This window comes from Muntiacus reevesi, chromosome 3 (assembly GCF_963930625.1).
Source record: "Muntiacus reevesi chromosome 3, mMunRee1.1, whole genome shotgun sequence".
In the NCBI taxonomy this organism is placed as follows: Eukaryota; Metazoa; Chordata; class Mammalia; order Artiodactyla; family Cervidae; genus Muntiacus; species Muntiacus reevesi.
In genome coordinates, this window is record NC_089251.1 from 100,382,222 (window position 1) to 100,670,579 (window position 288,358).

A 288,358-nucleotide genomic window follows, 5' to 3' on the forward strand; every position below is an offset into this window, starting at 1 on the left:
GAAACCCACTCCAGTACTCTTGCTGGAGAATCCCATGGACAGAGGAGCCTGGCAGGCTGCAGTGCATGGGTTCCAAAGAGTCGGATATGACTGAACAACTTTCACTTTCAGAGAGAGCAGAATCCAGGTGCCCTGTGTGCTTTTCCCCATGGGGCCCTGTCCACACACTGCTGAAGGGAGCTTGAAATGTTTCTGTGCTGCCACGTAGACGCCTAGGGAGCCTGAGTCCTCTGCAGGGAGGCACAACTGTGTTTGGCTTTGCCTGGGACACAAGATTCCTTCCTCTTGTATCTTTTTTGTTTTTGGCTGCACCATGCGGCTTGTGGGATCTTAGTTCCCCAACTGGGGATTGAACCCACACCCTCGGCAGTGAAAGCGCAGAGTCCGAACCACTGGACTGTCAGGGAATTCCCACCTCATTGTACTTTTACTCTTCAGAGGGAGCATGTCACTTTAGATAGTGGCACAGCAAATGACATAAGCAAGACTAGGAAGTGAATCAAGAACAGAAAAATAGTTCAGGGCAACTATGGTTTACTGAGTGCCCTTCCTGTCAGGCACTGTGCCTTTAGCCTAGGACCCGGGACAGCTTGTGAAAACCCCCTGGCAGGTAGCTTACTGGACAGATGTGGCAATGAGCCGCTGGGGAGGGACCATACCAAGGTAGGGAGATGGAAGCTAGAAAGCCAGGCCTTATTTGCATTTGGTTTGCTGAGCACACTGAACCAGAGCTGGGCCAAAGCATGCTGGGAAACTCCCAAGATGCCAGAGAGTACAACAGGTTTTCCAAGAGTGGGAGGCGCCATTGCCCCCATTTTGCAGGCTCTGGTGGCTCAGACTGTAAAGAATTTGCCTGCAGTGCGAGAGAACTGGGTTCAATCCCTGGGTCAGAAAGACCCCCTGGAGAAGGGAATGACTACCCACTCCAATATTCTTGCCTAGAGAATCCCATGGACAGAGGAGCCTGGTGGGCCACAGCCCATGGGGTTGCAGAGAGTCAAACATGACTTAGCGACTGAGTCCAGCACAGCTAAAACTGGGGCAGCACAGAAAACCACCTGGTCTCTATAAATTGAGTTGTCATGGTTCTTTCCTTTCACATAGGAGGTATCCCTAAAGCTTTCTCCCCTACTTTCTTTAAAACCTATTGCATGCAACTGACAGAATTAGGAATCAAGGCAAACTTGTCTTCTCTTCTGCCAGTGAGGGTTCTGCTTTTAAGAGAAAATAAAATACTAAACCAAAGAAATAGCTCTCTAACAGTGGACATTGCAACCATCAACTGACAGTTCCCAGGAGGGAATTATTTTCCCAGGGGAAAGATGTCCCCAACTTTTTGAGCATCTTAGGCTGCCCATGGTGACTCTGCAGAGAGGCTCCCTACTGGCCACCTGTCTGCCCCCAGCATCCTCTAGGCTGGGTGCTGATTAGAAATATCCCTTAGAGGTGACCAGTCGAGGAGGTAACCTCGGTTTTGCCTTTGGTACCATTGACAGCCCCGGCTAGTGATCCACTCATCAGACTCTTCAGTTTTCACCTCTGGAGCCACATCACGTGGTCACTGGATACCTAGATGGTCCTACTGAGAGGCCAGGGTTCCACTAAGGCCAGGTGGTACAGTGGTTAGCTTGGGCAATAGACAGGCTCTATCTTCGTGTGTGTGTGTGTGTGTGTGTGTGTTCAGTCATGTCCGACTCTTTGCGACCCCATGGACTGGTAGCCTGGCAGGCTCCTCTGTCCATGGGATTTCCCAGGCAAGAGTACTAGAGTGGGCTGCCATTTCCTTCTCCAGAGGATCTTCCCAACCCAGGGGTCTTCTGCACTGGCAGGCAGATTCTTTACCACTGTGTCACCTGGGAAGCAAGTACCAAACGCTGTGTCTGCCTTTGTCTCACCTTATCAGTTAGAAGAACGTACCCTTGCCTTTTCTGGTGGTCATCTACCCTCATCTTAGCATCACCCATGGTGTTCTAAGTGCTTCACATGCTATTCATTGCTCCCAGCAACCCAACAAAGCAGATTCTACCACCATCCCTACCTCACAGGTAGGGAGACGGGGGCGCAGAGGACAGGAGGCGGGGGTGGGATTTCAACCCAAGAGGTGCACCTGCAGAAGCCAAGACCCTTGCTCTTCACACAGCCCCCCACAAGGCAGCTCAGGAATGCATGTTTCTTGCCTGTTTGTTCACACGGCTGCCTCTCTCCTCCAGCGCATCTCAGTTGAGGCTGCCTGAGCCCATTGGCTCCTAGTAGGAGGCACAGCCAGCTCCCTGGTCCCTCCTGGGAGGCTTCTGGAACCTGACTTTGATGGCAGAAGAAAAGAAAACAAATCAAGGAAAGGAGGTGACAGCTACTCCAGCGCATCTCAGTTGAGGCTGCCTGAGCCCATTGGCTCCTAGTAGGAGGCACAGCCAGCTCCCTGGTCCCTCCTAGGAGGCTTCTGGAACCTGACTTTGATGGCAGAAGAAAAGAAAACAAATCAAGGAAAGGAGGTGACAGCTACTTCTGGAACAATAAGACTTGCCCTGTCCTGGGATCCCTGAGTGGGGTCGTTACCAGGCGTCCCCAAAGACCTGTCTTCTTACTGCTCCACTTTCCCTCCCGCTCCTTCCCTGAAAGCCAGGAGGCGATGCCTGGGGTTTTCAAAGGCCCACTTGCTTTACTGTAACTTCAGCAACCTACTGGGAAGGGGTGATGATGGGCCACACAAAGATGGCTTGTAAAAAAGGTCCACTTGGTTATACCAACACCTCTCACCCTGTGGGTGGATAAGAGTATGGGATTAATTGGAACACACTAAGATCTCATGATGAAATAAAGCAGCCCTTTTGTGTAGGACACATTCCTTCAGCAGATGTAGCTTCCAAATTAGAGCCCCTCTTCTCATTAAAAAAAAAAAAAAATGCCTGGGCCTTCCCTGGTGGTCCAGTGGCCAATGTGAGGGACAGAGGTTCGATCCTTGGTCTGAGAAGGCTCCACATGCCACGGGGCAACTAAGCCCGTGCACCACAGCTGCGGAGCTCATGCTTGGGAGCCCGCTCACGAGAGAAAGCCCATGCACAGCAATGAAGAGCCAGTGTTTGCCAACAAAGAGTGCAGCCAAAAAAAAAACGCCTGGATGATTTTCACCAAGTATCTCAGGAAAGACACCTTATTGTCCTGAGGATTTCAGCAAAAGCTCTCTAGAGGTTTCCAGACAGAGGAAATCCCCAAAAATTCTATCCCCAATTCTACATGTCAGGGGGCACCAGCATGGAATGAAAAAAACAGGGCACGAGTGAGCTGTACAGTGACGAAAGAGGGCTGACTGTGGCCCAGTCTCCCTTGTGTCTGATGCCTGGCGAGCAGATGGATAGACCAGCACGGGGATGAGAGGGATGGAGTTGGGGGTAACCAACTTCCATGGACTTGGAGGAGCAGATGGGCTGAGAGGGGAACAGGCTACTTTGCTGAAAGGAAGGCTGGCTTGTCTGTGGATGGAAGGTATGAGGACACTCGGTGAAGATTGTCTACAAGTAAGTCACTTGTGAACCTGCCTGCATGTGTGCTAAGTTGCTTCAGCTGTGTCCAACTCTTTTTGACCCTATGGACTGTCATCCACCAGGCTCCTCTGTCTTGGGATTCTCCAGGCAAGGATACTGGAGTGGGATCCCATTCCCTCTTCCAGGGGATCTTCCCAATCCAGGGATCAAACCTTAGTCCCTTACATCTCCAGCATTGGCAAGCGGGTTCTTCACCCCTAGCACCACCTGGGAAGCCTGTGAACCCACTTACTTTACTATTAATTTGTTTGTTTATTGGTTCAGAGTGGGAGACCAGCATCTTGGTTTCTCACGTTTTTGAACAGAAAAAAAAAAACAAAACAAAACACAACAACTCTTTTCAAGGCAATGAAGATATTGTAACTGTTTTCAACTTGGCAAACCGAAGTACGTTCTTTTAAGTAAACTGTTTATTGAAGTGAAACACACATAGAGAAAAGTGGATGAATGATAAGCATAAGAACTTGACAAATGTTCACTGTCCAAACCTATGAAGTTGCAGCCCAGATCTAGAAACAGGACATTTGCTGCACCTCAAAAGTACCCCACCTTTTGCCTCCTTCCCGTCACACCCTCCAAATAACTATCATCTAGATGCCAATCCTCATTGACTAACTCTATCTTTTTTGAACCTGGAATATGTAGAACCACTCATGGTACCCTCTTGTTTGTCTTCTTTCATCGAGCATGATTTCAGTTCTGTGTTATTGTGTGTTGCATTCAATTGTTCAATTTCATCTCGAAGGACACCACAATATAATTATCCACTCCACTGTTGGTGGACATTTGAGGTGTTTTCAGCCTTTTGCTATTGTGACTGAATAGTTATGAGCAGTTTTGTATATGTCTTGAGTGCACACAAGTATGTGCTTCAGTTGGGTGTATACAGAGGGTGGAATTGCTGAGCCATAGCATATACAATGCTTAGCACTCAGTGAGATCAAACAATTTTCCAGTGATGGTAAATGCCACTTTACACCACTACGAGCCAGTGGATGGCCGGTGTATTTGCCTTACATCCTCTCCAGCACTTTGTATTGTTTAGTTTGTTTATTTTCAGCCACTTTGGTCAATGTGCAGATGCGTCTCCTTGGGATTTCACGTTGCACCCTGCTGCTCATATTTCTTGGCAAACTGTGTAACTTCTTTGGTGACTTGCCTGTTCAAATCTTTGGCTCATTTGGATGTATGGAAATTTTTAATTATTCTGGATACAAGCCTCTTAGCAGTTTTCGGATTTGCAAATATCTTTTCCCACTGCAGCTTGCCTTTTCATTCTTAATGGTGGCTTGAATTTTTTCCAGAGTTTATCATTATCCCAAGCTGGGAGAAGAGAAGAGAGGAACGATTTTATGCTATTCTATCTGGAGCAGAAGTCCTTTCAATAACTTTTGAATGAAAGAATTCATTGAATGAATCACTGATGAGTCCATCTTCAATACAATTCATTGACCTAAATATAGCCAGACTATAAAAAGGAACCAAATCCCAGACTCTTAGAATTGGTAGGATCTTAGGTTCTAGCCCACCCTCCTTCACAAAGGAGATTTTTCCATAGAGCACCCACCCATACATAAGGACCTCCACCACATCATGGGATGGTGGGATTTATTCAACTAGTGGCCTCTTTGTTTCACCCTGGGCAAAGATATTCAAGGGAAACTTCATGTACCCATTGCATAGAGCTAAGGAGAAAGAAGCAAAGTAGCCTGTTTTAACCTGTTTTAATTTCTGTACCTAGTATATTTCAGGACAATACATGAACAACCACCGAAGGTGAATGTGGATTATGGATGACAAGGGCACATGTGGAGAAGGAGAAAGAAAAGCAAATGAGCAAAAACGTACATTTTCACCCCTTCTCAACTCAAAAACAAAGGCAGAAACCTGCTGTCCAAAGCAGGAAGTATCAGGAAATACCAGCTGAGAAACTGCCCACTTGGCACCCGTGAGCCCCAGCTGGCCCTCTGACCCCACTCCTATTTTAAGTCCATGACGTATGACCAAGCTTTCCTTTTCTGCACCTGAAAGGATGACTTCAGTCCCAACTGAGTACTTATTAGAAGTCATGGAGTTATTTTTAAACCGGGGCACGTAGTCGGCCTTGGTCTGATCACTGGATCCTTGAAGGAAATGGAGGTATTACTCTCTGAGTAACATCCTACCCTACAGTGTCCTACGAGAGAGGACCTTATTTCTCAGACAGTTGGTTAGTTTGGGGCCAGTTGCCCCTGCCAAGGATAACTCTTGCCCCCCCCCCACGGCCTGTCACCCACTGCACCTGAGGCCCCCCACTGAATTAAACTCACCTTGCCAGGGGAAGTGAGCCCCCAACGCCACGCTGTTCTCTTCCTCACTGGCTTAGTTTCTCTGTGAACCATGAGGGCTCAGCCAGATACCGGGGTGGTTGCTGCTGTTGTTGTTTAGTCAATAAGTTGTGTCTGACTCTTCTGCAACCCCGTGAATGTAGCCCACAAGGCTCCTCTGCCCCTTGGATTTCCTAGGTAGGAATACTGGAGTAGGCGTCCATTTCCTTCTCCAGGGGATCTTCCCAACCCAGGGACCGAACCTGCATCTTCCGTGTTGGCTGGCAGATTCTTTACCACTGAGCCACCTGGGAAGCCCACATCTGGAGTGAGGGGTCCAAGTCTGGATTCTGTTGCTTACAAGCTGTGTCTCTGAGCAGATTACTTCTCAGGGACCTTGGTTTCCCAATCTACATAAATGAGACTAATGACTCACGGTTATAAGGATTAAGTAAAAAACTGTAAGTGAAAAGCAATCATGGCGCTGGTGTTAGGGAGTATTCCATAACTTCTATCTGCCATTAGTAGTAGTATTATAAAGTGCTCAGGGCACTTTAAAAATGTGTTGTTTCATCGGGTTTTAACAAGAATCTTATGAGAAAAGGGTTATCCTCCCCACGTTATAAATAAAAGCACTGAGGCTCAGAATGGCTGATGAGCTGGTAAGTCACAGGCCCTCTGCTGCAGTGGCAGTCCTGGGGCAGCCCAGCAGATAGCACAGGGCCACACACAACAGCAGCAGCGCCCGCAGCGCGAACACTGCTCTGTCCTGCACTCTCAGCTCTCACTCAACACTCACAGCGATAGGCCCTCCACCTCAGGCCAGGGCGCCGAGGCCCCGGGAGGCCACGCAGCGTGCCTGGGGTGCACAGCTGGGGACCGCGGTGCTGGGACCCACCTGGTTCGCCACGCCCGGGGACACTTTCCTGGTCAGGGCAGCCAGAGAAAGGAGGACAGCTTATTTCTATATGTGGAAAATCACGTTGCCTGCAACAAAAGACAGTTTTGTTTCTTCTTTTCCAGTTTGTAGGACTTTTCTTTTTCCTGCTTCATCTCAGTGGCTAGAACTTCCAATACTGTGTTGAATAAGAAAGGTGAGAGCAAACATCCTTGCTTTGTTTTGGAAATTAGAGTGAATGCACTCAGTCTTTCACTATTAAATACAAAGTTTGATGTAGGGTTTATGAGGTTGAAGAGTTCCTCTCTTTTCCTAGTGTACTGAGAGGATCTCTTTTTGTCATTAATGGGTATTTAACTTTGTCAAATGATTTCTCTGAATCAGTGAATATGATCATATGCTTTTTCTTCTTTGGTCTATTTATATAGAGGACTATATTGATTGATTCTCAAATACTGACTCTGTCTTGCATACCTGTCATTAATGCCTCTTGGTCATGGCGCCTTATATTTTTATAAATTGCTGTGTTTGGATAGTTAAATTTGGTTGATAATTTTTGTATCTAAGTGCTTGGGAAATATTGGTCTTTAGCTTTTTTTTTTAAAGTTGCCTCTGCTGGTTTTGATGTCAGAAATGATAATCATATTTTTAAAAATCTCCTATTTTCTGGAAGAGACTGTGTACAAATGTCATTAATCGTTCTTTTTAAAAAATATTTACTTATTTACCTGGTTGTTCTGGGTCTTAGTTGTGGCAAGTAGGATCTAGTTCCCTGACCAGAGGTCGAACCCAGGAAACCCCACATTGGGACCATCAGGGAAGTCCTAATTGTTCTTTAAATGTTTGGTAAAATTTTGCAGGGAAAATATCTGAGATTGAAGATTATTTGGGGGTATTATTTTAACTACAGCTTAATTTCTTTAACAGTTATAGAACTGAATAGATTATCTATTTGATCTTGGCTGAGTTTTGGTAGTTTGTGGTTTTTGAGGAACTGGCCCATTTCTTTTAAACTGTTGAATGTGTAAGCAAAAAGTTGTTTGTAGTACTTTCTTATTATCTTTTTAAAGGTTCCAGAATTTGTTGTAGTATCTCATTTCATTCCTGATGCTGGTTATTTGTGTCTTCTTCCGTTTTTATTTTTGCCTATCTTCCTAGAGGTTGTTTATTTTTTTTTTCTGAAGACTATTTTTTGTTCCAATTATTTTTTTTTCTATTATTTTCCAGCTTTCTATTTTATAGTGTTTGCTCCTTAGTATTTTCTTCCTTCTGTTTGTTTTGAGTTTATTTTGTTTTGTTCCTTTTTGGTTTTCTGAAGTAGGAACTTAGTTACTTAAGATAACTCCTTTCTAATGTAAGCATTTAGTGCAATAAATTTCCCTTCCAGCTTTGCTTTAGCTGCAGCTCACAATATATTTATTTTCACTTTCTTTAGTTCTATGTATTGTTAAAATTTCCTTTGAGATCACCTGTTTGACCCATGACTTATTTAGAAGTTTATTATTGAGTTTTCAGAGGTCTGGAGATTTTCTTGGTTTTGACTTCTAGTTTAATTCCTATGGCCAGGCTCCATATGATTTCAGTTCTTTCAAATTTGTTAAAGTTTGAATATGGTTTATCTTGGCAAATGTTCCATGGGCCCTTTAAAAGAATGCATATTCTGCTGTTGCAGAACAGAGCATTCTATAAATGTCACTTAGATCTTTTCAGCTGATGGTACTGTTGAGTCCTATATTTTTTATTTTCTATATTTTCGCTGATTTTCTAGTAGTTCTAGAAGTTCAGGGTGGGACATGAATGGAAATTTATGCTCCCAACCACAATAGTGGCTTTATGTTTTTCTTTTCCGTTGTCTTACTTCTTGCTTCACATATTGTGAAATATGTTGTTCGGTTCACAGGATGGCTATATCTTCTCTGTGGACTGTGCTGTGCTTAGTTGCTCAGTCGTGTCCGACTCTTGGCTACCCCGTGGACTGCAGCCCGCCAGACTCCTCTGTCCATGGGGATTCTCCGGCAAGAATACTGGAGTGGGTTGCCATGCCCTCCCCCATGGGATCCTCCCAACCCAGGGATTGAACTCAGGTCTCCTGCACTGCAGGCAGATTCTTTACCACCTGAGCCAGCAGGGAACCCCAAGAATACTGGAGTGGGAAGCCTATCCCTTCTCCAGGGGATCTTCCCAACCCAGGAATCAAACTGGGGTGTCCTGCATATCAGGCAGATTCTTTACCAGCTGAGCTACCAGGGAAACCCCAGAATAACCCTACCTGTCATCATATAATTTCCCTCTTTGCCCATGGTAAATTTCTTTGCTCTAAAGTCTACTTTGATATTAACATAGCCACTTCCTTTTGATTAATGTTTGCATGGTATACGTTTGTCCTTTCCTTTGTTTTCAGTCTACTTATGTCATTGAATTTGAAGTGAGTTTCTTGTAAATAACATACAGTCAGGTAATGTTTTTTAAATCCATTGTGCCAGTCTCTACCTTTAATTGGTGTACTTATACCATTTACATTGAAGGTAACTACTGGCCTATTGGGGCTTCTCAGGTGACACTAGTGGTAAAGAATCCACCTGCCAATGCAGGAGACTCGGGTTCGATCCCTGGGCTGGGAAGATCCCCTGGAGGAGGGCATGGCAACCCACTCCAGTACTCTTGCCTGGAGAATCCCGTGGACAGAGGAGCCTGGCGGGCTACAGTCCATGGGGTCGCAAAGAGTTGAACACGACTTACCACAATCGCAAGTGCTGGCCTATGAGGACCAAGTCTGATATTTTATTGGTTTTCTGTTTGTTCTTTCTGTTCATCATTCTTTTTTTTTTAATTGACTTTCTCTGGGTGACCTGAACAATTTTAGAGTTCCTTTCTGATATAACTGTATTTTCAGTGTATCCCTTCATATTGTTTTCTTAGTTATTATTTTGTTCGGAGACTGTGCTGCTGGGAAACCTTTGGAAATGAGGAAGAAGCTGGTGGGCCCAGGTCTTCGTATGCCACTGCACAGAGGCCAAGGAGACTGAAGGCTTCACTGCTGCTGCAGCTGTGGGTGGCTCTAATCTCCTGATGGTATCTCAGTTCGAACCTGGAGCCAGGAGTGTCCAGGGCTTTGCTGCAGCTGGTTGATTGGACTGTCTGCAAGAACCCTGGGTTGTAAAGAGGAGGCTGGAACTTCTTATTGGTCTCTGTTGTGTTTTCCTTTTCCTGGACTTTGGCCAGAGATAGCAGGATACTCTTGGGGCTTTTCATTTGTTTGTTTTGTCTGAGCCTGTTGGTGATCCCACATGGCGTGCCTCTTTGGTGCTCTGTTCAGGGTATATGGAAGATACAAAAGCTCAGGGAATTCAAAAAGTTGTTTCCTCAACTCTTGAGGATTTCTGCCAGTCCACCTTCTACTTTTCCAACTTTCAGAATCCTTTTATCATTGCCTATTAAGTAGCTTCCTGGATAGTTCAAACTGTAAAGGATTTGCCCACAATGCAGAAGACCTGGGTTCAGTCCTTGGGTCAGAAGATCCCCTGGAGAAGGAAATGGCAACCCACTCCAGTACTCTTGCCTGGAGAACCCCATGGATAGAGAAGCCTGGTGGGCTATAGTCCATGGGGTCGCAGAGTTAGAGATGACTGAGCAACTAACACACACACACATTGAATAGCTTCCAAGGTTTTTAGCTGTACTTAGAAAAACAGAGGAGGGAAAGTGAATCTACAACATCTCATTCCAGAACCAGATGCCAAGACAGCCTATTTTTTAAACGTTTCAGACATTATTTTCTTTCCCGGTTGATTTTCCAGAAAAAAAAAAAAATTATCAATGGTGCTTCCTATGACCACAATGCCACCCTCTGCTTTCTTGGAAGAGATCAATTGCATTATTCAAGGTTTCTCTGAGAACCTGCTCTGTATTTAACCCCAGGATGTTGAATTGCTTTCGAAAACCCAAACAGGTTATCACTTCTTTCCTGAATCAAAAGTTGGTTCGTAATGTAAATACTTGTCTATAACACAGAAAATGGCTTTTCTTTGAGCTCTTCCCATTCCTCATCCGGGGTCTTGAAATGTTAGGGGAATCACACTGACTGAAACTGCCCACCCTGGCCAGGCACCATAGTAACCATTTGCATGAGGTCCTGGTAAGGGACACGGAACTAATAAGCCTCCACCAACCAGAAGAGTTCAGGAAAGGTCCAAAGGAGACACCACATGTCGGACCACCTCCCAGAATCCTTCTCTCTGGCGTCCATCTTGGCTGAACAAGGCGTGCACCACCAGGAAGGACTCTGAGTCAGATGATTGGCTAAAGACAACCCGGAGACTAACCCCATCACCATAAAACCCGAGACTGCCAGCCAGTGACAGAGCTGTTCTCCTGGGTCCCCTGACCCTCCTGCTCTCCACCCGGGCGCCCTTTCCCAATAAAATCTCTTGCTTTGTCAGCACATGTGTCTCCTCGGACAATTCATTTCCGAGTTTTAGGCAAGAGCCCAGTTTCGGGCCCTGGAAGGGTCCCCCTTCCTGCAACAGAAGGAAGGGGTTTTTTTTTCCCCTTGGGAGCCGAAGGTTACGAATACATTTATCTAGAGACAGATTACCGTGGAACTACTGGAGTTTTCTTAACTACAACTGTTTAGCTGCACGAGGAAAGACCCTGTTATCTGTGTTTTACTTGTTTCTCATCTTGGGCCTTTGCCTGACAATATTGGGTGGGCTTTCGGCCCAGTGACCTGCAGGAAAGTGCACTATTAAAGCTTGGAGTTAATGCTTGGATTTTACCACAAAGACACAGTAGCCAGTACACTGTGAGCTAATCAAGTCTTTCCCCTTCTCCAAAAATAAGAAAAATTACTGCTTTCTATACCTTTTCCCTCACCATAGAGATAATCTTCCCGTTTCTCTTAAGTAACCAGAGAGTATGGGGGCAAGAATCCAATCTGTTGACTATCTTATATCTTGAAGACACAATTTAGGAAAAAGTACACTAGATTTAGCATGATTTTTATCATTCTTTAGGTGCCATATATTATCTCTTCCCACGATTTTGAAAACAACTATAAAATGAATGCATACAATATTAAAATATATGGCAAAACCTGTGAGTTTACATGACTTCGGGCTTACATCAGTAGAGCGATTCATAAATAATATGGTAAATAAAAGAAGCTTTAAAAATGGCATATGTTTATCCTTAAGTTGAAATTGAATATTCACACATGAAGTAACACATTTTCAAGTGCACTTTATAGTTCTTTTTTTCTGAATTACTCTTAACGCCACTATCTTTAGAAATTTTCAAAATATGTACCATTTTCTGGCACTACATGAAGTTTAGTGCTTGAATGCAGGGTTAAAAAGAAGCTAGTAAATTAACATACTCTTTATTGCTATGAGCACTATCCACTCCAGATTTTCAAAAGATCCAGCAAAATCAGGTACACACAACTAACCAGCATATTGAAACTGCTTTTTATAACTTTCTTGAAATTATTTCAAAAATCTGTTTTTAAGCACATTTAATTTCTTTTAATTTGTAAAAGTAACACCATTTGAGCGATTTTAATTTACAACCTGAAGGAAGATTCCAGTCATCCATAACCTCAGTTGAAAATCTGAATATAAAAGTCTACACAAAATCTCAGTTTCCCACAGACATGTATGAAATGAGTATTTCATAGCCATCTCTTCAAATATTATTTGCCCTCTACACTGATAAGGCAAAAAAAAAAAAAAAGACAAAAGCGAAATAACAATATGGGGGGAAAAAAATGATCGTCCTTGCCTACCTTTAACAAATCTAATGCTAAAGAATAAAGTAATAATAAACAAATCGGCTCACAGAGAAAACAGCTTTTCCTCTGGTTCCCTTTGAAGTGTGTCTCCTTTTATTTTTTATTTTTGGAAACCTGCAAATGAGGGCTTCCTTGGAAATGGAGGAATTCTGTAGTTTCCAGACTCTGAAGATAAACAAAGCAGTCAGTTTCTCTCCCCTCCCCAGCCCCTGTAAATAGCCTCAGGCCACGTCTGGGCCTCCCTCGGCTCAGGGTGTCTACCAGGGGGCTGGGGGCTGGGAGGACCAGTGAGGCAAGGGTGGGGCTCCGGGGGCGGGGAGAGGAAGGAGCAGGAGGGGAGGCCGGGAGGGGAGGAGGGGGGAGGGGGAGGAGGGGGGAGGGGGTGGAGGGGGTGGAGGGAGGGAGGGGGGAGGGGGGAGGGGTGGAGGGGGTGGAGGGAAGGGGGAGGGGGGAGGGGGTGGAGGGAGGGAGGGAGGGAGTGGGGTGGTGGACTCCAACTGCAGCCTGCTTGAAGATTCACGTGCGTTCTGGCACAGACAAAATGTGCGCGGTGGAACAGGAGAGAGAACTGCTTTAAAAAAAGAAAGAAAGAAAAAGCACTGCTTCATCAGCTGAAAAATAGTCCTGTTCTTTCCTGATTTGATGTCAACTCAAAGGACTGGCTTGGACTTGCCCGCAGCAATATTGGGCCCCTGCCCACACAGCAGACAGACAGTTTTCCTGGCCAGCAACAGGCTTTTAATAAAACAGGATGCTGTCCCATTACTAAGGCCGCTGACGACTGTCCTGAGAATGGGCCCCAGTCCAGAACTGCCTACCCCCCAGAGCATCAGTCTTGTGGTTCCTTATCGCTGGGGGCTGCTGGCCCAGGAGGAAGGCCAGTCTCCCAGGGGCTTGCTGAGCTAATGTTTGCAGGCGGCCACTCCAGATCCTGGAGCTGAGCACTCCTGCAGGGTCCTCACCATTCTTGAGGGCGCCCTCTCCTGCTAATTCTAGGAGTGCATTTTGCCTGTTACCACATTTACACAGAATGTTGGTGGTGGTTTAGTTGCTAAGTTGTGTCCGACTCTTGTGACCCCATGGACTGTAGCCCACCAGGCTCCTCTGTCCATGGGATTATTCAGGCAAGAATACTGGAGGAGGTTGCCATTGCCTTCTCCAGGGGATCTTCCCAACCCAGGAATCGAACCCAGGTCTCTTAAACAGAATGGGTACTAGTAAATAAGGTACTAGAGATTTTCCCTGGTGGTCCAGTGGTTAAGACTCTGCACTTCCAATGCAGGGGGTGGTTTTGATCCCTGGTCTTCAGGCAGGAGGCAGATGGGCAACCCCCAGGGTAAAGCAATTGGAGATTGATTCTCTATTGACCGAAACTCCAAGATGAGAACAGCAGGACGGTTAAGGGAGGACACTGAACCCTGCCCAGACCACATACTTCTCGTTTGGAAGTCAGGAGACCTCCCGACCACACATGCATAGAAAAAGCTCCTTGGAGGTCAAAGGGAAGTCATGTCAAGGGATACTCTACCCATAACGCCTCTTCAGTAAGACCCATTTTGGCTAAGAGATGCGTGTGCACACATGGAAAGATTCTGAGATATACCAGATATGGACTGTGAACCAGGCAAATTAAAATGACTGTACAAAGGAAACCCAGAAGAAATGCCCCATAAAAGTAATCCAACCTGCCACGAGGGTGCGACTTAGCAGCTCAGGGACTGTCCCTCTGAGTCTGCCCGTGTGTCTGTCCACACCTACTGTACTCTTTCTCCTCTTAATAAACATTTTACTTGCTTCACTACTTTCTGTCTTTGTGGAAATTCTTTTCTGCAAAACCGAAGGTCCAAGGTACTAGTCACTGACCACTGGTCCAGTGGCTAGGATCTGGTGCTTTCATTGCCGCAACCCAGGCCAATCTCTGGCTGGGAACCCAAGCCCTGCTCCAAGACATTGCTGGCCAAGGCCACGTGAGATCTGTCTGGAAACTGAGATCCCATATGTCATGTAGTTCAGCCAAAAGAAAAAAAGAATTTAAATGTAAAATTAAGGAGCTGGTGTTCACAGGAAGGTTGAAGACCTTCTGTCTCCCCTTTTCCATAGCAAGCCCCCATGAGTCATGCCAGGTATAGATTTGGACCCAATTTCACGTCTCAAGTGTGATGAGCTTTAGCATTTGGGCCAGGGCCTCCTGGATGTTTGTTTTCTGCCCACTTGAAGAGGACTGGAGTATGTTTCATTTGGGACAGCAGTTTCTGAAGTTTTCCAGTTGCAATCTGATAAAAGGTCCCCTCTTAATGGGTGAGCTCTCAGGCCCGGTGCCCCCTAGACTGCCTGAGGGCATCAGAATTCTGATTGTGAAAGTCTTCTATTAATATTGCCCCACAGGCCCCCGCAGGACCCTGCTGGAATGTACAGAAGTGGCCGAGCACAGCATCCATACCATGCAACCAGCAAGCCGACTTTGACGACGTCAAAGGAGCCTGAACTCCAACCAGAAGAGAAATCACTGTCATTGATAGGAAAGGTCTCTGACAACCTAAACTCTATCCTCAAATCTGCCCGGGCTTCCTATAATGTCCTGGCTTTAGACAACTTAATACACTATGTGCATGACTCAGTTTCCTCCTTTGTAAAACGCAGAGCAGGTAACTGGAAGAGAGAGAATCATCAGACCATCAGATTGTAGGCTGGTACTCTCCCTTACCACACCCAGACAGGCATCATCAATCCCTCACAGCACCTTTCGGAGTCCAGATGTAAAACCCAGTCAGGCACAACCAATCCATCGAAGATGGCGCTTGAGTGAAGACTGTGATGGTTTCTAAGTTTTCTTTCAAGTGGGATGGTCTGTGAGCCCGTGAGTCTAAATCCAATCTATTTCTATTTACTTTGAAGTTCAGCGGAGGAAATTGAAGGAGCTGGTGTTACAGGTGGTGTTTTCATTCCTTCTTTCACTGGAAGTTCGTGACTTTGGCAGTGGAAGGAGGAGAGAGGAAGTATATGGAAGGAACATCTGGGCATGTAGATGGTGTCAGAGTGGAGAATTGTGTCTCCTGGACGGCAGCCCAGATCCACCCCAGAACAGTGGGGTCCTGGCAGCCAGCAAGATGTATGAACCGAATCCGAGAAGAACACGCTGCAGCAGACTTGCCAGTGTGCCCAGAAAGAGTTTGAACAGAAACTTCGGAGGGAGGCATCTTTAAAAAGCCCCAGTAAATCGACAAAACCAGAAAAGGTGAAGCACGGCCCTAGAATATCAGCTAGGGTCCCTGAAAGCAAATGAAATTCCTCCTGCTGATTCAAGCAAAAAAGGGAAACTTATTAGAAGTTACGCGATGCTCACGGTAGCACAGGAAAGCTGGGTTCTGAGCTCAGAGCCTGTGAAGCCTAGGACAGAGACATCCCACTGTCAAGCATCTCCGTGCGGAGGAACGGGTTGTTGTCGCTCACTCCGAGGCTGCTGAACTCAGCTGGGCTCGGGGCTGCTCCAGGGCTCTGCAGACAAACTGTGACCACCTCTCTACTCTGCTGCAAGGCACGCAGCACCTGCATTCCCCAGTCCACTGATACGGCGCACAGGTCAAAGCCAGGTCACAAAGGAAGGGATTCCAGGCTATTAAAAAACAACGTCTATATAGTCAAGGCTATGGTCTTTCCAGTAGTCATGTACAGATGTGAGAGCTGGACCATAAAGAAGGATAAACACTGAAGAAGTCATGCTTACGAACTGTGGTGCTAGAGGAGACTCCTCAGAGCCCCTTGGACAGCAAGGAGATCAAACCAGTCAATCCTAAAGGAAATCAACCCTGAATACTCATTGGAAGTGTATTGATTCTCAAGCTGAAACTCCAGTACTCTGGCCACCTGATCCAAAGAGTTGACTTACTGGAAAAGAGCCTGATGCTGGAAAAGATTGAGGGCAAGAGGAGAAGGGAGTGGCAGAGGATGAGAGGAATCACTGACTCGATGGACATGAGCTTGGGCAAACTCCAGGAGATGGTGAGGGACAGGGAAGCCTGGCATGCTGCAGTCCATGGGGCTGCAGTCCATGGGTCATGAATAGTCAGACGTGACTTGGCAACTGAACAACAACAACAACAACAACAACAAAACCCAATGATGCCCGGCATCGTAGGTGACAGATATCACAATATAGGCACATCGAGTGATCAGACTTGTCCCAGAATAGCCCAAGAGTGCACCACAAAGAAGCAAACGAATGTAAGACTGGGCCCAGCAAGCCCATTGGGCAGGGCTGAGGGCGATTCCAAGGTCAGATACCAGCTGCAAAAGCCATCTGGAAGGCACTGATGGGGTTAAAGGACAAAGAGTAAGTCAATTAATTACCAGCCATCAGGAACAAGCAGCGGGGAGGACAGGAAGGAGTCTAGCAGGTGTCAGAGACGAATGTCAAGGCCAGGAACGGGGTGAAGGAGGGAGTAAAAAGTGAGACCTGGACACAGGGCTCAGAGTCATCTTTCTCCACTCTGATGAGGTCTGTCTTGCTGGAAAAGAGCCGCATTTGCAGAGTGGAGGAGGTGCCTGCCCAGGAGTGTCCATGAAATCACTCACATTCAGGGAGCCTCCTGAACTCTGCGTTCTGGGAAGTACAGCTCCCAAATCCAGAGCCTAGCTCCCCCTTTCTTGGGCATGGTGCCACTTGCTAGGAGAAGGAGCCAAGCTCTGGGGTCTGATGCTCCAGATGGCTTTGCTGGGCTGGGGGCCAGGCCTCATGGGTAAGGGGAGCAGATAGGGGGTGACTGTGCCACTACTTCACCCCCAAAGGGGGCAGCAGCAGAGAGAGATGGAGAGATCCGAGGCCTGGGGACACAGGCAGGGTTCTGATCAGCTGTGCCTGAAAATGGCTGACCTCAGACTTGGCTCAAGGGCTAACCCTTGGAAAGATTCCCTGAGCCAGTAGGCTCTCTTTTTGGGTTTCTATCACTTGTAACTGCAAAGGGTTTCAAGTCTTCCTTGGTGGCTCAGGGGTAAAGAATGCTCCTGCCAAGCAGGAGACGTTGGTTCAATCCCTGGGTTGGGAAGGTGCCCTGGAGAAGGGAATGGCCACCTGCTCACAGTATCCTTGCCTGGGAAGTCCCACGAACTGAAGAGCCTGGCGGGCTACAGCCCATGGGGTCACAACGAAACCAGCAGGACTTAGTGACCAAACAACCATTGGTGGTCCTCCCAGTGCCCCAATCTGGGAGGCGCAGGACCTGGGTCCCCACCTTGGCTCCAAGTCACATATTCATGTAACTTTGGTCCAGTCACTCTGAACCCCACTTTCCTCGTCTACGGACACAGCTTTCAAAGCCTTGAACAAAAATGTCAAAGGCACTAGTGTCAAATATGTGGGCAAGCAGAAGCTGAGAAAGACAATATATATCATAAACAACCAAACCACCAATGACACAAACTCATTTCAGCTGGATGGAATAAGAGGCCAACTAACAAGATGAATAAAAATCAAGTCAGAATATATGTCAATAAAAATACTGAGTGTTAAAAATGCAACACAGAAGAACATGCAGGGGAGGGACTGGTTATTTCCTCAGCTCTCTGTGTGACAATATCCAAATGTCCAACATGAGAAAGAGCTAAGGAACAGAAGTGACCTGGGACATTGTGCACAGCTCTGAAGGCTATTTTGACCTGGATATATTAATGGAAATTATGTTACAAGATAAGAAATCAAAGACCAAATACTATCTACTGGTTGGATATAGTTATGGAGAAGTGTTACATGCCAATTTATAGCAACTGGTGGAAATGCTTCTCTCAAAGTTGTACCCTCACCCTCTTAGAAGAAAAGAAAGTCCGGCAGCTTGTGTTGCCGTGAAGTTAATGTCAGTGAGTCCTGGATGGGAGTGCTAAAAGCCGATGTAGCTTTAGCCATATCCATGGAAGTATAATGTCTCTATAAGGTGCTACCCTCAGGGGCCAGTGCAGGTACCCAGGTGTGGCAACCTGCTAAGAGCTCATCTTTTAGGTAACAGGCATGATGGAACAGGTAATAGGCGTGGTTATCCCACACAAACTTTGACTCATATACTTCAGGACTCACCTTGTGAGAAGACAATTAACAGTACCTTCCAGACAGATGGAGACATGAAATGTGAAGTGACCTGCCTGTACCACTAAGAGGAAATAGGAATAAATATTTATCTGCATCTGGGAGGTGTGAAAACACCCTAAAGATAAAATTCCTGGGAGTGATCATAAAGGAAAATATCGGTAGACATAAATATTTTAAAACTTCAGGGTCTTAAACCACATAATGAAATTAAAAGACAGGAGGATAACCGGGAACATGTATATCGGACAGTGGGTAACTGTGTGTATGTGTGTATGTATACACACGCATGTGTGAGTGCTCAGCTGATGAGTGTTGTCCTGCTCTGTGACACTTCATGGACAGGAGCTTGCCAGGCTCCGCTGTCCGTGGGCCTTCCCAGGCAAGAATACTGGAGTGGGTTGCCATTTCCTTCTCCAGGGATCAAATCCATGTCTCCTGCACTGGCAGGCATATCCTTTACCACTGAGCCACCTGAGAAGCCCATGTGTGTGCAAAGTATGAGACTAACAGAAAAACTGACAAAAAAATAAAAGCAAAGATATTAGAGGAAACTAAATGCCAATGATCTATGAGAACTTAAAAGACGCTCAGACTTGCCAACAACCAAATAACTGCAAATAAAAACAGTAAGGTAACATTTCTCTTTCAAGACAGCAAAAATAGATGACAGTATATACAAGGGTAGACTTATCTGGTGGTTCAGTGGTAAAGAGTCCCTGTGCAATGCAGGAGACTCGGATTTGATCCCTGGGTAGAGATGATCTCCTGGAGGAGGAAAGGGCAACCCACTCCAGTTCTTGCTTGGGAGATAAATGGACAGAGGATCCTGGACAGTTACTGTCCATGGGGTCAAAAGAGTGGGACATGAGTTAGCAACTAAATCAGCTCCATCATATACAAGGGTGCTAATTAGGTTCTCCCCTCAGCACTCACTGGCTGAGTGTCTTTAAGTAATTTACTTAGCCTTCCAAGCTATAAACTGAAATAATCATAATTCTTGTCTGACAGGGTTGTCAAGAGGATTGACTGAGATTACTCTCACCCAGAGGTGACACTTCAAGGAATTTTTTTCTAATTAGAGGCAAGCCAGCAGGGTATGGATAAATAAATCACGATATATTTGTAAGGTGAGCTATTGCACAGCCATTAAGCATATTAAACAAGACTATTGCCTAATGAAAACTGCTGGAGATACTGTGATCCCAATATTGTAAAGTAAAATACATATATACTTTATATATACAGAAAAAAATAGTTAATATTTTGTTTCTTCTTTTTTGTAGTCATCTCTAGGTAATGAGCCTATAGGGGATCTTTTTTAAAGTAAAGACAAAAGTCATAAGGGCAAAGATGGTATTGAAACCAAACAAAGTTATAATGAAACAACGTGTCGCATATTGTGCCCTGACAATGTCAACTGGTGAGTTTAGATTGCTGGAAACCTTGAATGATGTGAAACAGCTGGAGACGATGTGCAGTCTGGAAGACAGAAGGTTGTGTGGGGCTGTAACATCTGCCTGCACGATTAGAGGGATATCACACCTGGGTGTGCCCTGCTTTGCTTTATTTCTGTTACATTGTCTATCTTTGGCTGCACTGGGCTTTTCTTCTCTCCTGCACAGGCTTTCTCCAGTGGTTGAGAGCCCGGGCTCCTCTCTCGTTGCAGTGCGCAGGCTTCCCATTGCACTGGCCTCTCTGTTTGCAGAGCACAGCCTCTAGGTGCTCGGGCTTCAGTAGCTGCGGTTCCCCAGCTCTAGAGCATGGGCTGAGCTGCTCCGTGGCATACGGGATCTTCCCGGGCCAGTCCCCTGCATTGGCAGGCAGATTCTTTACCTCTGAGCCTCCAGGGAGGCCCTGTGCCCCAGTTTTGCCCTCTGGAACAGCATGTCACTTGCCTACCAATGACTGGCCATCCCGGGGAGATTAGGACTCTGAGTCCTAAGGGGCTTGAAACCATACTTGGGCCCGTGGGGAAGAGTCGCATCTTGGCCCAAGAGAGCAGGCATGGACCCACCTCTTCTGGGGATTTGGATTTGATCATTTTTTTTCTCTTTAAGATGGAAATCCATAAAATTATTAATTATGGGACAAAGAGGATGGTCAATGTAATTATCAACAGACTACGGTATGCCGGAGGGAGTGACTAACATCATTCTCAGGAATCGTCTATTTCATGTAGGAATGAAGGTTGGATTCATTTCTTCCACCCTGCTGCTCTGTAACATCTGGTAGCAGAGATAAAACTAGACCAGAAGTCACTTTATCAGTTGAGTAAAATTCAAACAGTTCCTTAGTAGATTAGATCTGTAGAAACTGGGTTAAAAAGAAGAAGGGAATCCAATGATACAGATCAGATCTAACCTCAGGAGTGGAGGCTGCATCATAGGTTTCCAAGTGGGAGTCGATTAATCATCAACAAGGAATATACATCACTGACCACAACGGTCATGGTAAATATTGGAGGCAAGCAATTATGGCACCCGCAATCCATTCTCCATCCAAGATTTCTCCAAAGAAAACGTATTGATGGCCAAAAGACACAAGAAAACATGTTCAACATCACTAATTATTAGAGAAATGCAAATCAAACCTACAATTACGAACCACTTCACACCAGTCAGAATGGCCATCATTAAAAGTTTACAAATAATAAATGTTGGTGAGGTTGTGAAGAAAAGAGAACCCTCCTCTACTGTTGCTGGAAATGTAAATTGGTGGCCACTATGGAAGACAGTATGTTGGTGGTTTACTTGCTAAGTTGTGTCCAACTCTTACAAGTCCACAGACTGCAGCCCACCAGCCTCCGCTGTCCATGGGATTTTCCAGGCAAGAATACTGGAGTTGGTTGCCATTTCCTTCTCCAGGAGATCTTCCCAACCCAGAGATCAAACACGGGTCTCTTGCATTGTAGGCAGATTCTTTACTGACCGAGACACCAGGGAAGCCACTGGAGGTTTCTTAGAAAACTAAAAATAGAGTTACCATGTAACCCAGCAATCCCATTCCTGGACATATATCTGGAGAAAACTCTAATTCAAAAAGATACATGCCCTTCAATGTATGTAGCCATACTATTTACAGTAGCTGAGACATGGAAGCAACCTAAATGTCCATCAATGGATGAATGGATAAAGAAGACATGGTACATATATACAATGGAATACTAATCATTCATAAAAAAAGAATGAAATTTTGCCAATTGCAGCAACATAGATGGATCTAGAGATTGTCATACTAAGTGAAGTAGGTCAAAGACAAATATCATTTGATATCATTCATATGTAGAATCTAAAAAATAATACAAATGAACTTATTTACAAAACAGAAATAAACTTACAGACATAGAAAATAAATTTATGGTTACCAAAGAGGAAGGGAGGAGGGATAAATTAGAAACTTGGGATTAATAGATATACACGACTATATGCAAAATAGATAAGCAATAAGGGCCTATTATACAGGACAGGGAACTATATTCAATACCTTGTAATAACCTGGAGTGGAAAAGCATCTGGAAAAGATAGCTGAATCACTTTGCTGTACATCTGAATCATTGTAAATCAACTATATTTCAATTTAAAATAAATAAATAAAAATGTCTGGGCCCCTAATTAGATATACCCACAGAAGGGCCTGTTTCTTCTTGTCCTTCTGCTCCACCATCATAGTACCAGTTTCTACCCTCAAGGTCACAAGACAGCTGCAGGGGCTCCTGCTTTCACATTCATGTGTCAAAGGAGGAAGAAGGGAATCTCTCAACTGGGTCAGCTAGTTTTAATTTATCCCATGGACAGAAGAGCCTAGTGGGCTGCAGTCCATGGATTTGGAAGAGTCGGACACAACTTAGCAAGTAAAAAGTCCCACGTTACTTAGATGGGTTGCCTGATTCAAAATTTGAACATGTGACCTGGAACCAATACCAGTACATTCCAAGATCCAGTCCCAGTGATCAGTCCAGGGTGGGCAGCTGGTTCTGTCACCGACATTCCTCAACATCAGCTACCTGGGCTGCTAAGCCCACATCAGGCTGTGGGCTGGACTGCTGGCAGCCAATTCATGGGACCTTTGGGGGTAGGGAGGCTAGGAGTGAGAAAGCAGAGCAGCCGGGTGAATAAGACCCATTCCTGCTGACTTCACGGAGTCTGGCCAGTCCTGAGCTCTGCACACAGGGCCAGCAGCATGAATGCTCATCGTCAAACCCTGGGGGCAGGCCTCTGGGTGAGGGCAGTGCGATGGAGGAAGGCCTAGAATGTGACAGCGTGAGGAGGTAAACAAACAGGAAAGTTGTCTTCTCTAAAGCAAGGAGCAGCTTCTTTGAATTTTAAACCATAGATTAAAAGGGATGGCCTTTGGGGGTACGTCCTGCTCTGCACTTCTGAGCCTGTTGCTCACTTCCAAGCATCTCTGTTCCTCAGAGTGGGAAGTCCAGAGAAAGTCAAAGGCAAGCAAAGCCAGTGGGGAAAGTGGGCGATTCAGGAATAGTATTGGAACTACAGAGCAGCCACCTGGAGAAAAAAGGTTGTAAGAGAGAAGAATATGACTCATTTAATCTGTGTCTTTTACTTTAACCTTTGTGTTCTATAGCCTTTGCTTTGAGTTAAGAATGTTGCCCACAGCCTGAAATATACAGGATAGCCCTTTCTTAAAGCTCTGACCTTTAAGGGTATAACACTTTTCCATTCACATAGAGATAAAAAGTTGCAGAATAGAGAATAACATTTGAGTTGTTGAGGTTTATAGGAACATCATGACCTGACCTACAAGGACAGTTGCAAGAACAAAGGATTCCTATACCAAGAGGTTGGCAACAACCTACCACGTCCTGCCCTCATCTGGCCTTTAGAAGTTCTTTGCTGAAACCCTGCAGGGGGTTTGGGCTTTTTGGACATGAGCCAGCCGTTTTCTTTGCCTGGCCCTGCTGTGAACCCTTCTGTGCTCAAAATTCTGACACTTTGGGTTGACCTTGCTGTGTGTAGGGCACATGATCTAGCGTTCAGTACAACGTGAATCCACACAATAATTACATATCCAACTAAAAGCTACACAGATCAAATGCTGTTGTTGTTTAGTCGCTAAGTATGTCTGACTTTTGGGGGGACCTCATGAACTGTGACCTGCCAGTCTTCTCTGTCCAGGGGATTTTCCAGGCAAGAATACTCGAGTGGGTTGCCATTTCCTTTTCCAGGAGATCTTCTCAACCCAGGGATCAAACCTGCATCTCCTTCCTTGGCAGGTGGATTCTTTACCACTGAGCTACCTGGGAAGCCCATATAGATCGAATAGTTACATGTAAAAACGTAAAACTATAAAAGTACTGAAAGAAAACAATTTTTCACTTTAGAGGGAGGGATACTTCTATGAGCACAAACACAAATTACAAAACCAAAAAGAGAAAATTTGATGAAAATAACTACATAAAAATGAAGTTTTCTCTGCATGGCCAAACCTACCACAGACATACTTAAAATGCAAACATCCAACTGATAAACACTATTGAAAAAGTGCAAATATCCCTAATATATAAACACTCTTCTAAATCAATAAATGACCAACAGTCAAACAGAGAAGGGCTTCCCTGGTGACTCTGTGGTAAAGAATCTGCCAGGCAATGCAGAAGATATGAGATGGGAGTTCAATCCCTGGCTTGGGAAGATCCCCTGAATCTTCCCCTGGCAACCCACCCTGGTATTCTTGCCTGGAAAATTCCATGGACAGAAAAGCCTGGTGGGTTATAATCATAGGGTCAAAATAGAGAAAAAGGGGGCAAAGGAGGTGAACTGACAAGACAGGAACGGGAACACCAGTGGCCCTGAGCACTGGAAGAAACACTCAGCACCAGTCATGGAAAGAGAAATGCAATTCACATTTACACCAAGGTACCATTTTCATCTTTCAGATGGTCTAACTTTAATCACATGCTGTATTCAAAAAGATGTTTGGAAACAGGCACTTTTATTCATTCTAGTAATTTGTAGAATAGTACAGTTTTGGTGGACAGTAATTTTGCAACATATATCGAAACTGTAAGTTCATTTATCCCCTTTACCTGGGAACTTGGCGTCTGAGAATTCATCTACAGAAATTCTTACACATGTATAGGCCATGTGCACCTCTAAGGACATTTAGGTAACATCGTCTGCATTTGCCAAAGATGGGACACAACCCAAACGTCTAATATTCTGCAGTTAGTTATATAAAAAGTAGTACAGTATGCTCCCTGGAGAAGGATATGGCCACCCACTCCAGCGTTCTTATCTGGGAAATCCCGTGGACAGAGGAGGCTGGTGTGCTACAGTCCATGGGGTCACAGAGAGTCAGACATAAGTTATCACCTAAATCACTACCACAGTATGCTATCCTTTATGCAACAAAATAAAAATTGTAGTTCATGTAAAAAATAGGATCCCTAGGAATCTGACGAAGATGGTTGCCTCTAGGAGGGTCCTGGGGGTCAGGCTGAGATGGAGTCTTCTCTACATGTTGGTTTGAATCTTTTACATTTTGGACCATGTGCAATGGTTACTGATTTAAAATTCTTTTTAAAATTTAAAAAAGGCAAGCTATCTCTGTTCTTCTTTCTCTCCAGTAACAAGAGGCAGCATGTGAGTGGCTGGGTGCCTAGGTGGATGCCACCCCCCATCTCCTGGCTGGATCACCACTGCTTGGCCGGGTGTCCCAGCTGTCAAGACGACAGTGTGGAAGGCGTGGGTGGGACCTCGGCTGTGTGCTCTGTGGAGGTGTGCTCCACGCTCACTTGTGGCCATCACCTCACATGTGGGGCCTGCTGGTACTCTGCTCACAAGTTTTCATCTAATTATGAATTAATTCATACACAGTAGTGGTGAATTCTGTAGCCTCTCAAATTATTTTGGAGGCAGGTAGAGGAGAACATGTTTTAAATCTGAAATAATTAAAATGTCACAGTTGCTTGTGCCTCAGGTACTGGGGCTTCCCTGGTGGCTGAGACGATAAAGAATCTGTCTGCAATGCAGGAGACCCAGGTCTGATTCCTGGGTCAGGAAGATCCCCTGGAGGAGGGCATGGCAAGCCGCTCCAGTGTTCTTGCCTGGAGAATCCCATGCACAGAGGAGCGTGGCGGGCTGCAGCCCATGGGGTTGCAAAGAGTCGACTGAGCAACTAACACTTAGGTACTGCAGGCCCACAGATGCGGAACAAGTTCAGAACCAAAGGCATCATTCACAGCTCCATATTCCCGTATTTGACCTCTCCGCAGGGCAGGTTTCAGATGAAGCCCTTCAACCCGCTCTTCTCACTGCACCCCAAGCAGAAGCAAAGTCTCCCTGATGCTGCACCCTGAGCGGGAGTGAGCCCACGGAGGGCCCCACAGCTTCTTCAGGGGCAGGGCTGCGCTGCGGCTCTGGGCTTTGTCGCGTGTCACCACGCTCGGGTCTCTGGCTCGGCTGCTGTCTTCTGAATCCCCGCAGCTGTGGGTGGCGGCTTGCTGCCAAGTCCCCAGTGGGTCCGGCTTGGCAGTCAGCTTCTTGGCTCCTGGGATGGGGACCCGGAGTCCATCCGCCGAGAGGCTGGCGGGAGCTGCAATGCCGCGAAGGGCGGGTGTCCTCGCGCCCTCCAGGCCTGGCAGACCGCCCACAGACGCGTGCAGATGTTGAAGGCTGTCTGGACCCCTCTGGAAGCACTGGCATCTGTTTAGGGCTTCCCTCAGGCCCCACTAAGGCCGCCGTCAGGTGGCTCCAGCAGAGATCCTGGGAGAGACTGGTTAGTTCTTAAAACATACAAATAGCCTGAGACAGAGACTGTTGTTTGTTCTTCATTCACTTATCTATTTTCAGCAGGAAAAGATTTTTTGATTATATCTTTTTTTAGATTATAGTTTTTATAGATTATATGGCTTTTTTTAGATTATATATTATATAATTAGATTATATATAGATTATATATATTTAGATTACGTTATATATATTATATATAGATTATTTTATATAGCATATATATCATTATGTGTATTTAAATTATATTATATAACTAGGTTATATGTTATGTTATAGTTTTTGTAGAGTATGTGGCTTTTTTAGATTGTATTTACAATGCTGTGTTAGCTTCGGATGTACAGCCCAGTGATTCGGTCACACACACACAGCTTTCTTCAGGTTTTTCCCCACACAGGTTGTTACAAAATGTTCAGTACTCTGCTCCCTGTGCCTACAGTAGGTCCTTGCTGGTTGTGTTTTATGTGTGGTGGGTCGTGTGTCTCTGTTAGTCCAGCCTCCCGGTTTATCCCGCCCCCGCCTTTCTGCTTTGGTAGTCATAAATTTGTTTTCTACACGTCTGTGGGTCTACTTCTCTTTCTTAAGTTCATTTGTATCTTCTTTTTGTTTAGATTCCACATATAAGGGGTATCATGTATTTGTCTTTCTGCTTTCAGATGAGCTGAGGAAGTGCTGAGTAAGAGGCGTGAAGCCACTCCTCTGTGGATGACCCAGTGTGTGTGTGCGTGCGTCTGTGAGCATGTGTGAGTCCTTGCACACGGGCTGAGTGTGCACACGTGTGCATGTATCCATGTAGGCACCAGGCAGCTGCAGGCAGCTGCACAGATCTGCTCCATGGTCGGAAGGGGACTAGAATCACCTTCTGGTTCCTCAGCCATTTTACACAAGGAAAGGCCTCGAGTGACTAGCCACCTGCCGTGCAAGATCAAACATCCAGGTGCCCGGCGTGGCCAACAGGGCTGTTTCCCCAGGCAGAGGCTCTGCCTGGCGAGACATCAGCCGACCTGTCAGTGGACAGGGAAACAGACTTCTTTCCTGTGCCTTTGAAGTGGGGCTCCTCGGAGGCCCAGCCTGGGCACCCGTTCTGTGCCCACTCTTCTGGCTCAGGAGGAATGTAGGGCCATGCTGAGCAGGGGCAGCTGCTGGCATTCCTGGTTAGGACAAGGTAAGGGAGGAAGAGAGGAAGGAGAGGGAGACAGAGAGAGGAAGCAGAGACTGGGGGGGAGGGGAAGAGGGGGGACTGCAGACTTGGAGGGTGGGGAGGGGAGCCCCAGGGGCGTGGAGCAGGCAGCAGGGAGCTTGGTGCAAACCCACACTGCGTTTCTCTCTTGAAATCACCTGCACGCAGGCTGATAGGAAGGAGCAAGGGGCCCCACTGCCCAGGGCTCCCTGCCGCATGTCTGGCTGGCTGGGTCTCAGATCCCCAGCACTTAATCGTGATCAGCTCTGGGCTCTGGACTGCGTCCTCAAGAAGATGGTCATGGTGGCTGAAAGGGTCTCCTCACAATAGTGTCATGGTTTATGGGGGAACCGGCTGGAGAATCCTTGAGATGAACGGCTGGGGACTTTGGACAAATAACCTCCCTTCCCTGGCCTCACCCTCTCTTTATAAAAGGCATGTTGAACACTAATCAACAAAGTGGACCATTCAGGTATTTAACTGAGGCGGCAGAAGAGCTTGGAAGTGGAAGTCAGTGAGTTTGTTCAATATGAACATGTACAGTTTTCAGGACTTTTCCTGAAAAAAAAAAAAAATGCCACAAAATATTAGCAGGTCCTGGATCCCCAGATAAACATGTGGTGGAAGAACATTTCAGCAGCAGATGGGGGCCAATGGCCCACGATCGCACATCTATATGAAGGGCAGCGTGTGTGTGTGTGTGTGTGTGTGTGTGTGTGTGTGTGTGTGTGTGTGTGTGTTGAAGTATGGAAAGTAAAAGTACCCAACACTCGGCTCAAGCAATTGTTTTTCTCCCAGAGGCTAAAACTCTTGGGCAGCTTGCCAACAGCCACATTAGGATAAGAAATGTAATATGTTTATAATAAGTTTGCAAAATACATCTTGATGCAGTGAACGCGCAGCGCGCCCTAACTGGCCATGACGCTGCTTTGGCTGGGTGTCCGTGCCGCCGGTGCAGAGCTCACAGGCTGGCGTTTGGAAAGCCTGGTGCTCCCGTCTCACTTGTCCACTTCCCTCTGGGCTGGATAAACACATTCCCAGAGACCACAGCTGGTGTCTGGGAGCCAACAGAAGCTGCTGCGCCCTCCCTCGCTGGAGCTGCAGCTGCTACAGCAGGAAGACTTGAAAGGACAGGACGTCTTCAAGTTGGACAGGACTTCCCTGGTGGCTCAATGGGAAAGAATCCTCCTGCCAAGGAAGGAGACACAGGTTTGATCCCTGGGTCGGGAAGATCCCCTGGAGGAGGAAATGGCAACCTCCCACTCCAGTATTCTTGCCTGGAGAATCCCATGGACAGACGAGCCTGGTGGGTTACAGTCCGCGGGGTTGCGAAGAGTCGGACATGATTGAGGACTAAGCAACAACAGCAACAACTTCAGGCTGGAAAATAACCCAGAGCACGCTCATGCCCCTGACGCAGGAAGCCCCGGTTCCTGTAGGTGTCCTCCTGCAAGCATCTGGGGGCTGCCAGGTTTCCCCACTCCCAGGTAAGACGCAAGCCCTGCTTTCACTGCACTGCTTCCCGGCGTCGAACACCGCCGAGTCTGTAGTGTTGCCACTTTTTAGACAAGTCAGCCAGCATTTACTGGGCGTTTACTGTGAGCCTGGCACCTTCTGCGCACTTTACATGTGTCTCCTCATCAGACCCACCCAGCAACGTTGGAGAGAGAGAGATACCATTATCCATTTTACAGATGCGGAAGGGGAAGTTGGAGGATTTACAGGATTTGCCGTAAATCCCACCATCTGCAGCATTAGTGTGGAGTCTGCGTTGGAATTCAGGGTTTTCCAACTCTGAGTCCCAGCTCCTTCCTATCGAACCCCCCATTCTTCCCCACCTTCCACATGGACATCCACACAAGGCTTCTCTCAGACCCACGCAGGTCCACCCCACCCCAACCCTCCCCTGGAAACATCCCTTTAGCTTTTTTCCAGATCCTTCCCTCTGACTTCTGCAAACTCATATCCCCAAAGGGCAAGAGTTCCCTCTGTTCAGAACTGAGTTAACAATAAAATGCAGTAGCTCAAAGCATTCTGGTTAGGATCAGACACACTCAGCTTAGCATTCTGCTTTGGTCTCAGCAAATGCCCCGCTCCCATTTCCCATGGGTAAGAATGGGGCAACTACCCACAGGGTGGGTGTGTGAGTTAAACAAGATAAAACAGAAAGTGCTCCCGGCCCATGTGTGCACAGGAGGCTATGTTGTGCCAACGCTGATAAGGGGAGGAGGACGGTGGGGGGGGGTGGTGTCACACCACCAACTTGACTTGAACCTCCCAGCAAGAGGAGAGGGTTTGCTCAAGGATGCACAGACAGAAGAGCCCCAGACCTCAGGCTGCCGGTGGCTTTCTCACTCCATGCTAACACTTCCTGGGGAAGCACCTGCAGGAGTGGGAGGGGTGGGCAGAGAGGCTGGGGAGACTGAAAGCACCCCTCAGGAAGCTGAGAAGGTCGGCTCGCCAACGCCCAGGCAGTGGGCAGGCACCTCTAGTCTGCCTGGTCCAGAGTCCCTGAGGCATAATTGGCCCACTGCCCCCTCGGGGCCTTGGATCTCCCCACCCTTTAATGGTGACAGAGAAGTCTTTTCTGAAGTGCATGAATTCCCAGGCATGAAGGTGCTTAAAAGACACAGACTTAAAAAAAAAAAAGTCCTGGGCTTCCCTGGCGGTCTAGCAGTTAAGGCTCTATGCTTCCACTGCAGGGGGCATGGGTTCCATCCCTGGTTGGGGAACTAAGATCCTGCATGCCACGCAGTATGGCTAAAGATTTAAGAAATAATTTAAATAAAACAAAATTTTTAAAAGATCCTGTGTCTTCAAACCTCACCTTCTCCAACTATACTCCCTGCCTTCATCTAAGCTCTTCCCTTGACCTCCAGAGCTAAAAATAACACCCACCTACCCCTGGGCCACCCATCTGCCTCCTCCACCCATGGACCTGGCTTTATTTTTCCTGCAGAGCACACATTGCTAATGGATGTTCTATATCTATTTCTTGTTTGACTTACTGTGCCTCCCCTCTGCCCTCACTATAATACCAGCTCACCAGGCAGAGACCTGAGTCTGTCCTCCTCCTCACTAATCCCAGGGCCTACCATCATTTCTGGCACAGAGAACAGGCTTGCTAAATAGTGGTTCAACAAACAAACGAATGAAAGAATGATACTTTATATCATTTCAGAAAACTATAAAAATTGGTATGTCAGAGTTGTAGGTGACATTTTCAAATATGACCCTGCATTCAGATGAAGGTTGATTCAGACCATTAAAAAATATGCTCCCAGTCTTTCTCGGTGGTCCAGTGGTTAGGAATCTACCTGCCAATGCAGTGTTCAATCCCTGGTCTGGGAAGATGGGGGGCAACTAGAGAGTAGCCCCCACTTGCCACAACTAGAGAAAGCCCATGCACAGGCAGCCAAAAATAAATAATTAAAATTTTAAATAAAAAAATTTAAAAAAATATGCTCCAAGTTAAAAGCATTCTCCTTTGCTTAATTTATAACAGCCAAAACCTAGAAACAACTCAGGTGTCCATCAATAGGAGGATGGATCAACAAGCTGTGGCATATTCATGTGATGGAATGAATATAGCTCAGCAGTAAAACAGAATGAAGGACAAAACACAGATAAATCTCAAAATATCATGTTGAAAGAAGAAAGCCGGACACATAAGAGTGTCTGATGCATGCTTCTATCCATGTGACATTCTAGAACAAATAACACTAATTTAGGATGTTAAAAGAAACACAACAATGTTTGCCTCTGGGGGGTGATTGACAACAAGGATTGACTGAGAAGGAGTATGAGGGAATTTCTCAGATAACGGATCAGCTCTATATCATGACAGAGGGTGGGCTATGGTCATCAAATGGTCCAGTGAAGATTTCTACTTTTTCATGTGTGTACAATGTTTAACTTAGAAAGATATAAGCAAATGTGCATGCATGCATGCTAAGTCACGTACGTCAGTTGCGCCTGACTCTTTGTGACCCTATAGACTGTGGCCCACCAGGCCCCTCTGTCCACGGGACTCTCCAGGCTAGACGGGAGTGGGTTGCCATGCCCTCCTCCAGGGGACCTTTCCAACCCAGGGATTGAACCCGTGCCTCTTATGAACACTGAACTATAATTAATAATACACAGGCTGAGGTATTTAAGAGTGAATCTTTGCAACTTACTTGTAAATGCATCCCAAAAGTGAGATGAGGACTTTCTCTTCCAGGAAGTTGGAACGGAAATACTTATCCATTTCTCCTGCTCTCAACAACTAAATACCCTGATATAATATACAAAACAAACATTAAGCGGATTCTAGAAAATAGAGAAAAGACACACTAATAGGAACCTTGGGACCAGTGGAACAGAGAGGTGAGATCTCTGGTTTCTTTTTGTCTCGTGTATCTCAGACGAGGCACTGAAGAAGCCGGGAACTCATATTCCAAAAGAGAGCAGACACAGGAGAAGTCCCCACAAGATCCTGCTCTCTCTAGCCAAAGAGCCTGGAAAAGGGCAGCCCACTACGAAAGAAAAGTTTTAGGCAATAGCTGTTCCACTTTTGCCAAACATCATAGAAACTACATCATCAGGCTTCTCTGGTGGCTCAGACAGTAAAGAATCTGCCTGCAATGCAGAAGACCCAAGTTCAGTCAGCAAAGGCCATGGGGAGCTCAGTCATCCATCCATTCTCATGACCAGGCTGAAACTGGGTGCCCCAAACCACCCTACCTGCCGCCCATCCCAGGGTGGTATCTGAGAACGCTGAGCAGGGAGCTACGGCTTTCATCCCTACCCCGTGTAACAGGCTCCTCCCCGGGTCAGTGCAGACCTCATTGCGAGCCTAGATGGTTATCCCCACACACAGCAACAAGGAGCTCCTTCCTGCCCAGTGAGGGTGGCATCTGGGAGGCCCAGTGGTGAGTCAGGATACTCTTGCCTCTCAGGGGCAACAAGGCCATGTGGGGAATGGAAACGAAGCACTCTGACCCCTCCCCATGGGGGCACTATCAGCAGAGGCCTAGCACGAGGCAGTGGGCTGAACTTCTCCTCCCACCCAGCAGTAAGAAGGAGACCCCTGCCCCTGATGTCAACAGAGGCCAAGTGAGAGGCCCGGATTCCCACCCCCACCTGGCACTGACGAGGCAGCTCACTGCCACCACCACCCTGCCTCCTACACCTTCGCCTACAGTGTCAGAGGAAGCCAGTGAAAACAGATTAAAATAAGATACAGAATCTCTAAACGGAACACCCCAAATGTCAAGTTTTCAGTAGAAAATTGCTCATCATACCAAGAACCAGGATCATCTCAAACTGAATGAAGAAAGCAACTGATAAATGCTCACAGATGGTAAGGAATCTGCCTGCAATGCAGGAGACCTGGGTTCAATCCCTGGGTCAGGAAGATCCCCTGGAGAAGGGAATGGTAACCCACTCCAGTGTTCTTGCCTGAAAGATCCCATGGACAGAGGAGCCTGGTGGGCTACAGTCCACGGGGTCATGAAGAGTCAGATACGACTGAGCAACTAACGCTTTCACTTTCACACTGAAATGACAGAGATATTAAAATTATCTGACAGACATTTCAAAGCAACCACCATTACAATGCTTCAAAGAGCAAACACAAATACTCTTGAAACAAATTTAAAGATAGGAAGTCTCAAGCAAGACAGAAAAAATGTAGAAGAACAAAATGAAAATTTCATAACAGAAAATACAGTCATAATAACAGCAACAACCAAAACACCCATCTAAATGGAGGAGCTTAACAGCGAAGTAAAGGACGGTAGTTGCCTGGAAGACAAGACATGGAATATCCAGTGTCACGGGAGGCTGGCTCTTTACCGCTAGCGCCACCTGGGGAGCCTGATCAGTGCGAACGAGAGTAAAACTTCAGAAACAAGAGAGACCCTGGTTTGATTCCTGGGTCAGCAAGCTCCCTTGGAGAAGGGACAGGCTTCCCACTCCAGTATTCTCAGGCTTCCCTGGTGGCTCAGACAGTTAAAGAATCCGCCTGCAATGCAGAAGACCTGGGTTTGGTCCCTGGGTCGGGAAGATCCCCTGGAGGAGGGCATGGCGACCCACTCCAGTATTCTTGCCTGGAGAACCCCATGGACAGAGGAGCCTGGCGGGCTGCAGTCCCTGAGGTCACAAAGAGTCGGTCATGACTGAGTGACTAAGCACAGCACAGATATTTATATATATAACGTATATGCATATATATAAAACAGAGAAGTGACACTACCTATGGAGGAAAATATTTGAATGACAGCACATTTTCATTAGAAACCACTGAGGCCAGAGAACTTTCAAGTGCTGAAAGAAAAGAACTGCTACAATGTATGTAGAAAAGAACTGTTAGCATAAACTCCTGTATTCAGTTGAAAGGTCTTTTCCAGTGGAGGATCCTTTAGAAATGAAAAGGAAATTAAGACATTTCCAAAAAATGAAAAATGAATATTTGTCCCTAGCAGATATACCATATAAGAGTGGCTAAAAGAAGTTTCCTGGACAAAAAAAGAAACAATAAAAGAAAGACTTCTGGAACATCAGTAAGGAAGAAACAACACAATAATAAAAAATATTGGTAATACTGGTAATTACAATGGACTTTCTTTTCTTTCTTAATTTTTCTAAATTATGTTGATAGTTGAGGCAAAAACTGTAACACTGCTAATGAGAATCACAATATATGTAGAAGAAATATTTAAGACAATTATAAACAGGAAGGGAAAAGAGATATAAAAAGAGGTAAATCTTCTAGACTTGACTCAAGTTGCTAAATGATGGCACTAGAAATTTATCGTCTCAATATATGCAAAAAGTCACTTGATATAATCCAGCTAATATTCCTGATAAAAACTATAAGCAAATTAAGAATAGATGGGAACTTTCTCTATCTGATAAGGGGCATCTACTAAAAACTAATAGCTAATGACATCATTATTAATGGTGAAAGATGGAATATTTTCCTCCAAAGATGAGAAACTTTCACAGATTCTATTCCTCATTGCACTGAAGATTTGATCCAGTGCAATATGGCAAGAAATAAAAATAAAAAAGTTCTAGATTGGAACTAAAGAAGTAAAGCCATCCTCATTTGCGGATGACATGAGAATCTAGGTAAAAAATCCTATAGAAACAAAAAGTTACTAGAATGTAAAAGGTGACTTCAGTGAAGATATGGCATAAGAGATTAATGCACAAAAAAATGTATACTTTCAGTGAACAACCGAAAATTGAAATTTTAGAAATAGCTCTTAAAATAGCATCAAAAAGTACAAAACACTTAGGGCAAATCTGATAGAAGATGGACAATAGCTATACATTGAAAATTATAAAACACTGCTGAGAGAAATTAAAAAGAACCTGAATAAATAGAGAGATACTGTGCTCATGGGTTACAAACTCAGTATTTTAAATGAGTTGTGTTTATTTAATTGAATGAAAGTCTTTAAATTCTGTGTGTGTGTGTGCTCAGTCACTTGATCATGTCCAACTCTTTGCAATGCCATGGACTGTAGCCCACCAGGCTCCTCTGTCTGTGGAATTTTCCAGGCAAGAAGACTGGAGTGGGTTGCTGTTATTTACTTCAGGGAATCTAAAATCACAAAGAGATCTCACCAGTCATGCATTAGGATGGCTAGAACAAAAAGTCTGACCATAGTAAACATTAATGAGGACAGGGAGCAACTGGAATTCTCACCCTTGGCTAATGAGTTTTAGAAACGATGAGGCAATTGTTAAGCAAATCTTTCCAAACCCCATTCAAGGAGTCCATTCAAGCAACTGTCTTAATTTTTTCCCTGCCTCTTCTCAGGGCCATGGCAGAGCCAATTTTCCAGGGTCACACAAGGCCACCTCCAGCAGCAGAAAACTTCTCACCTTAAAGCAATCTGGAGTGGATCTAGTTCAGAAACAATCTTTTCAAAGATCTGTGTTTTCTTGGAGGCACCAGACTATGAAGTTAGTGTGTTGCTGTTGTCTAATTGCTCAGTTGTGTTGACTCTTTGCAACCCCATGGACTGTAGCCCAACAGGCTCCCCTGTCCATGGAATTTTCCAGGCAGAATACTGGAGTGGGTTGCCATTCCGGGGAATCTTTCCCACCCAGGGATTGAACCTTCATCTTCTGCGTTGGCAGGCAGATTCTTCACCGATGAGCCAGCAGGGAAGCCTGTGAAGTCAGTGCGGTGTTAACTGCCCTGCCCCCTTTAGATTTGCTTGATTTTGGATTGAGGTGACTTCAAAGGTGGCCCAGTGCCCAACCCAACCGGAGAGAGGAAGGCAGAATGCATCACGGCTCAGCAAACTCTTCTGAATGCTTTTTTGAGGATTGAACACCACTCTCCCACCGTGTCAGGGCCTGAGCTGGGCGTTCTGCCTGTGTCTCTGCCCCTGGTGAGAGGAAGCGACCAGGCTGAGGCCAGGAAGGACCTGCTGTAGCTGATAAAGCCCATGCCCCTTGTCAGGAACCTGTGGTTTTTCTGTCTTTGAAGCAACAAGACTAGGAGGAGGCACTTTTCTTCCCAAACAGCGCTCTGTATATCGCTGGGGGGACAACTCATTCGCACACACCAGGACGGTGGGACCCTGAGCACCAGGCTGTGTCCTTCATTTCAGGCCGACTGGACTTGGTTTTCTCCCTTCTGCGGTGGGACTGTAAAGTTCCATGTCCTCCCCTTGCTCCGTGGATGCGCGGAAGAGCTAACCTCCAGGCTGGGGTGGAGAGGGGCTGGCTGCAGCCCCGCCTAGCTGCCAGGCACGCAACTTGTCTGAGTGTGCCAGACCGTGGGGAGATGCCGGCACCGCCTAACCGTGACCTCGGTTGCGGGGAGGGAAGCTGGGCGTCCGTCATGCGTGCTGGAGCCCCAGCCTCTGACGAAGCCTGGCTTCTAGCTTCGTTCTGCTGTCTTTTACTTTTCCTAAAATAATTCCGGGGAGTTTCTATCACTTTGAAAGGACCAGCGAAAACTCTCCAGCGCTAAAATCAATCAAGGTGAAAAGGCAGTGTTTTTTTTCCTTTTTGAACTTGGGTTGGTGCCTAAGAGAGCTATCAGTCAAGAAGCCCCCTTGGCCCCAGGTGAATCTGCAGAGCTGGGTATTTTTAGAGACCACGCTTTCTGAGATTCCAGCTGGTGGACCCCCAGCCGGCTCCTGTCGCCCTCAGAGCGCAGGTGGCTTAGCAGAATATGATGCAACCTAGCATGGGCTCCACTGATGCCTCTCTGGAGCTGTAGCCTGAGAGGCTAGCGACTCACAGAAAGCCAGCTCTCATCCCCCATCAGTTTCACTTTTTTTTTTAATTGATGAATTCAGCTGCTCTTTGGTGGGGGGGAGGGTTTTATCAAAGATTTATAAATGGAGCAATCTACTAGTAAAAATAAAAAGCATCACATTCTCTCACTGGATGGCAGGATATTTTGTTTTTCTTTGGTGATGATCCATAATTTGAGTCACTGGCTCAGATATGCCCTGTGAAGTACACGATTTTTCCATGGGACGTCCCCGTAAGTATTTGCTGGCTGGCTCCTGGATTCGGGGTCTGGGGAAGCTGCCCTTGCTGCAGGGAGCCTGGCCCCCTCCATGCAGCCACTCTCTGCACCCTCATCATGCAGGGGTCCCACTTGCTTTGGGCTTTTCGTTCTGTTTTGTCCTCCTAGGCCAGCACAGGGCTCAGAACATGGAGAACCTCATCCACATGCACTGGGGGCTCCAGGCTCTTCATCTTTAAAGTAGGACGAGAATGCTTGTCTTACCAGCTCCAGAGTCTCCCTGTAGGATCCAGTCCGTCTAGGAGCAAGATGCTGGAGGCTGTACGGCTCAGTCACATCCTATCCCTCCTGCTCCTCCTCACTTTGCCCATCTGTGAAATAAAGGGAACAACTTCATGAGCAATGTTAGAGTCATCATTACAAAATACTAACCTTTGCTAATTCTGGAATGTGGGTGCTTAGGCCTTTGTTGTACTATTCTCTGCATTTTTCAGTCTCCTGCCCCAATAAAAGAAAAGGAAAGAAAAATAAATTTTAAAGACTTGTAGAAAATCTGGTCTCCTGCAGGAGGACTTTCTCTGGTTCAGGATACAGTAAGTGCTAGTTGCTCAGTCGTGTCTGACTCTTTGTTACCCCGTGGATTGTAGCCCACCAGGCTCCTCTGTCAGTGGGTCGTGACAGAGGTCATTGTCCCAAGCAACAACGCTGGAGTGGATGACCATGCCTTTCTCCAGGGGATCTTCCTGACCCAGGGATTGAACCCGGGTCTCCTGCATTGCAGGCTGAGTCTTTACCGTCTGATCCACCAGGGAGACACAGGAAAATGCCCAGTCAATCCAACTCCAGGAGGGATGAACAGCATTATGATTGATCATTCATCTTGTTTCTGCTCCTTCCACTGTTTTAGGAATTTACTATTAATAAGACCCAGCCCTGTTCCTGTCCTCATCTATTTAAGGCAGCTGTGTGCTCACCAGGCTCTTTGATTTGGGATAAAAGTTTTCTAGTTGAAGGCAGGTGAATTAAGGATGATGTCATTCATAGCGTTCTGATTCAATATCATCCAAACCTACCCCCCTCAACAATACCGACCTGTTAGTACAGCTAAAGCACACACATGTATGAAGGGAAGCTTCTATCTGTAGCTACTAAAAATGTGCCTTGTCTAACACAAACCCAGACTTTCTCGGGCTTCACAAACACGCATGGCTCAGGAAAACCCGTATGGACATTTCTGCTCCCGTAACTTAAAAACCAGCCAAGCTAAATTAAGTAACAACAACAACATAAAGTTGTTTCCCACACAGTTTGCCGTGCTCTCACCACCAAGTTTTCAGCCTGAAACAATTTCATGCTTGAGTTATTAACTTATGAAAATAGGCACAAAAGGGGGAAAATGTGAACAGATCCTCAACTATATTATTAGTCATTGCTACAGATGACTGCATTCCGGCACAAAGGTGTATCTCAGCTTTGAACAAAATGTAGCTCATTAATGGGTTATGCCTCGTGTACGTTTTTTGTAATCATTATGTGACCATTCTGTGTAATTTATCCTGGTTTCTATTAGGACTATGCGCATGGGGCAGGCATGCACTCAAGCACGCATGCACACACACTTTTAAGTCCCCGTTCATTTGTGGCTGAGAGGAAAGGTCGTGGAGCTGTCATTCATTTTAGGGAAATACCACTGTATTGATAAAGGTACTATTTGGAAACTGGAGTGATGGATGAACGTGTGTGTGGATTCTGAAAATACTGGTGGATGAGGGGATAGCAACGTGAATAAAGGAAAGGAATCTGGAAGCAGGCTGGAGAAGATGGAGGCAGAGTAGGAGAGTGACCAGGCTCATCTTGGGGTCTCTGTCCCAGAGGGAAGGGAGGGGCATCTTTCTCACTTTGCTAAGTGTGCTCAGGTCTCCTGGTCGAGTGGTGAGATTCCAGGCAAGAGCCCCACTTTGGGGACGTTCGTTTCTGGCTGTGTCTCAGGGGTGTTGCCCTGAACCCGTTTGAGTCAAATGAGTAATGAAGCCGAGTTTTGAGCCTGTTGATTCTCACTTCTGTAAAGTCCAGGACTGGTCCTAGAAATCAAAGCTTGTGAATATTAGCTTCTGAAAACAATAGCAAAAAGAGCCAGCAAGAGAATCTGCATGGGAAAGAAATACAGAAGGGATATGAAAAGCTTGGAGAAGATCAGACTTTCCAAAGACAAGTGTGAATCCCCAGAACCATCTCCTAAATGGATCAGAGGCAGGGACCCAGAAGCAGCAGACCCCCACCAAGAGCAGAGACGCCCCACAATTCTCTGCCAGCAAGAGAAGCCCTTGGCTTCCCCCACCATAGAACTGGCCAGAAGAGGAACCCAAGTGGGAACTCAAGTGGCTTCTTTTAACCTCTTTGAAATGTTAACGAACGGTTTGATTTTTGTTCTTTCCTCCTCATTAAGACAAATGTGGTGTCACTTTGCCAGGAACGTAATCTCACCTCCCAAGTCAACCGCTCATCTTTCTGCTCAGCTGAGTCCAAGCCCTGCCAGAGGGTCTCCTCCTCTCAGGGGACAGAAATGCCAGTCTTGCCAACGACCACTCTTCCACGGTTCTGCCAGGGGCCTCCAAGCCTCACTGTGCTCTTAGAGCCCAGGACACACCACCCCCAGCTCACGTGAAAAAACAGACATGCTTGTGTTAACACCCAACTCCCGGCGTCCTGCGAGGTACCACACACCCAGGCATGGTGAGTGTGTTGGCAGCTGTGCCCTGCGGAAGGGGGCAGGCTGGAGAGAGGTCAGGGCGACAGAGCCCCCGGAAGGCCTGGAATCTTTAGCGGTGATGAAGCCCCACTCTGCCTCACCCCTTTCACCTGGGACACAGTGGGGCTAACGGTTCAACAAGCGGCAGAACTGGAGCTGCAAGCAGGTGTCACTGAGCCCCGAGGCTCACCTGTCATCATGGCACCCACGCAGGCCCTCCTTCCCCTCCTCCCAACGCAGGGCAAATTCGTGGGATGAGCGCCTGCAGACAGGAGGGCCGGGGGCTCTGTGGTTTGTTCAGAGGCCACCAGAAGGAGCCAGGCGGTGTCTCACAGCCAGCGCCAGCCGCGGGGAACCGGCCGGAGAGGCAGAGCTCTGCCCCAGAGGCATGGGCTCAGAGGCCCACAGTGCCCCATGGGGACACTCCTCGAGAGGGCTCAGCCGATGACACGGACCCAGGAGGCGGGATGAACTCTGTCCCATGGGCAGTAGGAAGTGGGAAAGGAACCCTCTGGAAAACGGAAATTCAAAGCCGGGGAAACAATCCGCCTTATCTCATTTCACCTTAGTTATCATCTCCACAGCCCACAGGAAAAGTCCTGCTTTTTGTTGTTGTTCAGTTGCTCACTCGTGTCCGACTCTTTGTGAGCGCATGGACGCAGAGGTTTCCCTGTCCTTCACCATCTCCCAGAGTTTACTCAAACTCATATCACTGAGTCAGTGATGCCATCCAGCCTTCTCCTGCCCTCAATCTTTCCCAGCATCAGGGTTTTTTCCAATGCGTCGGCTCTTCACATCAGGTGGCCAAACTATTGGAGCTTCAGCTTCAGCATCAATCTTTCCAATGAATGCTCAGGGTTGATTTCCTTTAGGATTGATTGGTTTGATCTCTTTGCTGTTCAAGGGACTCTCAAGAATCTTCTCCATTATGAAAGTATCAATTCTTTGGCATTCAGCCTTCTTTATGGTCCAACTCTCACATTGTACATGACTACTGGAAAAACCATAGCTTTGACTAGACGGACCTATGTCTGCAAAGTAATATCTCTGCTTTTTAACATGCTGTCTAGTTTTGTCATAGCTATTTTTTCTTTACAGTATGAAAAGGCGAAGTCCTGCTAAGTGTGCCTTATCTCATAGAATCCTCTCGCCATCCATGAGTATTGTGATTAGATCCTCCCTCCCACAGTTTTATTTTTAACATCTTAATCATTTTAAGTGTACATTCTATAGTAAGTTCATAAATATTGTTATGTGACAGGTCTGCAGAACTTTTTCATCTCACAAAACTGAAACTCTTTACCTACTAAAGTCATTTCCCACTCCCCCCCTCCCAGCCTGTGGCAGCCACCACTCCATTTTCTGTTTCTATGAATTTGTGTACTCTATATACCTTATATAAACGGAATCATACAGGATTTGTCTTTTCTGTGATTGGTTTAGTTCACTTAGCATGATGTCCTCAAGGTCCATCTATGTTGTAGTATGTGTCCAAGTTCCCTTTCAAGGGTTAAGTGATTTTCCATTTTATGAATGAACCACATTTGATTGTCCATTCATCTGTCAATGGATGCACGAGGTGCTTCCACCTTTTGGCTATTGTGAATACAGCTGCTGTGAACAGGAGTGTGAAAAAGTCTCTTTGTGATCTTGCTTCCAATGCATGTGGGCTCAGTCCTGTCCAGCTCTTTGCGACCCCATGAACTGTAGCCTGCCAGATTCCTCTGTCCAAGGATTTTCAGGCAAGAGTACAGGAGTGGTCCAATAAAAAAATAAGTAAATTTTTAAAAAAAAAGAATACTGGGCTGGGTTGCCATTCCTCCTCCAGGGGTTCTTCCCCACCTAATGATTGGACTCACGTCTCCTGCGTCTCCTACGTTGGCGGGTGGATTCTTTACCACTGGGCCACCTGGGAAGCTCAGGCTTTCAATCTTTCAGTGTTATTGTCCATATACCCAGAAGAGGAATTGCTAGATCTCATGGTCGTCCTATTTTTAATTTTGGGGGAACCTCCATACCACTTTCCACAAGCAGTTGTACCATCTTACACTTCCACCAGCAGTGTGTAAGGGTTCAATTTCTCCACATCGTTGCCAATACTTGTTATTTTTTTTTTTTTTTTAATTTTAATACTAACTCTCCTGTTGGGTATGAGGTGATATCCCCTTATAGTTTTGATTTGCATTTCCCTAATTCTCAGTGGGGCTTCCGTGGTGGCTCAGTGGTAAAGAAGCCGCCTGCCACACAGGAGATTCGAGTTCAGTTCCTGGGTCTGCAGATACCCAGGGAAAGGAAATGGCAGTCCAGTCCAGTATTCTTGCCTGGGAAACCCCATGGACAGAGAAGAGTGCTGAGCTGCAGTCCATGGGGTCACAAAGAGGCAAAGATGCGACTTGGCAACTGAGTGTGAGCACGAATCTCAGTGATACTGACCATCTCTTCATGCTGGCCATTTGCTTCTCTTCTTTGGAAAAACAGCTATTCAAGTCTTTGCCCAATTAAAAATCAGATGATTTGGTTTTGGTTGCTGTTGAGTTTGAGTTTTTTACATTCCCCTCTCCCTCTTTTTTTTCCTGCTTAAAAACATTAAAGGGTCAAAGAAGTGGATAACTTACTCCAGCCTTTGGACAGAGGCTACTTGATTCTGCAGCAGCCGGGAAAGACTGGTCCACCCTCAGATGGGTGGTATCCAGAAGAGCTAAGAGCCCATCCTGCCAGCCACAGAGGCTCAGGGCAGACACCGCCCATCACATCAATGCACACCCAGTACTCACAGCCCCATGTGCCAAAGAGCTGCTGGAAAACCAGCAGCAAAGCACTGGTAGCAGAGACTCAGAAGCATGTAATATACATCTCAATAAAGGCCCCACTTTCTTATGCCTTCCTCTCTCAGGGAAGGGCTGAAGGAAAAGCACTGCTTGTGGAAAAATACATTTAAATGGTCGGTGCAGGGCAACCATCTGCACATCTGTTCTTAACAGGTTTCAGCTGAAACTACTGAAAATATACACAGATCTGTTTGTGTGGAACCAGTTAAATATGATAAGATTTCAACTGAGAGGGTAACTATGGATTCAGTGGTGGGAAAACAAAAAGCACCTCCTCACCCCGCAACACTTGGTCTCCACACACGTTCCTGCTATGTTACCGCAGATGTTGTCGAGGGAATAGGATTTGCTGCGAATTAAAAAGATCTAAATTATTTGAGATTGGTTACAAACAAACTCAAGATGGTCCCAGCAGCCTCTCTGCAGTGTGTAATTCTTGCCTCACCACCAATCTGGGCTGAGTGAGTCCTTTGTCATCGCAGAGGAGCCTACAGCTGGGAAATCACTTGCTTCTGAATAATTCTGTCTTCCCTCCTCCAACAAGACATTCGAGAGGAAGCCAGCAGGGAGGCTGCTGGCACACAGAGCACCCAATTGTCTTTCCTCCCTAAAAATACACCGGTGGCCCCTAAAGACCTGCAGGCAGAGGGGAGGGGGCTTTAACTGACACCCCACGAGGTCCTGGGCTTCCCAGGGGGCGCAGGTGGTAAAGAATCCACCTGCCCAGGCAGCAGACACAAGAGATGTGTGTTCGATCCCTGGGTCGGGAAGATGCACTGCAGAAGGAAATGGCAACCCACTCCAGTATTCTTGCCTGGAGAATTCCATGGACACAGGGGCCTAGCATGCTACAGTCCATGGAATTACAAAGAGTTAAACATGACTCCGTGAGTGAACACACAGCACATAACTATGAGGTCCCACTGTCATCCCACTATAGAGATGGGAAGACTGAGGCTTGCCATCAGGATGATTTGCCCAAGACCACCCTGGCAGGAGGGAGTGAGGTGTTCCAAAGGAAGAAAGGTTGTTCCTCCTGTCTAAATATTCCTTGGGGTGAGGTCACAATTCAGAGAACTATAGGGCTCAGCAGCTAAGAGGTGAGGGGTCCTGGGCAGCTAATAAGTGGCTTAAGTGGATTGATACAGACATTGTGAGCCCAGATCGTAGGGTTTTTTTTTTTTTGTTTGTTTATCTTTTGGCTGTGATGTGCAACATGTAGGATCTTAGTTCCCTGACCAGGGATTGAACCCACATCCTTCACATGGACACATGGACTCTTAACCACCAGACTACCAGGGAAGTTCAGTCCCCAGACCCTTTGGTTTTTGGTTTTGGTTTTGACCAGAAGTCAGTAGGGCTTCCCAGGTGGCGCTAGTGGTAAAGAATCCACCTGCCAGTGCGGGAGACTTCGGAGATGGGAGTTATATCCCTGGGTGGGGAAGATCCCTTAGGGTAATGGCAACCCAGTCCAGTATTGATGTCTGGAGAATCCCATGGACAGAGGAGCCTGGTGGGCTATAGTTCAGAGAGTCACAAAAAATTGGATACGACTGAAGTGCTTCACATGCAGAAGTCACTAGATTTCTACGTGTTGGTTCAGGAATTGAAAACAATCCCCCCAAATGAGGCCATGCTGTGATCTGCAACCCCCGCTGTTGGTCTTTGGGGCTTTCAGTAGAGGCTGCCTTGGCTTGGCTTGCTCACCAGGTGGGACTCTGGGGGTCTGTCTCTGCTGCAGAAGGCCTTGGTCATGGGCAATGTGCCCCAGCTCAGCGCCCTGGTCCCCGGCTCTCTTCTAAAGCCTTTTCCTGCTTCTTCACTGGCGTTCTCATCTCGATTCCAGCACACCGAACGTACATTCATTTATCAACATTCATCTAATAATTTATCTCTTAAAAAGTGACATCAGTCTATAAAATGCACCACAGGAAACCCAAGCAGTCACATGTATTCAGAAACACTCAGTCCAAATTGACATCTGACAACATTTCCCCACCCTTGGCATCTCGCAGGGGCTGGGCCGTGAATGGTAAGCTTCTCATTCCTGCTGGACCCCATGCTGCGAAAAGGCACCTACTTCTGTTCCTTGAAAATCATTTTTTTTTTTAAATAAGCAGGTCATTGGGAAACAATTGTGAATGGCAGCTTCATTACATGAGGATTTTTAGAACAAAGAGAATATTGCTCACACTCTATGACCTGCTTGATGATACTGAATTTTAATTAAAAAAATGTTCATGTGTTAAATTGACAAGGAAGGTTTGACACTAGGGCTATAAAATAAATCAGGGACATAAAATATGGTTGACAGATGACCTCAATGAACTAGTCACTGTTACTTCATGTTTGTCTTTCTCTCTCTCTCTCTCTCTCTTTTTTCATTTGAAATTTTCGGTTTTGAACTAGAAGGCACAGAGATGGGGAAGCTGGTAAAACCAGCAGAGGGTAAGAGAAAGGGAACCTTATTTGCCCTGTTTGCATGCATGCATGCTTAGTCGTGCCCAACTCTTTGCAACCCTATGGACTGTAGGCCCTCAAGCTCCTCTGTTCATGGGATTTCCCAGGCAAGAATACTGAGGTGGGTTGCCATTTCCTCCTCCAGGAGATCTTCCCAACCCAGGGATTCAACCTGTGTTTCCTGTGTGTCCTGCATTGCAGGAGGATTCTTTTACCTGCTGAGCCACTGGGGAAGCCTCTATGAGGGCCTCAAATAGCATCTTGCGCAAAGGATCACTTGTTGTCTCAAAGAGTCTCCTCCAGGTGGCTACTGTCCCAGGCCATCCTAGAGTAGCCCTTTGAAAGGGCCAGTTTTTCTGAGCAACAAACACAGGACTGCTTCCAGGTGACTGGTGGATCTCAGGAGCCTGATAACTGGGAATGAATTATTTTGAAGCAATAGGGTCAGGAAGATCCCCTGGAGAAGGAAATGGCAATCCGCTCCAGTATTCTTGCCCAGCAAATCCCATGTGCAGAGGAACCTGGCGGGACTATGGCCCATGGGGTCACAAAGAGTTGCACACAACTTAACAACTAAACAATAACAATAGATCAAATAGTGTGTGGGCAGGAGCAGGATGGTCAAGCCACCCCAAGCTTCACTAGTTATAAGGGTTGTCTTCTGAGATCATGCAATAATTGAATAGGAAAAGCCAAGTGCAGAAAGCATGTCAGTGTGCTGGGTTTAAGTAAGGCCATCTAATGCAGGTAGAGGTGGTCCACTTCCCCTCTGGATAGACCTGGAGGACATATGTGTCAGTTCATGTCCTAAAGCTCCATGAACGAGGAGCTATTTCACCCTAATTGCAGAGCCTCAGTTCTGGCCAAGGGGCCCAAGGAGGAAGAATCACGTCCATCACAACCTATGCAAGAAGGAAGCAAGTGACTTGACTCTTGGGAGCCTGTCTCAGCCTGGGACAAAGGAGCAGACTCCAGGCTTCTGGGGAAGGCCTGTGTCTTGGGGATGGAGGTACCAGTCTCACAGTGTGGGAGCCTGAACGCCTGCTTCCTGCCCGAGAGAACAGATGTGCAAGCGGGGGCTGTAGGGCTAACCACAAGGAGAACAGGGCCTCAGCCCTTGCCGGAAGGAGACAGACGTGTGCTCAGAGTCCAGGGTCCACGCCAGGGACACACAACAGCAGGCGCAAAGGCCCTGAGGCTGGCCTGCCTGAGTAGAGGGGATGAGTCGCAGCCAAGACCATGCACAGGGAGGAGACAGAATTCCCTTCTAAGGGCAACAGGGAGCCACTATTGGGCTCTAAGGAGGAGAAGGGTACAGCTCAGAGTCTTTCCCAAAGATCAAGCTGGTTTGTGTGGAGAATGAGTTCAGTGGGGCGAGAGGCTGGACTGGGGGCCAAGTGAGTGATGCCACAGGAGAACAAGGGCTGCATGTCACAGGGAGGACCAGCAAGACCGTGGTGGGGAGCTGGGCAAGGAGGGTGGGGGAACGGTCCATGACAAGGCGTCTAACCCCTGGTTTCCTCGATGGGAAAGTGGACGCAAGAGTTCCCACTCTCAGAGGGGTTGTGGAGATCAGAAATGGACGTGGCGCCCCAGCCCAGAACTTGTGCCCAAGAACTGAGAGTGTCACTGTGTCCCCACCGCCTCCTTGCCCCCTCGAGCACGGGCAGCAGACGCTGCCTTCAGAGGTGCCACTTCTGACCCCTTGTCCCCAGTAAAGTGGAAATTCGTGGCTGGGTCAGTATCGGAGACAGGACGGGTCTGGGCCGCTCCTTCTGAGAAATCACGTGCAGCTCCGAAAGCAAAACAGTGATGCAATGAACTTCCAGGTTCTTAAAAACATTCTGATGGTTACGAAAAGTTAACAGGGCACTGATGGGGACTGGCCCAACAATCACCACCATGAAGCTCTCTCTCCATGCCTCTTGTTCTTGTTCAGTCGCTAAGTCGTGTCCCACTCTTTGCAACCCCATGAACATCAACACGCCAGGCTTCCCTCTCTTTCACTATCTCCCAGAGTTTGCTCAAACTCATGTCCATTGAGTCAGTGATGCTATCTAACCATCTCATCCTCTGTTATCTCCGTCTCCTCTTGCCCTCAATCCTTCTTAGCATCGGATCTTTTCTAAATGAGATGGCTCCTTGCATCAGGTAGCCAAAGTATTGGAGCTTCAGCTTCAGCACCTGTCCTTCCAATAAGGTTGATTTCCTTTAGAACTGACTGGTTTGATCTCCGTGCTGTCCAAGGGACTCTCAGGAGTCTTAGGGTGACAATACTGCCCAGAGCACAACCGAGGGGCTGGACCCAGGACGGTCCTTAGATTTCCATTGCTCCACTCCCTGCCACGATGACCCCAGCCTTCACACCTGCAGAAGCAGAAGTGGGCATTGGGGAAGGCCAAGGAATTCCCACCATCAGGTCAAATACCCCATTCTGAGCTCTGAGCTCGCAGCCAGCCTTGCACACAGCCCTCCACAAGACCCTCATGGTGCTCACGAGAGGGGGATGCCTGTGAATATTCACAAGAGAAGCTGGGCCTTCCCCTGCGGGGTCTCCCTATAAGCTGGAGGGCTCTCTGGAGGAGGAAGCAGGTGGTAGGGCTGTGGGAAGGATGGGGAGGGCGGGTGATGGGGCAGGGCTCCCAGCTTAGCGTGAAGCCTGGAGAAGGGCACATGATCGGTTTTCTCTGAGCCAGCACATTTTCCATTCTAAATATAGCCCAGGATGACCCAAGACATCTTCTCCTCACAAGGAGACCTACGGTTCTGTATTTTGCAGCACTTCTGTGATGGCTGGAAGAAATAAACAGAGAGACAGGCTCTTCACTCCTGTCCCCCGATCCCACAGGGCCTTGGGGCCTTAGGAATGACATCCACCCCCCCTTGAGTGTGGCGCTGGGTGAGGCACTATCTCTGGCCACCACTCTTTAGTCAATACTAAGTATTCTGCCAGCCTGGTATCTCCCTCCAGCAAAGTGAAGCAAGGCTCCTATTCACCCAGAAAAGGCCATCCATCCATCATCCCAGGCTACAATGCGTACCCCTTTCTACCATCCTCAGGTTGGTGCACCTTGGGCATCTTACACGTGAGGCCCGGCCTGATGGGTTTTCACTGGACAGCAGATTCCCACCTTCCCTCAGAATCCTGCTAGCGCATCAGACTTCTCCAGTACAGTCCTGGAAGGTGCGGGCTTTTCTGCAAAGGGGGTAACCGCCGCAGGCCTGGGCACAGTGGTGACTCTTGGCTCCAAGACCCTGGGCTGCTTGTTCATTTATAACCGAGGGGACTTTTTTCTGCATCTGAGTGGGGCTCTGTTAATTGCTGCACAAGCACTTCTGGGGAAGTTCAAGTTTCCAGAGGCCCGCTGTTAACTCTGGCAGTGCCAGGGCTTCCCAGACAGGGCGCCCGGAGGTGTCTGCACAGCGGCTTATAGCAAACAGAGAGCGCAGTGGTCCTCCCGAAAGGTTAAGGATCAAGACACGCAACAGTCGTGTCGAGTTATACACAGCAGAGTGAGCATGCAGGCAGGGAAAAAGGAAGATGGATAGGGAAAAAACAAGGACACAGGGACATGCTCCCCTCTCCCTCCGATAATCCTCCCCCTGGCCCCCCGCCCCTGCAACAACCGGACAGATAGACACAGATGTGGCAGAGTTAAATCTGGCACACTGTGTCCACAGCAACAAAAGAAAACATATCGAGTTACTCGGAGCCCAACTCAGATTGGGGCCTGGGCCTCCCGCGCGCAAAGCTATGTGGAGGGGAACAGGCCTCCTCGGCGTTTTGTCAGACCCACACCCCTGAGCTTTGCTGCCTGCCGGTGTTTGCTGGCCCGGCCCTTGGCCAGCAGGCTAATTCCCTGTCCGGCAGGTGGAGACAGGTAAAACAAACCAAAACGGTATTGCAGGCCGCCGGAAACCTTCCTTTAAAACCTGATCCACCTCCAGGGCGAAAACAGGCAAGAACTTGACTCTGGACAGTCCTCTGTTTTCTTAGAGCTGCTGGGAGAGGCCTGGCGGCCAGCGTAAATAAGGCAACAGGCTTCAGGCAAAGACCACTTCCTACCCTCTGTTCCCCGCCCAGAGTCAGCTGTCAATCTTGCAGGATGGAGGCGATTTGGTGGGAAAAGGCTGGTGGAGAGAGGGGGGGACCCCAAGGGAGAAACCTTGGCCACAGGTGCGGCCGGCTCACCTGGCCAGAGCACAGCCCCCGAGTCTGTGCTGCTCAGAGCGCAGCACCTGAGGAGAGCAGGCTGGGGCTCCTGAAATGCCGCCCAGGGGGGTTTCAGCCTCTGCTTTGAGCAGGGGGTCAGGCAGGCAGGCTGCCAATGGGGACTAGCTGAGCCTCTGCTGTGAGTGAGGCAGGGCCGGGGAAGGCCAGGTACGTCTTAGTCATCAGTCAGGGTCCCTGCCAGCCGGCGCAGGGGATGCCCCGAGGAGGTGAGACAACAAGCTGGCACAGGGCATCCAGTCAGTATGCTTCCTGGGTCACCAGCTGTGAGGTCTTCTCAAAGCCAGTCCATCTAGTTTTCCTACTGGGCTTGGCCTGACCCTAGGGCTTCCCTGGTGGCCCAGACAGTAAAGAATCTGCCTGCAATGTGGCAGACCTGAGTTCAAACCCTGGGTTGGGAAGATCCCCTGGAGAAGAAAATGGCAACCCACTCCAGTATTCTTGCCTGGGAAATCCCATGAACAGAGGAGCCTGGCGGGCACCATGGGGTCTCAGAGAGTCAAGACACGATGGTGTGACTACCACTTTGACCCTAGGCTGGCGGGGCAGGGCGTCGCATCACCCCCGTTTCACAGGGGGAAGTGTGAGCCAGCATCACGAATCCTCCTCTGCCTGCTCTCCTCTGGGTGGGCCTGAGAGTCCCGGCCCAGTCCTGGCCCCCAGCAGGGGCACTGATGTCAGCTCTCACCGCACTCTGCCGGGGACCTGAGCTCAGTCTATGTTGTGATGCAGCAGCGACGGGGCCCAGGGGAAGGGGGAAGCAGAGAGCATCCAGAACTGCTTCAAACATGAGGGACCCGCCCACCACATCCCTTTCCCTGCCTGTGACTTGATGGGTCCTCCAACTTGACTCCCTGTGTGGAAAGGATGCTGTGATGGGTTGATTTGTTGTTAAGTCACTAAGTCATGTCCGACTGTTTGCTATACCATGGGCTGTAAGCCACCAGGCTCCTCTGTCCATGGGATTTCCCAGGCAAGAATATTGGAGTGGGTTGCCAGTTCCTCCTCCAGGGGATCTTCTCAACCCAGGAACTGAACTCGAGTCTCCTGCATTGGCAGATGGATTCTTTACCATTCAGTCACCATCGAAGCTTTATGTATCCCTAAATTTACATTTTAAAGGCCTAACCCCCAGAAACTCAGAATGTGATCTTATTTGGAAAGAGGCCAATGTAATTAGTTAAGGTGGGGTCCTACTGAATTAGGTTGGGCTCCTAAGCCAACATAACTGATGTCGTTATAAAAATTAAAAGGAGAAATCTGGACACAGAGATGTGCACACAAGCAGAACATCATGGAACTTCCCTGGTGGCCCAGTGGCTTCCACTCCACACTCCCAATGCAGGGGGCCCAGGAACTAGATCCCATAGTTCAGTTCAGTTCAGTCACTCAGTTGTGGGGTCTGACTCTTTGCGACCCCATGGACTGCAGCACTCGAGGCTTCCCTGTCTATCACCAACTCCCGGAGCTTGCTCAAACTCATGTCCGTCGAGTCAGTGATGCCATCCAACCATCTCATCCTCTATCGTCCCCTTCTCCTCCTGTCTTGGACTTTCCCAGTATCAGGGTCTTTTCCAGTGAGATCCCACATGCAGTAACTAAGACCCGGCACAGCCAAAAAAACAAAAGGACAATCATGTGAAGATGAAGGCAGAGATGGGGGTGATGCAGCTATAAGGTAGGGACCACCCAGAACAGCCAGCCAATGTCCAGGAGCCTGCAGGGGCCTGGAGCAGGCTCCCCCTCGAGCCTCTGAAGGGGCCAGCCCAGCCGACCCCTTGATCTCGGGTTTCCAGTCTGCAGAACTGGCACGGTCAGCTTCTGTTCTAAGCCCCCGGCTTTGATACTTGGTTATGCTGCTCCCAGCAAACTGATACAGATGCTACTGGAAAGGCAAAGATGAGAGACTCAGGTGCTGTGGGTGGTTTACCTTTAAAATGAACTGTGAAGGCCCCTCGAGCTCTGTCCTACAGGCACCGAGCCTACTTTAAGTTGGAACAAATGGTGAAACCTGCAAGGCAAGCGTAGTTCAGGGGTTCTCAGCTCAGACCACCTCAGCTCAGACTTCCTTCTTGGAATCCTTACCCTGCCTTGTTCTCAGCAGAAGTTACACAATTTCTCCCATAAGGTCTCCAAAGCAATGAAAGCATCCGATTCCCCTTCTGGGCACAGGGGGGACTCTCTGGAAACCACGGTGTAGAACAATCCCTCTTGTCTAAACAACTTACAGACCTGGCCTCTTGCGAATTTTCCAGTTATCCCAATTTGTTTCCAGGAGGAGACCTGAAAACTCTTTCACATGATGGACATTATGAATGATGCTTCAGTGTTAGCCTACCCAGGTGAGGAATTAGGTCCCAATGAGTATCAACAAGGCTTCCCTGGTGGCTCAGTGGTAAAGAATGCACTGCCAAGCCGGAGACTCGGATTTGATTCCTGGGCCAGGAAGACTCCTTGGAGGAGGAAATGGCAGCTCATCCAGTATTCCTGCCTGGAAAATTCCATGGGCAGAGAAGCATGGCAGGGCTATAGTCCACTGGGTCATGAAGAGCTGGACACAACTGAGCACTCATGCATGAACGCAACTTGGATCATACAGAGAGGAGGATGAGATGTAGCCAATTTTCCATTCGTTCGGAAACAAACGACCTCATAGACTTCTGAGAATTGGAAGATTCTTTAGAAAATATTCAGTCCACTTCTTTGATAAGAGGTCATGGGACCCATTCAGGGTGGCACAGCTGGTTCAGTGGCAGAAGGGAGCATGGCAACCTGGTGTTCTGGTTTGAAGGCAGGCTGTCTATCACATGGAGAAAGATGTCATCGGTAGAATTGGTGTGGGTGAGGTGGGTCATGCATACCCTGTTCTGGAAGGTTCCATCTATGGGCTCCTGGATATTTCAGTTTAAGCTTTACACGCCTCCAAGAAAGTCCAGGCACCTTCATTCCATCTTCTGCAAAGCTGTGAGAACCCCACCCCTGTACAGCCAGCCACACAGACTCTGTTCCCAGCTGCAGAGAGGCCAGTCCCCGCTCCCTGTCACAACTCCACGGATATGATAGAGGTGGGGGGGATGGGTCACCCATTTATGGTCTCCTGCAGATCTCAGGAGGGTCTGTTTCCAACCGCTGAGGAAGCAAAAAGCAAAACAGACCTGTCGGCTCAGCCACATGCCTTATTGTTGTCAATCTGAGCACGTGTTTTACATCAAGAGAAGGGCTGTGGTCAGGGTAGAGGGAGCCAAAGGGAGATTCAAAGGTTCTTCAGCTCTCAAAGATCTCAACCTCTTCAAAGTTTCAACCCTCAGAGCACTTGCAGGGTTTCATTCCACTCAGCAGGCGCGTTTCTGCCCACACGCTCAGGTGCCACGTGCATGTGTGAGGAATCGGCTGCGGTCCAAAAGGACAGCTAACGGAAACCAGAGGGTTGCCTCTCTGCAGATACTTTCCCAAGAGGATGTAACTTTGCCTTTGGGATTTGATAAACTCCTTGAGGGCTTCCCAGATGGTGCAGTGGTAAATAATCTGCCTGCAATGCAGGAATTGTGGGTTTGATCCCTGGGTTGGGAAGATCCCCTGGAGGAGAGAATGGCCACCCACTCCAGTATTCTTGCCTGGAGAACCCCATGGACAGAGGAGCCTGGTGGGCTACAATCTATGGGGTCACAAAGAGTCGGACATGACCGAGTGACTAACACTTTAGTACTTTATTCAGATTTCCTTAGTTTTGTCTCCATCTCCATCTTCTGTTCTTGAATTCCATCCAGGACATCATATTACATGAAGTGGTCCTGTCTTCTTAACTTCCTCTTCATTGAGACATTGTCTCAGACTGTCCTTGCTTTTGACCTGGACATTTTTCAGGAGCACTGGTCAGGTATTTTGCAGAGTGTTCCTCAATCAGGATTCGCCTGGCATTTTCTCACGATTAGGCTGGGATTATGGGTTTCTGGGAGTAAAACCCAGAAGTCAAGTGCCATTCTCATCACATTACAGCAAGGGTACATACATTCAAGACGCCTCATTACTCTTGATGTTGACCTTGATCTTCTGGCCAAGGTAGTGTTTGTTGGGTTTCTCTAAAGCTTATTTTATTTACTTGGCTACTTTGGGTCTTAGCTGTGGCACGCAGGGTCTTTATTGAAGCTCATGGACTCTCTAGCTATGGCGCGTGGGCCCAGTAGCTGTGGAGCATGAACTTAGTTGCTCCGTGCATGTGGGATCTTTGTTAATCAACCAGGGATCAAACCGGCGTCCCCTGCATTGCAAGATGGATTCTGTACCGCTGGGCCACCTGAGCAGTCCTTCAAGGCTCTTCTCCTTTTCTACACTGTACTCTTGAGAGGAAGTTTCTGTGTGCAGAAATTCCGCTCCACCTCCTTGGGGGCAGAGTATCTACATTAACTATCTGAAATTCCACTGTGTGGGAGATTTACCTATTCTCCATCTATTTATTCATATTATCAGTATGAAATTGCCCATATTTATTTTATATTTGTATTATTTATAATCCAAGACTATTTTATTGCTTACATTGTTTCAGGTTGGCCAATGGGAGCTCTTTCTCGCAGCAGCTGTGTTCCTTGGACACGCTTCCATCGTTGCCTGTTGCTGTCTGCTTTTCTGAGCACTTACTCTCTGATCTCAGAAGATGCTTCAGGCTCATCCTGTGCATCCTAGAAACAGCCATTTCTCCAAGAAGTCCTACTCCCTTTTACTGGTGGATGATCGTAAAGCCTAAGACCCGGGCACTAGGTGTGCTTACTTGCTACAGGGATGTCATTTCTTTCAGGACTTCTTAGCTGACAGAGCAAGTAAGTATGGGGATTGGGACTTGCTTGGTGGTTCAGGGGCTAAGACTCCATGATCCCAATGCAGGGGGCCTAGGTTCAATCCCAGGTCAGGGAACTAGATTCCACATGCCACAACTAAAGATTCTGAATGCCGCAACTAAGAGCACAATAAAATAAATAAAAATAAAAAAATTTTAAAAACTTAAACATGGGTATTTATACTAACCCATATCTATAAATGGGCTTCCCTGGTGGCTCAGATGGTAAAGAATCTGCCTGCAATGCAGCAGATGAGAGTTCAACTCCTGGGTCAGGAAGATCCCCTGGAGATGGGAATGGCTACCCACTCCAGTATTCTTGCCTAGAGAATCCCATGGACAGAGGAGCAGGCTACAGTCCATGGGATAGCAAAGAGTCAGACATGACTGAGCGACTAACAGTTTCACTTTTGTATCTATAGATATGTTGTATGCGTCCATCTGTATCGATATCAAGCTAAACATGAGTCCCTATGGAGGTCTACATTGCTAATCCACTGCTCCGTAGAACATTTCAGCCTCTCCCCCTGGCCTGTCTGTAACATCCCACTCCAGTGATGAGAAACTTGGCTCCCAGGATCTGCCATCCATGGGTCTAACTCTTCAGCTTCAGATTTCATGACTTGGGGCTTCATTTCCCATACTCCCACATGTAACAACTTTCTTATCTCAGTATTCCATTATAGGGACACATCACTGTTCATCTGTTTACTTGTTGCTATATTTGGGGATTGTTTCTAGTCTTGAGCTATTAAAAGCAAAGCTGCTAGGGCTTCCCTGGCAGTCCAGTCAAGTTTAGGACTTGGCCTTCCAATGCAGGGGGTGCAAGTTCGATCCCTGGTTGGGGAACTCAGATCCCACACACTTCCTGGCCAAAGAACCAAAACATAAAACAAACAACATTGACTTTACAGAAATGGAAACAATGACGGCTTTAAAAATGGTCCACATCAAAAATTAAATATTTTTAAAAAGTAAAGCCGCTGTTAACATTCATGTGAGCAGACATGTGCTTTCATTTCTCTTGGGCAAATACTAAGAGTAGAGTTGCTGGGTCACAGGGCAACTGCATGCTTATTTTTCTAAGAAACTGCCCATCTGTCTTCCACAGTGGATGTGCTAGGTTGCGTGCCCACTGGCAGTGTAAAAGGTGCCAGCTCCTCCACATTTCAATCAGTATTTGAAATTTCATACATTCTAATGGGTGTGGAGTGTTATCTTGTCTTGTAGTCTACACTTCATTTCCTAATCCCCAATGATATTGTGCTTATTTGGCCTTCATACATCTTCTTTGATGAAGTGTATGTTCAATTCTTTTTCCCATTTATAAAATTAGGTTGTTCTCTTATTGCTGATTTTGAATTCTTTTTTTAATATTCCGGATGCAGATCTGCTGTTAGATATGTGACTTGCAAATATGTTCTAGTCTATGGTTTATCTTTTCATCTTCTTAAAAGTGTCTCTCACAGAGTAGAAATCCTTAAATTTTATGAGGTCCAATGAATCCAGCTTTTCATATGTCATGCTTCTGTTGTCAGATATCTAAAACCATTTTGCCTAACCCAGAATTTCAGTTTCAGAGGCTCTCTGACTTTCTCTTCTGCCTAGAATTTCCTTCCGTGTTTTCCTGTAGAACTTGCACAGCTGTAGGCTTGTTTCTTTTTTAAGTGGAGGATAATTACTTTACAACATTGTGATGGCTTTTGCCATACATCAACATGAAACGGCCATGGGTATGCATGTGTGCGTCCCATCCTGAGCCCCGCCCCCTCCTCCCTCCCCACCCCATCCCCCTGGGTTGTGCCGCAGCCTCGGCTTTGCGTGCCCTGCTTCACGCATCGAACTTGCACTGGTCATCTATTTTACACACAGTAATGCACATGTTTCAGTGCTATTCTCTTAAATCATCCCACCCAGCTGTAGGTTTTAAAAGTTGACCTATGATTCATTTTGAGTTAATTTTTGTGTACAGTGTGAGATATTCATCAAAGTTCAAACTTTTGTGCATGTGGATATTCGATTGTTCCAGCATCACTTCACTTGTTTAAAGAGTATCTTTTTTTCTACTGAACTGCCTTTGCGTCCTGGTTGAAAATCAATTGATCTTCTTCTAAAACACAGATTCTGTTCTGTTGATCCATCTGTCCATCTGCATGTCAATACCACATTGTTTCATTCTTATAACTTTACAATAAGATCTAAAATCAGGTAGTGTTAGTCCTCCAAATTTGTTCTTCTTTTTCAAAAATCCTTTAGCTATCCCAGGTCTATTATGTTTTCTTTTAAATTTTAGGATCAGTTTATCAATTTCTAAAACAAAAAACAAAAAAAAGTCTTTGAGGATTTTTGACCAGGATTGCATTGAATTGATATATCAACTTAGAGAAAAATCACCATCTTAAAAGTATTGAGTGTTCTGACCCAGAACATGTATATCTTTCTATTTACTTGGGTTTTATTTCATTCTTCTCAGCAATATTTTGTAGTTTTCAGCACGTGCTGAAAACATGCTCAGTCGTGTCCAACCCTTTGTAACCAATTACTGTAGCCCACCAGGCTCCTCTGTACATGGGAATTCTCTAGGCAAGAATACTGGAATGTGTTGCCATTCTTTTCTCCAGGGGATCGTCCCAATCCAGGGATTGAACCCAGGTCTCCTGCATTGCAGACGGATTCTTTATTGTCTGAGCCACCAGGGAAGCCAAGAATACTGGAGTGGGTAGCCTATCCCTTCTCCAGGAGAACTTCCCAAACAAGGAATCAAACTGGGGTCTCCTGCATTGCAGGCAGATTCTTTACCAGCTGAGCTACCAGGGAAACCCAGTTTTCAGCATACTTTCAAATCTATTGTCAGATTTATTTCTAAATATTTCCTATTTTTTAGATTACTATCAGTGGTATTTTTAATTTCAATTTCTGATTGTCCATTCCTAGTACATAAAAATGCAAGCAATTTTCTTATACAGATCTTAGATCCTGCCCTTTTTTGAACTCAGTTCTACTAAGTTTTCGTAGATTCATATAGTTTTGCCATTTTTGTTTGTTTCATACAAGAGGATAAATCTGGTCTCTGTTACTAGATTTGACTGGTTTGGAGGTTTGGAGACTCTGCTTTCTGAAAAGTGTGTCTACTAACATGTGGCAGGGCATGGGGAGAGAGGTTGTTTGAAGTCAGGGCACAGTGTCAGCAAGACCCAGGACACATCAGAAACCATGAGTTTAGTCTGCTCTGGCTGAGGCCCCATGGATGCGGAGGGTAAATTTCTCAGAACCTTCTGCCCTGGTGAGTAAGAGTAAGATATGTGAGGTCTTGGTTTGGGAGCCTCTGCAAATGAATGTGTTAAACTCAAAGATGATTTAGTGTCCATCATTAAAGGACACTCACCAAAGTATGGGGCATCCATGTAATAGACTACTTTGTAGCCACCAATACATGTCAAATAAGCTCACTGGCATGGAAAATACTTGTGGTCTATGACAGGATTGGTTTTTAATGCTGCATAACCATTTACCACAAACCTGGGCAGCGTAAAGCAATACCCATTTATTATCTCACAGTTCTGTAGGTGTGGAGTCTGGGTAGGCTCACTGGGGTGTCTGGGGTGTCTGGGGCCTCACAAGCTGAAATCAGGGTGTCAGCTAGCTTATGCTCCTATCCTGAGGTTCAAGGGAAGGATCTGCTTACAGATGCTTTAAAGTTGGCAGAATTCGGTTTTCTGTGACTCTGGAGCTGAGATTTCCATCTCCCTGCTGGCTGCCAGCTAGGGTCTTTCTCAGCTCCCAGATGCCTCCCCTGTTTCCTTGGCTTGTGGCCCCATCTTCAAAGACACCAATGGACATCAGATCCCTCCTATGCTTTGAGTCTCTCTGACTTCTCCTTCTGCCTTTAAGGGCACATGGGAGTCCCCCTGGAATCTTCTAGACAATCCAGGATCACCTGCTTATATTAAACTCAACTAACTAATAACCTTCTCATACTGTTCATGGGGTTCTCAAGGCAAGAATACTGAAGTGGTTTGCCTTTCCCTTCTCCAGTGGACCACATTCTGTCAGACCTCTCCACCATGACCCTACCATCTTGGGTGACCCCACATGGCATGCAAAGGCTAATAGAGTTTTGCCAAGAGAATGCACTGGTCATAGCAAACACTCTCTTCCAACAACATAAGATGAGACTCTACACATGGACATCACTAGGTGGTTAACACCGAAATCAGATTGATTATATTCTTTGCAACCAAAGATGGAGAAGCTCTATACAGTCAGTAAAAACAAGACCAGGAGCTGACTGTGGCTCAGATCATGAACTCCTTATTGCCAAATTCAGACTTAAACTGAAGAAAGTAGGGAAAACCACTAGACCATTCAGGTATGACCTAAATAAAATCCCTTATGACTACACAGTGGAAGTGAGAAATAGATTTAAGGGACTAGATCTGATAGACAGAAAGCCCGATGAACTATGGACGGAGACTCATGACATTGTACAGGAGACAGGGATCAAGACCATCTCCAAGGAAAAGAAATGCAAAAAGGCAAAATGGTTGTCTGAGGAGGCCTTACAAATAGCTGTGAAAAGAGAAGCGAAAAGCAAAGGAGAAAAGGAAAGATATTCTCATTTGAATGCAGAGTTCCAAAGAATAGCAAGAGATAAGAAAGACTTCCTCAGCGATCAATGCTAAGAAATAGAGGAAAACAACAGAATGGGAAAGACTAGAGATCTCTTCAAGAAAATTAGAGATATCAAGGGAAAATTTCAGGCAAAGATGGGCTCAATAAAGGACCGAAATGGTATGGACCTAACAGAAGCAGAAGATATTAAGGAGAGGTGGCAAGAATACACAGAAGAACTGTACAAAAACGATCTTCATGACCCAGATAATCACAGTGGTGTGATCACTGACCTAGACCCAGACATCCTGGAATATGAAGTCAAGTGGCCTTAGAAAGCATCACTACGAACAAAACTAGTGGATGTGATGGAATTCCAGTTGAGCTATTTCAAATCCTGAAAGGCGATGCTGTGAAAGTGCTGCACTCAATATGCCAGCAAATTTGGAAAACTCAGCAGTGGCCACAGGACTGGAAAAGGTCAGTTTTCATTCCAATCCCAAAGAAAGGCAATGCCAAAGAATGCTCAAACTACCGCACAATTGCACATCTCACACGCTAGTAAAGTAATGCTCAAAATTCTCCAAGCCAGGCTTTAGCAATACGTGAACTTCCAGATGTTCAAGCTGGTTTTAGAAAAGGCAGAGGAACCAGAGATCAAATTGCCAATATCTACTGGATCATCGAAAAAGCAAGAGAATTCCAGAAAAACATCTATTTCTACTTTATTGACTACGCCAAAGCCTTTGACTGTGTGGATCACAATAAACTGTGGAAAATTCTGAAAGAGATGGGAATATCAGACCACCTGACCTGCCTCTTGAGAAACCTATATGCAGGTCAGGAAGCAACAGTTAGAACTGGACATGGAACAACAGACTGGTTCCCAATAGGAAAAGGAGTACATTAAGGCTGTATATTGTCACCCTGCTTACTTAACTTATATGCAGAGTACATCATGAGAAACGCTGGGCTGGAAGAAGCACAAGCTGGAATCAAGATTGCCGGGAGAAATATCAATAACCTCAGATATGCAGATGACACCACCCTTATGGAAGAGAGTGAAGAGGAGCTAAAAAGCCTCTTGATGAAAGTGAAAGACGAGAGTGAAAAAGTTGGCTTAAAACTTAACATTCAGAAAACTAAGATCATGGCATCTGGTCCCATCACCTCATGGGAAATAGATGGGGAGACAGTGGAAGCAGTGGCTGACTTTATTTTTGGGGGCTGCAAAATCACTTCAGGTGGTGATTGCAGCCATGAAATTAAAGGACGCTTAACTCCTTGGAAGGAAAGTTATGACCAACCTAGATAGCATATTAAAAAGCAGAGACATTACTTTGCCAACAAAGGTCCGTCTGGTCAAGGCTATGGTTTTTCCAGTGGACATGTATGGATGTGAGAGTTGGACTGTGAAGAAAGTTGAGCACCAAAAAATTTATGCTTTTGAACTGTGGTGTTGGAGGAGACTCTTAAGAGTCCCTTGGACTGCAAGGAGATCCCACCAGTCCATCCTAAAGGAGATCAGTCCTGGGTGTTCGTAGGAAGGACTGATGCTGAAGCTGAAACTCCAGTACTTTGGCCACCTCATGCGAAGAGTTGACTCATTGGAAAAGACCTTGATGATGGGAGGGATTGCGGGCAGGAGGAGAAGGGGATGACAGAGGATGAGATGGCTGGATGGCATCACCAACTCGATGGGCATGAGTTTGAGTTAACTCCGGGAGTTGGTGATGGACAGGGAGGCCTGGCATGCTGCGATTCACGGGGTCGCAAAGAGTCAGACACGACTGAGTGACTGAACTGAACTGAACTAATAACCTTAAATCTAGCAAGTTCTTTTGTGCCTTTTGTGCCAAGTAAGGTAATCTTTTCATGGGCATGGCAGCTCATGGTATTCATAGGTTCTGGGGTTTAGGCATAGAATCTTGAGGGGCCAATTTTACAATTCTGCATTATACAGTTACCAGCTAAGGCCAGATGTGATATAGTATGTGCAATATGATAATGTTTTTATACGAAAAAAATTCAATGAAAAAACCATGGGTTATATTTACTTTCTTCTTTAACCTGATGATTTTTTTTTTTACAATAAACACATATTGTTGGATAATATGAAGAGTTTACACAACATTCAAATCCATAAAAATTCATTGGCAAGATGGAACTCAAGGTACCTTTCCCACAGAAAAAATGTTTTGGGGTGACTGGAGTCCTATGACATTCCACAAAAGAGGTAATTCTAAAACGCCATGCTCCATGTATTATTTCTAGCAGGCACTAAATTCCAAGTTCTAATCAGGATGCCAAGAATAAACAACTCTTACTCCCTCACCCCCAACCCCCAAGAGGCATCAGTGGGCAAGGGGGCTGGTGATCAGAAGCTATTAACATATGATAAGATCATTCTCTGACATTTGCAAGAACATCTGCCTTAAGAGAGGAGGAGGCAGAGCCCCTGACAACATGGCAGCACTGGGCTGGCCTCGTTGTTGTTCAGTTGCTCAGCCGTGTCCCGATTCTGCAACTCCATGGACTGTAGCCCGCAAGGGTCCTCTGTCCATGGGATTTCCCAGGCAAGAATACTGGAGTGCGTTGCCATTTCCACCTCCAGAGGATCTTCCTGACCCAGGGATCGAACCCGAGTCTCCTGTGTCTCCTGCATTGGCAGGCGGATTCTTTACCGCTGAGCAACCAGGAAGTCCAGAAAAGCCTTGGACTTATGTGCATGTGTGCAAAATCGTGTGCACGTTAGCAAACAAGGGAGTGTGCGCATCAAGGGCTGGGTGCTGCAGGTGACCCGCAGTGACTTGGGCTGCCTCTTCCCAAGAGAAGGAACGTCTGCTACGCAAGTTCTTATATGAGAATACGGGTTTTACTGAAAATAAGGAACCTACAGGGGCATGAGAATTTTTTTTACAACTTTCCACTCTCTGTAGTTCTCTCTTCATCCCAGACGGGCCCTCCTGGAGCAGCCACTTCCACCTCCCCCCCCCCATCCTCACTCACTGCACGGGCTTGCTTATTCTCTCTCTAGCTCACTTGGTTGGTCGGTTGGTTTGGTTTGGTGGAGGCTCTTTCTCCATCCTCTCTTGGACCATTTTCTCCCTGATCTCCCTGCCCCCAAACGAGAAACAGCCTTCGATGTCCTTTGGTGATGAGTGGTTAAACACTACAAATCAAGGTACATCTATCACGGAATAGCCCTCAGCAATCCAGAGAGAGGTTGGGTATCCATACACCCAACAACATGGATGTATTCCCAGAGAGTTACGCTGAGCCAAAAAGACATATGGACCACGACTCCATTTATAAAATATTCTTGAAATGGTAAAACTATAAAAAGAGAACAGACCACTGGTTGCCAGAGTTGAGGGACAGGAGAGGGCAGACTGAGAGATCCTTCTGGTGAGACATACCTTGAGTGTGGTGATGGATATGCAATATCACGGGATACAATTGAACAGAACTAACTGCGTGCATGTGCACCTGTGTGTGCACACACATACCAATGAATATACACAAAAGTGCAGTAATGTCAGTATTCTGGTTGTGATATCTTAACTATGGGTCTGTAACATGTTACTTTTGGGGAAGAGGCATTAAGCGCACACAGGATTTCTCTGATTTATTTCCTACAACACATGTGAATTTCCAATTACCTCACAATGAAAATTTTATTGGAAAAAAAAAGTGAAGGAAAGAAAGATTTTTCTCAGACAAACAAAAACAGAGGGCATTCATTGCCAGGAGACGTACCCTGCAAGCGATGTTAAAAGGAGTTTTTCAGGCAGAAGGAAAGTGATGGAGGTCAGACACGTGGAGCAGCAAAAGGCAGAGATGAGTGTGGAAGAAGGAGGAAACGGAGCTAACAGAACATCTTTCATGTTTCTTATTTTCTATTAGTCTGAATTCCTAGCTATGACTTTGCAGCTTTCTTCTTAGACTGGGAAGCTGATTCTTTGGGCCAGTGTCAAGCATGTTTCTTGAAAGCTTGCAGGCTTCAGGCAGACTCTGTGTGGAAGACATAAGGGTCTCCCAAGGGTGCCCCAGCTTCTCCCAGGCATGATCCTCATTTTCCCTGAGGAACCATGACAGAATTTATGGGAGGGGGCCCACTGAGCCCTCAGCACGTGGATGCTCTCCAAGGCCACTCACAGCCTCAGTTCTGCCTTTTAGTGCTGTGTGACCTTCAGCAAGTTAATTGCCCTCTCTGGTTCCAGGTTTCATAGTTTTTGTAGTTGTTGTGCTGGGCCTCCACTGCTTTGCAGGGGCTTTCTCCAGTTGCGATGAGGGAGGGCTGCTCTCCGTGGGTTGTGCGCAGGCTTCTCCTTATGGTGACTTCTCATTGCAGAGCACACGCCCTAGGGTGTGTGGGCTCAGCAGTTCCGGCATACGAGCTTAGCCGCTCTGTGGCAGGTGGGGTCTTCCCGGACCAGGGACCAAACTCGTGTCACCTGCCCTGGAAGGTGGATTCCTACCCACTCTACCACCAAGGAAGGCCCAGATCTCACATTTAACAGAGCTTTTCCGGGCAGTGGTGGCAGTTATAAGACTTAACGCATGGGATAGAGCCTGCCACATAGGTGCTAAAACATGTTCCTTTCTTATTAAGACGTGTATGACCGTTCCTCCTACTGGGTAGACAGCTGGAACTCACGTAGGAGACTCCATTCCTTGACAAAATTCACAGGTGAGGCTGCAGTGCTTTGTCCTCTCCTGAAAGCCTGTACTTGGCGGGGAGGCAAACATGACTGTCACTTCTCAGTCGTCCTCAAAACTCAGGCTGGGGACAAGCTTCAGAGGAGGCCCTGAAGTCTAAGGAAACAGTTCTAGACCCAAACCACCTAAAGAAACAGTCACCCTGACGTCTCCCTCCTCCCCAAAGCCTTTGAGAGTGGAAGACTCGTGCTGCCTTCTCAGAGCTCCAAAAACTTGGCATCTTGGTTTTAATAGAATTCTACAGTCCATTCTCTAGAGACCCAGCAGTCAAAACAGCATCTTAAAATGAAAATCATTTTTCTAGGTTCCATGTATATATATACATACACGTGTATATATAGGTTAATATACAATATTGTTTTTCTCTTTCTGACTTCACTCTTTATGACAGGCTCTAGGTTCATCCATGCGTGCTCTGTCGCTAAGTCATGTCCGACCCACCTCTCTACAAATGACCCCCTTTTGTTTGTTTTTATGGCTAGAAAAATGGCACTGATGAACTTACTCGCAGTGCAGAAATACAGACACAGACATAGAGAAGAGACGTGCGGACACAGAGAGAGAAAGGGAAGGTGGGATGAACTGGGAAAGTAATGTTGACATATACACACGACCAAGTATAAAATGGAGAAGGAAATGGCAACCCACTCCAGTATTCTTGCCTGGAGAACTCCAAGGACAGAGGAGCCTGGTGGGTTACAGTCCGTGGGGTTGCAGAGAGTCAGCTATGACTGAGCGACTTCACTAACACTGTGTGGGTAAAATAGATAGTTAGCGGGAAGCTGCTATGTACCACAAGGAGTTCAGCTTGGGGCTCCGTGATGACACAGGGGGATGGGGGGGTGGGTGGGGTGGCAGGCTCAAGAAGGAGAGGATATATGTGTATTTATAGCGGATTCACTTCATTGTACAGCAGAAACTGTCACAACATTATAAAGCAATTATGTTGTTCAATCGCCAAGTTGTGTCTGACTCTTCATGACCCCATGGACTGCAGCACGCTAGGCTTGCCTGTACCTCGCCATCTCCCAGAGTTTGCCTAAGAAAGCAATTATACTCCAATTTAAAAAAATTAATAAATAAAATGAAAGTCAGGTTGTGTCAGGCTTCCACTCCCTAAATCCACACAGTGGCTCATGCTGTACTTGAAGCAAGAGCTGTTCATCAGGAAGGCTTGTTTACAAAGCCCCAGACCTGACCCTCCTCCTCTGCTCCTTTGGGGGCTCACAGCAATCCAGCCACCCTCACTCTCTCTCTGGCTTTCAAACCCACGACTGCCTCAGGGCCTTTGCACTTGCTGACTCTGCTTGATCTGCTCTGTCCTTGACCTGAGCTTGTCCCCAGTGTCAGCAGGAAGGCTTCCCTGACTGTGGTCTAGAGCAGATGCCCTCCCTCCCCTGCAGCAGCCTTCTCGCCCCTCTCTGTTTGTCCCACGCACTCCCCACAACCTGAAAATGTCACATCATTTACATAGTTACTTGATTTTTTGGGGGGGCTTCTAATTTTTGCCTGTTTCCTCCTTCAAGAACATCAGCCCCATGGGACAAGGGACCGTGACCGTGAAGTCCCCAATGCCCAGATCTGGGCCAGGCATGTGGTGTGGGTGGTTTCTAATACTGATTTGTAAGAGAACTGTTCCTCCCCTCCTGGCACAAGTAACTCATGCCTGCATAGGCTCCTGATCCCTAGAGAACCATCCGTGGATCCCAAGCGATCCCCAGACCACACTCTGGGAAGCTTGCCCAAGGGAAACAGCCTACGACCCCAGACAGTCGTGTCTGGTGTTAGGGCCCAAAGACAAAGACTCTTCAGGCCAGGCTGGGGGGCCCAAGGCAAGAGATGCTGAATAAGGGGGTCACTGAGCATGCCCCCCGCAGCGTGTGGTACATGTGCAGTCACGTAGCCGGGTTGTTTGGGATTAGGGAGCAGTGCCAATGCAGCTGACACTGAGGCAAGGGGATTGTACCTGGGAAAGCTTTATTTCTCCTGCTCCATGCCCTCACCCTCACGGCCCCTCCCCTGTCCCCCGCTGGCTGAGCTGCACACCTCTCCCTCTGCGGTCATGATACTTCAGCCAAGACCAGAACGACTCCTCACCACCCCCTGCTCCCCACCAATATGTACAGATGTCTGGGTATCCAGGGAGGAACATTTGTCAGGAGGCTCCAGGAGACAGATGACTATTCCATAAAGATTTCATTTTTGTTGGAGTCCATCCACGTCTCTGTATTGTCATAAAAAGTCAATAGGAAACTTCCATTTAGAAAAAAAAAAAAAAAAGAGGCACAATTAAAAAGAAATAGGGACAGCTCCAGGAGCGGTTGAAGATTAAAGACTGAGAGGCCCAGGGCAGGCAGGGGAATTTTATGAGCTACCAAAGAAAGAAAAACACACCACATAGAAAATGTGCCCAGCAGAAACTTGTCTTGGCAGCCTTAGCGGAGTTGAGCCGGCCAGTCTGCAGTGCTGATCTCTGCAGACCCTATCATGGGGGCAGGAGCTTGGGGTCTGCTCAGGGTGTGGCTGTGTGCCTGGCCTCTAGCTGGAGAGGGGCTCAGACCCCCAAGAAACACCGCAGCTGCTGCTGTCAGGAGGCATTGGGGCATTAGACCTCTGAGACAGTAGAGACACACCCACCTCGGAGCCACAGAGGTCAGCAGCCCCAAGCAGATTAAACCTTCGTAGGTTCAGAATCTAGGACTTCTGAGATGCTCTTGAATTAGCTCTATAGAATTTTCCAGATTCCAAGAAGATGGAGTTAGACTTCCTCAAGTTTGAGAGATTGAATGCACAAACGGACAATGACCAGGCCAAATATAAAAACAGAACTCTGGGATTTCCCTGGTGGTCCAGTGGTTAGGACTCTGTGCTTCCACTTCAGGGGGCACAGGTTCAATCCCTGGTTGGGGAACTAAGATCCCGCATGCTGTGGGCATAGCCAATTTTTTTTTAAATTAAATAAAAGCAGAATTCTGCCCTAGAACCTACAGCAACCTACCCAGGAAACCAAGCCTTTATCCACAGCCAACAGCCCAGGAAACCAACGTGTTCTAAGTCAGACTCACAGGAACCTAGATTGCTGTTTTGCTTGACAATCCAGGAAGATAAACAGTCATTGCTGCAACCATCAGCCAAAATGGCCAGGACTTGATGAATCACTGACAGCTTCTCTAATTTTTATCCCCACATTCAACTTAGGGTCAACACGAGAAAGACAGATAAAAGCCCTAATCAATTACACAGGATATCCGGTCCTCTGTAGCCTGCCTCCAGATCCAGTATGCCAACAGCCTCCAGATAGATCCACTGTGCCAACAGCCTCCAGATCCACTATGCCGACAGCCTCTGATCCCTTCTCACCCCTCCCTCACTATAAAGCTTTCCCATCCCCCTGTCTTTGAGTCTCTGCTACATGCAAGTGATGGTGGCTGACCCCCTCTCTCTAGCAAGGGGAGAATAAATTAGCTCTGAATAATTAGCTGTGACTAAATTAGCTGATCTTTGAGTCTTCCCACAGGTTAAATGTCCATTTCCCACTTGTTAGTGGTGCTGCCTTATCAGATCACTCCCAGTCTCTGAGCCTCTGTCTGGGCATATTAGTAATGAGTTAATGGCAGTGGCTGTCTCCATAGCTGGTCACAAAGAATTCATGAGGTCATTCATATACGGCTCCTGGCAGAATACCTGGCATATAGTTACTGCTCAATGAATACTGACCACCATTTTTATTATGATGTCATTGCTAACCACCCTTCAAGAACCTTAGAGATGATCTTCTCCTAGAACTGTTCTGATGACCTATCTGGGAGGAATGAGAGTCATTGGTTTCAAGCCTTAAGTTAAAGTGGAAGCTTGGAGCTTGGTGAGCAGCCAGGGTACTTTGGAGAGGAAGCTGATGGGACCTGGAAATTCAATATCTCCACTGAGGTGGGTGGAAGTAAGCCAAAGGGATTTCTATCTATAGGGCAGGACTTAATACTAGGCTCTTAACCAACTCTGTGGATTAGGCATGGATTATCAGGCCCATTTTACAGATAAAGAAACTGAGGCTTATAAGAGGTTAAGTGAATCTCTCAGTCCCATGGGTAGGTCTTGAATCCTAAGGTGCTTGGGATTAGAATAAGCTAGGGAGAGGGAGTCTTCCCATAGAGTGTGGAGACCACAGAATCAGAGGCAGTGCAGGACAGGGACAGTGTCAGTAGGTTCCAGCAAGGGTCCTGGCAGAGAAAGCCCAGTGACACAGACAGACCAGGGGGACCAGACATGAGGAAGGGGCTGCGGCTGCAATGGGCAGCCTTGGTCTCTTGTGTGGGCTTCTGGGCAGGACTGGAGGGGACAGGGTGAGCTTCTGAGCAAACTCTCAGGTCAAAGAGCCAGGCTCAAGGGAAGAGGTTGGAGGGGTTCAAGAACCAGACCAAAGGGAGAGGATGGGTTTTAGAACCTAGCTGCAAGATCAGCCAATGACCTAGATGACATTCAACTTAACTAAACTGGCTCTTGAACTCCTCTGGACTAAGATAGGCCCAGCCCCGAGGTCTATAACCTTGGTGACCTGCAGGTCCAAACAGATGGCCTTGGCTGTGGGGAGCTGGGCAGGTGAGCTCAGAGGTCAACCTCACTCTAGTCTGTACACCCACACACATTTACACACCTGCACCAATGGTGTTGATCAGTAAGCAGAGAAGACATAACAAATGAATGCTGTCCTAGAACCAGCCTGGAAGGATATTCAGAAAACTAACATATGCAGGAACTAACAGGAGAAGAAAATCAACCTTTGGATAAGAGTTAGGGGATTTTTGTGCTTGAATATTTTTACAATGTATATATATTAATTTTCAAAAAATAATTATGACAAAAGACTACCCTCGTTAAATGAGGATCAAAAAATTTACAGAGTTGAAAAGGCAGTTGAAAGACAGTACAGGCACCCAAATCACAGTCTAGGAGGTACATCTGCTCTGTCTCAACACCCCTACCTCGGCATGGGCACAAGAATTGCGTGTCTTTGGCTCCAGCAAGAAAAGCCTGGATGAACAGCATGCACAGGCCAGGGCCAAGGGGGCAGGGGATAGCTAGGCTTTCCTTTCGTCTTAATAAATGGAAGATGGGGATCTCTTTTTAGCAATTAGAAATGTATAATAAACACAGAGAAAGGAAGCAAAATAATAATTGTAGAAATGATGATGGCTCGCATGTATGTAGTGCTTTCTACATGAATTGTAAATGTGTGTATGTGCTCAGTTGCTCAGTCATGTCTGACTCTCTGTGACCCCACAGGCTGTAGCCCACCAGATTCTTCTATCCATGGGATTTTCCCAGAAAGAATATTGGAGTGGGTTGCTGTTTCCTTCAACATGGCAGGTCCTCTTTAAGAATTTCTTACATAATAGCTGGCACTCCCCTGAAGGTCCAGTGGTGAAGACTTTGAACTTCCTCTGCAGGGGGCATGGGTTTGATCCCTGGTCAGGGAACTAAGATCCTGCATGCTGGGGGGCAGGGGGGCAGAGAATTTTTCATACATAATAGCTAATACAATATTAATAATGATGACATAGGTACTATTATTGTCATATTCCACAGATGAGGAAACTGAGGACCAGACAAGTTAAGCAACTTACCCGAGATCACACAGCCAGTATGTATTGCAGCTGGGATTAAGCCAGGTATTCTGGCTTCAGGGCCCACATATATTTTTATGTGTCCTGATAAAATAAGTGTTCACATACTGAGGTATGAGGAAGTCTTTCTGCCTTACACATGAGTTAACCTGAATTTCATGCTATCATAGCCTGTTTGTGGCCTATCAAACACACATTGTACATCTACTTTAATTATAAAAGAAATAGGCTCATTGGCCAGAAGTAAAGCATGTTAAAAAATAAAGATCAAATCCCTCTCCCTGCGATGCCCATGCTGGTCCTCCTTTGATGATGTGACTCTCCTCCCAGATGCCAAGGCCATATTGACTCACTTTATACACGCTGATCTATTTTTTTTTAAACCTTGAAGGACTGTATCCATGACTCTTTTAATGTTCTTTGTTCTGACAACATATTAAACCCCTGAAAACCATGCTTCTCCCAGGCAGATCCTCTGAGAGATTGTCTTCTGGGCTATACAGTCCTCAATTTGGGTCAAATAAAACTCTTTTTGATTCTGATTATAGATTATTTATCGATTATTTTTGTTGACAGTCCAAAGCATCCAGCTTCTCAAATCCTTTTATTTGAAGAGCTCAGATGAAAGTAGGGGGTAAAAAACACACAATTCACAGATCCAAATGGACTGGCCTGAAGTCTAAGAGGTCCCCTGACCCTGTTTTCACCCCACATATAATTCCTTAAGAGACAGTCCGAGCGGATCTGAAGCCCCAGCGGGAATCATCTACCTGGCTCAGACGACTGCAGGGCCTGGATGGGGAACAGACCCCTTTCCCATCTTACCTGTGGATACCCCACCCTCGGGCCTGGCATCCCACAACTGGAGGGCCCGCCGACCTGGTCTGCCTCCAGCCTTGTCCTCTGGATGGATGAGCCAGGCCCCGGACTGAAAAGGGAAGATTTGACTGAGTTCACCAGACTCAAGGTGGAGAGGAGACAGGCTCCCAGGCCTCCTTTTGCTGGTGTCCCGGGCTTTTCATCAAAGATGGCTGAACTCCAGCTTCTCCTGTGGTCCAGTGGTTACAGATCTGCCTTGCAATGCAAGGGACACCGGTTTTTTGATCTCTGGTCCAGAAGATGCCACAGAGCAAATAAGGACATGCACCACAACTATTGAACCTGTGCTTAGAGCCTGGGAGCCACAGCTACTGAAGCCTACAGGCCCTCGAGCCTGCGCTCCACAGCTAGAGAAGCCATCACAATGAGAGACCAGCACGCTGCACCCAGAGAGCAGCCCTCACTCCTGGAGAAAGGTCCCACCCAGCACAGCCAAAGATAAGATAGACAAAGAAATAAATACTTTAAAAAGAGCAAATGATACAATATTGTAAAGTAATTAGCCTCCAACTAATAAAAATCAATGAAAAGAAAAAAGAAAAAAAAAGAGCAAATGAAACCTTTTTTTTTAAGTTGATCTAAATCCTTTTAAATCCAGAAGACTTTGACAAAGTCTCTGTGGCTTCATGATTGCTGCCTCCAATAGGTACACCGATTTTCCTGGAAAAAAGAAAGTGCTGAAATAGACCTAAGTTTAGTTACAGAAAATACATACTAAGGAATATGTACCAGTTGCCTGGATGTTGGAGGAGTGATAAAAGGAAAAACAAGCTGTGTGTTTACAAGACTCCAGTCATTTCCGGCGATTACGAAAGATGGGAAGTGTCTGCCTTTAGAAATCTAGGAAACAGGACTGAAGTGAATCCACACACACAAAACCAAATCCAGTGTCAAAATATAAGAAATGAACGTTGCAACAAAAAGAAAAGAAAAGAAAGGAAAACCTCGTAAGATACAATGGGTCTGCGAAAATCTGTTCATCTGGACTCCAGAGGCATTTTCTTGTTTCTGGAAGTTAGTGACAAGGGAATCATAGGCACTGCAAAGAACATGGTGGCCCATCCTGCCATGAAAATGCTCCCAGGACAAGCGCTTCTCCCAGTTCACTGTTTTTCTTTCTGAACCATGGCAGATAGGACAATCACTTCTTCACAGTTAAGATGCATGTCAGTGATGAGAATGAAGTCTGATGTTGGGCTTTGATCTCTGCACCCACAGTGGGAGTAATTCTGTGGAACTCCAGGCAAGTTCTTTGATCTCTTTGTGTTGTTGTTGTTTAGTCCCTAAGTCGTGTCCAACTCTTTGTGACCCCATGAAATGCAGCCCACCGGACTCCTCCATCCATGGGATTTCCCAGGCAAGCATACTGGAATGGGTTGCCATTCCCTTCTCCAGGAGATTTTCCTGACCCAAGGATCGAACCTGCATCTCCTGCATTGCAAGCAGATTCTTTACTGCTGAGCCACCATGGAAGCCCTTGATCTCTTTGAGCCTAAGTAAATATTCTTAAGCCATAGCCGACAAAGTTATCCAGATAAAGAGACACTCAAAGATGAAGTCTAAATTCATCGGCAGGTAACGCTCATCACTGCTCAAAGGGTCCAGGGCCACCAGCAATTCCTTTGATTCACTTTCTTCTCAAGGTTCCTATTTCATAAAAGCCACACTTCACTTATCAGTAATAATGCATTTTGCCTGCTTTGGTTGGCCAAAAACATAACTAAACTATCAAGCAGAAGTCCTGGTTGATTACTTCTGCAGAAAGTTATCAAAAGAAATCAATGTTTCCATGAAAAATATGATGTCATTTTAACCAAAAGTGTTAGTTGCTCAGTTGCGTCCTACTCTGAGATTCCATGGACTGCAGCCCGCCAGGCTCTTCTGTCCATGGGATTCCCCAGGCAAGAATACTGGGAAGCCATTCCCTTCTCCAAGGGGATCTTCCCCACCCAGGAATCAAACCTGGGTCTCCTGCATTGCAGGCAGACTCCGCTGTCTGAGCCACCAGGGAAAAGTTAACCAAAAGTAATGTCACTAAAAGGTTTCGTTAAGGGTTAACTATATATTTCATATTTGGAAACAGCATTTATAACTTATAAAAATTGTCCTTCAACCATATACTACCTTCTGGAATCCTTTTGAAATCCAGGGCCCTTGAACTTGGAATTACTGTATCTGGTGGTCTCTAAGATTCTAACATTCCATGATATTTAGCTTCACATATTCTGGTTGCCAAGGGAGAGGATATATATTAAGAACTCTCATCTACTACCAGTGAGAATATAATTTAGTACAATATTTGTGAAGACCAATTTTGCAATACATTTTAAAATCCTTAAATGGGTGAAGAAGTTCTAGTTCTGACAACGGTGGATGGAGTAGCTCCTTCCTACTAGACCAAACCTCCTGACAATAACAAGTAAAAACTCGAAACAAAATATTTTAGAGAGGAACGATGTGAATGCATTGGAGAGCAACCAGAAGCAGGCAGAAACCGAAGCGGACTTTAACCTTTGAAAAAAGGAACCACACAGGATGAGACCTATGTTTAGACAGTTTTCGGGTGAGGGCACTCCTCAGCCTGCCAGACAGAAAGCTGCAATCTTAACTGTCTGAAGTGTCAGAGGACAGAGTTCATTCAGGGCTGTCAGAGTGGCCGAAAATCGAAGAGTTAGATCCGGAAAGAAGCTAAAAATTTTAAAAACTGAATAGAGATTTCAAAAGCTGAGAGAGACAGAATGTCTCTGAATGTTTTTGAATCTTGCCAACTTTTCCAGGAAAGATTTCATAAACACCTTGAATATTTTATTGATATCCAGAGAAGAAGGAGGGGAGACGATCAAAGATTATGTCCCAAGACCGAAGATATTTCCCTCAGATTAAGCAAACTATCAAAAACAGACCTGTTTTAAAGATTAAAAATCAACCAACACAATGCTGTAAAGCAATTGTCCTTCAATTAAAAAAAAAGTCAAAATCAAGTTTCCATAACTTCAAGTTGATAGCCATAATTACCTGCCTGCTATCGTCAAAGACAGACAAAAGATACAGAATCTCTAAACCCACTGTTCACAAAAAAATACAATAAAAAATTTCTAGATATGCAAAGATACAGAAAAATGTGACACACACTCAAGAAAAAAATTCAGAAACAGAACTCTAAGGTAACCTAGATGTTGGAATCAGCAGATAAGAAATTTATACTAGCTATTCTAAATATATTTGAGGAATTAAAGGAAGACACTGCCATGATGGGCCTCCCAGGTGGCTCAGTGGTTAAAAAAAAAGACCTGTCAATGCAGGAGACTCGGGTTTGATCCCTGGGTTGGGAAGATTTCCTGAAGAAGGAAATGACAAGCCACTTCAGTATTCCTTCCTGGGAAATCCCATAGTTAGGGGAGCCTGGCGGGTTACAGTCCATGGGGTCACAAAGGTCAGATATGACTTAGTGACAAAACACCACCACCACTGTGGTAGAGAATCTCAGCAGAGCAATGGAAACAATTCTTTAAAAAGACCCAAATGGAAGCTGCGGAACTGACTAGACTCAGAAAAGAAAAATTCAGTGGATATCCCTAACAGAAAAATGGGTGAGTAAACTAGAAGACAGGCCAATACAAATAAGCCAATCTTTTTTTTTTTGTAGATGGACTTTAATTGCCCTGTAAGCTGCCTTCAAAAAGATTATGCCATAGGAACCGAGCAATGTGATCTATGATAAATCTAAAGTAAAAAGAGCTCTTTTAGAAAGAAACTGAGAACTTCCCTGGCAGTCCCATGTTTAAGACACTGAACTCGTAAGATAGTGGTCATGGATTTGATTCCTGGTTGGGGAACTAAGATCCCACATGCTGCATGGTGTGGCTATGAAATAGAAGTGTGTGGTCAAAAAGCCTTCTCTCATGGTTTAATTGATGATATCTTTACTCAAATAAGTCAATCTTAAAAACACAATACAAAACAAATTTTTTAAAATGAAAGAGCTTCAGTGACTTTTGGTACAACATCAAGCATTCTAATATAAGTGTAATTGGAATCTCAGAGAGGAAGAGAGGGAAAATGAGCAGGAAAAGTATTTGAAAAATATGGCTGAAAATGCCCTAAACCTGATGGAAAACACTAACTTCTAAACTCAAGAATCTTAATAAACTCCAGGGAAGATAAACACATACACTCACCACAGAAAGGTATGTCATAGTTAAACTGCTGAAAAATAAAAAGTCTTAACCAGCCAGAGAAGAAAATGACACATATACAAGGACCAATGACATGAATCACATCTGAGTTTTTATCAGAAGCAATGAAGCAAGAGATCATGAGATGATAAGATAATGAAATGATTAGCGCTAAAGTTCTACATCCAGTAAGATACGTTCTTCAAAAAATTCAGGAAACAGACATTTTTAGTTAGCTGAAGCTGAGCGACTTCTTCATCAGGAAATGTGAAAGGAAGTTATTCAGATTGATGAGAAATGACACCAGGAGGAAACTTGGGTCTTCAACATGGGGAAAAGATACCAAAAATGGTAAATCTGTGAGCAAAATAAAAGACTACCTTTTTGTCCTTCTGCAGTTTATTTTAAAGACAGCCAGTAACTGTTTTTGCCATGATATCATACAGCATGACTCTCTGACCAATTGGAATTAGACCTTATCAACAAGTCTAGAAAATCTTCAAATGAAAATTAAGCAACACATATTTAGGCTTACCATTTATAACTTAAAAGTAAAATTCTGAAGCTGTGAAACCCGTGGTAGATCTTTGCAGTCTTGGGGAAGACAAAGATTTCTGAATTTGACAGGGCACACAGGTCCACTCTGGCACCCGGACTGTGACTTGGAAAAGAAACTGCGGGCAATGTCAAAACCTTAGAGCTCACTGTCTTAAGTTTTACAGTTAGTTTTTACTAACTGAGGACTCTTCAGGTAGTAAAATGAAATATTTGGTTGCTACCAGTAGGAAAAGGGCTTGAAGTTCAAGATGAACTCAGATATTTAAAAAAATGAAAGTTAATTTTTTTTTTTTTGCCCTTCTGACATGCAATTGAGTTATCTGTGCATTTCTAGAAGATTAAAATGTGAGGAGTAGCCCATGGAGAAGCAACCTTAGGGAAGAAAGAAGAGGAAACAGTGGCCAGAGACCTCAAGGACTCCAAATCTAGATTCCAGGGTCCCTTTACACTACGGTGTAGTCCTGGAAATAAGACGCACCACACTAAGCTTCAGTGAGCTGTACTGGCTCAAAGCAAGCTGCTCTCCCTTTGAAATTCACATAGAACCCCTGTGCAGTTTTACCTCTAGAGAAAGGACATTTTCTTATACATATGGCTTCCCTACTGTCTCAGGCAGTAAAGAATATGCCTGCAATGCGGGCGACTTGGGTTCGATCCCTGGGTTGGGAAGATCCCCTGGAGGAAGGCAAGGCCACCCACTCCAGTATTCTTGCCTGGAGAATCCCCATGGACAGAGGAGCCTGGGGGGCCACAGTCCATGGGGTCATAGAGAGTCGGACACAACTGAGCAACTAAGCATATCATACACACACATGTGTGTGCATAAATATATATAAATTTTATATTTAAGTTTGAAAGTGAAAGTCACTTAGTCATGTTTGACTCTTTGTGACCCCATGGACTATAAGGTCCCGGGAATTCTCTAGGCCAGAATATTGAAGTGGGTAGCCTTTCCCTTCTCCAGAGGATCTTCCCAACCCAGGAATTGAATTGGGGTCTCCTGCATTGCAGGCAGATTCTTTACCAACTGAGCTATCAGGGACACCTCATATTTAAGTTTATATATATTTAATATATAAATTTATGTATGTGTGTCCATGCAAAGTTGCTTCACTATATATAGAATGTCAATGTCATTACACATAAATAATATATAAAACATAAATATATAATATAAATTTTATACAATAAATTATATGTATAATATATATTTAATGTAAAATTTTATTTGTATATAATTTAAGAGTTACTAACCCAGATAATCACAATGGTGTGATCACTCACCTAGAGCCAGACATCCTGGAATGTGAAGTCAAGTGGACCTTAGAAAACATCACCATGAACAAAGCTAGTAGAGGTGATGGAATTCCAGTTGAGCTATTTCAAATCCTGAAAGATGATGCTGTGAAAGTGCTGCACTCAATATGCCAGCAAATTTGGAAAACTCAGCTGTGGCCACAGGACTGGAAAAGGTCAGTTTTCATTCCAAACCCTAAGAAAGGCAATGCCAAAGAATGCTCAAACTACCACACAATTGCACTCATCTCACATGCTAGTAAAGTAACGCTCAAAATTCTCCAAGCCAGGCTTTAGCAATACCTGAACCAAGAACTTCCAGATGTTCAAGCTGGTTTTAGAAAAGGCAGAGGAACCAGAGATCAAATTGCCAACATCTGCCGGATCATCAAAAAAGCAAGAGAGTTCCAGAAAAACCTCTATTTCTACTTTATTGACTACACCAAAGCCTTCAACGGTGTGGATCACAATAAACTGTGGTAAATTCTGAAAGAGATGGGAATACCAGACCACCTGACCTGCCTCTTGAGAAACCTGTATGCAGGTCAGGAAGCAACAGTTAGAACTGGACATGGAACAACAGATTGGTTCCCAATAAGAAAAGGAGTACGTCAAGGCTGTATATTGTCACCCTGCTTATTTAACTTATATGCTGAGTACATCATGAGAAACGCTGGGCTGGAAGAAGCACAAGCTGGAATCAAGATTGCCGGGAGAAATATCAATAATCTTAGATATTCAGATGACACCACCCTTATGGTAGAAAGTGAAGAGGAACTAAAAAGCCTCTTGATGAAAGTGAAAGAGGAGAGTGGAAAAAGTTGGCTTAAAGCTTAACATTCAGAAAACTAAGATCAGGGCATCTGGTCCCATCACCTCATGGGAAATAGATGGCGAGACAGTGGAAGCTGTGGCTGACTTTATTTTGGGGGGCTGCAAAATCACTTCAGGTGGTGATTGCAGCCATGAAATTAAAAGACATTTGTTCCTTGGAAGGAAAGTTATGACCAACCTAGAGAGCACATTAAAAAGCAGAGACATTACTTTGCCAACAAAGGTCCGTCTGGTCAAGGCTGTGTTTTTCCAGTGGTCATGTATGGATGTGAGAGTTGGACTGTGAGGAAAGCTGAGCAGCGAAAAATTTATGCTTTTGAACTGTGGTGTTGGAGAAGACTCTTGAGAGTCCCTTGGACTGCGAGGAGATCCAACCAGTCCATCCTAAAGGAGATCAGTCTTGGGTGTTCATTGGAGGGACTGATGCAGAAGCTGAAACTCCAGTACTTTGGCCACCTCATGCGAAGAGTTGACTCACTGGAAAAGACCCTGATGCTGGGAGGGATTGGGGGCAGGAGGAGAAGGGGATGACAGAGGATGAGATGGCTGGATGGCATCACCAACTCGATGGACATGAGTTTGAGTAAACTCCAGGAGTTGGTGATGAACAGGGAGGCCTGGCATGCTGCGATTCATGGGGTCGCAAAGAGTCGGACACGACTGAGCGACTGAACTGAACTGAACTGAAAAAAATGTAAGTTATGTGTAAATTTCACAGCTAACCATTCTGATGACAAAGAACATTTACTTGCTCTTGTTGTCTTTAGATCTATGTCATTCAAAATGCTTTAAAATTGTACAGCACTGGCATTCACTGCCCGCTTCTGAGTCCTCTTACCTTTGATTAAAAGCCCAAGCCAGGGATTCGCATCTCTGCTTTATTTCTGGTCCAGGGGAGTCCTAAAGCAACAAAACAGAAAGACAAAACCAAAAGGACATGAGCAATGTTCGCTGCTCTCCAGCTGAGTCTGTGGGCTCATTGCTGAAGCTGTACCTGTAGCTCTAAGTGGACACGTCAGTCCACTGGCAAGAAGGCTGGTTTGGACTGCAACCTTCATTTACTCATTCATTCAGCAAATACGCATTGCATGTCAAGGTGCTTTGGAGATGAAACTAAACAAAAACCCTGCCAGCATTCATTAAGGTCCTGGCCTGTTGTTACTAACACTCGTGCCCACTTCTGTATCTTCTGTGTCCTTCACACAGCAGGGTAAGTGGGAGTCCAGTGAGCAAACTCAAGTCTGAAGGAGAAGCAGAAGTCTTTTTGACCATCATGGGGGACCCTGCCTGGGTCTGAAAATTAAACTAACAAAGATTTAACAGGAGAAAAGCATACACATTTATTTAGTATGCACATTTTACATGATCTGAAAACCCTCAAAAGGGAATGAAGACCCAAAGCAAAAATTAGACCTGAGTATTTTGTGCTGGGTTTGATGAGGAGTGTCCAGGCGTGGAGCATGTGACAGGTGAAGCAACAGAGGTGAGTGTAGTCAACTGGGGGAGAGTGAGCAAGCCCTGTTTGTTAGGACTCTTTCCTTTATCTTCTGAGATGAGGATGATCTCCCAGGTAAAGGGAGGGTGCCTCTCACAGGAGGATTTTACCTCCTGTGTCTCAGGGAAGGAGTACAAGTGGAGGTAGAAAAGGGCAGCTGCGATTTTCCCAAGTCCCTTCAGTTTAAAATACTCGATACGCCCAGGTACCATATATTTTTGGGTAGTATATTCTGAACCTCATCATGGCTCTGGCAATAATGATGTCATCTTAGGTAATCAAAGAGCCTATTGTTGGGCAACAGGGAACTAGGGGCAAAAATGAGTCAAACCCATGCCATCCCTCATCACCACCCTTCCCCCAATGCACTCCCAGCACGCCCCTTGCTGACCAGCAGCCAGAGCCTTGATGCCAGGACTAGGTTTTCCAGATACATCAAGACATCTGTCAGATGGCACTAAAATGAATCCTCAAGTCCTCCATTTATTCAACACAGTGGACAATCCTTGTGGGCCTCCCTGCTGGCTCAGTAGTAAAGAATCCACTTGCCAATGCAGGAGACATGGGTTTGATCCGTGAATCAGGAAGATTCCCTGGAGAAGGGAATGGCAACCTACTCCAGTATTCTTGCCTGGGAAATCCCACGGACAGAGGAACCTGGTGGGCTGCAGTTCATGGGGTGGCAAAGAGTCAGACACGACTGAGCGACTAAACAACAAAGACAATACTTGTCTCATAGGTTTTGGGTACCAGTCACAGAATCTGCCTCTGTGAGCTCCATCACAAAGGGCCTGTGTGCTAAGAGACTGCAGGTTCCATGAATCATGCAGAAAGCTGAGTTGCTGGGTTTGGGAATGGGCAGGGGAGAGAACAGGAATGGCAAAAATAGGCATGAGGCAGGAGTAATGTGGTCCAGGAGGGCTCTGCTGATTGAATAAGGTAAGCCCCAAAGTCTCAGACAACAGCATCCCAATGACAGAGCTTGGTGGCATATCCCCCACTCCCACCCCCCCAGCAAACCCCCAGGCTATGCAGAGAGAGGAGAGGAAGAACCAGCTTCTCACTCTGGTGTGGCATTCAGAGTCACCCCCTCCCCAAGATACCACACAATGGAAGGAAGGGGCACGGCCCCAGAGGGACTGGGCACAGCAGGCACGGGTAGCCCTGAAAACTGCAGCTCTCTTGACAAGGCTTCGTTGCCTCTTTGTAACCAGGCTTCTCCAAGTACTGCTCAGGGGTTCAGGCAGCCTCTAGAGGCTACAACAGTCAAGGAAGCTGAATCTCTTCTCTGTGTGTGCGCGCACTCAATCATGTCTGACTCTTTGTGACCCTATGGACTGTAGCCCTCCAGGCTCTTCTGTCCATGGGATTTTCCAGGCATGAATACTGGAGCAAGTTGCCATTTCCTTCTCCAGGAGATCTTCCTGACCCAGAGATTGAACTTGTGTCTCTTGCATCTCCTGCATTGACAGGCAGGTTCTTTACCAACTGAGCCATCTGGGAAGCCCTGTATCTCTAGAGTCTCCAAAAAAGAATGAGGGTTTGTCTGGAGCCCAGTGAGATGGATTTGGGGTGCCTGGCCTCCAACCCTGTCAGAGAATACATTTGTGCTGTTTTAAATCACCCAGGGTGTTTACAGCAGCCAGAGGAAACAAAAACATCTTACATGACAAGCAGGAAGATAGAGAGAGACCAAGGGGCTCACGTGTCACAACCTAGGAATCCAGACCTTGCCTCCTGCTGGGTAGCATCCTCCTGAAGTCCCACCCCAGGACAAGTCTCTAAGAGGGAGGGTGCCCTGGGGCTCAGCAGAGCCCTGGGAAAAGTAGTGGTCCTTCATCAGCTCCAAGAGGGCTGCTCATCAGCCCTCAGCCTCCAGCACACGGGGCATTTTATGACTGTTCTGTACCCACTGATGCGCCTGCCAGGGCACTGAGTGGAAATGGTATAAGAGCTCTTGGGGCTGATCCGGGTGTCTCCACAGTCTCCATGAGTCTGAACTGGTGCATCCACTGCATGAACAAGTGCATACTGGAAACATCCAGATCGGAGTAGGAGTTGCTGCAGATATGGAAGGCAGAGGATGGTGAGGGTCCTCAGAGCAGCTGCTGTTGCTCAAGGCATTTTGATCACCTAGCATGCTGGCTTTCACAATATCCTCTGAAAGATGCACACACAAGTGCAGGTGGGAACGAAACGTTTCCTGCTGCTCATTTCATCCCAGCCTCAGCCCAAACGTATTTATATCTCAAAATTTCTCAGCACAATGGGGTGTGAAGCAGGGGGAGGGAGATGCTCTAGCCACACTGTGGGGGAGGGTGATTTGGTCCACGCTCCTGTTTACTGGAATGGTTTTCTACTAACACAGAAAAAAAAACTTCTGAAATAAAGGAGGATTGCAACTGTTTGTTTCCTTTTGCTTTTTTGGTTACAGCAGTAAAAACTGTCCTTCAAAATAGTCCCCAAAGACATCAGAGCTGGACAGTGACGAATGGGGAACAGATGTTTCTGGGCTGTCAGAATGGCAGCTTCCTCCTCGACACGTGGGCTCTGGGATGCAGGGAATGGGTCACTGTCCGGCCTTGGCGGCCAGACAGACCAGGCCTGGCAGGCCAGGGCTCCGGTTCCAAGGGTGAGCGGGATGGCGGGCCAGCCTTCCCCTGTCAAGTTAGGCAACTCGGGGCTTTTAACTGCCTTGGAGATGAGGGCGTGCGCCTTGAATGAGGAACTAGGACCGGCCCTGACTTCCCAGCAGGCGTGCAGCTCAGTTTACAAAGATCTGGTTCCCCAAGGCCTGGGCGGCAGGGGCCAGAGGAGGATCTGCTTTTCTCAGGACCTGGGAGCTAGCGCTGCAATTCTGTGCCACCCACTTTCCCACATCACTTCACTTGCCCACTTCCCTCTCCCCAGAAACCCCAATGGCCAGCGCCTGGGGATGGCAGATGGGAGTGGGCTCGGGGTAATGGCCAGGCAGCCTGTTCCTCTCAGAGGTCCCCACCCCATCCAGTCTCTGGTCTCCAGTGGCAGCAGCCTCCCAACAGGTCACCCCATGGTTCTCCTCCAACGACCTCAGTGCCTGCTCCGTGGGCTCCTACTGTCAGTGTCCACAGGGTGTTCAAAGGTCCTGAGGGGCTGGAGGGTCCAAAAGAATGCAGTGGAATGGACATAACCATGCCAAATCTGGTCCTGGAGACATGGGGGCCCTGCTACATGCCCTAAGGCCCCCCCACAGGCAGAGCCCCTCCCCCGCCCAGCAGGAAGCAGAAGCAGGGGTTGAGGTCACCCCACATCCTTCTGTCCCGCCACACTCACAACATCACGTGCATTGCACACCATGGCCGAACTTCCACTCCTGTAAGGAACCCCTGAGACCTACCATGGGGCAGGTTTTAGATGCCAGGGGTTAGGTGGGAGGCAGCGTCTAGAGTCCAGCTCCTAGGGTTCAAACCCCAGGTCCAGACTCATCATCCCCCACGGGCCTGGGCATTTCATAACCTCTGCGTGCCTCAGTTTCCCCATCCTTAAATGGTGAGTTTAATACTTTCCAGAGGAGCTGCTTGTGACTATTACATGTCAAGTACCGGCGCTGGGCTGATACCCGGGAACACTACTTATAAGAGGCTCAGAAAGCTGAGCACCTGGCCTCACGGATGGACCCAGGTGGTCGTGCGGCCTGTCTAGCCATGGACCACCCCCATCAGCTTTCAGTGAGTTCTCAGTGCGCATGCGCAGGTCTTGCGGGCCACGCTCTGCGCATGCACACCGGCTGGAGCCCGGAGCGCTGCTGGGAACAGCTTCATGGCACGGAGGATGCGGAGCAGAGGGCAGGGGTACGAGGGGGCAGCTGGAGCCCAGTTCGCTCTTGCAAAGCACTTCCTGAACTGCACATTCAGTTACCACAAAATGAGTCAAGGTCCCTTTCAAGTGGCTTATTGAGCTTCCCTCTGATCTGGTGCAGCCTCCCCAGGATGGACGGGCCACAGGCTTTCCTGGTGAGCTGTCAGGCCCTGCTCGGAAACCCCTCGACTGGGCACCAGTGCCAGGCTCTGCACAGGCACTGCTTCACTTCTCCCCTACATCAAACCCACAGTCTGGCCTGGTTCCCATTTTACAGATGAGGAAACTGAGGCTCAGAGAGGTTGGGATCACACAGCTAGTCAGGGTCAGGGCTGGGATTTGATCTTATGCCTGTCTGGCTCTTACCTGCTAGCTCTTTTGCCTGGCTCAGTGCAGTGAGCCAAGGCCGTGTTCACCTTACCTGCCTGGGTCAGATAGAGGTCTGGAAACTCTCACTGGTAAAATGAAGACTCTGGGGAGGTGAGACTGTGGAAATGGAAGGATTAGAACCCCTTTTCTCACTTCCCAGGAGGAAATAGGGCCCCACTGATGGGGTGGTGTCTCCTGTGGACAGATTTCTCATAAGAAGGGAGTCAATTTGCCTATAAAATATCCGGGGGAATGCCCTATGAGCCAAGTAGTTAGGATTCTGAACCTCCCCTGCAGGGGGCCTGGATTTGATCCCTGGTGGAAGAACTAAGATCCCACAAGCTGCCTGGTGTTACCAAAAAAGTCTCCCCTGGAACACCAAGATTCCATGGTTGAGGGAGACAGCCACAAAAGCTTTCTCTGAAACCTGTCTTCTGGATCAGGCACCTGCCTGGGTGGAGGGGGAGCCTTAGCTGTGAAAGCCCTTCATCCTGGGGTGGGGAGTGCTGAGGGAGGGAGGATGGGCCCCAAGGCCAGCATAGGTCCTGCCCGAGGGAGAGGTCCTTTTGGGTCTCTGGGAAAGAGGGAGGGCTTCTCAGTGGTAGTCAGGGGAATAAGAGAGAAAAAAGGAAGCAGGTGCGTTTGAAACACAAAGACAGGCTGTGGAAAACCCATACCAGCCAAGAGGGTCTGAACTGTGCTGCTGCTGACTTGGTTGTTTGTTTTTGCTTTTGTCCTTGTTTTGATTCAGTTTAGGAGTTTTCTTAGTAATCACTGCTAGGAAAGTCAGGTGGCCACACAAATGGAAAAGTAAAAGAGAGACAGAGAGAGAGAGAGAGAAACAAAACTGGGTGATAACAACAGACAACAAATCTAAGGACGTGTTCATGGAACTCGCCCACCTTTTTGAGATGGAGAAGAGCCTGAGCCTAAAGTCACACTTTTTTTCCCCTGATTCCCTTTGTCTTTTTTAAAAAGCAACTTTCACTTACGGAAATAATTCACGGTACCCTTGTAAAATGTACACACTATAGATAAGGCTCAGGAACGTCTTGACCACTGCCCTATGGATGGGACCTCCCAGTCGGCCCCTGCACCCTGAATGCTGGAGGGCTCTGTGGGCTGGATAAGGCCTTGTAGTCCCCTCATTATTTACTGCTTCGTTTTTAGGAGTAAGCTCAATGCTGGCGACTAAAGCACATGCTTAAAGAAGCACAGTTTTCTCTCTTTGCTTTGGAGATATTCGTATTCATAACGCGTGTTTTAAAAATACTGTCATTCATTATGGACTCAAACTGACCACCATACTTCATGTCTGGCAGTTAACATGCATCAAGGATTGAAATGGGAGCAAACATCAAATAAATTACTTAAACATGAAAAAAAAAGCATGTTCTGTAAGTCAAATTGCAAAGTTTGCCACAATGCCCTGCTCCTCAGAAGGACCTAGAAAGGTCTGAACTGCCCTTAAACTCTTCCTCCAAACAGTACCTAAGCCTTCTGTTTGAAGCTCTTTCAGATACCCCACCCCGCACCCCCCATGCTCCAAGCCTGTACTGGCCACCTTTCTCATATCTATTTCAGAGATCCCTGGGTCAATAAGATCCCCTGGAGGAGTAAATGGCCACCCACTCCAGTATTCGTGCCTGGAATGTCACATGGACAGAGGAGCCTGGCAGACTACAGTCCATGGGGTCACAAAGAGTCGGATATGACCAAAGCAACTGAGCATGCATACACACACCAAGATCATCTCAGAACTAAGAGTCTTGCCCCAAACTACCCTCCCTTGTTGGTTTCTCCAGAAGAGCAGCAACTCCTGACCTCAACTCCTATCTTCTCACTGAGATTTCAGGAGATGATGACCTCCTGGGGGTGAATGTCCCGTACGCAGACTCCCATCAGAGTCCCTGGGTTTCCTGACTAAAGCTGCTCCTTCATGAAGCTCTGAGCCTGTGTTCTTATGGAGATTTTCCATCTAGTGTCTCAATGTAGGAGCGCAGGAGACTTGTAAGGCTCTGGAACATTCTAGAAGGTCATAAACACCAGTTCTTCAAGCAGCTGGTTGTAGAAATGGAGGAAGGAGATGCACCACCTCTAACCCCTGTCCTCACATCCTCCAAGTTGAGCACATCCACACTGGGTCATGAGGAGACACAGCATCCAGTGTTCCTGGTTGGACTCCACAGTTGCTCTGACAATAGAGCAGCTATATTGTGTGAGTGGTAGCAGCTGAGGTGGGTACACAGCCTTCCCAGAGGATACTGCGTAGACATGCTGTCCACATGGAGGCCTGTCCACAAGGGTCAGGACAGAATGCCAGACTTTAAGAACTGCTTTCCCTTCCATGATTTCTAGCACATTGAAGACCCTCAGAAGTCTTGCATAGTAGAAATAGTTCAATTATGTAACTCAAGTTTTCCCAAACTTACTAGCTCAGAGAACTCGTTTCTGGCAAAATGCCTGTTGCTGTCTCCCAGCAGAACACACGCTGAGACCTGCTGGTCCAGGCATCTGGGGAGAGTAACGATATTGGTCGCAGTGCTTCTTAAGCAGTTGACAATTTGTGCTGCCGGACTGCAAGGGCCTTGACACCCAGCCTTTTTTCCGATAGTTTAGACGGACGCAGTGTCTGAAACCCTAGGGTGTTTTAATGATGGCTTGAGTTTAAAAGAATGGGATCTCAAACTGTGACCGCTGTGATCCCTGGTCCAGGAAGATGCCGCAGAGCATCCAAGCTCGTGTACCACAGCCACCAAGTCCAAGCTCCAGAACCCACAAGCTGCACTGCTGAGGCCTCGAGCCTGGAGCCCGGGCTCCACAAGAGAGGCCTCTGCAGTGAGAGGCCCACGTACCGCAACTGCAGAAAGCCCGCATGCAGCAGTGAAGACCAAAATAAAGTAAAAAAAGACCCCGTGTGCATAGACCCTCTGCCACCTCACAGAAAACTCAGCATTTCCTGTTAAGTGTGCCCAGTGTGTATTAAAAGCTCAGCAACTATGGTTTCCACCCAGGAATCCTTCAGGGGACTTATTATACGTGGTGTGTTGGCGTTATCTGAGGAAGACAAAAGCCCCATTCTTCCCTGGTCGGATGTTAGGTGCTAATAATTCGGGTCACCTCCTGAGGGTGATCCTTAGCCTGGTTCTCAAATGTGGGCATCAATCATGTCACAGGTAAACAGGGCTCATAAGCTACTCCATGTATAAACCAAAAGACCACCTGGGAAGTGGATTGTCCTAGAAGTGTAACTGGAGATGAGCAGTGGGCAGAAGCATGGTGTGACCATCTTTGATGCTGGCATTCTTGACGGGACATCTCCGATTCTGGAGGGCAAATGAGCAGAGCTGCTGTGTCACCCAACGAGGTCTGCCTGGAGACGTGTTGGTGTTTACCTGCCGCATCCTTTCGTTTTTATTACACTCAATCACCTTGTATATTTAACGCGGAAATTTGCTGAAGTGGTTACCAAGCCATGGGGAATAGGAAGGAACGAGGGAGCCACTTTCTGACCCTGAAGCTGGTAAAGTTGCCTTCTTAACCAGACCTGTGCTGGGTTATGACGTTATTTGCATTTAGAGCATTAAGCCTTGAAGCTAAAATTGTAGCAGGAGCTAATTGGAGTACAGGCAGCCTGCTCTGCCATGGATTTAGGATGTTTACTCAATGATGGGTGAGAACTTTCAGGGAAAGAAGGATTTTCCCCTCCATCTTTCCACAATACAATGTCAGCCCACAGTGATCAAGGTCCTGATTTGGGGGTGAGTGTGCAGAGCCTTTTTAAAAGTCTTCACGGGCAAGAAGAACAGATCCTGTATTTGAGCTTCATAGTTTGGCTCTCAAATAGGGGGGAAAAAAGTAGAAATAGTGACAGATTTTATTTTCTTGGGCTCCAAAATCACTGTGGACAGTGATTTTCGCAGCCACGAAAATAAAAGACACTTGCTTCTTGGAAGGAAAGCTGAGACAAACCTAGACAGAATATTCAAAAGCAGAGACATCACTTTGCCAACAGAGGTCCATATAGCCAAATCTATGGTTTTTCCAGTAGACATGTATGGATCTGAGAGTTGGACCGTAAAAAAGGCTGAGCACCAAAGAACTGATGCTTTTGAATTGTGCTGGAGAAGACTCTTGAGAATCCCTTGGACAGCAAGATCAAATCATTCAACCTGCAAGGAAATCAACCCTGAATATTCATTGCAAGGACAGATGCTGAAGCTCCAATACTTTGGCCACCTGATGCAAAGAGCCAACTCACTGGAAAAGACCCTGATGCTGGGAAAAATTGAGAACAGGAGGATAAGGGGACGACTGAGGATGAGATGGTTGGATGGCATCAGTGACTCAAGGGACATGAGTTTGAGCACACTCTGGGAGATGGTGAAGGACGGGGATCGGAGAAGCCTGACCCTGTCCTTGTACTACAGACCCTGGGTTCTCAGAGAGTCGACACAACTGAGTGACTGAACAACAGCAAGAACTAAGAAGCAATTGGATGAGATGTCAGCGGGGCTAGGATTTACAGTGGGGCTGAAGGACCGCATTGCTCTGCCCGAGTTTGGGCAAAGCTGTATTAAGTGCCACTCACACATGTAGGAGACATGGGTTGGGTAGATCCCCTGGAGAAGGAAATGTAAACCCACTCCTGTATTCTTGCCTGGGAAATCTCGTGGACAGAGGAGCCTGGTGGGCTACAGTCCATGGGATCACAGAAGAGTCAGACCTGACTGAACAACTGAAAGAGCAACAACATCACGGGCCTGATGTTGAATCAGGAGCATCTGGCCGCTGTGCCGCTGCACGAGGGACTCAGGATCCCCAGCAGAGGCTCCCACGCCCCTGCCAAGGGTTTGTCTTCAGGTTCTTGGAACTGATTCCTGATGACCCCGGAAAAGGGAGGCCTCCCATTTCCAAAGTTCCCACTCCTCCCTCCTGTGATAAGACAGAGAAAGAAGAGCCGCAGGTTTCCGTCAGTCCAGGCAGAACAAGACCTCTGATCCCACAGAGTAAGGGAAAGACACTGGTCCTCAGAGAGGAGCCTCTTTCCAGAAGGGGGTGCCTTACAATGCGGCTCTCGCAGCATCCATCCTACACTTGGACCCAGAGGCAAGGACAAGAGCAAACCCTAAAGTGGTCAGAAGCATTTATCTCCCGTGCTCTGGTCCTGCTGTGCGTGCACGTGTGAATGTTAAGTTGCGTCAGTCGTGTCTGACTCTTTGCAACCTCGTGGACTGTAGCCCACTGGGCTCCTCTGTCCATGGGGCAACCATGGGGTTGCCATGCCCTCCTCCAGGGGATCTTCCCCAACAGGGATGGAACCTGCATCTCTTACATCTCCTGCATTGGCAGGTGGGTTCTTTACCACTAGCGCCACCAGGGAAGCCCCTGGTCCTGCTGGTCTTTAGTTATATGACTTTGCTTTGGGCCTGATGGTGGGTGAAAAGTTGGGGACAATAATACCAACCACATAAGGTTGTTTCATAAATGAAGTTCACGTTTTTAAACAGTTTGGTTAGAAAAACCCACTCTGAGTATCAGCTTTGCTGCTTCCTAACTGGGTCATTGGGGACAAAGTCATTTGCCCACTCCGAGTCTTCATTTCTCTAGCCTAAAATGGGGAGAAATGGGCTATGAAAGAGTGGAGGGGTGTGCTTTTCAAAACAAGTTTGTTTCATGGTTTTCAATAACTGTTAGATTCATGTCTCCATTTGATGGAAAGATGTGTTTCTCCTTGAATTTAGGGAGGAATCAGAGGAGATTGTGTTTTATGCTGAAGTTACAAACACTGGCCTAACTCCAGCTAAAAGTCTTTCTGTTTTTACAAGCACTGGAGGGGGATCCAAATGACACCCCAAAATGTGACTCTTAAAGGATTTGAAACTTTTGCCTCATTTGAACCCTGTCATTTCACAACCTTTTCTTTGAGAGAGGCCTGACTTCCCAGTGCTCATGTTTGTTTGTTTTGTCATCTAAACCAGTGTGGCACGACAGATGTAAAGTAGAGCTACTTTTTTCCCCCCAGTAAACTCTAGAATTTTCCTGTTTGAACTCAATATAAAAAAGAGTTAGAGTCAAAGTAACAGCCTCCCCCCCTCAAGTTTGGCACATTCGGGAGCCCTTTTCCTAACAGAGGTTTAGGAGAGGAGAGTCAGATGTGACCAGTAGTTGTAATGATGAATTGTTGGGGAAGGTTTATTACCAGGGGAGGGAATAGTTTTGAATCTACTTTTCTTGGTGCACACAACAAGTATTTATGTAATTTTGCAAAGCACTTTTGAGATAGAAACACACATGTGCACATACACAGGAACTATATTTAGTAACACACCCCATGCAGTCTTGGCCTTAAAAACTCCTGTTTCATCATCTGGCTGGAGAGCCAGCAGCCTGCGCTTTACTGGGAGCCCAGGGACGAAGAGCCTTAAAAATACTAGAATCAACCAATCAGCCAGAACATGGACAGCGAGCACCATGACAACTAAATTAGTTTCAAGGTGATGCATCTTAAAGCAGCACACAGTTTCTTCCAATTTCAGTAGTTTGAAATGAAAACAGTGCAAATCAACTAATTTACAAAACCAAAACCAATTGGCAAACACAGACAACAAACTTACAGTTACCAAGGGGGAAAGGGGAGGGGAAGGGATAAATTAAGAATATGGGACAGATAGACACATTAGTACAATCCGGTATATAAATGACCGGGCTTCCCCGGTAGCTCAGTGGTAAAGAGTCTGCCTGCCAATGCAGGAGACAGGGCTTTGATCCCTGGGTTGGGAGAATCCCCTGGAGGAGGAAATGGTGACCCCCTACGGTGTTCTCCACTGGGAAATCCCATGGACAGAGGAGCCGCCCGATAGACTGCAGTCCACGGGGCTACAAAAGAGTCGGACACGACTTGGTGACTGAGACAACACCAAAAATGAACAAAACAGATAAACCACAAGGACTTACTGTATAGCACATGGAATTATAGTCAATATCGTGCAATAACCTGTGATGGGAAAGAATCTGAAGCTGTCCATCTGAAACTAACACAGTATTAGAAATCAACTATAGTTTAATAATTTTTTTTTAAATTTAAGAAAATAAATAGTTTGAAATGAATCAAGGAAGAGGGAAGACAGTATTGACCATAGCAACTGAATTTCTGAAAAATATTTTATTTGCAAATAAAGTCTTACATATGAATCTTCAAACTTACCAGTCCCAACAGCATTGCACTGACTGATACCCCTGTCAACTAGAAAGATCAGAAAGGGAAGGAGAAGGTTCCATTCTGTAGTATTTACAGGTATCTGCCTTTGTTTGATTTGAGGCAGTGGTGATTCACAGAGCTCTTGCAGTGTGTGAAACAGCCTGCTGGTGTTGCCAGCTCAGATCTTCCAGAACTAAACCTATGATGAATTCCAGGGGACCAAAACCTCTTTATGATTTCTGCAGAGCATACTCATATCTGTGTGTGTTCACGACATTTATAGAAGTGAGGTGCCTGGGGAACAGGAAGGGGGTGCTTTATAAGGACAGATAAGCTCTGATTAGGAGTATGAGGTCATTCATCAGATAAAAATATAACACCTGGGCTTTAGCCCATTCTTTATGCTGAGAGAAAAGGAGTTGAGGATGAACGGAACCCAGAGCCTTAAGTATTGATTTTTCACAGGCTGCCTCTCTTAACACATTTTGCGGTGTGTTTCCACCCCATCTTTTAAATTGGTGGGAATGTAGATTGGTGCAGCCTCTGTGGAAATCAGCATGCAGGTTTCTTAAAAAACAAATAAAACTAGAAGTAACATATGACTCAACAATTCTACTCCTAGGTATACATCAACAGAAACCCAAAACACTAATTCAGAAAGGTGCATGGGCCCAACATTCATAGCAGCTCTATTTCAATAGCCAAGATATGGAAACAATCTAAGCGCCCATCAGCAGATGAATAGATAAAAAAATGGTACCTGTATACAGTGAAATGCCACTCATTCTCTTTTTCTAAAAAACGAATAAAATTCTTCCAATTGCAATAACATGTATGGACCTAGAGGGCATTATGTTTAGTGAAATAAGTCAGGCATAGAAAGACACTTTGTGATATCACTTACATGTGGAATCTAAAAATACAGATATATCATCAAATAAGCAGATGACACCACTCTAATGGCAGAAAGTGAAGAGGGACTAAAGAGCCTCTAGATGAGTGCAAAAGAGGAGTGAAAAAATTGGCTTACAATTCAGTATTCAAAAAACTAAGATCAAAAAAAAAAAAAAAAACCAAAAACTAAGATCATGACATCCAGTCCCTTCATTTCATTGGAAATAGAAGGGGAAAAAGTGGAAGCAGTGACAGATTTTATTTTCTTGGGTTCTGAAATCACTGTGGACAGTGACTCTAGCCATGAAATTAAAAGACACTTTCTCCTTGGAAGAAAAGCTATCACAAACCTAGACAGTATATTAAAAAGCAGAGACAACACTTTGCCCACAAAGGTCTGTATAGTTAAAGCCATGCGTGCTGCAGTTCATGGGGTCAGAAAGAGCCAGACAGGACTGAGCGACTGAAATAAACTGAACTGAACTGATGGTTTTTCGAGTTGTTGTGTACAAATGTGAGAGTTGGACCATAAAAAAGTCTGAGTGCTGAAGAATTGATGCCTTTGAACTGTGGTGTTGGAGAAGACTTGAGAGTCCCCTGGACCGCAAAGAGATCAAACCGGTCAATCCTAAAGGAGATCAACCCTGAATGTTCATTGGAAGGACTGATGCTGAAGCTGAAGCTCCCATACTTTGGCCACCTGATGTGAAGAGCCAGCTTCTTGAAAAGACCCTGATGCTGGGAAAATCTGAAGGCAAAAGGAGAAGAGGGCAGCAGAGGATGAGGTGGTTAGATAGCATCACTGACTCAATGGACATGCATTTGAGCAAATTTTGGGAGATAGTGAAGGACAGGGAAGCCTGGTGTGCTCCAGTTCATGGGGTCCCAGAGAGTCAGACATAACTTAGTGACTAAACAACAACAACAAACTATAACAAATAAGAAACCAATTCACAGATATAGAGAACAAACTAGTGGCTAGCAATGAGAAGAGGGAGGGGAAAGGGGGCAAAATGGGGTAGGGGATTAAGTACAAACCACAACACATAAAATAAATAAGCTACAGGGATACATGGTACAACACAGGGAATATAGCCAGTATTTTACAATAGCTATACATGGAATATAATCTTTAAAAATTGTGAATCACTATGTTGTACACCTGAAATTTATATAATATTGTACATCAACTGTGCTAATAAAAATAAACAAATGTTTTTAAGGCTTTGGCTGTTTGTTTCGTCTTCTCGGCCGCCTTCTCCTCTGTTTCTCCCCCCTTCTTCTAAGAGAGCCAACACAACTTCCTTAGAGGTCCTCTTAACCCTGCTCTGTGTCGTAGGGGATTGAAATAGTCGTCAGTTTCTCTCCCAGTGGGAGCATGGTTTGAAAGATATACTCCACCAGCCTTCAACCGAAGAGACACAGTACAACTTGATACAGAGGGGGCTTCTCTTTTCCTCTGACTATTTCAAAGCAACTTCCAGATCTGATGTTTTGAACACATCTCCCCGGGGCTTGAAAGCCCAAAGGTCCTATCTTCACTTAACAGTTAAGGAAATTATAGGGTAGAGGTTAAATGACAGTTTCAAGTGAAAAGCTCATGCTACAACCCAGGTCTTCCTTGTTCTGGTTAGTTCCTTGTCCTGGTTCTCCTTTATCACAAAATACTCTTGCACAATCCACCCTCTGGGACAGTATTAGTAAACAAAGATGGCAGTCAGCCACCTGCCTGGAGAAATAAGTGCGATTACACATGTGTCTCAAGGCTCAGTCTAAGCTGCCAAGACTTGAGACACTCTCTTGATGTCCACTAACTTCTCAGATGCTCCAACCCTTTGGCCACCTTGATGCAAAGAGCCGACTCATTGGAAAAAGTCCTGATGCTGGCAGAGACTGAAGGCAGGAGGAGAAGGGGGTGGCAGAGGATGAGTGGTTGGATGGCATCACTGGAATCTCAGCGAACTCTTTGAGACGGTGAAGGACAGGGAAGCCTGGTGTGTCACAAAGAGTCAGACAGGACTGAGACACTGAACAACAGCAACGTCTGAGAAGTTACAAGGGCTGGAAATGGACCGTGATGGCCACCAGGGCCCGAATCCACAGGGAAATGAAGGTCAGGGAGTTTCTAATTATAAACAACAAACCAGAGTTCAGACTGGCTGTTTTTCTCGTCTCAGAAAGCCTTCCACGGCGTGACTTGTCTCCCTTCATTGTGTGAGGTTTGTGCTTTTTTGAACCGCTCTGTTTACACAGTTTGAAAGTGTTTTTTCATTAATTTTTGCTGGCCAAGCGTCTCCCGAAGCCGAGTTAAGAAGCAGAATAATGAGGCTTTCAATCATACACGAGACTGACAATCAGCTAATAAAAAAATTCCTTTTTTTTTTTTCCTTCCTATTTCCTCAAAAGGCAGTTCTCAGAAAAACAATTCATTTACTGTATGTACCCTGTTTACCAGCAAGGTTAAAAGTTCAGGAAAAAGAAAGACATCAAAATATTTACATTAAAGCAAATCAGAGTCCCTCTCCTGCGTCTGGCACTGTAGGTTTAGGATCGGCCACTCGTCATGCCCCTGAGCAGGGAAAGCCGTACTCTGGCTGGCTGGCCCCACACTGCTCCAGCTCTCACTCTCCACCACTGTTTTTTTCTTTTTTTCTTTTCCTGTATTGCCGTCTTTACTTCCCTCACTTTCTAGATCTTTTCTTCCTTTGGATATGATTTTATAGCTGGGGTCATTAAGACCCCATCCCAGTAATTTTGCTGACAGCCTGTTTCTACCACTTCCTTTATTATTTATAATTGTGACTTTTAAAAAATTCTCCATTTTCATGCATTAAAATAAGGAAGATGATGGTCACCGTTTATTGCTTCTGTACACTGTGCCTCACGTTGGGCTAAGTGCTTTCACAAGGGGGCTTCCCAGGTGGCTCGGCAGGCGAAGAATCTGCTGGCGCTGCAGGACACACAGGAGATGCAGGTTCCATGCCTGGGTCTGGAACTGCTCTCCTACATTGCAGCAAACACCTTTGTGTACCAGCCTGGGGAGCATTTCTCTCCCCAGTTGATGATTTTGGAAATCAAGACTCAAAGAGATCAAACTTGCAGACCAAGACCATGCAGACCAGACCTGGGACCCAACAGATCAATTGCTGGAATTTATGGTATCTCCAATTCTCTACTTTAGAGGAAGAGCCCCAGGACTGCAACTTTTCAGAAGTACTTTCCTGGGTCCTTCTTGCCTCGGGAAGGAATGGCTCAAGGAGAGTCAGCTGTCCCTCTGCTAACACGAGCAATGATCTTCCAGAGGGTGTGGCGAGCGAGGGCCAGGCAGGGAGATAATGCCAGCTGTGGGTCAGGCCAGCCATCCTCGCCTGTGGTCAGCACCTCGCAGCTGTGCTGATCACTGTGGGAACCCAGCCTTAACGAGGGAAGGGCCCCACCAGGCTGGGCTGCGTGGCCTCTGCAAGTCCGTCCAGGAGGCGGCAGTCCTGGGGCGCCAGGCAGAGCCGCAGAGCTGGAGCGGGCCGCTCTGCTCTCCTCCGACAGACACTGGGCAGAGCCCTGGAGCCAGGAGCGCTCCTCCAGGCACCCGTGCAGGGCAGAGAGAAGGGGCTTCCAGAGCGAGTCTGCTGTGGGCACACCTTCTTGTGGCCCTACTATGTGCCAGTCACCAGCCGGGCATGAACAGTGTGGCCGGCGCCCGCCCCCCAGGCCCCTGGGTGAAGATGACTCAGGCCTGTGCTCACCAGGCCCGGAGGGCGTCCGTCCCTATGTGTCCATCGTGTCGCCTCTCAGAGTGGCTTCCTTGAAGTGCCCCAAGAGGAGCGCGAGGGGCCGAGGCCTCCCCATCTGTGGCGTCCTGTGAGTCTGCAGGGAGGCTGCCAACAACCCCCAAGGGTCAAGAAGCACACGCATCCCACACACACCATGGACACACACACTCCACAGATATCCTCCCCCCCACACAATCCCCACACACAACATACACATGTACGCACACACACATCACAGACTGCCCCCCACACTCCCACGCCCACTTTGCACATGCAGTGTGCAGACATCCACACATGCACACATACAGGTGCTCACGTGCCGCAGACACCACGTTCAGCTACTCACAAAGCACATGGGCCACACGCAGACACACTGAACACACACACGAGCCATAAACACCTACGCCCACACCACACATGTGCCATCCCCACAAGACTCACATGACCACACCGCATGTGTGCGAGCACACACACACACTCGTGTACACGCACACCTGCGCTCTCCCTTGTTGTTGACCCTCCTTATTCGGGGGCACCGGAAACAGGGGACGAGCTGCCAAACCCCCTTCCTTCTGGCAGAGAGGATGGGTGTGTGAAGGAGAAGTCTTTGTAAAGCAACTAACTTCTTGGGCTTTCCAGGTGGTGCTGTTGGTAAAGAAGCCGTTTGCCAATGCAGGAGACATAAGAGATACGAGTTTAATCCCTGGGTCGGGAAGATCCCCTGGAGGAGGGCACGGCAACCCACTCCAGCATTCTTGCCTGAAGAATCCCATGGACAGAAGAGCTTGGCGGGCTACAGTCCATGGGATCACAAAGAGTCAGACATAACTGAAGCAACTTGGCACATATGCAAAGCAACTTCTTGGGAAAATGAAAAAGCAGCCCTAGTGTGACCTAAAGAAAGAGTAACCACTATTTTACAGTCCAAACCAGGACATGCTTCAGAGTGAAAGGCAGAGTGGAAAGGCATTGCCAGGCACTAACTGATGTCTGACAGGCATGGATGGAGGTGTCCTGGGCAGACCCAAGTCTTCCTCCCCTAAAGGGACCAGGAACAGTCATTCCACAGTTGTGCTCTACTGCCTCTAGAGGCTTCAAAGATTAAAAAAAAAAAAAAAAATTAATGGAAAAAGAATCAGTAAGAGCTGGAGACACAGCAGTATTTTTTTTTAACTTTTTATTTATTTATTTTAATTGGAGGCTAATTACTTTACAATATTGTAGTGGTTTTGCCATACATTGACATGAATCATGTCAATGTATGGCAAAACTTTTTATTTTATACTGGAGCACAGCCAATTAGCAATATTGTGATAGTTTCATGTGGATAGCAGAGGGACTCAGCCATATATATATGGATATGTATGTATCCATATATGTATGTATCCATTCTCCCCCAAACCCCCCCTCCCATCCAGGCTGCCACATAACATTAAGCAGTGTTTCCTATGCTATACAGTAGGTCCCTACTGGTCATCCATCCTAAATACAGCAGTGTGTACATGTCCATCTCAAACTCCCCTTTCCCCCATCCTTCCCCTTCTGGCAGCCACACATTCAGAACACTAACGGTTTGGGATGGTACATTTCCCTCATTTTTGCTCGTACTCTTAGAGGGCAGGGAGGACTGCTTCTCCTGGTGGAGCTCTTTTCACGGCTCCTTAACCCATCTCAGTGATTCTCTAACAGTGCTGCGCCACTAGCTGAGGGCTGGAGGGCTGCCTGGGGCCCCAGGAGCTTCTGTCTAACTGATTTCCCCACGCCGCCCACCCCACAAGCTCCTCAGAAGAATAAAGACCGAATTCTCTTTACCAGAAGTTCGGTAGCACCTACGTCAGGCAGGCACATGTTGGGCTTTGGAGGTGAAAGGTGTGACCACAGAGCTCTGACCTCAAGGGGCCCAGAGAGCAGAGCGAACAGCTGTGCTCCCTGGTCTCCTGGGATCTTGTTGAAAAGCAGACTCTTGTGCCAAGGGGCCCGGGTGGGGCCTCTGCCTTTTCGACCTACCCTCCCACCATGCTTTGAGAATTAGGCACTTTGTAGAGAACAGACCTGTCCACATCCTGGCCCTTTAGTGATTGAGCATCCTCACCTGCATCTGCCAGGAGGCAGGACCAACATCCCTGCATTAGGCCGGGGTCACTGAGTTGCTCTAGAAACGTCTGGGTTCTGCCACCCACCTGCAGGGAAGCTGCTGCACGCACAAGGGAACCAAGATCTCACAGGGGTCATCTGACTTCCGATCGCCCCATGTTCAAGGATGACCTGTGGCTGTTGTTCAGTTGCTAAGTCGTGTCCAAGTGTTTTGGGACCCTTTGAACTGTAGCCTGACAGGCCCCTCTGTCCACAGATTTTCCAGGCAAGAATACTGGTGTGGGTTGCCATTTTCTCCTTCAGAGGGTCTTCCTGACCCAGGGATCAAACCCGAGTCATCCTCACTGGCAGGCGGATTCTTTATTGAGGAGCCACCGGGGACGCCCTCAGTGGTGCTCTCGAATCTTCCAGCTGGTGCTTAGGGTTCACAGTCTTTCACAAGGAGAGAAATGGCATCTGCTGGCACATGTTCATAAAACACAAAGACTCGGAACAGCAGAGGACAGGTGAGGCCAGACTGCTCTGGAGTTCAGTCAGGATGCACCATCACATTCCTAGCTTCGTGCTTTGGAGCAAAACGAGACTCAGTTTTCTTAACCAAAACAAAAGGATAATAATTCCATCTCTGTGGCTGGTGATGAGACCTGGAAATAATTTTGTGAATCCCCAAAGAGTGGGATTATTCTCAAGGTGCCCCTTTATTAATCTATTTGGACAGTCGTGGCTGAAAAGCCAGTACCTGGAGACCTGGGTAGAGTGGGACAGGGACCCCTGGCTGAAGGAGGGACTGTGCCCCGTCCCAGCCACGGGGACTCAGATGACTTCGAGATCCAACTGAGTCCTGGGATTACAGTAGTGAGAGCATCACACACAGGCAGACCTTCCCGAGGGACTCCAGGTCTCACATCTGGAGACAGCAGTGTTCCCCGTGCACCTGTGAGTCAAGTCTAGACCTTCCCCCATGTAGATTCCCTTCCACGGGATCAAAGCAAACAAACATGATTTGAAAGTACTTCAGTCTTAACAAAAAGACATTTAAATCTAGAAATTTCAAGTAGAGCTGTTTATCAGAAAGCCTCAGTCTCCATACGCCTGTTGCAGAGCGCCTAAAACTATGAAACCCTCACGGCTTTTGATATACGGAGTCAGAACCCGATGTGGGGATTCACATGAGTGAAGCCGAGCCCCGATGTTTCAATCACGGTGCCTTTCTGAGCCAGATGCTCACGTGGGGAGCAGGGGAGGAACGTCGATTGCCGACACCAAGTTTTCATCTCCACTGGATTCATCCTCTCTTACTGGCATCTCTGACGGAAAGGGAACACCTGGACCAGCCAGCAGGAGGGGAGAGCCACCCGAAGCCCAGGATCCCAAGGGTGACCACATCCGTCCTGGACGAGGACCTGGAGCCCTCAGCTTAGTCATGGTTGTGCCAGGATTGTGTTTGTGCAGATCTAACTGCAGGGCAACTTGCAAACACCTTGCAGATACTGGAGTGAAAAGGAGAGGGTCTGGAAATTGGGGACAAGCAAATATCACCACCACTTCCTAAAAGAATGGGTTCTAGGACTTGCCAGAGGGAAGGATGGAGTGAAGGGATAGCTAAGAAGCTTGGGATGGACATGCACACATGGCAACACTTAATGCAGACAGCCAACAGGACCCGCTGTGCGGCACAGGGCACCCTGCTCAGCGTCATGTGGCAGCCTGGACGGGAGGGGACTGGCAGAGAATGGATACACGTATATGTGTGGCTGAGTTCCTCAGCTGTTCGCCTGAAACTCTCACATTGCTGGTGATCCGCTATACCCCAATACAAAAAAAAAAAAAAAAGAACCGGTTCTGAAAACTACAGAAGAGCAGACTTGCTCCAATTTCCAGGCAAGCCCAGAAGAGGCGTGAGGCATTGGGGAAGAAAGTGGTGGTCTCTAGAGGAGCGCTGCGAGTTCTCTAAGAGAAAGTCATTCCATGCTAACCTCGTTTCCTGTTTTGACGAGCTTCACCAGAACAGTCAATTAGGGGAATGCCCCAGAAAGTGTGTCTTGCTTTCAGTAAAGCATCTGAAAACCTCTCATCAGATCCTATGCACGTAAGATACAAAAGATGGCCCAAAGGATGGTGTGACCAGGAGAACTCACGCTTGACAGGAAGGGCACCCCGAAGGAATCCACTCACAGCATCATGGCAGTCCCGCTACCTCTCGTCCCACCGTGGCTGCCGGAGATGGCCAGGGTGGCCACCCTGAAGGTCTTAGTTGGACTATTCAGAGTTCTCTCCCTTGTGGCAAGTGTGGTTTGAAATGGTTCTCCGCAGCTCTACACCTAGAGAAGGCTAAAAACTCCAAAGGGAAAATGCTGGTCTGTGGCTAGTTTTGCACCAGTTCCAGCTACTGGAGGGAGCAGCAGTGTTCCCATGGAGGCCCAGAGGGCCCTGTGCAGGCACAATTCAACTTAAGAGAAGGGCCTACTGTAGAGCATGGGGAACGATCTCCAGTGACCCTGACAAACCATAAAGCAAAAGAAATGTGTGTGTGTGTGTGTGTGTGTGTATGTGTAAGTGAATCACTTTCTGTACAACAGAAATTAACACACCACTGTACATCAACTATGGTGGTGGCAGGTTAGTTGCTAAGTCATGTCTGACTCTTGAGATCCCATGGACTGTAGCCCACCAGGCTCCTCTGTGGGATTTCCCAGGCAAGAACACTGCAGCAGATGGCCATCTCCTTCTCCAACATCAAGTATGCTTCAATTTAAAAAACTGATGAATTAAAATATAGCTCAGAGGCAGACACTAAAAGCATATTTGTTGAATTTACAGACCACAGACCTCGGAGGAAAAATGGCTAACTCACACGAGCTGGAAGACGGGGATGAAACAAGACAGAACCCATGTGAAGCCCTACATTTCCTTTCAAATCACAGTCTGCTGGAGGAGCACCAACTCAGGGTGCATTTGATCCCAGCTGTGCTACTGCATACTTGAGTGCGGCCAGAAATGACAAAAGGACACCTCAAAGGCTTCACCTTTACTTGTAAATTTTTTCCATAATATTAAAGCTCTTTGGTGTGTGAGACAGGTCCTAAAAATCCCTTCCCTGCTTACAGGGTGACCTTGTTGTAAGGACAAAATAAGTCAGAGGTGGTAAAGTGCTTTGAAAAAGGGAAAGCTCTGAAATTCAAAATAGTGTTATTATTTGTTGTAAGGTGCTTTCCCTCCAAGAAAAGAAAGAAAAAATCTGACAGACTGCAAGTGATAAGCAGAAAATGATTCAGCGCTGAGTTCTGTTTCTCCAGCTCTAACCCCAAATTGGTAGAGCTTGCAAGCTGCCCCGCTGCTGTTCAGTAGCCCAGTCCGACTCTGTGACCCCATGGGCTGCAGCACGCCAGGCCTCCCTGTGTCTTACCATTTCCCGGAGTTCGCCCAAGCTCATACCCATTGAATTGGTGACACCATCCAACCATCTCATCCTCTGTTGCCCCCTTCTCTTACCCTCAATCTTTCCCAGCATCAGAGTCTTTTCCAATGAGCCAGCTCTTCGAATCAGGGGGCCAAAGAATTGGAGCTTCAGCTTCAGCATTAGCTGAGCTCAGCTTCAAAAGCCTAAATGCCCCTCAGACTCCAAATCCCTCTTCTGGCCATCTGCTTTTCCAAGAGTTCTTTCTGGAAGGTCAGCTTTCCACTGATTAAATAAATAATCATTCAGAAATCTCCCTTTCCAGAGCTGGGTCTTTAAAAATGTGACTGGGTAAATGGCCAGAATGGATGCCAAATGACTTCAGTTGGGGCCTTAGACTTTTGCAACGATTTTAAATTTTTTTCAGTCTCACCACTCTTGCTGCTGTGCAAGCCCTGGTTCAAAAGTTAGGTGAAAAATGCACTGCATTTAGTCGCTAGATGCAAGACAGGAGAGCAGGCCCTAGTCAAGGTAACAGACAGGGATGATGACCTGACACTTCTTTCAAGAGGGCCAGTATAATTTTACTTGGTAGTTATAGGCCTCAGAGTGGTCCTAGACTGAGCTGCCTGATAGAACTTCCTGTGACAATATGAAGGTTCTATTATCTGTTAAGTCTGATATAGCAGCCATAAGTCACAGGTGGCTATCTACATTTAAATTAATTAAGATAAAAATAAATTAAAATTTTAGCTCCTCAGTCACACCAGTCACATTGTAAGCTTTCAATGGATTCTCATGGTCAGTGGCTGCCACTTTTATCCATGCTTTCCTAAACCAATCATTCTGAACCTTGGCTACACTATGGACTTGCCTGGGGAGTTTTAAAAATACTGATGTCAGTCCCCCCACCCCGAATTCTAGTGTGATTAGTCCTGGTGGAGCCTGGGCATTTGAGCTTTTTTTTTTTAACTCCTAGGTAATTCTAACATCTGGCCTGGGTTCAAAGCCATTACTCCAAACATCTACCCACAGGGTGTAGCCACAAACACGTGAATAGTCCTGGGCTCCTGGCACTCTCAGGGGCTGCTGAGAGTCTCTGCTGCTCCATGATACTCTTCTGCATAGTCTCTCCCTCTTCTAGAATCCAGGGAAATGTAATGACGGAGGTGGAAAAAAGAACCTCAGGATCGAGTGGGGCCTCAGGAATCTTTTCACCCGCGCTTCCTAGTGTACTGTTAAGGAAATTGGTGTCCCAAGTTCGAGAACTTGACCAAGACAAAGGCTGGCAGAACAAGGATGGGAGCTGTGTCCTCCAGACACCCAGCACATCCCTGCCCTGGGATGTGGAGGTCACTGTCACCTTCTGGAATGTGAGTGAACACAATGTAACTTTAGGATATTCATAAGCAGTGGAGGAGGAGAAGGGAGCGACAGAGGATGAGCTGGTTGGGTGGCATCACTGACTCCGTGGACATGAGTTTGAGCAGACTCATGGAGATGGTGAAGGACAGAGGAGCCTGGTGTGCTGCAGTCCATGGGGTTGCAAAGTTCCGGACATGACTTAGAGACTGAACAACAACAATAACACGAGAAATGCAAAGGTTGGTTTCAGATGAGGGTCTGGGTACCCAGAGGGCAGATGGCTCATGATCAACCTTTCCTGCGAAGATTGGGTCTTCTCTGCGGTTACTCTGTTTATCTCCTTAGCCCATCAGGATAAAGGGATTGGCAGTTTCCTCACCCAGCAGGCAGTGGTTAGAATACAAGTGCTCAGCCTCACAGGGTCACTCAGAGAAGCAGTGTCATGATGGAGCCATTCAATACCTTGTCCCTGAGTAGAGTGTCAAGTGCTGGGGACAGCCTGAGGGGTGAGACAAATCAGAGCCCGCCTTTAGAGAGCTGAAATCCGGAGGGGCTGGTGAGAGTGATGGCTAACTAATAAGTGAACAAGCAGCGTAACTGTAGAGGGAATGGGGTCTCTCAGGACAGGTGGTCAGAGAGGGCCCCCTGACTTGGGGACGTTTGGACTGAGACCTAGATATTCATCTTGTATATACTGTTCAGTAGAGGGGATTTGATATGATCATCATGGCCTACTGATAAATTAATTCTGAAATGTGTGAAACAGTAGGACACAGTCATTTTAAATTATTCTTGTGTGTCTGCTAAGCTTAAACACAAAGACAGATGGGAATTTCTGGAAGGCAACCTAATGGCCTCTTTGGCCAGGTCCCCAGGAGCAGGGAAATGTCCTACCAAGAGCTGGGGAAGAGAGTGTGATCCAGCAGAAGGGATATGCTGATGTTTACTCATTTTAAGGAATGTTTATCTGCCAATTCCAGGGGCTCCAACGTGAAGGGTGGGTTTAAAGAATCTGGGCATCTATGGTCTGTAATGAACTATCCAGCACCCACTACACTTGGTGAGTGAAGCCTAGGGAGGCTCAGGCAGAAGTAGACTAGAGGTGTTGGGAAGGCCAAGCAGACTGACCCCATCCTTACCCTTGTCTTCAGAACCTGGCACAGAGAAGCCCAAAAAACCCTTGTGGCATGAGAGAGCAAATGGGAGACTGATGTGCAGAGGGAGGGAGAGGGGCAGCTGTGAAGACAGACGTCTGCAGGAGCAAGCTCAAGGTTGGTGATGATTCGGGGCCACCATCTCCAGGCCACGACCAGAGAGGGTGTGGGAAGAGGCTTCCAAACATCTCCCAGTATTTTTCTCAAGTGTCAACTTGCCAGTACTGATTCGAGAGAGGGCTTCCAGAAAGAGAAGAAAAGGCAGGGCAGACCAGACTGAGTAATAAGTGATTCAAGTTCAACACACTTCTTCTAGAAGCTGTCATAATGAGCTGTGCGGTTATGACATGGTTTCTCTGTGGTCCTAGAGAAATGAATCTCAAACGTTATTTGGACTCCTTTACATTGAGATTTAAACAGAACTATTGAGATCATGGAGGACAGAGGAGCCTGGAGTGCTACAGTCCACGGGGTCTCAAAGAGTCAGGGACAGCTTAGCGGATGAACAGCAACAATAAGCAAACAATCCATTTTTCTTTAGTTATGCTTTTAATGAAGGGAAAGGGACAAAGATACAGTGAGACTGGCCGGCTACACAGGAAAGCGACCAGACTAGACCATGAACACCACACGGCAGGCACCTCGCCCTGAAAGCCGAGTCCCCGGCGGCTGGAATCAGGTCCCAGGGCCAGCCCTGCCCCTGCACTCGGCCGTGGGCAGCAGGTAGAGGTGTTGCAGAGGGGCTGAGTCCTGTGTCATTTTCAAGCAACTGTGTCATAAAGTTTCCTGTTTCATCTCCCAGTTATTCTGAAACAAAAACATGCACGAAAAACACAGGTCACTGCCAACCGCACTGAGACACAGTCACTCCAGTACATGGAAACCGAAAAGGGAAAGACAGATCGTAAATGCCACAGTAAGATGGGGAATCAAATTTATCAGCATCTATTCAAATAGTGATAATCAACAAAAACTGCGGTGGGGATGGCGGTGGGCGGGGCATCTGTTCAAAAATAATTCAGAAAGAGGCTGTAAAGGCAGATGTTCCCAGAAGCCCACTGCCTGTTTACTGAAAAGTTGAAGTCAATTCTGCCCCCTCAGGGTCCAGGTCTAAGTCTGGGGCACACCATGGCACTTCCCCTATGTGCCCTTGTTGGTCTAGCTGAAGTCAGATAGGACTCCCTGGACAAACCTGGCATTGACCCAGGTGATACTTTGACAGCCGCTCTTCAAGGGTCCAAAGAGACTTAAAAGAGGTCACCATGGCATTGTAGTTGGATGCAGGTGGATGGGGAGGATGGTGTATGAATTTCTGGTCCCCTCTCCTCTTCCCATTCAAGAGAGCTAGTCTCCCAGGGACCTCACAGCATTATGCGCACACAAGCTTGTACCGAGCAGCCTCAGCGAGGTAGGGGGAAGGAGAGATGGTAAGAGGGGGGATCTTGTCCAAGCAACGACCCTGAAGGACAGCACAGGGCTGAAGATAACTCCAGAGACTATGATTCTATTGAAAACGGCTTTGTCCACTTGAGGCTGTTATGGTTTGGCTCCCAAGCAGCGCATTGTTTGTGGAAACTCACCCTTAATTTTCCCAAACAAGTGAAGGGACAGGTCCAGAGACAGAGAGAGGGATGGCTTGATTCATGAATATAAACGGTCCAACCTCTCCCCAAAATTGGGCTTTGCACTTAATCTGCAGCTCAGACCTTGGAGGAGGAAGAGAGAACTGGAGACAGCACTGTCATGGGAGCAGAGTCAAATTCACACCTGCCCACTCTTCCCCATCGCGTTCTCTGACCAGCCACCACTGATGGTCAGAGAAGGGATGCACTCTGCCCAGGACTGTTCAGAACTTTCTTGCGTGCCCTGTCATCCCTTCCACATGCCATCTTTGCTGGATGTGACCCTGAGCTCATGCGGAAAGCCAGCTGCCTGGGCCCCTTCCCCTTTCCTGACTTTTGTTAATGGCACAAAACTTTCTGCAAAAAAGGCTGGGAGCAGAGGGTGCTGCATGATTTTGGAAAAGCTCCATCCTTCTGGAAGAGATTCATTCACAATGCACAGCAACATGCAGAAGACCCTGAGAAGTTAGGAAATAAAGAAAGCCATTTAAATTAATTCCTTGTGTGCTTCCCAAACATATCTGGAGTGGAATCCCTCTTACACTGGAACCTCTGCAGACAAGGTTCCACTGGGCAACAGAGAGCAGAGCTTCACCTAGACTGAGTCCTTGCAGTCCTGACACTCACAGGACAGTTGTGACAGTCTGTTTATTTCCTGGAACTCTGTATTGTTTTTCCTCCATATTTTCCCTCTAAGGTCCCCCACATATGAGTTCGCTGAATCACAAAACTGCAGCCTTTTTTTCTTTTTCTCTCATAAGCCTCCTATACTAGTGACCTTTCTGAGTGATGATGAACCTGGCTGTGTGCTTGCTAACATCCTGGGGAGAACGCTGCCCACCTGAGCCTGTTGGGAATACCAGTTTCCTAGTCTGTGTTCAATGAGCTAGCATTTTCTGATGTGACTTAATATCAGAATCTGGGCCCAAGATTTTATATGCAGTGCCTTCCTGGGTGGGCAAAGAGAAACAGGAACTAAGACACGCATCAGTGGCTGACATGGGTGGAAGGGGCGACCTGGTTCCTCTAGTTTGAAATAGAGAGGCAGCTAAGGAACCTATGCTCCTCTCCAGTTCTGAGTGGGAAGGAAAAATCAAAGTGCAAGAGCCCAGGCAGGGTTTGGTATGCATCACTTGACCATGTGGAGTTGGACCAAAATAACAACCGGGGGAGGTGTCATCTGGTCAACCTACATTTTACAGATACACAGAATGAGGAAGTTGGCAGTCTTTTTAGGGTCACTCTGGAAAAGATATTGCTGGGAATGAGATCTGGATCTCTCCTACCATCATCCCTAGATTCTGAATTCTAGCTTTCCACTGTAAACCTGATCTAGCTGGTGTGGGAGTTTTTGCACGCATAAATCAAACCCTGAGTGACTCCACATTGACCGGGCAGTCCAGTTATCATTGAAGAAACTCAAGATTTTACACTCAGGGACTCTAAAAGGTTTGCCCCTAATTCAGAGCTGATCACACAAATGGCTTCCCATGTGCCAGCATACACTGGCATGGGGCAGAAGCCACCAGCACTTCTTTTGCACTGGGATATTCCTAGAGAAACTTCTGGTCACATGTTACTCCCATATTCTTACTCCCAGCTTGACTGAGCTGTGTTCTTCTTGCAGGTCTCTAGCATTCAGGGGACCCCCAAGTGCTCTCCGCACTGTGGGTACCCAGCTCCACTTCCCCTTAATCTGTACACCACACTGTGAATATGAGTCCTTATCAGGGGCCTGAGATGCAGCCCTGGCGATTCCCTGGATGCTCCCCAAGCCAGGCCCCAGATCACACCCTCTCAGCTCCTGTGGCAGAGGAGGGTCCTCAGCCTGGAAAACAGACATGGAGAGGGACAGAGCTCAGACATCCACCCCTGACTGGATGGGTCACAGGTCGGGGCATTTCCCCTCTATTCCATCCAAGCTTCTACTTTCCAGGTGGTAAGAATAGAGCAGGAATACTGGCGTGGGTTGCCATTTTCTCCCCCAGGGGATCTTCTCAACCTAGGGATCAAACCCGCATCTCCTGAGACTCATTCACTGGCAAGCCAGTTCATTACTGTTGAGCCAGCAGAGACAGTGGGATAGGACTTAGCGACTAAACAAGTACCCGGGCAGGGGAATGGGGAAGCAAAGAGCACACACTTCAACTTGCTGTAACATCCTCAGTGCGGAAACCCCAGTGCCAAAACACCGGACCTGAGCCCCCAGCCACCCACGTGCAAAACACACTCGTCGAGGGCTCCATCAGCTCCTGGGAAAATGATGGGCCAGGCACTCACATCCTGTTCATGTTGATTCATATCGGATTTGGATGGGGTTGGAAGTCAACTTTTTTGAGCTTTTGAAACTTGCCAGGAGGGTGTGGCAAGCTTGGCAATGCCAAGGTGCACACTCTCAGAAAATGAAAACCTAGAGGACACGCTCAGCAGACATCATTGTTTCTTACAGACTAATTTTAAGGATAAGTGATGTGGATCCCCTGTGCCAATGATTCAGCTTTTGTGCTACGAGAGATGTCAGGGCAGGGGAAAGAGGAGCCGCCCTTGAGAGGCCCCCTCCCCTTGTTTCTGGGGAGGGCCCCGTTTTTAGAACAAAAGCCACATAACCCCGAGCAGACATAGAACCTTTTCTGAGGGGACCTCCCCGAGGAGCAGTTTTTGCGAAGTGTTCCATGCATCATTACAGACTACCCATGGTTCAGGAAGTCTCAGCCTTTAACAAAGCCAGCAGCAGAGTACGAGCCTGTCCCAGGGCTGCCCCAAACAGAAGCGGCATCCTGTAGTCCATTGTTTGCTGATCTCAGCCCATCCCATCCCAGATACTAGTCTGGATGTGTGCTTTCTGTGAGCATCTGCCCTCTCAGATTGCTGCTGCAGGAGCATCTTTCTCACCTGGGAGGCAGGGGAAGTTCAGCCACTAGCTGGTACCTGGTATCACTCAGCCTCCAGTCCAGCATCCTGATCGTGATGCTCCTCCACCTTTTAGGATGAACAGGAGTTCATGGGTGAGTCACCCCGACCCCCAAGGATCTTGGAAATTTGCGCACCTTTTGGTACCAAAAGGAACCCACAAAATACTTCCCTCTGTTAATACTAAAGGTTTCCACAAATGGAAACAACAGTGGGCAACCCAAGGACTGGGCCTCACTCAATTATTTCCTGGTCTAGTCAATACCACCCCCTTCCCCTTGGTCACCTTCTCTATCCATAAAAAAAAAAAAAAATCCTCTTTTCAAAGAATTAAACCTCAAAAACATTATAGCAGATCTATAGTCTGGTTAACATTGTAAAATGTCAAAGTTAGGTAACCTTGCTATACTGTTACTAAGGGATGCAAAGGTCTTTCTGAAAGGCTGGTTTTACCTCTAAAGTTGGACTAAAACACATGAAGGGAAACTCAGCGTTAAAAGGAAAAAATAGAAACAATCTTTAGGCCTTTAGGTTTTCCAATCACCCTTGGCCCATGGCCCTAACTAACAGTCCTCAACATGGACCTCTGGACCAACAGTATCATCTGAGAATTTTCATAAAGGCAGATTTTCAGGGTGTGCCCTAGACCTTCTAAATCGGAAACTCTGGCAATGGGACCCAAGGATGTCTCTTTTCACAAGTGCCTGAGTGATTGTGATACACACCTGAGTATCACCAGCGGGGAGTGATACCCGGGCCGTGGGCTCATGACCATGACCATGACCATGGCAGGTCGGCTGTCTACTGATGCTCTCTGTTTGGTCAGCTATCCCCAGGCTCCTCACTGGATGGCTCTGCCCTGAGATGCCGCAGTGGGAGGGAAGAACCGGGAGCCAGCTGAGACTGGAAGCATGGTCTGGGCTGACCTGGGAAGAAAGGCCGGCATGGCTCATTCCCTAGTGCTCTTTCCCAGACGCTGAGCATCTGCAGGGCGTGGGAGTGACACCGTGGGATTCTACACCTGTACCCGGGAATCCCCCACCACATCACGTCTTTCCTGGCCAAGCCCTCTCCTCCCACACATAGCCTTCCTCTCCCCCACGCCTCTGCCTGGGGAGAATCCTTGAGCCATGATGTCTGTTGGTATTTCTCTTGAACAGGAGACTAGAGGATGCCTCTAGCTGACTGCCCCTCTGGGAGGAGAGGGGAGCACAGACCCCCTCTGCTCTGGAGCCTCGCTCACACCCGGTAGTGCACAGGTAGGGGCTGACGGCTGAAGGCTCACAGCCGGATAGGTAGCTGGCAACACATGACCAGGTCAAAAAAAACGTTTAAAAAAATAGTTTGTTTATCATTTAAAAAAACTAACCTCATACAGGAAGTATGAGAAGAAGAAGAAGAAAAACACAGCCCCAGGCTACGACACCGAAAGTGGCAGCCTTGGATACAAACCAAGGGAAGGCCCTGCAGTTCCCATTCCCACTTTGCAGGGGTGGAGGGAACAGGTGGGGGGGGGGCGCTGGGCCAGCCCGGGGACTCACAGAGAGGGGCTGCAGGAGAGAAGGGGGCCGTGAGGCCCGAGGCACAGCCCTGACACACACGGGGAGGACGGCGCCCCGTCCAGGGCCCTCCAGGCGGGGCTGGCTGTCCCAGCCGGACGTGGAGAAGAAGACACCAGAATGGAAACTGCCCTCCGAGAGCATCCCCCGTGTCTGCCCCTGCTGGCCCACGTTCTGCCCTTTCTGTGTTTCAGGTCAAGACCAGATCATGCTCACCATACCCCACGCTCCTTCCAAAGCTGACAGCAGTCAGCTAGGCAGATCCCACCATCCCAGGTCTTCCATCCAAGCTGGTGGCTAGGCACCCCTTCAGGACCACAAACCCAAACTGGCGAGCCTTGTTTTGGTTTGAAAGGCATGGACACAAGGCCACCCAAGGCAGATAGGAGTCAAGTGGGATCCCTAAACCAGAGCCATCTGCCCCCCCTGAAATGTGGCTCAAATGGATTTTTTTTTTAATGGGGGCCAGGAACTCACAATGTCCACCCAAGAATTCAAATGAGGAAAAACAATGAGACTCAAGAACATTTCCTCTTTCATAGCACGAAATAGTAAGAGGATAGGAAACAGGAATCTTCCCTCCTCATCATAAAAAAAAAAAAAAAAAAAAAAAATACAAACGCTCTCAATGTGCCCACACTGGAAAGACACCAACGAAATGACTCCAAGTCATGACTATCGCTGTCAAAGAAAGCCATTTAAAAAAGAAAGAAAGAAAGAAAGAAAAAGAAAAAAAACTCTGCACACCCAAAAATCTCAAAATAGAACCAAAACCTGCAAATCATACTCAGGCGTCTATTGTGAACCTATGTTTTAGCATGCTCTTGAAAAGGTTAATAATTTTCCTACCGAAACTGAATGTGGGTTGTGAAAGAACATTAAAATGAAGAAAATTTCCCCGTGGCTGCTATTTTATTATCACCAAAGCCATCAAGTTTCAGTTTGAGTTATTTGTATTTATTTGTGAAAACAAAGATTAGATAAGTAGAAACATAAACCTCATCCTAATTATTGCCCTGGAGTATCTGATTTTTCAGACAAAAAAAAGAAAAAAGAAAGAGCATCAGACACACACTCAAGGCATGAGAATTCAAAACAACAGAGAGGAGAGAGACGGTCCTGTTATCTCATCCTATCACTTGAAAAAATGTATTGTCTCATGTCAAACATTAATATTTGTTTACAGTCTGTAACAACCACACGAGAGGGAATGGGTACTTTGAGTCGTTAAAACTTTGGTCCACTCCAGGCTCAGGCAGAGAACTTTTTTTTGAAGCTGCAAACTTTCATGTTTTTGTTTTACACTTGCAGAAATGCAGTCCCAGCCATATATTTCCAAGTCTTGAAAAAAGGGGAATTGAAGAGTTGCTTGAAAACATCCAATTCTGAGCCTTGAGATACCTTCCAAGCAGTTGAGCTGGGATGAAACCTGGGGTTGAGATGCAAAGCTGGATTTTAACTCAAATGGTTCTCAGATGCCAGGTAAGCAGCTTGTTTTCTGAAGTTTTCAAAGAAATCCTCTGGATGAAATGGTTAATCAAAATCAGGGGTGAGCAAAAATCTCTCTCCACGTTCTGCCGGCACAACATAAACAGCAGAATGAAAAAAATAACATGCAAAAAGACCTGCAGTGGTCTCACATCACCGAACAAACTGTTTTTCTACCTATTTTGTGTTGCTGGCTTTTGTTATCAGCCCAATCGGCAAATTGTGGCCAATTTTGTCATGGTTGAAGCAGACATTTTGTTCCCAAACTGCTTTCAACATTTTAGCTACCAAATAGTTTATGAGAAATTGAAGAAGCCACAATACAAACAGAAAAGGTACCTAATCTTGCTACATTAACCCCTTTTAAGGTTAAAGTGACACACACACATAAAAGATTAAAAACAAGAATTCTAGCAAATTCAAATTCTGAAATAACCTAAGCAGAATTTCCTGGAAAAAAGAATAATTAATGATTAACCTACTGATTGGATTTTGAAACCAACTACACAACATTCCCCGATTCTGACCACAGGACACCACGAAAAGAGCTTTTAATGACACAAGAGGTAATTTTTATTTTACATCCACACACATCAAATACTGCATGAACCTGCACAGCCAAATTCTAAAGGAGTCAATTAAATTCTGCTAAAGGCAAAGAATCGGTTAAGCACTTATTTACTACTGAAAATAAATGACACCCACGTAGTTCATCTTATATATTAATATTGAAACCAAAGAGCAGTCTTCTACCACAAATCATTTCATTAAAAAAAAATAATGAACTAGTTAAAATGAAAACACAGGGTTTTACTTGATGAAACATTCAGTATTCAGATCAAAATGAGAGAAAGCTGACCTGGCTTTTCAAAATTTGTTTTTGCTTAATTCCAACAACAAATTGAAGATGAAACAAGGATGAAAGATTCCTTGTTAAAAATCCAAGAAGTATTAGTTGGAAGAAAAGCAGAATTTCTGACAGAAGACTTAAGAAAACTCTTCTCTCTTTGCAATCCTATCTCATATTTGAAGGCACAGCATTATGTACATTTTTAGCCTTTTAAAATATCAGCATGCCCACACACTATCTCAGATTAAACCAAGGAGAAAATGACACATTCTGAAACCATTTTCTAAAGCTCCTTTTCCTGATAACACTCAGGCACTCACAATCAATTTAATGAGTTTCTAAAAAGCCCAAACAACTCTCCATAAAGAGACAGAATTGTTCACAACAGCCTGCAGATATTTCTAGATTTTGCAAGCAATACTAAGAGTCCTTGCTGTTTACATTTAGAAAAGCTAATGTGTTTTCAACATCTATATCAGAAAGAAATACTACTCAGGGCTTTGGCTAATTAAATTGAGGAACAATTTGAAAAACCCCAAAAGATCCAGTCCAGCAGTCCCCTGATTTCAAACAATTTAAAAATTAGTTCATTTTCCCCTCACCAAGTTCTTTGCACAAATATATATTCTCCTAATCTATTCCTACTTGAAAATTCTTAAGATAATAAAGAAAGTAAACACCCACAGAGAGTAAGAAGTCATTTCTTCCTAAAACATAGAGCAGCAAGATAAACAGTGAAAAGAACTAAAAACAAATAGCACAACTCAGGAAGAACACAGAACACAGACTGATGGATAGAAAACTTAACAGGAGGAATTTTCAGTCCTTAAGGATGAACTCATTTGTGGTGAGTTTCAGGCATTCTCGGGGAGTGATCAGCATAGCTTTGGGGAAACTTGAAGCGAACACAGTATCAGTGTAATAACATTTTCTGGTTAGGCTGTTTGACATCAGACCTAAAACATGTGATTCAGAATTTACACACTTTATGATTTTATGATCCAGCTCTTTCAATATTATGGGACTGCTCTGATACTTGAGAGCAAGCAGCCTGACTTGCGTAAGGCAACAGCATTTTAGAACAAACCAAAAAACCTTGAATGAACCCTACGATGAAAGATGACAGGGAATAAGAAGGCTATGGTAATCACCTGAATTTGTTACTTTCAGACATTTTCTGTATGAGTCTCTTACCCTAGAATATCTGCCCTCACCCTTAACCAGCATAATCGAATATTCACATTCAGAAAAACCCTGACCTTAGCCAATACTTGCTACTCTTAAACCACATATCTCCCCTTCCCCCGACATAAGACTTGGGAAATGAGGGTGATTTTAGTCATCTGGAAAGAGTGAAACATGACATTGGTCTTTAAGCACTTTCTTCAGAACCGTTGTCATTTAAACTCTTTTACCACAAGTAAAAAAGGCCGTGCTCACGGAACAAATTCAAGTTCACCCTCAGTTGTATCTGTAACCTGGGAATTTCTCATGAGCAGGGTGGCACAGGACAGAAGCTTTCATGGAAGAAAGAGTCAAAGCACTTAAAAAAAAAAAAAAAAAAACTCCCACTTTTTTGGCAAGTGTAAAAATCAAAAGGTAAACTCTACCATATGAAAATTTCGTGTTCTCAGCAGTTACTTCACCTACAACTAGCTAACTTCTTCTTCTTCTTCTTTTTTTTTTTTTTTTTCACAAAAATGCATGTGTTAACACCAAGGTTTTGAAATACCATTGTCATATTTGGAGGCATTCCTAGGTGTAAGTAAGGGTTTTCTCCCCCATTTTTTAGATACACATTTTTACTGGGAGTCAATCTGTTGTGTATGAAATGACAACAATTTTGTTAGAGCAATCTGGCTTTAAAAGTTAGTACAGGTTCTACTGTAAAATTAAAATTGGAAATCAAACCTTTTTTTTCTTGAAAGCAAGAAATAATTTTCCAGAATCTAGAAATAATTGCCTCTGGAAAAAAGAAAATAAAAATGCCAGACAGACAAGGGTAAAAAAAAACTCAGAATCTTTGCCCTGAAAACAAAGGTCTCTCACATTGCATTTTCTATTTTTCACAAGGAAAAAACCAAATAGCTCTCTAGTCCCCAAATGAAATATGTAACAAGAACTGGAAACATGCAATATGTTAAATATTAATAAATCTAAAGGAACACAGGTATTGCAATTTTTTTTTCCTTGTTAGTATGAATTCAACCTACTGTGTTGGTGAATTGACAGAGATCAGACCCTGTGTCTATAGCATCAGAAATAGGATGATGTGTTTGGAAACTCAGGTTTGAGCTAAATAATTCTCCTTCTGACAGGGTCTGTTAGCATCATTAAAAGCATCATGAATAACCCTGGATCATGAATAGCATAGTATATTTTTGAGTCTAAAAATCCTTCATTGATGTTGGCTTGAAAGCTGTTTAATTAGCTGTAAGATGCCAACCAATCTCTTTATCAAAGCCAGCTGAAAACAAAACTGAGAGAAATAGCTTGTGGTTTCACAAAAAATGTATTTACATGAAGTATATTTTAAAGGGAGTTCGATCATTAGGTACAATGTCATCTATGCCGTGCGGTGGATTTGACATTTAAAGATGTCAGAGGTTGTCAGATTTATCTCCAGCCTATACTTAGTTTAGAAGTAACCACTTCTGTGAGCAGATCTTGTTTTGTTGATTTCCAGCCTAGAAATCTTCAAAGATTTAACTCTTATTTACTGAACACAGATCTTCCCATGTCCTCTCACTTCCTTACTTAAGACTAACTAAAAAGAAAGTGGGGCCAAGGGTGACAAAGTCGAATTGAAGCCCACTTTCACACTGGGTCACAGGGACTGTGGCAGAGCGAGCAAACCACGGTGAGCTGAGCACAGAGGAACAGGGTTATTGACAAGCATGGTGTTTACTAAAACAGAGAGGGCTCCAAACCCTGACCCACTACTTCACGCAGCATGTCTTGGAAACATTCTGATAAGAACTGTTCTTCACTTAACCCTCAGCATTGTCCACTTGGAGGAAAACCCAGAGAGAGACGAGAAGCTTTACCACGATGAAAACTGCCTCAGCAAAGTCCCCTCGAAGGAGCAGGAAGATACCCCAGAAAAACATCAGCCTTTAGACATCTTCACATCAGGAACATGGTTTGATAGTTTTGTCAGTCTATTTAGTGACCATGTATCCATGCTTTACATTTTATTGAGATGGTTTAGTGAATCACCACCATTGCACTATCACAAGAAATGGTTTAAAGAATGTATTAGTCACTCATTCACTCTTTACCAAAGATAACTTTTCATCTTGTCTAATTTGTTGAAAATGAAAATTAAGGTCAAAGACAAATTCAGTTTGAGAGAAGCCGTAGCAGACCCAAGTGAAATTTGCAGCCAACAGCACCCTTGAACCACACAACCTCATGCCTGGGACCACACACATCTTTCAAAATGAAAGGGAAATGGTCGTTGATGTTACAGGACCAAAATGTACATTCTAAATAAGAACTCTGTTCCTCAGGACCTTAATTCACATTGTAGAGGTCAAAGGGTACCAGCCTCAGGATATTGATTCAGGAATTCACACGCAGTTAGAAACAGAATTTGTAAAGGGGTACAGAAAAAATGTTCTCAGAGACTGCCACTACTCATCAATTACTTTTCATAATTTGTTTTACAAAGGGTTTCTCCCCAAACCCAAGTCTTTCGTTGTTAATCATTTTTTTTTAAAGATGTAGCACAAAATCTGTCCATATAGGTAGGAGAGGCAGCTCAGAGGAAGTCCCCACCAGGGTCTGACACAGCAGCTAGAAAAGGAAGCATAACAGGGGCCCGAGGAACAGCAGAGGACAAGAATGTGTCCTGTAGACTCTGTGACTGTCTAAGTGAGAAGCAGCCATTTGATTCATTTTCTAAACTCAAAAACAGCTGGGCTTCATTTATTAAGAGTTCTCTTCTTGCCCGTGTGGTGGCTTTCCTTTGGGAAGTCACCAAAACCAGTGCCTGAGTACCCAGAAGGCTGGAATCTGGGGAGGGGTGGGAGAGAGGGGCTTCCCTGTCCCCCAAACCCAGGGGCCTCCGCTTCTAGATTCTGAGAGAGCTCACCCTGCCTGTTCCTTTGACATCCTGACGAAGTTCAAAGTCGGTGCACAAAGGTCCCAGGGACAGCTAATCAGCCCATTTCCTTTACGGATTGGTTTTGAGAAGGACAGATAAAGAAAAAAAGGACTTATGAGACAGCACTAAAGCCCTTTTGATGGGATGATTCTACAATGGGCAGACGAGCCTGCAAAACCCGATGTGAAATCTTCCAAACGTTCCAGCACAGCAGAGGGATTCCCGCATTGGCAAGACCCGTCCCACCGGCCTGTGGCCTTTGTCACAGACCAAAAGGCCAGGAGGTGACAGGCCCTGCCGCGTGTGTCTCCCTTCTGGGCTGCCTCTGTCCTTGCCGCTGTTCCCACTATGTTGATTATGTGACACTCCACCAGGCTTGCTTTCTGGGGTGGCCTGTTTCTAGGGAAGGAGCCCATATCACTTCGAAGGAATGAGAGCAGCCGCTGTCCACGCTTGGCAGTGAGCGATGTCTCCGTCTGGTGACGAGGCAGAAGCAATCCTTCAGAACAGCCTCGCTGGCACTTTCCCACAGCAGGCTGGCGATACTCGCCCCTGCTGAGGGGCGTCTTCTCCTCCGCACTGGGGTCGGCGCCTTTGCGACCGATCTCGGGTCTGTACCAGCTGTCCTCGTCCCCCGCCGCCCTGCCCAGGTGACGGCGGACGAAGAGCAGAGCTCAGCTGCAGCTCTAACTCCCCTGTCAGCCTTTATTGACTGTTTTTTTTTCTTTTTGTTCTTGGAGAGAAGCAAACCACACCGTCAAAGCATTTAAAAACACAAACCAAAGGAAGCTGGGTTTCCAGGCTTTAAGTAGATGCTATTTAGCCACAGTTTATTTCCAGGAGTCGCTTGGAAACCATTGTCATTTTTCACTCGGATTCGGTGAGAAGCCTAGCATTTGGAGTGGTACCGGTGATCTATATTTGCCTCTTGCCAAAGGGAAGAAAAGCCCAGTCTCTGTCCTCAAACCCAGACTCACCTCAGTTCCCTGGACGTGGCTTCCACAGCCCTCTTCCGTGCCTGCTATGCCGGTGGCCAGAGTCCAGGCCCTGCTGGTGGCCGTGGCCCCGGAAACTGGTGGAGATGGAGTGAGCCTTTCTCTCTTTAGATGCCACCACCCCACACTTGAATGGAAGTCCAAATGTCACTTTGTGGTTTGAAAGTCACCTCCTGTCGCCTCTGCCTGGGACATGTTGTCACCTGAAACACGTAGGCCTCCGAGTAGTTGGCTGACCAGTGTCGAGACAGACTCGGTCCGGCTCGACTGTGTCTTATCCTCTCGAAGCGCGGTGTTTGGTCCGAGTTGGCTCTGGGTGAGAATCTGATAGATGGGCCCACAAGTGACAGATGGATGCAGCTTTTCAGGTAGCAGGAGCCTGGGACTCACCACAGTTCCAAGGGAGGCACAGATGGGCCCCACGAGTTGACAAAGACCGACAGCTGCCGTTCACTGAGGCCCCATTCTAGGCGCTTTGTGTTCATGATCGACTTGCCGCAAACTTCTGAGGCCGATACTCTTGTCACCCTCACTGAGGGAGAAGGGAGCCATGGGGTGGAGAGGGGGAGGCGGTGAACTGGCTGCAGATGACGGCAAGTGAGGAGTCGGGAAGGATGGCTGACCTCTGCTGCCGCAGCCCACATCGCTGCCTTCTTACCACCTCATCACCGTGTAAATCAGCAGCCCCCACCCACAGCCCAGGCAGCCCCTTCCACAGGGGTTGTTGGTCCACAGACCCGTGTGTCTGGCCGGACTGTAAGCTCTGCAGGACGCCTGCAGCTGGCTGACCCTGCCTTCCCTCCCTGAGCATCCCGTCTGGAGCATCATGGACACCCCATCTGTGCTCAAGAAGTGAGTTGCCATCTCCTGCCCATAGAGCCTTTCAAAGCCAAGAGGGCACTGTCTTCAGCATTGGATGTTTGAGCTTACATGAAGGAAGAAATTCGAACCACAGGTTCACCACTCCCACCTGGAGAAGGCTCCTCTCTGCCAGCATGCCCAGGGGAGCCTGGGTCTCCCTCCTTTAGCTTTCCTTTGTCCCTGAGCATCCCCCAGGGATCCCTCCAGGCCTGTTGCGAGTCCTAACAGCTGCACTGCACTTCCTGTCTTCCACGCTCCCACTCTCGACCCTTCTCTGGAAAGACTGGGGAGGTGGCCTGTGGACATCAGACCCCTGGGCTCAGCCTCCCAGACCAGTGGTGAGCACACCTGGAGGAGGCTCATGTGTTCATAAAAATCTCAGAGCAGGATTTCAGGCCTCTTTTCAGAGCAAACTGTGGGAGTTGGGAGTAGAGAAGGTGGGGTTTTGAGACAAGCCCGTCCCTCCAGCAGGCAGCTTATAAGATTTCTCCCAGGGGAGCCTGAGGACCATTTCTCCTTAGCCAGTCTTCTCCTGCTTGGCCCGCGGTCTTGCCTTGGGAAGCAGACAGTCATGGACCACCCGGGGCACCATGGCTTTTTTCTTCCTTCCCTTCATTTGAGCTCTGACCCACCTTTTTCCCCAGGACCACCCAACACAGACCACACATGGCCCGCTTGGTGGGAGGGACATCCTCTCTGAGTCACTCCATCATTGGAAAAAATAATAAAATAATTGTGTTTCTGTTATTTGCTGCTTCCCTTGGCCTTCTCTTCCTGTAAATGAATATATCCAGGGTGGTTTCACTGTTTAATTTGTGTCGTTTTCTTTTTTTAAGCAAAAACACACAAATATTTTTCTTATATTTTTTAAGCAAGTTATATACATTATCTACCAAAAAAAAGTTCAGAAAAAAGAGAAGATGAGGACTCAGGAAAAAAAGCAAGAGGACAAAGAGGAAGGGGAAGGGGAGATATCTGGGAAGAAAGGAAGGAAGGGGGGATGGAGGGAAAATCCACCCAGACACCAGGCTCTAGGCAGATTCTCCTGCCTAGAGAGAATTTAGGCAGATTCTCCTGCCTAGAGAATCTGAAGGAAACCCAGGCCTCCTCTCTGGTTCAGATACTTATTCCACGCAGTTCTTAAAAAGCAGTTGTAGGTACTTCTCTGGTGGTCCAGTAGTTAAGAACCTGCCTGCCAGTGCAGGGGACAGAGGTTCGATCCCTGGTCCAGGAAGATCCCGTCTGCTGTGGGGCAGCTGAGCCCGCATGCCGCAACTACTGAGCCCGCAGTCTAGGACCCGAGAGCCACAGCCAGAGAAAGCCCACACGAAGACCTAGCACAGCCAAAACTAAGAGTGATTCACAGGATCCTTTCAAGTTGGGAAAAGGTGATCTTCCCTTGTGATAAAAACATGACTTTGCCTACCTAGCATTGTGACAGGACTGTTTTAAAAGCCAGTCAGTACATGAAGCCAGGGAGAATGGTTTCAAGACTGTCAACACTGGAAACCCCTGCTATGGGAATAAATCTCCTTGCCTGCTGGGGAAAAACATATCCAGCCAGAAGACGCCAGGAGCCAGCAGGGGCATCTCCGGGCACTTTTAATAAACTACTGTTATCATGGAAAATGTATAGATATTAATGACAATTCTGCAACTTATTTGAAAAGCCCAAAGATGTAAAAACAGAAAAAGTGCACCGTTATGACTATCTGTGTCAGTACTGGTTGTGACCGCCATAACATGATGTAACAGTCATAAAGAGGCTTTCGGAGGAATACCGGTGGTCACGTTTGGGACGATGGGTGTTAAGGTGACAAAAAGCTCAGTTTTAGAAACAGCTCCTGATTCACAGGCAGAGGTGCATGTGTAAACCTGGCTTCCCTAATATCTTTTGGCTTGGAGGGGTGTCTGCAAAAAAGCCATATAGTTTCTTGGGCCCACACCTGGCGCAGCGCTCGCTCCACCAACGCACTCCTTATTTGCTAGTTCATCCTGTTCATCAGCTTTTCCTTCTAACCTTCTTCTGGGCAGCGTCACCAGAATCCATCTCCAGCTCTTTTTCTGATAAGTCCATTTCACACTCTGACAGATACACCCCTGTCAGGAAGTTAATTTCTAATATGAAATTCCAGGATGTCCTTTCCTGGTTTCACCCCATTACCCTGGTCACCCTTCCTACCATGCTAAATTCTTTTTTTTTCTCCTAGACATCAGTCACTTTCATGTAGACGAGTTCTATTCCCTTTCCTGCCCAAGCTCCATTCAGACAAGATCAACACATTTAATTGTCAAGAGCCTTGGACCACCAGGCTGACCTCCGTGACTTTCCTCCAGGCACTCAGCTCCTTGGCCTTCCTTCTCCTCCATGAGGTTTTTTCTTTTTTTCCCACCCTAATGTCTGTGTGGTCCACTTCTGAAGGAACTCAGACCCAGAGACACTCCTCAGATTAAGAGAAATGTACTTTCGCCTAAGATTCCCAGTGGGGCTTCCCAGGTGGTTCAGCAGTAAAGAATCTGCCTGTCAGTGCAGGAGACACAGGTTTGATCCCTAGTCCAGGAAGATCCACTGGAGTAGGAAATGGCAACCTGCTCCAATATTCTCACCTAGAAAATCTCATGGACAGAGGAGCCTGGCGGGCTACAGCCCATGAAGTCGCAAAGAGTCAGACATTACTGAGGGACTAAACAACAACAACAAGAGTCCCAATGAGCTGAATTACACGACTAACCACAGCTTGGAACAATCCTGATACTGAAAGTGGTAGATATTTCTGGCTCCACTTTGGGACGGTGTGGGAGGGCCACTTATAAATCCATCAGAGGTGCTGTCATTCGTGCTAGACTTTTCCGAATGGCATCTCCGCGGGCGAAGGATGCGATGAAGCAATCGCTGTCTCCAGCAAGATGTATTTCAGAAAGCGAAAGGCAAGCTGGCTTTTTAGTTGTAGTGCTGCCTCATTTGGAAAGAAAAAGTATGTCATGCACTTGTTTCACTGAGATGCCTGTCTCACACTTTAGGCATTTGTGGTCCCTAGCTCAGGCAATTTCTTCATTTCATTGTGGCCTTTACCCAGAATTATTAATGCTGACACTGGGCACAAATGTGTTACAATTAAACCTTGCAGGGGTGCGGCATTTACTCTCAGGAAGTAGGTAAATTGTCTACAAGTGGGACTTCGGCTCGTGTGAAATTAAATATAATGTGTTAGTTCCAAAAAAGTGGAACTTTTTTTAAAAAAAAGTGAACTTTTAAAAAAATCAAACATGGCTCAAGAACTTGTTTGATGATAGGGGATACACATGATAGTAATAAAAGATAAGGTAAAAGAATATCATAGAAAAGGAGATTCTATGATAGAATGATATGGTAGAATTCTGCAATAGAATCTCTTGAGAGATTCTATTCCAAGGCCATAGAATGTTTGACATTCATTTTATGAGGGTTTACCTCCCAAGCTGACTTAAACCACTTACAAACATCACGTGACTAATTCTCACATACATACTTCCCTTGGCAAGATGGTACACTTGACTTAGCAGATGTAAACTAAATATGAATGAAGATTCAAAAGCACGGATAGATCCCATCAAATGCAAACACACATCAAGGGACACTGTCTGTGCCCTGGGAGAGCCAGGGGGCTGTAGACTGCTACCAGGAACCACTTCAGTTTCAAACACAATTTTCCCATGAAATGAAAGCCCACCCCAAGGTTGGGAAATCGGCCGCAGGTCTAGGGGCCTTCCCTCAGTGACGTATCCTTCTGAGTCACGGACTGTCTGCATTCAAGACTGCAGGATGAAAAGGTCCTAGTGACAGGGCTTTAGCACAAAGCTGATCTAACCAATGGCATGCTACTCTGAACAAGAAGGAAAGGTTGTTCCAGGGAGAGGCGGCCATGTGTCATCTCAGCGCTCTGGACTAAGCTTCCCCGATCCCTAGGGGTGAGGCACGCTCCCTCCCGGCCTCAGCTCTCAGACCTGTGCAACCAGAGGTCTGCACTCGATGGTGGCTCTTGAGATACTCTTCTCCCCTCCATAATTTCTATAATTCGTTGCAAATTACATCCAGCATCTAACTTTATTATACACAGTGATTCAGATGCCTTATTTCCATGCATGTATTTTTTGTTGTTGTTGTTTTTTTACTGTGGCTAAATATACATAACATAAAATTCACTATTTTAACTAGTTTTAAGCTTCCAATTTGGTAGCATGAAGCACATTCATTGTGTTGTATGACTCTCACCACTATCCATCTCCAGAAATTAGCATCATCCCAAACAGAAATCTGGTACCCATTTTAAGCAATAACTCTCCATTCCTCTTTGTCCCCAGCCCCTGGTAACCCCTCTTATATTTTCTTTCTCTTTGGATTTGACAGCCCTAGGTATTTTATATATGTACAATCAAACCATATTTTTATATTCACAAATATTCTCAGCATGATAAGGATTAAATAGGACTATGGTTTATCTGGTCCACTGTTCTTTTCCTGTCCTGCAACATGTAAGATATATTAAAACAAACTGGCCTTCTTTAGGGTCACCGATGAGAGCAATTTTTCCACAGATTTGAAAAATGGAAGTGAAGTCCAGACATCTAATTGCATAGAAAGCCTGTATACAGGGAGAGGATTCAGTGGTAAATATTGCTGTTTTGGTTTGGTGAAAGACACACTTTAAAAACTGCTCCTTTAGAAGTCATTTCAGAGGTAAATTCGTCAGGCTGCTATCTCATATCCATCACAAGTCCTCTGCATGCAAGCGCGCTCTCACCACTGAGTAAACTTCTGTGAAACAACAGGAAACTCATCACGGATCCCAACAGAAAATGCAGTCAGTGATTCCCCTGAAGAAGGGACAGCTGAGGTGGATGATTTAGTGGTTAAAAAAACAAAAAAGAACCAACAAAAAAAAAAAAAAGGAGGGAGGAGAGAAAAAGAAAAAGGTTTTCTTGTGGCTAGAAAAGGCAAGTTTTATTTTTCAAATTCATTTGTTATCATCAAAAAGTGTAGATAGGGTCAGCATGTGTCATTCATTTTGTGTAGGGAACCACACTCATCTCGCTAATTTTCTTGACTTGTGTACTAAAAAGATGAGCTGTAGTATCACAGAAAACCATTGCATAGGCAAGCTAATATGAAATATGAATTTCATAGGCAAGTTTATATAAAATACTAATTCAATAAATAAGCAACTGTGAAATATTGATGCCATGCGATATGGGTGAATATGAAGATAAGAATCACTGAATTCTTATCTTCATATATAAATAATTCATATGTGAATTATTGATTAAAGACCACTGCTTACTACTTTATAGCAACAGTAAGATATGTGAGTGACCATACGACAGTTCTAATTTGAAATATAATTCTAAATCATATTTTACCTTAGATCTGAAAAGGCCTGATGGTGTGTAAAAGGCTTAACAGAGGGGGAAAAAAAGGAAAGCTAAAGTTCCATTTTGATGCAGAACTCAGCAAATATCAACTTGTTTCAATTTCTGAACCCTCTCCTGTTGGGATTATTATAACAATGTCCTTTTTGATAGTGACAAGAAATGGAGGTGAATCAACTAATATTATTTTTAAAAGCATTCAGCTCATTGGTATATATATATTAACTACATAAAATATACAATATTTAAGTATAGATGAAATATTATTAATACAATAACCAAGCAGATATATGAATAGGTTTCCTAGGAAAACAGGAAATTTTTCTAGAAAAGCAAATTTCTGATTTGGCACAATTAACTGAAGGCTCTCTGAGTTTTCTGGAGGGAGAGATTACAGAGTATATATATTTACATATATTTAGAGAAGTGAAGGGATCTTTCAGACCAACAACCAAACACCAAAATCTAGAATTACACCATTAAGGTCCTCTACCATTTCTTTCTTTTGGACAAAATCTAATTGCTGGTCACATACTGTTTGGTGCAAAGTCCGGACAATCGATGGGCCAAGTGAGCCACCTGGCCCCACCAGACCCTAAGACTGAGCTTTATCACTCCGTAGGGTTTTGAAATCATCAAGTCACCAGACCACACAGTTCACAGAAAGAAAGTACCGATATTTAAAACGAAAGCTTTATCGACTTTGGTCTAAAGCTGGTAAAATGACCTTCAGGAAATTTCAAAGTGAAACTGATCAAATTCATTTTCAATCCCTCCTAAAATATAAAATGTCAAAAATATAAATAGGCTGATCAGACTCAGGGTGCCGATGTTTGAAAATGACTCAAACAGCATCGTCAGGGAAAGTCCTACAATTTCATAACAGGGCCCTTACAAACTGGTTGTTCCACCAGGTTGCATTTGAGGGATGATGATGCCCAAACTTTCGTGTCTGGATGCCAGAATCTGGAGGGGGCGGTGACCTTCACAGGACTCTGGGGTTGATATTTTATGTCACACACCTCCCTCCACCACCAAATATTGTGACAGAGAGGGAACGAGTGCTTCAAAAATACCTCTGGCTCAGAAATGACTGCCAGTCAACTCACATTTGACTGCGAAAGCCACAGCGGGGGAGAAGAGGTCTAAACTGGCTACAGGGGGAGGCAGAGGGGTTCTGGTCTAGAACCCTTGGCATCTGTGGGTGAGTAGATTATTTTCTAGTGAGTAAGACTGAGATCAGTGAAAATGCTCAGCGTTGCAGAGACGAATTACTTATCTGCTGTCTAACCTCCAAGCCATCTAAGAAAAGACTCAATAAATCAGGAGCCCAGAGAAACAAAAGCACCCTGATAGATCCTGCAGAGTGTCTTTACCTGACTGCTTCTGAACTAAATTCTAATTGTTTCTGTTCACAGACACTGCAGGGGTCTGGTCCGGGAAGCATTTAGACACTTCATTGCTGGGACATTCTATCTGCTGACAGGGGCTAACTTAGGTGGATACAGTTCTTGACTCTGAACAGAAAATAAAATGTTAAAAATAGCCATGAAACCTGCCGTACAGTACAGGGAACTCTGCTCAATGTTCTATGGCGGTCTGGACGGGAGGGGAGTGTGGGCGAGAATGGAGACATGGATATGTGACCGAGTCCCTTCACTATTCACCTGAAGCTATCACAACCTTGTCAATTGGCTATATCCCAACAGAAAATTAAAAGTTTTTAAAAAATAACCATAAGAGAGCCGAATACCTATGTATTCAACGTAAAATGTGCAGTGTCTTAGGGAAATCCACTAACCACCATATCCAGGAACTGTGATCACTGCCCTCCAAGAAACTGGTTAATCCTGTCAAAATCAGGCTTCTTTGCCCTAAAACATCCTTCAAACACCAAACTCCACAAGGAGATATTTGTCTCTCTAGAATCTTTCTCCAGAACCAAAGAGAATGTCTCTCTCTCTCTCTCTCTCACACACACACACACACACAGACCCTAATTCTTCTCCCAAGAGGGCTAAGCCCAGAAAAGACTTCATGGGATGACTAACTGGTGAAATCCTACCAGATTCAGGGTAAGAGAAGGGATTTATTTCCTCTCTCCCATTTTTAAAATTAAATTTATTTTTTAATTGGAGGAAAATTGCTCTACAATGTTGTACTGGCTTCTGCCATAGAACAACACAAATCAACCGCAATTATACATATGTCGCCTCCCTCTTGAGCCTCTCTCCCCTTCCCCCTCATCCCATCCCTCCAGGTCATCACAGAGGGCCAGGCTGGGCTCCCTGTGCCATTCAGCAACTTCTTACCAGCTATCTATTTAGCGTGTGATGGTGTATATATGGCAATGCCACTTTCTCCATTTGTCCCACCCTCTCCTACCCCTGCTGTATCTACAAGTCCATTCTCTACATCTGTGTCTCCATTCCATTTTTCTAGATTCCACATGTATGCATTGATATATGATATTTGCTTTTCTCTTTCTGACTTACTTCACTCTGCATAACAGGCTCTTCCATCCACCTCACTGCCTCTGACTCACCACCACTCCTCTCCCCCATTTTTTGGCATTCACAGCAATAAGCACTTATTCAAATGACCTGGGAGCTCCAGCTGCTGGGGTCCCGGGGTGGGGTCTGGGCACTTGGCACTCCCCCCTCTTACCTTGCCCTGGCTCACGTTCCTGTGACAGCATACCTGTCTTTTCCTTCTAGTTTTTAGCAGTGAGTTTCACTTAACACTGAGTGCAGAAACAGACAAGACAGAGGGGCAGGTCTAGGACAGGCAGTGTCTGAGTGCTGCAGCATCGGCCATGGTCCAGGCCTGACGATGAGAGCAGGCACTGGGGAGGTCAGAAGGAGACCCGGGCAGCTGAGGATCAAAGCCCGAGTGATGGCAGGGGTCCTCTCTGGGAGGGTTCCCCTGGGCAGGGGTTGGAACCCTGAACACACTCGGGACAGCCCGGCCTGTCCCCTCGTTGGCATTCTGATTTCCTCAGCTCCCCCTTCCTGCAGCTGTGCATCTCTGTTCCTGCTGGCACCCCCACTATATAGGGGACATCCAAGCAGGTGACACCATGGTGGGGGCAAATTTAAAGGCCAGAGGGTCTAAAACTCCAGGTTCTGCAAACCCTCACACAGCATGGGGAAGCCCTGAGAGGCAGAGAAACAAGTGCAGGATTATCAGAAGCAAGGTGACATTACACTGTGACTGATAACTGTCCCCCCAACACCAGAACATCTCCACAGCTCCCCTGTCTAGCTTCTGCGTGCCCGAGGGGCAGGAGCTCCCAGACCCCAGTTCACAGAGTGCCAGGAATTGCTACGGGCACACAGGACCTAGGGAGGTGAGGGTTCCATTCAGGAGAATTTATTCTCAGATCCTGAAACTAGCTATTGCTGTGATTTTTCAAGTCCCCCTTTGAGAAAAGGAGAACAAGATTCAGGTTTTTCTTGACAACTTGTTCCAATGGCAACAGACCAAGGAGCTATCTGAAAGACAGAGTTTGCACATTCCTATTAAATTGTTTGCTCTTGGTTCTTTAAAACACACACACGCACACACACACACACACACCAGACTCTTTCTCTCTCTCTCAGAGACACACACAAACGAATATTCAGGGGAAATGAAAAAGCCTCACATACTCAGGATGATGAGCAAAGAAAAAAAATTTTTTTTCCATAGGAATGGCCTTACTTTCACATCCTTAAAATTCTACGACTGGGTTCAGGGCAAATAAAGAGGAAACCGCTGAAAAGTCTGAGTGGGCCTCACTGATCTTGAAGGCTGAGGCCTCACTGGGAGGCAGGCAGATGCAGAGCCGGTTCCAGCAGCCCAACTGGTTCATTTCTTTTTTAACACCACCACCTACAGGGGCTGCTTTGAATAGGATGGTGCGGTATGGTCCGTAAAGCCTTACAAGAAAAACAACATTCAGAACAATTGCACCACATTTTTTTGAACTTCCTGTTTATTAGTATTTTATCTAAGAGCAGAACAAAAGTCTGTATAAATGGGGGAAAAGAAAACAAAAGCACTCAGTCTAACATCTTACAATGCACACACACACACACACATACAATATCTTTTCCAAGGCTATTTCATGTGGATTTTTTTCATGGAACCCACTTCAGGTCTTCAAATGGCTTTGGTGGCAGAGGTTAAGAGGAAATGTACCATCTTATAAAAGTTATAAAAGTTACATGTTACTAAACAGTTTTAAGTGGGCTTGTTTTCAGTACCTCTGGATGAAGGCGTTCATTTCTACACCGGAAGAATTCACGTGTTATCAGCAAGATTTTGTATTTTGGCAGACATACCCACGAACACAGTGAAAATACAAATGCCACCCACAACATTTATTGCAAAGGTGGGTTGTGTAAGAGAAGGCTGAAGGTGTGGGATCGAGACGAAGGGTGTCCTGGTTCCCAGGCTCAGAGGAGGCCAAAAGGCTGAGACGCCTGTGTTTCTCCTCACAGGAATCGGGGGCCCTGAGAAGATCACTTCAGCGAAGACATGAGGTCATCACTGAACTGTCAGTGACTTCTGTGAAGCCTTTCTTCCTTAATTTGGCTACCATGTCCTTCTTTGGGCTCCTACCCTGCCCACATTCTGAACAGGATTCAGGGCCAATAAGATTGAGGGAACAGAGAACAAATGGCCACAGAGCTAAAAACACAGATCTGGTTGGGTGTATTTTCTCTTCGAAACATCCTGAGTGGACTTCCCTGGTGGTGTGGTGGATAGGAATCTGCCTGCGCATGCAGGGGCCATAGGTTCCATCCCTGGTCTGGGAAGGTTCCACGTGCCACAGGGAAGCTAAGTCTATGCCCCACACCACTGAGCCCGTATGCTGCAGCTACCGAGCCTAAAGCCGGTGCTTCGCAACCAAAGAAGCCGCCACAAGGAGAAGCACGGCACCACAGCTCGAGAAAGCCCCCTGAAGCGAAGCAGACCCAGCACAGCCAAAGATAAGCAATTAATTAAACAAATTTTTAAGTGTACAGTCTATCTTTGTGGACATGCATTCATCAAAAACCTTGGCCCAGTTCCATGGAACCCTTTTTGAACAGTTCTAATACCTTTGTCTTCTCTTCTCAAGAAGGATACCTAAGCATTTGGAATTATCAGCTCAAGAAATTACTAAAGCTTTCTTCTATGCACCAGTAATCTGGAATTTTATATAGTATCTCTGTGTCTTATTCTCTTATAATATTAGTCTACTTAGCTTAGCCTAGGTAGTTCTCATACCAAATTACTTTGTTCACATGAAAATGAGAAGGAATAAATAAGAGATCTTCTGTTGTATGGGGTAACAAGCAACATATCCCAGCAGATAGGGAAGACATAAATTAAAGCTGAAATGTGAACTTAGCCCTGGTCAAGGCCATTGTAACTAATCAGAAACAGACTGTGAATGCTCAAGCAGAACAAATATGTGTCTTTCTAAATGAATGAAAATGAAGTGAGCGTCTAAAAGTGAACTGGACAACTGCAGTAAACAATGAAGTTCCCGATTTATACAGCAACCATCCTTTGCTCACTGGTTGTAATCACTGAGAACTCACTAGATATGCCTTAAACCTGGAAGACAAAGAAAGGTGAGGTTGGGATATATGTACATGCATGGCTGAGTCCCTTCGCTGTTTACCTGAAACTATCACAGTATAGCCTGTTAATTGGCTAGATCCCATTACAGAGCAAAAGGCTTTAAAGCAAAAAAAGAATTGTGACGTTGGTTTTTTATTTTTGTTTTGCTAAGTGGCCTTGGTCACCCTGCCAGTGGTCAAAACTGAGAAACGGATTCTTATTAGAGACAGTATCCCTGTGGCATTTGACTGGCAAAATAGATGAACCTTTGGGAGGTACTTTCTGCTAAGGACAGACTTGCTTCTTGGGCATAAGAGATGACAAAACATTTCATCAGAATCAGAGAACATTTTTGAAGCAAATCACTGGTTCTAGCTAAATGACATGGAAAAACTCAGAGAGACAAAGCTCCTGGGTTTGCTTCACAGAAAGAAAATGTGGATGCAGGAAATGAGAAAATCCTTCTCAAATACAAAAGACAATGCCATGGGCCAATAAGGAAGGAGTCAGACAGTTGGCACCGGGAGCTGGGGTTGCTGCGACGGAGGTGGGAGAAATGACCGACAATCCGTGAATAGGGATTGTTCTGTCACCAACTGCACACCAGGCTGAAGAATAATGGACACAAAACTCAATTCATAAGGACTACCTTGCAAGCTGGGATTCCCTGGTGGCTCAATGGTAAATAACCCGCCTGCCAATGCAGGAGACATGGGTTCGATCCCTGGGTTGGGAAGATCCCCTGGAGAAAGAAATGGCAATCCACTCCAGTATTCTTGCCTGGAGAATCCCATGGACAGAGGAACCTGGTGGGCTACAGTCCATGGAGTCACAAAGAGTCGGACACAACTTAGCGACTCAACAGCAAGAACAACCTTGTAAGCTACTGAGGTCCCTCTTCCAGCCAGCCGAACAAAAGGCATAGGAAGTGTGAGAAGTAAATGACAGGTGGCTACTTGGAAGTCAAGAAAGGGCTCCTCTGCACACAAGCAAGCATCCATTTGTACCACTGAGTAAAGTCTAGTGGATATCAATGGTTTGCTGCCCTAGTTACCCATTCTCAGTCTTCATAACTCCATCCCCCCCGCCCCCCAGCAGAGGAGTGAAGATAAGGTCAGGTAAATCAATGAGTACATCACAGCCCACCCACTGTGATTGGTTCAGGGATAGGTACTTGACCTCAGCTGGTCCAATCAGAGTGAATCTCAGCACTTTCGCAAGGAATGCTGGGACAAAAGCTCTTTGCTGCTGGATTTGGACCCAGAAGGACAAATGGCAGCTACTTGAGGGCATAAAAGTTGAGTCTGTTTGAGAAGGCAGAAGTTTAGAAACCAAGCCAAGAGGAGAAAAAAGCTGAAAAGTCTTAACTTCATCTGAGAGGTGTCTGTGAAAATCCTATTCTGAGATTGCTTACTGACATGAGATGGTAAGTTCTAGAATTTGTTTAAGCCAGTTTGAGTTGGATTTTCTGTCATCCTTAACCTGGAAAGATTCTTAATTAAATCTGAAGCTCATCTGCAATTATATACTATCCATTCCGAAAGGAAAGGGTCTACAAGTATAGATTCCTCGTTTTTCTCTAAAATATTCAACATTACTCAACAGCCCATCCCATTTAACATGGGAATATATATCAAAAGATAAAATTAAACAGAAAACAGTCCTCTCAGTCCCTTCCAGCCTTAGCATGATGAGAAATCCTAGAGACCTTACTCCAGGTTTCCCAGGTGGGCCCCTCTGAGACTCCTTTAAAATTTTACAATTATAAAGAAAGTTAAAAATAATTTAAGCTAAAACATACAGAAAATAACAGAAAGCCAGACAAAACTGTTGAAACAGAGAAGATTAAGTCACATGCTATGATCATTAAACTTCCTTCTATTTTCAACATTATTTCTCATCTAGTCATTTTTAAAAATCCCAATTCCCTCTACCCCAGGAATTTGATTTTCTTTGGGGATCAATAGTCTGCTCTGGAATCTGACCAAATAGGATAGAATAATTCTTGAAGAGTTTAAAATATAAAGATTTTTCATTTTCATTCAGTTTATAATAAATAATGCTCACAGGTTTCTTGGCATTATTGGTTTCAGAATAGCTCCATATAATATGGGATTTTAAAAGGTGTTCACACATTCAAACTTCAAAATAATAAGAAACATGGATCCAACTTTGATCAAAGTTCCCTTTCAAAAATAATCTTGCTATCATAAGTTTTGGTTTGCTTCATAGAAACAACTCTAATCATAAGGGCATCTGCTGAGATTTGACATTTGATCTGCCCTAATCTTTCATTCACTCATCACTGTGCAGCCCTGAGGACAAATAAAAGCACCAAGATACTGAACTTGAGCTTAATGTTTAACCAAGATCCACCTAAGCAAGGAGCAGAGAAGGCATCCCAGCGAGCCTCCAACTGGCAATGACTGAGATGAGGAAGAAAGAAAGTGGGGGCACTGAAGTGCTAGTGGCCAAGTCAGCCCTGGAGCCCATCAGGCCGTCCATGGACCTCACCTTTCACGGCCTCTCTGGTCCTCCTGACGCACATCACTCTCACGCCTTAACTGGCCCATGCACTGCCCGCAAAGGATCTGATGCAAGACTGGGCATGGTATTTAGTTTTCTAACTAAAAGCCACCCAAGGGGAGGAGAGGCATCTTGCTCCTCCATGGCCCAGCTTGGCATCTTTCAGGTGCAGGTCACCTTCTTGTTGTTGTTGTTATTTAGTGGTTCAGTCGTGTCTGACTCTATGTGATCCCATGGACTGTAGCCCAACAGGCTCCTCTGTCCATGGCATTTCCCAGGCAAGAATACTGGATTTGGTTGCCATTTCCTCCTCCAGCAGATCTTCCCAACCCAGGAATCAAACCTGCATCTCCTGCATAGGAGGCAGATTCTTTACCACTGGGCCACCAGAAAAGCCATCACCTACATCAGAACATTTCAAAATCACTTTTTCTCATGACTTACTGGGAAGCTTTCTAGTACCAATAAGTGAAATCCCCAGGCAGCATATCTTGATAAAATATTCTCTTTAGTGTTATATTTTTTACTCACTTTATGCCCCAAATGACGTGTATGAGGAGTGACATCTTGCTTTGAGGGACAGGAATGTCATCCTCACCAACATTAACCATATAGCCCTGAACTGAGATCTACCAGGATGAAAAGTAACCAGGGTCCTGTAAAATGTGATGCATCTCTAAGTGTGAACAAATGGCCTTGTGACACTTTTCTTCTACTGTCATTAGCAGGAGAAGCCTCCTCACATATTTGTCCAACATAGGTGCCCCAACCCTTCCTGGCTGAGCAAAACATCAACTTTTCTTTGAACACACTCTGGATGCCCACAGACAAAAGCCTCGGAGTTCTTCTCTGTGCTCCCAGAAGGCTTCATTTATAGTTTGGCTTAGTACCAAGGCAGTTGAGAATATAGCACTCTGGGATCCAACTGTTGGCTTCAAATCCAGGCCCTGCTACTTACCTGCTGTGTGACCCTGCACAAGTTACTTAACCTCTCTGTGCCTCAACAGCCTCATCTGCAAAACAGAGGTCATAATAGGATCCTTGGACTCTTGGACTGCGTGAAGAAGAAATGAGATCATTCATAGGATGAACCTGGTCCAGAGTCTGGCATGCATTTGGACCTTAGGAAAGAGTATTGATATCACATTACCTTTCACAACTGCCTGCCCTTCTATGCTATGAACTTCCCAAGGACAAAGTATTATTCCTTAGGGTAACTTGGTGCCTAGGACATAATATCATTTATGGAATATGTGTGAAAATAAACACATGTGATAACCCAATCCTGGTTTTAAAACTGTTTTAAAAAAAAAACAACTGGATTTTTTCCTCCTTCTTCCAAAATGAAACAATAAAAGCAACACAGGTCAGTTAAAATGTCTAGGTTACTTAAATAGAGACTCCTGTCTTTTGGCCTCAATCACAGGTTTTCAGTGCAAACACAAAGGCCTAATAAAATCACACACATATAAATTACCTTCTTTTCAATGTTCCATAAAATAAATACTTTTAAATAAGAAGTTGATGGTGAGAAGCTATACCTATTATGGAAGGATGAAAAGTAGTTCTATGATGTTCATCTTAGGAACAAATGAACAGTGACCAAAGTTTATAAATGAAAATTCCTGGAGGACACAATTCCTGGCCCTGCACTGCCATCTCCTTGGGGTTCTGCCCAGCACCAAACCTTGTGTCAGGACTGTGATGCTCGTCTCCTGAGCCCCGGTTACTACCCCCTCACACACATGGACTAGTTATACACTGGTTCAGCAGTAAAGAATCCACCTGCCAGTGCAGGAGATATGGGTTCGATCCCTGGTCTAGGAAGATCCCCTGGAGAAGGGAATGGCAACTCACTTCAATATTCTTGCCTGAGAAATCCCATGAACAGAGGAGCCTGGCAGGGCTACAGTCCATGAGGTTGCAAAGAGTCAGACACAACTTAGCGAATTAAAAAAAAATCAACAATTTTTTTTAATGATATGATTTTAACTAGGCATATAAAAGAATTTGTATCATATATCAATACATTTAAAAAAAAAAGCCTCTGTGTCATAAAACACATAAATGCCAGAGCCATTAGTTAGTTATTTACAATGGCTGACATGCAAGTGGATTTCAGAGGTCCTGAGAACATCCCAGGGGGCATGAGACCTCCAGGGTGGGACCACTCCTCTAGAAAAACATCTCCCACTGTGTCAACCAGCAAGGGTACAAGCCAACTGCTGGCTGAAGACAGAGCAGAAAGAAACATCGCTACAAAAGGCTCTTATTTTCACAACTCCTACAAGGAGTATATATTTTACAGCAGAAAACCTAGTACTGAGAGCAAATCTGAACTGCATGAAAAAACATTCTGGTGTTATTTCCCCACAACCCCCTCCCAAACTCACCCCACTGCTTGGAGACATTAGCTAGCCAAACATGACAGAAAATATAAGATCATATAGTTTTCAAACTACTACGAGCCCAAACTGCTTTTCGGTACTTCGGGGGACACACCAAGTGGGTGAAAGATGCTGGTTTAACATAGGGAGCTACGTTTATAACACCCCAACGGTTGAACCGTTCTCTAGGAAATAGAAGGCCACGGGCAACCCTGACCTCTGTCATTGGACTCTGGAAAACTCAAGTCAACTCAGACATGACTCTCAGGACAGGGAAAAAAAGAAAGAGAAGGAAAAGGAGGAAGAGAAGCAGCAGAAGAAATTCTTTTTAAAAATGACTTTTCCCTGTTTTTCAAGACTTGCCCTATCACACAAGATGAGACCCCGTTTGAAAGAGGGTCACACAAGCATCAGGAGAAAAAGATGATGTATGTTTCTTCAGGAGTGAGACCAAGAAGCCCAAAGCCCGCCCAGCTCCAGGTGTTGATTCTGGTTTCACACTTTGTGGTCCATCCCCCCTCCCCGGTGTCCCACGCCCGCCATCCCCCTGCCTCGGGGGCTGCCACCGGGCATCATGTGTCGGTGGGGGCGGTCGTGGGCGACGGCGCTGACGTAAGGAAACAGGGCCCCACCCACACAGCCGGGGTTTCAGTTTCACCCCGCAGCAAACACCATTATGCAAATAACTTCCCCGCCCACCCCACCCCACCCCCGTTCTGTCTTACATATTCATTATTCAGTCTGAAGTTAAGTACATACAAGGCCAGCTAAATATTTGCATCCTATTTACTTTAAAAATGCCCAGATGCAATTTGGAGACAAGATTCTCCTTTCCGAAGGGCAATCTAGACTATAAAGTAATGAATTAGGTGCAGCGGCAGGAAAAAAGCCCCGAGGCTAAGAGCAAACTTTTAACAGAAATGGACCCGTTGAAAGGCACGTGCCAGGAATGACACTGAGTCCCAGGCAGGAGACAACAGCGGGTGTGTTCTGACTCCTTCTAGAATCCCGGAGTCTCCTGGGGTTTAGGAAGGCGAACGTCCAGTTCACATTCAAGTCGCTAGAAATTGGGAAGTGCAGTCATTTTTGTTTGCATAATGTGTGACTTTATTTGCACTTTAACTCAAGTAATTTAAGGTGTCATCCATGCTCACCAAAAAAGTTCCCAAGCAGAAACAGTGTTGGTAAAATGGGGGGTGGGGCAGGATATGCAGGGGAGGGCAGAAAGGCATGCCTTCCAGCACTTTTACAGCTAAATAAATCATTTAAGGATATTTTAATACAAGCTTTCGACCAGAATGATTCTTTTTTAACTTGTAATCCTTATTGTTTCATTTATGAGATTCACATAAATCTTGGTGAATGATTTAGTATTTTTTTTTTTCTTAAAAATGTCAAGAGTTTTTATCAGCAGATACACAGGAGCAACCATTTGTTGGACAGTTGTTTCTGCTTCCCTCAAAGGCATGCTTCCTGGCTCCCACTTACATGCAGTTTCATTTTCAAGGTGCGTTTGCACGGTTGGTGTGAAGCTCCCAGCTGCACTGAAGTGACTGATGACTCTGTAAATTATCCTGAGTGCAAAGGAAATCTAGTTCATTTATAAAAAGCTCTGAAGTAATTATAAACTCCACTGCAGGTGGGAAACTTTTATAAGACAAAAACTACCCAAGCACAGACACTTCTCGGAAAGCCCCAAGTAGTAAAGAAATCCTCTAGCGACTTGTGACTCAGTGTAAAGCTGATCCACGTTGAGAGCGACGCCTTTCAGCCCTCACGGTGAGACCCATCGTATGTAAGGCACAACCAAGCCCACCTGGCCTTGCGAGGGATTCTGAGCAAACTTAGAGGCTGCTTCTGCTTCCATGGCAGGTGCTGGGCACAAGGCCAGGTTGAGGAGAGCTGTATTTACACAGGTGAAATCCTCCCTGGCTGTCCACAAATCCCCACCCGTTACTGAGTTGAGCGTGACCCCTGCCTTAGGTGGGAACCACGTGATGAGCACTGTCTCTATTAGAGGTGGTAAAAACAAGACTTAGAAGAGATTAACTTGCCCAAGATTCTGGAAAATCTAGAAATCAAGGCATTTTTCAAATATATATATATATATATAGTATATTTATTTTTGTCTATTTATGTGGCTGCACTGGGTATTCTTGCCTGGAGAGTCCCGTGAACAGAGGAGCCTGGCAGGCTACAGCCCATAGAATCACAAAGAATTGGACACAACTGAAGCGACTTAGCACACACTCACTGGGTCTAAGTTTCGACATGTGGAATCTTCTGTTGCGGCATGTGGGATCTAGTTTCCTGACCAGGGATGGAACCCAGACCCCCTGTACTGGGAGCTTGGAGTCTTAGCCACTGGACCATCAGGGGAGCCCCAAGGGTTTGTTTTTTTGTTGTTGTTATTGTTGTTTTTTAATCACCACACACTATCCCTCTAAGGGGGAACAAAACAACCAGATGTACGAATTCTGTCCAACTTCTGGACACCATTTACTCAAGCATGGCCTTCCTCTCCCTGGTCAGTGTGGACACGTCTGGTTGGTTCTGGGATGTGACATCAAGGATCTCATTGTTTCCACGTAAGAAAACCATGTTCACCACCAGCTCTGGTATCTGGGAGGGAAAGTTTATCTTGGCTCAGGACACTCCCCAGTGTCCTGACATGTGGGGAACCATGTCCCCTCTTTACCCCTGGATGGAATCTGAGAATCAGTTCCCTTTGCACTCTGCAGCGGACGTCTGTCATCTTCCTTCCCTGCCTTCTTCGCTGAGGAGTTTTGAGTTTGCCACTCTACAGCTGTAGGCTGAGGCGGGGAGGAGAGGAGGGGCCCTGCATCCCACAGGGATCACAGAGGTGTCTTTACATAAACTTGTAAGGAATGTGGGGACTTCCCTGATGGTGCATTGCTTAAGACTCTGAGCTTCAATGCAAGGCTCCCGGTTTGATCCCCAGTCAGGGAATTAAGATCCCACATCTTCCCGAGCATGGCCAAAAAAAAATAATAAAGGAACATAGCATCTTGGTGTTCAGTTATGGGACTGTCAGATGCCCCTGAATATTCATTGGAAGGACTGATGCTGAAACTGAAACTCTAATACTTCAGCCGTCTGATATGAAGAGCCAACTCATTGGAAAAGACCTTGATGCTGGGAAAGATTGAAGCCAGGAGGAGAAGGGGACCCCAGAGGATGACGCAGTTGGATGGCATCACCAACACAATGTACATGAGTTTGAGCATACTCCAGCAGATGATGGACAGGGAAGCCTGGCATGCTGCAGTCCATGGAGTCGCAGAGTCAGAGATGACTTAGCGACTGAACAACAGATGCTGTACTCTGAGTGACCCCAGGGAGGACAGACAAGTTCCTGGATAACCAGCGAGCTTCCCTGGGACCTGCCTTCCTAGAATAAGGGTGTCTGAGGTCCCAACTGTAATAGTTCATCCCAGATTCAGCCAGTAACCTGTGCCCTAGGTGGGAAACAACTTTTTAGGGACTCACATGAACTCACTTGGTCAGTGTAATCTGGCCAAGGTTTGAAACCACCAAATAGCTCAGGTATAGCTTGGGAATCTCTCAGATCCTTTGGGACATTGTTGTTATTGATCCTACAGAGGAAGATTGAACCCCATCACATACATGGGACTTCATTCTTTAAGACAGGAAAGGTGTTTCAGAATCTAACATCAATGATTTCCTGAAAGAAGTTCATCATTGAAGACATCAGATTTTCAACTGGGTTCTGTAAAATCTGCATCATCATCCCTTCCAAGGAAGATGACTTCTGGAGGTGTGGACAGTGAGCACTGATAGGTTTAAAGGTTTCAAGGGTGAAGAAGAGATAAAAATTGGAACAAACCAAAGATGCCACTACCAGCTGACTATGGAAGAGGAGCGAGGCTCAGAGTTGGGGTGAAGGGGAAAGAAGACATGGAGGGCGGATCAAAGAGGAACTGAGAAGGAATGGGCTGGGAGAGGTAGGAAGAGATCTGGCTGCTTCAGGGGATGAGGTACAGGAGAAGAGAAGTACATCCACCCGTCTTCAGTTGGGTCTTGGATTATCTTGGAGGGCCATGAGAGAGGCCTGGGAACAGACAGGCTGAACTGCTCTGTACAAGGGGCTGAATGTAGATTAGAATTTGGCAGATTTTCCAATAAACAGCCTGGCTTAATGAAGACCCCACTTTACTAGCCATTAGAAGATGTCCTTGGCATCTGGTCATTAGAGGAGATGTTACAGAGAAGAGAGGTACAGATGAGGTTATATGAGATGGTCACTGGGTCCTCTTGAAGCTTGAGATGATTCTAGGGAATGAATAATAACTTGGTGAGATATCACAGCCAAGTGAGAGTAAATATTACGATGTAGCTGACATTTTCCAAGCACCTACTCAGTATTGAACTCTGTGTTAAGAGATTTACATTTAACACTGGCAGCAGCCTCAGAAATAGGTATTACACTGCTATATTTAAAATGGATAACCAACAAGGACCTACATGATAACCAACAAGAGTTCCATGTATAGCACATAGAACTCTGCTCAATGTTATATGGCAACCTAAATGGGAGGGGCGTATGGAGGAGAATGGATACATGTTTTAATAAAAGTATGGTTGAATCCTTTCCCTATTCACCTGAAACTATCACAACATTGTCAATTGACTGTGCTCCCAATACAAAATTAAAAGTTTAAAAAAAAATTTTTAAACAGAAGTAAGTGTTATCATTTACCTCCATCTTATGGATGAGGATGTTGGGACTTGGGAATACAAACTGAGTTAATCTAACTTATGTAACTAGTATGTGGTGGGCTCAAAATCCTAGCCTTTGTCTGTGGGAATCCAGTGATAAAAGAACCAAAGCTGCCAAAAGAAGGTCAAGTGAATCGTATATTTTTATTTCCCTATTTTTGACCACACTGCGCAGCATGCAAGATCTTAATTCCCCAACAAAGTATCAAACCTGTGCCCCCTGCAGTGGAAGCACAGAGTCTTAACCTCTAGACCGCCAGGGAAGTCCCAGGTGAATCATCTTTGGGAACATGCTGTGCTGTGTTCAGTCACGTTTGACTCTTTGCGACCCCATAGACTGTAGCCTGCCAGGCTCCTCTGTCCATGGGATTTCCCAGGCAAGAATACTGGAGTGGGTTGCCATTTACTCCTCCAGAGGATCTTCCCGACCCAGGGATCGAACCCACATTTCTTGCCTCTCCTGCATTGGCAGGTAGATTCTTTACCACTAGTGCCACCATTAAACAGATTCAAAGTCTGAGAGATAGAGAGACCTAAGTTACTCACTCAGGCATTCCTTGACTCCATCCGGTCATCACCTTAGTAACTTCCTAGGTGGCTAGAACATGTGGGAGAAATTAATATCAAAAATTGCCAAGTAAAAGAAATAAAACCCAAAAATCTAGGGCAGAAAAGCACCAAAAATAGCCAAACTCTTCCAACCTCCAACCTCCTCCTTCAAAGGAGGAGTCTATACAATTTGAACTTGAAACATGCATGGAGAAGAAGAGTGGAAGGTGGACCAGATGGAAGCCTCTCTGCGACGGGAGAAACCTGCCTGGGGCAGGAAGTTCAAGTCTGAGAGGGGAGTCAGCAGTTCCCAGGGGGTGGAGCTGATCCAGTCATTGGTCTGCCTGACCCCTAGAGTTGCTCTCTGCCAGGGGAACCAAGTAGGTCAAGGTATTTGGCAGGTGGTGTGACATCTTATCACAGGAATAAAGGGTCCTGTTCTGAAGATCAGGAGCCCCTGTGCTCCCCTGAGCATGAAAATCACATCCCACCTATTTGCAGTTGTCCATGGATCACAATATAGCTTCCCTGGTGGCTCAGTGGTAAAGAATCCACCTGCAACACAGGAGATGCAAAAGACATGGGTTTGATCCCTGGGTCCCCTGGAGAAAGGAATGGTAACCCACTCCAGTATTCTTGCTTGGGAAATCCCATGGACGGAGGAGCCTGGCAGGCTACAGTCCATGGGGTCGCAAAATAGACACAGCCTAGTAACTGAACCGCAACAAGAACATGGATCAAAATATGTAGAGATAAAAGTATACTGTTTGATCACAGATTTGACACTCTAGCTAGCAAAATTCTGAATTTGCTATTTAAAGCATGGAAGCCAAAATGAAGAATGCAAAGGTGAACGTATTTTATCTTTATAATCAAGAGAAATTATGTCAACTGGCCAAACATTTCATCCACTCACTGGCTGCATAATTCATCCACTGGCATGGATTCGAGTCTTTTAAATGCACCATCCAAAAAATGGGCTGAATTGTGTTTCCCTAAAATCTACATGTTGAGGTTCTAACCCCCACTCAATCCCACAGAATAAGACTGCATTTGGAGGTAGGGTCTTTAAAGAGTTGAATTAAGCAAAATGAAATCACATGGGTGAGCCCTAATCCAAGATGACAGTCCTTAAGAAGAAGGGGGATTTCATTGGTGGCACAGTAGATCAGAATCCGCCTGCCAATGCAGGAGACACAGGTTCAATCCCTGCTCCTGGAAGATTCCACATGCCTTGGAGCAACTAGGCCCGTATGCCACAACTACTGAGCCCACACTCTAGAGTCTGTGAGCCCCATCTATAAAGCCGGCGTGCTGCACCTACTGAAGCCCTCCAGCCTAGAGCCTGTGCAAGAGAGGCCACCACAAAAAGAAGCCTCTGCACCCAAATGAAGAGTAGCCCCTTCTCGTGGCAACTAGAGAAAACCTTCGCAAAGGAGACCCAGCAAAGATTCAGTGCAGGCAAGAGTAAATTTTAAAAAAGAGGGAGAGGAGACACAGAGAGTCATCAGGTATGCACGAGCAGAGGCGGGGCCATGTGAGGACACAGCGAGAAGGTGGCCAAGGAGAAAGGCCTCAGAAGAAACCAAACCTGCCAACACCTTGCTCATGGACTTCTGGCCTCCAGAGCTGAGAGCAGATACATTTCTGTTGTTTAAGACACTCAGTCTAAGATATTTTGTTATGGCAGCCCCAGTAAATCAATTACACATTTCGAAATCACTTTGGTTTGTCTACTTCCTTACAAACAGTGGCAAGGTGTCCAGAGTTTGTATCTCCTGGGTCACCAGAAACAACAGAGGCCACACCAGCCTGCAAGTGCTCAGAGAACCCTCACCTCACATGGTCCCAGCCAAATTTTGAACTGTGATTTCATAAAACTTAGTATGGAATCATGAATAACAAGAACTACGATGTGGAGCCAAGACTGCCACATGGACAACATGGGATCAGACAGTAACACCTCCCTCGGTAGAGTCAGTGAGAGAGAGTTGTGGGGAGAAGCAGTTGAATCCAGGTTGAGCACTGTGACACTCTAAGATGGTAGGAAAAAGAGAGACCAAATACATAATGTGGAGTCATCTTCATAAAGAATATTCTTAAAGGTATCTGGTTCTTAAAAATCAGGGCTTTTTCATGCTATTTGGAACCAGCAAAATCCACTGTTCACTGAACTGCTTGTCCTGGACTCTCACAAATTTGCACATTGAGGCTGTTCATAAAGGACTAAGTGAATAATTCAAACAAACCTTGTGATTTGCCAGTCACGGTTTGGGCCGCTTCAGGTTCAGTTTTTAAGCTCTTCTGGAAAAGCTTTTGGGGTCCACCATGCTTTTCTGGATGCATAACAGAGTGACAAATCCCATGGGAGGGAGTTTAGAAACTGCCAGGTAGAGTGAGCTTGGTGGGGGCCAGGTTGAGCCACAGCTCGGGGGCAAGAGCTCTTCCCACTGTGGTTCTCCAGGGCTCTGAGAGGAGTGCCGCAGAAGGAGCTCCAGCCCTCTTCTAAGCAATCTTAACCTGGGCGGAATGGATGTCCTGAGGGTCTGGGGTGAGGGGTAATACTCATTTGCATGTTCATGTCACAGCAGGTCTGATCAGGACACACTCCTGAGTCTGCTGAGTTCCTTTTCTACCTCTGTTCACTCTTTCACCAGCCAGATGACACCCAACACTCGTCTCAGGCACAGTCTGGACTCGGCCACCTCTGTGATCTTGCACCTGTAAGCACCCGCACTTGGACAGCCTTCTCTTCTCACCACTGTCTGTCCCTGTCTACCTGCCTCCCAAGGTCTGGTCCAGACCCCACCTCCTCGGCAGACACCACGGTCCCAGAGTAAGTCATTCACTCCCATGGTCCAAATCCCCCTTCAGTGTAGCTTTATATCCCTCACTGTCAATTCCACCAGAATTCTTTTCTAATGGATGGCTGCGTCCTCATCAGAACCTGTGGTGTTTAAATAAAATATCTGTGGGTTTTCACTTCATTTGGATCTCAGTACTTCCTCATTGTGTGTGTGTGTATGCGCTAAGTTGGGTCCAACTCTTTGGGGACCCCATGGACTGTAGCTCAGCAGGCTCCTCTGTCCATGGAATTTTCCAGGCAAGAACACTGGATTGGGTTGCCATTTCCTTCTGGGGTTTCTTCCCAACACAGGGATCAAATCCACGTCTGCTGCATAGATAGGTGGATTCTTTACCACTGTGCCACCTGGAAAGCCCACTTCCTCATTGTGCATGGTATATTTTGGTGCTCTTTATAATGTACGATGACTGTCAGGTCTGCCCTGCTAAGTACTAAAAACCTTCCATCAGTCTGTCCTGGTTATACGCCTTAATTAAGGAGGGATTAAAACTTCATGGTCCCAGTGTCTGCATCCCACACGTGAGAGCTCACTCACACATGTGTGTGTGCCTGGATGGGAACAGACCTAGAGCAGAGGCCAGGGGAACTTCTTTGGGAGACGGTCTGAATGTGCAGCATTTGACCCAGACGTGGTGTGGTTCTAGGAGATGCTGTTCCTCAACCTTGTCTCCTGAATGTCTCAGTACTCAGCCCCAGAACCTGTGACTTCCAAACCACAGGGCTTGTTTGAATTATCTACTTAGTCCTTTATTAAGAACTTCAACGTGCAAATTTGTGAGATTCCAAGACAGGCAGCTCAGAGGATAGTGGATTTTGCTGGTTCCAAATAACAAGAAATTCCTCTGTTTTTTTTTTTTTTTTTTTTTAAGGCAGTAGCCACAGCTGTGGGCTGGCTGTTACTTCTTTATCTTTTTAAAAAAATAATTATTTATTTATCTGCACTGGCTCTTCGTTGCTGCACATGGGCTTTCTCCAGCTGTGGTGCACGGGCTTCTCGCCACAGTGGCTTCTCTTGTTGTGGAGCATGGGCTCTAGGGCGCACAGGCCTCAGTAGTTGTGCCTTCCCAGCTCTGGAGTGTGGGCTCAGAAGTTATGGCATACAGGTTTAGTTGCCTGGCAGCATGAGGAGTCTTCCTGGACCAAGGATTGAACCCCTGTTCCCTGCATTGGCAGGTGAATTCTTAACCCCTGGACCACCAGGGAAGTCCAATTCCTATGCTTTAAAAGAGCCAGATGCAATTGGAATATGACTTATGAAATACATGTCTGGGACCGCAGTTACCGCCTGGCAGTGCTTAGCTGTCCATCACTGAAATGGCCCGTCTATGCCTCCAACTTCCTCCAGTCACCACGCAGTTTCTGCGCAGACAGCTGGCCGAAGGAGCTGGCCAAGCCTCGGTGGCCGGCAGGGCCCCCGCCATGGCGCACACCTGACATGCAGGTGTTCCCGTTTGTTACTGGTGCTGCTCAGCCACCGCAGCCGAGGGAGATGGGGAATCCCTCTGTAATCTTGGGCGAGAAAAATGACTTCCACCCCATGCCCACCCCTCACGTGGTAGCAGCTATCTTCCTTGCCCATCTGTATAGACTGGCCCAGGTGTTACCATCTGCTCTGAGTTCTCAAATGTCAAGAGTGGCGTGGGCGACCTGGAGTTTCGCAACTCAGCCAGTTCTCCCAGTCGCCGCTTCTGTCTTGATTATGGCTCTCATGTATCCATCTGCCACCTTGCCATGGGCCAGGTCACTCCTTCCTGGCCATGCACACCAGGCTTCCATGACAAGTGCCTTCCAAGCGAGCTCCAAATCTCCAGTAGGTCTTTGAAAAGTGAAAGTGAAAGTGAAGTCGTTCAACCATGTCCGACTCATTGCGACCCCATGGACCACCAGTCTCCTCCATCCATGGGACCTTCCAGGCAAGAGTACTGCAGTGGGTTACCATTTCCTTCTCCAGGAGATCTTCCTGAACCAGGGATTGAACCCGGGTCTCCAGCACTGTAGGCAGATGCTTTACCGTCTGAGCCACCAGGGAAGACCAGTAGGTCTTTAGTGCTTCCCATAAAGTCATTTTTCTAAAGCTTCAGCATCCTGTCCCAGGTTTTACAAAACCGTTAAGTATTGCACATGCACACACACATCCTGCAGGTTAAAGGCCTTACACAGTGATCAGGCAATTGAGGTTCTAACAGAACACCCAGGCTCCTCCCCGCCAGCCAGCTCTACAGGCTGTGTTTGCCTCTGACCATGCCACTCCTCCCATTAAGTGATGTCATGTCCAAATCTTTGTGACCCCACAGACTGTAGCCTGCCAGGCTCCCCTGTCCATGGGATTCTCCAGGCCAGAATACTGGGGTGGGCAGCCACTCCCTTCTCCAGGGGATCTTCCCGAACCAGGGATCAAACCTGAGTATCCTGCATTGCAGGTGGATTCTTTACCATCCGATCCACCAGGGAAGTCCACCCCTCCCATTTAAGGATCTTTTCCACTTTTAAGTTTCAATCCAAATGTCACCTTTCAGCCCAAACAAAAATAATCATTCTAATTTTCTATAATATTGCACTGTGTGTCCCAAATTATATTCACTGGAACTCTGGTTCTATAAAATTCTCCAAGAAATAAATGAGAAGAGGTTTCCCCCATCATCTGCCACCAACCGCTTACTTTACGCTGTTTCAGGTATTCACAAAGCATGGCCAAAGGCTGTGAGAAGTTCTGCAGTTTATAAAAAATCTTGAATTAACTTGAACTTTCCCACTCTATCCTTAGGTGTAGGCTCTTTGGGGAGCATAGCCTTTATTATGGTCTACACCCTCACTTACATGGCTATATAATGAACAGCTTGACCTACAACTAGCCTGAACATGAAAGCAGCAGAGGTTTTTTGAAGCCTCTGCTTCCTAGGGCTGGCAACTGCAGTCAGAAGCCCTGGGTGCTTCATTTCAGCAGCGATCAGATTGGTTGAGCTACCAGCTTCCAAGAACCCCGCAGTGGGCTGAGCTCAGTGGGCGCTCGTGGTCAGAACCTGATCTGTGAATCCAGAAGGAGAACTCATCTCAGAGTCCTGGGTTTAGGAGAACTGGGGCAGGAAGGTAGGCTGTCATCAGGCCCCTTTGTGTGTATGTGTGTGCTAGTCGCTCAGTCATGTCTGACTCTTTGCACCCCATGGACGGTAGCCTGCCAGGCCCCTCTGTCCATGGGATTTCCCAGGCAAGAATACTGGAGTGGGCTGCCATTTCCTCCTCCAGGAGACCTTCCTCACCCAGGGATCAAACCCACTCCCACATTTCGGGCGGATTCTTTACTGCCCGAGCCACCAGGGGAGTCCTTGTGCTTCCTTTATAGCTAGACCACAAGTTTCCCCGGTTTCCTGAGCCTCCTGTCCGGAAACACCCCTCCGGGGCTACCTCCCTCCCGGGTGCTGAAGCCACAGCGGCGCCTCCTGCACGGGGAGGCCACAAGGCTGCAGGACACAGCTGGGCGTGAAGAGAATCCTCTCCAGAAGACGCTTCTCTCAGCCTTCAGGGCTCCCCAGAGACAGGTCCACTGGAACACAGTCCAACAGCTCCACCCCCTGGAGGAAGGCTTTGATCAAGACAGAGCTACAATCCCTCAGGCCCCTGGCCTCTCTTCTGAAACACTGTTGTTTTTATTTACTTTTAATTCAAGGATAATTGCTTTAGAATGCTGTGCTGACTTCTGCTGTGAATCAGACATAAGTATGCATCTCTCCCCTTCCTCCTGAGCCTCCCTCCCAGCCACCACCCTCCCCACCCCTCTAGGTCATCATAGAGCACCAAGCTGAGCTCCTGTGTAGACAGCAGCCTCCCACTCCCCCAGCCGCTTAGTTCTAGAAGGGAGCCAGTTTAGAAGATGTGCGCAGACGGCTGCACCCTCCATTCCACGGAGTATCTGGGCCTCTGCCGGCAGGCTCCCTTTTCTGTGGGTCCTTGCAATGCAGAGAACACAGCCCAACTGCAGAGACTCACAGGACTGGGGCTACTTTCAAGGGGGCAGAATTTCACTGCAAACTCCCCCCTACACACACACGCTTCCCCTTCATTTCCGTCAGCTGCTCTCAGGCCACCTTTCATAAATCAGGATCTGCTGTTACATGAAGCAGCCGTGGAGAGTCCAAGTCACCCAGGACCAGTCTTTTTGCCTCTTGAGGGCCCCACCTTCCTTCGGGCAGTGGCTCCCTGGAGCCCAGTGAGCAGGAAGACATAGGATGGCTCCCAGGACCGCGGCGGGACCTGTTCCCCACCTTTAGGCCTGGATGCAGAACACCGGGGGCCCACGGGACCTGCAGAGTCCCTTGTTTAAACACTTTGAAGAATTTCAAGATGGTGACAGTGGGCATTAAACCAAGTGCCGACCTTCTGGGCACAGGGACCTGTGTGATGCATAGAGCCCATACCTCCGAGGTTGGTCCATCTCTGCCATGGATGCTGGGGACTTAATGGTCTCACCCTAAGTCTTCACGGTGGGAAGACAGACATCACAGCCTCTCAGGAAGCCTTCTTTCAAAGGAGGCTCTCAGACTGGCCCTCTGGATGCCCGCCCCAGATTTCCACCCGCTTCAAGCCCTTAGCAGACCTGGCAGCCCCTCTAATCATCTGGCTTGATTCCACCTCCACATGGCGAGGTCAGGCTCTTCCTTAAAGATTGTGTCCATACCTGATCTTGAGGTTTTCTTCATTGATCTGTTTGTTTTTGGCTCCAGAAAACTCAGGCTTCTTTTCTCTCTGGATAGCATGTTTACTTTTCCACGTTTAGGTCAGATTTTCTCCATGTGAAGACGTTCATCCAAACCCAATTCTCCCAGCACCCACGAGTCTCCTCAGTACCTGGCCCAGTCACGCCTGCATGCACTGAGTGTCTATGTTCTATGAACTGGCTGCCCACAGGACCTGTTTATTCCAAGCTGCCCCTTCGCCCTCTGCTGACGTCTTCTCTCCCCTGCCGAGGCGCTTCTGTCTCCCTGACTGTGCCCACTGTCTGCGTATTCCCATTTACCTGCCGCTGCCCCTTCCTCTTTCTATCTCACATTCTCTGAAAGCTCCGAGCGTCCCTCAGCCCTGAGGTCACAGGATGTTTGAAAGGCAGAGGTGTTGTGTCAAAGCCCTCAACCCCACCTTCCACCCAGAATCATTTATGCCACGCCCTCCATCTCCCCCAACCTAAAACGTATAAATGTACAATATATTTTCAGCAGGAAAGAGTGAACTGCTTAAAAAATGGTACTGGGAAAAAAATGCTGGCCATTTAAAGACTCATTAGGCATCCCCCCACAACTTCAAATCATAAACAAAAATAAATCCCCATGGACTTGGAATTTTAAAGCTCAAAAATAAACTTATAAAACATCAGACAAAAAAAAATATGTGAGAATACTTTTGTAATCTAGAGGTGGGAGCAGATTTTCTAAGCAAGCTAAAACCTGGGGGTCAGGGAAATAAAAATAGATTGTACTACATAAAATTAAATGTTTCTATAAAAGGAATAAGACACAAGAAACAAAGTAAAATGTCAGGCAACAGGCTGGGAAAAGAATATCTGCAGGGTATATATATCAAAGGTTTAAAATTCAGAATAGTCGAAGAGCTCTTACAGAATCAACAACAAAAAAGAAAACTAGGAAGGAAAGGAGATAGGAAGGGAGGTCGGGAGGGAGGAAAGAAGAGGGAGAAATGAGGGAAAGAAAGAAAGAGAGGAGGGAAGGAAGGAAGGGAAGGGAAAAATAGGGAAAGAATATGAGCAATTTTTAAAAGAATAATTGATGTCACACCCTTTAAACCAACTTCTCCTTTAAACCAACTCTCCCCAGAACAGTCTGCAGTTTATACATTTGTTTTTAAAAATCAGTGTTTCTGGAGGCTGGGTTTACTCCTTCACTTTTTTTTAAGAGTATAGCTACACCTTTTAAGGTTTATGCCAAGAAACTCTTCAGCAGAGACAGCAAATTCTGAAGACATTCCTAAATGCGGAGTCTTCTGCAGACTAGTTGTGCGTGACTGCAAGGTAAGCTGAACCCAAAAATGAAGGCCAGAGTGCTCTGCATAGAAACACACATGACCACATGTGAAGTAGATGGCCAACGGGAATTTGCTGCAGGACTCCGGGAACTCAGACCAGGGCTCTGTAACACCCTAGAGGGGTGGGATGGGGAGTGAGGCAGGAGGGATATCAAGTAGGAGGAGACACGGGCAAACCCATGGCTGATCCACTGCTGTTTGGTAGAAACCAACACAACACTGTCAAGCAATTATCCTTCAGTTAAAAATAAATATATATACATACCTTTTGCTTTTTAAAGGGTGCTCCATGAAGTGTGCTAGTCTAAACTTTAAAGATTATATTATAGATTACTTAAGCAATTACTAAATCCATACGAGGGGAAAGCCTAGAAGGAAACACTGAGATGGGAACAGCAGAAAGCTCTAGCAGTGAGAATACGGGCGGGCATCACTCTCTTCCCAATCTCTATTTCTAAAGCCTGCACCTGGCCACATGACAGGCGTCCAGGTGCTGAGGGTCCCAGCAGGGCTCCTTTTCTGCCCTGGGACAGTCATACAGTGCCTCCATCCTCAGGCCACTGCCACCTGGGGCTTTTATATTTTCTTCAGATATTACCGTAAGGGAATAAGCCATTCACATCCCACGGGCATTGTGTTTTTTTACACGCAGTTTTTGCTTTGCTTTAAATCATGCCCTCAATTTTATAAGAACTATTTAAAAATTTAAAGTCTGGCCCTTGTTGCAGATGGTGGCAAGCAGGGGGCCCCGGCAGCTGGTGGTCACAAGGGCAGCACACAGTGCCCGAGGCAGGGGCTGTGCACGTGGGCGCCCACCCTGCCAGTCGCCTCGTGTTCTGAGTCTGGGCTCCTCTGTCTACTGACTTTGAACTCAAGGTTTCACTTGACGACTACTCATTGCTGAAGGCTCCCCTTGCTACTAAAATAACTTTCCATGAAATACTCTGAAAGAAGCTTCTTGACTGTAAATGCTCTTATGTGATAAGAAATGCCTGTGTTTGTGTGTGGTTACATCTTGTGTAACTGATTCCACCAGGTTTTCGAGGTGAAAATTGCTCACTTTTGTCATTTCCCAAACCTGACTTTCTTTCACTATAATGTGGCAACTTCTCGGTTCTTTAAACTATTTTTTTCTTTAAGTTCTCATGAATTGATGGTTCCTGTTTTTCTGAACTGCTTGTCAAACCCATGTTTATGTTAGGCTCACAGACACCCGTGTTCAATAACTAGGAAATGTGGAAAAAGTCCCCCCAGAAAATGTGACTTCCTGGCCCCTAGGGAACCGCTGCCCCACTCTGCAAATATGGAGTGATGAGCGTGAGCATGGGTGGAAGGGAAAGAAGCTGGAAAACAATGACCGTGAAAGCTCCGATTGTTCTCGTGTGCAGTTCTCTGCTCACATGGAGCCCTTGGCTCAGGTGAAGGCCCTGGGGGGGGACTGACCCAAACAGCTGCCCGCCTGTGGACACGCCCCACAGCCTACTTCCAGCATGGAGCATCAGACCCGTCACTTGAAAGGATAAAGCACACTTTGCCTTATCTCCCCTTTGTAAATTTTTCTTTCAGCAAATGTAGAGACCACACTCCATTTTTGAGCCATTGCCTTTCGGCAGTGCAGGAAAAGTGAAAACATCTTATGTGCTTAAATAAAACCTGATGTCCTGCCTCAGTCATTCACTCATAGACTGCTGGAGATGCTTCTTAAGGGTTAATCCACCCAGAGCTGGGCGCGGGTGGAGAGCTACTCAGAGGCGCCTCCTGCAGCATCTTTTAGGATGGCCACTGTTTTGTACTCATTTCCTAGACCTGCCATTACCAAATGCCTCAAAGGAAACCAGGGGACTCAAACCACAGAAACATATCATCTCACAGTTCCGAGGGCTGCAAGTCCGCGATCAAGGTGTTCCAGGGCCAGACTGCCTCTGAAGCCTCCAGGGCTGTTTCCAGCCACCCTCCTCGCTCCTGGCGGTCCTTTGTCACCCTCACCTGACGCCCTCTCTCAGCGCCTGTCCCAGAGGTCCCCTTCCTGGGAGGACAGCAGCCATCACGCACTAGGGGCCCACCCGACTCCAGGAGGACCCCATCTTCACTAACTACATCTGATGCTATTTCCTAATAAGGCCTCCTTCTGAGATACGCGGGGGTGGGACTTCAGCAGGTGAATGTGGGAGTGACACAATCCAACCCGAACACACCCAGGGGCCCCTGATGGTGACTCACAGAGCCAGACTCCTACTCACTTTCATTGTCACCGACTCTGACTGTCTCCTCCCTCAAACTCATTCCCCCCAAAGATATTCCCTTCTTAAGAAGCACCTGTCATTTGCTTCCTTTTCCATCAGAGTTGACGTCTGCACTGAGATGGAGTCAAATTAAAGGTGTTACCCAGCTCAAAATCCTGTTGCTGATTACCATGGTCCTCAGGAGGAAGGGCTTCGAAGCCCAGCCTCCCTGGCCAGCCCAGTGTCTAAAAAGAACAGGGTTGGATAGGAGGGCTGGGCCGTTGTCTCTTATCAAAACTGACACCCAGCCTGGGTCTTTGTGGTGCCTCTGCCGCCTGAGTTCCTGGGTGCTCTAAAGGTAAAACCTAGGAAACCTCAGAGACCTCAGTTGTCCATCGTGAAGCCGGCGTGGCCTTGGGACCAGCTGGCCTGGGACTCTGGCTCCTCCACTCGTCAGCTGTGTGACTCAGCTGCTGCTTCCTCTCCGAGGAATGGGGACCATCCTTAAGAGGTATCTGGGGAGTGAGGGTGTGTGAGACAGTGGCCCAGAGAAGGCGCTCACTGAAAGCCAGCCAAGGCTTCTTGAGACGCCTTTCACCACCGAAAACGCAATGACTTTCAATAGGCAGGGACATTCGCTCAGAAGAATTTTGAGATAATTCTTTTGAACCTGCAGTCTCCATTACCTCATCTGTCTGCTTTATAAATACAATTTGGGGTCAAAGTGACTTTGGGGCCTGTGACCCTCAGGAAGCACCGCCCGTCAGGGTCGAGTCTCTCCTTCCTGGCCCTCAGCTGCTTTCCGAACCATCACCTTGGGGGATGCAGACGCAGCCCTGGGAATGCATCTTAGAACCGCCTGCTCCTGATGATGGCAACTCACCCCTCTGCCTCTTGGGGCTTCACTGGGGACCGGGGCCCATGCACACATGACTTCCTAGACTGTGAGGGCCTGTCCATCTGTCACCTGGATGCCGGGACAAGCCCACAGCCCTACCAGCAGGACACCAGGAGAAAGAGGCGCTGGACCAGTTGCCCCTGAACCCTGAGATCTGACCGCGTTAACCTCGGGACCACGGAGCTTGGCGCCCACAAGCCGATCCTCTTCACACACAAAGTGGTTTCACAGTCAAAAATTGCTGTGATAGTTTTTGCGGAAAATAGGAAAGAAAAGAAAAAGACTCATTCAACTACGTGCTTGTATTTGCATAAAGAAAGTCTTGGCAGATACATAAGAAACTAAGAATAGGGTGATGGAGGGGGTGTCAGAGGGAACCAGATCAGAGACCACGGTGGGAATGAGCTTTCCACTGAACACTTTTTAATACAGTTTTATTTTGGAAACTTCTTCAAACAAATTGAAGCCGGAAACCCTATTCCTTATTTCCCACATTTGTAGATTAAAAGAGACGTTCTATATGCTCATCTCAGAGGCTTCCCTGGTGACTCAGTGGTAAAGAATCTGCCTGCCAATGCAGGAGACACAAGGTTTAATCACTGGGTCAGGAAGAATCCCTGGAAAAGGGAAAGGCAACTCATTCCAGTATTCTTTCCTGAGAAATCCCATGGACGAAGGAGCCTGGTGGGCTCCAGTCCATGAGGTTGCAAAGAGTTGGACACTTGCAGAAATCTCAAGAGATGCTGTGAAGTCAGGGCCCCCTAAGGAGCCCTTTGCAGGAGCCAGCCTCTGGGTGCCCGTGATTGGAGGATGCCCCCACCACTCACCAACCACAGAGCACCCGGCGAAACTCCCTGGCTCAGGAGAGCTGCTCCGGAAGAGGTTACAAAAGAGTTGTCTTCTCTTGGAAACAATGTACTTGAGTGATCCTGAAAGACTTTCATCTGGATGTGCCCTTGGAAAATAAAATCCCCTCTCTAGTGACTTTCCCGCTCCACCGAGCTACTGGCTGGTGATGGGCTTAGCCGGTGAGCGCAGGGCCAGCAGGCAGAGCCTGGGAGACTCACTGTCTCCGGGGGAAGCTCAGGGTTTGCAGTCACCGTTCGTGCTGCTGGGTGGCAGTCTGTCCTCATTCCACGTCTACCTCTCCCTCCGCAGACCTTCACCCTGAGCAGGCACTTCTGGGGACTTCAAAGGGACCGCACACAGACAGCCTCCCGTCTGTCAGGCTGAGCTCTGTGGCTCCAGCTTGAAAGGTAAATCTGAGCAGATCAGATGCATCCAGCCCACAAACCCTGAGGATATCTGTGTAAAACAACTAAAACTGGTACCATTGATAAGCAAGAGTTCACATGTTCTAGGAATTTAAGGTAACTTACTGCTAGTATTTAATTTTGTGCTCAGTCATATCCAGCTCTTTGTGACCCCATTGACTGTAGCCTGTCAGGCTCCTCTGTCCACGAGCTTTCCCAGGCAAGAGTACTGGAGTGGGTTGCCATTTCCTCCTCCAGGGGATTTTCCCGACCCAGGGATCGAACCTGCATTTCTTGCATCTCCTGCTTTGGCAGGCGGATTCTTTACCACTGGTGCCACCTGGGAAGCCCCAGTATCTAATTAACAGCTAGCCAAGAGTTAGCTAGCCTTCCCAAAAGCTTCTCATGCCTGAGGACGGAGGAAAGAAAGAAGAGAACAGGAGAGAAAGAGGGTGACTACCCATCTACCCATCAGAAGTCTGGTTGAATGTCTAAATTATTGCCATGCCCACTACCTGTCTATAAGATCACATCGCACATCATTTGGCATGTTACTCATCCTTTCATCCACATCACTGAAGCTTGTGTTGCAAGGTGAGTTGTTTGTGTTGAGTGAAGGGCCCAGAGCGGTAGATGCTGGTAGCCTCAAAGACAATCACTAGTGGAGTGCCACAGGTCTCTGCTCTGGGTCTCCACTGAGTCAAAACATCTTCCGGCCAGTTTATAAAATGGATACCCCTCCAACTGGCCAATGATGTGGAGCTTTACATTTAAAATTTTTTTTTTCATTGGAAGAAAATTGCTTTACAATGTCATGTCTGTTTCTGCCATATAACAATGCAGATCAGCCATAATTATACATATATTGCCTCCCTCTTGAGCCTCCCTCCCCTACCCCTCTAGGTCATCACAGAGCACCAGACTGGGCTCCCTGTAATCTAAAAAAAAAATGGTATTGATCAACCTATTTGCAGGGAAGGAATGGAGCCAGAGATACAGAGAACAAACTTGTGGACACTGGGGGAAGGAAAGAGTGGGACAAAATGAGAAATCAGCTTCGACATATGTATACTACCGTGTGTGAGACATAGCTGGTGAGGAGAAACTTTACATTTTAACTAGAGGATATACGGATCAAATCTAGAAGATCAAACGAAGGAAAATGTAAAATTTTACTTCTGTTTAAAAAAGTAAAAAACAAGTCGCCATCAAAAATGCAAAATGAGAGAGATGTGGCTTTAAACAGATCCCCACAAAGAGGCAGGGTGGTGGCTGACTGTGGGTCCAGCTGATGAGCGTGTTGGCCTAAACATTTAGCCTAGCAGGGAGGGTATGGGGCTTCGGTGAAGAGGGACATCAGAGAACTGCAGTCCATGCCATGAAGGGGCATGGGGTCAAGGTTGCTGCATGTTTCAGGAACCACGGGAAGGAGAAAGAGCTTGGACACAAGTGGTGACGTCCATGACATTGGAAGGGCTCTGGCGTGGAAGAAGCCGGGGCTCGTGTTATAATTCAGCAGTTTGGGGGACAAAATAATTGATCAATGGATGCTAAGGCATGTGTTGAATTATGACCATAATTACTATCCTGGCTATGATAGGGTGGCTTCAGGGGCAGAGATAGGTCCAAAATGTGTGAATGCCAGGAAGGAGGCTCTGGATTAATCTATGTCTGGACGGAGAGAAGGGGTTTAAGGACAGATCAGTATTCTGTAAAACCTAAATGGGAAGAGAATAGATACATGTACGTATATAACTCAATCACTTTGCTGTATGCCTGAAACTAATAACACTGTTAATCAACTATGGCCCAATACAAAATAAAAAAAAATTTTTATAAAGATATGGGGCTCGTGCAGAGGGACTATGGGGGAACACAGGGAACTCCCAGTGGGAAGTGAAACATGTTTTCATAATGAAGATGACTCCAGGTGGAACTTTTGAGCACCGGCCACTGTGTGTCCCCATGCCCGTGCGTACGGAGGGTCAGAGAGGTTCAGTGACTGGCTCTGGCCACGCGCAGCCAGACCTCCACTCCAGCTGCCAGACCGGCACAGGGAAAACAAGCAGCACACACACACACTCACACACCTACGCTGAGACCTCCACTCAGATGTCTTCTCATTAGAGAGACCACCCTTACACCTGAGGCCCCCTCGCTGGGCACTGCTGTGCCCCCTCCTCCAGAAGCCCTCCTCACAGCCACATTTGCCCTGGAACATTGATCCCATACGTCTCCACGGGTCTCAAGAAACACATGTCAAATACTGAGTACATACAAAAGATATTGATATATTCACACTTCTCTATTTAAAATGGATAACCAAGGACCTACTGTATAGCACAGGGAACTCTGCTCAATAATCTGTAACAACCTAAATGGGAAAAGAATTTGAAAAAGAATAGATGCATATACATGTATAACTGAATCACTGCTGTACCTGCATGCATGCTAAGTCATTTCAGTCATGTCTAATAACATCGTTAATCAACTATCTGATGTTCAGTGGCTAAGTCCTGTCTGACTATTTGTGACCCCATGAACTGCAGCACACCAGGCTTAATCAGCTATGGCCCAATATAAAATAAAATTTAAACAAAAAAGATAGGATGGACAGTTGAATCTCCATCTCTTGGTGGTCTAGGGTTCCAGAAGCCACACTGACCCTTGGGCCTGGACAGGCCCCACACCTGGGGCCTGTTCAGGCCCTGAGAGTCGCTTGGGGGTTTATCCCCCAGAGATGGGGACATTGAGGCTCATGGCCACTGGGGACCAAGGCCCAGGATCTCCATCTGCCTGGCCGACCCTCCTGGTGGAAGGTATCTCCATCTGGGAGAGGCACACACTCTTCTGGGGACCCCAGTAGACAAGGTGCCCCATTCTGAACCTTCACCCCTGGGCCACATCCTTTCTCGGGGTGATGGCCCAACCCTCAACCCATATTAGGACAACAAGTTCTCCATCTATGCTGTCCAATAGGGTAACCACTAGCTACACACAGCTACATACACTCACTTTTAAATTAATTGATGAAGTAAAAAAAAAATTTAATTCAGCTCCTCAGTCACACTGGCTACATGTGGCTATGGTTACATATAGGATGGCATGCTCTGGAGGGTTTGGGAAGCCACAGAGGACACCACGTGACTCCCATGGGTGGCCCAAGTGTGTCTTGTTTCACCTCCACTGTTAACATTGCTCTTTCTAGCCCCCCAGGCCAAGACAGAGGCCCAGGTCAGAAGTGGTCCAGCAGCAGGCATTGGGCAGGACCGATCAGGCAGACGGCACTCCCATCGGACGTGGCCAAGGGCAGCTGTGGAGGCTTAGGGGCCCACGCCAGGCCGCGGGAGAAGTAGCATACCTCCAACGAGGGAGCCTCTGGTCACAGGACAGATCACTGGGTCATGCGGCCCCTGACTGGCAGAGCAGGATGCAGAGGAACTCTGGAGCCTCACGCCTGCCATGCCTTCAATGCTAAAGCAGCAGCCGTGGCGGCCGCCTCACTCACTGGACTACAGCCCCTGCCCCCATCTTCTTGTGCCACAAGACCCCAAGATTGTTTGATGACCCGGGACCAACAAGGGTAATGAAAGAACCTGAATTCCCCAGCAGTCAGGTTGAGTGGATACAGTAGGGGCAGGGTAAGCTTAGAAGAGACTGTGGTGTAATTTAGAGAATAAAAGAGTGTTCTAACTTTAGACAGGCCTCCCTGGCGGCTCAGACGGTAAAGAATCTGCCTGTAACGCAATGGCACAATAAAGGACAGAAGTGGTATGAACCTAACAGAAGCAGAAGGTATTAAGAAGAGGTGGCAAGAGTACAGAGAAGAACTATACAAAAAGGTCTTCATGACCCAGATAACCATGATGGTGTGATCACTCACCTAGAGCCAGACATCCTGGAATGTGAAGTCAGGTGGGCCTTAGGAAGCATCACTACAAACAAAGCTAGTGGAGGTGATGGAATTCCAGTTGAGCTATTTCAAATCTTAAAAGATGATGCTGTGAAAGTGCTGCACTCAATATGCCAGCAAATTTGGAAAACTCAGCAGTGGCCACAGGACTGGGAAAAGTCAGTTTTCATTCTAATCCCAAAGGAAAGCAATACCAAAGAATGCTCAAACTACTGCATAATTGCACTCATCTCACACGCTAGCAAAATAACACACAAAATTCTCCAAGTGAAGCTCCAACAATATGTGAACCAAGAACTTCCAGATGATCAAGCTGGATTTAGAAAAGGCTGAGGAGCTACAGATCAAATTGCAAATGGGTTCATCGAAAAAGCAAGAGAGTTCCGAAAAACATCTACTTCTGCTTGCTTGACTACGCATTTGACTGTGTGGATCACCACAAACTGTGGGAAATTCTTAAAGAAATGGGAATACCAGACCACCTTACCTGCCTCCTGAGAAATCTGTATGCAGATCAAGAAGCAACAGTTAGAACCGGACGTGGAACAACAGACTGGTTCCAAATTGGGAAGGGAGTACGTCAAGAGTGTATACTGTCACCCTGCTTGTTTAACTTATATGCAGAATACCTCATGTGAAATGCCAGGCTGGATGATGTACAAGCTGGAATCAAGATTGCTGGGAGAAACATCAATAACCTCAGATATGCAGATGACACCACTCTTATGGCAGAAAGAGAAGAACTAAAGAGCCTCTTGATGAAAGTGAAAGAGGAGAGTGAAAAAATTGGCTTAAAACTCAACATTCAGAAAATGAAGATCACGGCATCCAGTCCATCACTTCATGGCAAACAGATGGAGAAATAATGGAGATGGTGAGAGACTTTATTTTGGGGGGCTCCAAAATCACTGCAGATGGTGACTGCAGCCATGAAATTAAAAGACGCTTGTTCCTTGGATGAAAAGCTATGACCAACCTAGATAGCATATTAAAAAGCAGAGACATTACTTTGCTGACACAAAGTTTTTCCAGTATGGTTTTCCCAGTAGTCATGTATGGATGTGAGAGTTGGACTATAAAGAAAGCTGAGCACCAAAGAATTGATGCTTTTGAACTGTGGTGTTGGAGAAGACCCTTGAGAGTCCCTTGGACTGCAAGATCAAACCAGTCAATGATAAAGGAAATCAGTCCTGAATATTCATTGGAAGGACTGATGTTGAACCTCCAATACTTTGGCCACCTGATTCAAAGAGCTGACATATTGGAAAAGACCCTGGTGCTGGGAAAGATTGAGGGCAGGAGGAGAAGGGGACGACAGCGGATGAGATGGTTGGATGGCATCACTGACTCAATGGACATGAGTTTGAGCAAGCTCTGGGAGTTGGTGATGGACAGGGAAGCCTGGGGTGCTACAGTCCACGGGGTCACAAAGAGTTGGACACAACTGAGCAACGGACACACACACACACACACTAGCTTTGATACCTTAGCCTTAGAGACTGAAACCCATACCCACTGGACAAATCCTCTGCACAAGTGGAGCAGTTACAGGGAGAATGAGGAATAGGGAAGTAAAAATGAGCACAAGCATATGACTCTGCTCTGAGAATCCTTATCTGAAAACCCACATGGTCACTTCCAAAACTGAAGTGAGCCTTACCAACCACACACAACAGGCCAGACCCACTGGCCAACCTCAGAGGCACTGCTATGGGTCACGCATAGTCAAGAGGACAACTCAGAATCTAGAGGGCCACCCCTCGTGCAGAGGGCCACTCACAGTTCAGGAGACCACCCACAGTCTAGAGGACCACCTGCAGCTCAGCAGATGACCCACAGTCCAGGGATTATCCACAGTCCAAAGGGCCACCTACAGTTTAGAGGGCCACTCACAATCCAGGGGATCACCCCCAGTTCAGAAACCATTCCCCCAATCAGGACCAGCCTACAGTCTCCATGACAAGAGCCTCCCAGGACCTTCCTCTGCATTGCACACACAGAAAATACGGCCATCGGCTTACAAACTATGCCTTCCACTGGCCACCTTGTCTGTCAGGAACTGAAAGAGGAAGGCCCTGGATGGTGCAGGAAAGCCCAAGAGGGGCCTTAGGTCCAAGGTGTGTGTTAGCGGCTTCCGTTGTGTCCCACTCTCTATGACTCCACAGACTATAGCCCACCAGGCTCCTCTGTCCAGGGGGTCTTACCAGCCCAGGGAAGGTCCAAGGTGTGCTAACAACAAACACTTCCCCCGCAACCCGCCCCCAGGCATCCCATCCCCGACTGTGTTCCTAGGTATCAGCAGGCCTGTGGGGCAAAGGCCAGGGTGGGTGTGAAGAAACTGCAGGCCCTCGGAGCCCCGCCTCTTCTCCTTCAGTCACTCTTCTCTTCCCTGGACCCCCGCCCAGCCTTTGAAGCCGGATCTGGGCAGTTTCCTTGCTACAGCTCGGGGTTGGAAGGGTGTGGCCCTGACTCGGGAGCCCGTCCAAGTCGCGAAGAGCTGGCTGCAAGGAAAAGGGTGAGTCATGAGCCCGGACCTAGCTGAGATTCTTGGTGCATCCCCTGGGGGAGGCGGGCTGCGGAAGGCTCAGCTCGGACCTGATTCTACAGTGTGTCTTCTCCAGGCATGAGGTACTGCCGGAGATGAGAGCTGCCCATCTCTCTGGGCCGGTCTCCTAGGGCACCTACAACCTCCTGATGTTCCTGGATCTATTTATGTCTGTTTCACCAGAAAGATACGATAGGTGAGAGCTTGTCTGCCTGTTACATCTCTGGGTCCAAGAACCAGATGGTGGGTTTCAAAGCCAAGCTCAGTGTGGCCTTACTCATCTTCCTAAACCCCTCTGGATCCCAGGTTCCTCATCTGGACAATAGGGATGATACCTGATGGACTCTGCACACACTTCTGTGAGGACTAAGTGAGGTCATATATACAACGCATCCAGAACTGGGCCTGCTGCCAAGTAAATACTCCATACACAAAACAGCACTCAGATTTTCATTATCTTACTGGATAAAAAGAAATATTTGCTAAATGCATGAATGAAAAGAAGTTCTATTTAGATATAACACAAAAATCAAAGGGATTTCAGTCCCTTTGAATGTTTCCTCCAGTTGTTCAAAGCTCTGGGAACCAGTCTCTTTGTACTCCCCTCCTGATACCTCCAGTGAGAGCTATGTCAGGGTCAGCAATGTGCCCAGTTAAAAAAAAAAAATTCTTAGGATCCTCTCCAGATAGGAGGCCAGTGAAAGCTTTAGGCAGAAAGGGTTAGTTGGGGGTTCTAGGAAGGCTCTTTAAAGGAGCTTGACATCTAGGGTTGTTAGCTTTCTCCCCTCATTGTCCCTTCTTCCTCCTGTATGGAACGAAGAGGTGATGGCTGGAGATCCAGCAACCTTAATAAAACCATAAGGCAATTTCAACGAAAAGCCAATGCTGAGGATGGCAGAGAAGAAAGATGAATGAACTGTCTTTTGGCCTTCATCCTGGACAGACAACCTGCTTTATCTTTTCCTAAGAGAAAGTAAACCTAACACTTGCTAGACACACTGCTATTTGATAGTTTCCCTTTATATCTAGTTGAACTGATAGAAACTCTCCCTCTCACACTCTATGAAGGATTTGTCCAATGAGAACATTTCAGCCATTATTAAAAATTCCAAAATTTAAATATGATACTTTTTTGAAAGGACAGGGTGGCTAGAAGGGCTAAAAGCACCTGCAGTAGAAGCCTTCCCTTGCAGAATAACCAATCCCGAAAGCAAAAAATAAGCAAGAAAACTGCAGTGGGTGAGATTGGCCATCACCATTAGCCTTTTTGATTACACAAGAGGCAATAAAACCAGTTGTTTGGGGTTTTTTTAAATCAGAGGAATCCTCTGAGACCAGTCAAGGCTCCCACCCACCCCTCCTTCCTGTGGCCCCGACTTCCTTCTGATCTGCTGTTGGCTCCTCCTTGCCTGAGCTCTGTGGTCTCACCAGAACTGTCCTCTTGAGTCTGGTGGGAGCCCCGCAGCGCTGAGCCAAGCACAGCGCTGCCCCACCCCAAGGCGCTGGCAGAGGGTCCTCTGGATTATGGCAGAAGCGGCTGCAGGGGGACAAGTATCCCCAGAGCGGCACCACCTAAGACTGACTGACCCCTGGAGCCAGAGCCTGGGGTGCAGAGTCTAAGCTCAGACAGGAGGTGCGCAAAGGCCCTGGCGCCCCGCTTGGACGGGGCAGCTCCCAGCAGGCACACCGCACAAGGACACACTGAGCACTCCTGCTCCCCTGCAGAACGAGTGCAAAGACGTGACTTCTGAGACCCTGTCTGATCTTGAATGTCTCCAGAATCGACAAGGCAAGGCCATATTATGTTCCCCTGTGTTTTAGTTTTAAGTGTATCTTACTTAATGTTTTCAATATGAGTCAGCTCCATATACTATGATGATTTTCAAACAACCAGAAGTTGACTGTAGCCGACTTTAAGACAGGAAGCATGGGTACAGAATCCAGCTGCTTCCACCCTGGGGGCAGGTCTGGGTTCAGTGGTGCTGAGTTTTCCGGCCTGTGGCCTGAGTCTGGTTGGATGATGCTCAGAATCCTCCTGGTCCCCTGCTTTTCCCGACTCTCCTCTCCTGGTGGGGGCGAGCGGCTCTCCCATCACCGGTGCACTCCTTGAAGGAAACTGCTCTGCCTGATACACTTGCCTGGGAATCCTGGATCTCCAGTGAGTAGAGGAAACCGACCCTCCTTCCTGTCTTCTAGGGTGGGTACGTGTGGGGTTTGGGAGAAGGGGGCCAAAGGTAATATACAGACAGTTACTATTATTACCACGTGGTTGGGCAGAATGAAATTAGCGCTGCTCTCTCTGTGATAATGTTAAGGACAAGGATGATGGTGATGGTGATGGCCATGACATCTAGAACCCCAGTGTTCCTGGAGAGAACCAAGAAGACTTTCCCACTCACCTAATCGATACATGTCCTGCAAATACAGAACATGGCATATTATGGAAGACACAGGCAGGATCTCACTTCAGGGGCATCAGAGCCAGTTCTTTATGGATTCACAGGGTTCAGGGCCCAGGGAGAGATGGAAAGGTGTATGAATGCATTTCTGAGTCAGTGAATGTGTACGTGATGGCTACTGAGTCTCCTTGTAACTTGTGTGTTAATTATCACTGATCTTTACAAGGCCCCATGAGACTGGTGCTATGATATTTGCATTTCATGGTGATGAAGGTAGGACACGAGTAAGTTAAAAAACCAGCTCAGATTGCCAAACATCGAGGGCTTGGGAGGCCACCTCTCAGGTGCCATGGACACCTCACGACAAGGGATAATGAGAACCCTGGTTGGGGGGTTGACTAGGAGCAGAGAGTGGGGGACCTAGCCAGCGAGCCATAGGCCAGCCCTCAGACTGAGGGCGCCATGACCACAGGGCGACTTGCCAAAGGTCATCAAACTCTCAGTGTTTTCTTTTTGCCAAAGATGTGCTTTGAAAACATCTGAAGTTTCTATTATAGAATGTTTCTCTCTCTTCGCTTCCTACCCACATTCACTCTTAGACTCGGAACTTTGGGTAGTTAGAAAAAGATGCTGTCGTTACTGTTCGGTCACTCAGTCATGTCTGACTCTCTGCGACTCCCCGGCCTGTAGCCCACCAGGATCCTCTGTCCGTGGGATCTCCCAGGCAACAATAGTAGAGTGGGTTGCCATTCCCTTCTCCAGGGTATTTTCCTGACCCAGGGATTGAACCCGGGTCTCCTGTGTTGACAGGTGTGTTCTTTACCACTGAGCCACCAGGGAAGCCCTAGAAAAAGGTGATAAAGCAGCAAATCACATTCAGAAATGCTCTATTTTCAGACCTATCCGTGGCTTTATTTCAGACCTTCTCAAATGACTCTTTCTTCTGATTACAGAAATGATAACAGCAGTTCACCATAGGCTTCTATCTCAGGGGTGAGAGACCCATGGACCTCCAGCATCCATACAATTGCCTGACTTCCACATGACAGAACATAATCAATGTCTAGGATAAAATCAGCCACCCCAAAGCCAGGAGGATTTAAAGACACAAGACCCAGGGATAAACACATGGCCGATGCCTGCTGCAGTCTCTGAAATGTGGACAAGAGAGAGGACTGGTGAACACGGAACACAGAGGCACCGCCTAAGGCATTTGCGACTTTTATGGGCTGTTCTCTCCACAAAGATGGCATTTCTCTGAGCACTTACAAAGATTACCAAGAAAGAGATGCTGGGCAAATCTCCCACCTTAGAAACCCCTGCAGCCTGCCTGGCTGAGCCCCTGAGTTGACACTTGTATGGCTGTGACTCAGCCTTGGAACAAGGCTCATCCCACTGGAATCGCAGGATCTTGCTTGAAAAAGTCAAGGCACTAAACTCAGGAGCTGTAAGCCCAGATCCCTTCAGAGTCCAGGTAAGAGGAGAAGGCAGTAGAGCTAAACAAGTCCAAGGGTTTCTCAGGTGGCTTAGTGGTAAAGAATCTGTCTGCCAATGGGGAAGAGGCAGGAGACTCGAGTTTGATCGTGGGTTGGGAAGATCCCCTGGAGGAGGAAATGGCAACCCACCCCAGTACTCTTGCCTGGAGAATCCCATGTACAGAGAAGCCTGGCGGGCTACAGTCCATGGGGTCACAAAGAGTCGGACACGACTTAACAACTCAGCACATGGGCACTGCTGAGTCCAGACCCTCTTGTGCGCACTTGGTTCTCTGAGTCCTCCCAACCATCCGCTGAAACCAGTGGAGTCACACATGGTCTGGAAGCCCAAGAGCCTTGCTACATTGAGGGTTATATAGGGCCCGTGATCCAAAGAATATGGGCCTGCCACCTATAGTCACTGGAACACCAGAAACCAGCCCTGGGCGGCCAACAGACCTTAGTGCAGGATGGAGTCAAAAGGGCCTGCACTGGGGCCTTGAGCAGCTAGCCTGCAACCCAGTGATTATTGTTTAAAATTTTAATATTTTTCTCATGCTGTAGATAAGAAAAGGAAAGTTGGAGGAGATTTTCTTCCTTGGAATCTCGCTCTTGGCTTTTAAGTGGATACACGTAGTCTTCCCATGCTACCTGTCGCCTGCACCATGTGGGCTTTGAAGCTCATGCAGTGACCGCCTCTCCCCCAGGTCCCTCAGCCAGTGTGACGTCAGAGGACACGAGATGCAGCTTCAGCCCTGGGCCACCACTACCCTTCATAAACTCTGGATTTTTAATTGCACCAACTGTACACTCAACCAGTCCCATAATGGCAGACCCTCAAAACCCTCAGCATCAGCCAGAAGAGCTGACCCTGCACAGAAACCCCTCCGCACAGGGGTCACCCAGCCGCACGGAGCAGAGCTGGGACCGCAGCCGGACGGGCCACCCAAACAGCGGAGACCAAACAGCCACACCCTCCGGGAGGGGCCCACCAGCCCCTGGGCTGTGCTGGGGGCAAACAGAATGTTCTCTCAGCCACTCCAATTTGAGAAATCAGGTGCTGACTCATTATTAACCCAGGAAGCCCACGCACTCAAATGACTGTACTGAAAAAGCTCTGTCATACCCTGCTTACTGATGTGCAGATTTTTAAGCAAATTTGAAAAATGTTTATCATAAGGTATTTATGACATTTTAACCGTTTCATTTACAGTAACCAGACATTTGAAAAAAAAAAAAAAGTTTCCTGTATTTTACTTGACAGTAAAGCGAAGCTTTATCAGAATAGCAACAGCTTGAGAAACACATATCAAGGTCAAGTCAAGCCTCAACGACTCAGCTCCCCCATCCTCACACCCCCGCCCCCGCTGCCCCCAGCCCCCTGAATATTTTCTTTCTGATTTTACTACCGTTTGTGACTTTCAGTGCCAAGGAAAGGCAAAAGACATCCAATAAGCTCCTGGAATCATTCACATGCTTTTAGAGAGAAAAGTCGAAATTCTGTCTCTTTATTGTAATTCTTGCACCAAAAGTGGGCAGCTCAGACCACGAGGCCAGAAATTGCTCAGAAGCCGTCTTGCCTCCACCCCTGAGAAGCGGAAGCCAGCCCAACCTCAGCACCCCTGGGTTAACACGGTCACCCACCTCCATCTCTGAATTTCCCTTTGGCTCTAGAGAGGAGGCTCAAAACAGCTTCTTTTAAACCAACCAAGTATCACTGGCTTCTCCGTAATACACACGCTCACAATTAACAGGTTAAGAAATTTCTCCAAACCATCAGGCTCACAGACAGTAGCTACGGGGGTGAGGGTGCTGGGAAGCCAACTTCTAAAGTCAGAGATCTTCAAAGTCTGAACAAAACACAGCATCCACTCCAAGACCCCTCAGCCAAGCTCCTGGAGCTGAGATTCTTGAGACAAACTGCAGAAATGAGCAAGAAAGTGACAGAAACATACTCACCAGGGAGAAGCTGAGAGCTCTACCTCCTCAGGACCAGGCTGTGAAGGTCTGAAAGCCCGAAGCTGGCTCAGGCACAACCCGCCTGGAATGTCAGTTTGAAACTTAAAAAGCACCGACCATTCATTCAGTCAGTTATTTCCCTCCATTCCCAGTGATGTCCACACGATTGAGACTCAAAAAAATAAAAAAAATTTAAAAAGTGAGAGAGAGAGAAAAAAAAAAGGCGCACACCTCAGTCTTCATTCTCATTGGAACGAGATGACTCATGCTGACTCACAGCCGCCACTTCCTCTCCCGACATTCTCTTCATACTTGTGAGCAGCCTAGTCCTGTTCCCAGCGTCTCTGCAGCCCTTCCTGGAAGATCAGCCTTCCTGACCCCCGGCAAAGCAGGCTCAGCCACTGCCCTGACATGCTGCCCTGGGAGCCTACTCTAGGGAAAAATGCCTTATTTAGGAGGCCTAAGAACAGCCAAAAAAAAAAAAAAGAAAGAAAAAAAAAATGCAGGAGTCTTCCATGCATTTGAACCTTCAATAGACACTGACATTTTGTAACGGATTGCAAAGCTCCTGCACTAAATGCTTGCTTTTTCAAGGCATTTCAGGGACACAGAGAAAAATGAGAATTGTCTTATTCTTTAAGGACATTACTTTGCCCTCATCATGCTTATTTCAGTGTGTGTTTATTCCTGCACATCTTCCTCTGTCAAACTAATCACAGGATCTACAACCACAATTTCTTCAAAGTTATTTATTAAGAAGGGGTGTGCCCTGTTTTTAGGATCAGGTGACTTACAAAATCTCTTCTAAATCCATCTCTCAGGCTTCAAGAATATGCCAGATTTGAATATTTAAGTCCCAAGGAATGAAATGAAAGCAGAAGCCTGGAAACTGCAAAAACCGTTGACGGATGTCTGCATGCAAGGACTGAGGCGAGCCTACCTCCCAGTTTTCTTTGGAATGATCCCCAGGGGTGGGGCAGCCTTCTACAGCTTCCCACATTTTTAAATTATGAGAAGCAACGGAAGAGCAAAATCCATGTGATGTTAAGCAGACTGAGCCACCAAGAAGTGTGGCTGTGGTTGCATCAGGCCCATCCTGGTTTCTGGAGCATGACCCACACAAGGCCACGGGTGAACACTGGGGCCCTTCACCCTTTCTGACTTAGTACATACTGCTGTGCACCCCACACTGTGATACCCCCAAAGCATAGAGAGCAAATGAGGAAATACCGTTTTGGAAGGGACAGAAGACTTGAGCAAGTTTCATAGTTGTGTGGTGGTCCTCACCCTAGAGGGGTCAGGGGACCCAGTCTCCATTTAGAGCCAGATTCATCTTAGGGCAATAACTGTTATTGTTATTGTCTAGTTGCTAAGTTGTCTGACCCTTTGCAACCCCAGTAGCCTGCCAGGCTCCTCTGTCCATGAGATGTCCCAGGCAAGAATACTGGAGTGGGCTGCCATTTCCTTCTACAGGGTATCTTCCCACCCAAGGGATTGAAACTGCATCTTCTGAATTGGCAGAATTACCACTGAACCACCACAGAAGTAATACTTGTTTATTATTCTAGATCTCAGTTCTTTTAACAGAACCATCAGGGGTGTTAAAATTTTTCTATCAGACAACACCAAGTGCTTTGAAGTTCCTGTGAAACTTGTAGGATATTAGTGAATTGACCAAATATTCTTATTTCTGACAGTTTTTTGGGGGTTGGTTTTTGTTTTTTTCCAGGAGAGTGGAAAGTCTGTTGGTTTTCTGGAATTTCGAGCAGCTTTATGGTGCGATGCAGTGCATGCGATGCATTTAGGGGGAGAGTGGAAACACAGGTGGGAGTGGGGGGCTCATGAGCTGCCTGTCCTAAAGGGACACACCCCAAGTCATGAGGGCCCAGCAGCCCCCAGACGCAGGCTGTGATCCCAGGGGTCTGTGGGGCTACTGAAGCGGGGACTGTGGGTTGTTATTTTTGTCCTGTGTAAAGAAAGCCAGCCTTCCATTATGAAGACTGAAAGTGAAAGTGAAAGTGAAGTCACTCAGTCATCTCTGACTCTTTGCGACCCCATGGACTGTAGCCTATCAGGCTCCTCTGTCCATGGGATTTCCCAGGCAAGAATACTGGGAGTGCGTTGCCATTTCCTTCTCCAGGGGATCTTCCTGACCCAGGGACTGAACCCAGATCTCCCGCATTGTAGGCAGACGCTTTACCTTCTGAGCCACCAGGTAAGTCCGTTATGAAGACTGCATTAGGGCAACTCATTAATCCCTGGGGGAATTGAGAAATTGTTAATTGGGAAAAAATTGCCAGAGATGAATTAAAGAAATCTAAAATAGTTGGGAAACGTAGGTTCTGAGGGGCAGCCACACCCTCCTGCCAGAAGTGCATCGTCATTTTACCAGTGGTTTCTTCCTTGGCAATGCTGTTTCAGGGAGTCTTCTGGAAACTTCCAGGGCAAGACTTCCTCCCATAGCAGCCACTTAAGGCACCACAAGGCGAGGTCAGTAGAACTGTGTCCTCCACATGGTGTTGCAACAGATAAGCCCAGGAACGCTGAGTCAGTTCCTGATTGCCCCTCCTTCCAAAGCCCTTCTCATCCAGGCCAGGAAGTGGGGAAGGCCATCAGTGCGAGCAGGGACTGCCATCAATATACTGGCAAATGAATCACTCACCGAGGCACGTCAGCACCACCTTCTATGCCTGCTAATACGGAAAGCTCTGGAATGGAGTTTCTTTAAGGTAGCCGACCTCTGCCCAGTTCATCAGAAAGGAGACAATGATGTCATTTTAAACCTGGCTATGTGGAAACACTTTTTCTCTCTCTCTCTCTGTTTTTTTTTTTTTTTTTTTTTTTTTCTGTTTGTTGGCTGGGCAGGATCCTAGTTGCCCAAGCAGGCATGGAACCCATGCCCCCTGCAATAGATGCACAGTGCCCTAACCACTGGACCGCCAGGGAAAGCCCTGGAAACACTTTTGAAACATCTGCATGATCCTTTCCCCAATGAAAATAGCACTGGAAAAATTTAGGTTTCTGTGAATTAGGAAAATAAGCAAGATTCACTCCTAAAGACTGGGCACAGTCTGAAGACAGTGCATACTAACTCGTCTCAAGATTCTTACAAGCCCTGTTGGCTCACCTTTAAGAGTATTTAATATGTGCCAGTCAGTCTCCTCAACACATAGGTATTGTGGCCTCTGATCCTCAAAATAGCCCTATGAGGAAGGCAACGACACATATCATCTTCATTTTCTAGCAAAGACTCTGAGAGGGCCAGGAGCCTGCCCTGGGTAGCACTGCCCGGTGGTAAACCCAGGACATCTGGTGTCAGAACTCATGTTCCCAGCCACCAGCCCAAGAGATTTCCACAAAGGACTTTTTAAAAAACCTGGGCATGCACATCCCCTAACCCCATGATGAATTCTCCCTAATTCTGCATATTTGTAAGCAGAGGTACTTTCTGTTCATTTGAGAAGTAAATAAAAATCCTAACCTTGAAGTGCCCCACAGCTTAAGATGGCAGCAGTTCTCATTAAGGGGAACGTCATTTAGAATTAAACACTGTGCAGGCATGCTAAGTCGTTTCAGTCGTGTTCAACTCTGTGAGACCCCATGGACTGTAGCCCACCAGGCTCCTCTGTCCATGGATTCTCCAGGCAAGAATACTGGAGTGGGTTGCCATTTCCTCCTCCAGGGGATCTTCCTGACCCAGGGATCAAACCTGCGTCTCTTGCATCTCCTGCACTGGCAGGCGGTTCTTTATCACTAGTGCCACCGGGGAAGTTACTCACCAGTACTTCCCAGAGACCCATGAAGCTGCACATGCCAGGACATTGCTCGCCCCACATGGTACACGATGGCATCAAGGAATATTCCCAGCGGTCCTCCCTTCACTTGCCCAACAGATCTCATTGCCGCTCTCCTTCCTGGGAGAAGATCCAGTCCCTCATTTCAAATCTAGTCCCTCCTCCCCTCTCCACTTCACTTCTTCTCTAGGATCATATGTAGGTCCTCTCCCTCCATCATCCTTAACCTTTTCCTGTCCTTGGGCCTGAACACAGGCCAAAGTCTCTTCCACCTGCAGAAAAGCTCTCTCTTTGACCCCATGAAACAGACCCCAAGGACGTTCCCCATATTCATTCCATCCCTCCCCATTGGCAGCAGCTTTGACATTTGGTTGGAACTGACCCCACCCCCATACCCACAGGAGAATTTTGATTGGGCGAAGCAAAACAAGAGAATGCCCATGTTACTGGTTCTAGGGTGGGCTCCCAAGCCTAGGTCAGTTAGCGTGTGGCTTCTTTTGGCCAAGCTGATGGGCTCAGGGGTAGGGCCACTGCCTCAAGGATGGCAGGGAAGAATGCACAGACCTAAAGAAAGAAAACAAATCCCATCTCAATGTCTGTTCCTCGAGGAAGCAGGATGGGAGATTCCACGCTGTCTAAAATGTTTAAACAAAAAGCACAGCCAGAGCCTGGGTGAAATCTCACTCAGGTTTTCATCCTGTCACTAACTGCATGATCAAAATCAAGTGGTGGTCCACCTGCCTCCATCCTCCCATCTGTAAGATGGAAGGAGAGTCATGCATGATTCAGAGAAGTATCATTTCAACGCTTATACTAAAGCTTGCATATATATGGTAAGTGTTCCATAATATTAACTGCCATTCAAGCTCCTAGTTATCCCATCTTCTTCTCAAGGGCAAGAATTGTTGTTGTTGCTGTTCAGTCACTCAGTCGTGTCTGACTCTTTGCGACCCATGGACTGCAGCACACCTGTCCTTCATTATCTCCCTGAGTTTGCTCAAACTCATGTCCATTCAGTCCATGATGCCGTCCAACCATCTCATCCTCTATCGTCCCCTTCTCCTCCTGCCTTCAATCTTTCCCAGCATCAGGGTATTCTCCAATGAGTTGGCTGTTCACATCAGGTGGCCAAAGTATTGGAGCTTCAGCTTTAGCATCAGTCCTTCCAATGAATATTCAGTACTGATTTCCTTTAGAATTGACTGGTCTGATCTCCTTGCAGTCGAAGAAATCCTCAAGAGTCTTCTTCTTGCTTTGAAAGCATCATTTCTTTGGTGCTCAGCCTTCTTTATGGTCCAACTGTCACATCCGTACATGACTACTGGAAAAACTATAGCTTTAACTATACAGACTTTTGTGGCCTGTGATGTATCTGTTTTTTAATAAGCTGTCTAGGTTTTTCATAGCTTTTCTTCCAAGGAGCTGTCATCTTAGGGGTGGTTTTAAGCCACTGGGTTTATAGAAATGTGTAACACAGAATTGGTACACAGTAATTTGTTACACAGAATAAACCCAGCACATTTGCAAAATGGAGGCTCCATACTCACAAGGGTATATGAGAATTGAAAGTTTACATATGCGAAATGAATGGAATAATAAAGACTATCTCTAAGTATCGTCTGTTAGTCATAGATGCCACTGGCTTGGTAAAACGGCTGACTACTTGAAAGTTTTCCCATCAATCACTACAGTATCTGAGTCACAGGATACAGTCAAAAGTCTAGAATTTTAATGAATGAATCACATACTAAATATGCATCATCTTTGAAAACTCAGTACCTATGAATGAGCTGCATAGTTACAAATTATTATGTAACAAAGCAGACTGTAATAAAGAAGATGTCAGGGTATATGGAGCCAAGTACAAGAAATCTGGAAACCCAAACCTTCAATGAATATTCAGTGAAGGCTGCCAGAGGCCGAGCACTGATGCAGGTCCTGGGGGCACAGTAGGAAAGACACAGGGTCTCTGGTCTCACGAAGTTTTCCTTCTGGTAAGATGAGACAAAAAGCAAGTGCACGAGAAAAATCTGAGCTAGTAATAGGAACTGTGCAAGAACTTAACAAAGGGTGGAAGAATGCTACTTGAGATGAGTGGACCACCTAGAAAGGCCATTCTGTTTGGGGTGCCATTTAAACTGGGTTCTGAACAATGGCCAGGAGTCAACCTGCTGCATTCAGGAACAGGGACCAGCTAGAGCCAAAGCCCCTAAGGCAAAAAGGAGTGTGACATGTCTCAGGACCAGCAAGGCTGACACTTACAAGCAGCAGGGAAGGAACAATGGGCTTGGCAAGAGGGCAAAGAAGGAGCTCAGATTTTATGCCAAGGTCAGTGAGGAGGCTCTGGAGGGTTTTAAATATAAGAGTGACATGGTTTGGACTTTCTAGAGGCTAACTCTGAATCCTAGTGCAGCTCCCAGTGGCTCTGTGATCCTGTATGCCCTTTCTGATCTGGAAACTCTCTGAGAACAAGGATTTTGTCTCGTTCACCACTGGACCTTCAGGGCCTAGACTAGTGCCTGCCATTTACACCTCTACACTACTTCAAGTTAACTGCAGGCACTGTAAGGAATGGAAATGGAATGATTTCAGAATTCACAGGAGCAGGACTGCCAGAGGAACCCACCCACCCCACCCCCACCCCCGCCAAAGACCTCAAAGCAAGCCTAGGTTGAGGAAGCAGAGATTCAGAGACTTGCCTCCTTTTCCATGACCAGTGAGAGGCTGAGCTAGGACTTGAATCCATGTCTAAGTCCTGTTCAGAGATTAGTCTTGATGTTGAAGTAGAAGGACTCAGAGCTCACCATCTCTGACAGGCACACCAATATTAACAACTATTTATAGAACTCCTTTTCCAATAAAAAGGCTGGAACCTGCCAGAAAAGATCTTCTACAACTAAAGATATAAAGAAGGAATCATAATGAGATATGTGGCACAGTGATAAAGAATCCACCTGCTCATGCAGGAGACATGGGTTCAATCCCTGGTTCAGGAAGATGCCCTGGAGAAGGGAAAGGCAACCCACTCTAATATTGTTGCCCGGAGAAACCCATGGACAGAAGAGCCCATGGGGTCATAAAGAGTTGGACACGACTGAAGTGACTTAGCACATACACCCTAGACATGGAATTAAAGATCTAGTTTGGTGACAGAGAGAGAGAATGTGTTAAAACAGAAATGGCGCTCAGCACCCTGGCCAGTGTGGTTGGAGGGAAACCAAAGCAAATACTGCTCAAATGGAGAGAATGTCACAGCAGGGGATTCGGTGGGCGCTAGTGAGCATGGTGTGCTATCAGCAGGTCCTGGAAACTCATTATTGGCCACTGTTTGCATCTGCTGCCTCTGATTTGCTAAAGACAGACTCTACTTTTGAAATGTTAACAAGAAAAACACAAAGCAGACTATCGTGAAGAGCCAAGGCAGTGAAAATCCTCCATTCTCGGCAAACGAGAAGAACTTATGAATGGGTCCTTCCCCTTGAAAATAGTGGCACATGATGGTCGTCTTCATTTTGCAGGGTTTGGTGTGACTGGGAGGTTTCTTAGGCTTGCATTGGTGAAACAAAATAAAACCAAACTCTTAATGTGTAAATAGTTCTTTAGTCTGATGCGCACTAACAAAAGATCAGATGGAGACTGTTCCTCTGAGGTACCATCTTGATTTACAGCTGAGGGATTTTTTTTTTTCTTCAAGAGCAGCATTAGCTTCTTAATTTTCATTTCATTCACATGGACACATACACCCCCAAACAATTCAAGTCTGCCCCTTGAAAAGCTCATAATTAAAAACTTTACTGAATAAAAGAAAAAAAGCCAGCATATTTCCTGATAGCCAGTAATGGATTATTTGTTTGTTGTTCACTTGCTAAGTCGTGTCTGACTCTTTGCAACCCCATGCAGCACGCCAGGGGCCTCTGTCCTCCATTATCTCCCAGAGTTTGCTCAAATCCATGTCTGTTGCATCATTAAGTGTCATCAAGCCTGAACTTGAGATAGTTCATGCATCTCTAGTGGCTCTTAGCGGAAACTTATGAGTGAAATCACATGTCTGATAGGGACCAGCCCCACCAAGCCCTTGAGAAGGAGTAACCAGTGAAAGCACTCCCACCCCAGGGCCACTCAGCCTAGCGTCACTGGCATTGGCTGTCACCGTCCAGCCCGAGTCACGGCAGGCTCCGCTGTGTCTTCCTGCCTCTGGTCTGCCAACACCACTGCCTTCTCTGAACTGTCTCTTTCACTTCTGTGCTGTGACAAAGCCACAGAGCTGACCGGGCCTGACTCCTGCTGTCACGTCTGCCCAGCTTCGTGGGGTCTGTCTAGGGTTCCAGGGTCTGTCCTCAAGTCAAACACATCCAGTTTGGAACCTGGCTCCCAACTGAGCGGCCTTGTAAAGCACACTTCCTGAGTCTTTGTTCTCTTGCTTGTACCTTGAGACTACCCATGGTCGCAGGAGAGTCTTGTCCATCTTGGGGTGGATTAAATCATGACGCACGCACAGCACCTGACAGAGGGCTGAGCCCTTGGTGAGCACCCAGCAAGTGACAGGTCCTTCTGGCGTCTGCTGCCATTCTGTCTAAGAGGACTCTTGCCTGGTGCACCCTCCCCTGCCCACTGTATGGGTCTCAATGGTTCTAGCATCCTAGTGTTCCTCCCACTGAGTGTATCAACCAGGATTCGATATGGATGCATATTTCCAGGAAAAAGAAACAAGGGTTTAAATTAGGATTTTATTTCCCACTCGTGTAAAAACAGTCTGGAATAAGTATCAAGAGCTGATGTGGCAGCCCCAAAGTATCACTAAGACCTTGACCTCTTATCCTTCTGATATACCATCCTAGAGCATGGCTTTCAACATCAAAGCAAACTCATGGTCTAAGATGCCTGCTAGAACTCCAGCCAGCAAATCTATATTCTCCATCTTGACATTAGGAGAAAGGAAAGGAATACAAACAGCTTCCCAGGCAGTGCTAGTGGTAAAAAGCCCACCTGTCAATGCAGGAGATGTAAGAGACACAAGTTTGATCCTTGCATCGGGTAGGTCCCCTGGAGGAGGGCATGGCAACCTCCTCCAGTATTCTTGCCTGGAGAATCCTATAGACAGAGGAGCCTGGTGGGTTACTGTGCATAGGGCCTCAAAGTGTCAGACATGCCTGAAGGGGCTTAGCACACATGCAAGGGAAAGTCTCTCAGTCGTGTCTGACTCTGCGATCCCATGGACTGCAGCCCTCCAGGCTCCTCTGTCACGGAATTCTCCAGGCAAGAATACTGGAATGGGTTGCCATTCCCTCCTCCAGGGGATCTTCCCGACCCAGGGATTGAACCTGGGTCTCCTGCACTGCAGGCAGATTCTTTACATCTGAGCCACCAGGGAAAGTCATGCAATATATATACATATAGTCCTCCCCCAGGCCCCCCTTTTTGGAATCTTACCGAAAGTTCTAAATAGTAGTTCTGCATATAGAACTAAATCACATGGCCTCTCCTAGTTGCAAGCTAGTCTTAGAAATGTAGTTGTTTCATTGGACACATTGCCTTCAGAAGTATAATGTGATTTTGAATTAAATAAGAAGGGAAGAAGGGATACCAGTTGTCTGATATGCCCACGGCATGGCCAGTCTGAGCCATCAATGCCCTTCTGTGAGATCCGGTCAGTCTAAGACAGCGGGAGAGAGGGGAATCCTTATTCCCTGTGGATCAGGGGCTGGAGGGACTACAGTCCCACACACAGTAGCACCGAGAGGAACATGAGCCAGGGAAGGGACTGTATGAGCCCAAGGGAGGCTGCCCATGGAGATCTCTCTCCACGTCTCGTTTTCCTGTTTTACTGTAACCCTTTCCCCTTCCTCAAGATGGAAAGGTCCTAGAGGGAAGCTCCCCTCCAACCCGTCCGCCTGCTCCTACAGGTGACCATCAGTGTTGGTCACTGAGTGGCTGAATGCACAGCAAGTATACTCGGGTTTGACAAATGCAAAATGTATCTCAACAGGATGTGATCAAGAGCTGTGGAGGTAGGCTGCTGGGCTTGACTGCTCCCCCTGTGTCCATTGCTCCATTGTGTGAAAGGAACAATAGCAATGAGAGTTCTCTTCAGGGAAAATCCACAATGCCTGACACCTCATGAGACCTCAATAGATGTTGGTCATTCATGTTATCATTGTTATAACTGCATGCCGGTGACTTTGAGATGTACTTTAACATTATAATAGCATTTGTACTATATGACATGTCATAATTAATTAGCAGAGGTTTTTTTTTCCCTTAGGGGAAATCAATGCTGTCTGAGAGTCAATGCTATCATCAGGAAAGGAACAGAGAAAGTTTAGAGATTCGGGGCCTTACAAGGTTAAAAAAAAAAATGTCAACAGTTTATAAGATGCCAAATAGTGAGAGCTGAGCTTGGGTTGGTCATTGAGTGACCAAGCCTGGAAACAGCTCAGAAAAAAGAGGAAGAGAAAGCCCTGGTCTGTGCCACACCGTGTTTCAGAAAGACTCGAGGTAGCCACCATTTGATCAAAAGACAGGGAAGTTAGAGGCAAGAAACGAAGGAAATAAAGCAGGTCTGAGATCAATGTCTTGGCAAGAACTCTGGGTGAGATTGTAGCCATGTGGAACAGGCTAGAAGCAAATAGATCAGAAGCTGACTGTGGATTTTTGTTAACCTGGTTTGTCAAAGAAACCATGAACTTAAAAAAAAAATGGTTAAAATGGCATATAATTCAGCCATGAAAAGGAAAGGATTACTTATCTGTGCTATCATATGGATGAACTCTGGAGACATGAACTCAGTGAAAGAAGCCAGGCCCAAAAGGTCACACACTCTGTGGTCCCATTCATGTGAAAACCCAGAACAGGCAGGCCCACAGAGACAGGAGGCAGGCCGGTGGTCGCCAGGGGCTGGAGGAGGCAGAGCAGGGCCAAGTGTTGCGTGGAGACCACGTTTCCTTTTGGGGTGATGGCCATGTTTTGGAACTAGAAGTGATGGTGGGACAATGTTGTGGTTGTACTAAATGCTACTAGATTATGCATTTTTATGTGGCTACTTTTATGTTATTTAAATTTCACCTAAATTTTTAAAAAGCTTTTACTATTCAACTATGGATCTCCAACTTGTCAGCAACAGGAACTGGGCTGAAAATACTCTGTATCACCCACTGAGGGCAGGTTCCCAACCCGTGGAGCTGCCAGGGGCTCCAGGAAACAGTGGATGGAGAGGTCCTGCAAAGATGGTCCCATAGATGATGGGAGCCCAAAACCCGGGGAGGAGTCTCACTATGTCTGCCTGGAAGACTTCAGAGTTTCTGGACTGGAAATCCCTGGATGCCTCCCATCATCCCTTCTTAGAACGGCAGTGCTGCTGTCATTATTCTATCCCTATTCCACTGAGGGAACCTGGGCTATTCGAAGCAGCTCATTTATCTTACTGTTTTATTTTGTATTTATAGGCCATGAGGATACTGCTAAGAGGTTGCCATGCCTCACCTGAAGATCCAGGGACATTCTACCAAATGCAGCTTAAATTATGGCCATGGCAATGACTGCTGGCTGCCTAACCCCATTTCTTCTCTCCTTTTGTCCCCAGTAGTGGAGATCTTGATTTTCAGTTGGGCACAGGAAAATTCTTCTTCCTAAAACAATCCTGCATTTGTTAGCTTCCCCACTTGCAACTGGTAAGCCACCACCTGAGGAGGGCAGGATGATGAGCTGGAAGGGGTCTGAGTTGGTCAAGATGGGCAGCTGCCATGTAACTATAGACTGCCTGCCTCTGGGTTTCTTTTACATGAGAGAATGAAACTTGTATTTGAGCCTCTATTGTTGGAGGTTTCTATAATATACAACGAACTCTAATCATAACTGATATGTCGGCCTTCATTCTGATCAACCGGTGAGTCATTTGGGTACCAAAATGAATGAGTCTGCAAAGCAGCCTCAGTTTCATCATCAGTTGGGGTTTTATTTGCCCCTTCAGTCTCATAACTTCCAAAAGTGACCAAGCACGCTGGTGTACAGCAGATCTCTAGAAGGCATCCATTCTGTACAGCGGAAACTTTATACCCACTGAAGAGTAGCTTCTCATTTTGCCCTGTTCCCAACCCCTGCAAGCATCATTCCACTCTTTTCTGTGAGTTTGATTCTGTTAAGTGCCTTCCCTGGTGTCTCAGATGATAAGGAAACTGCCAGCAACGCAGGAGACCCAGGCTCAATCCCTGGGTCGGGAAGATCCCCTGGAGAAGGTAAGGGCAACCATTCCAATCTTCTTGCCTGGAGAATCCCACGGACAGAGGAGCCTGATGGGCTACAGTCCACTGGGTCCCAAAGAGTTGGACATGACTTGAGTAGCTAACACTTCACTTCATATAAGTTGAATCATGCAGTATTTGTCCTGTGACTAGCTTATTTCATTCAGCATAGTGTTCTGCAAGTTCATCCTTGTTATCACAAATGGCAGAATTTTTTCTTTTTTAAAGTTCAGTGATATCCCACGGCATGAATACAAGACATCTTCTTCATCCTTCCATCTATGGATGGACACTCAGGTTGTTGCCATGCCTTGGCTGTTGTGGACAATGTTGCATGAATGCAAGAGTGCAAATATCTCTTTGAAATCCTGATTTAAATTATTTTGCATAAATGTCTAAAAGTAGGAGTGCTGGATCATACGGTGGATCATACGGTGGATCATACGGTAGTGCTTTTTTTTTCAATTTTAAGAGAGTAGATCTCATGATAAATATTCTTATCACAATTTCAAAAAAGGAAGAAAGAGGAAAGAAGATCCTATTATCTGCAACAAACAATACATAAATTAAATATGTTTTTTAAAAGTTGATCGGGGCACTAACAGTTTTCAGGAAAATGATCTCATAATTCCATACTAGAAATTTCAAAAAGGAACTTGTCCAGTGCAGGCAAGATGGTCATCCCTGACCTCCCTGGACTGTAGAGTTTCTAGACAAATCTACAAAGCAGTGAAGGAAAAAAGCATTGGTTACCACATCTTTCTGTTCAACATGTGCTTGGAAAAAGATTGAAAAATACCTTAATTTTACTCAGAACATTTCTTAACATGTCTCTAAGAGGAAATTCACTTCTAACACAGCTCCATGGGATTTTGATTTTGTTTTCATATTATTTTCATTTCATGGATGATTTTATCTACTGATTACCCAACTGACTAGAGCTCCTACCAGTTTCTATTCAGCATTTATCTTGTTAATGGTGAGAGAATACTGTCACAAAAACAAAATCCAACCGAGTAAATGTGGAGATCTGATTGGCTTTCATAGGCAGTTCCTAAATTGAGCAGCATCCCTTCTGCTGCCACTGCTGCTGCTAAGTCACTTCAGTCGTGTCCGACTCTGTGCGACCCCATGGACTGTAGCCCACCAGGCTTCCCTGTCCCTGGGATTCTCCAGGCAAGAATACTGGAGTGGGTTGCCATTTTCTTTTCCCAGCATCCCTTCTAGCAACCTTTTAAAAGGATGCTTGGAGGAGTTGCTCGAAATGGAAAGGTTTTTATAGAAAACAGGGTGGGGCAAGAAGGTTATTAGCAAAACAAAAGAAAGAGTTATTTGAGGCCAGTACTTCTACTTTGGGAACTGCAAGGGGAGGGCAAGGATCTTTACTTTATTATGCAGATTTCCTCGCTAATGTTGATTGAGAAATTTCAGACTGACTGTTTTGAAGGTCATTTCTGGGAGGAGTTGAAGCTGTAATTAAGTCTTGGTTGGGGGGTGAATGACTCCATTTTGGGTTTTAATTTTGTTAGCAATATAAGATTCAAGATAGCAGCTGCTGCTTTGAGAAACAGAACTTTCTTTTACCAGATGTTCTTTACGTTGGAGGGAAAGTAATAAGTCTTGAAACCATGTATATTTTAATATAACGTTTATTGTTTAATGATTGTAGAAATTATAAATGCTGCTTGGAGATAATCCAGAAAATAAAGAGAAGTAGAAACGATTAATCCCACCTCCCAAAGCCAAGGTACTACTAATATTTTGCTCTATTTCCTTCTGCTTGCTCACATTCTCTCTCTCTCTCCTCTGATCTGTTTACATAGTTGTATTCACACTGTATACATAACTTTGTACCCTGCTTTATTTCACTTAACATGACAGCATAAACATTTTTCTCTATATTAAAACCCTTAGTGTGCAGAGTGGAGACCTCTTTTCATGGTGAAACTTCAACAGTACTCAAAGAGATCATCACACCCAGTCTTCATCACACACAGGCAAGTTCCCTCCAAAGTTTCGGGCTGCTCCTGGTTAAAGAACCCATCTGCAAATACAGGAGACATAAGAGACCAGGGTTCCATCCCTGGGTCAGGAAGATCCCCTGGAGAAGGGAATGGCAACCCAATCCAGTATTCTTGCCTGGAGATCCCAGGGACAGAGGAGCCTGTTGGGCTACAGTCCATTAGGTTGCAAAAAGTTGGACATGACTAAAGCGATTTAGCATGCCTGGTCTGCTGAACAGGACCCAGAACTAGGACAGTCTTGGGCAGGAAGAACATGCCCAGACTTGTTCATTTGCCCACTCCCAGGGCCAGTTTGTGGCCTGCAAAGCAACCCCATTAATCCAGAAGTTCTTTCCTGTAGAAACACATACTTGTTTTGAACCAAGCAGGAAGGTTCATGGGCACAGCCGCCCCAGGGGGATAAAATCCAGACACCACAAGAGAAAAGAAACTATGCCATTGATCGTGTGGTAAGATAGTCAGAAGAGAAGAAATTCGTCCTAATACACAGTCCTGGTGTGGCGAGGCCTGGCCAACAATCACGTACCTGCCTGTGACACGTGACAAGCATATGGTAAGCACACTCGAGTTGCAAAGAGCCTGTGGACCTGGACGAGGGGAGATAGCAGGCACAGTGCACTGACCCCAGCAGAAGAGACCCCAGCCGGAAGCCCTGGTGTCTAATTTGACTTCTCTGAAATAAACAAGGGAAGTCAGTGTGGAAATGGAGCAGGCAGCCGTGCGAGAGGCAATGAGGGCTCACTCCTTGCCATCCAGTGCAGACCAGGCTCTCAGGCGAGTTCGTCCAGCTTTTCATCTTATTATCCAAGATGTTTAAATGGTGGCTTGAGGCAAAGTGTAAAACTCAGAGTGTGCTCTAGTCTAGAGCAAGTCTGTGCATTGAATTTAACATATGCACACTACTATATACAAAACCGATAGCTAATAAGGACCTTCTATATAGCGCAGGGAATTCTATTTATTACTCTGGAGTGACCTATATGCAAAAAGAACTTAAAAAAGAGTGGATAAAGATTTCCCAGGGACCAAGACTCTGAATTTCCAATGCAGGGGGGCCTGGGTTCTATCCCTTTTCAAGGAACTAGATTCCACATGTCACAACTACATGTAACCACATGAAAATCATGCCACAATAAAGATCAAAGACCCCATGTACCGCAACTAAGACCCAGGCAGCCATATAAATAATAAATATTTAAATAAACAAATAAAAGTTTGAAAGAGTAGCTATATGCATATGATGCATAACTGACTCCCTTTGCTGTCCACCTGAAGCTAACACGATCCTGTGAATCATCGTGCTCCAAAATAGGTAAATAAATAAAATAAAATAAATCAAATTTATGTAAATCTTTGTGCCAACACATGATTGTTTGCAAAATGCTTCTTTTATATTACGGGGGCCGGGGGGCGGGGAGGATTTTGCAAAATGGAGATAGCGTGTTGGTTGCTGGGTGGCTCTGGGCACAGGAGAAGATGAACAGGAAGCAGGCTGCATAGCAGAGGCAGGGGGCAGGCGCTGGTTCCAGGGCTGGCTCCCACCCCACCTCTCCAAGAAAGACATACTGGACGCCCATGATCAGGATCCGCAGCACTTCTGTACCGTGGGGACATCATTCTCTAAAAAGCTATTCACAGGGCAAGGACAGTATTTCTTAGTCTGCACTTTGAATCCAGTTTCAGTTCAGAGAAAAATCTCTCTAGGCTTTTCACTGATGCTGCTATTTGGTCGCTCAGTCGGGTCCAACTTCTTTGCGACCCCAGGGACTGTAGCCCTCCAGCCTCCTCTATCCATGGGATTTCCAGACCAGAATACTAGAGTGGGTTGCCATTTCCTTCTCCAAGGAAATTTTTAATATGGTTTGCTAAAATGTGGTAAGTAAGTGAATGGTTGTCTCTGGGGCTTGCAGAGAGCTCATAGGACATTCTATACAGCAAGGATCCTGGAGGCTTTTTACTGGTATTTATTTTGGCAGCAATTTGTGTCCCTCCACCCACAATGCCCTCTTCATTCTCTCCATGCCTGTGCCTCCCTGCCCCCAAACCTCTGCAAATAGTTCCTTATTGGTCTGTAGCACAGGACTTTCATGTCTGGCACAGCAACATTCCCCCGAATTTCTTTGAAAGAATTTGATCTTAAGCAGCAAGATCCTGGAGACATAACTGGATTTTACTACTGGCCTCAGAAGAGAAATGCAGTTGACCAAATTACTCAAGGAAATAGTTAACACTGAGAGATAATCTCTTACATTAACCTTCTGGTGGAAGACAGAAATATTCTGGGAGAGCCAGGCTTGCTTTTCCATCATCACTCTACCAATCCCCTTACAGTCCCGAAAGACAAAAGGAACACTCAATCCCACAGTGACCTAGTTTCTGGCAGCTCTTATCATGGTACATTCCCATCCTCATCCTCCCGGAGCCATAAGCAGAGAGGCCCCACCAGCCAGAAGGACAGTCCCTCTCCTCAGGTCTATTAGCCTGTTTACATGACAGTGTCATTCCCCAGCCAGCAAAAGGAAATCTTCCCACGCTCCCCACACATCAAGGTTCTTCCACTGCAAAAGCCAAATGCTTCCTTCAAAAGGCGTGCATCCGTTCTCACGGCTCCTCCAGGCCAAGATGGTGTGCCTGGGAAAATGGCCATCCCCATAGCTAGAGGGAGGTGGGGAAAGCCCATGGGAGAACCAGCCATAAAAAGAAAATATGGTTAAAAAGCACACACATATATTGGTTATTTGAGAGTGTGTTTTTTAATTTTCACATATTTTAAAAATTTTCCTGTTCTTCTATTGATTTGTAGTTTCATTCCATTGTGATCAGAAATGATACTTTCTATAATTACAATCTTCTAAAATTTGTTAGGACTTGTTTTGTTGCCTACCATGTGGTCTGTCCTAGAGGATGTTTCATGTGCACTTGGGAGGAATGTGTGTTCTGCTGTTTTTGGTGGACTGTTATGTGCATGTCTACGGGGTCCAATTGATCTATAGTGCTTTTCAAATCCTTTCTGTCCTTGCTAATATTCATTCTGGTTGTTCATTTATTATGGAAAGTGGGGTATTAAAATCACTTTCTATTATATTAAACACACACACACAAAAGCCAGAACATAGTAAGTGTTGGCAAGGATATGGAGAAATTGGAACCCTTGTGCTCTATGAGTAGGCCTGTAAACTGCTGCAATGACTATGGAGAAAAAAAATTAAAAATAAAGTTATCTTTTAATCCAGACATTCCACTTCTAGATGTCAATGTATGGCAAAAACCACTACAATATTGTAAAGTGATTAGCCTCCAACTAATAAAAATAAATGGGAAAAAAAATTTAAAAAGGAAAATAAATAAATAAATAAATAATTTTAAAAGGCATGTAGCTTAAAATTTTAAATGAATAAAATTGTTTTAATAGAAAAAAAGAGAATTGAAAGTAGGGTTCAAACAGATCTTTGTACTCACATATTTGCAGTCAATTCACAATAGCTAAAAAGAAACAGAAGCTACCAATGTCCGTGATGGATGAATGGATAAACAAAAAGTGGTATATATATACACACACACAATGGAATGTCATTTAGCCTCAAAAAGGAAACAAAATTCCGACTCATGCTACAATGTGGATGAACCTTGAGGACATGCTAAGTGAAAGGAGCATAGCATCATGCTATGCCAAGCGAAATAAACAAGACACAAAAAGATAAATCCTGTATGATTCCATTTGTATACAGCATGTAGACTAATCAAAATCATAGAGGTAGAACATACAACCATGATTGGGAATGAGGAGATATTGCTCAGTAGGTACAGAGTTTCAATTTGGGATGACGCAAAGAGCTAGAGACAGATAATGCTGCTGGTAGCACAATACTAAGAGTGTATTTAATACCACTGAGCTAATACACTTAAAAATGATTAAGATGGTAAATTTTATATTATATGTATTTGTGTGTGTGTTTGTGTGTGCGTATGCTCAATCATGTCCAACTCTTTGCGATGCCATGGACTATCGCTCGCCAGGCTCCTCTGTCCATGGGAGTCTCCAGGTAAGAATACTGGAGTGGGTTGCTGTTTCCACCTCCAGAGGATCTTCCTGACCCAGGGATCGAACCCACATCTTCCATGTCTCCTGTATTGCAGACTGATTCTTTACCACTACACCACCTGGGAAGATCTTTATATGTATTTTTACCACAATTTAAAATTTTTTCATAAAAAATAATTTTTTATAATACAGATAAGCAACAAGGATTTACTGTATGGCACGGGAGACTATATTCAATTTCCTCTAATAACTTACAATAGAAAAAGCTACATATATATATATATATACAGTGTTTCAGTGTATACCCGCACTGTGGACTAAGGGTTTGCAGAAAAGCCATCCTTCAGGGCAGGAGCTGGGTGTCTTTACCCAGGACCAAGGAGCTTCATTCCCACATGCACAGCCTCTTCTGTCTCTCCCATTTCCTTCTCTTAATATCTTTGTCACTTAGCAATCCTCTCTGTGGTAACCAAACCTCCACTCCAGCATCTCTTTCTCTAAGACCAGGTTAGTTTGCATTGATAGAATGGGTACCATGAAGGGTGTCTGCAAATCTAGAAAATGACATCCCCACCACGGCCACCATCCACAGGGCTGCATCCCCATCTGTTATGCTTTTACTTGGTCCTCCTGCCCCAGGGGACCAGGACTGACATGGACTGATGGTCTCCCTACCCCTTCCCATGCCTCCTCCTTCAAATTTCTCTCTGAGTTACAAGATTCTCCTGAATCTTCCCATAAACACTCTCTCTTTCTTATGTGGCCACCAATTTTCTGCATTTCCTCTTTTTTTTGCTACTAAAAAAGCCTAACAATATCTGACCATCCTCCCCCCCCCCCACCCTCCACCTTTCTGCAGAATGACAACACTTCATGTGATTTTTACAACTTCACAAGCTGAACATTTTCCCATGGCTGCAGTGAATGACCAAGGCTATAACCCCAAGGACCGACATTACGATGACATTTTATGATCTGAGTCTCTCTCATTTGGGGATTATGAATTAGTGTTTCTATCATTAAAAGCCACCTTGAGGGTATGGGGATAAGAGCAAATCCATTAGTTTTATGTGAGCAGCTAAACTAGAGCTGCAAGCATAACCAACATGGGTACGGCTGACACACCAATCCCACTCTTGGCATCCGTGGTCTGTGTGGTCCTGAGCAAGTCATTCCCCCATCTGACCCTCCCTCCCAGGATATGAACATTCAGCAAGATGACAGTGATTTATTACCTGCCTGTAACAGGGGTAGGTACATTCCTCCCCGTGAGGGATGGGGAGGGCATGTGAGTCTCAGAAAATCCACTGCAGTTTCAGAGGCATGTGATTTCTGACAGGCAAGTGCAATAGGTCTTAAACTAGCCCAGAGAAGACACGGACCCCCATCCTGCCAGGACCCATGTCCTTGCTGGTGTTTGGAGTATAAACCCAGAGATAGAGAGTCTGCAAGAGATAGAGAATACTCTCCATGTCATTTTAACAATCACTAAGAGTTTGGGGCTTATCCAACAAGAAAAGTAGGAGCAGAACACAGACTCCCTTCCACAGAAACCATGTGTGAAATTAGAGGCTCTGACAGTTGATAGGAGGAGGTGAATCTCTGATGAGAGGCCAGTGGAGAGTCATTAAAGTCAGATGAGGGGGGATGAAGAAGAAAGCCAGAAATACAAACTCAGCCAATGGTAGAGTCAAAGGGACCAAGAACTGGGCTATATATAACCTTTAATGTAAGGGCAGAAGTCAGAGGAACCTCTCTGGGTAAGTAGTGGCATCTTTGCGAATAAAAAGATTTCTGGGAAAACTCAGATCCTGATTCTTAGCTCCAGTCCCTCTGGTGGGTCCTTGAGATGGAAATTCTAACCTGTTCAGTCTGGGCAATTGATGCAAGTGTGTTTCAACACAAAAGCTCAGAATTAAGCAGAGAAATGAGAAAGTATTAATAAATAAAACTCTGAAGTGAACCACACTAATTTTAAGCAGTGTGTTCTTCAGCCTTAAAACGTTTGTCCTGTTTCAGAAATTTTAACAAATCCAACAGATTAGCCATAGAAGATATAATTATTTGATTTTTTAAAAATCTAGATATAAGTTAAAAGGTGGAAAATGATTTGTCTTAGGTTGTACATGAATTGAATACACATGATAAGTTGAATTCATCAGAGTTACAGAAATTGTTTTAAGCGCTTGGAAAGTTTTGTTTATTATGGACAGTGGGAATTCTTAAGGGGACAATAAACAGGGCTTCCCTGGTGACTCAGAGGGTAAAGTGTCTGCCTGCAATGTGGGAAAACTGGGCTCGATCCCTGGGTCGGAAAGATCCCCTAGAAAAGGAAATGGCAACCCACTCCAGTATTTTTGCCTGGATAATCCCATGGACAGAGGAGCCTGGTAGGCTATAGTCCATGGGGTCACAAAGAGTCAGACACGACTGAGTGACTTCACTTTCAAACAGGGCTTCACTGGTAGCTCAGCTGCTAAAGAATCTGCCTGCAATGCAGAAGACCCCCCCCCCCCCCACCTTCAGTTTGATTCCTGGGTTGGGAAGATCCCCTGGAGAAGGGAATGGCTACCCACTCCAGTATTCTGGCCTGGAGAATTCCATGGACAGAGGAGCCTGGCAGGCTACAGTTCATGGGGTCACAAAGAGTCGGACACGACTGAATGACTTTCTTTTCACTAAATGCAGTTTAACATATTTAGTGGAGGTGGGGGTGGACTTCCCTGCAGTCCAGCAGTTAAGGCTTCGCCTTCCAATGTAGGGGAAGAAGGCTCAGGCACCAAGATCCTACTTGCCTTGCAGTCCAAAAACCATAGCATAAAATAGAAACAATATTGTAAAAAATTCAATAACAACTAAAAAATCTTTAAAAAGTATTGGTGTAATTATTGGTTGTGAAGCTATATTAGTAAAATGGAATAATAAAATTTATAAGGAATTTGTAAATAATAGATTTGGGATGTGTAAAATTCTATAATTCATTTTGAAATCCCATGCCATTGTACCTGGCTTCTCTAGGCATACTTGCCCCCTTCAAGACAACATCTTCACCCACACTGTGACCACCAGTGGCTGAGAGAGTCTATAAGCAAAAGTTGGGGTGGGGTAGAAATAACAAATGAAAGAAGGAGGAATGAAGAATGTATTCTAGGCAAGGGGAGTCCAAGAGTGAGGAAGATGTGCCCTGAAAGCAGAGTGGGGAGACAGAGTCAGACTCCTCTCATGTGAGTAGCTTCAACAGACCGGCCTTCAGTTCAGTCAGATTGAACTGAAATGATTTCAACTCGGGAGGAGTTGAGCGGGAGATAGAGGAATAAGATGAAATTAGGATACAGGACCTTGACCATCAGATTAAGATTTATTTCAGACCCAGGATGTTGAGGGCCAGGTGGCCATTAGCAACTCTCTTACCAGGTGAGAGGCAGGCAGCCTCTGCAAGCTGTCCAGGGGGAGGAGAGCTATAAGGAAGTGCACCTGTTATTTATCTATTTTATTTTTTAATATTTATTAATTTTTATTTCTTCGGCTGTGCCAGGTCATAGTTGCAGCATGCAGGCTCTTTTTGTTTTGGCATGTGGGATTTCATTCCCTCCCTGCACTGGGATCACAGAATCTTAGCCACTGGGCTACCAGGGAAGGCCCTGTTGGTCTGCATTAAATATAGCAGCGTGGCACAGGGGCCTCTTCTCACTACTCTGATATCTGAATGGGAAAAGAATGTGGAAAAGGATAGATAAATGTATGTGTGTAACTGAATCCGTTTGCTGAACACCTGAAACTGACATAACCCTAATCAAATATACTCCAATGTAAAATAAAAATTTTTTTAAAAAGGAAGCACAGCTGGCCTTGATTTGGAAGCTGACTAGAGCCCCAGAGGTTCTGGAGGTGGAGCAGTCACTGGTGGAGGAGCCAGAAAAGAGATTAGAGGAGATGGAGAGTGAAAGTCACGTGGAGGTGGCCCCCAGGCACCTGAGAAATGAGAGCGGCAGAACCAGGAACAGAGGGAGCGGAGGAGAGGCCTGGGAAGGAGGGCACATGCATTTGCAGCCCAAGACCCTGGAGAGGAGTTGCTCCACGGATATGAAAACAAGGGGGTGGGCAGGGCAAGTCAGCTAGGTTAGAGGGCCAGGTGTGGGGTGTGGGTTGCAGTGAGGAAGGGGCACCAGGAAGCGTGGGAGGAGAGCAAGGGGACAAGGTGGGCTCTATGGAAACCATCTCCCACCTCCCACTTCCTGGGAGCAGCCTTCCACCCAATGTCTCCAGCCAACACGGCAACTCTGAAAAGTGGGTGATGTTGCCCTATTCTGCAGCTGAGGAACCTGAGTCTCAAGAAATGAGAATTCTTGCCCGAGGTTGGATGCTATCAGGTGGCAGAAACATAAAGACCTGAGTCTGTGGGACTCTACTGCTGAGTCCTTTCCTGTAGGGTCCCACGTCTCCAGGCAAAAGTTACATCCTTTCCAACCCTTAGTGAGATGTCAGCACTCGGAACAAATGAGATTGGGGCTGGGTTTGGGCTACTAGATGACTTTCAGTTTCACAGGAACGTGGTACATCTCTTTTAGGGTGGGGGAAACTAAACAAAACTGTTTGCAGATTCCAGTCAAGTTGTGAGATCCAGGGAAACGGTACCAAGCTGGCTCAAGCCCTGGGCTAGTTCTTCAAAGGCTCAGTGATTCGTCTGCAACCCAGAACATCAGAGCTATGATACATCAAATGGAGAGTGCTCAATGGTGCCCCGACAACCTCAAGCCTTGTCTCGGACAACAGACCATCAAGTTGCTTCTGTGCAGTTAACTTCTTTCTTGTTCACGTCTTTTTTTTTTTTTTTTTTAATTAAAATCAATATAATAGTGATGAAGACAGCTGGCTTTGCAAAGCATGAGAAGTCCCCAGAATCTTGGTTTCTCCTCCCAAGTCTGCCAAAATACAAATACATTTCTCCAGGGCTTCAATTCACTCCCCATAAGGAAAGATATGCCAGTCATGCATAAGAACTATCAGACATCTTAGAGGAAATTTGCTTGTTAAACTCTTGAAAATGGGACATCCCTGATGGTCCAGCGGCTAAGACTCCAAGCTCCTAACTCAGGGGGTTCAAGTTCCATCCCTGGTCAGGGAACTAGATCCTGCATACTTCAACTAAGACTTCGCATGCCACTACTTGAGATCTTGCATGCCACAATGAAGATGGAAGATCCCACATGCCGGCCGCAACTATGACCCTGTTCAACCAAACACATACACAAATAAATAAATAAATAAATAAATAAATAAATAAATATATATATATATAGTAAAACCTTGAATATACTAGCATACCAGTAGAAGACATGCTGCAGAAGGTGTTGGTCAACCAAAATGTGGGACTCCCTCTTCACACTGTGATCTGTGGCCCAGAAGTCACGGCCCAGCCCCACTACAGCCTACTGGGGTCATGTATCTAGTTCTTCCCCAAGGGTGGTGACCAAAAGGAAACTGGGTCCCATCCAGGCCAAGGCTTTTGAGAAGCAGGTGGGATTTCTACAACTCTCCCATCTGCTGGCTGGATACAGAGGGCTCCAAGACCAGAACAGTGGAAAGCCATGAGAAGGGAGGAGCCAGGTCTCTGACTCATTTGGAAAAGAAGGGACCTGATCACTGGGAGCTGCCTTACGTCACTAGTATGGGGGAGTCTATTTATAGCTGCTATCTATCTAGGGCCTTCTCAGATGGCTCAGAGCTAAAGAATCTACCTCTCAATGCAGGAGACACAGAAGATGTGAGTTGGATTCCTGGGTCGGGAAGATGCCCTGGAGGAGGAAATGGCAACCCACTCAAGTATTCTTGCCTGAGAAATCCCATGGACAGAGGAGCCTGGAGGGCTACAGAATCCATGGGGTCACAAAAGAGTCAGACATGACTTAGTGACTAAACAACAACAGCAATAGTGACTTTCTGAAATATCTATACATCTATAAAGGTATTTATAGACATGTGAGCATCACTTCATGCGGAAACAGTGGAAACAGTGTCAGACTTTATTGTTTTGGGCTCCAAAATCACTGCAAATGGTGATTGCAGCCATGAAATTAAAAGACACTTACTCCTTGAAAGGAAAGTTATGACCAATCTAGATAGCATATTAAAAAGCAGAGACATTACTTTGCCAACAAAGGTCCGTCTAGTTAAGGCTATGGTTTTTCCAGTGGTCATGTGTGGATGTGAGAATTGGACTGTGAAGAAAGCTGAGCACTGAAGAATTGATGCTTTTGAACTGTGGTGTTGGAGAAGACTTTTAAGAGACCCTTGGACTGCAAGGAGATCCAACCAGTCCATCCTAAAGGAGATAAGTCCTGGGTGTTCACTGGAAGGACTGATGATGAAGCTGAAACTCCAATACTTTGGCCACCTCATGAGAAGAGTTGACTCACTGGAAAAGACCCTGATGTTGCAAGGGATTGGGGGCAGGAGGAGAAGGGGACGACAGAGGATGAGATGGCTGGATGGCATCACCAAGTCAATGGACATGAGTTTGAGTAAATTCCGGGAGTTGGTGATGGACAGGGAGGCCTGGAGTGCTGCGATTCATGGGGTCGCAAAGAGTCGGACACGACTGAGCAACTGAACTGAAGTGAACTGAGGTGTGTGCATTGTTTTTAGAAACCCCAAGATACCAATACCAGCTTTTATTAAGTCATCTGCATTTGCATCACAGGACAAATGATTTGCAGCAGGATAACGCCTGCCTCACTTCCATGCAACTAAAATGTTGATTTCCCTACAGCTTAAGAACATGCTGCCCACGTCATGAAGATGTACACTGATTTGCACACAACAGGGGGAGGGCCCTGGCTAACTCTAGAGTCCCCAGAGGACTTTCCCTTGTCCTCTGCCCCCAACCTGATGAGTCTGGACCAGATTTCCTCCACAACTGTGCAGTGTGCTTTCCAGGGCACAGCGTGATCTGAAACCTGACTGGATTCCTACAAGGGGTTTCTTACCTGGCCCTATAGCATGGATGACACATCCATGCAATATCATAGAAACAGCAAAGCAAAGCATAAATCTAAGCTGCAGTGCAGCCACTTCTCGGTGGTGAACAAAGAAGGCTCTTAGGCTTCTCCTCCTGGTACCCGAGACCGAGGGCCCAGTGAAGAACATCTGGGCACAAGGCATCTGGATGCACAGAGTGAGTGCCCGGGAGTTGAAACTGGGAGTAAACGGGAATGAAGCTGTTATGTGTGGCCAGATGTGGAGGCCAGTGACAGGGAAAGCGAAGAAAGAGAGTCGAAGAATGACAGGTGCACTGAATTCACACTAATGTGACACAGCACATTTTATGAAAACTTAAGACAATTAAGGGATTCCCTGCTGGCCCAGATGATTAAGAATCTGCCTGCATTGCAGGAGACTCGGGTTCAATCCCTGGGTTGGGAAGATCCCCTGGAAACAGGAATGACTACCCACTCCAGCATTCTTGCCTGGAGAATTCTATGGACAGAGCCTGGCAGGCTGCAGTCCCTGTGGTTACAAAGAGTCAGACACGACTGAGTGACTAACACTTGTAACTTGTAAGACAATTAAGCTAGGGATGTGTGGATAAATCCAAGAAGGAGAATGAATCCTTGGAATGAATGGCTTTTATTTTATTTTTTAGTATTTATTTATTTATCTGGCTGCACCAGATCCTAGCTGCATCATCTGGGATCTTTAGCCAAGGCATACAGACTCTTAGTTGTAGCATGCGGGACCTAGGTCCCTGACTGGGAATGGAACCCAGACTCCCTGCATTGGGAGCACGGAGTCCCACCACTGGACCACCAGGGAAGTTCAGAACTATGGCTTTTATATCCTTGAGTCATTGATGTAAAAAGCAGCATAGGGTTAAAAAATTTTTTTTCTGGATTTTGCTGGGAGGGGAATTGTTTGGTTATTTTTTTATGAAACAAGAAAAGTAGTTGAAGTGTAGGCAATTACCAGGACTGAAAACAGTTTGTAGCTCAGTTCCAAACATTCTGCTTTTTCAGAGAGATCCTCCTCATTCAGCCTATGGACTCAGCCCCACACCCAGTCAGATCTCACCAGCTCCTGACTGCAAATTCCCATTTTGTCTGCAAATTGACCTCCTCTCCAGAGAAGAGCTTAGTGAAGGAAGAGGTAAGGAATTGATGTGACCAAGGGCCCCTGAATTATACATAGAATGCTAAACAAGCTTTAAAATACTCAGTCCCTAACGATGTTTATTTACAAAATCACCAAATTAGGGATCTGAAGATTCATAGAAATATTCTCTGATTGGAGTGGGGAGAAAGTGTCCTCCACCTGCCTGGTAAAGAGAGAGATCCTCAGTTTCTCAAACTCCCATAGGCATTCAGATCTCCTGAGGATTCTGAAGTTCTGGAGGGGAGCCCAGGAGGCTGCATTTCTTAAAAGCTCCTCGGGCATGTGATTGTTGTTGGTGCAATGACTGTACTTTGAGTAGCTAGGGTCTCAGTTCAGTTCAGTTCAGTTCAGTTGCTCAGTCATGTCTGACTCTTCGTGACCTCATGGACTGCAGCACCCCAGGCCTCCCTGTCCATCACTAATTCCCAGAGTTTACCCAAACTCATGTCCATTGAGTCGGTGATGCCATCTAACCATCTCATCCTCTGTTGTCCCCTTCTCCTCCTGCCTTCAATCTTTCCCATCATCAGGGTCTTTTCAAATAAGTCAGTTTTTCACATCAAGTGACCAAAGTATCGGATTTCAGCTTCAGCATCAGTTCTTCCAATGAATATCCAGGACTGATTTCCTTTAGGATGAACTGGTTGAATCTCCTTGCAGTCCAAGGGACTCTCAAGAGTCTTCTCCAACACCACAGTTTAAAAACATCAATTCTTCAGTGCTCAGCTTTCTTTATAGTCCAGTTCTCACATCCATACATGACTACTGGAAAAACCATAGCTTTGACTAGATGAACCTTTGTTGGCAAAGTGATGTCTCTGCTTTTTAATATGCTGTCTAGGTTGATCATACTTTTCTTCCAAGGAGCAAGCGCCTTTTAATTTCATGACTGCAGTCACCATCTGCAGTAATTTTGGAGCCCAAGAAATAAAGTCTGTCACTGTTTCCATTGTTTCCCCATCTATTTGCCATGAAGTGATGGGACTGGATGCCCTAATCTTCATTTTCTGAATGTTGAGTTTTAAGTCAACTTTTTCACTCTCCTCTTTCACTTTCACCAAGAGGTTCTTTAGTTCTTCTTTGCTTTCTGCCATAACGGTGGTTGCGGATAACTCTGCATATCTGAGGTTATTGATATTTCTCCTGGCAATCTTGATTTCAGCTTGTGCTTCATCCAGCCCAGTGTTTCTCATGATGTATTCTGCATAAGTTAAATAAGCAGGGTGACAATATACAGCCTCAAAGTACTCCTCTAGCTAGGATCTAGAGGAATTCAAAGACTAATCAGATGCTACAGGTATTGGCTACACGTCTCTAATCTGGGACCCAAGGCTTGCAGAGAAACTATGGCACCTGCAAAGGTCTGTCCTGTCCTGAAATTGTCAAGGGTTACACAAACACACACACACACACACACACACACACACACATTCTGCTCACACACATGAAGGCATCTACTCAAAACCTATGCTACAAACTTTTATTCACACCCTACAGCACATGGGTCACACATTCAACCTGGAAGTTTGAACATTAATTCTTGAAGTTTCTTTTTGAGTCTCAATCACAGGAGGAAATTCTGAAAGCAAACGTCCAAAATACACTCCAGGCATTGGTGTGGAGTCTTTTAATATCATTAACCTCAGCAGATAGGTGTTGGAGTTTTTAATTGATATTAACATGCCACATGGTGCTCAAGTGTTCATAGACTGCAATCCCCCTAAAGGAGTGTGATTATCTCGTTCTTCATAAATCAGACAGCTATTGACTGCCAGCAATGTGAAGTATCTGAGACACCATAGAGGGAAGGAGATTCAAGGACATTAAGTCTGGGCCAGGTTCCAACACGTCTTTCTCTAATCATTCAATGGTTAACTGCCACCTTGAATTACTTTGGAACTTACAGGGAGGGGCTGGCCTCACTGTTCCCTATCACATAATTGTGGCACATGATCTTCAAGCTGAAATGACCTCCCATGAAAACATGATTTATAAGTGAAGAAAGTGAGTAGCACTGTTTGTTTGAATATCTGTTTTGTTTAGAATTTATGTTGTGATTTTTTTAAAATCAAACAATTCAGCCATACTCAGAATGAAACAAAACAACACATGGCTGAACAGGAGTGCTCATCAGAGAAACACAGGGTTGCTGCAAACTCATGCTAAGCTTGGGAATCCATCACTGGGCTGTGGATGAGGCCACAGACTCATAGCCAGTGCCTACGGAGTATACAGCATGGTGCCCTCATGGACCAATGTGGGCTCAGATTTCCAAGTTACCATTTAAGAGCTGTCTGATCTTGTGCTAGTGATTTGACCTTGTTTAGCATTTTATCTACTTCTTTGTGTTAGTCACTCAGTCATGTCTGACTCTGCCACTCCATGGTTTGTAGCCAGGCTCCTCTGTCCATGGAATTCTCTAGGCAAGAATACTTCAGCAGGTTGCCATTCCCTTCTCCAGGGCATCTTCCCAATCCAGGAATAAAATCCTCATCTCCAGCACTGTAGGCAGTTTCTTTACCATCTAAGCCACCAGCAAATATCATCTACTTTCTTGGGTCACCATTAAGATGAAAAGAAATATCGTGCATACGAAACCAGCACATTTCAAGCTCCCACCCCCTACTTCATAGTCAATGATCTGCTGCCCATGAACCTTTCTGCCCCTCAAGAATGTTTACCTATTTGCCAATTAACACTCTCCTCTGAAGCCTATCCTTCCAAGAGAGAGAAAATATTCCACCCTGCAACTCTTTCTGATCCTCCTAACCTTCTTTTTCACCCAGGTGGAGGAAATTGATTTCAATACCCAACATTACATCCATTACATTACTTTACCTTTTTTTTCCCCTTTATGTTGCTTTTGGTGTCTGCATTAAGAAATCTTTGCCTTTGCCAAGATCATGAAGATAGTCTCCTCTGATTGCTTCTCAAGGTTGACTTGTCTAGCTTTTCACATTTAAACCTCTCTTCTGTCTGGAACTACTTTTTAGCATTGTTACTTTAATTATGAACTTGGTGTTTAAATATAATATGAATAGTCATTGGGGAGTATTTGTCATAAGTTTATGTTTTTAATGAGAAATCAAGAATTTAGAAAGTATTGTTTTTCTGGGTGGAAAAAATGATAAACCCTAAGATTACAACATTGTTCTATTGTAACTTTAGGATAATCAGAATTTCAGAAAACAAGTTTCCATTTCAAGAGGACAAATAAAAATCAAGAACTTTCCTGGTGGTCCCATGGTTAAGTATTTGCCTTCCAGAGCAGGGATGGTAGATTCCATCCCTGGTTAGGGAACTAAGATCCCACATGTCGCAGGGCAACTAAGCCTGAGAGTCCACACCTTGCGGAGTGCCTGTGCCACAACTAGAGAGAAGCCTGTACACTGCAACAAAGACCCTGGACAGTCAAATTAATTAGTTACTTTAAAAAAAAGAAAAAATCAATTTGCCATAAGTGTTGATTACATGCAGAGATGACTGAATCATGGTGACTACTCAAGACATTTAGACTGTTTTAGGGAAAGACTCATTCATTCATTCAACAACATTTATTGATATTTGTTTTGTAAGGGCACATTCACAATATATTCAGTTCAGTTCAGTCGCTCAGTCATGTCCAACTCTTTGCGACCCCATAGACTGCAGTACCTCAGGCCGCCCTGTCCACCACCAACTCCCAGAATTTACCCAAACTCATGTCCATTGAGTCGGTGATGCCATCTAACCATCTCATTCTCTGTTGTCCCCTTTTCCTCCTGCCTTCAATCTTTCCCATCATCAAGGTCTTTTCAAATGAGTCAGTTCTTTGCATCAGGTGACCAAAGTATTGGAGTTTCAGCTTCAACATCAGTCCTTCCAATGGATATTCAGGACTGATTTCCTTTAGGATGGACTGGTTGGATCTCCTTGCAGTCCAAGGAACTCTCAAGAGTCTTCTCCAACACCACAGTTCAAAAACATCAATTCTTTGGCACTCAGCTTTTTTTATAGTCCAACTCTCACATCCATACATGACTACTGGAAAAACCATAGCTTTGACTAGACGAACATTTATTGGCAAAGTAATATCTCTGCTTTTTAATGTGCTGTCTAGGTTGGTCATAACTTTTCTTCCAAGGCGTAAGCATCTTTTAATTTCATGGCTGCTGTCACCATCTGCAGTGAGTTTGGATCCCCAGAAAATAAAGTCAGCCACTGTTTCCATTGTTTCCCCATCTATTGCCATCAAGTGACAGGACTAGATGCCACAATCTTAGTTTTCTGAATGTTGAGTTTTAAGCCAACTTTTTCATTCTTCTCTTTCATTTTCATCAAGAGGCTCTTTAGTTCTTCCTCACTTCCTGCCATAAGAGTGGTGTCATCTGCATATCTGAGTTTATTGATATTTCTCCTGGCAATCTTGATTCCAGCTTGTGCTTCATCCAGCCCAGCGTTTCTCATGATGTACTCTGCATATAAGTTAAATAAGCAGGGTGACCATATACAGCCTTGACGTACTCCTTTTCCTATTTGGAATATATTCACAGTATATGGATTTATATAAAATATCTGTACTCGTTAGTTGTGCCATGTTCATTATATTTACTTGTACATGTTTATGTAGTTATCAATCAATATTTATCACATAAAATACACTTATATTGATATGCTCATTAATATATATGATTTGCTTGGTTGAAATTGGGGAAATTCCAAAAAGAACCCAGTCTAACCACCAGATGAAGATAGCTTGGAGGATAGGTTAAATGATACCATTCATGTGTAATATCAAGCCTCACTCTTTGCCTCTGAGCATGATCAGTGTTTCAAAGTGGTGTCTTTTCAGTCACAGATGTGACTCCCTGAGCTGAGAAGAGCAGCATGGTCTTTGTCTAGTGTGGAAGACCCTGGCATTCATAGTGTAGCATCCTGAGTCAGAACCAGAACACCAGAGACTGATTTAGAGAGATGCGGCAGAGGACAGTTCCTCCCTCTGGGAACTGACTTCAGATACTGGTTTTCCAGGTGGCCAAGCCCTGAGCAGGGGAAGTAGGCTTATTTATCCTTCTCTTGAATATGAAAATAAATAAAATTGACAGTCTTATGCTGTCCTACTTATAGCATCACAAATCACTTTTTATTCCAAGAGGAAAGTGAAATCATCAGTGATCCTGGCAGGTTCACATTAAAGAAAAAAAAAAAATGCTACCTGAGGGAAGAATCTAGCCAAAGGAATCTGAGTTCCCATGTTATAAAGATTTGAGGAAGAGTAAGAGGCAGGTAGGCAGCTGGGCCAAGTGCTACTTGTTAATGAATCTGAATTCCAGCCTGCTTGAGATGAATAGAGCTATTTGGTTGGTTTGAAATATTTTTATAATTTGTCTTTAACACTGCCTAGATGAATGACCAACTTAATTATATATCGTCATGGCCTGTGGATATCTGAAAGGACCTATGTTTCTCCCCAAGTCACTTGAACCAAAGCTCTTGGGTAAGATTCACAACTTAGCATGCTGACCCACTCATGGGTCTTGAACATGATTTTTGAGATGGAAGACTTTCTTCCAAGACAGGTTACTAAGGACTCTATCAAGGACACAGGGATGTCAGCAGGGGACAAGCAGGTTGTATGACTCGGGAAAGAGTCGAGAACAAGTGGGGCCTACAGAGCTCTATTTAGCTCTGCTGTTCATACCAATGTTGCAAATGTTAACTAAACACCAAGCTTTGATTGTTATAACGGATTCTCAGCCAGTCCACCTCCTAACTATTTACTTGTACAATGTGCTTCTTCTAACTCCAAGTTACGAATAACAGAACTGAGACCTCAGTTCGAGGGAGAATGTTCACCTTCTGGGCACACCTGTCACCACTGGATGCTCCAAGTTGTCAATCAAAAGTCAGAAAGGAAAGAGAGTTGAGCCACTGGCCCTCTTTGATATAGCATTTCAGGTTTCTAGCATCACCTTTCTTTGCTGATTTTTACAGGTATAGTCTAGCCCAGAGGGAGCCACACCAATGAAGTCAACCCCTAACAAGACGAAGGAGCTCTAGGAACCGCCTCTAATGTTCTTGATGGGTTTTTTGGTTTTTTCTTTTCTTTTTTTTTTTAATTGAAATTACATCGAGAGTAGAATGAGCTCTACCACAACTGCATGGTCTTTGCCTTGTGCCAGTGTAAAGACCCCACTCTGCCCTGCAAGCCTTTAATATCCTTCAGGACCCCAGTGCTCATCAGTGAAGATATGAGCATCCTTTTCTCTTCTGTGACGGGTCCCTTAACAGCAGAAAATGCCACAAGTGGACTTAGCATGCAAGTTCTTTTCTGTCTAACTTAAGAAAGAGTTGGTTAATTCTCAGTGTTATTCCATGATCTGCCCAAATCAAAACTTTATCTTAACTTTGATTAAAGGAAGTGATATAAAAGATATACATTAGGGACTTCCCTGGTGGTCCAGTGGTTACGAATCCATCTGCCAGTCCAGGGAACTCGGGTTTGATCCCTAGTCCAGGAAGATCCCACATTCCACAGGACAATTAAGCCTGTGCACGAGAACGACTGTGCCCACGTGCAATAACTACTGAAGCCCGAGCGCCCTAGAGCCAAAGCTCTACAACAAGAGAAGAAACTGCGGTGAGAAGCCCGCACACCACAGCTAGACAGTAATCCCGGTTCGCTGCAACTATACAAAGCCCATGTGCAGCAACAAAGACCTAGGGCAGCTAAAAGTAAATAAAAAGATGTATCGCAAATAAGATGGAAACTGCCATAATGACTAATACTGTGGCCAAAACTCTTCCAACTAGGGTAGAAAATTTGATTTGATTTTTATTTGGTTGGAGGGGAGGCAGCAGTATGCCAGAAATGAGACAGTGGGAGAGTTGGGTGCAGTATCTCCAACTCTTATGGCTTCAGCAATGCAAAATAGCGTCAGTGCAAGTCACCGAACAGCACATATACAGAGAACGCAAGTGCCAGTCTACTGCGTGTGAGGGCTCGGAAAAGACAGAGGGCTGCCTCTCACGATCACTTTGCTCCTCCGCGGCCAGACAGCCTGAGCTGCCTTGTGTATCTTTCTGACCCTTTGCTAAGCCACAACACAAAGAACGAAGGGAGAAATATCAGCATCCCATTCTCCGAATGTCAGTCACCTGACATTTAATTGTGGTTGTGCTGATTTTGTTGCCCTCGGCAAAATCTTGTCCTTCCCACAGTGCAGCTGAAATACTAGGTTGTATCAATCGCCGTTGAAAACACCACCAGTTTTATGTCAGACACAAAGGAAATAAAAACTGCTGACACTCTGTTTTGCAAGGACAAATTAATTTGCCCCAGAAACGACTTGTTTGCCACCGGTCTCATTAAAAGTACTGTGAAATTATCAGGAAAAATTAATACAAGCTGTTGGTTATCAGGTACATCATTTCAGCTCACAAAGGCCAGTCCAGGTTGTCAGTTCTCTGCTGGGGGCAAGGACAGGCGTTAACAAAGAAAGTCACATTCAATTAGAAACCATCACCCGCGCTGGCATTTGCAGTTACTCTGCACAGATCAGCTTAAAGAAAAAATACACTGCTGCTTTTGGGTTTGAATTTGAAAGCAAGGGCACCTTGGGCAACAAGGGGCATCCAGTCCTCCCTCCAGTGTGCTGAGGAAAAGAAAGAACAGTTTCCTGGAAATGTGGAAAAAGGGGCTCCATGATACTAAGCATGCTCGGGACATTCAGGATTGAGTAATCATTTTTAAAGAGCCTTACCAAAGTCTTTTACTGAAGGTTGGACTGGTTGAAACTGCGAGGTGCCACTGTCACCTCCCTCATGCCCCTGGGATTCTTAGAAACTCTTTGGAGACTGGCTCAAGGGCTCCCGTGCATGGCTTTTTGGCAGGGCAGATCCCATGGAGCACTCATTTAAGGCTCAGGAAGCCCACTGACAAATGCATACTGATGGCTCCCACGTGTTTTCTGGAAATTAACAAATTCTCACTGAGCTATAAGTATGCACCTGGCCCCACTTTAGGCACAGGGAGTAAGTTAGCCAAGACACCAAAACAAGAGGAATCATGTTCAGTAACGTTTCATAACAGAACCAATTGCATTTGGTTTCCAACCTTCACAGACTGATCATTTGGCCAGAGGTTCATATGAGTTACGTTCATCCAGTGCTTTTCAGGATAAGTCCATTTTCCAGGTGTTCTTCCCGCCAGCTGTTGGAAGTGTCCCCCATCGACCAACACAGACTCAGACACAACACCAGGAGAAAGCCGTCTGTCACACCATCAGTGCTAGCCCCAGAGCCTTTATGTCTGTAGCTCTCTCAGCTGAGAGTGGGCTTCCTCCCTTGAATCTGAGGATGTCACACCCCTTTTCCTTTGGATTTCATCCCAAAGTCACCTTCTCCCAGTGAGGACTTCCCTGACCTCCCCTCACAAAGTATGCCTTTCTCCCAATTTGACTTGTTCACCTCTTTCTTGCTTTACTTTTCATCCGTGGTCTTCATTGTCTATATTGTGTGTGTGTGTGTGTGTGTGTGTGTGTGTGTATTCTCTGTCATATTAGACTCTTTGCAATCTCATGGGCTATAGCCCTCCAGGCTCCTCTGTCTATGGCATTTTCCAGGCAAAAATAAAGGAGTTGCAAGATTGGGTTGCATTTCCTTCTTCAGGGGATCTTCCTGAACCAGGGATCGAACCCACATCTCTTGTGTCTCCCACATTGGCAGACAGATTCTTTACCACTGAACCACCTGGGTATTATCCATCCTGTGTATTCCTGCTCCTTCACTGGCAGCTCTCAAGGGCAGGGACCTCAGTCTGTGCCTGGAAGAGCTGCCTGTATACAGTAGGTGCTCAGGTGACATTGGTTGGGTGAATGCATCTTGTGCTGAGCAAATGGATGAAAGCCTTTAGTATTTCTGGTGATTTTTCTACTTGGGCTTCCCTCTATGTGACAGTGGCAGTTTTTTTTATCACAAGCATACAGAACTTACATTCTGTTTCCTACTCATTTTGATAAAAATGACAGAAGCAAAATGCAATGGGTCCTCCTAAAATTGCACCAAGATGGCTAGGAGGACCTTCTTGAAACTGACTTTGGTGGCCTGGAGGGAGCGTTGTCATGAAGGGTCCCTCAGCCAGTTCATGAAAGGACAGATTTAAGTCCCTATTATAGGCCCCATTATATTAATGACCAAGATTGTTCATGGTTTAAAAGATATGTGTATTCTGAAGATATATACAAAAGTCCAGGAGTGTCTCCATCTGATTAAGCCTTGGTTAGAGTTGGCCTGTTGACTGGTCATTTTTTTTTTTCCCCTGACAGCACCTTTAGCATGCAGAACTTCCCAGACTAGGGGTCAAATCGTTGCCCACTGCAGTGAAAGCATGGATACTGGACTGCCAGGGAAGTCTGGGCTGCTCACTCTTGCTAGAACTTCATCTCCTTGAGGGGAGGGGAGATAGAATTTGTCACACCATATCCTCCATAGTACTTTTCTTACAATTAATGAATTTATTATGATTTTATGTTTGGCTGTGCTGGGTCTGTTGCAGAGCCGGTTTCTCTAGTTGGGGTGCATGGGCTTGGTTGTGATGGGTGGGATCTTAGTTCCTCAACCAGGGACTGAACCCAGCACACACCTCCCCCTCCACAATTTGGGAGTGCAGAGTCCTAGTGACTGGACAATCAGAGAAGTCCCCCTCTGTATTATTTTGCATATGACTTTGCTGTAGCAATATGTGTGTGTGTGTATGTGTGTGTATGTATGAAGTAATATATTTATAGTAACATAAATATATAAGAAGGTCAAACCAGTCAATCTTAAAGGAAGTCAACCCTGAATACTCTTTGGAAGGACTGATGCTGAAGCTCCAATACTTTGGCCACCTGATGCGAACAGCTGACTCATTGGAAAAGACCCTGGTGCTGGGAAAGATTGAGGGCAGGAGGAGAAGAGGATGACAGAGGATGAGAAGGTTGGATGGCATCACCAACTCAATGGGCTTGAGTTTGAGCAAACTCAGGGGGATGGTGAAGGACAGGGAAGGCTGGCATGCTGCAGTCCATGGGGTTGCAAAGAGTCAGATATGACTTGGAGAATGAACAGCAACAATAATTGCTATAGTAAATGTCCAAAAGTAAGTGTTATTGAAATGACTTGGTCGAATTTGTTTCTTTATCCCTTCTGAGCTGTGAGTCCCAGGCTCCACAACAGGCCTGGTAAGCTCAATCCTGAACAGTCCTTGCTCTGCATTGAGAGGGAAGAGAACATCCCAGGCCTGGGGCTGGAGAGTCGGGAGCCCAACACCAAAATGGCCAAAGATGTGCGTCCGAAAAGACGCATGGAGTCGAATGCAGCTCCTGTCTCCTGTGTCCCCAGACAAGTCTCCCTTCCCAGTTCTGCAGCCCTGGTTGTCTACACCCCACACCTTTAGCCCACTGGTTCCTCTCTCAGACCTGTTTGTTTTGGGCTGTGCCTTGAGCTGGCACTGACTCATGCACTCAAGAGGAGCCCCAGCCCTCTCCCTTGGAGGTGTGTCTGTGAGTGGCTGATGACGAGGCTGGTGAGGCTTTCCTCCCTAGGTTGGGGGCCCCATCACTGCGGCAGATAACAGGGGAGGTGAAGGGGTTCCCGGCTGCTTCCCCTTATGTGAGTTCCTCCCTGAGCCACCTGTGCCTCTTCTGAAGGCAGCACCTACTTCCAGTTCATTCTTGGTCACGCTCACCAGCAGAAATGAGTCCTCGGTGCTCAGTACTGCCAGCCTTGAGCTCTCAGAGGTGTAAGCTGGTCAGGGAGCAGCAGGCCCACCAGTGACCCTTCCGAGCAGCCACACTCAGCCTCTCACAACTGCCCAAGAAGCAACAGAAACCGCTCTTGTGGACCAAAAGAAACTGGTAATGATCTAGTAACACAACCTCTAGATCCTGTCTTCAGTCTGAGCCTTAGGAGACCAAAGCTCCCACTGGAGACTTGTGTAGCCAAGGACAAACCCACTGAGAGCAGCTCCACCGACACGTGGGGAGGGCCTGTTCAGATGGCCTGCAAGATCAGAAGTTTCTAGAATCTCTTGGGAATCTTTCGTGGCTATACAATGGGATATGAAAGCTCTACTGGCAGAGAGAGGAAGCCCTCCCAGCATCTCCATCTCAAAAATCTGCACTTTGGAAAGCAGATGGACCTCAAAGGGGATGGAGAGTCTATACCCCCACGGAAATGGGAGGGGCCAGAGTTCACAGAACAATGCCTGAAACTTAGGGCCCTTCACATGCAAGTGATGAAAACACAAGTGATCAGGGACTTCCCTGGTGGTACGGGGGTTAAGGCTCTGTACTCCCAATGCATGGGGCCCAGGTTCGATTCCTGTTTGGGGAACTAAGATCCCATATGCTACATGGCATGGTCTTGAAAAAACTCAAAAAGCAAAAATGCAAAACCACTTGTGATTTCTTGGGAGAGAGACCCAGTGGAAGGGACCAGTGGACACAGTGCAGAGGAGACTGTTTTGGTTGACTTCTAAGGAGTTGTTTTTTAGTCGCTCAGTCGTGTCCAACTTTTTGTGACCCCACAGACTGCAGCAGGCCAGGCTTTCCTGTCTTGCACTGTCTCCCAGAGTTTGCTCAAATTCATGTCCACTGAGTCAGTAATGCCATCCAATCATCTTGGACTGATGCCGAAGCTCTGTTGCCCTCCTCCTGTACTTCTCCTCCTGCCCTCAATCTTTCCCAGCATCAGGGTCTTTTCCAATGAGTTGGCTCTTTGCAACAGGTGGCCAAAGTATTGGAGCTTCAGCTTCAGTCTACGGGGTGAGCTAGACCATTTTTACAATAAGGAGATAGAGTGAGGGACCTAAGTGCCTCCAGTTGAAACAAACACATTAATTACTAGTATAGTGGAGAGCATCTTTCTTATTCATCCTAGAGAAAGCGTTTCCCTGGGACAGGGGACCAGGGTGAGCCAAAACTGCTTTCCACTGAATGCAAGTGAGTGGTGTTTAATCAAACAACCTCCCACTGTGATTCATAAAGCAACTCTTTACATATTGGTTCCAATTTTCCATTTCTCTCCAGTTGACATCCTCGGACAAGCTCTCTGAACCTATTCTGGCTTAAAATCTGAGGAAGCCAGATGGTGACTATACACCCATATTATAGAACTTTATCTCCATCCCTTCCACTCAGCATTCCACCCAAGGCTCCTCCCTGGACATGGATGAAGCTTGGCCAAGGTTGTGGACCAAGTACGTTGGGCTGGGTGGTCACAGCTCCATAGGTTGCTGTGTTTCTCTCAGGGCACCCATTTTAGGCCGTGTGGTATTACATTTTTCTGCCGGTAAGGAGAAAAAGCAATTTTTGTAAAAACTGAGAAACAACGTACAGGCGAGAGCAGATATTTCAGAAATGACTCAGAATCGTGTTTTGCTAGAAGAATGCTAATGAAATAAGAGCATATATTCGTGAAACTGGTAACACGCCCTCGGAAAGAAAATGGCTCTTATTAGACACCCAAACTTGAGCAGAACATTCATGTCATTGATTATAATATCATGGATTGACTCCTGCTTTATCAGCAGATGTTAGCTTTAACGTAACTAGAGAAGGGAGGTTACTCTTTGGAGGATGCTGAAAGAACACATCTTTCTGATCATCTGAAACAGTTCATTCACCTCTGAAAGTGACTGTAAACCTTGGTGAAGAAACTTCTCAGTAATAAATGACTCAATGAGCTTAAAAGCCAACCCCCCAGAACACAGCACCTGTAAAGCAACTATAACTGGAGTACAGTTGCTTTACAATGTTGTGTACATGTGTGTGTGTGTGTACACACATTTAGAAACAGTTTGTACAGCATCCCCCAGGGCCCTTGGAGAACAGTGGCCCTGTCACCTTGGAGCCAGTTGCCCACACACACAAAAAATCACAGTAGTTAGCATGAACAAAACAACTCAAACTTTCTAAATTCCCATTTGTGTAAAGTAATCGAATCATAAGCTATTTGTGATTCTCATCACCTACCGAGGGCATTTCTCTAGATGGCTAATTCCTGGTTGGGAAGCAGTCAGCTAATATTAACATTGTCTGGATGTCAAATGCATCTCACGTTTTGGCAGTTCATCATTCTTTCAAAGAGAGGTGTTGTTAGACACTATTTGACAGGGGCTCTGTTTCGTCCTGCCTTCATGATGCTTGAGGATATTCTGTAGCCACGGATGGAAATGAGTCATATGTAAGAGGGTTAAACAGACAGATGTCTAGAAAGAGGGCAGGTGTATTCATAGAACTGTGCCCAGAACTCTGAATCAGAGAGTGGGCTCAACTCCTTCCAGAATCCAGAGCCTGGTGTCTAAGGGACCCACCCTCACAAGGCACCACTTCCTTCTCCAGGAGTAGCTTCTGGAAGCATCTGAGCTGGACCAAAGGGCAGACTTTAAAATATAAAGTCACTTAAAATCAAGGGTGGTAAGGGACTTCCCTGGTGATCCAGTGGTTAAGAATCCTTGCAATGCAAGGGACACAGGTTTGATCCCTGGTCGGAGAACTGAGATCCCATATGCCATGGAGCAACTAAGCTTCATGTGGAGCAACTCGGCCCCTGCGCTATAGCTGCTGAGCCTGTATGCCGCTGGAGAGTCCGTGCTCTGCAGTGAAGATCCTGCATGCCACAACTAAGACCCAATATGGCCAAGTAGATAAACCATAAAATCAGGAGTAATAAGAAGGGTGTGAATGCTGGGATTGTTTTCATGCCATATGACCCAGCAATCCCACTCCTGGGCATACACGCCGAGGAAACTAGATCTGAAAGAGACACGTGCACCCCAGTGTTCATCGCAGCACTGTTTATAATAGCCAGGACATGGAAGCAACCTAGATGCCCATCAGCAGATGAATGGATAAGGAAGCTATGGTACATATACACCATGGACTATTACTCAGCCATTAAAAAGAATTCATTTGAATCAGTTCTAATGAGATGGATGAAACTGGAGCCCATTATACAGAGTGAAGTAAGCCAGAAAGATAAAGACCAATACAGTATACTAACACATATACATGGAAGTTAAAAAGATGGTAACGATAACCCTATATGCAAAACAGAAAAAGAGACACAGATGTACAGAACAGGCTTTGGGACTCTGGGAGAAGGTGAGGGTGGGATGTTCTGAGACAATAGCACTGAAACAAGTATACTATCAAGGGTGAAACAGATCACCAGCCCAGGTTGGATGCATGAGACAAGTGCTCAGGGCTGGTGTACTAGGAAGACCCAGAGGGATGGGGTGGGGAGGGAGGTGGGAGGGAGGATCGGGATGGGGAATACATGTAAATCCATGGCTGATTCATGTCAATGTATGGCAAAAACCGCTACAATATTGTAAAGTAATTAGCCTCCAACTAATAAAAATAAATGAAAAAAAATAAACCTTGTAAATTTGATTTGATTTTTCTTAAAATCATAATCATTATGGTCATGTTTAGCAAAATAAAAGCCCTTATATCTTAGGAAATGTCTATGATACAATGTTTGGGACTTGCTTAAAAAAAAAAGTTCCAGAGGGTGGTATATGGGGTTACAAATGGAAAGAAGTTGACTACAAGCTGACAATCATTGAATTCAGTTGATGGAAATAAGTGGCTCATTATAATATTCTCTTTATCTTTGTATATTGAGATTTTCTATGATATAAAATTAAAAATCAAATATTTTAAGAGATTATGGGGCAGCCACTGTGGAAAACAGTGTGGCAGTTTCTCAAAAATAAAAGTAAAACTAGAATTACCATATGAACCAGCAATTCCACTTATCCAAAACAAAAAAACAAATAAAGACACTAATTCCAAAAGACACACACTCCTCAGTAGGTCCCCTGCACTGGGAGAATGAAGTCCCAGTCACTGGACCACCATGGAAGTCTCAGTGTGGTCATGTGCAATTTAAACTTGACCCTGTGGTTTAGACTGACACCCCCTAATGGCAAGTGTTACTGGCTTTTCATTTTTGATATCATTGTAAAGTATACACCCTAAGGACAATTGTGTGAGCATAATGAGTAAACCATCAGACAGGAAATGCCCGAACAAACAGCCTGACAGCAGTGCATGGATAAGGCACACCTCACGAGGATATCATGGGATGCTCAAGAGACACGTGTTCACAACCCTCTTAACCTTGTTGAAGGCCTCCCTGATGGCTCAGATGGTAAAGAATCTGAATGCATTGCAGGAGACCTGGATTCAATCCTTGGGTTGGGAAGATCCCCTGGAGAAGGGAATGGTAACCCACTCCAGTATTCTTGCCTGGAAAATCCCATGGATGGAGGGGCCTGGTGGGCTACAGTCCATGGGGTTGCAAAGAGCCAGACACTACTGAGCAACTAAACAACAACACATAACTCACCAGGGCTGAGCCTCTCTCCAGACCTTGGAGTGGTCCAGCAAACACTCTAGAGTTGGTCATTTCAATTTTCTGCTCTCCTGGACCAGACCATGCCAGCCATAGGACATCATCTTTGTGCAAAGTGGAGATACAGTGTCGCTGCCTCCCCAAACAGGTTCAGGGTGCATCAGTGATGAGATTACCAGGGGCTGGGCGTGTCCCTGTGGCCCCTTCCACACAGTGGGACACGGACAGTCTTGCCTGAAAAGGACCTCTCCTTAGGAAGAAAGTATATTTCCCTTTTGGCAGGTCTCATGTGCATACTCATACATGTTCAGTCGCTCAGTTTCATCCAAGTCTTTGCAACCCCATGGGTTGTAGCCTACCAGGCTCCTCTGTCCATGGGATTTCCCAGGCGAGAACACTGGAGTGGGCTGCCATTCCATTCTCCAGGGCATCTTCCTAACCCAGGAATCAAACCTAAGTCTTCTGCATCTCCTGCATTGGCAGACAGATTCTTTACAACTGAATCACCTGGGAAGCCTGGCAGTCTCATGTCCACCAAAATCAGGACTGTGTGTGGCCAACCCCATTGGCTGCCAGGGGCCAGAGAGGATCTGTCATTGGTCTGGGGTCCTGTCACCAGGCCCTGCCCCAATCTCATGCGTTGCCGAACTCACAGGGCTCCTGCTCCCTGGGGAGGCCAGGCCACATCTACACCACTTGAGCAGTTTTCTGGTAATGGATGGTGCCCTGTGCCTTTCCTCTTTCTTTTTTCTTTCTTTATGACTAATTGATTTTTTCACTCTAGGTGGCTTTTTATTAATAGACTCTTTTCTGAACAGTTTTAGGTTTACAGACAAATTGACCAGAAGTACAAAGAGTTCCTATAAACACCCTCCTCCCTGCTCCCCAGTCTCCTCTATTATTAACATCTTGCATTAATGTGGGACATTTATTACAATGATGAGGCTTATTATTATCATCATTAGGCTTCCCAGGTGGCTCAGTGGTAAAGAACCCACCTGCCAGTGCAGGAGATGCATGTTGGATCCCTGGGTCAGGAAGATCCCCTGGAGTAGAAAATGGCCACTCACTTCAGTGTTCTTGCCTGGGAAATCCCATGGACAGAGGAGCCTGGCGGGCTACAGTCCATGGGGGTCACAAATGAGCTGATACAACTTGGCAACTAAATAACAACATTATTATTATTAACTAAAGTCCATAGCTTATATTAAGGCTCACTCTTTGTGCTGTACATTCTACAGGTTTGACAAACGTAAAAAGACGTGTATCCATCACTATAGCATCACACAGAATAATTACACTGCCCTCAAGTCCTCTGCATTTCTGTCTTTTTCTACAAAATCTGCTTCCACTGAAAGGGCAGCTGAGCTGCTTCACACACATCCAAAAGGGGGCCTGGCAGAGTCTGCGGGCACCTTTCCTTACACAAGAGCTGGGGGATGGGTGAGAGGAGGGGGCTCTGGTGAGAGGAGGGGCACAGAAGATGGCCTTGTTGTAAAGAAGAGGCCCCAGAGCCAGTGAATTATATTCTTAAACCACTGCGTGCATGCTCAGTCGCTCCAGTCATGTCTGACTCTCTGCAAACCCATGGACTATAACCCGCCAAGCTCCTCTGCCCATGGGATTCTTCAGGCAAGAATACTTGGAGTGGGTTACCATGCTCTCCTCTAGGAGATCTTCCCAACCTAGGGACCAAACTCGTGTCTCTTAGATCTCTTGCATTGGCAGGCAGGTTCTTTACCACTGGCACCATTGGGGTTGGTTAAAAACATTCTTCATCCTGCAGCTATGGACAGCACCTTGCTTTGTGGTCATCACCTGTGGGAGTAGGACCCAGGATCTGGAGTCTGTGTGGCGCACACTCCCTGGCTACTGGAGTTAGAGGACAACGGCCAAGTTCACAAGCATTTGCCACAACCGTCTGTGTCTGCACCTCTTCTCTAAGAGGGGAGGGATGCAAACAGGGACAAATCTGGGCCTGACGGTGGCAGCTGTGATGTGCGGTTCTGTGGGCTCTGCCAGCACAGAGCCTAGGACCCCCCACCTCAGCCTAAGGAGCAGAGGAAAAGCCGTCCCGGGAGTGTTGAGGGGATGGGCCAAGTTTAGGATGGGCGTTGAGAGGAAGACTGGCTGGCAGATTTGAATTTCTCTGCTTGAAACATAAGAAGATTTCAAAGAAGTCAGTGTTCCCCCATGCTGGGAGTTTCTGCACTGAATCAAGCATCCTTTTTCCCCTTTCCTGTAAACGTTATGTCCTGAGGCCAGAGCCAGCCTGTTCCTAGAAGAGGGGATGAGGGAGACCCGCGCGGCAAGGAGCTCTGTCCTGGTTGCCACATCCTAGGTGCCCTGGTACACTCTGCAGGCCTGTCCGCATGTCACCAGATCACTCACGCCAGTCTCCAAAAGTGGTGGCCAGAAGTATAATACGAGGCTTTTTATTATTATTACTGTTATTCCTATACAACCTAATGCAAAAGATTTGAGAAGCAGTAAAAATAAAAGAGTTCTATCAGGAGCCCCAGAGCATAAAAGATAAAGCATCCCACCCCTCTGACCCACATGTGGTCTGTCCAAGTCCTGCTGGTACGGTAGGTCTATGCAGTCACCCCAGGGGCAGAATGGACCATGGGGTGCTGCAGGTAAGTAGCCATCTAGAAGTCACCAGAGCCACTCGTATGACCACTCTTAGAACTCTAAAGAGACAGCTAGAGAATTTTTCTCCAGCTCTAGTCTTAACAAACTCAGAGGAAATGGATGCTCATGGACCCAATACCAGATATGACATCAAATGTACCAGCCTGTTGCATCCTCTGTGAAGGAGGTTGCCAAGAGGGGAGCCAGGCCCCGCCCACCACACTGCTGGATGAGAGTCCCAGCTGAGCTGCCTCTTAGCCGTGCAGCTCTGGGCAGCTTGGTCTTCCACTCGTGGCTTTATCTGTAGATCGGGGCTGAAAAATACTGAGCTGGCCAAAAAGTTTGTTTGGATTGTCAGCTACTACAGCAGAACTCAAACAAACTTTTTGGTCAACCCAATAATACAACCATGGACCACAGAAGGGACTTGTGAGAAGACATGCGTGACTTTGTGTGGCCCTTAAAACAGAGAAAGGCAATAAGCAATCAAAACATAAAGTTAGCTGTCCTTATTGGTCCAAAGGACCGAAGGTACTCTTTTATTTATGTATTCATTTACTTTTAGCCAGAAGATGAGATGTTGTCACCGACTCAATGGATATGAGTTTGAGCAAGCTCCGGGAGTTGGTGATGGACAGGGAAGCCTGGCGTGTTGCAGTCCATGGGGTCGCAAAGAGTTGGAGTGACTGAGCTGAAATGACTGAGAAGATGAGATGGTTTTTTTCCTCTCTGATTCATATATGGTGACCAAAACCACCTGGCTTCTTGGGGTTAGTGTGAATAAATTCACAAATCTCACTTTCTGATTGACACCATTCCTGTTCTTGGTCCCGGTGGCTGTGAAACACAGGGACCTTTGTTACAGGAGAGATATAGACTCCCTTATTCTCACCAAACTCAGGAAAGAAGATCAAGTTCTATAAGCAGGACCATCAGGAAAAGGTAATCATCTCACTAGGACATCCTTTCCTTGGCTGTATTAAGACTTTAAGTTTTATCTTAAAAAATTAATAGCAAAAATGGTAAGTAATAGTAAGACACTGTCAATTCTATTGACACAACCCAGCAAATATTTTAAAGAATACTTTAATAGCGTTTTTAATAATATGCAAAACATTGATTTAATATTTACTTGTATTTTTAATAATATAAAATGTTTAAAATACAGCATATGGTATGTGGACTTAGCAACAGTAAGACATATTTCAGAACGTGCAATCTTTCCAATATTCAGAACTGACATTCTCAATAAACGCTTCCATGCATCTTTACCACTACCCACATCCACAGCATCCTTCTGTTGCCCACTGATGAACATCTCAGAATTTGTAATAAAGGGTTTTGAGAAATCTCTGACGCATATTTTAAAACCATAGAATAATTAGGCTAAAAGCAGCAGTGGCAACAGCAGCAAATAAAACCCCAAAACTCACACCCATCTGTGTTGAGGAATGTGTTTAAGACATGTGCGAAAAGAATTCCATGTGTACCTTATGCATGCATACACAATACACACACACACAGAGTGTCAGGCTAAGGCCTTGTTGGCCTGAGGAAAACCTTGTCACCTTTCAACACGATTTGGAGAACCTGACTCTCACTCTCAATGGAAAGCCTACCTTGTCAGCAGTAAATGCTGCTGAGGCTGCCTCTTCCAAAGGCCAAAAAAAATTGAAACAAGTTTCGTTTAGCTTTTGCCTGGAGGCAGCCCCACTTAGCATTTCACAATAAGCCAGCTCTCAAAGAGCTCCTCTGGGGCCCTCTGTAATTTCTTTAGCTACTGTTGGCATTGCAAAGCAGGCTGCCACATCTGATGGTTTGAGCGGTTCCATCCGGGGCACCTGTTAGCCGTAGAGCACGTCAGGGGGTGGACTAGGACAGCAGCCTGACCTCCTGGACAGCCGCCCGGCAGCCGGGGAGGGAAGCACTCAGGCCCCAGCCCTGGTGGAACAGCGGTCCCCAGAGGCAAGATCTCAGACTCCTACTGGGCGCAAAGCCTGTGTCCTTTATCAAGAGTAAACACTGCTCAGCTTTCCTTCCATGTGGGAGCCAAGAAACTAGAACGCCCGGCCCCAAGTATTGCTTTTCCTTGGTCCCTGGGACCTGTTCTCGTTATGTGGATTTTGCCCCTTAAGTACAGTGGCTACTTCCTGTGTCCCTGCAAGCAGCCTGCAGGCTTTCTTGTGTCTTATCTCTGGGTTCTCACAGCCTCTCCCACGGTGAGTCCTTAACAAGGGCTGCATGGTGGCCCAGCGGGTGAATGAACAAGGATTTGCTGGGTGAGTCGGGTGCCATTCTTGGAGGACCTGTTTAGTTACAGCATTCTGGGCAGTGGTGGGCAGAAAGGCTGAGGACAGTCAAATCTGGCCTTCACTACCACAGAGACGGTCTCAGGAAGGAGAACGGGCTGCCTCGTCCACAAAGACAGTCACCTCCGCGCACAAACGGGCAAGAGGAACGTGACTTGCTCTGCACAACTGCATCTGAGTCATGACCCCAGAGCTGGCCATCACTGTGGGTCGTCAGGAAACTGCGTGGCAGATATTTGCATGTCAAAACTGACGTTTTTCAGAGGTCGTGGGGAAACATTAAAGTCAGGCTTTGGGGAGAGAGGACACTTTTTTTTTTTTTTTTTTTTTTTTTGCTGCATTGGATCTTTGCTGCTGCGTGCAGGTTTTCTCTAGTCGTGGTGAGTGGGAGCTTCCTTCTTTCTAGGTATGGTGCTCACGTTTCTCACTGCCATGGCTTCTCTTGCAGCAGAGGTCCAGCTTAGAGCACGGGCTCAGTAGTCGCAGCGCACAGGTGTAGTTGTCCCAAGGTATGAGATCTTCCTGGACCAGGGGTTGAACCCATATCCCCTGCATTGGCAGGTGGACTCTTAACCACTGGACCATCAGAGAAGTCCAACACACATTATTTTAGATTCCAAAAGCTCCCAGAGTGAATCAAGAGCTAGACCTGGCTAACTTGGGCATGGAGTTGCCTGTAAGCCTGAATGAACAGCAGATGAAGACTTTGGTACTTTTGGAAGCTTCCCAAAGCTTTGGGAAGCAGGGAGGTGCCCTCTGGCAGAGAGGAGAGGGCTGAGGGAGAGACTTAGGGAGAAGAGGAGTGTGTCCCAATCCTGCTACCGAATGAATTGAGTCATGCTGCTTGCCACTTACAAAGTCAAACTCATAAGCGTTGGTAGAAGAAAAAGTTGTCTTTAATCAGAATGCCAGCAATCTGGGGAGATGGTGGACTCAGTGTCCCCAGAGAATCACCTCCCAAGATTCTGCTTGATTATTAAGGTTTTAAAAGAAGGACCGGAAGTAATGTCAATTAAGCATTGAGGTAGCCCGTCCTGCAATGCAAGCTCATCCTTGGGATCTTCTTCTAGATGTTATCTTGTTCACACAGTTTGGTCACGCCGTTTGTTCATGAGATTGCTAAAGGGGAAGCTAGGGAAGAGATTCAGTCATCTGTTAATTATTTATCCTTCATCCCTTCTTCTCTGATGTACATAAAGAACCTGACAAGTTAGGCAAGATATTGTATGATTAAAAGATTTCAAAGGCAAATATATACTAACACATATATATGAAATCTAGAAAGATGGTACTGGTGATCCTATTTACAGGGCAGCAAAGGAAGCACAGACATAGAGAACAGACTTACGGTCACTGTGGAGAGGAAGAGGGTGGGAAATGAGAGAGTGGCACTGAAACATATATACTGCCATTTGTAAAATACACAGCCAGTGGGAGTTTGATGTAAGCTGGTACTCTGAAAACCTAGAGGGATGGGGTGGGGAGGGAGGTGGGAGAGAAGCTTAAGAGGGAGGGAACATATGTATACTTATGGCTGATTCATGTTGATGTATGGCAGAAAACAACACGACATTGTAAAGTAACTATCCGCCAATTAAAAATAGAATAAAATCTAAAAAAGATTGGAAAGGTTTGCTCAGCTGGAGATGAGTAGAACATAGGGATGACTGGCTAACAGTTAGTTACAATACAGCTTTGCTAAAGTGATGAGGACAGGGCTTCCCAGGTGGCACCAGTGGTAAGGAACCCACCTGCCAATGCAAGAGATGCAAGAGACGTGGGTTCAATCCTGGGGCCAGGAAGATCCCCTGGAGGAGTGCAGCCCACTCCAGTATTCTTGCCTGGAGAATCCCATGGATAGAGGAGCCTGGCGGGCTACAGTCCTTAGGGTTGCAAAGAGTCAGACATGACTGAAGTGACTTAGCACGCACACACGCAAAGTAACAAGAACAGGGGCCTCCTGTTGAGAGCAGTTTCCTGCAAAGAACTCCTTGCAGTCCCTCCTGGGAGAGGTAGGAGGAGAAACCCCCAGCTTGGTGGGATGGGACAGGCCCTGAGAAGAAGGGCTGAGCTAGAGGCTGAGAAGATCATTGGGTTGTTTTCCACCCACACTAGGGAAGATGAAGTGTGCCCAGGTAAACCTGTCTGCCTCTCCTGATGCCTTCATGTGACCTGAGAAGACCCAGTGCTCCTCAGTGCCACAGCAGAGAAGCAGGGGTACCTGGGGGCTGGCCTGCCATGAGGGCACCATTGCGAAGCCTGGGGACAGGCGACAGACAGGGCTGAGACAGAGAATGACCATGAGGCCAAGGAGAGCTGAGCTGAGATAGTCCCCAAAGACAGAACAGTCAGCCAGACCCAGGGATGACCGGTGCTGACGCTCAAAGACAGGGCCAAGACAGCCCCAAAGGTTGGGTAAGTTCAGTGGCCCCAGCACACACGACGAGAATCCACCAGCTTCTCCCTCTTCAGCTGCTAACCTGGCATAGAGGTGGGTGAAGAGTCACCTCTTCAGAAGGAAGTATACATTTGATTTAGCTATCTATCTACCCCAAAGTGAATAAACCCAAAGACTTCAAGTTGCTTTCAGCAGACAAGTTTAAGTTCTTCTCCATCCAACAACTGTCAGCAGGAAACGATGAGATCACCTTGGGGAAATTTTTAAATGAAATAAACTATCCTTTTCTTTTTAAAAGCTTTTATTTTGTGTGGGGTCTAGCCGATTAACAATGTCATGATAGTTTCAGGTGAACATCGAAGATCCAAAATAGCAGGACAATTGAGAGATGAGGCTGGGCCCTGCCCAGGTAAAAGACCACATATTTGTTTTTTTCTTTTTATTTTTTTTGTTTGCTTTTGACTAATATTTTATTTAATAAATACTTTATACAAATTCTGGGGCTTCCCTGGTGGCTCAGAGGTTAAAGTGTCTGCCTGCAATGCGGGAAACCTGGGTTTGATCCCTGGGTTGGAAAGATCCCCTGGAGAAGGAATGGCAGCCCACTCCAGTATTCTTGCCTGGAGAACCCCATGGATGGAGGAGCCTGGTGGGCTACAGTCCACGGGGCCGCAGAGTCAGATACGACTAAGCGACTTAACTAACTAACTTATACAAATTCTAATCTTATTGACCCACCAGGAATTTAGCATAGCCATGTTCATAGAGCTTTTCATTGCTTTCCTTTCCCCAAACCTCCTTTCCCTAGACCTAAACTCCTAAATACTTTTCAAGCAACAGCTTCATCAATCATTATGACAGTCATTGGGATAGATCAGTGACCCATAAAGGGTTGCATTATGGATGAAAAAACAATGCAGTAGAAAAGTATTATGGTTGAAAACTTTCCATCATCAAGACCACATAGTTCTCATTCTTGAAGTCAAGGAAACCTTCCCAACTAGACAGCCCCTTGGAAGTCAGAAGGGGAGTGCCGCTAACTGACACCAAGCCACCCATGGGTCTCTTTGGTGGAATCCATCTTGGCTGAGAGATGTGCACTCACATATAGGAGGATCCTGAGACTGGCCAGAGAAAACTCAGAAGCAACGGTCCATGTAAGTGATTAAACTACCACGAAGGCACAACTCTCTGTCTATCCACACACACCATACTCTCTTTCCTCCTAATAAAGACTTAACTTGTTTCACTAATCTTGGTATCTGTAGGAATTATTTCCTGCAAAGCTGAAGGGCCAGGGCCCTTGTCACTGGTCACTGGTCTAGTGGCTAGGATTCAGTGTTCTCACCGTCATGACCCAACCTCAATCTCTGGCTATGAACTGAAAACTCTTGATTCAAGCCCACACAAGCCAAGGCAATCCAAGATCAAGAACAAACAAACTGGGATTTCCCTGGTGGTCCAGCTGCTAGGACTCTGTTCTCCCAGGGCAGGGGGCCCAGGTCAGGGAACTAGATCCCACACGCTGTAACCAAGGGTTTGTATGCCGCAACTCAAGATCCACATGTTGCAACTAAGACCAGATAAATAAATACTTTCTAAAAAAAGAAAAAAGAAACTACAGTGACACATAATGGATGGATACACAATGGATGGCTCTTAGCAGTATAATGTTAAGTGAAAAAAGTGAGTGATAGTGTTAGTCATTCAGTCATATTCGACTCCTTGTGACCGCATATGGACTGTAGCCCACCAGACTCCTCTGTTCACGGAATTCTCCTAGCAAGAATACTGGAGTGGGTTGCCATTCCCTTCTCCAGGGGATCTTCACGGCCCAGGGATCCAAGCCGGGTCTCCCGCATTGTGAAAAAAGTAAGATCCCCTAAAGTTACACGTAGCATACCACTTCTACAAAGTTAAAAACAATTAAGACTATGCGAAACCTTCTAGAAATACATACAGAAGCAGAAAACTAAATAAAGGGAAACAGTGGTGTTAGGAATACAACTCAAAATGATAGTGACCTCAGGATGAAGGGAAGGGGTTAATGAGATATTGGGGACAGAGTGAGATGTAGGTTACGTCTTGGTCATGGTTTTCACTTGGGGTGTTGAAAACATGGTTGCTCATCACACTATGGTAAATAGCTCATTACATAGCTAAATAAATGACCAAACCACACACAGATCACAGGGGGAGACTGTCATAACCAAGGGTTGTGATTAATCTAATTTGTGAGCTCTGATGGATGGGGCGAGGGGGCACCCCATGGGGTAAGTGCTATTTTTATCTACATGTTGCAGGCAAGGAAACTCAGACTGGTTGAGCGACTTGCCCCAGACCACACAGCTAACAAGCAGTAGAGTGGGACCCAAAGCCAGAGTATTGATGACACTGACATAACCAATAGGGAGGCAAGAGTGCATACATGCAGAAGTGGCCTGTCCACTGAAAACAGACATGCCCACGGTGTCCACAATGAGCGGGCCTCCCACTTTAAACCCGGATCATTTATCCCACGTCAACTCTCAAGGCTGTTCATTCGCCATCACCATCTGGAGGTCTTGGAAGACTCCCATGAGCAGATATCCACCCACACTCTCAAAGTATTTTCTGGCACATTTTCAAATCATTTTCATATTCTTTTTGAGGAGTTTCGTTTTCTAGGCCTGTTACTTCAGAACTCATTCATAGGATACATATGAAAGAAGGGCTGCTCAGCATTGACTAAGCATTTGAGTAAGGTTTTATTTTAATCGCACCGTGTAGGAGGCAGCTTTACAAATGAATGGGGAGAAGGGAGGCAATTCTTGCAAACTGCCCGCAGACAGTAGCTAAAAGCTGTAAAAGCTAGCTAACACAGAATTACTCTTTTCAGGTTCAGACTCAGCTCTGTTTTGTAATATCTTTTGCAAAAAAAGAAAAGGCAATGAATAATGTTTTTACATTTCATTTCTTAATGATGTCTGCCGACGCAGTGAATAGAAATATGTGGACCTCATAAACAGACGACACATTTATCAGGATTCCATTCTTGCCCGAAATGTGTCATGGAAATGCTCGTCGTGGAATTGAGAAGTGTAGGTTGGTCTGCATTGAGGTACCATGAGTTTGCATTGCCCTGAGCTGCTCAACTCCAAAGGCAAAATCATTTTCAAAGAGATTGAGCTTTGACTGGATAGGGAAGGACTGGGTAGAGTCAGGAAATGCTTAACATGTGCCCTCTGCCCCCAGCTTGCAGACTGAGTCCCCCATCCAAGTCACTGAGGTGGCAACCTCTCTAGAGAGCAGAACCCAGCAGAGCTGCCGCTGAGTGCATGGGGAATGGACAATGTGGAGCCACCTCAGGCGGGCTTGGGAGTGGTCCTGCTGGAGTTGTGTTAACTCCCTACCTATAACCCCATATAAGTGAGGGTCTCTTGTGCATTTTGTAGCCTCAGGTAATGGATCCTGGCTTTCTTTTTCTGAGAAGTTGCTGGGAGTGTAGAGAGGAGGTTAATATATATGTGATTTTGGTAAAGGGGGAATGCATGCAATTGAGCATGTATTTTTCCAGGTTTCTACTAGTCTCCTGAAGATCTGTGTCACCAGGAAGGATTTTAGTGCTTTTCTAGATGTGGGGGGAAACAAGAATTGGGCTCATAAAATCAGCTCCTAAAAATGTCTAATTACGTGAAGACCTGTCCTGCCAGGATTCCCCTCCACCCCCCCGAAACATAAAGTGCCTCATTTCTGCTCTCCAGCCTGATCTCCTTTCAGGGGGTGCTGAAGGTCAGCAGCTGCAGCAGCACATGATTTAATCCTTGTAGAGGGAGATGGCAAGCATCCATAGCAAGTGCCAATTTGTAGTCCACAGCTTTGGGTGAGCATAGCCCGAGTAGATGTCAAGCACACCCCTGTGCTCCCTGGCTCCTGGAGGGTGGATGGCGATTGTCAGGTGCGGGGAGCAGGCTGCGGGCGGCCGTGCTGCTCTGCTCAGCTGAATGTGCTGCAGGGCAGGACCAGCGGCTGGCAACAGGCTGACACTTGGCCATCTCATATCACGATTTCCCACTGACTTGCTCCTTGCTTTCTAGCAAAGCCTAATTTCCACAGCAGAACTCAGTTCCTCTTCCTTATTCTTTTTGAATCTTTTATTTTTATCTCATTTTTTTTGGCCACACATGTGGGATCTTAGTTCCTTGACTAGGGATAGAACCCTTAATCCCTACACTGGGAGCATGGAGCCTTTAACAACCGGACTGCCAGGGAAGTCCCTCTTCCTTTTTTTTTTTTTGTTTAATATTTCATTCTATTTTTTTGACCACTTGTGAGGCATGTAGGATGTTAGTTCCCTGAGCAAGGATCGAACACACACCCCCTGTATTGGAGGTACACAGCCTTAACCACTGGACTGCAGAAAAGTCTTCTTCCTTCATTTTTAAAATTAGCTGTTTTTTAAAACTTGCAAAAATTCAACATCTACCAAGGTGTATAGGTGAAAGGTCAGAATCTCTTCACCTTCCTGAAACTCCATGCCGCAGGTGTGCCAACTGTCAGCAGGGTGGTGGTGCTGCCTCCGTGTCTCTCTGTGACTTTCGGTGGGTGCAGCCAAGGCTGGAGGCACGGAAATGGGGTCTGGGAATCAACAGATCCTTCGACCCCTCTCTCAAAGGAACTGACAATGAGAGGCTGTATCCCCCTGGGGTGATCATAGAGCTACAGCTGTCGGGAAATATACAGCCCCCCCCCTCCCCGGGAGCTCTGGGAACCTCGACCCTAAGGGTGCTGGGTGCGGCATTCTACAGGAGGAATGGGCTGCAGAAGCCCATGTCTCATGCTGTAGAGGTTTTGCTTCACACCGACTGCAAAGTAAGGCGCTAGGATCTTTAGAAACCACGATGCAGTAACAGTAATTATGTGTTACTATACATAAGACATAAAATACATCCAATTCTAATTTAAGAAAAAGGAGTTGATTTGGGGACAAGTGACTTTTGCCTAAGAAAATAATTTTTAAAAAACAGAAGGGATGTACTTTTAAACTCCCATTCATTGAAATTGTCAGTTCATGGTTCAACACAAAATTATCGACTTTTCAATGTATATCCTAACCAGGTGGCTCAGTGGTAAAGAATCTGCCTGCCAACGCAGGAGATGCAGGTTCAGTCCTTGAGTCGGGAATGTCCCCTGGAGAAGGGAATGGCGACCCTTTCCAGTATTCTTGCCTGGGGAATCCCATGGACAGAGCAGCTTGACCACTGCAGTCAATGAGGTCTCAGAGTCAGACATAACTGAGCACAGTACAAGCAACAGTCACATCAACATTTAAACATCCTTCCATTGTCCTCTCTGGATTAAAAAAAAAACAAAAAACAACCTTTCTTGTAATTGAAAATGTTAGTCTCTTTGTCACGTTCAACTCTCTGGGACATCATGAAATGTAGACCGCCAGGCTCCTCTGTCTGCACAATTTCCTTGTAATTATTAGCTTCTAATTCAACATAAGGTCTTTAAATAAAGTTCTCATTAATTTTAAAACTTTTTAAGTTTAGAAACTAATGTATGTGTAGTAGAAATAACTGAAATGTGACAATTAAAAACAAGTATAATTTGGGGATATAATTTGGGTTCATTCTCATCTCCAGTGTATCTTAGGATACTTGTCGTAAAGATAGCAGTCTGGCATTTTTGATGTTTCAGGGTCTTCTTCACGACACTTTATCTCGTCTTTCATCTCAAAGTTGTTGATTGTGGGTGTATTTTTTCACACGAACACCAAGATCATCCCTTAATTAGGTGATCTCACTTCAGAATATGCCATTTGTTTTAGAGACTGACACACAGCCAAAGTTAAAATGACATCTGTAAAGGCACAAACGTACAAGGTACACGAACAGTGGGGTTCACACCCAGAAACCCAAGGCCGAGGGGACCTCCGCCTGCCTTCCTGCTTCTGAGACAGGAAACAATCCACTCACACCCCCATCTGCACCTCTTTGACACGCGATCTTTATTTTCCAACTAGAGAAACCTGGCATTATTTCATAAGTTTCCACTCCCCAGGATTTTGGTTCCTGTAAAGCTGACTGCACTGGTTAGTAGGCACTACACCCCAGACCCCCGAAAGCCAGCTGTGTGGCCCCTCACTTATCAGAACATGAGCAAGGAAGGCGCGCCCACCCCAGGAGGCTGCCTGGGAAGCCAGACTGACCCACTCAGGCCAGTATGGTGGGACTTCCTCGAGCGGGACAGGGTGTTGAGGGGAGACAGCTGTACCCCCGTGGTACCCCACACACTGCTCCCTCAAACTCAGTCTATTAGGAATATGGCTCATGGAGAGGCCCTGCTCCCAAGAGCTCCCAGCCGTGAAGCCTTCCTGTCTGGAATCAGGTGGCCCCAGGGAGCCCGACCTCCACTGCAGGGCCCGGCACCCCAGCCCCCAGCCTTGCCAGCCCAGGCACTCCGCAGAGCAAGCATTGCTCAGTGCCCGCTTGGCACCCACCATGTGACCAGCTTAGCTGTGGACATTCCAGGCATTGGGTTTAGAGACCACCCACTCCCACCACCACGCTGGGCAGTCAAACAAGGCCTGCAGCTGTCCCTGCAGCCTCCCAGGTCTAGCCTTATTCCACCTGGGCAAAATCTCCAGGGTGCCCCCCCTTGCCCTGCACCTTCCCCATCTCTCTCCAAAAGCAGTCTGCTTCTGACTCTCTCTTTGTGCCTGCGGTACATGCTGTGGAGGGTTTAATTCTTCCTTCTTCTATATATTGGTACTGTTACCTTGCTAAGTCGTGTCTGACTCTTCGACTCTATGCACTGCAACACACCAGGCTTCCCTGTCATTCACTATCTCCTGGAGTTTGTTTAAACTCATGTCCATTGAGTCAGTGATCCCATCCAACCATCTCATCCTCTGTTCTCCCCTTCTTGAGAATTCCATGAACAGAGGAGCCTGGCAGGCTACAGCCCATGGGGTCGCAAACACTTCTCTCTCTCTCTTTATATATACATATATGTGTACTGTTTTAAAGAATTATTGTGTCATTCTTATTTATTTTTATTTTTTTGCCATACCAAGTGGCCTGTAGGATCTTATTTCTCCAGCCTGGGATCAAATCTACGCCCCCCTGCATTGGAAGCATGGAGTCTTAACCACTTAAGACTCCATTGAATGCATGAAGTCTTAACAAGGGAAGCCCCTTAAATCTTTCTCTTTGTTTAATGTTCACATCTTCATTTGCGTTTTCCACTACAACTTTCTCCAGAGACAGCAGCCAGCCACAAGGAAGTCTGCCGTCTGAATGGTACCACGCCAGAGGCAGCTTTCCCAGGCCCACCACACCAGGTTGGGTGGGAGAAGGCAATTCTCACCATGGAATTGGAACATGAAAGTGAAAATGTTAGTCATTCAGTCGTGTCCCACTCTTTATGACTCCATGGACTGTAGCCCACCAGGCTCCTCTGTCCATAGAATTCTACAGGCAAGAATACTGGAGTGGGTAGCCATTCCCTTCTCCAGGGGATCTTCCCCACCCAGGGATTGAACCTGTGTCTCCCGCATTGCAGGCAGATTCTTAGGTTGTCTGAGTCAAATGTGGGATGCGTGCGGGTCTAATCCCAGGAGCCACGGCATACTGATGCTGTTCAGGCTGAGGCATCACAGACCGGTTGACAGCTCTGGAGAGCAGAAGACCTGCGGGAGCTGGCGGTTTGGCTTAGGAAGCAGGAGCCTGGGACAGGGTAGAGGTGGTGATGCTGTCTTCTGGGGGAGGGGCAGAGTCCTCTGCATCCCAGGGAGGACTCCCTTATGAAACGCTCCCCGGCTCACTTGGCACCCGGCTGGAGGCGCTGCCTGCAAGAGAACTGTCTCTCCAGGAGCTCTGGGCCCTGGGCCTGCACCTTTGCCAGGACAGTTAACTTCCTGCCAGGAAGTCGCTGTGCGCTGTGCTGCGGGAGATACTGCAGGGAAAGGGGGTGGGGGGCAGGCAGGGTGAGGCCAGCTGGGGAGAGCGGGAGGACAGTGGGGGTTGTGGGAGGGCAGGGGCTCAGGTGACAACACAGCAGTCAGCACACTCCGCTTGGGGCTCTGGACACAGTACGAGGACTCGAGGCCAGAGGTACCCGCAGCAATGCTGGCCTGACTACTTTGCCTCTGTCTGGCCCCTTGCCTTGGTGTGACTTTTCCTTGTTGCCCTCTGATATCAATGAACGTGAACTTGGGCAAACTCTGGAAGATGGTGAGGGACAGGGAAGCCTGGCACGCTGCAGTCCATGGGATCACAAAGAATCTGACACGACTTGGTGACTAAACAGCATTATTGTGTTGGCCAAAAGGTTCATTCCCATTTTTCTACAAGATGCTTTGGGAAGCCCAAATGAACTTTTTGGCCAGCTCAATATATTGTATTGTTATTATTCATCTATTGTCTGTTTATCCTACTGGAATCTAAGTTCGGTGACCACAGAGCTTCACACACTCAGACAAACACCCCATTATTCATCACCATGGCCATCTCCACCATCATTTAATTCTCCTGGTGAACGGCCAGTATATGTGATCATTCTGACTCTACAGAGGAGGAAACTCAGGCACGCACACACACAGAAGCAAAAAGCAGAGCTGAGAGCCATACCCAGGGCTGTGAGGTTTCAGGGCCCAGATGCTTCTCCTCCGTCGAAGACACTGTTAGCAGCAGCCCAGAGGGAGTGGGGCCTGAGCCAGGGAGACAGCACTAAAAGCACCCTGAGTAGAACACTGGGCTCCAGGGACAACCCACCCTGAAGACCAGAATTAGGAAGAGATGGACAGCCATATACCATCACATAGCAGAGCATCGAAAAAGCAAGAGAGTTCCAGAAAAACAAATCTTTCTGCTTTATTGACTATGCCAAAGCCTTTGATTGTGTGGATCACAATAAACTGTGGAAAATTCTGAAAGGGATGGGAATACCAGACCACCTGACCTGCCGCTTGAGAAACCTGTAGGCAGGTCAGGAAGCAACAGTTAGAATGGGACATGGAACAACAGACTGGTTCCAAATAGGAAAAGGAGTACGTCAAGGCTTTATATTGTCACCCTGCCTGTTTAACTTATATGCAGAGTACATCATGTGAAATGCTGGGCTGGAAGAAGCACAAGCTGGAATCAAGATTGCCGGGAAAAATATCAAAAACCTCAGATATGCAGATGACACCACTCTTATGGCAGAAAGTGAAGAGGAACTTAAAATCCTCTTGATGAAAGTGAAAGAGGAGACTGAAAAAGTTGGCTTAAATCTCAACATTCAGAAAACTAAGATCATGGCATCTGGTCCCATCCCTTCATGGCAAATAGATGGAAAAACAGTGGAAGCAGTGTCAGACTTTATTTTTTTGGGCTCCAAAATCACTGCAGATGGTGATTGCAGCTTTGAAATTAAAAGACGCTTATTCCTTGGAAGGAAAGTTATGACCAACCTAGATGGCACATTAAAAAGCAGAGACATTACTTTGCCAACAAAGGTCCGTCTGGTCAAGGCTATGGTTTTTCCACTGGTCATATATGGATGTGAGAGTTGGACTGTGAAGAAGGGTGAGTGCCGAACAGTTGATGCTTTTGAACTATGGTGTTGGAGAAGACTCTTGAGAGTCCCTTGGACTGCAAGGAGATCCAACCAGTCCATCCTAAAGGAGATCAGTCCTGGGTGTTCATTGGAAGGACTGATACTGAAGCTGAAACTCCAATACTTTGGCCACCTTATGCAAAGGGTTGACTCATTGGAAAAGACCCTGATGCTAGGAGGGATTGGGGACAGGAGGAGAAGGGGACGACAGAGGATGAGATGGCTAGATGGCATCTCCGACTTAATGGACATGAGTTTACTTAAATTCCGGGAGTTGGTGATGGACAGGGAGGCCTGGCGTGATGGGATTCATGGGGTCGCAAAGAGTTAGACACAACTGAGTGACTGAACTGACTGAGCAGAGCATCCTCACCATATATAAATATAAATATATAAATAATCTCGAGATGGAGAATAGTAACCTGCAGTAAAATGATTAGAAGTAGCAAGTTCTGGGTTCATTACCATCTACTACCTCTACTTTTGGTATAATTTAATTAACTGAAGGTGTATATAATTTTTAACAACTGTGGTTAACAACCGGCACACCAAATTCCTGAAATTCTTCTCCTAGGCTCTAGGGAGCCTGCTGGCAGCTCCACGGGTCTGTCTTCCGAGCAGGGAGGGAGAAGCGGGGCCCAGGGCCCTGCCCAGCTGCTGTCGAGCCCATGATGTCACGTGGGAAGCACGTGGCTCAGAGCTCATTCACTCCCAACAGGAAGCCGACGCTAAGAGTCCTGGAAGTCACAGGCACTGTGCATCCTAGCAGACAGCTCCTGTTCCCACGGCTGCTAGGAGAATGGAAACACACTGGCCAGACAGGGGCCCTGGGGAGTTTCAGGGATGTTGCTACAATGGGCGATAAAAAGAATCCAACTGTGGGAATGTCCTAGGATAGCAGCCGGAGCACAAGATAGGGGCTGAGGGAGAGTGGAACGTACCGGAAAGACCCAGAAATAGGCAGCACCTCTGGTCCCACCACCCCTCAGGACCATTGGCTGGATTCCTAGCACTCAACAAAGGACTACTTGGAATTTCTAAGGGCTAAAAATCTTAGGTCATAGGCAGGGGGCCATGGAAGAGGAAGGGGAGGAGGAAAGGCAGCGGGGTGGAGAGGGGCCCTGACTCCCCACATTTGTTGCTCTGAACTGCGCCTCAGGGGCCTTCCCACCTCAGTGAAGCAGGAACACTGGGAGAAACACAGACACACACCCTCACACCCACCACCACCCCACCGCCGCCTTAGGCCAATAGCAGTAAACAGCGACCCATGGCAAGACTCATGCAGGCGTCAGGGAAAGAGGGTTTGAGGGAAGTGGGGCTCATTCTGACTTGGCCTTGCCTGGGTCCTCTGTGAACACAGAGTGGGGGAGCTGGGCTAGATTATCTCGGAGAATCAGCAAAAGCCTCCCACCCTTACAGCAGCAACCAGCAAAGAAGGTGACAGCAGGGGCTGAGACAAGCAAATTCGTGGCGTTGAGAAATGGGAGAGTTTCCAGATGAAATACACTATGCCTAGTTGATCTTGAATTCCAGATTAAGGACAAGTGATTCTTAGTATATGCATATCCTAAATATTGCCCAGGATATTTTTGTTTGTGGCTTCAGGGCAGCATGTGGGATATTAGTTCCTCAACCAGGGATCCAACTGGTGCCCCCCTCTGCCCCCCGCCCCCCGCCCCTTCCCCACTCCTCATCCCCCACACTGGAAGCACAGAGTCTTAACCACTGGACTGCCAAAGAAGTCCCCACATAGCATATATTTATACCCCAAATTGTTCGTCAGTATTCACTTTTCACTGAGCGTCCTGTTTGTTCCTTGCTAAATCTAACAACCCTAGAAATGGGTCTAGTGCATCCCTGTTACCTGGCCCGTCTGCACGTTAGCCACACTCTCCGCTCAAAGGAAGATGAAGCTGGTATCGTGGGCTGTGTGGTATCCCACAGTCTTCAGGCCCACAGCTCATTTCGTGCCTTAGGACAGGTTGCAAGGACGACCACCATCCGTGTGAACTTGTGGCATGTTTCTGCACCTGCCCCAGGTGCCAATGTTCACTCGTCTCTCAACCGACGGGTTTGGTATCCTCGTGATCATCTCCGTTTCACAGACAAGAAAACTGGGCTCCGAGGACCAAATCAAGAAAAGATGTAAAATTGTTTTTCACATCACTCTACCCTTGTGTAATCAAGGAAATCCATGCTCACGATGTAACATGTGGAGAAGTACAGTTAAGTTTTTTTAAAGCCTCTTAAATGGATTTAGGGGTCCGCCCGGGTGGCTCAGTGGCAAGGAATCTGTGTGCCAATGCAGGAGACCCAGGTTCGGTCCTTGGGTGGGAAAGAGCCCCTGGAGAAGGAACTGGTCACCTACTGCAGTATTCTTGCCTGGGAAATCCGTGGACAGAGAAGCCTGGTGGGCTACAGTCCATGGGGTCAAAAAAGAGTTGGACTTAGTGACTAGACAACAACAACGAAATGGCTTAACAGCCCTGCTCCTATGGGCCCTGGCTCGTTGACTGGAATGTGGGCTCTGCTGGGCTCCACTGCTTTGGAGTAGGGAGTGGGAGTGAAGAACCCAATCCCACCATTTTGCACAGCCCAGTTCTGCATCACTGATGTGCCTCAGTGACGCCAGGCAGTACGGGGCAGTCCTGACCCTGTTCTCTCACAGGCTCATTCGGTCTCATTGCTCCTGGGTGAGGATGGGGCTCAGGCCCCGCTGGTCTCCGTTGACACTACCTCGTGGGAAAGTCAGAATACTGCTTGCTTCTGCTGAGAGGGGAGAGGACAATCTGCTCCCTTTTCAGTTTCCCTGGGGGAGTTGGGGTGCTACCTGCTTCTACTGGGTGGGGTGGGGGGTTGGGTGGAAGACCAATGCCCCAGCAGGGGAATCGTAGTATCATCACCTGCTTCCATCTACAGGTCGTGGGAATGTGTGGAAGGTTCTCGCTCTTCTCATCCTGAAGTGAGGGCAGTTTTACTGTTGGTGCTTGATTGATACAGAGCTGGTACAATCAGAAGGTTTCCTGTTCTGCTGGACTACTCCCTTCTTGGTCTTTTGGTAGAAGAGACAGGTTTTACTTAGCGCTTTTTTTGTTTGTTAATATCTGTTCATGGTTCTGAATTACATGCTTTTCCAACACTTCATCCAATGTAGGAGGCAAAAAAAAATTAAATTAAAAATAAAACAGAGGATTCTCCACCATGTTATCATTCAAGTCTTGATATCCCTAGACAGTTCATCTTCATTCCCCCAGAGCCTTCCTATGTTTGCTGTGTTATGTCCAGAGTTGTGTTTTTTTGTTTTTTACTGGTAAGAGGAAGGACCTAGAAAGAATGGAGCTACTCCATTTTGACCAGAACCAGAAAGCCTAATATACTTCTTAAAAAAAAGCTGGGGGCGGAGGCTTTCCTGGTTGTCCTGTGGTTAAGAATCTGCCTGCCAATGCAAGGGACACTGGTTCAGTCCTTGGTCTGAGAAGATCCCACGTGCACAGAGCAACTGAGCCTGCACGCCACAGCTACTGAGCCCGTACGCTCTGCAGCCTGTTTCCACAGCAAGAGATACCACCGCAGCGAGAAGCCCTGGCACTGGCGCTGAGGGCAGCGCCTGCTCGCTGCAGCTAGAGAAAGTCCATGCACAGCAACGAAGACCCACCACAGCCAATAAGCAAATAAAAATAAATAAACCTTCCTGAAAAACTGAAACCCAGAAATTATTAAAGCTGTAGAGGAAGAAATTCTGCCAACAGACTTTCTTCCACCTAAAATTCTATCATAGCTAGAACTAGTTTCAGTGTAGCTTGTGGAGTCTCCAAACTTGGAATTCTCACAATTAGCTTGGAATCATTCCATCCAGGAACGTGCTGCTGAACCACTAATGCCTTGTCTTCTTCTGTGATGAGATGTTCTCTGGCTCATGTCTAATTTCACATTTGATTTCAGGCTTTCCTTTCTGTTTCTTCTTAACATTTCCCTCTCTGAGTGCAACTTCATGGGAGTTTCTCACAGGGCATGCTCAGGAGGCATACGGAGCAGGGCCTCTGAATTTTCAGCTGGTCTTCTTTGACATGGTTTTGCCGTTATATCAGAACCACAAGTAAATGTGGAATGATGGTCACTTTTCCTGAGTTCCTTTTCTGGAGGAAGAATGGTCTCTGCTTTCTTGTTTAAGGTGAGATGCATTCTCTCCCAACTGCAGTTAGAAACTTGCATCACTGGCTGATGTGCTTCTGTTTCACTGTTGGTTGTAACTACTCCATACTAAAACACATGAAGAATAGGACTTCCCTGGTGATCTAGTGGTTGAGAATCCACCTGCCAATGCAGAGGGCATGGGTTCAATCCCTGGTCACAGAACTAAGGTCCCACATGTCATGGGGCAACTAAACCTGTGAGCCAAAATTACTGAAGCCCATGCACCTAGGGCTGTGCTCCCCACCAAAAGAAGCCACTGCAATGAGAAGTCCAAGCACCATGACTAGAGAGTAGCCCCTGCCCGTTGCAACTAGAGAAAGTCCATGTGCAGTGGCCAAGACCCAGCACAGCCAAAAGTAAAAATTAATTAATTGAATAAAAAATCAAGAATGGACCCGTTTATCAGTTTGTGGAGATAGCCGCACGCTCTTCTCTGTTTTCCCATCTATTTCAGCTTGTTCAACATGCAACACGTCATTTGGAGGATACAGGGTGATTCTGAAATACAGGCTTTTGCTCTGTTTCTGGACTTTTTTATGCTGAAGACTTGCTCTGTCATCCATACCACATTATTTTCCCCAAATGCCTTCTGAGAAGCATGTCATAATTATAGCTGTTCTTTTGGTTCTGTCATTAAAATAAAAAAAAAAAAAACATTCTCCAGTAATGGGTGGAAAATATCTAATGCTACATGTATTCATTTTTTAAAGTATGTCTGTTTCTTATTCCACAAAGTGGAATGACTTGACTCAAAAGGATTGAGCTTCCCAGGTGGCACTAGAGGTAAGGAACCCGCCTGCCAACGCAGGAGATGCAGGAGATCTAGGTTCGATCCCTGGGTCATCGGAAAGATCCCCGGAGAAGGGAATGGCCACCCACTCCAGTATTCTTGCCTGAAGAATACCACGGACAGAGGAGCCTGGCAGACTGCAATCCATAGTGTCACACCAAGTCAGACAAGACTGAAAAGACTTAAAGCACACACACGTCCTATTGTATAGCGTAGGGAACTATTTTCAGTATCCTCTGATAAACCATAATGGAAAAGAATATGAAAAAGATTATATATATATAACTGAATCCCTTTGTTGTACAGCAAAAAATGAGCACAACATCATAAGCCAACCACACTCCAATTTTTAAAAACTGTCCTGTTTCTGCAAGCAGTTGTGACCGTTTCCTTTTGTTTTTTTCTTTGAAATGGAGTTGAATTGGGTTATGACCATCTTTACCATCATTTGTTTGGATGTTTTGTTTAGGCTGAGTTTGCTTTGGAAGCTGGATCCTGGTTGATATGGATCAGAAGCAGAGCAGAGCACCAGAAGAGAGGAACTTAACGCAAGCACTTACTCAGTAGACGCTGAGGTGCCTCTAAAGCTGGTCCAGACCAGCTCCTTTCCCAAAAGACGTTTTGAGTTTACAGTTTGTTTTCTGTGAGACAACTCTGCTCCGCACAGTTCTTCTGGAAGTGTTAGACTTTTTCAGTAAATACAGCTCTCGATGGCTATGATTATTGCTATTGTTGTTCGAGAGGGTGTATAATCCATGGTCCTCGAGAGCTTTCTCAACTCAAAATGTTTTCTGTTCACAAACACTGAGTCTGGAGCCTTGAATATCCAGCACGTCTGAGATGAGGCACAGTGGTTTCAGGTGTACATGCTGATTCTGGATTTGGTTTTGTCCCCAGATTTATGGCAATCTCCCCTCCTTTTGGGCTTCTCAGGTGGCTCAGGGTGAAGAATCCAAGAATCCAATTACCAATGCAAGAGATGCAGGAGATACAGGTTCAATCCCTGGGTGGGGAAGATCCCTAGAAGTAAATGGTAACCCACTTTAATATTTTTGCCTGGACGATCCCACGGACATAGAAGCCTGGCAGGCTATGATCCATGGGTATGTGAAAGGTTGGACATGACTTAGCACACATGCCCCTCCTTTTTATTTGAAATAACTGCTATCTGAGTTCCCCAGTCTCACTTTATTAAAAAGCTTTAATAACCTCTTTTTGTCTTTTCAGAGATCATGGCAGAAGATAAATGAAGGAAACGTGATTTCCCAAATTGCTCATTTTTTAATGTTTCAAATTTGTTATCCATTTTCAAGACTTTTAAGATGACGTTTCATAGCTATTTGGGTTCTTACTTAGACTCCACCCTGGAAATGCCCTCTGCTGTGGCTGCAGGAATCATGGCAACCATGGGTACCCACATACCGAGTCCAGAGAGGATCCCTGGTACCCATGCAATCAAGAGGCCTGTATGCCTCTTCACCCTGGCCTCCTTCTCTCAGCACTCCGGCACAGAGACCTCCTTTCTGTCCTTGATGTACACTGACTGTCTGCTACCCCGGGGCCTTTGCACATCCATTCCTCTGCTACAGGGCTCTTGCCTGGCTCTCCATGGCAGCTGCCCCTCCACCCCCCACCCCCCCCACACACATACATACCACCAGTCACAGGCCATTATTCTCCTCTGCTTCCTTTGTGCTGTTGGTGTTTGTTTTGGTAGGCCTTACCAAAATTATTACCCTGTATATTTTTGCTGAGGTACTCAGCATCTTGCTCCCTTGTAGACTGTGAATCCTGTGCAGGCTGGAACCTTGACCTTCCCCTTTCCAGCCATGCACATATAACAATGCCCACCATCTAATGATCCTTGTGTAAATATTTGTTCAAATGAATTAACTGGCAGGGCTGGACAGAACTCAGGTGTGTCTCCTCGGGATGTGTCAGAGGGCCTGGACCACACAGCAGGCTCACAGAGTCCCCAGACCTGCGCTTGGTGTCTCTTGCATCAGGCACTCTCTCAGTGCCCAGGCCTTGGCCTGTCCTGACTTGACATCACTGCATGGGGAGTCCTGGACTGGGTTTAGATGAGAACAGCACATGGAAGAAAGATGAGGACAAGGAAAGCACATAATCAAAGAGGAGAAAAACTGAGCCTTATGCACTTACAGAACCTGGAAACTCAAAACCCAAATGGAGTTTGGTAGAAACGCTAATCACAGTAGAAAAGGGTTTCGTTTGGGGTGTTTTTGTTGGGTTTTGGGAGGAGTTTTTTTGTTTGTTCATTTGTTTGTTTGTTTATGGGTTTTTTTTTTCCTGTCTTTGGGGGTTTTATTTTTTGGTTTTTGTTTGTTTTTTGCTTTCTGGTTTGTTTTTTGGCTGTACCACTTGGCTTGAGGTATCTTAGTTCCCCAACTAGGGATCAAAAGCACTGAGTCTTAACCACTGGACCTCCATGGAATTCTCTTATTTTGTCTTCTAAATCATTTGTCTGTCACAATGCTGTGAGACATGCACTATCACCTGTTATCTGTCAGTCTCAGATGAGCATCAAAAACTGCTCACGTGCTTGTGAGTGGCTTCCAGCATCCTTAAGACTTTGACTAGACAAGGCACGTGACCCATTCAAGACTGGATGCTTCATCACTGCAAACTCCAGACTGAAGAAGAGGCACAGGGACACTGGATGAGGAGCCAGAAAACTTGGTAACAGAGGAAACAAGAGGATGGCGAATTGGGAAGAAGGGGAAAATTCTCCTCCAGTACCTCTGAACCAGTTCTACATGCTCTTGAAAGAGCCTGAGCTGTCCACGTAGTGAACATAGGTTGTGGAACATCGAAACAAATTCCTGGTCTGAAACTTAAGAGAAATTCAGGAATATAAAGAAGGGCTATGAAAGAATAGCCAAAGGATGAAACCAATGACAAAAGGCAAGACAGAAACTAAGGTGAATTATGGGGACTTCCTGGGCAGCCTAGGGGTTAAGACTTCATGCTGCCAATGCAGAAGGCACGGGTTTGATCCCTAGTTTTTTTATTTTTAATGAAAAAAAAATTTTATGTCAATTCTGGAGAAGATGAGAAGGGTTTGTAAGTGCATGATGGTGAAGTGCATGATGGCTTTTAAAATTTATATCAAATAATTTTTTAAATCTGTGAATTTCATAACTCAGGGAGTAGTAATTCAGATGGAAAGTTACACCCTGGACCACAGCAGATTACAAGGTCACAGAGGACACTGGAGTCTCTCCTTTATGGAGGACCCTCGAGGGCGAGCTGATCTGACACCAGCTGGGCTTGGCAGTGGTTTTGTGAAGCCCAGAGATAAATGAGGGCTGAAAGCAGTGACTCTCCTAACCCTCACTGCCCTTGCATGGAAAGAGATAAATGGACAGTCCATTTTGAGATCCAAAGGGCAACGCAGAGGAAAGCAACCTGAGTGATGAAATTTCACCACAGAAAACCCCCTGAGAGGCGTGCAGCATAAACTTGACTCAGGAGAAAACCATATAGACAGATAAATATGTTGAAGGAAAACATTTGAGCTCCAAATTTTCATATGTCATTGTCAAAGACCTACTGTTCATGTTGGTTAGAAATGCACATTATGTAAAATAAACATGGACTTCCCTGTGGTCCAGTGGCTAAAATTCCACAGTCCCAATGCAGGGGGCCAGGGTTCCATCCCTGGTCAGGGAACTAGACCCCACATGCCTCAACTAGAGATCCCACATGTTGCAACTAAGAACTAGAGCAGCCAAATAAACAAATATTTAAAAAGAAAGAAAGAAAAAAAAAAACAAACAAAAAAATCATTTTTTGATAAGATGTCTTAAATCAGGGGTCACAATTAATCCAGTTTTATGTACCTGACATCAGAGTTACAAAATAAAATGATTGGTAGGGTTTTTTTAAGACTTCTTTTTTATGTGGACCATTTTAAAGTCTTTTATTGAATTTGTTACAATATTTCATCTGTCTTATGTTTTGTTTTTCGGCCTCAAGGCTGTTGGGACCTTACCTCCCTGACCAGGTATCAAACCTGCCCGCCCCCAAAATTGGAAGGTGAAGTCTTAACCACTGGACTTCCAGGGAAGTTCTGGTAAAGTATATTCTTTAAAAAATGGATGCTAAATCTCTGGGTAGAATGATTATGAGAGATTTTTATTTCCTTTTCAAAGTTTTCTTGGATGAGTGCATAATAGATTCATAACCAGAGGATATTTTAGAAGAAAGTAAACATCATAGCTACTCCAGCCTGTTCACTTTCTACTTTTTCAGTGGCCTCCCAATTATATCAGTTCTTAGGCATCGACTTCCCTCTTGGGCCACAAGACATTTCCTGAGCTGGGCCCCGTTCTCCTGAGAACCCAGCAGCCTGGCACCAAAGCCAGGTCTCCTGAAGATGCCTGCCATGTCTCCCGCCCCAGGTCCCTGCCATGGATGCCAGCGGCTAACGCACAGTGTGTTTTCCGAGCCAGGGCACCTTCTCAGGAGCCGGCTCAGTGCCACTCTGGCTGGGGAGAAGCACTGTCCAGCCTGAGCCATTCAGTTCAGACACTGGCCTCCAGCCAATGTCCAGCGCAGGGGCAGCCCATCTGCTGGACCAGGAAGCCGTGGGTCAGCGGGCGGAAGTCTGGAGCACACACGGCTCCCTGCACGGCCCTCTTGTTCTCTCAGTGTTTACAGCTCTCTCTCAAGACGTGGAGCCTTCCTAAATAAAATGAATGATGGAAACAAACGTGAAAAACAAATGCCCTCCCCTTTCTTTCCACAGACACAGAAAATTTCAAGGCTCCATCCAAAGTGGACAGTCCTAAAAAAATAAATCATGTAGTATAAGCAATTATCTGTTAATCTCCACTGCATCTCTAATTATGTCCCATTGTGAATTTGTAATAATGTTTATTTATACTATTTTCTTTTCAATATCAGTTCAGTTCAGTCGCTCAGTCGTGTCCGACTCTTTGCGACCCCATGAATTTCAGCACGCCAGGCCTCCCTGTCCATCACCAGCTCCCAGAGTCTACCCAAACCCATGTCCATTGAGTCAGTAATGCCATCCAACCATCTCATCCTCTGTTTTCCCCTTCTTCTCCTGCCCTCAATCTTTCCCAGCATCAGGGTCTTTTCAAATGAATCAGCTCTCCGCATCAGGTGGCCAAAGTATTGCAGTTTCAGCTTCAACATCAGTCCCTCCAATGAACACCTAGGACTGATCTCCTTAAGGATGGACTGGTTGGATCTCCTTGCAGTTCAAGGGACTCTCAAGGGTCTTCTCCAACACCACACTTCAAAAGCATCAATTCTTCAGCACTCAGCTTTCTTTATAGTCCAACTCTCACATCCATACAAGACTACTGGAAAAACCATAGCCTTGATTGGACGGACCTTTGTTGGCAAAGTAATATCTCTGCTTTTTATATGCTGTCTAGGTTGGTCATAACTTTCCTTCCAAGGAGCAAGTGCCTTTTAAATTTCATGACTGCAATCACCATCTGCAGTGATTTTGGAGCCCAGAAAAATAAAGTAAGCCACTATTTCCACTGTTTCCCCATCTATTTGCCATGAAGTGATGGGACCAGATGCCATGATCTTAGTTTTCTGAATGTTGAGCTTTAAGCCAACTTTTTTACTCTCCTCTTTCTCTTTCATCAAGAGGATCTTTAGTTCTTCTTCACTTTCTGCCATAAGGGTGGTGTCATCTGCATATCTGAGGTTATTGATATTTCTCCTGGCAATCTTGATTCCAGCTTGTGCTTCCTCCAGCCCAGCATTTCTCATGATGTACTCTGCGTATAATTTAAATAAGCAGGGTGACAGTATACAGCCTTGATGTACTCCTTTTCCTATTTGGAATCAGTCTGTTGTTCCATGTCCAGTTCTAATTGTTGCTTCCTGACCTGTATACAGGTTTCTCAAGAGGCAGGTCAGGTAGCCTGGTATTCGCATCTCTTAATATGGCTTACTGTAAATTTATTTTATTGGTCTTTTCAAAGAATCAGCTCTTGGATTCATTGATCAATTTTATTTTGGTGGGACTTCCCTGGTGATCCAGTGGGATCCCACCTGCCAATGCAGGAGACACAGTTTCGATCCCTTATCTGGGAAGATTCCACATGCTGTGGAGCAACTAAGCCCATGTGCCACAACTACTGAAGCCCTAGAACCTTTGCTCTGCAACAAGAGGAGCCACCACATTGAGAAGTCCACACACTGCAACTAGAGAGTAGCCCCCACTCTCTGCAACTGGAGAAAGCCTGAGCACAGCAGCAAAGACCCAGCACAGCCACAAATCAACAAACAATTTTTTTTTAATTGTATTTTGGGAAAGTTGACTCTATGCATTTCCCAGGTCCTTGAAGTGAATGCTTAGCTTATTCACTTGAAATAAATTTTTATAAATGCATTTAATACCAAAAAAAAAAAGATAAAAGTGGGAGGCCCAGCCTGAGAGTAGGGATGGCTAGGAAGCAACCTGAGTAAGGAAGTATTGGAGCACCCCTCCCCCTCAATGGTGACACAGTCATTGAATTTCCTACAATGTAAAGGAACATGGCCTCCTGTCAAGTGAGGACTTCCCGTGCTCAAAGATTGTAAGACAAAAATGTGTTTGGAAATTCCAAATCTGATGGGTAAAATATTGGAGTTGTTACAGACCTCTAGATCCACCTGGCTCAAGCCTTTCACTTGTCTAGCCCTGAATTAGTCCTATGACCTCTCTGAGCCTCAATTTCCGTCCTTAGAATGTGATGGCAATAAGACTAACACCAAAGAGGGTTGGTGAGGATTAAATATACAGCACATTAATTAGCATGTGGTATACCCTCAATGTGTGTGCTGTGTGCTCAGTCGTGTCTGACTCTCTGCGACTGCCAGGCTCTCCTGTCCACAAAATTTTCCAGGAAAGAATACTGGAATGGGTTGCCATTTCCTACTCCAGGGGATCTTCCTGCCCCAGGGATTGAACCCTTGTCTCTTGTGTCTTCTGCATTGGCAGGCAGTGTCTCTACCACTGCAGTACCTGGGCTTCCCAATACTCTCAATATTTGGTGGTCATTGTTATCATCCACCAATGCAAGAGACATAAGAGATGTGGGTTCGATCCCTGGGTTGGGAAGATCTCTTGGAGGAGGGCACAGCAACCCACTCCAGTTGGGATTCTCTTGCCTGGAGAATCCGCATGAACAGAGGAGCCTGGCAGGTTACAGCCCGTAGCATCACAAAGAGTTGGACACGACTAAAGCAACTTAGCACGCATGCACGTTACCATCGTATGCTTTTCCAACAGCGAATGTTCAGAGAATGAGGCTTTCTTGCTAGGGGAGACCGGAATACAAGGGCAGGGGGTGACAGGAATGATCTCTGCCTTCCTGACAGCCCGTGTAGAGGACTTTGGGAGGAAAGCCAGCCAATGACCACTATCTCAGGTGTTGCCTGACGTGGGATACTGAGAGTTCACTGCAATGGGAGTTGGGGAAATTGGGTCATCTCCAGTGCTCTTCACCAAGGACAGAGCCTGTGTCAGATACACTATAGAAGCTAGAGCAGCAATGGGGTCATTTTGGACAAGTCACTTACCATCCCCAAGGTTCAGCTTCCTCATTTATAGAGTCAGAACCAAAAAATGAAATGCTGAAAATAAAAGTTCATTGTGAGCTGTCAAGTGGCTCTCCAGTACATTGCAGTGGAACTTTTCACATGACTGCATTCTAAGATGACACCCCATAAACCATGTGTGTGGCTTCTCAAGTGACCCTGGAAACCTGTGGATGCTGACTCAGCGTTAAAGCACGTTGTTGGGGTGCGGGTGAAAACGCACCTGGCGGTGTGACTGCAGTTGGTACAAATGCTTTTGCAGTTGGTGATTCGGCTCGTCTTTCTTGAATGCAAAGTATGAGCCAGCACCCTACTTGGAGCTTTCGGACGCCGGGAACTAAGGCAGAGAGGAAGATCGAGTAGCACATGCCCACATAGGAAGTCAGACACAAGTGAAGAAACTCCCCACGTGGGAAATCATACTAGTCAGAGAAAAGTGGTGGGGTTAACCGCCACTCAAGTAGTGATATAACACTTGATAAATATCTTAAGATCTCTTGGTGCACTTCCTTTTAGCTGAAGGGTGCTAGACCCATCTTTAATGTATCATGCACCTTTGTGATGCTGCTGAACTAAAAGGCTTTTCAAAGAAGGACCCAACTCGAAAGAAAAGGGCAAAATCCAATCTAATGAAGTCCAAGAGGACTGGTACAGATTGCTTACCATATGAGAAACTGCTTTACAGACGTATGTCTTATGAGAAAAAGAATAAGTCTACAATCCTGTTTCCTCTAATTATGATTCAAAATTTAGAAACTGTAAAAAAAAAAACTGGAAAAATTCAACTACATTTAAAAGTGACAGCTTTTTAATGACAAAAATAATATTCACGTGGGCAAACTAGGATATAAATGCAATTAGTAACAAATAATGAGGAAGGGGTTTGTAAGGTTATAGTAAGAAAAGAGAGGGCTTCCCAGGTTGCTCAGTGGTAAAGAATCTGCCTGCCATTGCTGGAGATCCAAGAGACTCCGGTTTGATCCCTGGGTCAGGAAGATCCCCTGGAGAAGAAAACGGCAACTCACTCCAGTATTCTTGCCTGGAGAATCCCCATGGACAGAGGAGCCTGGTGGGCCGCAGTCCATGGAATCACAAAGACTTGGACATGACTGAGCATACACTCATAATTTAATAATTATTTCTGAGATGAGTTGCATCTAAATTAAAGAGCATTATAATTCCATGTCTTCAAAAATATTCTAAGTTTCAGAAACTTTTTCAACAATCCAATCTGTCATTTCCTTAAACACCCCAAATGCTCTCTTTGAACTTACATATTCTGTAACATGAGGCAAGCCCAGTGCTGCCCTTTGTCACGTACGACTCTGTGACCCACTGGATTACAGCCCGCCAGGCTCCTCTGTCTATAACATTTCCCAGGCAAGAATACTGCAACGGGTTGCCATTTCTTTCTTCAGGGGATCTTCTTGACGCAGGGATCAAACCCACGTCTCTTGCTTCTACTGCATTGGCAGGCAAATGCCACTAGCATCACCTGGGAAGCCCAGAACCTTGATCCATTCATACCTCTGTTTACTTCAAGCTGCTGATAAGGACCCAGGTTTGTTTTCTCAGCTCCATTCTGAAGGACAACACTAGGGACAAAAGTCATCCCCAGGAGCATGGTTAGAATACTCCAGATGTTCAAGTCCACCCTGGGCCATCTCAGAATGCCTCCTGTTGAAATTTGAGCTGCCTGAGGCTGGGCTGAACACCACGTGGCTGAACTGGGTACCAGACTTGGGCCTGATTCCCCCATGGGGAAACCAGAGACGGCAGTCATCATCTCAACCTGCCATGGGCCAGACACGGCCCTAAAGCACTTCGCCTGGACTAACCAGCTCAGTGAGGGTGACACTCTTATCTTCCCCTTTTATAAGCTGGGAAAGAAAGGCACAGAGAAGTTAAGTGGCTTGACCAGCATCACACAGGTTTTGAAGAGTAGAGCTTGGTCTTGGACTGGTTCAGAGGCTCCGGTTCTGAATCTCTGCCCCATGCTGACTGCGGGAACCCAGGGAATCATAGCAGAGGCAGAAAGAAGAATGACAGGACTGGGGAGCCTGGTGATAAGAGAAAGGGACCCAGGAGAGGACTTCCCTGGGGAGGCAGGTTAAGATTCCACACTTCTATTGCAGGGATCATGGGTTCCATCGCCAGCAGAGGAACTAAGATCCTCCACATGCTCAGCCAACCAATCAATCAATAAAACAGCTATAATTTTTCAAATTTTAAATAAAGAAAGAAAGATACCCAGGAAAGCCTGAGACTATGTCCAGCCGTCATTGTCCTGGTGCAGACCAGGCCTGGGATGCCTGGGAACCCATGAGGAAGCTGGGGTGGGGGAAGAGAGGCCCTGGGGGGGGGGGGGGGGACTGTCTTCTAGGCCCACACCCCCTGGCTTCTGTCTCAGTAGATGGAGGGGAAAGGCTGGACTCTGACTGCAGAAAAGACCCCCTGAGCGAGGATCCCCTGTCACCAGGGAGTGGTATACTCTTTAAGAAAAGGAAGAAGATGAAAACCTACAAACTTGCGCACTGATTCTGCAAAGCCATTCAGTTCAATGATCAGAACAATAGCAGTTAACTCAGCGGTCGCTCACAGCTCTCCATATGTCGAGGGTTCATGGGCGGCTTCTTGACCTCTAAACTCAGAGCAGGTTTGACCATTAGCTCCTTGTGGAAATGTGGCGTTGACAAAGATCATTCTCCTCCCATTTCCGTCATCTACGGGAGACTTGCACAGCATCCCCACAATTGCTATCTACCACATACCTTCTCAAGTTCATCTACCAAGAGTCCCCACAGTGGATGAAACATACTATAAATAACCTTTTCATTTAATATTTAACTATGACAGACTAGGTTCCCTCTTCTTTTTTTTTTTGAGGTCAAGTGACTATCTCGTAACAAATTCCTTCTTTTCAGAAGTCACGTGATCTCTTTCAGACCAAACAGGCCATCCCCAAATTGTTATTTTGGGGAGTGACTGATGATCAGAATCAGTTTCATAATTTGCAGTGCAAATGAAAACGCTTCTTCAAAAGGAACAGACACACTTTGGAGATATTGCATGTTGGATTCCAGGCCACTGCAGTTGAATACTATAATAAAGTCCATCGCACAAATTTTTTGGTTTATCAATGCACATAAAAGTTCTGTCTACATTTTGCTATAGCTTATTAAATATGCACTAGTATAATTCTCCCAAAAAAGTCATACTTTAAATTTTAAAAAAGCACTTTATTGCCAAAAAATGGTAACCACCATCTGAGCCTTCAGCAAGTCATAATCTTTTTGCAACAGCACCATCAAGGATTACTGATCACAGACTACGATCACAAAGAGTAAGTAACAGAAAAGTTTGAAATACTGTGAGATTCACCAAAATGTGATCCCGAGACACAAAGTGAGCCAACGTCGCTGGAAAAGCTGAGCCTGTATACGTTCAACACGGGATGGCCCCAGACCTTCAGCTGGTGAAAGGGCAGTGGCTGCCACGCACAACAGAGTGAGGACTGATCTCAGAAGTTTCAGATGCGGTGAGAGCAGAGACTGAAACAAAGGTGGTCCTTCTGAGCCTGAAATGTGAGCGATGGCACAGGCTCCACCCTAGGACTCCAGGGTGAAGGCTGAAGAATGCTTTTCTTCACGCTTCCATCACCTGGAGTTGTTCCCTCAGGAGGCATTTCTCTGAGTTCTGCCCATGGATCTAAGCGAAGGCACAGAAAACAGATGAGACTGGGCCTCTCAAGGGAGCCCCCAGCCGACAGACCAGAGAGTGGGCCCCTGAAAGCGTCATGACCACCAGATGGACGGACAGGTAGACAGGGCTTAAGGCATCCATTCTGCTTATTTTAGGTCTCTGGGAAGCCCGAGCGTGTAACTGATTCCCAATTTCTTGCTCTTGCAAATGGAGACCCCTAAGTCCACGGACCTCAGTTGAGACATCATAGCACATGCTGTTGGTCAGAAGGCCCTCAAACAACTCCATCGGTTTTTAATTGAAGTAGAGTCAGCTTGCAGTTTGTGTTCATTTCTGCTGTACGGCCAAGTGACTCAGTTATGCATATATACACATGTTCTTTTTCATTATGGCTTATCCCAGGATATCGAATATAGTTCCCCGAGCTTTACAGCAGGACTTTGCTGTTTATCCATCCTAAATGTGAAAGTTTGCACCTGCTAATCCCAAACGCCCAATCAGTCCCTTCCCTACTTCCTTGGCAAACACAGGTCTGTTCTCTATCTCTGTGAGTCTCTCTCTGTTTTGTAGATAGGTTCATTTGTGTCATATTTTAGATTCCACATATGAATAGTATCATACAGTATTTGTCTTTCTCTGTCTGACTTCACTTAGACATGATAATCTCTAGGTCCCTCCATGTTGCCGCAAATGGCATTATTTCATTCTTTTTTATGACTGAGTAATATTCTTGGGCTATATATATATATATATATATATATACATATATTTATATGTATATCATCTTTTTTATTCATTCATCTTTTGATGGACATTTAGGTTGCTTCCATGTTCTGGCTATTGTAAATAGCGCTGCAATTAACATTGGAGTGCATGTATATTTTGGCATTATAGTTTTGTCTGGATATATGCCCAGGAGTAGGATTGCAGAATCACATGGTAATTTTGTTTTTAGTTTTATGAGGAACCACCATACTGTTCTCCATAGTGGATTCATCATTTTATATTCCCACCAACAGTGTAAGAGGGTTTTCTTTTCTCCACACCCTCTCTAGCATTTGTCATTTGTAGACTTCTTAATGACGGCCATTCTGACAGGTGTGAGGTGGTGCCTCACTGTAGTTTTGAATTGCATTTCTCTATAATTAGTGATGTTGAGCACCTTTTCACTTCATTGTTTTGATTCGACCAACTCACAAAGTCTTGGGCTGTTTCCTCTCCCCTTTCCTCCTTTAATCTTTTCAGGTGTGTATTTTCCTTTTATTGTGTGATTCATTTTCCCTCTCGTTATCAAAATATTCAAAAGCATTTGCTTCACAGAGTGCTTTTAGTATTGGCGGAAGTTTGAAATCCCTTTTTCAGATGACTCAAGTTCCATTTAGATCGAATGGATGGCTATGAGAGCTCCCTTTGTCAGTTTAATACTCATGGTCAGGAAGGGTTAATTCTACTCTTTCCATTTGGGGTGGGAAGATAGACCGTGTTTAAAGTCAGGTCAGATGCACTTCTCCAAGCTGTAGTCCAGTGGTAAAGGATCCCCTTGTCAATGCAGGGGACACGGGTTTGATCCCTGGTCTGGGAAGATTCCACATGCTGCAGAGCAACTGAGCCCATGCACTGCAACTACTGAGGCTGTGTGCAGAAACTACTGAGGCCGGCAAACGCCAGAGCCTGTGCCCACAAGCAGAGCAGGCGTTGCAGTGAGAAGCCCGTACACAACTAGAGAGTAACCCCCGCTCACCACAACCAGAGAAAGCCCACGTGCAGCGACAAAGGCGCAATGCAGCCAGAAATAAGTACACGCGTATATTTTTTAAAAGCTTCTCTTTGTAAAAACATCTGAATTTGGATTCTCAATGAGTATTTCCCATTGACGTCCTCCCCATGGGAGGTCACATGCTTATCCACAGGAAACTTCCTTGCTCAAAACGCTTTTCACACTACACTTTGGAATTTGCCTCAAAACTGCGGCCTAATAAGAATTCTAAATTGTGGAAAATTGTCCTCTGAGGGCAGATTAGCTTTCTGAAAGCAATCTGAAGTCACTTGAAGTCAGGTGGAGAACTAAAGGAGCACCAGAAATAAGACCCAGCTCTGCCCCAACTGTTGCTCTTGTGAGCCATCCTGGGGTTTGGGGGAAATTTAGGGAGGAACATTCCAGATCATTTCTGAACCAGGTGTCATAGGGGCTTGGTTAGACTAAGTCTACATCCCTTAGGAGGCTGCTTTGATGGAAAAAAAAAAAGTCATTTATCTTATGGTATAAAGTTGGGAATGTTGGTAAATAATCTTTTAATTCCCTTACTATATAATAATATCTCATATACATCAAGTTGTAAAGATTTACCTTTGACCTACTGGCTATCGCTTTTTTTAAAACCTAACATCATAAAAGACTCTGATGCTGGGAAAGATTGAGGGCAAGAGGAAAAGGGGGCAGCCGAGGATGAGATGGTTAGATAACACCACTGACTCAATGGACGCAAGTCTGAGCAAACTCTGGGAAATAGTGAAGGACAGGCAAGCCTGGCGTGCTGCAGTCCATGGGGTTGCAGAGAGTCTGGCACAATTTAGTGACTAAACAGCAACAACAACGTTGACAAACCACAGCTTTCAGATAGACTGCCAATAAGATGGGACCAGGAAAAACAAGAAAAAAAGGATCTAAATAATGCCACCAGGAGACAGTTCCACGTAGCAACCCAAAATATAACACCTTTCAGAATGAGCGACTTGATACCAAGACTCACAGTACAATTTCAGAAGAACGTACTTTGTCCTGTCATATTCTTTGTTCAGAGAACAAGTTAAAGACACTAAAAATTTTTTTAATAAAATGAAAAATTTTAAACCATGGCAGACATGGAACCCAATTGTTTTTTAAGGCACGTGACTCTCACAACAAATTTGGTGAATTCTATGTCTGATGAGTCCTTTCTGTGTCAGATCATCTTTCTTCAGACCCACACTGACCATCCTACAAGGTCAAAAGCAGCTATCCCATGGCTCTGGCATCTTTCCGTCTGGGGCTTAGGCCATCTTTCCCCACTTCCTTTGATCCACGGTGGGTGGGCAGGCAGGGGTGTGGGAAATTGCTATAGAGGGAAAGAAGGATTATTTTAAAGTCAGGGCTGGAAACCTGGAGTGAATATCGTTTGAAAAGCACAGTCAGGTCCTGGGTTTTCTCTTTCCATTGCTGAGATTATATTTATGTAAACCCCATCTGTCTCGTTCACAACCAAGGCAGCATGGGGCGCACCAGGAGCTCAGGACCCCCAGAGAGGTCCAGAGAGCGTGTGTCGCGGGTGACTGTGGAGCCAGGCCTGCCCAGGCATCCGGCCCCGCTACAGCCTCCGCCTGCCAGGCAGCTTGGGATGCGGCCAGAGTGTGAGTAACTGCAGTGCTTCTGCCAACTTACTGGTCCAAGTGACTGGGACAGAATTAGCTGCTCATGTAAAAAGTCATTAATCTGCAGGAACTCGCTGAACCTCTCTCTGCCCCATTCAGCACAGTCACAGCCCCTTTCTGCTCCTGGCCCCTGGCAGGGCTGTTTGAAGGCCAGTGCCAGGTACAGGTGGAAGGCCTAGGAAAAATCCAAAGTCACAGACTGACTTGAGCATTGACCACAGCTGGGCAGAAACCACTAACTCAAGGGGCCACAAACAGTGGTACACGTAGCCTTGTGCATAAGGCTACTTCCCATCTTGGGCCACATCAATTTGCATGAAGACGTTTTTCTTGCAAGTGACAAAGATGTGTCTTAGGAAAGGGTTGCCTTTTTCTGATTTTGATAAATGGGCTTTAGCCATTCTAACCCTGGCCACTGATAACTGGGTAGCTTCTGCCTGTAAAAACAGAGAAGAGGAATTTCCCTGGTGGTCCAGTGGTTAAGATTCCACCTTCCAATGAAGCAGACGTGGGTTTGATCCCTGGTCCAAGAACTAAGATCCCACACGCCATGGGGCAACTAAGCCCGATTACGCTCTGCAGCCCGAGCTGCAACTAGAGAGTCCATGGGCCACAACGAAAGACCCCACATGATGCAACTGAGACCCAACACTGCCAAAAGTAAATATTTCTTAAAATTAAAAAAAAAAAATAAACTCTTCTATTAAGTGACAATCTACTCTAGTATTCTTGCTTGGAAAATCCCATGGACAGAGGAGCCTGGCTACAGTCCACGGGGTTGCAAAGAGTCTGACACAACTCTGGAGTGTTGGAGTCTGGAGCACACCAAACAATAACACAGAAAAGAAATGCACAGCCTCCAGGACTAGGCGAGAAGAAAATGTAGTAAATGGATCTGCTTTGCTCCTGTGGTCACCTCTGAAAGAATAGTTTGGCAGATGTAGTCATTAGGAATTAAATTCAGCCTGTCGTTAAGAGGAATTGTTGCAGGAAGGGGGACCCCTTCCAGGGCCCAAAACTGGGCTCTTGTCTAACACTCAGAAATGCATTGTCCGAGGAGATGCATGTGCTGACAGAGCAAGAGATTTTATTGGGAAAGTACGCCCGGGCGGAGAGCAGGAGGGTAAGGGAACCCAGGAGAACAGCTCTGTCACTGGCTGGCGGTCTCGGGTTTTATGGTGATGGGATTAGTTTCCGGGTCGTCTTTAGCCAATCTTCTGAGTCAGAGTCCTTCCTGGTGGTGCACGCCTTGTTCAGCCAAGATGGATGCCAGAGAGAAGGATTCTGGGAGGTGGTCGGACAGGTGGTGTCTCCTTGATCTTTCCCCAGCTCTTCTGGTTGGTGGTGACTTATTAGCTCCATATTCCTCATCAGGATCTCCTGTCATAAAACAACTCATGCAAACGGTTACGATGGTGCCTGGCCAGTGGGCGGTTCCAGTCAGTGAGCTTCCCTTAACAGAATCACAAAATAATGGCGACTCAAGGGGAGGTGGGTTTTTCTCTCACATGGAAGACAGAGGGTAGATGGTCCCAGTACAGTAGCTCCACAAGGTCATCCTCTTTTTCCTTCTAATGTCAGTTACTAAAATTTAAGTTGGAATTTGAATGTATTTAATTGTAAATTTAGTGACTTCCACACAAAGGAAATACTTACATTACATCATTAATGAAGGAAATATTTGTTATTACTCTATGAAGGAAATCAGATCCCTCAAGAACTGACTCAAAAAAATATTAACACAAGATTTTTTGTTTTGTAGCACGGACCCATCTTTACAAATTTCAGGCTGAGTCTTTGCTTTCTTATGGCCACTCCTTTGCCTCCTTGATCTGGTGGTGTTAAGCCTTTTTCATAAGATGCCAAGGACATGGAATGAAGGCTTTGAGAAGCCACAAGCTCTTCCCCAGGTCCACACCTTTCCCCCATAGAAACTAAAGGGGTTCCAGGCTTCCCTAGTGAACCAGTGGCTAAGACTCCGCACTCCCCAATGCAGGGGGCCTGGGTTCAATCCCTGGTCAGGGAACTAGATCCCTCCTGCCACAACTAGAGACCCCAAATGCAGCAACTAAGACCCGGCACAGCCAACTAAATTCTTTAAAACCAGCAACAACTGAAGACATTCCAACAGTTGCAGCGCTCAGCAGCGGGGGACAGCCGCATCTCTTGCTATGAGCCCCGCCCGCACAGTGTGGCCACACCCTCAAACCCTGCCCTCACAAACCCTCTGTGTATACTCATCCCAAGGATCCAGACAGTATGTATCAGAGATAAGAGCACCTTCCTTCCCAAGGTCGTGAGGTCTGATGCAGGGCTTTACCGTTGCCTTCCTGGAGTCCTGGGCTTTCAACCTGCTCCCACTCTCCTTTCCTCTGCACACACATCCTTTCTCCCACTGTCCCTCCTCTTTCCCAGCCTCCTCCTCCTCCCTCACTGTCAGGAAGTATTCAACAGGATGCTTCCTGTGTGCTGTTCTGGATCTGTCAGGAACCCTCTGTTCCTTATTAATTCCTGAATATTCAGGAATTAAGAGGAGGGGCAAACCTTTCCAGGGGCTGAGGAATCCAGGCATCTCCTTCATTAAGTTTTTCAAAACAGTGATAAGTACCCTCTTCCTTCTTATGAACCATATGGTAAAAAGTGATGGTTTACAACTCTCTCTCTTTAATATGAATCGCTTTATGTTTTGTAAGTCTGGAATTTTAATCTTTATCTTTGCTGAGAATAAATACCTTGTAAGACAGTATATATGCCCACCCCATGTTGATTAAAACACCGTTGCTCCATCAGAGCTTAGGTTCCCATTTTTGTCTGTCTGTCTTTCTCTCTCTCTATTTCTGGCTGACTCCCTGTAGCACGAAAGCCGGCTGCGTAACCCAGGGAATATTAGCCTCTTTCCTTGTTTCACAACACCTCACTTCCTGTCTCAGAGCCTCTGGATGTTGGCTCAGCCAGGCCCTCCAAATTCCTCACTCATCCCATACCTGCTCTGCAGTCACTTAGATGACACCCTCACACCATGGACACTTGTGGGGGCAGGGGGCCCAGGCCACACTGGCTCTGGTGCCCCTGCAACCATCATAAAGGACGTAGCCCACAAGGAACTCCTTGGCACCCCACTCCAGTACTCTTGCCAGGGAAATCCCATGGACAGAGGAGCCTGCTGGGCTACAGTCCGTGGGGTCACAAAGAGTCAGACACAACTGAGCAACTGAGCCACACCAGGGGTTAGGACTTCAGACACTCACAGCTGAGGGTCTGGTTTCAATCCCCTGGTTGGAGAATTGAGATCCCATAAGCCCCGGTGTAGCCAAAACTAATAATAACACACAAAGGAGACTGTCCCTTGAACACAAAGAATGTGTTCATTGGAGAAAGCAGCTCTGACTAGCACTGACCCATGAACCCCCACCGGTCCTCGCTTGGAGGATGAGTCAGGGGCAGCCTCCTGAAGGAAGGCACAAGGAAGGCCTGGGGCAGCTTCTCAACTCATGGCCAGAGGCATCGCCTGTGACCCAGGGCAGGACACGCTGTTCGAAGGGCAACAAAGCAGTGAGGTGGCCCGTGCAGCTATCATTTTCTGTCCCTAAGCATCTTGTACCCTTGTAGTGTGAACGACCCGTAGTTAAAGTCAACAAGATCTGAGAGGATGCTGTTAATGACTCACTGTGGAAGAGGGTCATGACGTGGAAGATGAGGGCACCACCCCCTGGGGGCGGTTCAAAGCTTGGGTTGGCTGCCAGAGCCACTGCAGAGACAGCCAGGCAGCCCCTGCTTGGGGCATCCCTTCAGCAGGCTGCTCCCCTCTCAGCTGGGAAATAGGCCCTCTTCCCTCTGCCCACTGCTGTCTGCTGGTAAGATGAATGGCCGCCCTCCCCTATTCCACCACCGACGTGGTCCAGGCCAACCCTGCTGCTGTATATGGCTTAGAAAGAGAGGTGTGAGCAACCTGGATGTCTATTGACAGATGAATGGATAAAGAAGATGTGGTACATATATACGGCGAAATATTATTTAGCCATAAAAAGGAACAAAACTGGGTTATTTGTAGTGATGTGCATGAACCTACAGTCCATCATACAGAGTGAAGTAAGTCAGAAAGAGAAAAATACCATATATTAACACATATAAATGGCAACCCAGTCCAGTACTCTCGCCTGGAGAATCCCTTGGACAAAGGAGCCTGGAGGGCTACAGTCCGCTGGGTCACAGAGTCACACACGACTGAGCACCTAACACACACACACACACGGAATCTAGAAACACAGTCGTGATGCACCTATTTGCAGGGCAGGAGTAGAGACACAGACGCAGAGAGCAGACGCGTGGACCCAGTGGGGAGATAAGAGGCTGGGAGGGGCTGAGAGAGCAGCACTGGCGTGCACACGGCCGTGCATGAAGCAGGCAGCTGGTGGGAGGTGGCACGCAGCTCGGGCAGCTCCGCTCCGGGCTCTGTGACGAGAGGGTGGGATGGGGGCGGGGACACGTGGACACACAGGGCTGATTCACTGTGCCGTACATAAAGACTAACACAGCGCTGGAAGCAATTATACATCAACTGAAAACTTGGCCTGCAAGGAGGTCCAGCCAGTCCATCCTGAAGGAGATCAGTCCTGAATATTCACTGGAAGGACTGATGCTGAAGCTGAAACTCCAGTACTTTGGCCACCTCATGCGAAGAACTGACTCATTGGAAAAGACCCTGATGCTGGGAGGGACTGGGGGCAGGAGGAGAAGGGGATGACAGAGGGTGAGATGGCTGGATGGCATCACCGACTCAATGGGCATGAGTCTGAGTAAACTCCGGGAGTTGGTAATGGACAGGGAGGCCTGGTGTGCTGCAGCCCATGGGATCACAAAGAATCGGACACGACTGAGCGACTGAACTGACTGACTGAAAACTAAATTTAAAAAAGAAAGTGAGCCCCTAGTGTGAGTGATTCGATGCGTAGGCGACAGACTGGTGGCAACTACGACACCTGTGGATCTTCCCGTGTGCTGGACCTCACCAGAGCTGGCGGAGTCTGCAGACAAACAAACTCCCTTCTTGTACAAGCTTCACAGCAGCTAATCCTGCCCTGAGGATGATCTCCAACTCAAGAGCACACTTCACAGCCCGAGGTGACAGGTTTCTTTCTGAATATTTTAAACACGTGCTCTGTTTTAATAGCGGGGACCAAACCCAGGAATCGCTGAGCCTCTGCACACAGTTGGTGTCTTGGATCTTATTTCCCCAGTGGCTGCTTTTCTGACGGGTTCTGCCCTCCTTGGGAATTCCCCTGCTAACGCTGCAGTCCTTCACTTCTGCCCACTTCCTCCTCGGTGCTCCTGTCCCCCGCTCCAGACACACAGCAGAGAGTGGCAGTTTGCAGCATCAGTTACCAAGAGGCACGGAGATGTCTAGGCCTGCTGGTCTGGTCCCACACTTAACTCAGACACGAGGAGGTGGAAAGGGCCCTCAAGGTAGCAGTGAACTAGGATGACGTAAGCTTTTGTCTCAGCTAGATATGAAAACAAACAAATACTAAAGACTTCTTTTCAGCTAGTTTATTTCAGATGTCCCTGACTTAACAGTCCACAAGATTCACCCCTTATCTGCATTTCGATAGATTTAATTCCAAGTTGAAATTAAGCTTCTAATCAAGAATTTGGAAAAATATTCTGCCAAGCAGGATAATTTTTTTTATTCCCCGTGCAGTCTAAACTCGCCCATTTGTCCTCTCCTGTCATTCCCTGGCTTACTGTGTTTACTACTTTTCTTCTAACAGATCTTTTTTCCCTAGTCCCTTAAGCCCTTCTCCTGTCTGCCACGTAGCTTATTCCCTCCCCAAGGAACACTGTCTGAGCTGAACGGCAGAGCAGAGGGGAGCAGGGTGTCGAGCCCGACAGCTGGGTTCACAATCCTGATTCTGCCGCTTACAGGCTGTGCAACGCTGGGCATGTTACCTGACCTCTGTGCCTTAGTTTCCTCACAGGTTAAACTGAGGTGCCTTCGTCACATGGTCCTGTGCAGATGAAATGTGTTGACATATGAAAAACTCTTAGGGACTTCCCTGGTGGTCCAGTGGCTAAGACTCTGCTCTACCAATGCAGACAACTCAGGTTCGATCCCTGGTCCAGGAACTAGGTCCCGCATGCTGCAACTAAGATATGTGCAGCCAAATAAATAAAGTATAATAAAGTATACAAGAAACAAGCTACAGATGTGTGTGCTATTATTGTCAAACTAGATATGTGTGTGCTATTATATGCCCCAGAATGTGAGGGTTCCCAGGGTGAGCCAGACCAAATTGTTGGCCTCAAGGAGCTCATCCTGGAGTGAAAGAGGAATGGCGAGGGAAATAAACAACTATAATAGAGTTAAGAGATAACAGTGAACTCAAGGCAAAAGTGGCTTCCCAGGTGGCACTACTGCTAAAGAACCTGCCTGCCAATGCAGGAGACGTAAGAGACATGAATTCGATCCCTGGGGTTGGGAAGATCCCCTGGGGGAAGGCAGGGCAGTCCACTCCAGTATTACTGCCTGGAGAATCCCCATGGACAGAGAAAGCTGGCAGGCTACAGTCCAAAGGGTCACAAAGACTCAGACAAGATTGAAGTGACTTAGCACGCACTCACGCAAGGTAAGAGTCACGCTCTATGAGAACACAGGTCAGGGCAGCCCAGCCCGCTGGTGGATCTAGGACTGCTTGCTCCCTGGCACCGGGCGTAAGGGGTGAGGAGAAGTCTGATGAATCCTGGGTCTACTGGTCATCCATTTCTGCATAATAAATTACTCCAAAACTTGATGCTTAATAACAGCAAACATTTGCTATTTGGGGATGTTACTAGCATTCTAGCAGTTATAAATCTGCCTTCCATTGCAGGGGACATGGTTTCGATCCCTGGTTTGGAAACTAAGATCCCACAGGGCAACTAAGATCCCGCGGGGCAACTGCTGAGCGAGTGAGCTCCAGAGCCTGCGCCACGAATAGGGAGTCTGCGCCCTGCAACAAACGAGTCTGTGTGTCTAAGACCTGAAGCAGTCCATTTTTTTTTAATTAAAGTTTTTTTTTAATTTTACTCTCTCACACAGCTTTGGTGGGTCGGGAATTCAGGAGGGACTCATCTGGAGGTTTCTGGCTCGGGGTCTCTCTTCAGATTACAGGCAGACTTCAGCAGAGCCTGCTGTCATGCAAGGCTTGACGGGGGCAGAGGCTCCCCTTCCAACAGGGTTCCCACACATGACGGCTGAGTGCTGGCCGTGGGCACAAGCCTCGGTTCTCCACAGGCGTACCTCTCCACGGGATGCTGCCCAGGTGTCCTCAGCTGGAGGCAAACTTCTCCAGAGCAGTCACCCCTGGGAGAACATGGTGGATGGAGCAGTGTCCTGTTAGACCTAGCCTCAGGAGCCATGCTGTGTTCCACAAGGTTGGTTACACAGGGCAGCCCTAGGAGGGAATAAAAGAGTCGAGAACCACTAGAGGGGACTTCCTGGTGGTCCAGGGGATAAGGATCTGCCTGCCAATGCAGGGGACACGGGTTCGATTCCTGGTCCAGGAAGATTCCAAGTGCCCTGGAGCATGTAAGCCCATGCATCACAGTACTGAGCCTGTGCCATGCAAGAAGAGAAGCTGTCGCAAGGAGAAGCCCGAACACTGCAACCAAGAGCAGCCCCCACTCACCGCAGCTAGAAAAGGCTCGTGCACAAGCAACAAAGACCCAGTGCAGCCAAAACACAGCAAACAAATAAATAAAAATGAATCACTGGAGGCCATTCGCAGGCCGGCAATCACAAAGGGCAGGGCTATGCCAGGCCGTGCCATGCATGGGAAAGGGTAGATGGGGGTCCAGGGGAGACCCTGGGCCCCAGAGGCTTGCTGTGGCCCCAACAGATAGGGCTTTGGCATGGGGAAAAAATCACATACTGCCTTAAGCAGGTGAAGCTATTACTAAATACTATGAGCTGATTTTAAAAAAAAGAAGTTGTTATCAGCTCCCAAAGCTCCCAAGATCTACTTTCCCCTTGTAATGAAATACCAGTTAAAACTGGGCAGTTAATTAGATAGCTGGCTCGTCTAGGAGGTGAGCTCCCTGAGTGAGTGGGATGGCTCCCTTTGGCATCCCCACTCCTGGTGCCCGGCCTGGCACGCAGGAGGCGCTGGATGAGTCTTTGTTGAGTGAGGCTGCAGAAGCCTGCAGGCCCTTCTCCCTGCCGTGTGCTGAAGGCAGCAGCCCCCAGGCTCACCCAGTCCCTGCGCAGCAGAGGGGCTGCCCACACACCCGCTCCTGAGGGCCAGGGGGTGACGAAGCCAGAGTGTTTGGGTCTGATCGTTGCCCCGCCCTCCTGTCCAGCAGGAGCTCCTGCACAAATGGGACACACGGCCTCCATGTGAAGCAGAATTTGGCTGTGATGGCAAATTTCCATCACTGTCTGTGGTCTTTTCAAACCAAGCATCAGAAAGCAAGGCTTCAAGGTGGGTACTGGTTGGGGGCAGAGCACACCCACTGGCCCAGTGGCAGCACATTGTCCATCATCCTTTTTTCAGGCAGGGTATCCTCCCTCTTGACAAGAAAGGGACTTTTTCCCCACCCCAGCCTGGCCCCTCTGCCCCAGCATCTTTAAGCAGCCGGAGTCCTGGGAGAGTCCTGAATTTTGGAGCACTCTGGCTCTGACCTGGGAGTTCTCGGGTTCTGAGCTGGGATCCAGGACTCAGCTTACACAGGCAGTGTTACTACTCCCTGTCAGGAGTGAGGTTTCATCTCTGTCCCTCTTGAGGGAGGAGTAACCTGCCCTGATCCTAACTACACAACATGCGTTCATCTCTTCCCTATGAAACAACTCCAAGTCCCTGAGTCCTGTATCTTATCAGAAACCATGTGCTGGGTGATTTTTAACATATCACCCTCCAAGTACATATAGATGATGTCAAGAAGCCAGCCACCGTAAATTACCTCCTGCTCCCCGGACCATGACATGGTTACTGTCACCAGGCAAGCCGTTCACATAAAATCCCAAATGTTTCACCCTTTATCTTTCAATTTTACAAAATTTATTGATCTTCATAGCCATGAGAGGCCAGAGGAAATATATTTCAAATTCATGTCTTTTATTACCGACCCAGCCGATCTTCTGAAAGGCTCAGACTTATCCTTCCACCAGCGTTTACAGCAAGTTTTAAACATGTCACTTTGCCTTGCGCTGACTTCTTCCCGTGGTTTAGGACTCTTTGGGAGTTCTCTGAGTAACTCCGGTTTCAGGACCAGAACGAATAAATGGTTTAAGTTCTTTTGCAGCTCACTGGAAAGAGAATTTGAAATTCCCTTGAGGAGACTATTAACCACGGACCACAGAAACCTAGGAAGGAGCAAGTATTTCCCAAATTTACATCTTTTTCCATATGGGACTAAAGAAAGGAGCTCCCTCTGCCAAACAGATTCCCAGGCTCCCTGGTGTGCGTGTATGCTGTGTCCCAAGGTTTGAGAAAACAGTATTCAACTGCATCTCCACCTGCCAAGGAAAAAGTTGTTAGTGATAAATGTGAAATGAAGAATTGGTTTCTTTAAACATGTCTTTTAATGCTGAAGCCGAAGCTCCAATATTTTGGTCACTTGATGTAAAGAGCTGACTCGTTGGAAAAGACCTGGATGCTGGAAAAGATTGAGGGCAAGAGGAGAAGGGGGCAACAGAGGATGAGATAGTTGGATGGCATCACCGACTTGATGGACATGAGTTTGAGCAAACTCTGGGAGATGGTGAAGGACAGGGAAGACTGGTGTGCTGCAGTCCATGGGGTCGCAAAGAGTTGGACATGACTTAGCGACTGAACAGCAACGATCACAGAAGGAACATGAACAAAGCAGTCATTGCAGAATTCCACCTTTGCTCTTTACAAAAGCAAAAAAAGATTGGTTTTAAAAACACCAGTCTTTATAGAAAAAGGACACGCATTTGCAGGCGCCAAACTTGGTGTGTTCTAATGTGACCCATGCCCAATTGGCTCAGGAATGCAGAGGCTCAGGGGCATAAGCAGCCAGCCCCAGTTCTGGGCCCGCTTGGTGCATTTCACCTTGCTCTCCGTCCATGCTTTCTCCTCCCCTTCAGCTTGGTTTTGTGACGTCACCTCTAGGCTCAGATACCTTGTAAGGAGTCACTGCTCGGACCCAGAGGACAAAGTTGACAGCTGTCTGTCTCCAAGGCAGAAATCATCTGCGTATGTCTCCAATCTTATACTCCATGAGATCTTTTTGTTCCAAAGAGCCCAGCAAACCCAAAGGCACAGTTGCCTTCAGGCTTCACTTACAACAGCCTCACAGCCAGCATGCCTCCCAGGCCTTTCTAAAGTCTCCACACCTGTCAAGATGCAGAAGAGGCTGAATGAGACCGTCCTCCTGTTCCAGACCACCGCTGATGCGCAGGTGCGAGGCAGTGCTGAGGCACATTGGGCAGCTGGCCTCTGACTCTGTCCTCTGTAACCCATGGTGGGTGCTCACCCCACGCTGCGTGTACTTGTGCTGTGTGTGGCATCGCTCCCTCACAAGACTATGCATCCGAGGGTGGGCCCCCTGCCCCTCACACAGCTCTCCTCCCTGGAATCTAGCTCAAACAGTGGGTACTGAATAGCCAGGTTTCAAATGGAACCAAATATGTCTGCAGAAATAAAATATTATGGCTCTAAGCTAGAAAAAACTGATGCAAACTCCTTTATTTTGTGGAATTCTCTGGAAGGTTAAAAATAATAATACATGTTCATTTTTCTTAAGTCACTATGGTGTCCACCTTCATTAAAGATCTGGGGCTGAGTTACCAATGAGGAAACATCTGGCAACATCTGTAGAGGCGCCATCATGTCTAGAAGTGACTGCTCCCTTGCTTGTGCCTGGGCCCGACACCTTTGGTGTTGCCCTTTCCCTGAAATGCACGCTGGCGCACAAGATGGCCAGCTCCTTGTCGGCAGCGTCTCAGCGGTTGTACCTCTTTGAGGTCCCAGGACTCTCCAGCTCATGATAAGAGCTCAGACAGTGCTTGCATGGGGCAGGCAGCAGACTGGGTCTCTCCAAACAAGTGAAACTAGCGTAATTCTGTGAGCTAATGAGAACTCACATGTATTGGGGTTTCTAAATGCATTCAATAAGGCTGGGAAACACCTTCTTTTTAGGTACAGTGGGTTTGTTCCAGATTCAGAACCCAGCCTTGTCAATGTACAGTCCCATCAACGGTGCAAGAGGAGCAAAAGGAATGTAAATTGATAGAGCAACTATGAAGAACAGTATGGAGATCCCTTAAGAAACAGAATAAAGCTACCCAACAATCCCACTACTGGGCTTATACCCCGAAGAAACCGTAATTGAAAAAGCACATAGTACCCCAATGTTCATTGCAGCGCTATTTACAATAGCTAGGACATGGAAGCAACCTAGATGTCCATCCACAGGAGAATGAATAAGAAAGTTGTGGTACATATACACAATGGAATGTTAGCCATAAAAAAGAATGCATGTGAATCAGTTCTAATGATGTGAATAAACCTAGAGCCTATTACACAGGGAGAAATCAGAAAGAGAAAAACAAATATTGCATTTTAATGCATATACATGGAATACAGAAAGATGACACTGATGAACTTACCTGCAGGGCAGCAATGGGGGCCAGACAGAGAACAGACTTGGGGACCCAGTGGGAGAAGGAGAGGGTGGGACGAACTGACAGAGGAGCATGGAAACATGTACACTATCATATACAAAATAGGTACCCAGGGGGAATTTGATAAATGATTCAGGGAGCTCAAACCAGTGATCTGTGACAACCTAGAGGTGTAGGACTGAGTGGGAGATGGGAGGGAGGTTCAAGAGGAAGGGGACATATGTGCGCCTGTGGCTGATTCATGTTGATGCCCGGCAGAAACCAACCCAATATTGTAAAGCAACTATCTTCCAATGAAAAATAAATTAATGTAAAGAAAGCCCAGTCTTCACAGCTCTCTGCTCTGTCCTGCGAGGCCCCACCCTCCTGGAGCAGAAAAGTAAAGCGTTTCTATCAGTCTGCTTGAGCAGACAAAATGCACCTACTGAGTGACTTAAACAGCAGACAGTTACATCTCATGGTTCCGGAGGCTGCAAGTCCAAGAACCAGATTCCAGCTGGCTTGGGGTCTGATGAGAGCCCTCCTCCTGGCTGGCAGACAGCCACCTTCTCACAGCGTCTTCACGTCGTGGAGAGAGCGCTCTGGGCTCTTCCTCTGCTTATAAGAAGCTCCGCCCTCATGACCTAATTACCTCCCGGTGGCCCTGTCTCCAAACGCCATCACATGGGGGCGAGGGTTCAACGGGTGAGTTTTGCAGGGACACACACATTCAGTCCATAGCAGCCTTCTCTGGCTCTGGGCTTCCTCTTCATCTGTCACCGGGGCCTACAAAGACACATGGGTTTGCAGAGCAAGCTGCACACAGTGTCAGAAAGACGTCTCCACTCTCATCTGTGAACAGACAGCAAGCTTGTGAGTCCTACCTGCTCGCAGCTCCCCACCTGCTGGAGCCAAGGGTCCCAGCAAGTGGGCACCAGGGGTCCAGACAAAGCACAGCCTACTCAACATTAATCACGTGTTCCCAGCCATCTATTTGCCAGGGATAAAAAGAAGAAGCAAGAAAACAAAAAGAGATGGGAAGAAAACCATAAAAGAAAAACACAAATCCTTCACGACTTGACTTCAAGTATTTCATGCATGAAATGGGAGCTTGCAAGTATCCTCAGACAGCCCAGAACTGTCTTCATTTTTTAATTAATTGTCTATCTATTTATTTGTGTCTGCTTGTTGGGTCTTTGTTGTTGTGTGGACTTTCTCTAGGGGCTACTCTCTAGCTGTGGTGTGTGGGCTTCACATTGCGGTGGCTTCCCTTGTTCTGGGACACCGGCTCTGGAGCACTCCGGCTTAGTAGTCGTGGTGTGTGGGCTTAGCTGTTTCCTGGCATGTGGGATCTTCCCAGATCAGGGATTGAACCTGAGACCCTGCATTAGCAGGCGGATTCTTAACCGCCAGACCACCAGGGAAGTCCCCAGGACTGTGTCTTAAGATGTGAGATGCTCACATTCTTGAAAAGGCTTTCCTGGTGGCTTGGCCCATAAAGAATCTGCCTGCAATGCAAGAGATCGCCTGCAATGCAGGAGACCTGGGTTGATCCCTGGGTCAGGAAGATCTCCTGGAGAAGGAAATGGCAATCCACTCCAGTATTCTTACCTGAGAAATCCCATGGACAGAGGAGCCTGGCAGGCATGAGCAGCTAAGCTGGTGCCCCACAACTACAGTCCGTGGGGTCGCCAGAGTCAGACACAGCTTAGCGAGTAAACCACCACCATATTAATGAAAAGGTAAATTGGATTTCCCTCTTCCCAACAATGCACTTTTCTGACTGGGTATGAAGCTTTCAGATTACCTCTTGTTAGTTGATGAGGGGTGTCATAACAGAGTTCCACTGCTGGGGTGCTTACACAACAGAAATGCATTGTCTTCTGGTTCTGCAGGCAGGAAGTCCCAGATCCAGGTGTCAGCAGGGCTGGTACCTCTTCAGGACTGGGACCCACGGCTCCATCCAGGGCTCTCTCCAGCTCTTAAGGGTTTGCTGACATTCACTGAGGTTCCTTGGGCTAGTAGATGTATCTCCCTGATCTCTCCCTTCACCTTCACGTGGTCCTCCCTGAGTGTGTGTGTACACGTGCACACGCATATGTCCAAATACTCTCCTTTTAAAATGAAATGATACAAATGAATTTATTTACAAAAGAGAAACAGACTCACAAATTTAGAAAATAAACTTAGGTTGCCAGGGGGAAAGGAATGGGGGGAAGGGATAATTAGGGCGTTTGGGACAGACATTTACACATTGTTGTATTTAAAATGGATAACCAGCAAGGACCTACTATATAGCACATGGAATTCTGCTCAGTGTGGTAGCCTGGATGGGAGGGGAGTTTGGGGGAGAATGGATACATGTATACATTTGTCATACACCTGAAACTACCACATTTCTAATAGGCAATTAACATTGTAGCCTGCCAGGCTCCTCTGTCCATGGGATTTCCCAGGCACAAATAATGGAGTGGGTAGCCATTCCCTTCTTCAGGGGATCTTACCAACCCAGGTCTCCTGCATTGCAGGCAGATTCCTTACCCTCTGAGCCACTGGAGAAGCTCCATCAGTTTACCATGGATGTCTTAACAAGGTACCACAGATCGGTGGTCTTAAAAAAGAGCAAGTCTTTTTAAATGCTACTTATTTTTGGCTGCACTGGGTCTTCACTGCTATGTGTGGGCTTCCGCTAGTTGCAGCGAGGAAGGGCTCTTCTTCACTGGGTGCACAGGCTCCAGGTGCCGGCTCACCAGTGCAGCTCCAGGGCTCTGAAGTGCGGGCTCGGGAGTTGTGGCGCACGGGCTTAATTGCTCCTCGGCGTGTGGGATCTTCCCCAGGGATCAAACCAACCTCTCCTGCATTGGCAGGCAGATTCGTAACCACTGACCACCAGGGAAGCCCCAACAATAGAAATTTGTCTTCTTACAGTTCTGGAGGTTGTAGTGCAAGATCACGTTGTTGGCAAGGATGGTTTCTTCTGAGGACCATGAGGGAGAATCTATTTTCCATGCCTCTCCCCTAGCTTCCAGTGGTTCACTGGCAATCTTTGGCGTTCCTTGTTTTGTGGAAGCATCTTCACGCTCTCTGCCTTTATCTTCACATAGTGTTCTCATACACACATCTGTGTCCAGACTTCTGCTTTTTCTAAAGGTTCCAGATGTATTGGGTTAGGGGCTCACCTTACTTCGAGAATGATCTTATCTTAACTAATTACATCAGCAACTCTCTTCAATGAGGTCACATTGTAGGTACAGGAGGTTAGGACTCAAGCATATGAATTTAGGTAGGGGACACAATTCAAACCACAACACGATGTGTCTGGCACTGGATAAGCCCCAGAGGCAGAGAAACAAATACGATGAGGCTCCGAGAATGAAGCGGCTCCCTGCAGGGAAACTGACGACTTCATCCTCTCTCTGTTCTCACAGCTGTAACCAGATCCAGACAGACACGAGCCCAGTGGGAGCCCAGATGCCCAGGACCGGGAAGATCCCCCGGTGCACACTGGGGAACACCTCTTACCACAGGTAGGCAAGTAAGGTTAGTGGAGATGCTTCAGATTCTGTAGGTGTAAAAATCTAGGCAATATGTCTAAGTCTTAGGGACACAGAAACAGGAGGCACTCAGATGAGCCGACTGCTCTGCCCATGGGACTTCACAGGCAAGAATACTGGAGTGGGTTGCCATTTCCTTCTGGGGGGGATCCTCCCAACCCAGGGATCGAAACTGGGTCTCCCCCATCACAAGCAGATTCTGAGCCATGAGAAAACATTTAATACAATGAAAGAGCTGCTCTAATGGAGAATGCACCACAGGTGATGGATCCTACCTCCTGCTCCAGGGAGCAGAGGGCTGCCAGGTGAATCTGCGGAGACCATCTGGAGCCGGAGCCACAAAGCATGCAGGAGTTTACTGGGCTCAGGATGGAGAGATGCCCGGCAGAGGGAAGGCCGAGCATACAGCGCGCTGCGGAGTGACAAGTCCTGGGCACGTTTCTGAGAACCTCAATTGTTCAGACTGTTTCCTATCACTGAGTTGGTATGTGTGAGAAGTGAAAGCGTACAATACCAGTGGTTTCAGCAATAGGGTGTTTATGCACCTAAAGAGCTCTGAAAACGCCTTGATGTGCTTGTAGACAATTTTAAAACTAGGGGGGAAAATAAGTAAAATAGAGTAACTAGTTTCTTAACTTCTGATCATTTCAAAGATACCCTAAGAAAAGTGAATTTGTTTTTTCTAATGTGTTTTGGAAATTTCTGCCATCTGAAGGAGCCCGATTTTTTTTAAGTCTAAAATTTAATCTTCATTGTATGAAAGGAGGGGAAACAGCCTCTCTTCAGCCTCCTTTCTCTCTCTTCCTCCTTGGAGGAGGTGTAGAGCTCCTTGAGATGCTCATCAGGCTCTTCTCCATCCTGCTCCAAGGTCTTCTCATGGGATATGTACAGGGTCATTTCAGTTCCCTGCTTCTCCCAAAGGTGACTTAGCCAAGAGCAGAGGAAGTAGAAATTTCTACTTTTTTCAAGTCTTTATTGAATTTTTTACAATGTTGTTTATGTTTAATGGTTTGCTTTTTGGCTGCAAGGCATGTAGGATCTGAGCTCCCCAACCAGGGATCAGATCTGCATTGGAAGGTGAAGGCTTAGCTTCTGAACCACCAGGGAAGTGCCTCTGTCTTTACCTTTGCGTGCAAAGCTCAGTTCCTGGGAGTGGGCCACAAGGAATGTGTGGCCACACAAAGTGATGCCCTGGCCTCAGTTGTAGAGATGTCTCCTGAGCTGGGTGGAGAGTCCTAGGATGGTCTGAGCCATGATTTGCACAGTTTGGGGGATCCATGAACAGAAGGCTCCTCAGACTCCAAGGCAAAGCTCCCAGTGGCCAAAACCCGGAAGTTCCCAAGAAGAGGCAGGCAGAGCAAATACCCATTTAACGATCCAGAATCAACGAGCCTGGTCCAACTGTGCAGGATGGGGGTGCCGGGAGCGGCTGGTGGGAGGCTGTGGCCCCGAGGGCAGCCGTGAATCAAGGCTGAGATGAAGCCAGGACAAGAGGCAATGGCAGAGACCAGCAGGGCCTGACGAGCAGGAGCAGACAGAAGAGCAGCTTCCTAGCCCTTAAGAGGAGAGATGCTGCTCCAAGGCCAGGCAGCCAGCCCAACCCCGAGCACCGGGCACACCTCCGGAGAGGCTGGGGGCCCCAGTGGGCCCAGATGAAGTTTCCTCCTCCCATGCACAACGGGAGCCCAAGAAATTCAACTGAAGAAAGGCCCAGTGCATTTCATGTACCCGACTCCTGCGTCTAAGATTCATGCCTCCCAGACATGGGCTTGTTGGATTGTGACAGGGCTTCTCCTCAAATTGGCCAGGTGAGGGGGGAGCACGGGGCAGGGGGGACAGTGACCAACAGGAACACCACCTGACTGCAAGCTCAAAGTTTAAGGAGGAGGTGGGAGGGAAGGAGAGTCAAAGATTTGAATGCAAAACAGATAAAAGCAAGAGAGAATGATGGGATCTGAGAGTCATCTCACAGTTTTTTGTCATAACAACTCCTGAGAGGACTTCCCTGGTGGTCCAGTGGTTAAGAATCCCCTGCCAGTGGCAGGGCACACGGGTTCGACCCCTGATTCAGGAAGATCCCCCACAAAGAGCAACTAAGCTGGTGAGCCACAGTTACTGAAGCCTAAGCACCCTAGAGCCCGTGCTCCGCAACAAGAGCAGCCACAATGAGGAGCTTGCATTCCACAACTAGAGAAAGCCTGCGTGAAGCAACAGAGATGTAAACAACAGATCAGGACTTGCCTGCTGGTCCAGTGGTTAAGAACCCACCTTCCAGTGTGCGAGACATGGCTTCAACCCTCTGTCAGGGAACTAAAATCCCACACACCTAGGAGCAACTGAGCCTGCAGACCACAACTGGAGACTCCATGCACCACAACGGAAGATCCCCCTTGACACAACGAAGAACTTGCGTGTCACAACTGAGACTCGACACAGGAAAATAAGTAAATAAATGAGGAATAAACCACGGATCAGGAAGGCAGAAGAGGTGACTCTAAGGACTTTCTATTTTACTAGACAATGATTTTGCAAACTTCTCTCCCCCTCACACACACACAGGGTAATTTGTTAGTATTAACCAAAGGTCAAAACAGCAACCTTGGCCTTAACTCAGAAAGGGCCTCCACAATAAGGAAAAAGTCTCTGAGTGTGGGGAGTATAAACCACCATAACCCTTCTGAGAGCAATTTGACAGCAGGTATTATACTTAAAGCCTGAAATTTTTCTTACCCTGTGACCTAGTAATTCAGTCTTCAAGTATGTCTCATAAGGAAATAGGATGTATAAGAGACTTATGATCCCAAATGTTGAATTCATACAACCTTATTTATGATAGTAAAAACCAGGGAGCAGTCTTGGCATCTGACTATGAAAGAAGGATGAGCTAAAATGCGACACAGTGAATAGAAGTGCATAGGAGCCTTTCAGAGGAAAGGACTCCTGAGTCCCCGTCACTCTCACCCACAGGCAGAGTTACGGCATCTGCGGGAACACCCAGGGCTGGCGTGCATCCCCCGTCTATGGCATTCAGAGTGTGGAGTAGGGGAGAGACCCTGGTTCCACGGCCAGACCAGCCCAACTTCAAATCCCGCTCAGTCTCATCCGGCCCAGATGGCCTTGGCAAACCTTCCACCACCCCTACCACACACAGACACTCATGGAAAGTGGGTTGAAATTCTGAACCTGCTGGGCTCTTGAAGAAATTACACCGGGCCCAGCCACCATGCGTGCACGCTCAGTCATGTCAGACTCTTTGTGATCCCATAGACTGTAGCCCACCAGGCTCCTCTGTCCACAAGATTCTCCAGGCAAGAATTTTGGAGTGGGTTGCCATTTCTTTCTTCAGGGAATCCTCCCTACCCGGGGATTGAACCCGAGTCTCCCACATTGGCAGGCAGATTCTTTACTGTTGAGCCTAGCTAGCAATAATCCAGTTCACTCAACCAGCATACTGCAGAGTCAGGATTTAAAATTTGGCCCAGCATCCAAAGAACAAAAACAAAAAAATAAGCAAATAAATAAAATAAAATTTGGGCCAGCCTGCTCCGGGATTATCATTGATAATATTTCCTTTTTTTTCATCATTTAGACTTTTTTAAATTGGAGTATAATTGCTTTTCAATGTTGTGTTGGTTTCTGCTGCACAACAGTGTGAAACAGCCCTAAGTATACATGTATCTCCTCCCTCCCGATCTCCCTTCCGCCCCATCCCACCCTCTAGGTCAGCACGGAGCACTGAAGTGAGCTCCCTGTGTCATGCAGCAGCTTCCCACTAGCTTCTTTTTCACACATGACAGTATGTATATGTCAATGCTACACTCTCAATCCAATTATTACTGTTTCTGTCCTTCCACCCTGGCGCCTTTCTAGATCATCTTCCCCAAAACCAAGGAAGCAGCAATGGCATGAACCACAAACAGACAGCCAAGAGGCAGGGATCCAGCTGGGGATCTGAACATGGTCTTTGCCTTTGGGACACAAGGAACTGATTCAAGAGGTCCTGGAAGTCAGCTGCTTGGAAGCCCCAAGTCCTGGAATTAGGGTGCTGGAGGGGCATCCAAAGATAACAGTTTCTGGTTTGGAAGGAGATGTCATCTTGCATCTAGGAAATGCAACCCACTCCAGTATTCTTGCCTGAAAAATCCCTTGGACAGAGGAGCCTGGTGGGCTACAGTCCACGGGGTTGCAAAGAGTCAGACACGACCGAGCGACTGAGCACTCACACATCCATGTGGTCCCCCATCGTGACCAGCTGTCAGAGGGCTCGGGCTGAACTCCCAGGCAGGGAGGGACATCTGGTTTTGCTTGGCCGAAACCAGTGTGTTTTTCCAGCTGATGAGGGAGTCAGGAGGTTGCTGTCTTGCCTGCTGCAGACAGAAAGCATACTGGTGCCAGCTGCCTGGAAAAGGTTCCTTCCCCGGGAGCTCAGGGTGGTGGACTTGGCCCTGGTGGGCGTCTAACTCAGTGTCAGTAGCTCTCCCTGCACCATGGAGACCCCCAGGCACTTTGTCAAGAGAAGCTCCATCTTCCCCTCCACTGTACACTCTTCACTTCCCCTTGACCTTGGAAAATATACATATTCACCGACAGTCACTCTGAGACCTTCTTCTGTCACGTTTGTGTCAGTCTTTTGACAGCCTTTCTTGCGATTTCCTTTCTTTTTTTCTGGGGTTTCATGTCCCCCTGGAGATGGCATCTCTCCAGAGGAGGCTTGGGTTGTGATGATATATTGCAAGGCAGAATGGAGAACAAACATCACTGCCACATGTGAACAGATTGCCCGGGCTCGTCACGGCAACCACAGCCAGTGGTCTACAAGCAACAGAAATGCTTCTTCCAGGCCCACAGACACAGCTGAGGGCTGCTTCCTCTCCTTCCTTCCTTCTCGTCCCTCTTTCTTTCCCTTTCTTCTTTCTTGCCTTCCCTCCTCCCTCCCTTCCTTTCCTTCCCTCCCTTCTTCCCTCCTCTTCCTCTTCTTCAAAGAAACCACATCAAAATAGGAAAAAATGATGCAAATGAACTTACTTGCAAAACAGACTCACAGATTAAGGGAACAGATTTATGGTTACCAAACGGGAGAGGGGTTGGCGAGGGATGAAGTAGGAGACTGGAATTAACATACACACGTGTGTGTATGTGTGGTAAGTTGCTTCAGTTATGTCTGACTCTTTGTGATGCTATGGACTGTAGCCTGTGAGGCTCCTCTGTCTGTGGGATTCTCCAGGCAAGAATACTGGAGTGGGTTTCATGCCCTACTGCAGGGGATCTTTAGCCCAGGGATCAAACCCACATCTGTTACGTCTCCTGCATTGGCAGGCAGGTTACCACTAGCACCACCTGGGAAGCCCCAACATACTCAACCTACTATATAAAAACACATAACCAACAAGGACCTCCTGTATAGCACAGGGAACTCAGTATTCTGTAATAACATAAATGGGAGAAGAACTTGAAAAAAAAAATAGATGTATGTATAGTTGAATCACTTTGCTATACACTTGAAGCTAACACAGCACTGTAAATAAACTATACTCAAATATACAGTTTTTTAATAAAAAAAGAGACCATGTGGAAATAAGGTTGACAAATGCTGTAGGCGCTGTAGAGTCAGAGCAAAACACTCCACAGATCCGTGCGGGGGGCTAAGCCAGGCGCTGCCCAGGGCCTCACCCAAGCTACCGTCCTGGGTACAACACTGCCTGGGGTACAACCCTTCCTGGGATAAAAACAGACATGGACAGAGGGAGCATTTACTGAGAAACTGCGGAGTGCTGAGTGCACTGTCAAGCCTGTGGGGCAAGGATGGTCCTTCCAGTCTGTAAACTTGAAACTGAATCCAGGGGTCAGGAGATGTGCATGCATGATAGAGACAGCACCAGATTCATCTGGCAGCAATGAATCCACCAAAGAGGCTCTTGCTGAAATCTGAAAACCAGTGACCTTTGACAAAAGGTCACAACAAAAAGACCCCTGTGTGTTCACTCAGTAATACTAAACAACAATGAGAAAGAATGATACACAATTATACACCACAATGGGAGTGACTCCTATAACATGATGGGTCTGGCTTACACCAGCTCATAAAAGCTGATTGTGGAATATTCTGAAATTTTGCAGGCTAATTGCTAAATCACTGGTGGCCTGAAATCAGTCAAAGTGGGAGTATTTACACCATTGAAATGGGAAGACACTACAAATAGGACCTTTTTCTTTCTTTCATCTCTTTTTCTTTTATTCCTTTCCCTCTTTTTTCTTTTTCTTTTTTTTTAAAGAAACAACTTACCAGCACTCACTGGGCGGTGTCAGGGACAGTGATCAGAAGTGACCAGGAGGGCCTCCCTGGAGCCCAGTGGTGGAGAGTCTACCTGCCAACACAGGAGACACAGGTTTGATCCCTGTTCCAGAAGGCTCCCACATCCCACAGAGCAGCCAAGTCCATGCACCACAACTATCGATCCTGCGCTCTACAGCCCGGGAGTCACAACCACTGAGCTCATGTGTGGCAACTACTGAGACCCAGGGGTGTTGAGCCCGCGCTCTGCAACCAGAAAAGCCGCCCCAGTGAGAAGTTTGAGCACTGCACCTGGAGAGGAGTCCCCACTTGCCAAAACTAGAGAAAAGCCCATGCAGCAACGAAGACAGCACAGCCAACAGCAAACAAACAGATAATTAATTGCTTCAAAAAGAAGCTAACCAGACAGAAAAGAGGGCACACCAGTCCCATTTATAAGGAGTTCTAGAACAGGGAAAACTAATATATGCTGGTGGAAGTCAGAATAGTGGTCTGGGGCCACTTCTCCTCTCCCACCTTCCAGGATCTGCCTTCCTTCTCACACAGAGCAGATCCACCATCTTTCCTGAATGACTTCTTTTCCCTCTGCTAATCCAACCCTGCTAAGTATGTGTTTGCCTTGAATTATCTGGATGTGTTCCTTTAAGAGCAGAAGTAGACTTCCCCTTATAAATCAGTTTGCATAGAAAGAGTAGCTTTGTTAAGCAACATGTTCAGATGCTAATCCTACTTAAGCCCAGTGGAGTAGAGCATTTCTCAACACGGATTTCTAAGAAGAAAGCTACAGTGAGGATTCAGGTTACAAGATTTGCTCACAGAAGCTATTTCAGTCGGCAGTTTCTCCATTTAGGTTTAGAGTATAGGTTCTGTCCTACTTTGGGGGTTTTCATTCCAAAGATTTATTTTTTTTTAGCTTTCATGCTAAGTCACTTAGGTCGTGTCTGACTCTTTTCGACCCCATGGACTGCAGCCCACCAGGCTCCTCTGTCCATGGGATTCTCCAGGCAAGAATATTGGAGTGGGTAGCCATTCCTGTCTCCAGGGGATCTTCCTAACTCAGGGATCAAACCCAGGTCTCCTGCATCGTACTCAGGTTCTTTACTGTCTGAGCCACCGGGGGAACCACAAGGGTGAATCTTCCATTACTCCAAAGTTTCAAAGTGGCTTTCATTTTAATTCTAGGGGGTGGAAATTTTCTCGGTGTAGTGCAAAGTCACGAAATGGGTCAAATCTGAATTTCCCCAGTGCGCCCCACCCTTTGCTGTACCCCGTCTCCTGCCCATAGTCCAGTTCAGTAAGTGGGGCTGCCTTCCAGCTGCTTCCACCTGTTTTTGTAGCTCCCCTGTCTCCTGCCTTACTGCTAGTCTTCCAGCGGTCTCTCTGGCTTCAGGGTACCTATTTTCAGACTGTTCAGTCCTTACTTCTAACTCTCTGAGGGTTAAGCAAAGCACTGAGCCAAGAGTGTGTTTATTGGATCTAAATGAAGAGTAAAATTGACTCTGCAGACACCTGACAGACGTGTGGGTTATGAGCCAGAGTTGGGGAGCTTGGAGTTTTGATAATATTTTGGCAGTTCTATGGCTGTTTTTATTACATGTTTGTTATTGGCTGTGTTCCAGATCATCAAGGCTGCTAGAAAAGTGCCTTCTAGAAAATGAAGCATTTTGACATATATTTTATAAACAGTCCCCATCTCACACCACACCTGACAGTTTTAAGTTCATGACATGGACTCAGAAAGTCCTTGTTGGGTGAAATAGACAAAAATGAAGATACTTTCTTTTCCTATTTTTCTATTACAAGAAAAAGAGCTGAAAGGATCTTTTACAACCCTCTCCAAAAGAAATTATTTCTGTGCCAAAATCAAACATGAGACATTTCAACCCGAAATAAAATCTGACAATGCCCTGGGTAACTTAATTATAGCTCTTCTCCAAGAACATAGTATGGAAGTGAAAGGGGGGTTTCAGTTGAGTTTTGTTGGAAATTAAACTCAGTTATAGTTAGCATTAATTCAGTACTGGATAATTCTATTTCCAAAATGCAGAACACTCCTACCCTAGGCCCAGATTTGAATGATGAGCCTCCTGCAAGGGACCTCCAACCACTGCAAAGGAAACCTGGGCGCCCACACTGCAGGCCCTGGAGCGAGGCCTCACTGACGAGTGGACGCACGCGACTTCACTAAACAAAAGGAACAGGCTGCCAAATACTTCAAAACTCACTTGTCTGGATTCAGGATAAGTCCCTGAAATAATCACATGCCCTGATACCCTAGTAACCTTTAGCCAAGACTATAGAAGACTCTACACATGGACATCACCAGATGGCCAACAGTGAAATCAGACTGATCATATTCTTTGTAGCCAAAGATAGGAGAAGCTTTATACAGTCAGCAAAAACAAGACCAGGAGCTGACTGTGGCTCAGATCATGGAATCGTTATTGCCAAATTCAGACTTACATTGAAAAAAGTGGGGAAAACCACTACACCATTCAGTTATGACCTAAATCAAATCCCTTATGATTATTCAGTGGAACTGAGAAACAGATTTAAGGGACTAGATCTGATAGACAGAGTGCCTGAAGAACTATGGACAGAGGTTCATGACACTGTACAGGAGACAGGGACCAAGAAAAATAAATGCAAAAAAGCAAAATGGCTGTCTGAGGAGGCCTTACAAATAGCTGTGAAAAGAAGAGGAGAGAAAAGCAAACGAGAAAAGGAAAGATATACCCATCTGAATGCAGAGTTCCAAAGAATAGCAAGGAGAGATAAGAAAGCCTTCCTCAATGATCAGTGCAAAGAAATAGAGGAAAACAATAGAATGGGAAAGACTAGAGATCTCTTCATGAAAATTAGAGATATCAAGGGAACATTTCAGGCAAAGATGGGCTCAATAAAGGACAGAAATGGTATGGACCTAACAGAAGCAGAAGATATTAAGAAGAGGTGGCAAGAATACACACAGAAGAACTACGCAAAAAAGATCTTCACGACACAAATAATCACAATGGTGTGATCACTCACCTAGAGCCAGACATCCTGGAATGTGAAGTCAAGTGGGCCTTAGGAAGCATCACTATGAACAAAGTTAGTGGAGGTGACAGAATTCCAGATGAGCTATTTCAAATCCTAAAAGATGATGCTGTGAAAGTGCTGCACTCAATATGCCAGCCAATTTGGAAAACTCAGCAGTGGCCACAGGACTGGAAAAGGTCAGTTTTCATTCCAATCCCAAAGAAAGGCAATGCCAAAGAATGCTCAAACTACCCCACAATTGCACTCATCTCAAGTGCAATGAAGTCATGCTCAAAATTCTAGTGAAGTAATGCTCAAAATTCTCCAAGCCAGGTGTCAGCAATAATGTGAACCATGAAATTCCAGATGTTCAAGCTGGTTTTAGAAGAGGCAGAGGAACCAGAGATCAAATTGCCAACATCTGCTGGATCATCAAAAAAGCCAGAGAGTTCCAGAAAAACATCTATTTCTGCTTTATTGACTATGCCAAAGCCTTTGACTGTGTGATCACAATAAACTGTGGAAAATTCTGAAAGAGATGGGAATACCAGACCACCTGACCTGCCCCTTGAGAAACCTGTATGCAGGTCAGGAAACAATAGTTAGAACTGGACATGGTACAACAGACTGGTTCCAAATAGGAAAAGGAGAACATCAAGGCTGAATATTGTCACCCTGCTTATTTAACTTGTATGCAGTTAACTTGTATGCAGAGTGCAACTACTGCCCATGAGAAACGCTAGGCTGGATGAAGCACGAGCTGGAATCAAGATTTCTGGGAGAAATATCAATAACCTCAGATACTGCAGATGATACCACCCTTATGGCAGAAAGCGAAGAACTAAAGAGCCATTTTAAGGAAAGTGAAAGAGGAGAGTGTAAAAGTTGGCTTAAAGCTCAACATTCAGAAAACTAAGATCATGGCATCCAATCCCATCATTCCATGGCAAATAGATGGAGAAACAGTGGAAACAGTGGCTGACTTTATTTTTGGGGGCTCCAAAATCACTGCAGATGGTGATTGCAGTCATAAAATTAAAAGGCAAACGTTTACTCCTTGGAAAGAAAGTTATGACCAAACTAGACAGCATATTGAAAAGCAGAGACATTACTTTGCCAACAAAGGTCCATCTAGTCAAAACTGTGGTTTTTCCAGTAGTCATGTGTGGATGTGAGAGTTGGACTATAAAGAAAGCTGAGCGCTGAAGAATTGATGCTTTTGAACTATGGTGTTGGAGAAGACTCTTGAGAGTCCCTTGGACAGCAAGGAGATCCAACCAGTCCATCCTAAAGGAGATCAGTCCTGGGTGTTCATTGGAAGGACTGATGCTGAAGCTGAAACTCCAATACTTTGGTCACCTCATGCGGAGAGTTGGCTCATTTGAAAAGATCCTGATGCTGGGAGGGATTGGGGGCAGGAGGAGAAGGGGACGACAGGGGATGAGATGGCTGGATAGCATCACCAACTCAATGGACATGAGTGTGAGTAATCTCTGGGAGTTGGTGATGGACAGGGAGGCCTACTGTGCTGCAGTTCATGGGGTCACAAAGAGTCGGACACAGCCGAGTGACCGAACTGAACTGACAGAAGCTTTATTTACAGCACACGTGTTAGGACTTGATAAACCATCCTCCTTGTCTTGCTGGTCTCCTCTGGTGCACAGTTCCTTCTTTGTTTCTTGTTTAGTTGCTAAGTCATATCTGACTCTTTTGTGACCTCATGGACTGCAGCCCACTAAGCTCCTCTGTTTATGGGATTTCCCAGAAAAGAATACTGGAGTGGGCTGCCATTTCCTTCTCCAGGGGATCTTTCCAACCCAGGGATTGAACCCGTGTCTCCAGCGTCTCCTGCACTGGCAGGCAGGTTCTTTACCAGCTGAGCCACCAGGGAAGTCCCCTGATGCCCAACAGAAAGGGTTATTTGGATGTATTTCCCCTTGTCCTCTCCTAAACACACTGATCAACTCATCTTGAACAATCAGATTATTTAACTGTGTTGAAGTCTCCTTTGTCCACTTTGAGGCCAAATGACATGGGCAATTATATCCCTTGAGGGTCTACTCCCCTTCTTAGGCATAGTCCTGTCCCCAGGGCTCCAAGAAGAGATGCTTTTTAAAGGAAATTGGTCTCCTAAGCTGCTGTTTCCGTGGACCCTCCTTCCATGGTACATTGACCTGGCACCAGCCTGAGCAGTGACTTCAGTCCAGCCCTCCCTGGGATAAAGGATACATTCAAGGGAAAATCACATACATCCAGGGAGACCTCCCACATCAGGAAATTGTGTAGAGTAGAAGCCTGCTTGGTCCTTCAAAAAACCACACATGTGCCTCCCAAGACGTCCACTGTGTGAATGCCAATCACACAGAGAGTGGGGAGAAGGGCCCAGAGGCATGGCCAGCTTCTCCCTTCAACCTGCCCTTGCACGGGGAGCAGGGGGCGAGGCAAGGCAGAGGAAGAGCAAGACAGGGCAGACCTTATCTGCACACCTGCCCACTGATGGTTCCCAGTTCCTGGACCAGGCTTTTCCTGCAGGAAAGGACATGTTTTGAGGATTTTAACAACTGACTTACTTTCCTGCTTTCTCTCTCCTGGGTTCTTAGGCTCTCACTTCCTTTTTAAAATTTACTCCTAGAAAAGTATCTGAGAAGATATCAGCTAGAGGATGCATACCTGATTCCTTCTCATCCCTGATCTCTAGAGATGAAAGTAAGGTCTGCTTTATAAAAGAAAACAGTCCCTAAAAAGGACATATAACTGTAAGGGGCGGTGGTGCTCAGAGGACCAGACACTTACACAACCCCATGGAAGACAAGTTCAGGTGGATGCAGAGCCCACCTCCTCACCACACAGCCTGTCCTGTCCTATCCCCACTACCACGCCCCCCTCACTAATTGCAGTAAAGGAGATACAACATTCAGGCAACCTCCTATTCAGACCTGGAGAGTGTATCTGCAAAAAAACAGGCATTTAAAGAATAAATAACAAATAATCAACAAATATTTAAAGAATAAATAATTTCATCGCTGTTCAGTCTCTAAGTCCAGCTGTTGGTGACCCCATGGGCTGCAGCACACCAGGCTTCTCTGTCTTTCACTGTCTCCCAGAGTTTGCTCAGTTTCGTGTCCATTGAGTCAGTGATGCTATCTAACCATCTCATCCTCTACTGCCCCTTTCTCTTTTTGCCTTCAATCTATCCGAGCATCAGGGTCTTTTCCAATGTGTTATCTCTTCACATTGGTACTCAGTACTGGAGCTTTAGCTTCAGCAACAGTCCTTCCAATGAATACTCAGGGTTGATTTCCTTTAGGATGGACTGGTTTGATCTCCTTGCAGTCCAAGGGACTCTCCAGAGTCTTCCCAGCATCACAGTTTGAAAGCATCATTTCTTCAGTGCTCAGGCTTCTTTATGGTCCAACTCTCACATGCATACATGGCTACTGGAAAAAAGCATAGCTATGACTATATTTATGATAATATAAATATGTATAATACACATTAATATAAAATATCTATATTTATATAGTATAAACATATAATATAGTGTATATAATAATAAATAGTCAACTTAAGAAGCATCCAACTCACAAATGTAAGAATAAATTGGCCAGAAAAAGAACTAAAAAAGAATAAACAGAAAGGGACCCAAAAATAAATATACTTAATTTTATGGCAAACCTACGTACATATTCCTTTACACAGAGAATATTTTTAATTTTTTAAAAATTTTAAGTAAAATGTACTGAAAAGGTCACAAGTAAAATCTTCCAGGTATAAGAGAGGATAGGCTTCAGGAAAAAGACATGGGTGGAGGTGGGAGAAGAAGGAAAAGGAGGGGAGAAGAAGGAGGAGTGGTGGAAGAAGGAGAGGAGAAAAATCTCGTACTCAACCAAACCACCATTTACGTGTGAGGGGAAGATTCCAGTTGTATTGGATGGTTGTTCTCAGCTCTTCGCTCCCTCCTTGGCTAAGGTACCTTGAAGGGCCTCCCAATAGAGAAGCCGAGGCTGATACCCCACCTATTGCCTTGGGACTTGACCATGTGAATTGCCTTGACCAGTTCTATGTGAGCAAAGGCTTGGACGATGGTCACATGGTTTGGCTTAGCCTCTTGAACGTCTGTCATTTGCCATGAGAAGAGTATGCCTCCGGGAGCTGCTTCTCCATCATGAGATACATGGAGCAGATCCAAATCTGCTCTGACTCATAGTTGGAGCCAAACCCAGCCAAGCCTATCCAGAAGCCACCAAACTCCAGCTGACCCACAGACCCACAAGTAAGCAAAATATAGGCTTGTCATAATTGCTATACAACATTAATGCTGCAGCCCTGGGGACTTCCCAGGTGGCACTAGGGGTAAAGAACCTGCCTGCCAATGCAGGAGATGTAAGAGACATGGGTTCAATCCCTGGGTTGGGAAGATCCCCTGGAGGAGGGCACAGCAATCCGCTCCAGTATTAGCTCAGCTGGTAAAGAATCCACCTGGAATGCAGGAGGCCCCAATTCAATTCCTGGGTCAGGAAGATCCCCTGGAGAAGGGATAGGCTACCCAGTCCAGTATTTTTGGACTTCCCTGGTGGCTCAGATGGAAAAGAATCCACCTGCAATGTGGGAGACCTGGGTTTGATCCCCGGGTTGGGAAGATCCAGTGCAGGAGGGCAGGGAAACACACACCAGTAATCTCAGTATTCTTGCCTGGAGAATTCTATGGACAGAGGAGCCTGGCAGGCTACAGTCCACGGGGTCGCAAAGAGTTGGGCACGACTGAGCGACTAAGCACGCAGCACCCAAAAGATGGACACAGAAAGCTTACTATTCAGGCCCCTTCTGTGAAAGAATTACAAGAAAATATCCCTTCAAGGAACAACAACAAAAAACAGTGACAGGAAAAGAATAAAATATATAGTTACATCTAAATAAGTATTGATTGTAGGAAAAAAATTAACAATAATCTTGATGAGCATTCCAGACCGTCTCAAAATGAGAAGTGGTGACAGGAGGGAAGGGAGTCAGGTTCTGTCTTGCTCAAAGGAGACAGGAGGCAGAAAGGAGTATAGATGTAATTAAGGCAGCATCAGTAGGGGAACATAACGGGTAAGTCAAAGTTCTAATGTTAATCACTAAAAAAATGCAGAATTGAGATGTAGTACTTTCAATCTGGGTTTCCCTGGTGGCTCAGCTGGTAAAGAATCCACCTGCAATGTGGGAGACCTGGGCTTGATCCCTGGGTTGGGGAGATCCCCTAGAGAAGGGAAAGGCTACCCACTCCAGTATTCCGGCCTGGAGAACTCCATGGACTATAGTCCATGGGGTCACAGTCAGACATGACTGACTGACTTTCACTTTCACTTCACTTTCAATCTATTAGAATAAAAAAGGATGGATTAAAATGAAGAAAGCTATCAATCCACAGAAAGTAAGGAAACTTATTTAATTAAAAAAGAGATGAATAGGCACCATTCTAGAAACAAAATTAGAGCAACATCACAGGAATGAATTCAAACACATCAGCAGAAATTCAAGGTTAAATTCTTCTATAAAGTCAGAAATTCTGGGATGAGTGAACACTCCTGAAAAAAAAAAAATGAAAAAGGATACAAAGAAAAGATTTAAAAGAAAAAAGCATACCATGAAAACACTGCTGCTGCTGCTAAGTCACTTCAGTCGTGTCTGACTCTGTGCGACCCCACAGACAGCAGCCCACCAGGCTCCTCTGTCCACGGGATTCTCTAGGCAAGAACACTGGAGTGGGTTGCCATTTCCTTCTCCAATGAAAATACTAACAAGTAGATGCTGGAGTGATATTACTTCCAGACAATAGAATTCAGATATAAAAGTATCAATGAGGACAAACAAAAAATATACCTAACACAAAAGTAAAATTTGTATAATAATCAACAATGCTGATGCTCCTGACAGCTAATTTCAAAATATTTCACTGAGAAAACTGATAGAAAGGCAAGATATGATTAAACTCACCTCTTCCAAAACTAACAACACATCCCCAAAAACTGACGGTCTAGAAGATCTGAATAATATAACAGGAATGATTGAATAGAGAAATTCATACCCAAGAGGCAGAAAGTACACATTAATTTCAAACACACAAAATCCTCACAAAAACTGGCAAACTATCAGACTTCAAAAAAAACTTCAACAGGTTTCTCAAAGCTGAAATCTCACAAGGCCCCTTCACTGACTCAATTCCATAAATTATAAATTAATAGCAAAAAAGGAACCCCAAACTCAATTCATCTGAGAACTTTAAAATAACCTTCTAAAAAAACAGACATAGCCGAGTCATGTTACTCATGTCTCCCAGATTGTTGCTATTGAAATTTTCCACTGATGTATGTTATTCTTTTTTTTTTTTTTATCTTTTTCCCTCCTAGAATGTCCACCTCTGGGACTTACTTAGATATTGGATATAAATATTATTAGACAATAATTTTGCTTTCCATGCAGTACACAATCTCCTTTTTTCTGACTTTAAAGTTAAAACTTTTCATTTTATATTGGGGTGCAGTCAATTAACAATGTGGTGATAGTTTCAGGCGAACAGCGGAGGGACTCAGCCGTACACAGACGAGCACCCACTCTCCCCCAGACGCCCCTCCCATCCAGGCTGCCACACAACATCGGGTAGAGCTGCATGCGCTACACAGTAGGTCCTTGTTGGTTATCCACTGTGAATACAGCAGTTCTTAATCAAGAGCTGTGGCCAAAGGGTATTCGGATATAAATATTCTTTGCTTTTCATCTTTATAGTACTGAAAATTTGTGGAACTCACTGGCTGTGCAGAACATAATAAAAGATTTTCATAGTCTATTATTCTTAAAATCAGTCCCTTTTACAGTATTCTTTCTACACGATCCTTCTTCACACCTGTAAAAATAGTTTGATTATATTAAATAAAGATGCTGATTTCACTACTTTTATAAAGGGATCTTAAAGTAAGTAAAAAATGCACATTTTAGGTAAACAAAAAAATGTACCTTGAATTTGCATCCCCTCTCTCACAGCCAATCTCGACACTATTGACATATTCTGTCCTAAAATACTTGATTAGATTATTTGTTTCAAAGCCTGCATCATCAAACTCTCTTTAGATTTAAAATGCTATTGAATATTACACTTTTGAGGATAGAATGTGCTCAGAATAGACAGGATAATTAAGTAAGCTGTGTACAAAACATTTTCTAACTTTACACCTAAAACAAAGAGATGTGGTCACTTAAAAATAAAACAATATATACATGTAAGGCTTAACACAGTCTTTGTTTTGTCAAGTTGCTTGTGATAGCTTTCAAGATCATAGTGTTATCCAACTTAAAAGTGATGTAGTCTGATGAAAAGTGTTAGTTCAAGTATGTGCATTTACAGGATAAAAACTGGGTTTCCCTCATGGCTCAGCTGTAAAGAATCTGCCCATCAATGTGGGAGACGCCAGTTTAGTTCATGATCTGGGAATGTCCCACAAGCCTAGGAGTAACTGAGCCTGTGTGCCGTCACTGCTGAGCCTCGCTCTGGCTCCCGGGAGCCTCAGCTGTCGAGCTCACACACTGCAGCGACTGAAGGCAGCTGGAGCTCCGCTAAGTCTGCAGTGAGAGGCCTGAGAGATGCAGCAGACAGACCCCTGCTCGGCGCTGCTGGAGGACAGCCGGGGCAGCGAGGAGAACCCAGCAGAGCCAAAACTGAATAAATAAACAAAGTCATTTTTTAAAAAAAGAATATATACTCATATGTGTGTGTGTATAACTGAATCACTTTGCTGTACACCCATAATTAATAAACCATTGTAAATCAACTATACTTCAACTTGAAAAACTTTTTAAAAAGAAACCTTCTGATTTCTCCCTAATGCAAACTAATATAACCTCCTGTCTATATGACATAGATCCAAGAAATGGTAGAATTCTCTGTTTTTACTTACAGGAATCAGTTTTTACATAAAATTGATCACCCGTATTCAAGCAGAGCAGGTAAAGTTTAGTCAAAATATTTTATATTATTGCTGTTTTGTTATTGCTATTGTAAAAAAAAAAATCTGTTTTAACTTGCTTTCCATCACACTTAATAAAGCATAGTAGGCATTGTACTTTAACAAACTCTAAATTTTTTCTCCCCCCCCACCTTTATTGAGCTATAATTGACACACAGCACTATATTAGTTTAAGGTGAACAGCATAATGGTTTGACTTACACATAATGTGAAATGATCACCAGAATAAGTTTAGTTAACATCCAGCCTGTCATGTACAAACAAAAAGAAGAAGAAAGAAAGAAAATTTACTTCATTGTATGGCAGAATTGTAAAGCAATTATACTCCAGCAGAAATAAAGAAAGAACCTATAATGGAAAAGAATCTGAAAAAGAATATGTGTATGTGTGTATAATCTTTTTTTGCTGTATATCTAAAACTAACAAAATATCGTATATCAACCCAGGTCTCCCACATTGCAGGTGATTCTTTACCATCTGAGTCACCAGGGAAGCCCATATCAATGATATTTCAATTCAAAAAAAGAAAAAGAAAGAAAATGTCTTTTATCCCCTTGTGATGAGAATTCTTAGGATCTACTCTCTTAACAACTTTCAGATCTCTATTACAGAAGATACATATTACAAACCTTTTTTAAAAAATAGAGTGTAGATAGTCCATTTGCACAAAGAGAGATACAAACAGAAAGTATGTATATAAAGGACACCAGCCTCACTAGTGTCTGCACTAAGGTCCATGGGCAAGAGAGAAGGCAAAGAAAAGCACAAACCCTTGCACGTCAACCCTTGAATCTTTGCAGAGTAGCAATGGGGGGAAGTTCAGTGCACTAACAGGAGGCATTGACTAAGGATGCCTCCCACCAAAACACAAATCATGACCTAAAGAGCCTCTTTGACCCATCACAAGTTGTTCCTCAACATTCCAGAAATTTGGGAGCAGCAGAAGCCCTTTGAAGCTCCCATCTGCCTCATCACTGCAGTCACACTGTTTTCCTCCTTGGAGCACACATTCCGCAGTCTAATGTGTAATTACTCTTGAAAACTTACCCACGTGTAAATCAGCCCACAAGGTTTTTTTCATGCAAAAAAAGCACCCAGTCCTTCTTCCCAGGGCTGCAACACGAAACCTAGTCAACGTCTTAGAAACCACAGAGCCAGGCTTGCCCACAAAAACACCACTCCCAGAGGCCCGAGCCCTCTGAGCCCCGGTGGAGGGTGCTCAGCCATGTGAGACGTGAAGCGCTGAAGCTTGAGGCAGAATTAATAGTTAACGATTAAGAGAACGTCGGGTTCGCCAGCCAGGCCCGGGAGGACAGTTATCCCAGTCCTCCCAGCACACGTGCCATGCTGTCTGGGGCCACGGCAGCCTGTCCTAGACACCAGCCCTCACCCCCAGGAAGTACTGTGTTTAACCATCCTATTTGGTTTTAATTGTGGTCAAATGCATATAACGTAGAATTTCCCATCTTAACCATTTCGAGTGTACCGTTCAGTAGACTTAAGCACATTTGTTTTGTTGTGTAACCATCCCCACCCTATCTTTTCATCACCCCAACTGAAACCCCATACCCATTAACAATAACCCCCACGTCCCCTCCTCCCAGCTCCTGGCACCCACCATGCTACTCTCTGCCTCTAGGAAACTGACTACTCTTGGGGTCTCTTCAATAAGCAGAATCATGCAGAATCACGCCCTTCTGTGGCTGGCTTCTTGTTTTATTGTTGGAGTGTAATCACTTTGCAATGTTGCCTTACTTTCTGCTGAACGGTAATGTCAGCCAGCCTTATACACACACATCCCTCCCTTTCTCGAGCCTCCCTCCCACCCCGCCCCCAGGTCATCTCAGAGCTCTGAGTCGAGCTCCCCCCCGCCCCGGCGCTGCGCAGCAGCCCCCCACTAGCTGTCCATCTCACACACGGCCGTGTACACACGTCACCCTCCCACTCTGTCCCACCCTCTCCTGCCCCCACCGTGTCCATCCACGAGGTTCACCCATGTTGCAGCATGTGTCAGAATTTCCTTATTGTTAACACTGAATAATATTCCATTCTATGTATAATCCATTCTGTGTATAGAGGGCTTCCAAGGTGGTGCTAGTGGTAAAGAACCTACCTGCCAATTCAGGAGACGTAAGAGACGTGGATTTGATCCCTGGGTTGGGAAGATTCCCTGGAGGAGGAAATGGCCACCCACTCCAGTATTCTTGCCTGGGAAATCCCATGGACAGAGGAGCCTGGCGGGCTACAGTCCATGGAGTCACAAAGAGTGGGACACGACTGGAGTGATTCAGCGTGTGGTACTCATTATACAATCACATTTTCCTGGTCCATTTATCTATCAATGGAGCCTTGAGTTGGTACCGCCTTTTGACTTTTGCAAAACTCGTCTTGTACCTTTTTAAAAGGTATCCAGAAGACTCCACAGTAAGCCACTGCAAGCCCTTCGGTGACCTTTTATTTCTCCAAGTGAATCTCACATCTACCCTAAACCCTTCATGCTGCATCTTAGGGTCATCTCGCCCTCGTGCTCAATGAAGACTCTGCCTCCATGTCACCACTTACAAGTTTTAGGACTTTAAGCAACACCCTCCACCCTTCTCCTTTCTGCACCTCAGTTTTCTCATTGATGATAGGGGAAAACCTTTGCAAGCTTTGGGGAATATTAAATGAGCTAGGGCACAGAGACCAGTGGGCCTGAGCCCCACACATGATCAGAGAGCAATGTATCACTCCTAAATAAGGATGCTTTGTAGACTGGAGAACTGTCAATTCTCTCAAGTTTTTTAACTTCTTGAGATGAAGTCAAAAAACTGATGTTTGCTAATCAAGCCCCTTTGAATTCACCGAGTCAGCTCACACATACAGAGATGTCCACTCCTCCTTCTGCAAAATGGCTCAGGGCTGAAGCGGAGGCTGTGCAAGGAGGCCCTGCCTGTGGATGCAGCCCTGAGCCCTGGGTTCTAGACTCCCATCTCTGCGAGAAAGTGTCTCCAAGATCAGCAGCTGCTCCTCCAAAAGGAAAAAGCATCACGTGTAGGCTGCCACTTAAGAAAGGGTTAGAACTGAACTAAAGTCCACACACCCCCAGCCACTCTCTGCCATGTGAAATCAAACCCGTTGGCTACAACAAAACTAATCATCTTAAAACTTTCTTTTAAAAAAGTCAAGTAAACCATATATAAATCTAGAATAAAAAGTCCTTGATTAATGGCGGGATTAAAAAAGAACTGCCAGTGGCTGGTGTGGTTTCTTTTACTATCTGAGGAAGATCAAGATGACAACCGTCACAAAAATTGAGAGTTGACACAGAGGAATAACAATCTCTGACTTTTTTGGTCACTAATTCTCAGAATTCTAAAATGAAATAACAGTCATCATAACACCCCATGGTTTTGCAGACTGCAATCTACTGAATTACAACAGGGGTTTCACCCAACGTTAATCCCTCAATGACTTTTCGTTTTTCATAATTGATGGTATTTCCTCCTTTTGCAAAGAGTGGTCATGACACAGCAACTGTGACCCACACAGGGACCTTGATTTTCTATGAAGACCTGAGTGTCAGCCCCACCAGACCACTGTCTTCCTGAAAGACTTTGCTGACGTCTTCAAAGGACTTCAAACTCATTTTATTTTACAGAAGGGAATCAATTTTGAATACAGTGGAGGAAGGAGAAGGTGGGAAGAACTGAAAGTGGCACTGAAACATATACATTACCGTATGTAAAATAGACAGCCAGTGGAAATCAGTTGTTTGACACAGGGAACATAGAACCCCAGCGCTCTGTGACGACCTGCAGCCGTGGGATGGGGAGGGAGGTGGGAGGGAACATAAACCTGTGGCTGATTCACGTTGATGTATGGCAGAAACCATCACAACATTGCAAAGTAATTATCCTCCAATTAAAAATAAAATTAAAGAAAAAAGAAGGAAACCGGAAATTTTCTGAAATGTAGGCAATCCCAGGAATGAAATACCCTTCAGTTCAGCCAATAACAAATTAAGAAAGAGATCCTAACAGAGTTCTTCCCCTGTCCCTCCCCACGCTGCTATCCAAAAGTTAAGAGTGTTGTTAGGAAATTTTTCTTAAGCAATGTAGTGTAAAGCAAGAATCCAATCACCCTAGGACCCATCTTGCTAACAGATGCTAGAAATAATCGAGATCAACCAAAGAGGCTGGCAGACACGGTTCAAAGCAATGGCGGCTTGACGCCGAGACCTGGGTGCAGTTCCAGGTGCAGTCGCTTGGTGGCGCTACTCTAGCTGCTGAGTTTCGTGCTGCCTGTAAAAGCTCAACGCAAAGCCAACGCTGATCGTTATTTTCACTTTTTGCCTTTTTCCGAAAAAGTAAAAATCCTCTTGGAATTTCCTTCGATGAGCAAAAACAGATACTAGTGTAGGTCTTTGGTAAAAATGAAATGGCATAGGTCAAACTTTCCAAAAGTAGGGGTGCTTGTAATGGTTTTTCCATGAGGCCCAAGCTGCCAACATCTGCTGGGAACCATGGGGGCGTCAGAAGAGGACTTTCACACTTAGATTCTGCCTGTGATTGCTGAAGTAAAGAGAGAAATCACAGTCTGACTTGTTATTCGAACACCTCTAGCCGAAGAAGAAAGGAAGAAGTGGATATTAAATACTTACCGTGCCTCAGTGACTGTGGCAATACCAGCCATTCACATGTATTGAGTTGGATACTCTGCCCTGCCCATTACAAGTATCATCTCACTTAGTGCTTGAAGCAATAAGTCCCCAATATGTAGATGGAGAAACACAGCCTAAGGCAGGTTTCTGTCCAAGATGCTTCAGTTAGTGGACCATGAGGTCCAGATGGATGCCAGGTGCCAGGCCTTTCATACACGTCCATTGCTATAACTGGTACAGATGAGGGACTGACTTTCTGAGGCGTCCATCAGAGGTCAGCCACCTGGAGTGGATGGAGGCAAGGCTGAAACCACAGTGTCTTTTCCTCAAAGGAAACAGGTTTAAGGAAGGCTGAGTTCACATGGTGTAGGAAAAGGCCGCCACGAAAAAACTTCTTACTTCAAAACCAGGCAAACGAATATTTAAACAGACATTTCTCCAAAGAAGACATACAGATGGCCAAAAAGCACATGAAAAATGCTCACCTTCACTAATTAATAGAGAAATGCAAATCAAAACTATAATGAGGTACCACCTCACACTGGTCAGAATGGCCCTCATCCAGAAATACAAATAATACAAGCTGGAGAGGGTGTGGAGAAAGAGGAACCCTCCTACACATTTGGTGGGAATGTAAGTTGGTGCAGTCGCTATGAGAACACTACAGAAGTTCTTTTTAAAAAACTAAAAACAGAGTTACTGTCAGTTCAGTTCAGTTCAGTTGCTCAGTCGTGTCCGACTCTTTGCGATCCCATGAATTTCAACACGCCAGACCTCCCTGTCCATCATCAACTCCCAGAGCTTACTCAAACTCATGCCTATCGAGTCGGTGATACCATCCAGTCATCTCATCCTCTGTTGTCCCCTTCTCCTCCTGCCCCCAATCCCTCCCAGCATCAGGGTCTTTTCCAATGAGTCAACTCTTCCCATGAGGTGGCCAAAGTATTGGAGTTTCAGCTTCAGTATCAGTCCCTCCAATGAACACTCAGGACTGATCTCCTTTAGGATGGACTGATTGGATCTCCTTGCAGTCCAAGGGACTCTCAAGAGTCTTCTCCAACACCACAGTTCAAAAGCATCAATTCTTCAGTGCTCAGCTTTCTTCACAATCCAACTCTCACATCCATATATGACCACTGGAAAAACCATAGCCTTGACTAGATAAACCTTTGTTGGCAAAGTAATGTCTCTGCTTTTTAATATGTTATCTAGGTTGGTCATAACTTTCCTTCCAAGGAGTAAGCATCTTTTAATTTCATGGCTGCAGTCACCATCCGCAGTGATTTTGGAGCCCCCAAAATAAAGTCTGACACTATTTCCACTGTCTCCCCATCTATTTCCCATGAAATGATGGGACCAGATGTCATGATCTTAGTTTTCTGAATGTTAAGCTTTAAGCCAACTTTTTCACTCTCCTCTTTCACTTTCATCAAGAGGTTTTTTAGTTCCTCTTCACTTTCTGCCATAAGGGTGGTGTCATCTGCATATCTGAGGTTATTGATATTTCTCCCAGCAATCTTGATTCCAGCTTGTGCTTCTTCCAGCCCAGCATTTCTCATGATGTACTCTGCATATAAGTTAAATAAGCAGGGTGACAATATACAGCCTTGGTGTTCTCCTTTTCCTATTTGGAACCAGTCTGTTGTTCCACGTCCAGTTCTAACTGTTGCTTCCTGACCTGCATACAGATTTCTCAAGAGGCAGGTCAGATGGTCTGGTATTCCCATCTCTTTCAGCATTTTCCACAGTTAATTGTGATCCACACAGTCAAAGGCTGTGGCATAGTCAATAAAGCAGAAATAGATGTTTTTTCTGGAACTCTCTTGCTTTTTCAATGATCCAGAGGATATTGGCAATTTGATCTCTGGTTCCTCTGCCTTTTCTAAAACCAGCTTGAACATCTGGAAGTTCACAGTTCACATATTGCTGAAGCCTGGCTTGGAGAATTTTGAGCATTACTTTACTAGCGTGTGAGATGACTGCAATTGTGGGGTAGTTTGAGCATTCTTTTGGATTGCCTTTCTTAGGGATTGGAATGAAAACTGACCTTTTCCAGTCCTGTGGCCACTGCTGAGTTTTCCAAATTGGCTGGCATTTTGAGTGCAGCACTTTCACAGCATCATCTTTCAGGATTTGAAATAGATCAACTGGAATTTCATCACATCCACTGGCTTTGTTCGTGGTGATGCTTCCTAAGGCCCACTTGACTTCATATTCCAGGATGTCTGGCTCTAGGTGAGTGATCACACCATTGTGATTATCTGGGTCATGAAGATCTTTTCTGCATAGTTCTTCTGTGTATTCTTGCCACCTCTTCTTAATATCTTCTGCTTCTGTTAGGTTCATACCATTTCTGTCCTTTATCTAACCCATCTTTGCCTGAAATTTTCCCTTGGTATCTCTAATTTTCTTGAAGAGATCTCTAGTCTTTCCCATTCTGTTGCTTTCCTCTATTTCTTTGCATTGATCACTGAGGAAGGCTTTCTTATCTCTCTTTGCTATTCTTTGGAACTCTGCATTCAAATGGGTATATCTTTCCATTTCTCCTTTGCTTTTTGCTTCTCTTCTTTTCACAGCTATTTGTACGGCCTCCTCAGACAACCATTTTGCCTTTTTGAATTTCTTTTTCTTGGGGATTGTCTTGATCCCTGTCTCCTGTACAATGTCACGAAACTCCATCCATAGTTCATCAGGCACTCTGTCTATCAGATCTAGTCCCTTAAATCTATTTCTCACTTCCACTGAATAATCATAAGGAATTTGATTTAGGTCATACCTGAATGGTTTAGTGATTTTCCCTACTTTCTTCAGTTTAAGTCTGAATTTGGCAATAAAGAGTTCATGATCTGAGCCACTGTCAGCTCCTGGTCTTGTTTTTGCTGACTGTATAGAGCTTCTCCATCTTTGGCTGCAAAGAATATAATCAATCTGATTTCAGTGTTGACCACCTGATGATGTCCATGTGTAGAGTCCTCTCTTGTGTTGTTGGAAGAGGGTGTTTGCTATGACCAGTGCATTCTCTTGGCAAAACTCTACTAGCCTTTGCCCTGCTTCATTCCGTGCTCCAAGGCCAAATTTGCCTGTTACTCCAGGTGTTTCTTGACTTCCTACTTTTGCATTGCAGTCCCCTATAATGAAAAGGACATCTTTTTGGGGTGTTAGTTCTTAAAGGTCTTGTAGGTCTTCATAGAACCATTCAACTTCAGCTTCTTCAGCATTACTGTTTGGGGCATAGGCTTGGATTACCATGATATTGAATGGTTTGCCTTTGAAACGAACAGAGATCATTACCATATGACCCAGTAATTTCACTTCTGGCCATATATCCAGAGAAGACCATACTTCAAAAAGGAACATGCCCCGTATGTTCACTGCAGCACTATTCATGATAGCCAAGACATGGACGAGAAGAGACTTGTGGCTGCTGAGGGGGCAGAGAGGAGAGAGGGCATGGACTGGAAGTTTGGAGTTAGTAGCTGCAAATCATCACATTTAGAATGAATAAACAACAAGGTCCTATGTATAGCACAGGGAACTATATCCAGTCTCCTGGGATAAACTATACTTCCCTGATAGCTCAGTTAGTAAAGAATCCACCTGCAATGCAGGAGACCCTGGTTCAGTTCCTGGGTCAGGAAGATCCCCTGGAGAAGGGAAAGGCATGGCCTTTGTGGCCTGGAGAATTCCATGGATTATATAGTCCATGGGGTCACAAGGAGTCAGACATGACTGAGCGATTTCACCTTGGGACAAACTATAATGGAAAAAATATTTTAAAGAAGGAAGGTGTGTATGTATATGTGCTTTGCTGCACAGCAGAAATTCACACAACGTTCTAAAACAGCTATGCTTTAACTTTAAAGTGCAAAAGAGGAGTAGATCATAACATAATTTATAAAAGAAAAGGAAATCCACAGTGAACGAAATACTAGAAGAAATTCCTTAGCAAAAGGAAAATGTTCCCCCACAAAAAAAAAGAAAAGAAAATCACAAAGTCAAAGAAAAGCAAGGAAAAAGGTATATGTGTGGGTAAATATAAGCAATTGCTAATTATATAAAACAATAACAATGTCTTACATAAACCAAAATTCAGAATATCTGCTCCCAAAACAAAGACACCATCAGAAAGGGGAAAAAAAGCAAACCACACACTAGCTGTAGCAAACGTATCCAACAGAGGATTCTTATTCAGAATTTATAAAAACAATCTCCAAACCAGGTAAAGACCAATGACTGAAATCAAATATTGCTCAAATGGGCACTTCACAAAATAATATTCAAATGGTAAACAAACATCTAGGAAGATGCCCAGTATCCTTAGTCATTAGAGAAATGCAAATTAAAGAATAGTTCCAAGTGTTGATAAGGATGTTCAGCAAAGAAACACCCATACACTGAGTGCGGCTATCAGTTAGTTCAACCGCTTTGGACCACTGTTAGGCAATGTTCACTGAAGCTGAACATAAACATCTCTATGACCATCACTCTGTTCCGAGATATAGACTCAACAGGTAAGCCAATGTATATTTGCCCAAAGACATGCTCATGGCACCATGTTCCATAATGGCCCAAAATTGAAAACTAACTCAATTGTCCATAAAGGAAGAATGGATGAATAAATAGAATTCAACAGCAATGGGAAGGAACTAACTACAACCCAGAGGGATTCCACAGATGGAATATGAAGCAACAGGAGCCAAGTGCAAAAGATTACATACTGTATGGTTGCATTTATCCAGAGGGTAATAAAACCAGCAACATCAATCTATTGTGAAGGAAGAGAGGCTGGCGGTTACCTTCAGAGGAGGTGAAGCTTGGAAGGAGACAGGAAGGGAGTATATTGGGTGCTGGTAACGCTCAGTCTTTATCTAGGTGTCGCTTGCTAACTCTCATAATTCAGCTGGATGAACACATTGTTCTCTATGTATGTTACACTGAAATTAAATGGTTCACCAAAAAAAAAGTATTGGAAAGGCTATCCAGAAAACGCCAGGAGGAGTGTGAGGAGACAGCAGGGCAGGTGAGAGTGAGGCTGAGCAGAACCTGAGCACAAAGTCAAAAAGCGCCACCGGGATCCCCCTCATCAACTGTGCCAGGAGGGATCAGGGGCTGGTCCTGCTGAGACGGACCAGCTGCTTCTCTGAGTATCACAGACAGACCATTTAGAAGAGCTGACTCGGTCCACATGGAAAACGTTATCTCACTGGCCTCCTCCTCATAGTTTTGAATTCCATCCAACTCCTTTCTTTCTGATAGCACAAAAGGAAGGAATGTGCATACATGGACTTGACTTTAAGCGTCTCTGAAGATGACCAGGGGAAAATGTTAGGTAGCTTTTGGAAGGCGAGTGTGTGACACTGCAGCTCCAATACTGGATTCTGCTCCCTGGAACTGTCACAGTCACTCGATGGCATCACTGACTAGCTCAGTTGAGCGTACACCATGGGTCAGGCAGTGGCCACCACACTCTGTGTGTATTATGAACTTGTTTAGCCCTCCCAATAAACCTATGAAGCATATTTTACTATCATCATCCCCAGTTTATAGACGAGAACATTGAGGTACAATAAAGTAAGCGCTTTGCCAAGTTACCACCCCTGGTTAGTAGTGAAGCTGGACTTTGCCCCCTCATGCTGCACCTCTGAGCTTCTCTGGTAGCTCAGATGGTAAAGAATTCACCTGCAATGCAGGAGACATTGGTTCGATTCCTGTGTCGAGAAGATCTCCTGGAGAAGGACATGGATGCCCATTCCTGTATTGTTGCCTGGAGAATTCCATGGACAGAGGAGCCAGGGGGGCTACAGTCCATGGGGTCACAGAGAGTCTGACAAGACTGAGCAACTAATACTGCACCTCTACGCTCTGCCACCTCCTGGTGACCCAAGTTCAAGTCACCCCTACAGATTCCCAAGGTCAGCTTCTTCAAGACAGAGTTCATTTCTGGAGAAATAATCTTAAGAATGTCAAGTCCAATGCACAGAGGGTAAAGTGCATTGTTCTATAGCCCACCAGGCTCCTCTGTCCATGGGATTCTCCAGGCAAGAATACTGGAGTGGATAACCATTCCTTTCTCCAGGGGATCTTCCCAACCCTGGGATCGAACCCACATCTCTTATGTCTCCTGCTTTGGCAGGCAGGTTCTTTACCACTAGTGGCACTTAGGAGGCCCTCTAAATCTGATTCCTCCCCCCACCCCAAATCATCACATTGCTAATAAAAAGACTAATCATGACTTTTTTATGAAAATGATTACAAGCAACAAAATTTCATCTACTGTAAATGATGCTGTTTTCAGGAGGCTCACTTGTGCTTTAAAAATCTTTTATTCATTCTCAGCCCCAAGTCCTGCTCTCTGCTTTATAAAACTGAATTACAACCATGCTCAGAAAAGGGAGAACTTTTCAAGGGCAGACTGTCCTTGATAGGTAATTAGAGTGGCTTGGTTTGGGGTATCTAATGACTACTCCGTGGGATAGGGAAGTGGGGGTGTGGGTGAGGGGGCTCTGTGCAGGTTGAACAGCAGTTCAGGGAGCAGAGACGTCACCTGAGTCTACTCCCACCTACACTGCTCACAGCTGGGTAGCCTCAAAGAGGTGACTCAGCCTTTCTGAACTTCACTTTACTCACCCAGCCAATTAGATCCAGTGACTGAGTTATACAATTTAAATAAATTAGCATACTGAACCTAACTCAGTGACTAACACAGATAGCACTCTTCCATGGTAGGTGGTTTACAACCAGAAACAGCATCTGATGGTTCTGCCCTGGGAGGGAGACACTTGCCCAGAGATGCTTCTAACTGTTGACAACCCTGCACCAACTTGCCCCTCACCTTCTCCCACCCACCAGATCCACAGTCTCTCCAAAGGGAAACCAGAGCTCTGGCATTTGTTCTTGTTCAAAAAATGATGTTTCAGTGATTCTTTGTCAATAAAGGCAGAGCTCATTCTTCAAGCTTCATGAAAAATAATAATGATAAGGACTTCCCTGGTGGTTCAGTGGTTAAAAATCCACCTTCCAATGCAGGGGACAGAGCTTTGATCCCTGGTCAGGGAACTAAGATCTCACATGCTATGGAGCAGCAAAGTCCACCTGCCACAACTAAGACCCAATGCAGCCAAATAAATAAATTTTTTAATAAATGATAATAATAATGGCTTCCCTGGCAGCTCAGATGGTAAAGAATCTGCCTGTAATGCAGGATGAAAGTGAAGTCGCTCAGTCATGTCTGACTCTTTGCGACCCCATGGACTGTAGCCTACCAGGCTCCTCCGTCCATGGGATTTTCCAGGCAAGAATACTGGAGTGGGTTACCATTTCCTTCTCTAGGGGATCTTCCCCACCCAGGGATTGAAACCGGGTCTCCTGCATTGTAGGCAGACGCTTTACGGTCTGAGCCACCAGAGAAGTCCGTGCAGGAAGTCCATGAGGAAGTAACGCAGGAGACCCGAATTCAATCCCTGGGTCGAGAAGATCCCCTGGAGAAGGAAATGGCAACCCACTCCAGTGTTCTTGCCTGGAGAATCCCATGGGCAGAGGAGCCTGGAGGGCTACAGTCGCAGAGTCAGACACAACTGAGTGACTAAACAACAACAAATAATAATAATAATGTTCGGGTTACACACAAGTGTGCTCTCTGCTTACTCTTGGTGATGACCTCAGACTCCGCTGGTTTCTAGAGCAGCCACCATCCCCAAGTGTGACTTCACAGTGTCTTGCTCTGTTTCTCCCTATGCAGACATGGGTGTCTATCAATCTTCCTTTGTCATTGGGTTTCTCTCTAAACCTTCATCATTTGTCTTTGATTCTATTTTGTGCCAACTTTTGACAAGCAAAAGCTATTTTTTAAGAAAGAAAAGTCAGCCAGCGTAGGGAACATTTTTGAGGTTTTAACTCAAATTCGATCAATAGATGATGCAAACCATAACAATCATTAAGGCTTTCTACCAGAAGAGAAAAAAGAAAATCAAAGAATGCAGTTGGCAACACTCTTTTTAAAAGAGTTTTTCAAGTCCCTCACCAACCCCCCACCCAAGAGTGTTCAGTTGGTGAAGAGGTTTACAATGTTATCAATGTTATTAAAGACTAGATTTCTTTAAAAAATAATAATGATGATGCTGAGCATTTTCTCTTCTTCCATGAATGTTATTTGTGATGCTATCAATAAATCACCCCTCCTCCAAGAGTCTTGTTCTGGAACCTCATTCTTATCTTAATCAGTTTTTTAAGCCCCTACCAACCCCCATGGTTGTTGGTTTGCTACTCGGGTTACCAGCTCACCAGCCATGGCTGGTATCCTCCACAGTTCAGAGATCCAGGGACCTGCCACCTGCAAGAAGGCACTCAGATTTCTCCATGGGGTGGGGCAGTTCTGACACAAGCCTGAAAGTACCACCATTTCTGGCTAGAAATGTGTTTGCTGATGGCATGGTGGTGGTGGTGGTGTTCAGTCATGCAGTCGTGTCCGACTCTTTGAGACCCCATGGGCTGCAGCACACCAGTCTTCCCTGTCCTTCACCATCTCCCTGAGTTTGCTCAAAGTCACGTGCATTGAGTCAATCATACCAGCCAACCATCTCATCCTCTGTTGCCCTCTTCTCCTCTTGCCCTTAATCTTTCCCAGCATCGGGGTCTTTTCCAAAGAGTTGGCTCTTCACATGTGGCCAAAGTATTGGAGCTTCAGCTTCAGCATCAGTCCTTCCAATGAATATTCAGGGTTGATTTCCTTTAGGATGAACTGGTTTGATCTCCTTGCTGTGAGGAGGTGGGTAAGGTGGGGGATAGAGGTGGGAAATGCAGTATTGAGGGAACATGAGATAGGAAAGTAAGGCACTCAGGAGGCAAAATGGAAAAGAACCATCTCTTGCTTTGGCAACCAGCTGTGCATTGAAATGCACGCCCCCCACCCCAGTGGAGGTGACACAATATTGTCACCTACTAACAAGGTAAAGGGGGCTCTCCTGGTGGCTCAGTGGGGAAGAATCCACCTGGGATGCAGAAGATGGGGATTCAATCCCCCAGGGGTCAGGAAGATCCCCTGGAGAAGGAAATGGCAACCTGCTTCAGAATTATTGCCTGGAGAATCCCAAGGACAAAGGAACCCAGTGGGCTACAGTCCACGGGGTCACAAAAGAGTCGGACACAACTCAGCAATTAAACAACAACAAAAAGGCAAATAGATGCCTGCGTCTTCTCGATGAGGGAGACTTTGCCGGCCACCTTGCCTTGCCGCGTATACAAAGCATGTGTGCCCTGTTTTCCAAGCAAGGGTTAATAAGAAATAACGACTAAACATTTCTTTGCCAAATCCACAAAACACAGTCTCAACCCCGAGACCAAATGGTTTCAATTCTCTGCTCCCTCGCCTCCCTCCTGCCTTCAAGATAATCCCAGGGGACAGGCTGTGCAAAGAGCAGGTTCGAAAGCTTC

General features: G+C 46.2%; 1 long non-coding RNA gene across 1 annotated transcript; it reads right to left on the reverse strand.

Annotated features, from left to right (window-relative positions):
• Positions 1–29,461: 29,461 nt before the first annotated feature.
• On the reverse strand, positions 29,462–164,248 carry LOC136164616 (uncharacterized). The gene is made up of 3 exons (XR_010662382.1): positions 163,574–164,248; positions 77,659–77,720; positions 29,462–37,396 (listed from the first exon to the last, which is right to left on the reverse strand). It is a non-coding gene; the product is annotated as an uncharacterized lncRNA (long non-coding RNA).
• Between the last annotated feature and the right edge of the window lie 124,110 nt (positions 164,249–288,358).